General features: G+C 43.9%; 2 protein-coding genes across 3 annotated transcripts in view; both read left to right on the top strand.

Moving 5' to 3' along the window:
* The window catches only part of ATP5MG (ATP synthase membrane subunit g), an 8,109-nt gene extending 6,066 nt beyond the window's left edge, over positions 1–2,043 (top strand). Inside the window, exon 3 of the mRNA XM_075838926.1 lies at positions 1,844–2,043. Coding sequence (XP_075695041.1) covers positions 1,844–1,942 — 99 coding nt within the window. The 3' untranslated portion in view covers positions 1,943–2,043. The remainder of the gene's footprint in view (positions 1–1,843) is intronic.
* A 78,004-nt stretch (positions 2,044–80,047) lies between these two features.
* On the top strand, positions 80,048–227,096 carry KMT2A (lysine methyltransferase 2A). 2 transcript variants are annotated; one of them, XM_075840137.1, is made up of 36 exons: positions 80,048–80,356; positions 129,843–129,909; positions 130,810–133,397; positions 135,898–136,072; positions 136,387–136,621; positions 138,974–139,038; positions 139,133–139,537; positions 144,171–144,235; positions 146,060–146,185; positions 146,323–146,436; positions 147,912–148,058; positions 149,433–149,528; positions 151,841–151,961; positions 153,000–153,113; positions 154,272–154,456; positions 159,594–159,767; positions 161,844–161,954; positions 162,903–162,976; positions 163,761–163,948; positions 164,548–164,654; positions 166,625–166,762; positions 166,858–167,016; positions 167,770–167,887; positions 170,547–170,625; positions 175,764–175,930; positions 178,978–179,154; positions 179,485–183,430; positions 193,651–193,731; positions 198,270–198,340; positions 202,781–202,948; positions 203,770–203,844; positions 204,629–204,803; positions 204,883–204,990; positions 205,118–205,201; positions 208,895–209,024; positions 225,813–227,096. In XM_075840137.1, exons 1-36 carry the CDS (start codon positions 80,087–80,089, stop codon positions 226,086–226,088), a joined length of 11,379 nt encoding a protein of 3,792 aa, XP_075696252.1. In that variant the 5' UTR covers positions 80,048–80,086; the 3' UTR covers positions 226,089–227,096. The 2 variants fall into 2 exon arrangements, with proteins under 2 accessions (XP_075696252.1, XP_075696251.1); XM_075840136.1 differs by having other exon boundaries at positions 193,639–193,731.
* The last annotated feature ends 61,262 nt before the right edge of the window (positions 227,097–288,358 follow it).

Raw genomic sequence — 288,358 nt, 5'->3', positions numbered from 1 at the left:
GTGTAAAAGCGCTTATATTACACTCCAAAACACACTTGAAATACGCCTGGAAACCGTTTTCCAATGATTTCAATGGGAAAAACACTGTGGCGCTTATGCGAGGCGTATTTTTACACTGCTGAATAGAAAAAATAAAACCGCCTTGGAAAAAAGACCTGTCACTTCCTGAAGCGTTTTACTAGCTGACTTTTTATTAATTCTTCGGGAAAAACGCTTCGTATTTTCTGCCTCAAATATATGCCGTGTGAACATGCCCTAAGGGGTCCGTACAGTATCTCCAAGTAGACAGAAAGAAAGAAAGAGTGGCACTCGCCCAATGATTATTTTTAATTTTTTTTCTTTGTAGTAAAAGCTGTTTTGCGTCAATCCGCTTTTTCCAGCCTACCTAAGGGGTCTGTCTTTTGGTACCTGGCACAGATGAGTGGTGTGAACCCATCCTTCTAGTCTGAGATCATAAGACATATCCCTTTAACCCCTTCGGGATGAAGCCATTTTTTGATTTTTCATTTTGTCCCCCCCCCCCCCCGTCCCCCCCTGCTTTTCAAAAGCCATAACTTTTTTTTTTTCTTCTGTCAATAGTGGCGGGAGGAGTTGTAGTTTCTTTTGGTACAATTTATAGTTCCATTTAATGTACTGGGAAACTGAAAAAAAATCTTTGCGGGCTGAAGTTGAAAAAAAACCTCAGATTCCTCAATGTTTTTACTGCTTTCACCATGCGGTAAAAGCAACAACTTCTCTTTATTCTGTGGCTCAATACGATTACGGTGATACCAAATTTATATAGTTTTTTTTTTTCATATTTTACTACTTTTATTGATGATAAACGTTTTGTTAAAAAAAATTAAATGTTTTGTGTCGCCACATTCTGAGAGCCATAACTTTTTTTTATTTCACCGATTGCGTGGTTTGAGGGCTTATTTTTTTGCGGGACGAGCCATAGTTTTTATCGGTACCATTTTTTGCTACGTAGAACTTTATGATCAATTTTGGCGTTTTACAGTTTTTTTTTATTTTTTACGCCGTTCACAGTGCGCATTAGATAACACTATATTGTAATAGTTCAGACTTTTACGGACGCAGCGATACCAATTATGCTTTGCTTTTAATTTTTTTTACAATACTTTAGGGGGAAAATGGTTTTTGGTTTTGTTTTTTAACTTTAGTATATTTTGTATTTAATTTTTCTTCATTACTAAAAACTTGTTTTCACTTAATTTTTTTATTTTTTACACACTTTTTATTAGCCCCCCTAGGGGACTTGAACCAGCGATCGTCAGGCACGGCTTAACAGAGGCAGAGTGAAGGCAGTCCTGGGGCCTCCACTAGGCCCCTGAGCTGCCATAACAACCGTCGTCACCACCCGATCTCACTGCACGGGCGATGAGCTGTCAGAGGGGTCTGCCCCCCCCCCCCCCTCTTTTCAATGCCTCAGATGCTGCAGTCGCGATTGACCACAGCATTTGAGGGGATAAACATCCAGGAACAGCGCGATCGCTGCTCCCGGCTGTTAGTCCCGGGTGTCCGCTGTAAAATACAGCCGACACCCGCAGCATAAGGAGCACGTCCGGGTGCGCAAAGGAGTTTATGATTCAGAGAAATTGGATGAATATTTAGGACCCGCGTTACGTTCAGAATTTTGAGGCCATTTTGTAAGACCAGTCAGTGCATATGAATCAGGCAGCGTCATTTACGTTGGATGAATAATTAATGAGAAACTATCTTCGCCACTCATATTTCTGCTGAATTACATGTTGGTCTTATTATACTGACGTTCGGACTAGCTGGCTTGTCCGCTGTGCTGTATGCTCATACGTTGATTTCCATGATGTTTGTGTCTCCACAGGAAGCATTGAGGAATGGTCTGGTAGCCACTGAGGTCATGTTCTGGTTTTATATTGGAGAATGCATCGGGAAAGGAGGCCTGATCGGATACAATGTCTGACAAGTTTACCAGTTCTAGTTTCTTAGTTGTGTGCTGACCTGTATCTGTAAAAATTATGGACTCAATAAATGAATCTCCCAGAGATTTAACTGTTCAACTTATACATTGCATGAATGTTTTGGGGTGTGTTTTTGTTTTATAACAATCTGAAATTGTATTAGTCTGTGTCATCAAAATTGATAAAATACACTGGAAATTATTGCAATGGATATGTTCACCAAATACCAACAGGTCCCACAGTTTGCTTTAAAACAAATAACTCACTACACCGTTTATATGAGAAAATATGGTGTACACGGACAACAACATTTTAAGTCTTTTTTTTTTTTTTTTGCGGATACCGATCTGGACCTGTAATTATCCCTTCACACAATTCACCATATCCAAAAAGAAGGCAATCCCACTAAAAGATATATATATATATATCTCTCTCTCTGTCAGCATGGAGGAGATTATACTGCAGCAATGAGCAGTGTAGATGAGAATCCAGCGCTGAGGTGACATAGAAATCTTACAAGCAGCAGCTTCTCTGTCTTTCTCTCTTCTGCTTCCTCTCCCTGCTCACGCCTCCATTACATGCAGCGTGTCCTTCTCTCGCGGTCCCTCTCTCGCGCCAATGCTTAAAGGGGGTAACTTGCTGGTTGGTGGGTGTCTGACAGCTCAGACCCCCCACCGTTTACAAGAACAGGGACCCTGAAGCCCTCATTTGAACTGAGCGGCCGGTCGCTCATGCACACTGCTGCTCCATTCATTCTCTATGGGAGCGCCGGAGATAGCTGTATTCGTCTTTTTCCAGCAGTGCCATAGGGAATTCAAATGAGGGGTTCGGGGTTCTTGTAAACGGTGGGGGTCCGAGCTGTTGGACACCCACCGATCAGCAAGTTACTCCTTACCCTACGGATAGGGGGTAACTTCTTGTAACCGGAATACGCCCTTGGTAGGAGGTGGACAGCAGATTACAGGAACGGAAACACCTAGTGGCTGTAACTTGACACAGAAATTTCATGGAAAAAACTGCTTTATAACCGTAAGGCCCCATGCACATGACCGTGCCCGCAATAACGGCCCGCGATTGCGGGCACGGCCGGCCGCTGACTGACAGCCGCATTTTCGGGCCGTGCTCCCATACAAAGTATGGGAGCACGGCCCGCAAAATGCGAAAGAACGGACATGTTCCATAATTCCCAGAACATTTCCACGGCACGGACACCCTTCCGTAGTGCTACGGAAAGGTGTCCGTGTTCAATGAAAGTGAATGGCTCAGTTTTTGTGGTCCGCAAAAACGGAGGTTTTTTACGGTCTTGTGCATGGGGCCTCAGTAAATTACAAGGTTGTTTTATATCCGGTATACTATTAGATCAGCATAAGTGGTTTGTAAAGTTAGTGTCCATTTAACCTTTAATTCTAATGTTACAAACCTTGGTTGCTATAAAACATATCCAATATGATTTGTGGAAAGATATACAGAAATGGAATAGCTCTTGTAATTTGGTCTAGAATTTTCAGTGACCACACACTTGGGATAGCCTTCACACTTCATAGGGTCAAGAAGGAGAGATGGTTAAAAGCCCCCTCCTACCTTCAGTGGTTTTCATTGGTAAACTATGGCAGAACTGTTCCCACAGTTCTTCTGCCAGTACACTTCGTCATTCCCAACTCTCGTGTCCTAAGCAGTGTACCCCCCCACCTTGCACAGTTTACCCCCCCCCCCCCCACCTAGCACAGTGTCCTTCCTGCTCTCTTGTTCATGGTGCATTATGGTTGGTTAATATAGGGAAGTGTCTGTGACAAGGCCCGCAGGTCCTGTATGCTGCTTCCCCCAGGCAGTGCTTCATTTACCTAAAAATGTATATTCACACGCGGTAGATTTGTTGACTAAATTACTGCGACTGTTGCATTCATCTGAACGGCGCATGTAGAAGTCCACGCAACTGCTGCAGGAGCAACCCTATTCAGATGTATGAAATGTCCTGCAATATATCTGGTGCATGTAAACCTACCCTAAATCCCCCTGCAGGTGTAGCGGATTTGCTGCGAATTTGCGTGGAGAGATTTAAAAAAAAAAAAAAGTCTCATCCACATGCTGTTAAACATTTTCTGCACAGAAATCAGCGCATGCTCATTCTGTTCTGGATGTTCAATGAAGAAGAGGTGAGATCTGCAGCAAAAACACTGCAGAAAATACCAATCCAATCCGCTGCGTGTGCGGGTTCCCTTCGGCTTCCTTCTCGCACAGAGTTTTTCTGTCGCTTTAAATTGCATCAAAAAATGCTACTAAATCCGCTAGCGTTATCAACGTAGAGTTCGTTTAAGAAGTTTTTAGTGACATTTTTAATTTGGTGTCGTTTTGTACGTGCTTTTTTTTCTGTCAGTTTTGAAGTTCTATAGAGAAGATGAAGTGAAAATTCCTGAAAAAACACCATACCCAGAGTATGCGGCCTTGTGACTCACCTTTCTGACGGGGGTCTATTTCTCTGTTCTATTTTTGTCTTTCTCTCTATACGAGAATTGCTTGTAAAGTATTGCTGTTTTTTGGAAAATATAATATTTGGATTTAAAAATAAGCAGAAGGGTGGCCTGGGCCAGAGTGAACACTTGGGTAGTGCCCAAGTTCAGCAGAAGACTAATGGGGACGTCTGCTACCTATCTAGTTGATAGCAGTTCAAATATGGTAGTTAGTTGTCCTGATCTTTACACATGGTGATCTACTCCGCTGTAGATCAGACTTTCAAGATTACTCCTAGAGCTTTTTTTGATCCCCCGCTGTTATGGAGGCTGTATGTAGCGGCCACATTAAGGCCGCAGCCGTGTGCACGGTATGTGATTACAGGCATAGACGGCCGTGGTCTGTAATCTGCATTTGCGGGCCGTGCTCCCATTATAAAGTACAGAAGCATAGTCCGCAAATTCAAAAAATAGGGCATGTCCTATTTTTTACGGCCCAAGCACACACAACCGTAATTATACAGGTGTCCGTGGGCCATAGAAATGAAGGTATTTTTATCTGCAATTACGGATCTGTAATTGTGCATAAAAATTACGGTTGTGTGCGTGGGGCCTAACACGGCAATATTCAGTATTTGTAAGCCAAAACTAGAAGTGGATCCAAAACATGTAATAGTTGCAAATCTTTCCATTATAGTTTTTCTCTGTGTAGGTTCCACTCCTGTTTTTTTTTTTGCTTTTTTTTTAAAGGGAACTTTATTAAGACCACATATCAAACCACGGTACAAAACAATATTACATACAGCAAATAGTACAGCAGTACCGAGTGTACAAGGTCAATTTTAAACAAGAACATACAGATATATTACTTCACATATCAGTAAGTATATAATCAAAAACTGAACAAACAGCCTTTCCTTATCAGAAGAAAATGTAATATTTTTTTTTTGTGAGGACCAGTCAATAGCAGTAGTTAACAGAGTAACGGGGGACTGCAGAGAGACGTCAGCCAATTCCAGACCCGTACAATAGCAAACTGAGCTAGTATGGGGGTTGGCTATCCAAGAGCTCCACAATTTCAGACATGTATCAGGGCACCCACATGCCTCATAGGTGAGCTTAAAGATTGGCGAGGTAGAATTACCCAGTGTAATCCATGCTGACAATGTAGGAACCTTTGGATGTTTCCAATTCAGGAGTATAGTCTTTTTAACATAGAATAATAGGAGTGTCATGAGAGATCTAACAGCAACAGTAGGTTCCCCTACCAATAGTAAAAGACACGTTCTGGGATCAAGTATACGAGGGAGTCATACTTTAAGCTCAAAAAATTCTAATACCTCAGCCCAGAAAGTATTAATAATCGGACACTCAGAGTATGTGTAGGAAGGAGCCCTCCGCTCCGTGGCACCGTGGACAGACAGGAGTAGGTAAACATCCCATTCAAAATAATTTGGAAGGGGTGTAGTAAATTTAGTGGAAACATTTCTATTGTATAAGTCGGTCCCTTGTAGCCCTTTAAAGAGGCTCTGTCACCACATTATAAGTGGCCTATATTGTACATGATGTGATCGGCGCTGTGATGTAGATTACAGCAGTGTTTTTTATTTAGAAAAAAAACGATCATTTTTTATCTATTTTGGCTTTATTCTAATGAGTTTCTTGATGCCCAACTGGGCGTGGTGGAGAGAAGTGTATGACGCTGACCAATCCGCGTCATACACTTCTCCCCATTCATTTACACTGCAATAGTGATCTTACTAGAACACTATATGTAGCCACACACACAAACTAACGCTACTCAAGTGTCCTGACAGTGAATATACATTACCTCCAGCCAGGACGGGATGTGTATTCAGAATTCTGACCACTTCTCTAGTGTTTGTGGTTGATTTACAACAGAGCAGGCGTAGTCTCGCGAGATTACGCTGTAAACCGTCATTTACAGCGAGACTACGCCTGCTCTGCTGTAAATCAAACGCTACAGAAGTATCAGGATTCTGAATAGACATCCTGTCCTGGCTCGAGTTAATGTATATTCACTGTCAGGACACTTGAGCAGCGTTAGTTTGTGTGTGTGGCTACATATAGTGTTCTAGTAAGAACACTATTTGCTGTGTAAATGAATGGAGAGAAGTTTATGACGCTGATTGGTCAGCGTCATACACTTCTCTCCACAACGCCCACTTGGTCAAAATTAAAACACGCCCAGTTGGACATTAAGAAACATTAGCATAAAGCTAATATAGGTCATAACTCTGTCAAAAATGATTGTTTTGCTAAATAAAAAACACTGCTGTAATCTACATTACAGCGCCAATCATATTATGTACAAGATAGGGCACTTATAATGTGGTGACAGAGTTAAGGGACCTGTTAGAGCAGATAGCATTTCCTTATGATCGCCTGGAGATACAGAGGGAAGAGTCTGAGACCAACATTCCAAGACTCTTTAGTTTATTAGAAGATACCGTTAACAACTGCCTATAAAGTGTAGATAATGGTTTAGCCAACGTCTCCTGTGTCACCCAATCCTTCACCGGGGATGTACATAGTCTGACATTGTATCCTGCAAACTGTGACCAGAAGGCATGCCTAAGCTGGAAATAGCGGAACCTCAGATGAGTTGGGATCTGCTGTTTGGACCGAAGTTGCGCGAAAGTAGCTATTTTATCATCCGCTACTCCATCCCCTAAGGTTAATATACCCAGGGTAGCCCACTCACTAGAGTTAGGGAGACCCCTCAGCTGTGGCAGAAGCGGGTTATTACAGAGTGGCGTTCTAGGTGACCAGGACACCTCTTCTGAGTCAAAGAGCAACGAAGATCTTTGCCAGACCTTCATAGTGATTTTAATTGGGATTGTGAGTGTGTGTCCCGGAAAGGGGGGGGGCTGTCATATATATATATATATATATATATATATATATATATATATATATATATATATACATACAGTTCACCAAGACTTTATAGGAACCGAGAAGTGAAGCTTCCAGCTCAGTACAGGGATTGAAGTGTCTATGGGTGAACAACCACCAAACATACACCAGTTGGCTGGCAAGAAAGTGGAGGTATAAATTTGGGAGGGCCAGTCCACCCTGCCCAATGGGCAACTGTAGTGTGCCTAGAGCAATTCTAGGAGTACCCCCCTGCCCAAATAAAAGATTAAGATCCTTGTCAATGTTGGAGTACAGTTATAATGGTAGCCATACTGGAGAGTTTTGAAAGAGATACAAGAATCTCGGTAAGGACTTCAAATTAATTCTGCCTGTAACTGTGAGGGGGAGGTGTTTCAATCTATCAAAGTCTTTTTGAAGATGTACCAAAGGAGTGATGTTATCAGGTATAAAGGTACCAATATCTGAGCTAATCACGGGTAAATAATTTTATCTGCCCATTGTAATGGAGAGGGAAATGTAGTCGCTCTAGCCGCAATGTCTATCACCATTACCAAAGATTTTGACCAATTCACACGGAGGCCAGAGAAGGACGTAAATAAGTCAAATAAAGATAACAACACCTGCAAAGATGGAACTGGATTACTCTGTAACAGTAGCGTATTATCCGCATAGAGAGAGAGAGAGAGAGAGAGACACACGCTCCTCCCTTTCACCCATCTCAAAACCCTTTATATCAGGAGAGGCGCTTATAGCTAATGCTAGTGTCTCAATGGCCAATGCAAAGAGGGAAGGGGATAATGGCCAACCCTGTCTAGTCCCTTGGGCAAGTGTGAATGAGGGGGGAGATGTGACAATTAGTTTTAACACTCGCTATAGGTTGGGAGTATAGTAACTGTACCCACCTGGAGCCATTAGATGATATTCTAGTGAAGAGTCTTCGAAGGTTAACATCCGTGGCCTTCCCTGGCATGAAACCAGATTGATCTGGATGAATAAGATGAGAAATTATTTTTTGCAGACACATTGCCAATATTTTGGCCAATATTTTAATATCACAATTGAGGAGTGAAATAGGTCGGTATGAGCCACAGTCTGTAGGATCTTTACGGGGTTTGGGGATCAACACTATAAGAGCCTCTCTCAAGGAAGGGGGAGGGTATTATTCCCATTGAAGGATTGAAAAAGATTGAGCAAATGAGGTGCAATTAGTTCAACATGCAATTTATACCTCTCTGGGTAAACCATCTAGACCTCGGGTTTACCGTCATTCCTACTCACCTCCCCAGACGACCATGGACTTGTGAGTGCTGTCTGGCATCTCCTTCCTAGGAGACGCCAGCACTCACTTTCGCTCTGCTCTGCAGTGTCCAGTAGGGTGCATGCGTGGGCTCGTGCGCATGTCAAATATTGTTAGTTAGCCCTAATCACCATGGACTATAAAAAGGGCTCCGCCCTTTCACTCCTTGCCTGAGCACTGTTGTGTATTTCCATGGTAGTCTTAGCAAATGGTCCCTTAGTGTTATCCTGTTCCAGTGCCCTGCTACCTTTATCCTGTATCCCGTGCTGTGTTTGTTCCTGAGCCTTAGAGTGTTGGAGTCGTGTTGTGCCACCTGTCACGCCTGCTGTCATACACCACGTCTGGTGTCATCTGATGCACCTGATATCATCCGCCTTGTGTGGCGTCATCTATCTTCAAGTTTCATCTGTGACTAAGCCTCTGCTACTGTCCGGACTATCACAGGTACTCTTGTACTAGAACTTTGTATCTCTTGTACTAGAACTTTGTATAGACTGTTGTTTGGCCAGCTACTACGGCGGTGCTGCCTAGTGGGTCCACGTACCCACGGATCGGGACAGTATGCTCAGGCCAAGGACCCCGCTGGTCAACCCAATACCATGATGACGTCACAAGTCATGCAGGCAGACATGTGAGACCTTCGGTCATGACGGTAGTGTCCTCTCCAGCCAAGTAAGCCAACAAAAGACCATTATTGTCCCCATGTTCAAAAACCCTCTGCTGGGAGTACAATGTTTTCTTTCTTGTGAGCTCTCTCAATAAAAGGGTATATTCATGTTGCTTTGCTGAAAAAGCAGTAAAGGCAGAGTAGTCCCTAGTCCGGAGATATTCCCCCTCTGCCACAAAAAGCTCAGCCAGGCTCCTCCTATGTGAGTATACTTCCCATATAATCACCCCTCAGGTATATGCCTTAAAGGAGTCCCATACTAGATTCTTATTGGTTGAACCTGAATTAATATTCCAAAGATCTGTAATTTGTCTTTCCAAAGAGGTTGCAACCTCAGCACAGGAGAGCCATAGGAAGGAACTGTGCGACTATCACAAACACCAGAGAAGTGTCATTACCAAACGCCAAATCAATTCTGTAAAAGGACCTCTATGCGGGTGAGTGGCATGAATAAGCTATTGAATGAGGGTAGCGAGCCCGTTAAATTTCCTTTAAATTATATGCTGCGGCCCAGTTAGCCAAGGGGGTATCACAGCCCGGGACTCCCCCCAGTTTATCTAAGTTAGACCAGATCAAAGGATTGAAATCCCCGAGAAGCAGAAGGGGAGCAGGACCAAACTCCGCTACCAGCAGCATTATGTCAGAGAGTAGTTGGACGGTGGCCAGCGGAGGATTGTAGACATTAACTATAATGAAAGATATAAAATGGATCTGACACAACAACACAATGAACCTCCCCCAAGGATCAGTCTTAACAGATGTAACATTACATTGCAATGATTTGTGGACCAGCAAAGAGTCCCCACAGAAGCATGACAACCATGTCTGACCCATGGTCGTGCAAGAGCTCGCAATTTAGGACCAAGTAAATGGGTCTCTTGCAATAGTATAATCTGTGGGTTGTATGTGGAGAGAAAATGAAAGACTAAGGACCTTTTAAATTTATGATTAAAGAGGCTCTGTCACCAGATTTTGCAACCCCTACCTGCTATTGCAGCAGATCGGCGCTGCAATGTAGATTACAGTAACGTTTTTATTTTTAAAAAACGAGCATTTTTAGCCAAGTTATGACCATTTTTGTATTTATGCAAATGAGGCTTGCAAAAGTACAACTGGGCGTGTTTAAAGTAAAAGTCCAAGTGGGCGTGTATTATGTGCGTACATCGGGGCGTGTTTACTACTTTTACTAGCTGGGCGTTCTGACGAGAAGTATCATCCACTTCTCTTCAGAACGCCCAGCTTCTGGCAGTGCAGACACAGCCGTGTTCTCGAGATATCACGCTGTGACGTCACTCACTTCCTGCCCCAGGTCCTGCATCGTGTCGGCCACATCGGCACCAGAGGCTACAGTTGATTCTGCAGCAGCATCAGCGTTTGCAGGTAAGTAGCTACATCGACTTACCTGCAAACGCCGATGCTGCTGGAGAATCAACTGTAGCCTCTGGTGCCGATGTGTCCTCGCTCGTCCGACACGATGCAGGACCTGGGGCAGGAAGTGAGTGACGTCACAGCGTGATATCTCGAGAACACGCTGTGTGTCTGCACTGCCAGAAGCTGGGCGTTCTGAAGAGAAGTGGATGATACTTCTCGTCAGAACGCCCAGCTAGTAAAAGTAGTAAAAACGGCCCCATAATACACGCCCACTTGGACTTTTACTTTAAACACACCCAGTTGGACTGTTGCAAGCCTCATTTGCATAAATACAAAAATGGTCATAACTTGGCCAAAAATGCTCGTTTTTAAAAAATAAAAACGTTACTGTAATCTACATTGCAGCGCCTATCAGCTGCAATAGCAGATAGGGGTGCAAAATCTGGTGACAGAGCCTCTTTAAGTCCCTGCACATTCCAGGAGATAATCTTAAAATGGTTTAACGTCTACATTTATGGAAGTTAGGTCAAAACAGACCCGGATGGGAACAATACACAGGGGTGGAACATAGAGGCCATGTCACCTTCTCGAATTTCCGACAACAGCACACCCACAGATCAGTTCACCCGTCCACATGGTCCAAAAATTTCCATACAAAAAAACAGACAAGTATGAAAGACAGTAACAAAGAAACCGAAACCCACCCTACCCATCCCCCGAACTTGAGACAGATTTCCTACCCAAATACATCATGTAGGAAAAAACAGAAACAAAACTAGAAGGTATGCTTAAATGGTTAGCAAAAGGGGGCAACCCCCTTCGGCTAGAATTCAGTAAGGATACATAAACAAAGCCAATAGGCTCAATAGAGCTGCGACATGGAAGACAGGAGTATTACAGTAATATATCCAAGTCCTGGTATATCTCCCGACATCCATCATGACTGAAGACATCAGCGAGGAAAATCAAAATCTTCATAGAAGAGCAAAGTTAGTTCCATGGTGTAGAGCAATTTCCCACTGCCATAGTTCTTCACAGCACAGGAGTGAATAAATCAGAATCCATGACGTTCCAACCAGGCAAAGACTTCCTCCGGTTTATCGATGAATACTGCAGATTGTGCGCCAATCTGAGTTTGGCGGGGTATACCATAGAAAAGACGATATTCTCCCTCAAATGTTTCTTGGCCTCCGTAAATCGCTGCCTCTCTTTTTGTACCTCCAACGAATGGTCAGGAAAGACTCTCACATCCTGGTTGGTATGTTTTAGAGGCCCCCCGTTTCCTTGCAAGTTCCAGCAATTTGTCTCGATCTTTGTAGGCATGTGTGAGATGCTTTTGCAAGCATTTGAAGTTAAATGTATGTCCAAATGCATTAAAGGGGTTTTCCAGCCAATAAAAATTGATGGCCTATCCTCAGGATAGGCTATCAATAGCTGATGGGTCGCGGTGCGACTCCCAGGACCCCTTCCTATCAACTGTTTTGAAGGGGCCTCAGAGCTCTTGCGCTGCTTCCCCTTCATTTCTTCTTGCTCACTGTGAAAGTTCGACACGCATTTAGTGGCGATTCACAGGTATTGCAGCCGTCTTCTCCAATTTAAAGAGGCTATCACCACATTATAAGTGCCCTATCTCCTATATAAGGAGATCGGCGCTATAATGTAGGTGACAGTAATGCTTTTTATTTCGAAAAATGATCTATTTTAAACCACTTTATGAGCGATTTTTTGCTTTATGCTAATGAGTTTCTTAATGCCCAAGTGGGCGTGTTTTACTTTAGACCAAGTGGGCGTTGTACAGAGGAGTGTATGACGCTGACCAATCAGCCTCATGCTCTCCTCTCCATTCATTTACGCTGCACTAGCGATATAGTTATATCGCTAGTGCAGTCACTTACACAAACACTAACATTACTGCAGTGTCCTGATAATGAATATACATCACTACCAGCCTGGACGTGATGTTTATTCAGAATCCTGACACTTCTGAATCTTTTCTGTGAGATTCCAGCAAGGCAAGCGTAATCTCGTTTGAAATGACAGGTTACATCGTAATCTCGCGAGATTACGCCTGCCTTGCTGGAATCTCACAGAAAAGATTCAGAAGTGTCAAGATTCTGAATAAACATCACGTCCAGGCTGGTAGTGATGTATATTCATTATCAGGACACTGTAGTAATGTTATAGTGTGTGTATGAAGCTGCACATAGCGATATAGATATATCGCTATCTGCAGTGTAAATGAATGGAGAGAAGTGCATGACGCTGATTGGTCATTGATTGGTCAGCGTCATACACTCCTCTCTACAACGCCCACTTGGTCTAAAGTAAAACACGCCCACTTGGGCATTAAGAAACACATTAGCATAAAGCTAAAAATCGCTCATAAAGTGGTTCAAAATAGATTGTTTTTCTAAATAAAAAGCATTACTGTCACCTACATTATAGCGCCGACCGATCTCCTTATATAGGAGATAGGGCACTTATAATGTGGTGACAGAGCCTCTTTAAGTGAATGGGAGAAAAGGCTGCAATACCTGTGAATCGTGGCTAAATGTGTGTCGAACATTCACAGTGAGCAAGACTAAATGAAGGGGAAGCAGCGCTCGTATGAGCGTAGAGGAACCTTCAAAACAGCTGATGGGCAGGGGTCCCGGAAGTCGCACCCCGACCCATCAGCTATTGATGCTTTACCCTGAGGATAGGCCATCAATTTTTATCAGCTGGAAAGCCCTGTTAAAGGAACACTAAATAGAAAAAAAAATCCTAGCAATTCATTCCTCTCCTTTGATAACCTTCTGTGTCATATTTCAATAAACTATATAAAGATTTCTTCTAAATGTGTTCTAGCAGATCAGCAATTTCTTCTCACAAACCTGTAACTCGTTGTACATATTAATCTAGTATCGGCAGTTCCTGTGATTAGCTAATGTCTATGAGACATCCTGACTGTCCTTCAACAGCACTTTCTTTAGAAAACATGGATCAACATGTTTGATTTTAACGTGCCCAATTCTTATTTCTGCTGTCAGATACGCAGCGTGTGTATGTTTAAGGGACTGTAGGTGTCAGCCAAACAAGCATTCAGATGACCTCTATCTCATAGGTATGGCCTGCTTTGGACAACTGGCTGCAGAAGGAACCTTCTCACTGCTCTGTCTGCAATAGGAGACCAGGAACACACTATCAGTGTATACAGAGAGGCCAAACTCATAATATACAAAACATAACATACCCCACATGGGTAAGGCTTCGTTCACATCTGCGTCAGTGCTCCGCTCCGTCTGAGCTTTTCGTAGAAACGGAACCCTGACTGACACAAACTGAAATCGTAGGTTTCTGTTTCCATCACTATCTATTTCAATGGTGACGTATCCGCTGCCAATGGTTTCAGTTTGTCTCTGTTGTGCAAGGGTTCCGTCGTTTTGACGGGATGAATACCATAGTTGACAACGGAATGTCGGAGCCCTGACGCAGATGTGAACGAAGCCTAAGGCGTCCCGCCCTGATGGACTATTCTTGCCCTATTATAAACGTTTTTGTGATTGTGTTACTTGTTGCTTTCTCTCCATGTATAACTCCGTTCTAAATAACACACATTTCCCAGCGGACAACCTTAGTGCTCATCACAGTCATCCCTAAAGAGGGGAAGGATGCCTCTGTAGCAACTACCGCAGCCTCAAAACCTTTCTTATTGTAGGTCTCAAATCATTGCTTTTTAAATCCTGGCCACACGCTTGATTGTCCTTTTAAAGCACTTAATACACGGGGACTAAGTGGGCATTATGACTATAAGGGCGGATTTATACGAGAGTGTGCATTTTGCGCGCGCAAAAAACGCGGCGTTTTGTGCGTGAAAAAGGCACTTAACAGCGCCGTGTGTCATCACCATATGATGTGCGGCTGCGTGTTTTTCGCGCAGCCACCATCATTATGACACTCTGTATGTTTGTAAACAGAAAAGCACGTGGTGCTTTTCTGTTTTCAATCATACTTTTGACTGCTGTTGCTTTTGACTTTCACGCACCCATTGACTTCAATGGGAGCCTGATGCGCAAGAAACGCAGAAATATAGGACATGTTGTGAGTTTTATGCCGGGGACAACCGCTGCGTAAAAATCACGGACTGTCTGCTCGGCCCCATAGAGTAATATTGTTCCGTGCGAGGCGCGTGAAAATCACGCGAGTTGCACGGACGTATATCACGTTCGTGTAAATCCGCCCTAAGAGAAGTCCGAGATAATAATGTTACAGCAATTAATAGATTCTATTACCCGCTCCTCTACCCCACTGATGCTGAGAAAGCTTTTGACTGGATGTTCCGCTGGAAGTAACGCTCTTATATCGGTCGCTTTATGCTTGGTTTTATTTTCAGCCTTTACTCCTCTCTCTGTGTCTGTGAAGTTCAATAGCCACCTCTCCCAATCTTTTCTCATTAGGGTCCTATTACACAGCCCGATATGGGCCATGAAAACGAGCGCCGAACAACGAGACCGCAATATTTGGTCATGTATGGGGATGAAAGATTATAGTAACAATCACTCGTCCCCATGCATTTCCACCATGTCGGCAGCGCCGACCACGATAATATTTAGTGCTGCAGAGCAGCCGATGAACGAGCGTCTGTCATTCATCAGCGCATCGTTGTCCTATTTACACAGGGCAATGATCGTGGACGAGCCTTTACACTCTAATTTGTATCTTGTGTTTAAAAACCCTTATGTCGTGTAAGTGACAAACCTAAAATCTCCGAAATTACCATTAAAGACACTACACACGAGGTCACAGTCTATGCGTACAATCTACTGGTTTTTTTTCTCGCACACCCTTATTTTATTTTCGACCTTGATGGCAGAATTTGCATCTAATGCCAATGTCTCCAGCTTTAAGATCAGGTTAAAAAAAAATTGAGACCCTTAACATCTGCTAACCTTCTTCAACTATGTCAGCCTTGGTGCAGCTGGTGACGTTCTGTAATATCGTTTGTCCTATTCAATTTTGCTAAATAAACCTAGACAGAATGATTACAAATGGGAACACTGAGACACATCAAGTCCCAGAATAATCTAGAAATGGATAATGACATACTGGAACACTGCGGTACTTCAAGTCCTAGCATAATCTAGTAATGAAAAAAATATGCAGTGAAGCACTGAGGCACTACAAGTCACAGCATAGCCTACTAGTAAATACATCTATAGTAGAGTACTAAGGCGCTCTAAGTTCCAGCATAACCTAATAATAAATAAATATACAGTGGGACACTGAGGTACTACAAGTCCAAGCATAACCTAGTAATTAATAAATACGCAGTGGAGCACTGAGGCACTACAAATCCCAACAAAACCCAGTAATAAATAAATGAATACATATACAGTGGAGCACTGAGGAAGTTCCAGCATAACCTAATAAATAAATAAATAAATACACAGTTGAACACTGAGGCACTAAAAGTCCCAGCATAGCCATCAATAAAGAAGTACCCAGTAGAGCAGAACAACAGGGCTTGCTTATCCTAGGGCTGACATTCACAGGGGCAGGCTGTGCTGGAGGGCAGATTTCAAGGTTCCTCATCAGCTTTGGCAGCGCTAGGGATAGATTTTAGAGTATGTTTACACGAGGTCATTACGTCCGTAATTGACGGTCGTATTTCGGCCGCAAGTACCGGACCGAACACAGCGCAGGGAGCCGGGCTCCTAGCATCATACTTATGTACGACGCTAGGAGTCCCTGCCTCGCTGCCGGACAACTGTCCCGTACTGAAAACATGATTACAGTACGGGACATTTGTCCGGCAGCGAGGCAGGGACTCCTAGCGTCGTACATAACTATGATTCTAGGAGCCCGGCTCCCTGCAGTGTGTTCGGTCCGGCCGAAATACGTCTGTCCATTACGGACGTAATGACCTCGTGTGAACATACCCTTAGGCTGCTGCATATGAGTGACCATCTCTTCTCCTCAGGTACAGCACACTCCTCCCTTGTGCTGATAATGCAGTATGCAGAACAGGAGCAGAAATTGACAGCACTGCCCTGTTCAGGAAGTCCCGTCCCCCCAGCCCCTCCTTCAATGGCAACAAAACCGCAAAAAGGAATGTTATATTCTTTATATATAAAATAAAGAACACACACATGGGCCACTCACATACACCGTGTTCCAAATTATTATGCACATTGGATTTAAGTCTCATAAACATTTAATTATTAGTTTTTCAATTAAACTCATGGATGGTATTGTGTCTTAGGGCTCTTTGGATCATTGTAATCAATCTCAGACACCTGTGATAATTAGTTTGCCAGGTGTGCCCAATCAAAGGAAAACTACTTAAGAAGGACGTTCCACATTATTAAGCAGGCCACAGGTTTCAAGCAATATGGGCAAGAAAAAGGATCTCTCTGCTGCCGAAAAGCGTGAAATAGTGCAATACCTTGGACAAGGTATGAAAACATTGGATATTTCAAGAAAACGTAAGTGTGATCATCGTACTGATTTGTGGCTGATTCAGAGCACAGACGGGTTCGTTCAGATAAAGGCATAATGAGGAAGGTTTCTGCCAGACAAATTAATAGGATTAGGAGAGCAGCTGCTAAAATGCCATTGCAAAGCAGCAAACAGGTATTTGAAGCCGCTGGTGCCTCTGGAGTCCCGCGAACCTCAAGGTGTAGGATCCTCCAGAGATTTGCAAGTGTGCATAAAGCTATTATTCGGCCACCCCTAAACAATGCTCACAAGCAGAAACGGTAGCAGTGGGCTCAGAAATACATGAAGACTAATTTTCAAACCGTGTTGTTTACTGATGAGTGCCGTGCAACCCTGGATGGTCCAGATGGATGGAGTAGTGGATGGTTGGTGAATGGCCACCATGTCCCAACAAGGCTGCGACGTCAGCAAGGAGGTGGCGGAGTCATGTTTTGGGCTGGAATCATGGGGAGAGAGCTGGTAGGCCCCTTTAGGGTCCCTGACGGTGTGAAAATGACCTCTGCAAAGTACGTAGAGTTTATGACTGACCACTTTCTTCCGTGGTACAAAAGGAAGAACCGTGCCTTCCGTAGCAAAATGATCTTCATGCATGACAATACACCATCTCATGCTGCAAAGAATACCTCTGTGTTATTGGCTGCTATGGGCATAAAAGGAGAGAAACTCATGGTGTGGCCCCCATGTTCCCCTGACCTCAACCCTATTGAGAACCTTTGGAGCATCCTCAAGCAAAATATCTGTGAGGATGGGAGGCAGTTAAAATCAAAACAGAAGCTCTGGGAGGTTATTATGACATCCTGCAAAGATATTCAAGCAGAAACTGTCCCAATACTCACAAATTCAATGGATGCAAGAATTGTGAAGGTGATATCAAAGAAGGGGTCCTATGTTAACATGTAACTTGGCCTGTTAAGTTTTTTTGGATTGAAAGAGCTTTTGATTTCTGTAAATATGACCTCCTGATGCTGCAAATTCAACAAATTACCATTTTAGTTCTCTTTACAACCTTTAAAATGTTTTGATCTCTGTTGTGCATAATAATTTGAAACAGTGCATTTTGAATTTTTTACTTCTGAAAAAAAATCTGTTATCATTAGGAGATTTGTTCAATACAATTTGCATTATACTCCAACGGTTGATGGCTTGAAGATTATACTGAATGTCATTTGCATCGACTATTTAGGAAAATCAGCGAAAAATAACATTTGCATAATAATTTGGAACGCGGTGTACTGCACCTATACATCACAGAGAAGCTGTACTATTCTGCAACTGTACTACTCACACACTGGAATTCAGCACTGTACAAAGTGTCATTATGTGACTCACTTCTCAGCTATGTTACTGTTTCTAACTGTTTGGTACTGTTCATAGCAAGCAGAACGAAACAGGAGAAAATCATATGACGGAGATACAGTATGTACAATCTCCGGATCCAGGAATGGAGCTTGACCAGGAGATTATAGTTCAGTTCTGTTTTACCTAATTTCCTCATGACTATACCCATACCTCCCAACCGTCCCGGATTCAGCGGGACAGTCCCGGATTCCGAGCGGTGTTCTGCTGTCCCGGGCGGCTTGTGGTATGTCCCGCTGTCAACTGTATCTTCGTCCTCAGGACGCAGATACAGTTCAACCCAATGCTGAAACAGGGAACCGTCAGCTCCCTGCTTCAGCATTAGTTCAGAGCGGAGGAGCAGGGGAACTCCTCCACACGCCGAGGACTCCCCGGTCACAGCGCTACTTTACATTAAGCGCTGTGCCTGGGGAAGCCCTTGACGTCACTGTCCATATATGGACAGTGACGTCAGTGGCTCCTCCAGGAGCGGAATTCCCTGCCAGAGCGTTAACTACGTTTTGGCCCAGGGATTCTGCCCCTATATACCCTGCTGCCCCTATATACCTTGCTGCCCCTATATACCTTGCTGGCCCTATATAACCTGCTGCCCCTATACAACTTGTGGCCCCCTTTGTAACCTGCTGCCCCTATATACCCTGCTGTCCCTTATATACTCTGCTGTCCCTTATATACTCTGCTGCCCCTTATAAACTCTGCTGTCCCTTATATACCCTGCTGCCCCCTATATACCCTGCTGCCCCTTATATACCCTACTGCCCCTTATATGCACTGCTGCCCCTTATTTACCCTGCTGCCCCTTATATTCCCTGCTGCCCCTTATATACTCTGCTGCATTAATATATATATGCCTGTGTGTGTGTGTGTGTGTGTGTGTGTTTGTTTATATGTGTCTGTGGGTATCGTTATCATCTACGACATTATCTGTACTCAGAGAGTTATCACTGTGTTATTAATGGTGTTACATAGGACTGCAGGTAACGTCTACTACATTATCTGTACTCAGTTATTACTGTGTGTTATCTGTGGTGTTACATAGGGCTGCACGTGAAATCTATGACATTATCTGTACTCAAAGAGTTATCACTGTGTGTTATCTGTGGTGATACATAGGACTGCATGTGAAATGTACTACATTATCTGTACTGTGCCTGTGTGGGTATATATGGGTCTGTTTGTAAATGTGTCTTTGTGCTTGTGTATATGTGCCTTTTATGTATTTGTATATGTTCCTGTCTGTGTATTTTTCTGCCGGTGTGTGTATATGTGTTTGTACGTCTATATCAGGGGTCTCAAACTCGGCCGGGTATGCTCAGTACATATATACAGCATCAGAACAAATACAGTTCAGTCCAGAGATCATTTGCAAATTCAGTTGAACCCCTGCTGTATAAATTTGTACGACACAAAACGACAACTCCCAGTATAGCCTGAACAATGGTTAGGATATGCTAGGAGTTGCTGTTTAACAAAAACGAAAGCTACCATCCGTCATCTCGCTGCAGATCATACAGTGACTACAATAATGATCAGTCACAGGGAGAATATACATTTAGATTGAGTGACTCACAGGTGATGTCTCAGATTCTTTTTCGTTCTTTTTCTCTTTTCTTCTCCATCCGGTCCAGACCTCTATGATGACTTCTCTCGGGCATGGCCCATTTATGCAGTTCACAGCTCAGATGTCTTCGGCTCCTCACTTTTCCAACATTTCCGCACCGGTAAAAGAAGATAAAATTCTCATGATGCCACACTATATGCTTCTAAATATAATAGTATCATACAATGAATATAATAGTACTATACACTGTACTCCTGAATATAATAGTGTTATACACTGCGCCCCTGAATGTAATAGTACTATACACTGTACTCCTGAATTTAATAAAACTATACACTGTGCTCCTGAATATAATAGTACTATACACTGTGCTCCTGAATATAATAGTACTATACACTGTGCTCCTGAATATAATAGTACTATACACTACGCTCCTGAATATAATAGTACTATACACTGTGCTCCTGAATATAATAGTACTATTTACTGTATTCCTGAATATAATAATACTGTACACTGTGTCCATGAATATAATAGTACTATACACTACGCTCCTGAATATAATAGTACTATACACTTTACTCCTGAATATAATAATACTATATACTGTGTCCCTGAATATAATAGTACTATACACTACGCTCCTGAATATAATAGTACTATACACTGTACTCCTGAATATAATAGTACTATACACTGTACTCTTGAATATAATAGTACTATACACTACGCTCCTGAATATAGTAGTATTATACACTGTACTCCTGAATATAATAGTACTATACACTGTACTCCTGAATATAATAGTACTATACACTGTGCTTTTGAATATAATAGTACTATACACTGTGCTTTTGAATATAATAGTACTATACACTGTGCTCCTGAATATAATAGTATTATACACTGTGCTCCTGAATATAATAGTATTATACACTGTGCTCCTGAATATAATAGTACTATACACTGTGCTCCTGAATATAATAGTATTATACACTGTACTACTGAATATAATAGTACTATACACTGCACCCCTGAATATAATAGTACTATACACTGTGCTCCTGAATATAATAGCACTATACACTGTGCTCCTGAATATAATAGTATTATACACTGTACTCATGAATATAATAGTACTATACACTGCACCCCTGAATATAATAGTACGGTACACTGCGCCCCTGAATATAATAGTACTATACACTGTACTCCTGAATATAATAGTACTATACACTGTTCTCCTGAATATAATAGCACTATACACTGTACTCCTGAATATAATAGTACTGTACACTGCGCCCCTGAATATAATAGTACTATACGCTGTACTCCTGAATATAATAGTACTATACACTGTTCTCCTGAATATAATAGCACTATACACAGCACCTCTGAACATAATAGTACTATAAACTGCGCTCCTGAATATAATATTACTATACACTGTGCTCCTGTATATAATAGTACTATACACTGTACTCCTGAATATAATAGTACTATAAACTGCACTCCTGAATATAATATTACTATACACTGTTCTCCTGAATATAATAGCACTATACACAGCACCTCTGAACATAATAGTACTATAAACTGCGCTCCTGAATATAATATTACTATACACTGTGCTCCTGTATATAATAGTACTATACACTGTACTCCTGAATATAATAGTACTATACACTGCGCTCCTGAATATAATAGTACTATACACTATGCTCCTAAATATAATAGTACTATACACTGTACTCCTGAATATAATACTACTATACACTGTGTTCCTGTATATAATAGTACTATACACTGTGCTTCTGAATATAATAGTACTATACACTGTACTCCTGAATATAATAGTACTATACACTGTACTCTTGAATATAATAGTACTATACACTACGCTCCTGAATATAGTAGAATTATACACTGCACCCATGAATATAATAGTACTATACACTGTACTCCTGAATATAATAGTACTATACACTGTACTCCTGAATATAATAGTACTATACACTGTGCTTTTGAATATAATAGTACTATACACGGTGCTCCTGAATATAATAGTACTATACACTCTGCTCCTGAATATAATAGTACTATACACTGCACTCCTGAATATAATAGTACTATACACTGCACTCCTGAATATAATAGTACTATACACTGTACTCCTGAATATAATAGTACTATACACTGTACTCCTGAATATAATAGTACTATACACTGTACTCCTGAATATAATAGTACTATACACTGTGCTCCTGAATATAATAGTATTATACACTGTACTCCTGAATATAATAGTACTATACACTGTATTCCTGAATATAATAGTACTATACACTGTGCTTTTGAATATAATAGTACTATACACTGTGCTCCTGAATATAATAGTACTATACACTGTGCTCCTGAATATAATAGTACTATACACTGTACTCCTGAATATAATAGTACTATACACTGTGCTTTTGAATATAATAGTACTATACACTGTGCTTTTGAATATAATAGTACTATACACTGTGCTCCTGAATATAATAGTACTATACACTGTGCTCCTGAATATAATAGTACTATACACTGTGCTCCTGAATATAATAGTATTATACACTGTACTACTGAATATAATAGTACTATACCCTGTACTCCTGAATATAATAGTACTATACACTGTACTCCTGAATATAATACTACTATACACTGCGCCCCTGAATATAATAGTACTATACACTGTACTCCTGAACATAATAGTACTATAAACTGCGCTCCTGAATATAATAGTACTATATACTGTGCTCCTGTATATAATAGTACTATACACTGTACTCCTGAATATAATAGTACTATACACTGCGCTCCTGAATATAATAGTACTATACACTACGCTCCTAAATATAATAGTACTATACACTGTACTCCTGAATATAATATTACTATACACTGTGTTCCTGTATATAATAGTACTATACACTGTGCTCCTGAATATAATAGTACTATACACTGTACTCCTGAATATAACAGTACTATACACTGCACTCCTGAATATAATAGTACTATACACTGTACTCCTGAATATAATAGTACTATACACTGTGCTCCTGAATATAATAGTACTATACACTGTACTCCTGAATATAATAGTACTATACACTGTGCTTTTGAATATAATAGTACTATACACTGTGCTTTTGAATATAATAGTACTATACACTGTGCTCCTGAATATGATAGTACTATACACTGTGCTCCTGAATATAATAGTACTATACACTGTGCTCCTGAATATAATAGTATTATACACTGTACTACTGAATATAATAGTACTATACCCTGTACTCCTGAATATAATAGTACTATACACTGTGCTTTTGAATATAATAGTACTATACACTGTGCTCCTGAATATAATAGTACTATACACTGTGCTCCTGAATATAATAGTACTATACACTGTGCTCCTGAATATAATAGTACTATACACTGTGCTCCTGAATATAATAGCACTATACACTGTGCTCCTGAATATAATAGTATTATACACTGTACTCATGAATATAATAGTACTATACACTGCACCCCTGAATATAATAGTACGGTACACTGCACCCCTGAATATAATAGTACTATACACTGTACTCCTGAATATAATACTACTATACACTGCGCCCCTGAATATAATAGTACTATACACTGTACTCCTGAACATAATAGTACTATAAACTGCGCTCCTGAATATAATAGTACTATATACTGTGCTCCTGTATATAATAGTACTATACACTGTACTCCTGAATATAATAGTACTATACACTGCGCTCCTGAATATAATAGTACTATACACTACGCTCCTAAATATAATAGTCCTATACACTGTACTCCTGAATATAATATTACTATACACTGTGTTCCTGTATATAATAGTACTATACACTGTGCTCCTGAATATAATAGTACTATACACTGTACTCCTGAATATAACAGTACTATACACTGTACCCCTGAATATAATAGTACTATACACTGCACTCCTGAATATAATAGTACTATACACTGTACTCCTGAATATAATAGTACTATACACTGTACTCCTGAATATGATAGTACTATACACTGCACCCCTGAATATAATAGTACTATACACTGCACCCATGAATATAATAGTACTATACACTGTACCCCTGAATATAATAGTACTATACACTGTGCTCCTGAATATAATAGTACTATACACTGCACTCCTGAATATAATAGTACTATACACTGCGCCCCTGAATATATATATATATGTGTGTGTGTGTCTGAGTATATGTGTAGCGTCCATGGCCGCGGGCTGTCGGGTTTAATCACCTCCCGACGCCCGCAGCCATGGATCCGTGAGCGCTGGTCCCCATCTCCTTCCTAGGAGACACCAGCTCTCACTTCCGCTCCGATCGGCTGTGTCCCGTAGGGTGGGCGCGCACGCTCGTGCCCGGCCTTAAAGGGCCAGCGTGCACAAATAGGAAGTCGTCATCATCATCAACTGCCACGATTTCCTGGTCTATAAGAAGGCCCCTGGCCTTCTAATCCTTGCCTGAGCGTTGTTAGCTTTCCCAGTCTGTCTTGCAAATGGTCCCTTAGTGTTTCCCGTTCGAGTTGTGACCGTGCCTTGTTCCCCGTTCCTGTTTCCCGTACTGTATCTTAGTATCAAGTCATGCCACGTTGTCATCTGCCACGTCCGGAGGAATCCGCCACGTCCTGTGTCATCTGCCACGTCCGGAGGAATCCGCCACTTTCTGTGTCATCTGCCACGTCCGGAGGAATCCGCCACGTTCTGTGTCATCTGCCACGTCCGGAGGAATCCGCCACGTCCTGTGTCATCTGCCACGTCCGGAGGAATCTGCCACGTCTGGCGCAACTTGTGGCTCCTGTGTCATCCGCCACGTTTGGCGCTATCTGCTGCACCCATCTCCATCTGTGCCAGAGCTGTGGCCACCGTCTGGACTATCCAGGTACCCTTGTGCGGGACATTGTATTTCTAGGGTGTCCTGCTGTTTGGCCAGCTGCCTCCCCGCTACGGCGGTACGACCTAGTGGGTCCACTACCCGCTTCGTGACAATATGTGTGTATAGGAGACAGCATATCTATAGCACTACGACCCTATAAATTATGGCTAGGATTAGATACAGTGGCTCAGCACAGTATCACACATGATACGATTAGATACAGTAGCTCAACAGACAGTATCACACATTATAGGATTAGATACAGTAGCTCAACAGACAGTATCACATATGATAGGATTAGATACAGTGGCTCAGCAGACAGTATCACACATGACAGGATTAGATATAGGGACCAGCTCACTGACATTGCGTTTCCAGCGCTGGACCCAGAAAAGGTAAGTATAAGAATTGTTTTGCTTTTCTATGTGTTACTAATTATTTTTGTGTGTTTGTGTTATTTTACAGGTTCGGTTGTTTTATTCTCAATAAAATGGTTAATGAGGGTTGTGTTTGTTTTTTTATTTCAATAAAATATTTTTTATATGTCCTTGTATTTTTTTAAGCCTTATTATTACCGCCTTATTAATAGCTGCTGGCTGATTGACAACATCCATTACTAAGGAGAGCCTTAATGTTAGCAGGCGCAGAGACTAACACTTACCCCCATTACCCCAGTACCCACCGCCACCAGTGGTACTGGGAAGAGCCGGGTACGAACCAGTACCCGACCATCTGTATTGATCTGTAGTGATGGTCGGGTACTGGGTAAGCCACAGGCTGGTAATATCAGCCTGGGAAAGGCCAAAAACAGTGACCCTTCGCCCCCTGGTAATGCTATGCTGCTGCTGTTGTATCTGGCGGGGTCCCCCCCATTTTTCATAACCAGCCATGTACAAGAAAGCAGCAGCAGGTTAACATTACCAGGGGGGAATGGCCACAGTTTTTGGCCTTTCCCAGCCTAATAATACCAGCCTGTGGCCGCCTCATTACCCGTCCATTTCTACAGATGGTCAGGTACTGTATTGTACCTGGCTTTTCCCGACACCCCTGATGGCGATGGGTACCGTGGTAATAATGGTAGTGAGTGATAGCCTCTGCACCGGCTAACACTAAGACTCGCCTTAGTAATGGACGCTGTCAATCAGTCGGCGGCCATTACTAAGGCGGTAGTAATAAAGTTTAAAAAACAAACAAGAACATAGAAAAAATATTTTATTGAAATAAAAACCACCCAGACAACCCTCATTAACCATTTTATTGATAATAAAACGCCGTCATCGAAGTAGTCCTCGAATCCGACGTAGTCCAACGATTGAACATGTAAAAAAACACAAACACAACAAAAACGATTAGTAACACATGTGGTAGGCTTAGGTACAGGGCCCATGTGTGATACTGTCTGTCAAGGCAGGCTTAGATACAGGGTCCAGCAGACAGTAATCTTATACAGTACATGTGGTAGGCTTATATACAGGGCCCATCAGACAGGATCACACATGGGCCATGTATCTAAGCCTACCATGTGCTTATGTAAGATGATTAGATACAGGGCCCAGCAGACAGGATCACACAATCAGTGATCCTGTCTCATGGGCCCTCTAAGCCTGCAACATCATAGGCTTAAAGGAATTGTCCAGTCCCTAAACATTGATGGCCTATCCTCAGGATAGGCCATCAATAGCTGATGGGTCAGGGTCCGTCTCCCAGGACCTGCCAATCACCTGTTTTGAAGGGGCCGCAGCGCTGGTACGACAGCTGCTTCCCCTTCATTTCCCTTACTGGCTCACACGGAATCGCCGACACGGATTCACAATGTGAGTAAGTGACCGGAATGAAGGGGAAGCACCAGCTCTCGTATGTGCGCTGCGGCCCCTTCACAACAGGTGATTGGCGGGGGTCCTGGGAGTCAGACCCCGCCAATCTGCTTCAAGCAGACAGGGATATTAAACTTACCCTCCTCTTTAGCCTAAGCGGATGTCCTGACTCTGTCCAGGGTCAGGATGCTGTGTGCGGCGCATAGCGTTGTGACGTCATGCGTTGCGCACTGGAAACAGGAAAGCAAGTACTGTAGTTACTATAGTAACGGGCCCGCGGCTCCAGTTACTATAGTAACTTTTTATTGATGTATTGCGGCCCCTATAGCTACGCCACTGGTTGGGTGAGAGGTCCCGCTTCACTCCGGTTCTCTGAACCGGCTGTAATTTTAACAGCCGGTAAGGGAGAACCGGGGCGAACTGGGCCCCCTTCCAGCCTCGGGCCCCCGAGCACTTGCCCAGATTGCACTCATTATAATCCGCCCCTGGCTGTACCAATTCAAACCCACATTACCTTTGTGATGACAGGGATAGGGAAACCGACAAGTGAGCCCTAATCTACCCGCCACTCAGTCCCTGCCTACTTGCAACGACCCGCCCTAGGCGACGGGGTACAACTGGGCGACGGTCCCTACACTCAATAAGTGCACGACAGACAACAGACAAGGAAACACAGAACAAAGGGAAACGGGGCAGTTGCCCACGGCAACACCGTGAGCAACAAAAGTAGTAAACGAGCCGAGTCAAACCAGGAGAGTACGAGGTGCCAAACGTAGAGCAGGAGAGTAGTGAACAAGCCGAGTCAAACCAGGAGTGTACGAGGTACCAAACGCAGAGCAGAAGAGTAGTCAGTAAGCCAGGGTCAATACGAAGCAGGGTCAAATAGTTCAGAAGCTGCAGCAGGGCCAGGAAACCAACAGAGAAGAATCACAAGCAAGGAGGAACAGGAAAGGCAGGTATAAATAAACAGAGGGCGGGAGCTAGCTCCGTCTGGCCAGGCTGTGATAGGCTCTCCCACTCCTAAGCCTGCCATCCTGAGTGGTGGAAGATGGAGTCAGTCTCACAGACATAGAAGCAGGTGCAGACTGATTACCTATGGGCGTGGATACAGAAGCTGTACCTGGCAGATCCTTAACAGTACCCCCCCTTTTATGAGGGGCCACCGGACCCTTTCTAGATGGACCTGGTTTATTGGGGAAACGAAGGTGGAACCTCCTGACCAATACCCCAGCGTGAACATCCCGGGCGGGTACCCAAGTCCTCTCCTCAGGCCCGTATCCTCTCCAATGGACCAGGTACTGGAGGGAGCCTTGGACCATCTTGCTGTCCACAATCTTGGCCACCTCGAATTCCACCCCCTCAGGGGTGAGAACGGGGACAGCAGGTTTCCTCGAGGGAGCCAAGGACGGGGAGCAGCGTTTAAGGAGGGAGGCACGAAACACGTCGTGTACTCGAAAAGATGGGGGCAACTCCAGTCGGAAGGAGACAGGATTGAGGACTTCAATGACCTTGTACGGCCCTATAAACCGGGGAGCAAACTTCTTGGACGGGACTTTAAGGCGCAAGTTCTTTGACGATAGCCACACCAGATCCCGACCATAAACAAGGGGTTAGCAGAACGTCTTCTATCTGCCTGAGTTTTTTGTATGCTCTGGGACGCCTCTAGGTTCTTCTGAACCTGGGCCCAGACTGTGCACAGTTCCCGATGAACGACCTCTACCTCGGGATTGTTGGAACTACCAGGTGAAACGGAGGAGAACCGTGGATTAAACCCAAAATTACAGAAAAAGGGGGAGACCCCTGACGAGTTACTGACCCGGTTATTAAGGGAAAATTTGGCGAGGGGAATGAATGAGACCCAATCATATTGACAGTCAGAGATAAAATACCTTAAATATTGTTCTAGAGACTGATTAGTCCTCTCAGTTTGGCCATTAGTTTCAGGATGGAAGGCAGAGGAGAAGGACAGATCAATCTCCAACTTTTTACAGAAGGCTCTCCAAAACAATGAAACAAATTGTACCCCTCTGTCTGAAACAATATTGACAGGGACCCCATGGAGACGCAGGATGTGTTTGACAAACAAGGTAGCTAACGTCTTGGCGTTGGGTAGTTTCTTGAGGGGCACAAAGTGGCACATCTTACTGAAGCGGTCTACTACCACCCACACCACCGACTTGCCTTGGGATGGAGGCAAATCGGTGATAAAATCCATGGAGATATGTGTCCAAGGTCTCTGGGGAATGGACAACGAATGTAGTAAGCCCGCTGGTCGGGACCTGGGAGTCTTGGACCTAGCACAAACCTCACAAGCGGCGACGTAGGCCTTAACGTCTTTAGGCAACCCAGGCCACCAATAGTTTCTGGCAATGAGGTGCTTGGTACCCAGGATGCCTGGATGACCAGATAGTGCGGAGTCATGATTTTCCCTAAGTACCCTTAGCCGGAATTGCAGGGGAACAAACAGCTTGTTCTCAGGAAGGTTCCCGGGAGCTGAACCTTGATCAGCCGCAATTTCAGAGACTAAATCAGACTCAATAGAGGAAATGATTATACCTGGAGGCAAAATACAAGCAGGATCTTCCTCCGAAGGAGGGCTGGCCATGAAGCTACGCGACAGTGCATCAGCCTTAATATTTTTAGACCCAGCCCTATAGGTAACCAAAAAATTGAATCTGGTAAAAAATAACGCCCATCGAGCTTGTCTCGGGTTTAGCCTCCGGGCCGATTCTAGGAAAACCAGATTCTTGTGGTCAGTAAGGACCGTTACCTGGTGCCTAGCCCCCTCCAGGAAGTGGCGCCACTCTTCAAATGCCCATTTAATGGCTAAGAGTTCGCGGTTGCCAATATCATAGTTACTCTCAGTGGGCGAAAACTTCCTGGAGAAGTAGGCACAGGGACGGAGATGGGTGAGGGACCTGGTACCCTGGGACAAGACAGCCCCCACTCCCACCTCGGACGCGTCAACCTCCACGATAAATGGCTCCATTTGGTTGGGCTGAACCAACACCGGGGCCGAGATAAAGCACTTCTTAAGGACCTCATAAGTCTGGACAGCCTCAGGAGGCCAGCGGAGGAGATCAGCACACTTGCGAGTGAGGTCCGTAAGAGGCTTAGCGATGACCGAGAAGTTAGCAATAAATCTCCTGTAATAATTAGCGAACCCCAAGAAACACTGTAACGCCTTTAGGGAGGCAGGTTGGACCCATTCCGCCACAGCCTGGACCTTGGCGGGGTCCATGCGGAATTCATGAGGAGTGAGGATTTGACCCAAAAATGGTATCTCCTGCACCCCAAACACACATTTTTCGGTCTTCGCAAACAGTTTGTTTTCCCGAAGGACCTGGAGCACCTTCCTGACATGCTCAATGTGGGAGGACCAGTCCTTGGAAAACACAAGTATGTCATCAAGGTACACTACAAGAAATACCCCCAGGTAATCTCTTAAAATCTCATTAATGAAATTCTGGAAGACCGCGGGAGCATTACACAACCCAAAGGGCATGACGAGGTATTCGAAATGACCTTCGGGCGTGTTAAACGCAGTCTTCCACTCATCCCCCTCTTTGATGCGGATAAGGTTATACGCCCCCCGTAGATCAAACTGAGAGAACCATTGGGCCCCCTGAACCTGATTAAAGAGATCAGGAATCAAAGGAAGGGGATACTGGTTCCTTACAGTGACCTTATTCAAGTTACGGTAGTCAATGCATGGCCTAAGACCACCATCCTTCTTCCCTACGAAGAAGCCAGCACCTACCGGAGAAGTAGAGGGGCGAATGTAACCCTTGGCCAGGCATTCCTGGATATACTCTCTCATGGCTTCACGTTCGGGACAAGAGAGATTAAATATCCTACCCTTAGGGAGCTTAGCTCCTGGTACCAAATCGATAGCGCAATCGTATTCTCTATGAGGAGGTAACACTTCGGAGGCCTCCTTAGAGAAAACATAAGCGAAGTCCTGAACAAACTCAGATAGCGTGTTCACCTCCTCAGGGGGATAAATAGAATTAACAGAAAAACATGACGTCAAGCATTCATTACCCCATTTGGTAAGATCCCCAGTATTCCAGTCAAACGTGGGATTATGCAACTGCAACCAGGGAAGGCCTAAAACCAAATCGGACGATAATCCCTGCATCAACAGTACAGAGCACTGCTCCAAATGCATGGAGCCAGCAAGGAGTTAAAAAACAGGGGTATGCTGTGTAAAATAACCATTAGCAAGAGGAGTGGAGTCGATACCCACTATCGGGACAGGTTTAGGCAAATCAATCAAAGGCATAGCTAGAGACATAGCAAATTCCACAGACATGATATTAGCAGACGACCCTGAATCCACGAAGGCACTGCCGGTAGCAGACCTACCACCAAAAGAGACCTGAAAGGGAAGCAAGATTTTATTACGTTTCATATTTACGGGAAATACCTGTGCGCCCAAGTGACCTCCCCGATGATCACTTAGGCGCGGAAGTTTTCCGGCTGCTTATTCTTACGCCTAGGACAGGTGTTCACTTGATGCTTGTCATCCCCACAATAGAAGCAGAGACCATTCTTCCTGCGGAACTTTCTACGTTGTTGGGGGGACACGGAGGCCCCGAGTTGCATAGGTACCTCCGAGTCTTCCGTGGAAGAACGAAGCAACGGAACCTCGGGAGGCATCATGGGGGAGTCAGAGGAGAAAACACATAAACGTTCACGTTGTCGTTCCCTGAGACGTCGGTCAAGTCGTACCGCTAAAGCCATAACCTGGTCTAGGGAGTCAGAAGAGGGATAGCTAACTAGCAGGTCTTTCAGGGCGTTCGACAGACCCAACCTAAACTGGCACCTTAAGGCAGGGTCATTCCACCGAGAAGCTACGCACCCCTTCCTAAAGTCAGAGCAATACTCCTCAACAGGTCTCTTACCCTGACGTAAGGTCACCAGCTGACTCTCGGCAAAGGCAGTCCTGTCAGTCTCGTCATAAATGAGTCCGAAAGCAGAAAATAAAAGATCAACGGAGGAAAGTTCAGGGGCGTCAGGAGCCAAGGAGAAGGCCCATTCTTGGGGCCCTTCCTGGAGCCGGGACATAATTATATGCACACGCTGGCTCTCAGAACCTGAGGAGTGGGGCTTTAAACGAAAATAGAGCCTAAAACTCTCCCGAAAGGAGAGAAAAGTCTTCCGGTCCCCTGAGAACCGGTCAGGCAACTTGAGGTTGGGTTCAAGAGGTGAGGTGAGGGGTACTACCATGGTAGCATCAGGCTGGTTGACCCTCTGAGCCAGGGCCTGGACCTGTAGGGAGAGACCCTGCATTTGCTGAACCAGGGTCTCAAGGGGGTCCATAGTGGTGTGAGGGACCAGGGTAGAGTAGGTATATGGGCTTGTGATTATGTAATGACAGGGATAGGGAAACAGACAAGTGAGCCCTAATCTACCCGCCACTCAGTCCCTGCCTACTTGCAACAACCCGCACTAGGCGACAGGGTACAACTGGGCGACGGTCCCTACACTCAATAAGTGCACGACAGACAACAGACAAGGAAACACAGAACAAAGGGAAACGGGGCAGTTGCCCACGGCAACACCGTGAGCAACAAGAGTAGTAAACGAGCCGAGTCAAACCAGGAGAGTACGAGGTGCCAAACGTAGAGCAGGAGAGTAGTGAACAAGCCGAGTCAAACCAGGAGTGTACGAGGTACCAAACGCAGAGCAGAAGAGTAGTCAGTAAGCCAGGGTCAATACGAAGCAGGGTCAAATAGTTCAGAAGCTGCAGCAGGGCCAGGAAACCAACAGAGAAGAATCACAAGCAAGGAGGAACAGGAAAGGCAGGTATAAATAGACAGAGTGCGGGAGCTAGCTCCGTCTGGCTAGGCTGTGATAGGCTCTCCCACTCCTAAGCCTGCCATCCTGAGTGGTGGAAGATGGAGTCAGTCTCACAGACATAGAAGCAGGTGCAGACTGATTACCTATGGGCGTGGATACAGAAGCTGTGCCTGGCAGACCCTTAAAGGGAATGTGTTGCCAGAAAAAGATGTTTTTTTTTTAAAAATTAAACATTTAGTGTGTGGGTGATTAAACATTGTTCAAATTTTTTTTATTTTTTTCGCGAGTCAGGAAATATTATAAATTTTTTCTAATTTATAATACTACCCATTTTTGGTCACTAGATGGAGCTAGTTCCCAAAATTGCAGCATTGCAACATTGGGTTAAAAGCCCTCGCTCTAGTGAGCTCTCAGCTTCCCCCCTCCTTTATCCTGGCTAGTGCCGGGATAAACGAGGGGTTTGAAAGGTTTAACCTCCTACACTGTGTGTCGCCATTTTTTGAGGTAACCCACAGTGTAGTAGGTTTACATACAGTAGTAAACACACACAAACACTAACATACATTGAAATCTCTTACCTGCTCCTGCCGCCGCGGCTCCCTCCGGCCCGTCCGCTCCGTTTGCTGCCGCTGTTCCATGTGCACAAGTCCGGAAGCCGCGACCGGAAGTAGTAATATTACTGTCCGGCCGCGACTTCCGGTCCACAGGAAAATGGCGCCGGACGGCGCCAATTTAGAATAGGACTGTGTGGGAGCGGCGCATGCGCAGTTCCCACACAGACGCCGTACACGGCAGTCAATGGGACGGGAGCCGTTCGCAGTCCCTATGGGACTGTGGCTGCCGTATTCCATGTCTGTGTGTGTCGTTAATCGACACACACAGAAATGGAACAAAAAATGGCAGCCCCCATAGGGAAGAAAAAGTGTAAAAATAAGAAACAGTAAAACACAAACACACAAATGAATATAAACGTTTTTATTAAAGCACTAACATCTTTAACATATAAAAAAATTATTTGTGATGACACTGTTCCTTTAACAACCTTACTCCTTCTTTCTTACTTCCCCATCACCAGTGTTCCCTCTATGTCTTGGCAGCTCTGAGCAGAGCAGTAGGGAAGCAGGGGAAGTCTCCATCAATGATGACCAAAAGTAATACCCCCAATACGCTAATATAGCGTACTAAATAAGAGAATAAGAAAACGTATTTTAAATTAGTTTTGATTATTTTTTTTAAATACTGTAATATTACAAGTACACCTGTAAAATAGACTGTTATAGGCATCAATGAAAGAATCCCTCTCTTACACCACTGTCCCTATAGATAGCACCACACAGCCCCACTGTAGATAGCATCACACACACCCCTCTATTCATAGCGCCACACACATCCCCTGTAGACCGCATCACACACAGCCCTACCTATAGAAAGCGCCACAAAGCCCCCACTGTAGATAGCGCCACACAGCCCTCCCCTTGTATATAGTGCCACACAGCCCCCCTTTTATATAGTACCACACAGCCCCCTCTTGTAAATAGTGCCACACAGCCCTCCCTATTGTAAATAGTGCCACACAGCCCCCCCTTGTATATAGTGCCACACAGCCCCCCCTTGTATATAGTGCCACAGTCACGTTGGGTGCGTGGACCCACTGGGCCATACCGCCTTAACTGTATGGCAGCTGGCCAACAGGACGCAGGTCACAGTCTATAGTTCGTATAGTGTACCTGTGGCAGCTCGGACAGTAGCAATGACAGGCTTGGCTGGGACTTAGGCAGCAGGCAGACGTCAAGCGTGGTGTAGCAGGACAGGCGTGGAATACAGCACAGCATGACTACATCCCAGCACGGCACTTGACCAGGTAGCACGGGATACAGGATACATATACAGGAACGGGGAACACTGGGAACTGGGAAACACTAGAAGACCATTTGCTAGACAAACTTAGGGTACGACAACAACGCTCAGGCATGGGAGGAAGGGGCTGGGCCCTTCTTATAGTCCAGGGTACTCATGGGCTAATTTAGACATTAAACTCTGGTGTGTGCGCTGGCCCTTTAAGAGCGGGCACGAGCGTGCGCGCGCACCCTACGGGACCCGGCCAAGGCAAAACGGAAGTGAGCGCTGGCGTCTCTTGAGGAGGAGACTGAGGCCAGCGCTCGCAGACCCATGACTACGGCCGTCAGGAGGTGAGTGAACCTGATGGCCCACGGCCATGGACATGACAGTATCCCCCCTCTTATGCACCCTCCTCTTGGGGCCAGAGCGGGAGAGAAACTTCTTCAGAAGGGTAGGAGCATTGAGGTTCTCCTCTGGCTCCCAGAACCTCTCTTCCGAACCATACCCCTTCCAATCCACCAAATAAAAAGTTCTTCCTCTTACCCTCTTGGTGTCTAAGATCTCCTTAACCTCGAAGGTGTCTGAAGGGCCGCTGGAGGCAACCGCAGGGCTAGGATTCTTGGTATAGCGGTTCAGAACCACCGGCTTCAGGAGGGAGACATGGAAGGAGTTGGGTATCTTGAGGGTAGGAGGCAGCCGAAGCTTGTAGGCGACAGGGTTGATCTGCTGTAGGATCTCGAAGGGTCCAAGGAACCTGGGAGCAAATTTGTATGATGGCACCCTCAGTCGGATATTCCTAGAGGACAGCCAGACCTTCGTGCCATGGAGAAATTGAGGAGGTTCTCTTCTCCTTGTGTCTGCCTCCCGTTTCATGCTGTCGACTGCCAGTAAGATGGAGGATCGAATCTGCTGCCAGATCCCTAAAAGCAGTGTCAGCTGCTGCTACCTCTGACGTATCAGGCACCGGGAGAGGAATTTGTGGGTGTGGGCCATAGACAATGAAGAACGGTGTATTCATTGTGAACTCACTGGTGTGATTATTATATGAGAATTCAGCCCACGGAAGCAGCTGCACCCAGTCATCATGCTGCTTGGAGATGAAATGGCGTAGGTAGTTCTCCAAGATCTGATTGATCCTCTCGACCTGACCATTGGACTGAGGATGGTAGGCTGAGGAAAAGTCCAACTTCACACCGAGGAGTCAGCAGAGGGCTCTCCAGAACTTCGAGGTGAACTGAACCCCCCGATCAGACACAATATGCCACGGTAAGCCGTGAAGGCGGAAGATGTGTTGGATGAAAAGCTTGGCCAGTTGAGGAGCAGAAGGAAGGCCGGTCAGAGGAACGAAGAGGGTCATTTTGAAAATCGATCTACCACCACCCAGACAGTACTGCATCCTGTAGAGAGAGGCAGGTCAGTAATAAAGTCCATAGCTATATGCTGCCAGGGAGCTTCGGGCACCAGCAGCAGCTGGAGCAGACTAGCAGGTCTGGAGTGAGCAACCTTGTGAGCTGAAAAATAGGGGAAGTGTTACAAAAAGTTCGCTCACCACATATCCAGTGCGTTTCTGTTGCGTTTCCACTGCGTTTCTATTGCGTTTGATTGATGCAAGTTGGTGTGAATAAATCCAAGTGCTGCAGGTGCTCGTAGATATTCCCAAACTGGTCCTGTGTCGACAGCAGGTAATCAAGGCAATAGTGGTGTATAGTGAAGGTATATCCAGCACAGAAATAAAAGTTGTAAGGTTTATTTGGTCATATTTAAAACAAGGAAGTTAAAACAAAAAATCCCGGGACCACGCTTATGCGTTTCAGACCAGTGGGATCCTTATTCATAGCTTGAGAGCTGCACACACTGAGCAGGAAGAAACAAAGTCCATAATGTCTTTGGGCAGCATGGGCCACCAGAAATGATGGGCAATCATGTCTCGGGTCTTACGGGTACCCGCGTGACCTGCCAGTCTAGAGGAGTGTCCCCAGCGGAGGAGACTCCCTCTGTCAGCCAGGTGCACAAAGGTCCTCCCCAGACAGATGTCTTTAACTTGCAAGGGGTTGACAGAGACAATGCAAGACGGATCAATAATATTCTGTGGACTCTCCATGGTGTTCTCTGTCTCTAATGACCTGGACAAGGCATTGGCCCTCACATTCTTATCGGCCGGGCGATAATGGAGCTCAAACTGGAACCTGGTAAAGAACAACGACCACTTGGCCTGACGAAGGTTCAGCCGTTGCGCTGTCTGGAGATAGGAGGGATTTTTGTGGTCCGTAAAAATCAGGATGGGGTGAGCTGCGCCCTCTAGTAAATGTCTCCACTCCTCCAGGGCCAATTTGATGGCCAGTAACTCCCGATCCCCAATCGAGTAGTTGCGTTCTGCGAAAGAGAATAGCTTAGAGAAATATCCACATACCATTGACTTGCCCTTCTAACCTCTCTGGAACAGGAGTGCACCAGCACTGACGGATGAGGCGTCCACCTCCAACGAGAACTGTCGAGAAACATCTGGATGATGGAGGATAGAGTCTGACGTGAAGGCACTTTACAGGCTATTGAATGCGGACTCTGCATCAGGAGTCCACACCTTGGCGTTCATGACCTTCTTGGTGAGGTTAGAGATAGGAGATGTCAGTGAGGAGAAGTTTGGAATTAACTGTTTGTAAAAATTGGCGAATCCCAGAAAGCGCTGTATGGCCCTCAAGCCTTAAGGGCATGGCCATTCCAGGACGGATTTTACCTTTTCAAGATCCATCTTGAGACCTCTATTCGAGACGATGTAGCCCAGGAAGGGTAGAGCATCTTTCTCAAACACGCACTTCTCCAACTCGGCGTACAGACGATTCTCCCTTAACCGGAGCAAAACTTGACGGACATGTCTCTGATGAGTCATAGGATCTGGAGAAAAAATCAAGATGTCATCAAGATAGACTACTACACAAACATAGAGGAGGTCATGGAATATGTGATTAAGGAACTTCTGGAAGACCGCGGGAGCATTACACAGGCCGAAGGGCATTACTAGATATTCATAGTGTCCATCACAGGTGTTAAATGCAGTCTTCCATTCGTCACCCCGGCGAATCCGGATTAGGTTTGATCCCCACGCAGGTCTAGTTTGAAAAAAATCTTGGCACCACGTATACCACGGAGCAAATAGTTCTGAGGTCAATGGCAAAGGATACTTATTTTTCACCGTGATCTGGTTGAGACCCCGGTAGTCGATACAGGGACGCAGGGAACCATCCTTTTTCTTGAAGAAGAAGAACCCGGCTCCTGCCGGGGAGGAAGACTTCCATATGAAGCCTCTCTCCAAGTTCTCTTTAACATTGGCGGACATGGACAGAGTCTCTGGTAAGGAGAGAGGATATTCCCTACCACGAGGAAGGGATGCAGCAGGAATCAGCTCTATATGACTGTCATACGCCCGGTGTGGGGGCAGCGTCTTCGCCTCCCTCTTGCTGAAGATGTCTGAAAATGCAGTATAATGACTAGGCAATCCTGCCAATGACTGAGGCAGAGGAGGCTGAGCCGAACGAATCTGTCCCAGGCAACGGTTGTGACACTCGGGGCCCCACTGGAGAACCTCTCCAGAGTTCCAGTCTAGGACTGGGGCATGTAATCGGAGCCAAGGCAGGCCCAGCAGCACAGGGTTAACGGCCTTGGACAAGACAAAGAAAGATAGCAGCTTGGAGTGGAGAGCCTCCACTTGGAGCCTCAGCGGCTTGGTCACAGCTGCAACTGAGTCTGGCAGAGGTAGTCCATTTACTGATGCACCCATCAACGGCCTCTACAGAGGGTTAGTGGGTAATTGAAGAAGATCCACCATGTCTCTACAAATGAAATTAGTAGCGGATCCAGAGCCCAGAAACGCAGAACCCCGATGTGTCTTCTCGCCGGACACTATGGTCACGGGTATGGACAATTTAGACGGAAGCCCTTCTTTACCCAAGGTGGTCTCTCCTACCAACCCTAGGCTTTGGAGCTTTTGGGGACACAGACGCAAAAGATGGTCTCCGATGCCTCAATATAGACAGTGTCCCGAAGTGCGTCCGCATTGTCTCTCCTGGGTAGATAGCTTAAACTGGTCCATCCTCACAGACTCCTTAGGAGGATCGGCATCAGAGGACAGCAGGGGTTGCTGCAAAGTAGGGACCGGACTAGGAAGGCCTCCCTCCCGACGAGCTTCTTGGAGCCATTCTCGGATCCTTATATCAATCCGCATGGCTAGAAGGATGAGGTCATCCAGGGTAGACGGTAGATCTCGAGCGGCAAGTTCGTCCTTAATCTTAGGAGACAGTCCCTGCCACAATGTAGCCACCAGGGCCTCTTTGTTCCACTACAGTTCTCTCGCCAGGGTGCGGAAGTGGATGGCGTACTCGCCCACGGAGGTGTCTCCTTGGCGTAGGTTCAGCAAGGAAGCCGCTGCAGATGAGACTCATCCAGGCTCCTCAAACACTGTGTGAAATGTCCGGAGGAAGCCCTGAAAGTCACAAAGTCTCTGGTCCTTGTCTCTCCCAGATAGGATTCGCCCATGCAAGGGCCTTCCAGTGAGGAGAGAGATGATGAAAGTGACCCTTGCGCCATCAGACGAAACTGCACTTGCATATAGACTGAAGTGGATCTGGCACTGGTTCAAAAATCCACGACAGGTACCAGCGTTTCCATCATCGCGGTCAGGAAGTGGCAAAGAAAAACGGGGGTCAACATTGCCAGGAGGAGTAGTCTGAGGATAAACACTGCCAGGAGGCGCAGTAGGAGAAACGGAAGCTAGCGCCTCCTGCTGACGTGCAATAATGTTCAAGGCCTGGAGGAGTTGGTCCTGCCGATACCGGAGGTCTAGCATATCCGTCCGCATCTCTTGTGACGTCATTTTGGTCTTGGATCGACCAGCGGGGTCCATGGCCTGAGCGTACTGTCACGTAGGGTTCATGGACCCACTGGGTCGTACCGCCTTGACGGCAGCTGGCAGCTGGCCAACAGGACGCAGGTCACAGTCTATAGTTCGTATAGTGTACCTCTGGCAGCTCGGACAGTAGCAGGGCAGGCTCGGCTGGGACTAAGCAGTAGGCAGACATCAGGAGTGGTGTAGCAGGATAGGCGAGGAATACAGCACAGCACGATTACAGCTCAGCACGACACTTGAACAGGATAGCACGGGATACAGGATACAGGTACGGGGAACACTGGGAACTGGAAAACACTAGGAGACCATTTGCATAGACAAACTTTGGGTACGACAACAACGCTCAGGCATGGGAGGAAGGGGCTGGGCCCTTCTTATAGTCCAGGGTACTATTGGGCTAATTTTACATTAAACTCCGGTGCGCACGCTGGCCCCTTTAAGAGCGTCCACGAGCGTGCGCACGCACCCTACGGGACCCGGCCGAGGTAAGCAGAAGTGAGCGCCTGCGTCTCCTGAGAAGGAGACTGGGGCCAGTGCTCGCAGACCTATGGCTACGGCCATCAGGAGATGAGTGAGCCTGACAGCCCGCGGCCATGGCCATGACAAGTAGTTAACCCCTTCCCGCTCCTTGACGTACTATTACGTCATGGCAGCTGTATCGTTCGCGCTCCATGCCGTAATAGTACGTCTCGGGAGTAACGGCCGTTTCGGCCGTCCTCCCGACACATACAGGAGCTGTGACGCTGCTGTCTTGTTCAGCAGCTGTCACAGCTCCTACAGCGGGGACCGATCGCTGTGTCCCCGCTGATTAACCCCTTAAAAGCCGCGTTCTATAGAGATCGCGGCTTTTTAGGGGTTAAGCTGCCATCGCCGGCCTGCTACGCGATAGCGGCCGGCGATGGTGACTATGGCAACCGGACACCAAACAATGGCGTCCGGCTATGCCATAGACGGAAGCCTAGTGGGTCCTGACAACGTCAGGACCCACTATGCTTGCTGTCAGTGAGTAGCTGACAGTTCTAATACACTGCACTACGCATGTAGTGCAGTGTATTAGAATAGCGATCAGGGCCTCCTGCCCTCATGTCCCCTAGTGGGACAAAGTAATAAAGTAAAAAAAAAGTTAAAAAAAGATGTGTAAAAATAAGAAAATAAAAGTTTTAAAAGTAATAAAAGTAAAAGTCCCACTTTTTCCCTTATCAGTCCTTTATTATTAATAAAAATATATAAACAAACAAATAAACTATACATAATTGGTATCGCCGCGTCCGTAACGGCCTGAGCTACAAAATTATTTTGTTATTTATCCCGCACGGTGAACGCCGTAAAAAAAAATATTAATAAACCGTACCACAATCACAATTGTTTGGTCACTTCACCTCCCAAAAAATGGAATAAAAAGAGATCAAAAAGTCGCATGTACCTAAAAATGGTACTGATGGAAAATACAGTTCGTTACGCAAAAAAAAAGTCCTCGCACGGCTTTATTGATTGAAAAATAAAAACGTTCTGGCTCTTAGAATAAGGTAACACAAAAAGTGAATGATTGTTTACAAAACGTATTTTATTGTGCAAACGCCATAAGACATAAAAAAAAACTATAAACATCTGGTATCGCCGTGATCGTATCGCCCCGCAGAATAAAGTGAATATGTCATTTATAGCGCACGGTGAACGCTGTAAAAAAAAAAGTATACAAAAACAATAGTAGAATTGCTGTTTATTAGTCACCACGCCACCTAAAAATGGAATAAAAACTGATCAAAAAGCCGCATGCACCCCAAGAAAACTACAATGGATTCCACAAGGGGTCTAGTTTCCAAATTGGGGTCACTTTTGGGGGGTTTCCAATGTTTTGGCACCACAAGACCTCTTCAAACCGGACATGGTGCCTAATAAAAAAGAGGGCTCAAAATCCGCTAGGTGCTCCTTTGCTTCGGAGGCCGGTGCTTCAGTCCATTACCACACTAGGGCCACATGTGGGATATTTCTCTAAACTGCAGAATCTGGGCAATAAGTATTGAGTTGCGTTTCTCTGATAAATCCTTTTGTGTTATAAAAAAAATGGTATAAAAAGAGTAAATTTCACCTCTACTTTGCTCTAAATTTCTGTGAAACACCTAAAGGGTTCATAAACTTTCTAAATGCTGTTGTGAATACTTTGAGGGGTCTAGTTTCTAAAATGGGGTGTTTGATAGGGGTTTCTAATATATGGGCCCCTCAAAGCAACTTCAGAAATGAACTGGAACCTAAAAAAATAAATAAATGAGGCAATACTTCGCTTCTTACATTATACTGATAATGAGCCGTGCCCACTCCGAGATGACCCCAGTTAGGATATATGAAGGAAAGGCCACCCCCAAACCAGACTGCATCCTGGACTACAATAGGTACATGGGAGGGATGGACTTGTCAAATCAAGTCCTGAAGCCCTACAGCGCCATGCGGTGTGGTATAAGAAGCTGGCCGGGCACATCATACAGATGGCTTTGTACAATGCGTATGTGCTACGTCGATGTGCAGGCCAGAGGGGAACTTTCCTGGAATTTCAAGATCTAATCTTTAGGGACCAGGAAGGGGGGGCACCCAGTACTTCTGGAAGCGAGGCCACACGCATCGTACCAGGGCAACACTTTCCAGGAGAAGGTCCCCAAACCGGTGGAAAGGGAAAGAGTCAAAAGAGGTGCAGAGTCTGCTATAAGAGGGGGATAAGGAAGAACACAATATACCAATGTGACACGTGTCCCGAAAAACCAGAGCTCTGTATAAAAGATTGTTTTAAAATGTATCATACATCCCTTGATTTTTAATTTACCCTGATGCACTCCGCACAGCTTACCCCCCTCATCTTTCCCTTCTGAGCCCTGCCGTATGCCCAGGCAGCTGATAACAGCCACATGTAGGGTATTGTCGTACCCAGGAGAACCCACATTACAATTTAAGGGGTGTATATCTCCGGTGGCGCATGCTGGGCACACTATATTGGACACTGAAATGGCATATACATATATAAAATTGCAAATCTCACACTGCACCATCTGCTGCGCATTATCTTTTACACAGTACCTGTGGGGTCAAAATGCTCACTACACCTCTAGATGAATGTCTTAAGGGGTGTAGTTTTTAAAATGGGGTCACTTCTCGGGGGTTTCAACTGTACTGGTACCTCAGGGGCTTCTGCACACATGACTTAGCACCAGAAAAGCTCCAGTAGGCCAAATGGTGGTCCTTTCCTTCTGAGCCCTCCCATGGGCCCAAAGGGCAGTTTATCACCACAAATGGGGTATTGCCGCACTAAGGACAAATTGGGCAACAAAATGGGGTATGTTGTTCCTTGTGAAAATAAGAAATTTTGATCAAAAATGACATCTTATTGGAAAAAATATCATTTTTTTCATTTCACAGCCCAATTCAAATAGGTGCTGTGAAAAAACTGTGCGGTCAAAATGATAACAAAAACCATAAATGAATTCCTTGAGGGGTGTAGTTTCCAAAATGGGGTCACTTCGGGTGGGTTTCCATTGCTTTGATACCTCTGGGGCTCTGCAAATGCGACATGGCACCCGAAAACCAATCCAGCAAAATCTGGACTCCAACAAACACATAGCGCTCCTTTCCTTCTGAGCCCTCCCATGGGCCCAAACGGCAGTTTATCACCACAAATGGGGTATTGCCGCACTAAGGACAAATTGGGCAACAAAATGGGGTATGTTGTTCCCTGTGAAAATAAGAAAATTTGATCAAAAATGACATTTTATTGGAAAAAATATCATTTTTTTCATTTCACAGCCCAATTCAAATAGGTGCTGTGAAAAAACTGTGCGGTCAAAATGATAACAAAAACCATAAATGAATTCCTTGAGGGGTGTAATTTCCAAAATGGGGTCACTTCTGGTGGGTTTCCATTGTTTTGATACCTCAACGCCTCTTCAAACCTGGCATGCTGCCTAAAATATATTCTAATAAAAAAGAGGCCTCAAAATGCACTAGGTGCTTCTTTGCTTCTAGGGCTTGTGTTTTAGTCCACGAGCGCAGTAGGGCCACATGTGGGACATTTCTAAAAACTGCAGAATCTGGACAATACATATTTAGTAGTGTTTCTCTGGTAAAACCTTCTCTGTTACTAAAAAAAAATTGAATAAAATTGAAATTCAGCAGAAAAAATGAAATTTGCAAATTTCATTTCCACTTTGCTTTAATTCCTGTGAAATGCCTGAAGGGTTAAAAAACTTTCTATATGCTGTTTTGAATACTTTGAGGGGTCTAGTTTTTAAAATGGGGTGTTTTATGGGGGTTTCTAATACATAGGCCCCTCAAATCCACTTCAGAACTGAACTGGCACCTTCAAAAAAAGGCTTTTGAAATTTTCTTAAGAATATGAGATGCTATTTTTTGTAAATTTTCTCTAAATTTTGCAATTTTTCACAAATAAAGACTGAATATATCGACCAAATTTTACCACGAACATGAAGCCCAAAGTGTCACGAGAAAACAATCTCAGAATCGCTTGGATAGGTTTAAGCATTCCGACGTTATTACCACATAAAGTGAAATATGTCAGATTTGAAAAATGGGCTCTGAGCCTTAAGGCCCAAACTAGGCTGCGTCCTTAAGGGGTTAAAGGGAAGGTGTCACGGAAAACATTTTTTTTATATGTTATTGCTTTTAGTATGGTATTAAAATAAATTTTATTTATTTGTGTTTTTGTGTTTTACTTTTTTCTTTCTTTTACTTCTCTATGGGGGCTGCCATTTTTTTTTCATCTCTGTATGTGTCGGTTAACGACACATACAGAGATGGAATACAGCACATACATCCCCATAGAGAATGCAAACGGGAGCCGTTCCATTCACTATAGTGTACGCCGTCTGTGTGGGAACGGCGCATGCGCCGCTCCCACACAGTCCAAAAGGAAGGTCTTCGGCAGAGCGACATCCGGCGCCATTTTCATGTGGACTGGAAGCCGCAGCCGGACAGTAAGATGACTACTTCCGGTCGTGGCTTCTGTCTATATGTTCAGAAGCAAGGACAGGGAGCGGAGGCAGCGGCAGAGACAGCGGCGGCGGCAGGAGCAGGTAAGTTATGTTTGTATATGTGATGTGTGTGTATGTTCGTGTTATACTGTGTGATTACCACTGTATCTAATCCTAGTGTAGGAGGTTTGAACATTCCACCCCCTCCTTTCTCCTGGCACTAGCCAGGATAAACGAGGGGGGATTGTTTGAGCACACTAGAGCGAGTGTGTCTTCTCCAATTTTGCAGCATAAAGCAATGAGGTTGCTTTACCACATGCCAATGCTGCAATTTTGGGAACTGCTCTCTCTAGTGACCAGCACATGGAAATGTTATAAAGTAGAATCTAATTTATAATATTTCCTGACTTGTGAAAAAATTTTAAAAATTAGAACAATGTGTAATCATTTATATACTAACTGTTTAACTAAAAAAAAAATAAAAAAAAATTTCTAGCGACACATTCCCTTTAAAGAGGCTCTGTCACCAGATTTTGCAACCCCTATCTCCTATTGGATCAGATCGGCGCTGCAATGTAGATAAGAGTAACGTTTTTTTGTTTTTTTTAACTAGCATTTTTGGCCAAGTTATGACCATTTTTATATTTATGCAAATGAGGCTTTCTAAAGTACAACTGGGCATGTTTAAAGTTATGTACAAGTGGGCGTGTATTGTGTGTGTGTGTAACATCTGGGCGTTTTTACTTGTTTTACTAGCTGGGCGTTGTGAATGGAAGTGTATGATGCTGACGAATAAGCATCATCCACTTCTCTTCGTTACCACCCAGCTTCTGGCAGTGCACAGACACACAGCGTGTTCTCGAGAGATCACGCTGTGACGTCACTTCCTGCCCCAGGTCCTGCATCGTGTCGGACGAGCGAGGACACATCGGCACCAGAGGCTACAGTTGATTCTGCAGCAGCATCAGCGTTTTCAGGTAAGTAGCTACATCGACTTACCTGCAAACGCCGATGCTGCTGCAGAATCAAATGTAGCCTCTGGTGTCGATGTGTCCTCGCTCGTCCGACACGATGCAGGACCTGGGGAAGTGACGTCACAGCGTGATCTCTCGAGAACACGCTGTGAGTCTGTGCACTGCCAGAAGCTGGGTGTTAACGAAGAGAAGTGGATGATGCTGATTCGTCAGCATCATACACTTCTATTCACAACGCCCAGCTAGTAAAACAAGTAAAAACGCCCAGATGTACACACACAATACACGCCCAGTTGTACTTTAACTTTAAACACGCCCAGTTGTACTTAAAGAGGCTCTGTCACCAGATTTTGCAACCCCTATCTGCTATTGCAGCAGATAGGCGCTGCAATGTAGATTACAGTAACGTTTTTATTTTAAAAAAACGAGCATTTTTGGCCAAGTTATGACCATTTTTGTATTTATGCAAATTAGGCTTGCAAAAGTCCAAGTGGGCGTGTTTAAAGTAAAAGTCCAACTGGGCGTGTATTATGTGTGTTACATCGGGGCGTTTTTACTACTTTTACTAGCTGGGCGTTCTGACGATAAGTATCATCCACTTCTCTTCAGAACGCCCAGCTTCTGGCAGTGCAGACACACAGCGTGTTCTCCAGAGATCACGCTGTGACGTCACTCACTTCCTGCCCCAGGTCCTGCATCGTGTCGGACGAGCGAGGACACATCGGCACCAGAGGCTACAGTTGATTCTGCAGCAGCATCAGTGTTTGCAGGTAAGTCGATGTAGCTACTTACCTGCAAACGCTGATGCTGCTGCAGAATCAACTGTAGTCTCTGGTGCCGATGTGGCCGACACGATGCAGGACCTGGGGCAGGAAGTGAGTGACGTCACAGCGTGATCTCTCGAGAACACGCTGTGTGTCTGCACTGCCAGAAATCTGGTGACAGAGCCTCTTTAAGTATGCATAGTTACATGGTTACATAGTATGGTTGAAAGAAGACACATGTCCATCAAGTTCAACCAAGGGATGGGAAAAGAGAAGGGAACATTATACAAATCACAGAAATTATACTATAAAATTTACAGTTCTTCATACATTGTTGGCAGATCATAAGTGCAAGATACTAATAATAGTACACGGTAGAGCTAGAGATCTGGCACAAAACAAAGAAAACACTACAATTGAATAGCAATGAAGTTTTAAGAGTAGGAGTATGAACGCTCCAGCATTCACCAACCAATGTGTCACTGATTTATGTCGTGGTTGTAAATTCATCATATGACCGGGAAAAGAAAAACTTACATGCTTGTGGTTTCCCTGCATATTTTCTTTGGTCCAGAAACGTTGTTTAGTAGTTTCCATTAAGGGAAATATGATATTGATAGCAAATGAGACATTTGCAAAATCACTTTTAAGGCATCAGCTATAGATGCATTATACTGTGTTGGGGCAGGTATTTGGGCATTATTCTGTGTGGGGGCAGCTATAAGGGCATTATCCTGTGTGGGCAGCTAAAGGGGCATTATACTGTGTGGGGGCAGCTATGGGGGCATTATACTGAGTGGGTGTAACGACGGGGGTAGGGAAACGGACAAGTGAGCCCTAATCTACCCGCCACACTGTCCCTGCCTACTTGCAACGACCCGCCCTAGGCGACGGGGTACAACTGGGCGGCGGTCCCTACGGTCAGTAAGTGCACGAGACAAACATACAAGGGAATACAAAGCAAAGGGAAAGGGGCAGTTGCCCACGGCAACACCGTGAGCAACCAGAGTGGTGAACGAGCCAAGTCAAACCAGGAGAGCACGAGGTACCAAACGCAGAGCAGGAGAGTAGTCAGTAAGCCAGGGTCAGTATGGAGCAGCATCAAATAGATAGGAGCTGTAGCTGGGCCAGGAAACCACATGAGAAGAATCACAAGCAAAGGAGGAACAGGAAAGGCAGGTATAAATAGACAGAGGGCGGGAGCTAGCTCTGTCTGGCCAGGCTGCGATAGGCTCTCCCACTCCTAAGCCTGCCATCCTGAGTGGTGGAAGATGGAGTCAGTCTCAGAGACGTAGATTCAGGTGCAGACTGATTACCTATGGGAGTTAACCCCGAAGCTGTGCCTGGCAGATCCTTTACAGTGGGGGAGGGGGAAATACTCTGTGGGGGCAGCTATGGGGCATTATACAGTGTGGGGGCAGCTATGGGGGCATTATACTTTGTGGGGGCAGCTATGGGGGCATTATACTGAGTGGGGGGGGGGAAATACTCTGTGGGGGCAGCTTTAGGGGCATTATACTGTGTAGCAAGGCACTATAGGGGCATTATACTGTGTAGGGAGGCACTATAGGGACATCATACTATATGGCGGCAGCTTTAGGGGCACTATACTGTGTAGGGAGGCACTATCGGGGCACTACACTGTATAGGGGCAGCTTTAGTTGCATTATACTGTGTGGGGGCAGCTATAAGAGATATGGATGACCCTGATAGCTGGCGGGCAACAAACAACTAATGCAAAGAACGAATGTGCCTCATAGGACACAGTACGCAGCTTTCCCAGCTATAACAACGTTCACAACGTTGAAGTAATTGATTAATAATTAACTTTTATTGGATATAACTAAAAAAAGGGTAACAAAGTGGGACATACGACATATAGAATAAAAATAGCCAGAGTGGACCAGCAATGAGATAAGTATAGAGACGTGATCGGATTTCAATGTGTGGAGTGCGCTTGAGCACTAGTGTGGCAGCTTTAGGGGCACTATACTGTGTAGGGAGGCACTATAGGGGCATTTCACTGTGTTGGGGCAGCTTTAGTTGCATTATACTGCGTGGGGGCAGCTATAAGGGCATTATACTGTGCGGAGCTACTAAGGAGTCATTATACTGCGTGGGGGTCCACTGGGTTGGGGCCCACTCAGATGTGTTTCACCCCCCTGTGCTAAACCCCTAGCTGCGCCTCTGATGGCCACTGATGGACGGTCGGGTCACATGACTCACTATCAGCGGCCATAGTTGGGCCTCAGCACGCACTACAGCAGGATACCTTGAGCCCGCCCCATCCCCCGCCTTCTTAATTGTCGTTCTTTTCAATGTTGCAGGGACTTATTTTTAGAATGAAGCTAAATACTGGCATCTAACTACGAATAATGTTGACATACGTCAGACGAAATGGGGCTAGGTATGGTGGGGGGTCCCAAACAAAAGTCTCGGCCAAAAGTATGTCTTGGCCTTAGAAAGTTTGGGTACCACTGGTTTAAGACATGCCTGTGTCTGAAAATTGGCACCGAGACAATAAGAGAGCTGACTGGTCAAGGATTGTAGAAACCTTAGATCCATAGAGATGCCATGAGAGGAGGGTACCACACTTGCATACAAGTATGCTTTCAAAAACTATGATATCTAATCCACATGGATCTGATGGTTCAATAGAGAGAGAGAAAAAGGAGTCAACAAGAAACAGTACAGAATAACAAAATTGTCAAAAATCTTGGAACATAGTATTAAATATTGCAATGGAGCTGGATCAATGCAAAGTCCCATCCACATTACTAACATTCAAGGTGATTGTTGCGCATCTTATAGGATCATTCTCATAAGGAAAGTATCAACGATCCTTACCAAATTGCGTGTTTCTCTCAGGTCTAGGTTAGAGGATATTCTAAAGGACCTAAGCCTTTGGAATAAGTCATGAATAAAAGATCTTACTTTTTCTACAAGTAAGGTTGGGTTCACAGCTGCGTTGGTGTGCTCTGTTGTTCTGCCCCGTCAGAGGAGCGTAACAAGGGAGTAACGGAACCAGCGGTTCACAACCGGATACCGCCTATTGTCAACGGAACCCATTGACTTTAATGGGATCCGTCGGCTTTCTGTCGGGGTGTCCATGATTTTAATGGACGCTCCAGCGCAGATGTGAACATAGCCTAAGGGCCTGTTCACATCACCATTCATTTCCGTTCCAGGGTTCCATCGGAGGTCTCCGTCGGGTGAATCTCGCAACGGAAAGTGAAAGCACAGCTTCAATTTCAGCCACCATTGATCTGAATGATGACGGAAACATCGCTAATGGTTTCCGTTCGTCACCATTCCGGCAGGTTTCCGGTTTTCCGACGGAATCAATAGCGGAGTCAACTTGCTATCAATGGTGACTGAAACGGAAGCTGTGGTTTCAGTTTCACTTTCCGTTGCGGGGTTCGCCCAACGGAAACCTCCGACGGAACCCCGGAACGGAAAGCGAACGGTGATGTGAACAGGCCCAAAGGGTGCGTTCACATATATCATTTTCATCAGCATCAGTATTTTTGTCTCTCAAGTGATTACAACTGATACAAAAACTGATGCAAAAATTTATCAGTTGCCATCAGGCTTTTTCACAATATTTAATACAAAACCATCAGTTGTCATCGGTTGTCGTTAGTTGTCATCAGTTTTTACCATCCGTTTTTAACATCAGTTTTTACCACAATGGTACAGCAAAAAGGTGGTCTAGGGTCTGAAAATGTGCCAATTTTATCACAGTGGTGCATAGTTTGTGATAGATTGGATACATGATAGATTAGATACATGTTCTGCACTTGGCATTTCACAAAACTTCTGGCATGTCAGGGCTCTCCGTCTCTGCTCTGACCTCGGCACTACACTAAAGATTGACACACACATTGTAATGTCACATGTGTCATATTCAGTGCAGCGCTGAGGCTGGCGCCAATAGGGAGAGCTCAGAAGGCAGCTGCTGTCCACTTACCTGACATCAGATCAAATCTTCGAAGCAGCCTTCTGAACAGTGGCGTAACTACCGTTGTAGCAGCCATTGCGGCTGCTACGGGGCTCGCGGCATGAGGAGGCCCGTGCCGCCAGCCTGCACAGCCCCCCCATGCCCGGAGGCACTGCTAGCAGCCGCTGTGGCTGCTACAGCGGTAACGACGACACATTCAATAGTGTCTGCGTCCTTCGACGAAGATGCTATTGAACACTATGACAGAGCAGGGAGGTATCTCCCTACTCTGCCATAGGCTACTTTAACAGTGGCGTAGCTCTAGGGGTTGCAACAGTTGCGTAGTCCCACAAGGCCCCCCCCGTAGCCACACAGCGCTGACCGCACTGGTCCTGCTTCCAGAATGCTGGAGCAAGGAGATGACGGCTCCTTGCTCCAGCATTCACTCTGCCGTGAGCGGCTCGGTGCAGGCAGGCCCGATGTTGTAAAATCATCGCGCCTGTCTGCGCCTGAGTCACTCACAGCACAGACCGGAGGAGAAGGATCCTCCACCCGTCGTGGGAACGGGGATAGGTAAGTAATTATGTTATTATTTTTCTGTTAGGCACTATTGGGCATTATACTAGGTAGGGAAGGGGGGCTGATATGGTGGCAGCTATAGGAGAATTTTACTATATGGGGGCATTATACTGTATGGGTGGCATTATACTGTGGGGACAGCTATGGGGGGCATTATACTGTATGGAGCAGCTATGGGCGCCATTATACTGTGGGGTCATTATACTGTGGGGACAGCTATGGGAGGCATTATACTGTGTGGGGCAGCTATGGGGAGCATTATATTGTGGGTGCAGCTATGGGGGTATTATGCTGCATGGGGGAATTTGTTTGGGCATTGTACTGCATAGGGGCATCTGTGTGGGCATTATAACTGTATGGGGCATCTGTATGGGCATTGTACGGTATGGGGGCATCTGTGTGGGCTTTATACTGTATGGAGCATCTGTGTGGGCATTAAACTGTATGGGGCATCTGTGTGGGCATTATACTGTATGGGGCGTCTGTATGGGCATTATACTGGGTAGGGAAGGGGGGCTGATATGGTGGCAGCTATAGGAGCATTTTACTATATGAGGGCATTATACTGTATGGGTGGCAATATACTGTGAGGGGCATTATACTGTGGGGCAGCTATGGGCGACATTATACTGTGGGGACAGCTATGGGGGGCCTTATACTGTATGGTGGCATTATACTGTGGGGACAGCTATGGATGGCATTATATATATTGTGACAGACCATGTGGAGAGGTTGTGGATGGGGTCTATATTTCCCCAAGATTTCTGTCTTCTGCTATCTGAAAACAACCAGGGAATAAATTCAGTAGAGAATGTGGTTCTCCCTCTGCAATAGGTTTTATCTAAAACCTGGAAAAGGGCCTGGTTGTTGGAGTGGGGAGAGATGGGTGGGTCCCCACTCCATCCACACAGTCCTGGTCTTGGGCTGTCTAGCTATTAATCAGCGGTCAGGTGTGATAGCCCTTTAAAAAGGCTGCAGTTCAGTCACACTCTCTCTCAGCCTTGGGAGAGGAGCTTGTGAGAGCAAAAACCGACTGCATTCATAACAGGTTGTATGGTCTGCCTGGTTTATGGTGCCAGGCATTAGGCCTGCACTGTGTTAGTTAGGATACCTGACTGTATAGTTAGTGCCGGACAGCAGGGGCATATCTAGAGGGGGGCAGGCGGGTCATGTGCCCACGGCAACACCGTGAGCAACAAGAGTGGTGAACGACCCGAGTCAAACCAGGAGTGCACGAGGTACCAAACGCAGAGCAGGAGAGTAGTCAGTAAGCCAGGGTCAGCATGCAGCAGGATCAAATAGTTAGAAGCTGTAGCTGGGCCAGGAAACCACACGAGAAGAATCACAAGCAAAGGAGGAACAGGAAAGGCAGGTATAAACAGACAGAGGGCGGGAGCTAGCTCCGTCTGGCCAGGCTGCGATAGGCTCTCCCACTCCTAAACCTGACATCCTGAGTGGTGGAAGATGGAGTCAGTCTCAGAGACATAGACTCAGGTGCAGACTGATTACCTATGGGAGTATACACAGAAGCTGTGCCTGGCAGATCCTTTACAGTACCCCCCCTTTTATGAGGGGCCACCGGACCCTTTCTAAGTGGACCTGGTTTATTGGGGAAACGAAGGTGAAACTTCCTGACCAATACCCCAGCGTGAACATCCCGGGCGGGTACCCAAGTCCTCTCCTCAGGCCCGTATCCTCTCCAATGGACCAGGTACTGGAGGGAGCCTTGGACCATCTTGCTGTCCACAATCTTGGCCACCTCGAACTCCACCCCCTCAGGGGTGAGAACGGGAACAGGAGGTTTCCTCGAGGGAGCCAAGGACGGGGAGCAGCGTTTAAGGAGGGAGGCATGAAACACGTCGTGTATTCGAAAAGATGGGGGCAACTCCAGACGGAAGGAGACAGGATTGAGGACTTCAATGACCTTATACGGCCCAATAAACCGGGGAGCAAACTTCTTGGACGGGACCTTGAGGCGCAAGTTCCTAGACGATAACCACACCAGATCCCCGACCAGTGGCGGACACAGACTGCAAAAGGCCCCTGTGCAGATAATGTGCCAGGGCCCCCCCGCCCCCCCCCCAATACCGACAAAGTTACCTAAACATATATATGCATATAAAAATAAACCTTACTAATAAAAATTATGAAGGAAGATTTATATTGTACATTTTATTACCAGTTTAGAACACAAGTAACACATTTTTTTCCGGGTTAAATTCTTATCTAAACTAAGTCCCTAAATGTGGGCAAAGAAAATGAAAAACCTATACTCACCTCCTCCGGCGCCTCCGTTCCCCCTCCGCAGCCCCTATCCCTTTCTGTGTTTACAAAGCTGCTGTGGTGACGCGCGGTCGATGGCACATGACCGCTGCAGCCAATCAATGCCCTCAACAGCGATTTGCTGTGGAACTACTGTCCTCAGCAGCACACCAATGAGGATATCTACAGAGGGGGCTGTATGGCGCTATCTACAAAGGGGGCTGTATGGCGTTATCTACAGGGGGGACTGTATGGCGCTATCTACAGGGGGGGCTGTATGGCGCTATCTACAGGGGGGGCTGTATGGCGCTATCTACAGGGGGGGCTGTATGGCGTTATCTACAGAGGGGGCTGTATGGCGTTATCTACAGGGGGGACTGTATGGCGTTATCTACAGGGGGGACTGTATGGCGTTATCTACAGGGGGAGGGCTGTATGGCGTTATCTACAGGGGGGCTGTATGATGTTATCCACAGGGGGGGACTGTATGGCGTTATCTACAGGGGGGACTGTATGGCGTTATCTACAGGGGGGACTGTATGGCGTTATCTACAGGGGGGACTGTATGGCGTTATCTACAGGGGGGACTGTATGGCGTTATCTACAGGGGGGACTGTATGGCGTTATCTACAGGGGGGTCTGTATGGCGTTATCTACAGGGGGGACTGTATGGCGTTATCTACAGGGGGGACTGTATGGCGTTATCTACAGGGGGGACTGTATGGCGTTATCTACAGGGGGGACTGTATGGCGTTATCTACAGGGGGGGTTGTATGGCGTTATCTACAGGGGGGCTGTATGGCGTTATCTACAGGGGGGCTGTATGACGTTATCTACAGGGGGGCTGTATGGCGTTATCTACAGGGGGGACTGTATGGTGTTATCTACAGGGGGGGGGGTCTGTATAGCTTTCCCTACAGGGGGGTCTGTATGGCGTTATCTACAGGGGGTCTGTATGGGGTTCCCTACAGGGGGGGTCTGTAGGGAACGCCATACAGCCCCCCTGTAGGGAACTCCATACAGCCCCCCCCCCTGTAGGGACCGCCATACAGCCCCCCTGTAGGGAACGCCATACAGCCCCCCCTGTAGATAACGCCATACAGCCCCCTGTAGATAGCGCCATACAGTCCCCCCTGTAGATAGCGCCATACAGTCCCCCCTGTAGATAGCGCCATACAGTCCCCCCTGTAGATAGCGCCATACAGTCCCCCCTGTAGATAGCGCAATACAGTCCCCCCTGTAGATGTCTGTATGGCTTTCCCTACAGGGGGGTCTGTATGGCGTTATCTACAGGGTGTCTGTATGGCGTTCCCTACAGGGGGGTCTGTAGGGAATGCCATACAGCCGCCCCTGTAGGGAACTCCATACAGCCCCCCCCTGTAGGGACCGCCATACAGCCCCCCTGTAGGGAACGCCATACAGCCCCCCCTGTAGGGACCACCATACAGCCCCCCTGTAGGGAACGCTATACAGCCCCCCCTGTAGGGAACGCCATACAGCCCCAACCCCCCCAAAAAATGCGACCTACAGTGTGAAAAGACAAAAGACATGTATCCCCTCTCCTCAGGATATACACAGGACAGGGGATACATGTGTGATCGCTGGCAGCGATAGGGAGAACGGGGGACTGAAAGTCCCCTGAAGTTCTCCATGACTAACCTCTGACTTCCGGCGTCTGTGTCGGCAGCTCAAGAAAAATGAAAGGAGCGCTGGTCACGCATGCGCACAAGCGCGACCGGCGCTCCATTAATTTCTACGGAGCTGCCGACACAGACCCCGGAAGTCCGAGGTTTGTGATGGAGAACTTCAGGGGACTTTCAGTCCCCCGTTCTCCCTATCAATGCCAGCGATCACACATGTATCCCCTGTCCTGTGTATATCCTGTGGAGAGGGGATACATGTCCTGTGGAGATCCTGTGGAGAGGGGATACATGTCTTATGTTTAATGGCAGAGCGGGGAGATACCTCCCTGCTCTGCCGTAGTGTTCAGTGGTGTTGCGCTGTAGCAGCCATAGCGGCAGCTAGCGGAGCCTCCGGCCATGGTGGGGGCCCGTGCCGGCGGGCGACACGGGCCCCCTCATGCCGCGGGCCCCGTAGCAGCCGCTACGGCTGCTATAGCGGTAGTTACGCCACTATGTTAGGGGGAGTTCACACTGAGTTTTTTTACGCGAAAACCATGGCAAAAAACGTCAGAAAGTGCCTCCTATTGAAAACCATAAAAAACGCCTGCGGGAAAAAGAAGCGTTAGGCTATGTTCACACAGAGTATTTTGCAGGAGGAATATCTGCCTCAAAGTTCCGTTTGGAAGTTTGAGGCAGATTTTCCTCTGCCTGCACGCCGATTCTTGCGGCGTTTTTGGCCCGCGGCCATTGACCGCTGCGGGCATAAAACACCGCGAAATACGCTTTCTCTGCCTCCCATTGAAGTCAATGGGAGGTCAGAGGTGTAAACACCCGAAGATAGGGCATGTCACTTCTTTTTCCCGCGAGGCAGTTTTACTGCTCGCGGGAAAAAGACGCCGACGCCTCCCATTGAAATCAATGGGAGGCATTTTCTGTCAGTTTTTGACGAGTTTTGCGACGCGGTTTCCGCGTCAAAAAACTCGTCAAAATACTCAGTGTAAACATAGCCTAATGCCCTTTCTTCGGACGTTTCTGTCTCCAACTTCCCATTGACAACAATGGCAGGCAGAAAATGCATTTTTTGCTGCGTTTTTCTGCCCACGGCCCGAAGGCCGAAAAACGTCACCAAAAAACGCAACAAAAACGCGGGAAGTGTTCAAAATATGCCTCAAAATTCCGGAAGGAATTATGAGGCAGATTTTTCTACCTAAAAACTTTTCCCTTCTCAAATGAACTTTTTTATTTGATGTACATCATGTACCTGTCCTCTGCAGTCTGCACGTCCTCCGCCCGTCCTATGGGATGCTAGTACTCCGGCAGTCCTGACTTTACTCCGGCAGTCCTTGGCTCCTGACTGTACTGTCCTCCGCCCTAAGTCTCGCGTCGGTCGTTTAGCTCCGCCCCCTGTCCTCTCCCCTGCCTGAGCGCTCCTCCTACCATGTCCTCTTCCACTGTGTGTGGGAGGACTATCAGTGGAGTGCACAGTGTGCAGTGAATATCACCGTGCCCCCGGACACCCCCCCCCCCCCCGTGGCTGTCACCGGGCCCCCCCCCCGGATGCCTAGTGTAATGTTAGTGACTCGTGATGTTCGTGACTCGTGATGCTACTACTAGGCATGAGGGGGCCCGTGCCTCCAGGCCTGGCAGTGGCATATAATGTAATGTGCCTGACTGTCAGGGCGACACGGGCCCCCCCCATGCCCCGGGCCCCGTAGCAGCTGCTACTGCTGCTACTGTGGTAGTTACGCCACTGGCTCGCAGCTACTGTCCACGGGCCTCTGTCTCAGTCCTCAGCATCGCGCAGCTGAGAACTGAGTCGGCCAGCAGAGAAACGGGCCCCCTTCCCACGCGGGGCCCTTGTGCAGCTGCACCGGCTGCACATGCGGTATGTCCGCCCCTGTCCCCGACCATAAACAAGGGGTTAGCAGAACGTCTTCTATCAGCCTGAGTTTTTTGTACGCTCTGGGACGCCTCTAGGTTCTTCTGAACCTGGGCCTAGACTGTGCACAGTTCCCGATGAACGACCTCTACCTCGGGATTGTTGGAACTACCAGGTGAAACGGAGGAGAACCGTGGATTAAACCCAAAACTACAGAAAAAGGGGGAGACCCCTGACGAGTTACTGACCCGGTTATTAAGGGAAAATTCGGCGAGGGGAATGAATGAGACCCAATCATATTGACAGTCAGAGATAAAACACCTTAAAGAGGCTCTGTCACCAGATTTTGCAACCCCTATCTGCTATTGCAGCAGATCGGCGCTGCAATGTAGATTACAGTAACGTTTTTATTTTTAAAAAACGAGCATTTTTGGCCAAGTTATGACCATTTTCGTATTTATGCAAATGAGGCTTGCAAAAGTACAACTGGGCGTGTTGAAAAGTAAAAGTACAACTGGGCGTGTATTATGTGCATACATCGGGGCGTGTTTACTACTTTTACGAGCTGGGCGTTGTGTATAGAAGTGTCATCCACTTCTCTTCACAACGCCCAGCTTCTGGCAGTGCAGCACTGTGACGTCACTCACAGGTCCTGCATCGTGTCGGCACCAGAGGCTACAGATGATTCTGCAGCAGCATCGGCGTTTGCAGGTAAGTCGATGTAGCTACTTACCTGCAAATGCTGATGCTGCTGCAGAATCAAGTGTAGCCTCTGGTGCCGACACGATGCAGGACCTGTGAGTGACGTCACAGTGCTGCACTGCCAGAAGCTGGGCGTTGTGAAGAGAAGTGGATGACACTTCTATACACAACGCCCAGCTAGTAAAAGTAGTAAACACGCCCCGATGTACGCACATAATACACGCCCAGTTGTACTTTTACTTTTCAACACGCCCAGTTGTACTTTTGCAAGCCTCATTTGCATAAATACGAAAATGGTCATAACTTGGCCAAAAATGCTCGTTTTTTAAAAATAAAAACGTTACTGTAATCTACATTGCAGCGCCTATCTGCTGCAATAGCAGATAGGGGCTGCAAAATCTGGTGACAGAGCCTCTTTAAATATTGTTCTAGAGATTGATTAGTCCTCTCAGTTTGGCCATTAGTTTCAGGATGGAAGGCAGAGGAGAAGGACAGATCAATCTCCAACTTTTTACAGAAGGCTCTCCAAAACAAAGAAACAAATTGTACCCCTCTGTCCGAAACAATATTGACAGGGACCCCATGGAGACGCAGGATGTGTTTGACAAACAAGGTAGCTAACATCTTGGCGTTGGGTAGTTTCTTGAGGGGCACAAAGTGGCACATCTTACTGAAGCGGTCTACTACCACCCACACCACCGACTTGCCTTGAGATGGAGGCAAATCGGTGATAAAATCCATGGAGATATGGGTCCAAGGTCTCTGGGGAATGGGCAAAGAACGTAGTAAGCCCGCTGGTCGAGACCTGGGAGTCTTGGACCTAGCACAAACCTCACAAGCGGCGACGTAGGCCTTAACGTCTTTAGGCAACCCAGGCCACCAATAGTTTCTGGCAATGAGGTGTTTGGTACCCAGGATGCCTGGATGACCAGATAGTGCGGAGTCATGATTTTCCCTAAGTACCCTTAGCCGGTATTGCAGGGGAACAAACAGCTTGTCCTCAGGAAGGTTCCCGGGAGCTGAACCTTGATCAGCCGCAATTTCAGAGACTAAATCAGAATCAATAGAAGAAATGATTATACCAGGAGGCAAAATACAAGCAGGATCTTCCTCCGAAGGAGGGCTGGCCATGAAGCTACGCGACAGTGCATCGGCCTTAATATTTTTAGACCCAGCCCTATAGGTAACCAAAAAGTTGAATCTGGTAAAAAATAGCGCCCATCGAGCTTGTCTCGGGTTTAGCCTCCGGGTAGATTCTAGGAAAACCAGATTCTTGTGGTCGGTAAGGACCGTTAACTGGTGCCTAGCCACCTCCAGGAAGTGGTGCCACTCTTCAAATGCCCATTTAATGGCTAAGAGTTTGCGGTTGCCAATATCATAGTTACTCTCAGTGGACGAAAACTTCCTGGAGAAGTAGGCACAGGGACGGAGATGGGTGAGGGACCTGGTACCCTGGGACAAGACAGCCCCCACTCCCACCTCGGATGCGTCAACTTCCACGATAAATGGCTCCATTTGGTTGGGCTGAACCAGCACCGGGGCCGAGATAAAGCAGTTCTTAAGGACCTCAAAAGCCTGGACAGCCTCAGGAGGCCAGTGGGGGAGATCAGCACCTTTGCGAGTGAGGTCCGTAAGAGGCTTAGCGTTGACCGAGAAGTTAGCAATAAATCTCTTGTAATAATTAGCGAACCCCAAAAAACACTGTAACGGCTTCAGGGAGGCAGGTTGGACCCATTCCGCCACAGCCTGGACCTTGGCAGGGTCCATGCGGAATTCATCAGGAGTGAGGATTTGACCCAAAAATGGTATCTCCTGTACCCTAAACACACATTTTTCGGTTTTCGCAAACAGTTTGTTTTCCCGAAGGACCTGGAGCACCTTCCTGACATGCTCAATGTGGGAGGACCAGTCCTTGGAAAACACCAGTATGTCATCAAGGTACACTACAAGAAATACCCCCAGGTAATATCTCAAAATCTCATTTATGAAATTCTGGAAGACCGCAGGAGCATTACAAAACCCAAAGGGCATGACGAGGTATTCGAAATGACCTTCGGGCGTGTTAAACGCAGTCTTCCACTCATCCCCCTCCTTGATGCGGATAAGGTTATACACCCCCCGTAGATCAAACTTAAAGAACCATTGGGCCCCCTGAACCTGATTAAAGAGATCAGGAATCAAAGGAAGGGGATACTGGTTCCTTACAGTGACCTTATTCAAGTTACGGTAGTCAATGCATGGCCTAAGACCACCATCCTTTTTCCCTACGAAGAAGAAGCCAGCACTTACCAGAGAAGTAGAGGGGCGAATGTAACCCTTGGCCAGGCATTCCTGGATATACTCTCTCATGGCTTCACGTTCGGGACAAGAGAGATTACCCACTACCGGGACAGGTTTAGGCAAATCAATCAAAGGCATAGCTAGAGACATAGCAAATTCCACCGACATGATATTAGCAGAAGACCCTGAATCTACGAAGGCACTGCCGGTAGCAGACCTACCACCAAAAGAGACCTGAAAGGGAAGCAATATTTTATTACGTTTCATATTTACGGGAAATACCTGTGCGCCCAAGTGACCTCCCCGATGATCACTTAGGCGCGGAAGTTTTACGGCTGCTTATCCTTACGCCTAGGACAGGTGTTCACTTGATGCTTGTCATCCCCACAATAGAAGCAGAGACCATTCTTCCTGCGGAACTCTCTACGTTGTCGGGGGGACACGGAGGCCCCGAGTTGCATAGGTACCTCCGAGTCCTCCGTGGAAGAGCGAAGCAACGGGACCTCGGGAGGCATCATGGGGGAGTCAGAGGGGAAAACACAAAAACGTTCAAGCTGTCGTTCCCTGAGACGTCGGTCAAGTCGTACCGCTAAAGCCATAACCTGATCTAGGGAGTCAGAAGAGGGATAGCTAACTAGCAGGTCTTTCAGGGCGTTCGACAGACCCAACCTAAACTGGCACCTTAAGGCAGGGTCATTCCACCGAGAAGCTACGCACCACTTCCTAAAGTCAGAACAATACTCCTCAACAGGTCTCTTACCATGACGTAAGGTCACCAGCTGACTCTCGGCAAAGGCAGTCCTGTCAGTCTCGTCATAAATGAGTCCGAGAGCAGAAAAGAAACGATCAACGGAGGAAAGTTCAGGGGCGTCAGGAGCCAAGGAGAAGGCCCACTCTTGGGGCCCTTCCTGGAGCCGGGACATAATTATACCCACCCGCTGGCTCTCAGAACCTGAGGAATGAGGCTTTAAGCGAAAGTAGAGCCTACAACTCTCCCGAAAGGAGAGAAAAGTCCTCCGGTCCCCTGAGAACCGGTCAGGCAACTTGAGGTGGGTTTCAAGAGGTGAGGTGAGGGGCACTACCATGGTAGCGTCAGGTTGGTTGACCCTCTGAGCCAGGGCCTGGACCTGTAGGGAGAGACCCTGCATTTGCTGGGCCAGGGTCTCAAGGGGGTCCATAGTAGTGTCAGGGAGCAGGGTAGACTAGGTATACGGGCTTGTGATTATGTAATGACGGGGGTAGGGAAACGGACAAGTGAGCCCTAATCTACCTGCCACTCTGTCCCTGCCTACTTGCAACGACCCGCCCTAGTCGACGGGGTACAACTGGGCGGCGGTCCCTACGCTCAGTAAGTGCACGAGACAAACAGACAAGGGAACACAAAGCAAAGGGAAAGGGGCAGTTGCCCACGGAAACACCGTGAGCAACAAGAGTGGTGAACGAGCCGAGTCAAACCAGGAGTGCACGAGGTACCAAACGCAGAGCAGGAGAGTAGTCAGTAAGCCAGGGTCAGCATGGAGCAGGATCAAATAGTTAGAAGCTGTAGCTGGGCCAGGAAACCACACGAGAAGAATCACAAGCAAAGGAGGAACAGGAAAGGCAGGTATAAACAGACAGAGGGCGGGAGCTAGCTAGGCTCTCCCACTCCTAAGCCTGCCATCCTGAGTGGTGGAAGATGGAGTCAGTCTCAGAGACATAGACTCAGGTGCAGACTGATTACCTATGGGAGTATACACAGAAGCTGTGCCTGGCAGATCCTTTACAGCTGCCACTTATATACTATTCTGCTCCTATATACTATGCTGCCCCCTATATACCATGCAGCCCCTTATATTCTGTGCTGCCCCTATATACTATGCTGCCCCTAATATACTATGCTGCCCCTTATGTACTATTCTGCTCCTATATACTATGCTGCCCCTTATATACTATGCTGCCCCTTATATAAAACGGTAACTAATTCATGGCAATTACAATATTTTTAAAGTGTATCTCCAGTTTGTAGGAGCACAACATCGATATATATATATACATATATATATATATATATATATATATATATATATATATACTAGTCCTTCTCAAAGAATTTGAATATCATCAAAAAGTTACATTTTTTCAGTAATTCAATTCAAAAAGTGAAACTCCTATATTATCTATTTCCAGCATTATTTTATTTTCTTTCAATGTCGATGATTATGGTAACAGTTAATGAAAACCCAAAATTTAGTGTCTCAGAAACTTAGATTATATAAGCCCAATTTCAAAAATTATTTTTAATACCGAAATGTTGGCCTACTGTAAAGTATGTACAGTATATGCCCTCAATACTTGGTCGGGCTCCTTTTGGATGAATTACTGCATCAATGCCGCGTGGCATGGAGGCGATCAGCCTGTGGCACTGCTGAGGTGTTATGGAAGCCCAGGTTGCTTTCATAGCGTCCTTCAGCTCGTCTGCATTGTTGTGTCTGGTCAGGGGCGTAACTAGGAAAGACTGGGCCCCATAGTAAACTTTTGATTGGGGCCCCCCAGGTGCCACACGCAGCACCCCTTATAGATAGTGCCCTGTGTAGATTGTGCCATACAGCACCAATGTAGACTGTGCTGTACAGCCCCCCCTGTAGACAGTGTCACACCCCACTTGTAGATAGCGCCCCCACCTCCCCCTTGTAGATAGTGCCATGAAGCCCCCCCTGTAGATATCGCCATAAAGCCCCCCATGTATATAGTGCCATACAGCTCCCCTTGTATATAGTACCTGTAAAGTCCGCGGCCACAACATTATTGCACATCGGCTGGATACGCAAGCTGCAGTTCCCCCGGAACCTGCTCCTATTGCCTCTGCTGTTCCTCCCACTACACCTCCTGTCAGTACTGACCCCCCCCCCCGACTACACCTCCTGGCAGTGCTGAAACTCTATTTTCTCTGCCACTACCTCATCGCTATGATGGAGGCGCGAGGACCTGCAGGGGATTTCTGAACCGGTGCCAGATCCACTTCAGCCTATATGCCAGAGCGTTTTCTAGTAGATAGTGCCACACAGCCCCCCCTTAGAAGATAGTGCCACACACAGACCCCTGTAGATTGTGCCACACACAGCCCCCGCTGTAGATAGAGCTACATCCACCCTTGTAAATAGTGCCATACAGCACCCCTAGTACATAGTGCCACACAGCCCCCCTTAGTAGTGCCACACAGTCCCCCTTAGTAGTGCCACACAGCCCCTTGAATATAGTGCCACACAGCTCCCCCTTGTGTATAGTGCCACACAGCCCCCCTTGTATATAGTGCCACACAGCCCCCCTTGTATATAGTGCCACACAGCCCCCCTAGTATATAATGCCACCCTGCTCCCCCTTGTATATAGTGCCACCCTGCTTCCCCATGTATATAGTGCCACACTGCTCCCCCTTGTATATAATGCCACCATGCTTACCCCTTGTATATAGTGCCACCCTGCTCCCCCCTCTTGTATATAGTGCCACACAGCCCACTTCACCACAAAAAAATTATATTGTACTTACCTTGCCCCGTTCTTGCGACGGACGGAGCGCTGCACAGACTCCGGTCGGGACACATGCGCAGACCAGCGTGATGCAGTGATGTCATCACGCCAGCCTGCACAAGGAGTCTTCCCAGCACCTCAGGGCCGATTTCTAGCTTTTTTGCTGCCAGAGGCGAAAATTTAAGTGATGCCCCCCAGATTTTGATTAACATCACCCTGGCTGTTCTACATCACTAGCAGCCTCCTCAAACTCTTGCGGATGCGCCATTCCTTGTACCTGCATGCGCGGTGCAGCGATGAAGCCGGGCATGGTACACTTCGCTTCACGGTGCGTGCCCAAGTAGTACAAGGCAATGGCACATCCGAGAAAGTTGTATCAACCAGGGGGATGTCAATCAAACAAGGAAAGGTGGGTTTGGAGGCAGGACTATGTGACTCTTCAGGATAGCGGCACCGCCCCACGACCATTTAATGAGTAATTAGCATACAGTGTGCGCCGTTTTAAAAGATGATTTTATAGATTTTGCTGCATCTGAAAAAAATCATACATTTGGAAATATTGTCAGGTCATTTATTACCGCATGGTGGCGGTTCAAGGGGTAAAAACTAACAGACAAGTTCCCATTAAATATACAATGAATTGAGAACAATTCCATTTGCCCTGCAATTTTGTTATTATAAATATAGCCTATATAGTTACAGTTCCAGAACCAAGCTCTGACATATATACAGCACGAGAGCCAAGCTCAATACATATATATACAGCAGCGATACCAACCTCAGTACATAAATACAGCACTAGAACCAAGCTCTGACATATGTACAGTACCAGAACAAAGCTCAGTACATAAATACAGTACCAGATCCAAGCTTAGTAGATAAATACAACACCAGAACAAAGCTATGTACATAAATACAGCACCAGAACCAAGCTCAGTACATAAATACAGCCCCAGAACAAAGCTCAGTGTAGCGTCCATGGCCGCGGGCCGTCGGGTTTACTCAACTCCCGACGCACGCAGCCATGGATCTGTGAGCGCTGGTCCCCATCTCCTTCCTAGGAGACGCCAGCGCTCACTTCCTCTCCGTTCGGCTGTGTCCCGTAGGGTGCGTGCGTACGCTCGTGCCCGGCCTTAAAGGGCCAGCGCAAGCGCAAATAGGAGGAAGTCATCATCATCAACTGCCACGATTTCCTGGTCTATAAGAAGGCCCCTGGCCTTCTAATCCTTGCCTTAGCGTTGTTTTTAGTTTTCCCAGTCTGTCTTGCAAATGGTCCCTTAGTGTTTCCCGTTCCGGTTGTGACCCGTGCCTTGTTCCCCGTTCCTGTTTCCCGTGCTGTTCCTTAGTATCAAGTCGTGCCACGTCCTGTGTCATCTGCCACGTCTGGAGAAATCCGCCACGTCCTGTGTCATCTGCCACATCCGGAGGAATCTGCCACGTCTGGCGCAACTTGCGGCTCCTGTGTCATCCACCACGTTTGGCGCTATCTGCTGCACCCATCTCCATCTGTGCCAGAGCTGCGGCCACCGTCTGGACTATCCAGGTACCCTTGTGCGGGACATTGTATTTCTGGGGTGTCCTCTTGTTTGGCCAGCTGCCTCCCCGCTACGGCGGTACGGACTAGTGGGTCCACTACCCGCTTCGTGACACTCAGTACATAAATACAACACTAGAACAAAGCTCAGTACTTAAATACAGCACCAGAACAAAGCTCAGAACATATATACAGCACCAGAACAAAGCTCAGAACATATATACAGCACCAGAACAAAGCTCAGAACATATATACAGCACCAGAACAAAGCTCAGAACATATATACAGCACCAGAACAAAGCTCAGAACATATATACAGCACCAGAACAAATCTCAGTATATATACACAGCACCACAACAAAGCTTAATACATAAATACAGCACCAGACCCAAGCTCAGTACATAAATACAGCCCCAGAACCAAGCTCCGTACATATATACAGCACCAGAAACCAAACACAGCTCAATTTAGTGCAACCCCTGCCGTATAGGTTTGTACGGCGTAAAACTATAGCTCCCAGCAGGGCCCGAACAATGGTGAGGATATGCTGTGAGATGCTGTTTCACAAAAAAAACAATCATATCATAATTATACCACCCATCATCTCGCTGTAGATCATAGAGCGACTACATTACTGATTAGAGGCAGAATAAACATTTACATTAAGTGACTCACCAGTGGAGTCTCAGATTTTAGTTGTTCTTTCTCTTCTTTTTTCTCCATCCGGTCCAAACCTCGATGATGACTTCTCCCGGCCACAACCCATTTCTGAAGTTTTTCGCTCAGATGTCTTCAGCTTTTCACTTTTAAAACATTTCTGAAGCTATAAACGAAGATAAAATTCTCAACACCCCTAAATATAATAGCGCCATACACGGCACCTCTAATTATAATAGTGCCATACACTGTATCCCTGATTATAATAGTACCATACACTGTGTCCCACACACACACCATGCCCCCTGTAGATAGTGCCCACATAGCCCCCCTGAAGATAGTGACCCCCCATAGAGGCTCTGTAGATAGTGCCCTACATAAAAGCCACTGTAGATAGCGCCCCACATACAGCCCCTTGTAGATAGTGCCCACATATGGACTCCAGAGCTGCCATGCAATAGTGCTAACCACTGAGCCACCGTGCTGCGCTACATATAGCTCCCCCTATAGATAGTGCTCCACATATAGCCCACCTCTGTAGACAGTGCCCTACATATAACCCCCTGTAGATAGTGCCCCATGGGTAACCCACCCTTGTATATAGTGTCCCACATATAGCCCACCCCTGTAGATAGTGCCCTACAAATATCTCCAACTATAGATAGTGCTCCACATATAGCCCAACCCTGCATATAGTGCCCCAAAATATAGCTACCACTATATATAGTGCTCTACATCCCCACATATAGACCCCCCTGTAGAAAAGCGCCCCAGTAGATAATGCCACTCACAGTTTTATTAGAAAAAAACTAAAACTTTACATACTCACATGATCCAGTTCACTAAGGCTGAATGACGCAAGCGCCGTGATGACGTCATCACGCCGCTAGCATCATTGAAAAGCGGTGATTGGCGGGGCAACTCAATTTTCCCTGCCAATCAGCGTCATTTTAAGGCTCTGCATGGTCGAGCACGGAATGCCGGCCATTCAGCGCTAATGCATGTATTTGTATCTGCGTGCTATAGACGCAGGTACAATTAGTGCAAGAGGGGGTGGCGGCGGCTGGTTTCAGTGGCGCCGTCGCCCCCTCAGAGAGGCAGCACCAGCCTATAATAATCATATGTATCTAACTCCAGAGGACACAGATACAAGTGAATGTGGCTGTCGCTAGCACCGGGACCATCTCCTGTGCTAGCGACGCCACCGGGCATGAGGGGGCCCGTGCCACCCAGCCCATTAATTTTAGAGGCCAGGAGGCGCGGGCATGGGCTACCGCTGTAGCAGCCATAACGGTTGCTACAGGCGCCACCGGTCATGGAGGGCCCCGTGTCGGTGGGCGGTAGTTACGCCACTGGGTCTGGTGCCTCTGATCTTTATCATCTCAAGCTTTATGGAGATGCTGACTTCATTTTCCAGCAGGACTTGGCACCTGCCCACATTGCCAAAAGTACCAATACCTGGTTTAATAACCACAGTATCACTGCGCTTGATTGGCCAGCAAACTCGCCTGACCTAAACCCCATAGAGAATCTACAGGGTATTGTCAAGAGGAAGATGAGACACCAGACCCAACAATGCAGACGAGCTGAAGGCCGTTATCAAAGCAACCTGGGCTTCCATAACACCTCAGCAGTGCCACGGGCTGATCACCTCCATGCCACGCCGCATTGATAACACCTCGGCAGTGCCACAGGCTGGTCGCCTCTATGCCACGCCGCATTGATAACACCTCAGCAGTGCCACAGGCTGATCGCCCCCATGCCATGCCGCATTGATGCAGTAATTCATGCAAAAGGAGCCCCGACCAAGTATTGAGGGCATATACTGTACAGTCTTTTCAGTAGGCCAATATTTCGGTATTAAAAATAATTTTTGAAATTGGGCTTATTTAACCCCTTCCAGACATTTGACGTATCCATACGCCAAAGTCGGGTAGGGGAAGTATGGATCGGGCTCACAGAGTGAACCCGCTCTATACGATGCTGGAGTCGGCTGTATGTTACAGCCGACACTTCAGAGTAACAAGCGGCATCGCGCTCGAGCGCGATCCCGCTCGTTTAACTCGTTAAATGCTGCGGTCAATAGCGACCGCATTTAAATCATTAGAAGGGGAGCTTAATAGTTGCCTGTCAGAAAGACGATATACTGCAATAAATTAGTATTGCAGTATATCGTGCAAGCGATCTAACGATCGCTGGTTGAAGTCCCCTAGAAAAAAAGTAAAAATGAGTTAAAGAGGCTCTGTCACCAGATTTTCAAACCCCTATCTCCTATTGCAGCAGATCGGCGCTGCAATGTAGATAACAGTAACGTTTTGTTTTTTTCAAAAACGAGCATTTTTGGCCAAGTTATGACCATTTTTATATTTATGCAAATGAGCCTTTCTTAAGTACAACTGGGCGTGTTTAAAGTTATGTCCAAGTGGGCGTGTATTGTGTGTGTAACATCTGGGCGTTTTTACTTGTTTTACTAGCTGGGCGTTGTGAATAGAAGTGTATGATGCTGACGAATCAGCATCATCCACTTCTCTTCGTTACCACCCAGCTTCTGGCAGTGCACAGACACACAGCGTGTCCTCGCTCATCCGACACGATGAAGTTCCTGTGGGAGGAAGTGAGTGACGTCACAGAGTGATCTCGCGAGGACACGCTGTGTGTCTGTGCACTGCCAGAAGCTGGGTGGTAACGAAGAGAAGTGGATGATGCTGATTCGTCAGCATCATACACTTCTATTCACAACGCTCAGCTAGTAAAACAAGTAAAAACGCCCAGATGTACACACACAATACACACCCAGTTGTACTTTTACTTTAAACACGCCCAGTTGTACTTAACTTTAAACACGCCCAGTTGTACTTAAGAAAGGCTCATTTGCATAAATATAAAAATGGTTATAACTTGGCCAAAAATGCTCGTTTTTGAAAAAAAACAAACACGTTACTCTTATCTACATTGCAGCGCCGATCTGCTGCAATAGGAGATAGGGGTTTGAAAATCTGGTGACAGAGCCTCTTTAAAGTTTTAAATAAAGTATTCACTGTATATTTGATAGCAAGTGTCGTTCAATAATGTAAATTTAGATTCACCGCCTGAAAGAACGACTAAAAATAGGTTTATTATTAAATTGTTAAAAAGTATGGCTGAATCAGCCACTATTTCCAGAACCAGGCAAAAGCAAGTGATTGGCGACAAGAGAGGTGTACCAGAGTGAATGAAGTTACTCTAACACTCCAGGACCACACTCCCTGCTTATTGTATAGTATTTCGCTACACCCTTGCCACTAGATAACAATCTATCTAGATCCAACGCGTTTCAGCAACACATCAAAAGTGATGCCTCATCAGGGATTACTAGATAGCGGTTTCATATAGAATTGTTACATTTCAAAAGCTGGATAGCACTGTATATGTGCAGATTTTAGCCTCCAGACGCGTGAACGGCTCTGATACAATGACCGCACACGCGCCCGGGAAGCTACAGGCTTATACGATCGAGAGCCCGCCCTCACTACAATCGTCACCGGGGCAAACCGCCAATCCGCATACAACACGCACATTGTGACGTGCTGGAGGCGGCGCCTCACGATACAGACGACCAATGAGGGTACCTGGACGACCAAAGCGTCCATAGTTACTAATCCTAATTTTAAATAAAGTAAAAACAAATAATAAAAAGTTAAAAGTTCAAAAAACCCACCTTTTCCCATTTTCCCCCTAGAGAATAGGAAAAATATATAAATAAACATAATTGATATTGCCGCGTCCGTAAAAGTCTGAACTATTACAATATATCATTATTTAACCTACACGGTGAACGATGTAAAAAAAAAATTGTAAACACCAGAATCTCTATTTTTTGGTCACCTAATCTCACAAAAAATAAAATAAAGTGATCAAACCATCGCATGTACACCAAAATTATATTATTAAAAACTACAGTTTATCCCGCAAAAAATAGGCCCTCATACCACTTAATCGACGGAAAAATAAAAAAGTTATGGCTCTCGGAATTTGGCAACACAAAATAAATTTTTCTTTTTTAAACTTAGAATAAAGTTAACATGTTGTTTTAATTGCACAGTGAATTCCGTAAAAACGGCGCGCAAAAAACCATGGAGGAAAATCTGAAAAAGGGCTGCGGCGGGAAGGGGTTAATATTCTAATTTTCTGAGACACTAAATTTTGGGTTTTCATTGAGGGTATGTTCACACGTACACGTCCGATACGCCTGAAATTACGGAGCTGTTTTCAGGTGAAAACAGCTCCTGAATTTCAGACGTAATGGCATGTGCAGGCGTTTCTCGCAGCGTCCATTACGGACGTAATTGGAGCTGTTTTTCCATGGAGTCAATGGAAAACGGCTCCAATTACGTCCCAAGAAGTGACATGCGCTTCTTTGACGCGGGCTTCTTTTTTACGCGCCGTCTTTTCACAGCGGCACGTAAAAAAAATGACTGTCTGCACAGTACATCATAAAACCCATTCAAATGAATGGGCAGATGTTTGCCGACGCTTTCAAGCCGTATTTTCGGGCGTAATTCGAGGTTTAAAACGCCCGAATTACGTCCCTAAATAGGGCGTGTGAACATACCCTAACTGTTAGCCATAATCATCAACATTCAAAGAAAAAAAATGCTGGAAATAGATCCCTCTGTGTGTAATGAATCTGTATAATATATGAGTTTCCCTTTTTGAATTGAATTACTGAAATAAATGAACTTTTTGATGACATTCTAATTTATTGAGAAGGACTAGTATATATGTGTCTGTATTTCTATATATTTACCTTTTATGTATGTATGTGTTCCAGAATGTGTGTATATACATTTTCCTGTATGTCTAAATTTGTGCCTTTATGTATATACGGTATATATGTTACAGTATGTGTGTGTCTATATATGTGGTTAATTTTTGGCTTGTGGAGGGCAGCAATAGACCGTCCCGCACAGTGCGCCGTCCAACTTAAGGCCGGCCCTGATGCTGTTTTGGGCAGAATTATTATTCTCCATCTCTGGGACACCAGAGGAAAACTCTAGCTCTTCTTCTTTCCGCAGTATTCTGACTTTATGGTGTTTTGGTGGCAGATACAGGAGCAGGGTTGCCAGACGTCTGTAAATTCCTAGACAGTCTGTAGAAATAAGGCTCTTTTTCCAATGTCCGTAAAAAATAATTGATGCCTCTGTGATTTTTTGAAAGTTAAATGAGTTTGTGCCAATTATTGGGATTGTAATTATCATTGTTTTAGAGGTCACAGTACGTGCTGCTAATGTGTTCATATCACTATTCTAAGCTATAGGCATATATTACTTATAATCTTTATGATTCATTGTGGTTTTCCAAATTGTCTGTAAAAAATGTTTGGTGTCCGTGGTTTTTGAATAAGTTATCCTGAAAAAAAACAACATATCAGGTTGGCAACCTTGTATAGGAGTCCCTTCTCAAGGATAATGTTCTCTATATAAGATATTCTTTTCACGTCAGCTTCATCTCATTGTCAAGGTTAGTTAGCCTTTTACGTTTATTCATCTCCAGAACCCTACTATATATTGTCAGATATTGGTCCACAAACCTTTATCAAGAAACGGTTTCCTGTCTCCAACTAGCTTTGTATCCCATCATCACTCATCATTGAAAACTCTTTACTTGTCTCTAGGGGACTGTCCACCTCAACGTTGCCCTTTTATTGAGGGGTTACGTCGCAGGTTTACGTCGGGTTAACGCCTCAACGGAAAGGCAAACTGAAACTTTAGCTTTCGTTTCTCTCACCATTGATCTCAGTGGTAATGCAAACGGCGCTGAAGGTTTCCGCTTGTCACTGTTGTGACAGGGTTCCGTTGTTCTTGACAGAACCAATTGCACAGTCGACTGCGCTATTGATTCCATCAAAATGACGGAACCTTGTCACAACGGTGACAAGCGGAAACCATTAGCTAGGTTCCCGTCACCATTGAGTTCAAAGGTGAGGGAAACGAAAGCTAAGGTTTCCGTTTGCCTTTCCTTCCGTTTGCCTTTCCATTGAGGGGTTAACCCGACAGAAACCTCAGACGGAACCCCTCAACGGAAAGGAACGGTGATGTGAACACAGCCTAAAACCATTAATTCTGATGTCAATGAGAACAACTAGGAAAAGGGACATCTAAGTTCTCATAGTCAGTCAAATAAAAATATCCTTTGTTAAATAAATAATAAAATATATTTATGGAATTAATCATCAATTGAAAAGCTTTGATGTTGAAATAGTCGCTATAAGGCCAGGATCACACAAACGGTTTTGATGCAGTTTTTGGCTCAGTTTTTTTTTTTTAGCTAAAGCCAGAAGTGGATCCAAAAATAAAGAAATGTATAAAGAAAAGACTGATGCATCTCATTTTATTTGTATCCATTCCTGTGTTTGGACAAAAAAAACTGAGCCAAAAACTGCATCAAAACTGAGTGTGTGATCCTAGCCTAAAGAATGTCCTGTAGAGCAGCAGTCCCCAACCTTTTTTTGCACCAATGACCAGTTTCATGCAAGACAATTTTTCCACAGTCCCGCGGGGGTGAAGAAGTGGGGGGGGATATTGCGACGTGTATTACAAAACACCCTGCAGACTGCAATTAAATGGAAATAAAATAAAAATGAAAGCGTTTTTAGGGTCAGTTCACACGTTGCGTAAATACTGCAGATTTTCCGCAACGGAGTTCGCTGCGGAAAATCAGCAACATAATACAGTAGCAGCAACGTGGATGAGATAACCCAAAACTCATAGCCCAGAGCCCATTTTTCAAATCTGACATATTTCACTTTATGTGGTAATAACATCGAAATGCTTAAACCTACCCAAGCGATTCTGAGATTGTTTTCTCGTGAGACATTGGGCTTTGGGTTAGTGGTAAAATTTGGTCGATATATTCAGTGTTTATTTGTGAAAAATTGCTACATTTTGAGAAAATTTTGAAAAAATTGAATTTTTCTGAATTAAAAGACATCTGCTTGTAAAACAGATGGTTATACCACCAGAAATGGTTACTAGTTCACATTTCCCATATGTCTACTTTAGATTGGCATAGTTTTTTGAACATTATTTTATTTTTCTTGGACGTTACAAGGCTTAGAACATAAACAGCAATTTCTCAGATTTTTAAGAAAATTTCAAAAGCCTTTTTTTTAAGGTACCTGTTCAGTTCTGAAGTGGCTTTGAGGGGCCTATATATTAGAAACCCCCATAAAACACCCCATTTTAAAAACTAGACTCCTCAAAGTATTCAAAACAGCATTGAGAGAGTTTTTTTTAACCCTTTAGGCATTTCACAGGAATTAAAGCAAAATGGAGGTGAAATTTGCAAATTTCATTTTTCTTGCTGAATTTCAATTTTATTCTATTTTTTCTGTAACACAGAAGGTTTTACCAGAGAAACACTACTAAGTATGTATTGTCCAGATTCTGCAGTTTTTAGAAATGTCCCACATGTGGCTCTAGTGCGCTCGTGGACTAAAACACAAGCCCTAGAAGCAACGAAGCACCTAGTGCATTTTGAGGCCTCTTTTTTATTAGAATATATTTTAGGCAGCATGCCAGGTTTGAAGAAGTGTTGGGGTACCAAAACAGTAGGAATCCCCAAAAAGTGACCCCATTTTGGAAACTGCACCCCTCATGGAATTTATTTATGGTTGTTGTTACCATTTTGACACAGCAGTTTTTTCACAGCGCGTATTTGAATTGGTCTGTGAAATTATAAAATGACTTTTTTTCCAATAAGATGTCATTTTTGATCAAAATTTCTTATTTTCACAGGAAACAAATTGCCCCATTTTTTTGCGCAATTTGTCCTGAGTGCAGCAATACCCCATTTGTGGTGATAAACTGCCATTTATGCCCATGGGAGGGCTCAGAAGGAAAGGAGCGCTATGTGTTCTTTGGAATCCAGATTTTGCTGGATTGGTTTTCGGGTGCCATGTTGATTTTTCAGAGCCCCAGAGGTATCAAAGCAATGGAAACCCACCAGATGTGACCCCATTTTGGAAACTACACCCCTTAAGGAATTAATTTATGGGTGCTGTGACCATTTAGACCCCACAGTTTTTTCACAGAATTTATTTGAATTGGGCTGTGAATTAAAAAACATTTTTTTTTCCAATAAGATGTCGTTTTGGCTCAAAATTTCTTATCTTGACAAGGAATAAAATACCCCATTTTGTTGCCCAATTTGTCCTGAGTGCGGCGATACACCATTTCTGGTGATAAACTGCCGTTTGAGCCCATGGGAGGGCTCAGAAGGAAAGGAGCGCTATTTGTTCTTTGGAGTCCAGATTTTGCTGGATTGGTTTTCGGGTGCCATGTCACATTTGCAAAGCCCCAGAGGTATCAAAGCAATGGAAACCCACCAGAAATGACCCCATTTTGGAAACTACACCCCTTAAGGCATTTATCTAGAGTTGTAGTGAGCATTTTGATCCCACAGGTATTGTCTAAAAGGTATTGCGCTGCAGATGGTGCTGCGTGAGATTTGCAATTTTATATATATACATATATATATATATATATATATATATATGCCATTTCAGTGTCCAATATATTGTGCCCAGCATGCGCCACCGGAGATATACACCCCTTAAATGGTAATGTGGGTTCTCCTGGGTATGGCAATACCCTTCATGTGCCTGTTATCAGCTGCCTGGCCACACGGCAGGGCTTAGAAGGGAAGGACCACCATTTGGCCTACTGGAGCTTTTCTGGTGCTAAGTCATGTATGCAGAAGCCCCTGAGGTACCAGTACAGTTGAAACCCCCGAGAAGTGACCCCATTCTAAAAACTACACCCCATATGACATTCATCTAGAGGTGTAGTGAGCATTTTGACCCCACAGGTACTGTGTAAAAGATAATGCTCAGCAGATGGTGCAGAGTGATATTTGCAATTTTCTATATATATATGCCATGTCAGTGTCCGATATATTGTACCCAGCATGTGCCACTGGAGATATACACCCCATAAACTGTAATGTGGGTTCTCCCGGGTACGGCAATATCCTACAAGTGGCTGTTATCTGCTGCCTTGGCACACGGCAGGGCTCAGAAGGGAAAGATGAGGGGGATAAGCTGTGCAGAGTGCATCAGGGTAAATTAAAAATCAAGGGATGTATGATAAATTCTAAAACAATCTTTCATACAGAGCCCTGGTTTTCCGGGACACGTGTCACATTGCTATATTGTGTCCTTCCTGATCCCCCTCTTATAGCAGATTTTGCACCTCTTTTGACTTTTTCCCTTCTTGCCTGGTAAGATGCGTATGGCCTCTCTTCCAGAAGTACTGGCTGCTCCCTCTTCTTGGTCCCTAAAGATTAGGTTCTTGATAACCACCTCTTGAAATTCCAGGAAAGTTCCCCTCTGGCCTGCACATCGACGTAGCACGTACTCATTGTACAATGCCATCTGTATGATGTGCACGGCCAGCTTCTTATACCACACCGCATGGCGCTGTAGGGCTTCAGGACTTGATCTGACAAGTCCACCCCTCCCATGTACCTATTGTAGTCCAGGATGCAGTCTGGTTTGGGGGTATCTGTACTTTTACCTAGTACAGGTACATGGGTACTGGTGTGACATCTCTCTTGTCTTGTACTTGACACACAATATGTTGCTGCTGGATTGTGCCCTGCTCTCACCCCTTCTTGTTTGCCCAAGCAGTGTTATAGGGAGGCCTCTCATATTTTTTCTAGCAGTACCGCATGCCACAGTACTTCTGGAAGCGAGGCACTTGAAGAGTGGGACGCTGGTATAAAAATTATCCAGGTAGAGGTGGTAACCCTGGTCCAGCAGTGGGTGCACCAAATCCCACACAATTTTTGCATTAATTCCCAGTAAGGGGGGGGGGGGGTATTCTGGGGGCTGAATACTGCTGTCCTTCCCTTCATATATCCTAAATTTGTACATATACCCTGATGCACTCTCGCACAGCTTATACATCTTCACGCCATACCTTGCCCTCTTACTCGGCAGGTACTGGCGGAATTGAAGCCTCCCTTTAATAGGGACTCATCAATAGAAATACACTTCTCGGGGGTGTATGTTTGGGCAAACCGGGCACTGAAATGGTCTAATAGGGGTCTCAGTTTGTACAAACGGTCAAAACTGGGGTCATCTCGGGGTGGGCACTGCTTATTATCCATATAATGTAAGAAGCGAAGTATTGCCTCATAACGCTTTCTGGACATGGCCATACGGTACATCGGGGTGTGGTATAAGATGTCCGTGCTCCAGTATGTCCTAATGGAAGGCTTTTTCAGAAGCCCCATGTCCAAGTGAAGTCCCCAGAACTTGCCCAACTCTGCTGCATCTACAGGGGTCCACCTGTGGGATTGGGCATAAAATGATGTGGGGTTCTTAGAAATATACTGTTGGGCATATAAATTAGTCTGGGAGACCATAAGATCTATAAAGTCATCAGTGAAGAACTTGAAAAAGTCCATTTCACTGAGCCCTGCCGTATTAAATTTTATCCCTGAGCTGCCCGTGTACTCTGGGATTTGGGGCTCATAAATGTCTGGTGTGGGAGTCCAAATGGGGTCACTTCGCTCCGGGGTTTCAACTGCGGAGGGGTCACTTTGCTCGGGGGTTTCAATTGCGGCGGGGTCATTTCACTCGGGAGTTTCAGCTGTAGTGGTGGTCCTGGGGCGTCTCCTAGGGGGTTCCTCTTCTTCATCACTGGATGAAGAGGTGGATAAATAAAACAGAGTCTCACCATCCGACGACTCTGTGTCGGAGGCAAGAAATTAATATGCCTCTTCGGCACTAAATGTCCGTTGGGACATGTTTATTTGCTTCCCTAAATAGGAGCGATAGGCTGCTACCTAAACCAGACAAAAAAATTGGTGTTTTTTTAGAACAAGTGGGCTTCCCTGAGACTAACTAAACCTAACTAGGGTGAGGGTTCCTAACACTAAACCTAACTAGATTTTTTGAACTTCCCTGAGACTAAATCTAACTACGGCGACTTTTCCCTGACACTAAACATAACTAGATTATTCCGAGGTTCCCTAACACTAATCCTAACTACGTTGACGGATGCCTGACACTAAACCTAACTAGAATATTCCGGGCTTCCCTGACGCTAAACCTGACTACGGTGATGGACCCCTAACGCTAGATCTAACTACGGTGACGGATTCCTGACGCTAAATTCCCTGACGCTATACCTAACTACGCTTTTTGACGGTTCCCTGACACTAACTAACCCTAAGGGTATGTTCACACGGCAGCGTCCGCAACGGCCGAAATTACGGGGCTGTTTCCAGGAGAAATCAGCCCCGTCATTTCAGCCGTAACAGCATGTGCAGGAACTTGAATGCCGCGTCTATTACGGACGTAACTGGAAAACGGCTCCATTTACGTCTGAAGAAGTGACATGACACTTCTTTGGCGCAGGCATCTATTTACGTGCCGTCTTTTGACAGCGACGCGTAAATATATACGCCTCGTGTGAACAGACAAACGTCAGCCCATTGCTTTCAATGGGCAGATGTTTGTCAACGCTTTCAAGCCGTATTTTCGGACGTAAAACGCCCGAATTACGTCCGTAAATAGGCCGTGTGAACATACCCTAATACTAAACTAACCAGTTAAATTGTCTAAATGAACTGGTTTTTTTTTGTTGTTTTTTAAAATTTGTATTGTTTTTTTTGTTTTATATATTTTATAAGAAAAAAAACAAAAAAATAATCCCCAGGGACCAAGAAATTGGTCCTGAAGACTAAGAAGTGGTCAGTGATAGGAGATCACTGACCAAAAATGTGGGGGGAACACAAAGAGGAAGGGTACAGGAGTGGGTAGTGGATGGGAGAGGTGGGATACAGAAAAAAGTTGTTTTTTGAGTCTTTTTTTTAACTTTTTTGGACTTTTTGTAGATCTTCTTCTCTCTCTCTCTCTTCTTCACACAACCGCTCTGAACGCCTCACTATCTCCAGCGTTCAGGGCGGGTGCGGCAGGATGTGATGTCAGGGAGAGGAAGTTTAGACATCGATCGCCGCTATTGGACAGTTACTCACTGACTGACCAATAGCAGCGATCGTGGAGGCAGAACCATCGCGACAGGTACCGGCGTATTGAGCTGTGATAGCCTGCTATCCGAAACCACAGCTGTCACAGCTCGTGCACGCGCCGGCGAAAAATGGCGCTGCATTTTCCCTGTGACGCACTATTCTGTCACTGAGCGCGAACTGGGCGGTCAGCATGACAGAATAGTACGTCACTGAGCGTTAAGGGGTTAGAGAGAGTCTCACCTCTCCTCACATGTCTGTTTCAGTAAATACTTGTATTCCCCATGAAATCACAATTCTGAATTATCTTATCTCTGTTATTCCTCTTAGAAATTCATAAATAAATTGACAACTGGGTGTTACCATTCCCCTTGTCAAAGGGGCATGTCCCCATTTAGTCTCACTGTGCCTGCCCTGATTGGACAGTGCCAGACTGTGTAGCGACACACCTTCAACTAGTCACACCCAATTATTTACTAAAACAGACATGACTGGGAAGCTAACAGGACCTCTTTAACCCCTTCCCGACATGTGTCATAAGTATACGTCACGGAAAGGCAGTGCTTCCGCAATTTGTCGTATACTTACGACAAATAAATGGCACGGGCTCAGAAGCTGAGTCTGTGCCATCATCCCCAGGTGCCAGCTGTATGTTACAGCTGCCACCCTGCTGTAATGGTAGGGACCGGAGCTAACTCCCATCCCTGCCATTAACCCTCGAAAGCGATCGCTGCATCTTAGTAGCTTGTATCAAATCGGCAGCCCTGCGTTGTGATCCTGTGATCATAGCATGAGTAAGAACAGTATTGTTTAAAACGCGTAAGCTGTAACATGCCTTACCTCTATCCACCCTGGATTTTTTAAGATGATCAAATAAAGGCTGTCTTTGCATAGGGATCTGACACCGCTGGAGCAGTTATGTGTCGCTTCTTCTCCTCCAGTGAGAATTATCTCCCTCATTTATAATTTTTTTACAGGACTTAAGTAATGATGTTCCGCCTTCCTTTGTGAAAGGGTGGGAGCGGGAGCTTACTTCGCCTCCGTCGCCGGCTGACTGGTCGAAAGCCTTTGCCCTGTGCCATAAATTCTCGATCTCATGTAAGGCCCAGGAAACTAATTATAAGATATGGTCGCGGTGGTATAGGGTTCCAGCATTGCTTCACTCCTTTTATCCGGCTGATGAATGTTGGCATTGTAGCAGGGCCGGTGGAACTATGTTACACATCTGGTGGGGGTGCCCGTTAATCAACACATTCTGGTCTACTGTAGTGGACCTGATACAGAAAATCACAGGTCGGGTGCTTCCCAATACCCCGGAGGTGTTGCTACTTTCCATGCTCCCCGGAGAGGTCAAAAGATACACGAAAACCCTGCTTAGTTTCCTGTTGATCGCAGCACGCACGGTTATTCCACGGTTATGGAAGACCAGTAGCGTGCCGACCATTACTGAATGGTTCCAGGACATACTGCATCTGCAGAGAATGGAGGAGGCAACACAGGCCCATCACGGGAATCCAGTGTCGGGGGGATTGGTCTGGCAGGGATGATTATTTACTTTATGCATAGGTCCCATGGGGTGTGTAGGATAGGGAGGAATTGGCTTGGCCTGTCCTGGTAGCTGGCGTGCGGGTTCTCTGGTTCTGACTAGTTCTTTTATCCTCTCTCCGATGCAAAGTGTGGAATCAACTCATTATGATGTGTAGTGGTGCTGATGCCGTTTGTCGTGGTGCCCACTGTCCTGGACGCACTGTCAGTATTATTTAAGGTGTATTGCTATGTATTCCTGATATCCATGTATTCTGTCCACCATATTACCTTCTCTTCTGCTGGAACAGAGGACTGTGGTGCATTGTGCTTGGAAGTGTTATATGCATAATATTTTTATTTTGCTTTTGTTTTCACTTGCTGAATATGTATGATGGATAAGTATATATTTTCCGTTTTGATGTAAAACACTTTTTCTGATGGAAAAATAAACAAATAAAGAATGCTAAAAAAAAAATCTATCCAGCCTGTTTCAGCAAAGCCGGGTGTCTGCCAATATGACAATAACAAATTCAGTGGGTGGTCACCCAGCTTTCCCAGAGTCCTGAATGGAACGTGTTTAGTCCTGCAGCTGTTTTCCCCTTTTTTTGCGAGACTAGGCAGATTTGACATTCTTATCTCTGGGAAAGCTGGATGACTGCCCCTGTGGCTGCTGTCAGGTTGTCATATATTGCTTTCCTAAGGCTATGTTCACACGGAGTATTTTGGGGGAGGAATATCTGCCTCAAAGCTCCAAACGGAATTTTGAGGCAGATATTCCTCCCCCAAAATACTCCGTGTGAATAGCAATTATCGCGCCGTTTTTCGCCCGCGGCCATTGAGCGCCGCGGGCATAAAACACGCTTTCTCCTGCCTCCCATTGAAGTCAATGGGAGGTCGGAGGCGGAAGCGCCCGAAGATAGGGCATGTCGCTTCTTTTTCCCGCGAGGCAGTTTCAATGGGAGGCGTTCTCGGGCCGTTTCTGCCGAGTTTTGCTACGCGGTTTCCGCGTCAAAAAACTCGGCAAAAGACCCCGTGTGAACATAGCCTAAAACTCCTATAACCAAATAACTACTAAATGGAATTTTGAATACCTTTTTTGTGGGAAATACTTTTTATTTTTGTAGGAAAAGTTTTCTTAAAACCAATATTTTGTCTTCAAAAAGCAGGGAGGTCACCAAGCTGCAAATAAGAATGAGAAGGTTTAGGATTATCTGACTAATATATAAATTAGAGTATCCATGTCCCGGACATCAGCTCCTCCCCGGCCACGGCCTCTGTATAAGTGATACCGCACTCCTACCACTACAACGGCTGTTATGTATGTATTCATGTTCCTGGGCACCTCCCCTCAGCCGGCCCTGTAATCTGCGTGCACCATACTGCCACCCTGTGGTCACAAGCAAGTATTATGCACCATGCAGGTTCCGGGGCCCTTTATCTCCTCCCCCGGCCCCGCTCTGTGCTGTTGCTCTCCAGCCCGCGGTGATAATAAGATCCCAGGACACAAAATGGCGTACAGCTGTCGGTGGCGGTTCCCAGCTCGGCCTGGGACCGGCCGGAGACTGGGAGCTAAACACAGACTGGCAGCCGTGCTGAGGGAGGATGTAAACGTCACCGGATGCAGTACGGGTACTGCGTATGGAATCTCTTTGGCCCCCGGGGGCCACGGGAGCTGTGGGGGGGTTGGACCGGGGTTTGATGCAGCGTTGCAGGTATCCGTAGCGATTGGGAGTAACCTGAGACGATTTAGAGACGTGTCCGGAGGAAGCAGCGGAGAGGTGAGGAGGAAACGGAGGAGGAAGGGTGGGTGAGGGGACATGTTGTGTGGGGGGCGGGGTGGGCTGTATGCAGTGGGTGTTATATGATGGGCAGGGTGTGTATACTGGTATAGGGGGCAGAGGTCGTGTGTGCTGGAGCAGGGGAGTGTGACATGGGGGTGCACATGAGCTGCGTACATCACTATGATGGAGGTACCTCAGAACTGGTCATGTTGTGCTGTGTAGCGACCACCTGTGCAACATGTCTGCAGTGGGGTCTATGCATATGACAGGGATGGTGGGCAGCATTGGGAGATGCAGGGTGTCTATATACCTGGTATAGGGTGGTAATATAGCATGATTACATGTGGCATCCCTGGCATGTATGGACGGTACCTGGGCACTGCAGTTCGGTGGCATCACACCTCATGTGTGCAGCAACATATAAGACCTTGAGGGTCACGCCTGGCAGCCAGGATGGCACTAATGCACCATGCAGGGGATGTAGACCAAGTGGCACAGGAGGCATGCGGTACCTGCAGCGCGCACAGTATATGGTGTAGGGCTCTTATAAAGTAATACACAAGTCTCCAGTCTCACACATTTTCATTTTATTCAATTGATTAATGGCCGGTCATTTTTGTGATCTTGGAAGGGGGCGAAATGAGGGTGACACAGGGGAGCTGTACATTATGCGTGGTGTCTTGTGCTGTACATAAGGACATGTCTGCAGGTGGTTGGTGATGCCCGCTAGACATGACCAGGTGTCAGCGGGTGTGTGATATGGAGGAGCTGTCAGTGGTGTGTGATTAACCTCTTCTATTCCGCATGCTATCTGTAGTGTAATCCCTTCTAATGTATGGTCTATATGTCCTGGGTGAGAGCATGTGCTGCAGCAGAGCGCTGGTTATATGGCAGCGCTGCTCTCTCCGGCCTGAAGACGTAAGGGGGTGTGTCGGCCTCGTACACATTGTACATACACGCTTATCATGTTCTGGCGACCTGTCCTCCATGTATGATGCTCCATCTCCTCTACATGTTCTTGGTCATCTGCTCTTCCCATCTCTAATATTGATGCCGTCACCTTGTTGATAACATGGAACCATGTCATTGATGTTTACTCCGCATGGATGTTGTGGTTGTGTATTGCCGGACATTACGTGGCGTCGGATCGTTGCTGCACCGTTGTAGGACGGTTTGGTCGGGGATCTCGGTGAAGGGCTTGTGTCTGGGATGCACGGGCTAGGTTTTATATTTCATGTGTGTCGCACTTTGAGGAAGTGTACGGAGGGGGCGTCTGTCACAGTGTACCAGTCTATGCGTCTTTGTTGATCTCTGGTTACTCGAGGGGGGTGTGACTCAAGCGTCTGTTTATGTTGTGCTCTAAGGGGGGTCTGGTATTTTTTAGGGTAGCATTTCATGGTCTGCTTATAATGGGGTGTATGTTACATGGCTGTGCACATATATTGTATGTTGTCATTGTAGTAGTGTGATGTGGAGTTACATGGTGTAAACATGGGAGGAGTGGTGTATGTGGGCTGGGCACCGCTTATTGTGCTTGGGACATGAGGGGGGCTTTGTTTTGGCGGCAGAAGAGCAGCTGCTGTCTGAGTCTTAGGAGCTGGGGGGGGGGGGGAGAGATGGATCTGGTCAGACTTCTCTTATTACTTACATTCTGATCTGGCCACCTTCCCCTGTTATTGTTACCTCCATTATTCTTAATGCTTCATTACATCTTCAGCATTGTAACTATTTCCTAAATTTGTTGCTATATACTGCACCTGTCAGTGTACTCCATACAGCGAGTATATAGCTCTTCTCCATGTGAGTGTGGGACTTTTTTTTTTTTTTTGCTGCATCTTGCCACTACTTCATACACATGACAGCAATATATACTTTTAATAAATACTTATTTACATACTTCTCCCCCCTCTTCTGTCTCCCCCCCCCTCTTCTGTCTCCCCCCCCTCTTCTGTCTCCCCCCCTCTTCTGTCTCCCCCCCTCTTCTGTCTCTCCCCCCCCTCTTCTGTCTCTCCCCCCCCTCTTCTGTCTCTCCCCCCCCTCTTCTGTCTCTCCCCCCCCTCTTCTGTCTCTCCCCCCCCTCTTCTGTCTCTCCCCCCCCTCTTCTGTCTCTCCCCCCCTCTTCTGTCTCCCCCCCCCTCTTCTGTCTCCCCCCCTCTTCTGTCTCCCCCCCCTCTTCTGTCTCCCCCCCCCTCTTCTGTCTCCCCCCCCTCTTCTGTCTCCCCCCCCCTCTTCTGTCTCCCCCCCCCCTCTTCTGTCTCCCCCCCCTCTTCTGTCTCCCCCCCCTCTTCTGTCTCCCCCCCCTCTTCTGTCTCCCCCCCCTCTTCTGTCTCCCCCCCCTTCTGTCTCCCCCCCCTTCTGTCTCCCCCCCTCTTCTGTCTCCCCCCCCTCTTCTGTCTCCCCCCCCCTCTTCTGTCTCCCCCCCTCTTCTGTCTCCCCCCCTCTTCTGTCTCCCCCCCCTTCTGTCTCCCCCCCTCTTCTGTCTCCCCCCCTCTTCTGTCTCCCCCCCTCTTCTGTCTCCCCCCCTCTTCTGTCTCCCCCCCTCTTCTGTCTCCCCCCCTCTTCTGTCTCCCCCCCCTCTTCTGTCTCCCCCCCCCTCTTCTGTCTCCCCCCCCCTCTTCTGTCTCCCCCCCTCTTCTGTCTCCCCCCCCCTCTTCTGTCTCCCCCCCCCTCTTCTGTCTCCCCCCCCCTCTTCTGTCTCCCCCCCCCTCTTCTGTCTCCCCCCCCCTCTTCTGTCTCCCCCCCCTCTTCTGTCTCCCCCCCCTCTTCTGTCTCCCCCCCCTCTTCTGTCTCCCCCCCCTCTTCTGTCTCCCCCCCCCTCTTCTGTCTCCCCCCCCTCTTCTGTCTCCCCCCCCCTCTTCTGTCTCCCCCCCCCTCTTCTGTCTCCCCCCTCTTCTGTCTCCCCCCCTCTTCTGTCTCCCCCCCTCTTCTGTCTCCCCCCCTCTTCTGTCTCCCCCCCTCTTCTGTCTCCCCCCCTCTTCTGTCTCCCCCCCTCTTCTGTCTCCCCCCTCTTCTGTCTCCCCCCTCTTCTGTCTCCCCCCCTCTTCTGTCTCTCCCCCTCTTCTGTCTCTCCCCCCCTCTTCTGTCTCTCCCCCCCCCTCTTCTGTCTCCCCCCCCCTCTTCTGTCTCCCCCCTCTTCTGTCTCCCCCCCCTCTTCTGTCTCCCCCCCTCTTCTGTCTCCCCCCCCTCTTCTGTCTCCCCCCCCTCTTTCTGTCTCCCCCCCCCTCTTCTGTCTCCCCCCCCTCTTCTGTCTCCCCCCCCTCTTCTTCTGTCTCCCCCCCCTCTTCTTCTGTCTCCCCCCCCTCTTCTTCTGTCTCCCCCCCTCTTCTTCTGTCTCCCCCCCTCTCTTCTGTCTCCCCCCCCTCTTCTTCTGTCTCCCCCCCTCTTCTTCTGTCTCCCCCCCCTCTTCTGTCTCCCCCCCCTCTTCTGTCTCCCCCCCCCTCTTCCTGTCTCCCCCCCCTCTTCTTCTGTCTCCCCCCCCTCTTCTTCTGTCTCCCCCCCCTCTTCTTCTGTCTCCCCCCCCTCTTCTTCTGTCTCCCCCCCCTCTTCTTCTGTCTCCCCCCTCTTCTTCTGTCTCCCCCCCTCTTCTTCTGTCTCCCCCCCCCCTTCTGTCTCCCCCCCCCCTTCTGTCTCCCCCCCCTCTTCTGTCTCCCCCCCTCTTCTGTCTCCCCCCCCTCTTCTGTCTCCCCCCCCTCTTCTGTCTCCCCCCCTCTTCTGTCTCCCCCCCCTCTGTCTCCCCCCCTCTTCTGTCTCCCCCCCTCTTCTGTCTCCCCCCCTCTTCTGTCTCCCCCCTCTTCTGTCTCCCCCCCTCTTCTGTCTCCCCCCCCTCTTCTGTCTCCCCCCCCTCTTCTGTCTCCCCCCCCTTCGTCTCCCCCCCCCTCTTCTGTCTCCCCCCCCTCTTCTGTCTCCCCCCCCTCTTCTGTCTCCCCCCCCCTACTCTGTCTCCCCCCCCTACTCTGTCTCCCCCCCTCTACTCTGTCTCCCCCCCTCTACTCTGTCTCCCCCTCTACTCTGTCTCCCCCCCTCTACTCTGTCTCCCCCCTCTACTCTGTCTCCCCCCCTCTACTCTGTCTCCCCCCTCTACTCTGTCTCCCCCCTCTACTCTGTCTCCCCCCCCTCTACTCTGTCTCCCCCCCCTCTACTCTGTCTCCCCCCCCTCTACTCTGTCTCCCCCCCCTCTACTCTGTCTCCCCCCCCTCTACTCTGTCTCCCCCCTCCTTCGCTCGCTCTCCCCCCTCGCTCTCCCCCCTCGCTCTCCCCCCTCGCTCTCCCCCCTCGCTCTCCCCCCTCGCTCTCCCCCTCGCTCTCCCCCCCTCGCTCTCCCCCCTCGCTCTCCCCCCTCGCTCTCCCCCCTCGCTCTCCCCCCTCGCTCTCCCCCCTCGCTCTCCCCCCTCGCTCTCCCCCCTCGCCTCCCCCCTCGCCCTCCCCCCTCGCCCTCCCCCCTCGCCCTCCCCCTCGCCCTCCCCCTCGCCCTCCCCCCTCGCCCTCCCCCCTCGCCCTCCCCCTCCCCCCTCGCCCTCCCCCTCCCCCCTCGCCCTCCCCCTCCCCCCTCGCCCTCCCCCTCCCCCCTCGCCCTCCCCCTCCCCCCTCGCTCTCCCCCTCCCCCTCGCTCTCCCCCTCCCCCCTCGCTCTCCCCCTCCCCCCTCGCTCTCCCCCTCCCCCTCGCTCTCCCCCTCCCCCTCGCTCTCCCCCTCCCCCCTCGCTCTCCCCCTCCCCCCTCGCTCTCCCCTCCCCCCTCGCTCTCCCCCTCCCCCCTCGCTCTCCCCCTCCCCCCTCGCTCTCCCCCTCCCCCCTCGCTCTCCCCCTCCCCCCTCGCTCTCCCCCTCCCCCCTCGCTCTCCCCCTCCCCCTCCCCCTCGCTCTCCCCCTCCCCCTCCCCCCTCGCTCTCCCCCTCCCCCCTCGCTCTCCCCCTCCCCCTCGCTCTCCCCCTCCCCCCTCGCTCTCCCCCTCCCCCCTCGCTCTCCCCCTCCCCCCCTTCTTTGCTCTCTCTCTCGCTCTCCCCCCTCCCCCTTCTTCGCTCGCTCTCTCTCTCCCCCTCCCCCCTTCTTCGCTCGCTCTCTCTCTCCCCCTCCCCCTTCTTCGCTCGCTCTCTCTCCCCCTCCCCTTCTTCGCTCGCTCTCTCTCCCCCCTCCCCCCTTCTTCGCTCGCTCTCCCCCCTCCCCCCTCTTCGCTCTCTCTCCCCCTCCCCCCTTCTTCGCTCGCTCTCCCCCCTCCCCCCTTCTTCGCTCGCTCTCTCTCCCCCCTCCCCCCTTCACTCGCTCTCTCTCCCCCCTCCCCCCTTGCTCTCCCCCTCCCCCTTCTTCGCTCGCTCGCTCTCCCCCCTCCCCCCTTCTTCGCTCGCTCTCCCCCCTCCCCCCTTCTTCGCTCGCTCTCCCCCCTCCCCCCTTCTTCGCTCGCTCTCCCCCTCCCCCCTTCTTCGCTCGCTCTCCCCCTCCCCCTTCTTCGCTCGCTCTCCCCTCCCCCTTCTTCGCTCGCTCTCCCCTCCCCCCTTCTTTGCTCGCTCTCTCTCCCCCCTCCCCCCTTCTTCGCTCTCCCCCTCCCCCCTTCTTCGCTCGCTCGCTCTCTCTCCCCCTCCCCCCTTCTTCGCTCGCTCTCTCTCCCCCCTCCCCCTTCTTCGCTCGCTCTCTCTCCCCCCTCCTCTCTCGCTCTCCCCCCTGCACTCTTATTTGCACCTCCTTCATCTGTCCCATCTTTCCCTTTTCTCTTGTATATGTTCTGTATTCAGTGCTGTCTTCACGCTGTCCATCTTTTTCCCTTCATTGATTGTTCCTCATCTATTGTTTTTGTTTTCCACCTTTTGTCATGCAGTTTGTCTCTTTTACTAATACTCCTGTTATAGCTTTTTTTCCCCCACTATTCTGCTTGCTGCCTTATTTTGCTACTGCTCGTCCAATACGCACCACCACTTCCAGGAAAGTAGGAGCTGTACAGTAAATTGAAGTCTGACTCACATCGCTTGTCTGGTTTAGCGTCACATAACTTGCTTTAATTGGTGCATTTTATATAAACTGACTCATATTTTACTGGGACTCTATTTCTGTTCTTGCCTTTTAACATAGTTTCCTACATCAATGCATACGGTTTCCCACTGTAAACGGTTATGGCGTACCATAATTATTTTTATCAGGGGCCGTGTACCTTATTTAGACAAGCATTGGCGATGGGAGTGCAGAAACTGCCAAGTGATTTGATCAAATATGTATCATATATCCTATGGATATGCCATGAATGTTTATGGTGCGAAAACCTCTTTAAGGGTATGTTCCCACAGGCAGTATACGCTTTGTAAGAGTACGCAGCGTGTCCAACCATGAACCCACAGGGAATTCCAGACGACAAACCGCACCAAATTGTGGTTTGTAAAGTCAGTACTTGATTTAAGTTGCCATAGCGACATGTCCCTCTGTTCTCCGTGCAACCCGGCCTTCTGTGATGACGCTGCAGCCCATGTGACCTTCTGCAGCAGTCACATGGGATGGAACATCATCCTAGGGGGCCTGGCTGCATGGAAAACAGCTGTGAAGTAGGGTTGTCACGATATCAGAATTTGGACTTCGATACCCAAAACGATACTTTCCAACAATAATAATTTAAAAAAAGTTCTTCCATTTTCTGATGTGAGGCACGTGGTATTATGAATTTTGAACCTCCATGTGCCTCACACTAACAGTAATTAACCCCATCATGTTACTCAGTCATAATGAACAACATTGGGTTAATGTGTGAGGAACATGATGGGGTTAATTACTATTAATGTGAGGCACATGGAGGTTCAAAATTCATAACACCTCGTGCCTCACATTAATAAGTGAAAGAAAGCAGTCTTTTATTTTATAACAGCGTAAACCTGAATGACGCTGTAAATGTGTTATTACGGTCGCAACGATACCGAATGTGTACATCTTATGTATTGAGACTGTTTATTGTGTAAAAAAAAAAAAGTTTTTAGTTTTTTTTTTTAACATCGCCGATTTATTTTATTTTTTTACTTTAACGTACTGGTATATATCTATATGCCAGTAAATTAGCCTGTGTACAGATAGTACACAGGCAGTTGTTAGGACATACCTCAGTATGCCCTAACAGGAAATATGGTAAGACAGTCCTGGGGTCCTTCATTGGACCCTGGGCTGTCTGCCTTTTATGGTATGTCTCTCGATCGATTCACAGGGATTCCCCGTGATGCGATCCATAGGGCATCCCCCCCTCCTCATTTACCTCTTGAATGCTGCAGTCAGCCTTGATCGCAGCATTCAGGCGAATAACGGCGGAGATGAGTTTTCTCTGATCTCTGCTGTTAGTGGGGCTACGCTGTGTAATACAGCCATTGCCCTGCTCCTGACAATAAGTGTGCGCGCGGTCAGCATGAGGTGATGCAGCCGGCGCGTCACTAATGAGCGGCGGCGCGGTCACTGAAGACCGCATAAGGGTGTTTTGTAGTGCGCCCGCCATGTTCTGTCTTCAGTGCCGGCGCTCATTAGTGCAGCGCAGATCGCATCACATCATCATGCTGAGTGAGCGTGCACTTGTCAGGAATCAGGAGCCGGGCAATGATTATCACACAGCCGCATCTCCGCTCTAACTACATGCATGTATTACTATACTTAGTTGTGCGGCCGCACAGCTTAGTACTGAAATACATGAAATAACGGTATCTAACTGTTTCAGGGTGCACGGTATTGAAACCGTATCGAAGTTTCAATGCATCGTGCATCCCGACTGTGAAGCAAAGGAGCCGTTGGTATACCATTGCCCGGGGGTAAGTATAGATTTATTTATTTTTTAAATTAAATTTAGAGTTTGTTTGTTTTTTGTTTTGTTTTTTTCTGATTTGTGATTTTTTTTTTTTCAGTGGAATCGCATTGTTTCTTCTGAAAAATCAAAACATTTGCTGTGGGTTTTACTTCCCCATTGAATTCAATGGAGCAAACACGCAACAAAAGAGCAGCGAATCCGCAGCATAAATTGACATGCTCCGGATTAAAAAAAAACTGCATCACAGATCAATTTCTGAACATTTTCTCAGCTGTTTTTTTTTTTTTTTGTTTTTTTTCTCCCAGCAACGTGTGAATGAGGTTTGTTCAAATCTCTTCCACTTTACTTTACTTTATTTGCTCCTACTGTAAATGCAACATGTTCCACACAGGATTCTATTGCAGAAATTCTGCAGCATTTACGCTATGTGGGAACCCAACCTAAAGGTGAAATATGTGATAGATACAAGTGAGACTGCTACATAGGTGAAGTATGTGACTGGCCTCTGATTTATACAATAAGCAGGCTTTATGCTTAGATATCAGGGGAAGCTGCATCTGGCCCTATATTTACTGTGCCGCAACCTACATGCTGGCAATTCAAATTGAATGGCTGACCATGTAATACAAGGATGAGCGATGATTTTCAGAGTGGGAGCTAGGGCGGGGCGATTATGATCACAATTCCAATTAATTAAATCTGTAACCTCGATTATGATTAATGAACAATTTAGGCCATACACCCTTTGCTTGCCACACCCTTTTGCATAATACGCCATTGAATTAATCTCCTGAGCCTGCTGTATACTACTGTATATAACTTACGCCCTGACACTGCCCCCACACAGTATATTGCCCCCATAGTGCTCCCCACATAGTATAATGCCCATAGCTGCCCCCACATGGTATAATGCCCATAGCTGCCCCCACATGGTATAATGCCCATAGCTGCCCCTATAACTTCTCTCCACAGTATATTGCCCCATAGTGCTCCCCACAGTATAATGCCCCTTTTACTGCTCCACACAGTATAATACTCCCATAGTGCTCCCCACACATCATAATGCCCCATAGCTGCCCCTACACATCATAATGCCCCATAGCTGCCCCCACACAGTATAATGCCCCTATAACTGTTCTCAACACAGTATATTGCTCCCATAGTGCTCCCCACACAGTATAAAGCCCATAGCTGCCCCTACACAGTATAATGCCCCCATATCTGTCTTCCACACAGTATAATGCCCCCATAGCTGCCTCTACATAGTATAATGCCCCCATAACTGACTTCCACGCAGTATAATGCCCCAATAGCTTCCCTCACACTAGGGATGCACGGTGCATCGAAACTTCGATACTGTGCATCCCTAAACGGTTCGATACCGCTATTTCCTGTATTTCAATACTGAGCTGCGCAGCCGCACAGCTCAGTATAGTAATACATGAATGTATGGGAGCGCGGCTGCAGCTGTGTAATACAGCCACAGCCCCGCTCCTGAGTCATAAGTTTGCGGGGTCAGGATGAGGTGATGCGGCCGGCGTTGTACTAATGAGCGGCGGCACTGGAGACAGAACATGGCGGGCGCTCTACAAAACACCCCCATGTTCTGTCCCCAGTGCCTGAACTGCCGCTCATTAGTGCAGCGCCGGCCGCATCACCTCATGCTGACCGCACGCGCACTTCCTGTCAGGAGCGGGGCAATGGCTGTATTACACAGCCGCAGCCCCGCTCTATAACGGCGGAGATCAGAGAAACCTCTCATCTCCGCCGTTATTCCTCTGAATGCTGCGATCACAGCTGACTGCAGCATTCAGGAGAAAATGAGCAGGGGGGATGCCCCTGGATCGCGTCACAGGGAATTCCTGTGACGCGATCGAGGGCCATACCATATATGGGCAGACAGCCCAGGGTCTATTGACGGACCCCAGGGCTGTCTTACCATATTTCCTGTTGTTAGGGCATACTGAGGTATGTCCTAACAACAGCCTGTGTGCTATCCGTCCACAGGCTGATGTACTGGCACATATCTGATATATGTCAGTACATTAAAGTTTACAAATAAAGTAAAAACAAAGTATCAATTTAAAAAAATACACCTTCACCTTTTTTACAATAAACATTAAAATAAGTCTCAATACATAAAATATACACATTCAGTAATGGCGCGCATAACAATTTTTTTGCATCATTTATGACGTGTGCACTGTAAAAAAATAAAATAAACACTGCTTTCTATCACTTATTAATGTGAGGCGTGAGGTGCGATGAATTTCACCTCCACGTGCCTCACATTAAAGAGGCTCTGTCACCAGATTTTGCAGCCCCTATCTGCTATTGCAGCAGATCGGCGCTGCAATGTAGATTACAGTAACGTTTTTATTTTTAAAAAACCAGCCTTTTTGGCCAAGTTATGACCATTTTTGTATTTATGCAAATGAGGCTTGCAAAAGTCCAAGTGGGCGTGTATTATGTGCGTACATCGGGGCGTTTTTACTACTTTTACTAGCTGGGCGTTCTGACGAGAAGTATCATCCACTTCTCTTCACAACGCCCAGCTTCTGGCAGTGCAGACACAGCGTGTTCTCCAGAGATCACGCTGTGTCGTCACTCACAGGTCCTGCATCGTGTCAGACGAGCGAGGACACATCGGCACCAGAGGCTACAGATGATTCTGCAGCAGCATCGGCGTTTGCAGGTAAGTCGATGTAGCTACTTACCTGCAAACGCTGATGCTGCTGCAGAATCATCTGTAGCCTCTGGTGCAGACACGATGCAGGACCTGTGAGTGACGTCACAGATCTGCACTGCCAGAAGCTGGGCGTTGTGAAGAGAAGTGGATGATACTTCTCATCAGAACGCCCAGCTAGTAAAAGTAGTAAAAACGCCCCGATGTACGCACATAATACACGCCCAGTTGTACTTTTACTTTTCAACACGCCCAGTTGTACTTTTGCAAGCCTCATTTGCATAAATACAAAAATGGTCATAACTTGGCCAAAAATGCTCGTTTTTTTAAAAATAAAATCGTTACTGTAATCTACATTGCAGCGCCGATCTGCTGCAATAGCAGATAGGGGTTGCAAAATCTGGTGAAAGAGCCTCTTTAATAGTAATTAACCCCATCATGTACCTTACACATTAACCCATTATGACTGAGAAACATGATGGGATTAATTACTATTAATGTGAGGCGCGTTCAAAATTCATCACACGTCGCGCCTCACATCAGAAAACGGAAGAATTTTTTTTTTATTACTGTTGCCAAAAGTATCGAAATTGGTATCGAAATCGCAATACTAAACTAAGTATCGGTATCGAAGTCCAAATTTTGGTATCGTGACATCCCTACCTCGCACAGTGTACAGGCCACCATAGCTGCCCCCCACATACCCAATATTGCCTGACAATAATATACATACTCAATAACCCTGTTCCAATGATAAGTGGAGGAGATCCCTCTGCTCCTCGTGGCATGGCGCAGACAGGCGCGATGACACTGCCTCTCGTCTAGCGATACATAGTGACTGGCAGGGCAGGGACCTTACTGTCCTGTGCTCTACCATTGGATTCAACTGTATCTGCGTCCTGAAGATGCAGATACAGTTTAAACCTGAAAAAAATAATTGCTAAAACCGAAATTCGCAAGATGACTTCTATTTTAATTGCGCTGAATTTCTGTTTTGTGTTTTTTCGATGAATTGCCCAGTCCTAGTGGGAGCCACTCTTTCTTATGGCGTGCGCCCACATTGCGGCGGCCATAGTTTTTCCCACAATTCAGTGTGTCCTTTATCATGAGATGGTGGGAACATACCCTTAGCTGCTCTCTGTTCTAGCTCATTATGGGCAAAGATTCTGTCGGGAAACACGCCCTATACAGACAGTCTAATCATTCTGGATATTGTTGTCTGAAATCATGGACTTGTTCTAGATTGTGAATGTAAATGACTGTGCTATTAATAAAGATGGGACCTGGCGATCAATGTGTTAAGAGTATATTTCATTTTATATTTTTCTGCATGTACCGTTTGGGCACCACTCTTTTGGCTTGATACTTTATTTGTAAGCAGCTGATGGTTTCCACCCAACTTTCTCAAACAATTAAAGGGATTCTCCGGCCAAAAAGAAACTTTCCCATGTGTACCATTACGGTATTCCATGTGTCAGTCTCTCACCTGTTCTTTTTCTTGCTGCTTTTATCTCTATATATCAGACTTGGATGGTTGCTTAGCAGCAGTGTGACTCTGGCTCGGTGACACCCTTTCTCTCGTTGATTCTATGGAGATCTTGTGTCACCCATCACAGGCTTCATCAATTCCTGTACCTCACTAGTTTTTCACAGGGGGGGTTAGAAACTTCTATCATCAGCTGCCACTGATACTTAGACAGGTTCCTGTCACACCGGTATAATGTAGAAGAATATAGTGCAGCCTCCCTGTCTGTATACTTATGGTTTCTCAGCGAATGATAATCAGTGTCCCCCAGCATGCTGAAATGGTATAGTCTTCAGCTGGTCATGTGATGCTGTGCTGAAGCATCATGGGATTGATAGCAAAGCAGAGAGGAAGAGAAAGCTGGGGAAAGCTAAGAATCCAGATGGAGGCTTTTTCTAAGCACAGACAAGGCAGCAGTTCAAAAAGTAAGTAAAGTATAAATAAAATAAGTGTAGAGTGTGAGTATGACATGGAAAGTTGTGTTTTAATATGGACTTCATTGAGCATGGTTTGTCATCCAGCTCTCCAGGAGTCTGAATGGCAAAACTAATTTGCTTAGCAATATGTGGTAGGGGAATATATTTCTGCATTACTATGCTTATTTGTAAATTTTAAACTCTGGAAAGCTTAGTGACAACTCTAGTTGGCGCTATAATGGTAGCCATATTGGTTGTCACTCCTATTAATCTCTTTCCTATTAACTGATAAAACGATGCCGGACTGAATCTTCAATTTGACAGCAGAGGACTATTCAAGTGAATGTCCTCTTTAACCTCTGTCAACTAAGGGTATGTTCACACGGCCAAATTTCAGACGTATACGAGGCGTATTATGCCTCGTTTTACGTCTGAAAATATGGCTCCAATACGTCGGCAAACATCTGCCCATTCATTTGAATGGGTTTGCCGACGTACTGTGCAGACGACCTGTTATTTACGAGTCGTCGTTTGACAGCTGTCAAACGACGACTCGTAAAAATACAGCCTCGTCAAAAGAAGTGCAGGACACTTCTTTCAGACGTTTTTGGAGCTGTTTTCTCATAGACTCCAATGAAAACAGCTCCAAAAACGGACGTGAAAAACGCCGCGAAAAATGCCAGTTGGTAAAAAAACGTCTGAAAAGCAGGGTCTGTTTTCCCTTGAAAACAGCTCTGGATTTTCAGACGTTTTGGTTGACTACGTGTGAACATACCCTTATGAGCATTTAGCCAGCGCTCCATCTGGTAGAAGTGAGCCCCCTGTAATATAATGCCATGGGTTTCTGCATGTTTTATGTATTTCACTGATCCAAAAGCCTGTTCTCTGCCATGGCCCAGTAACCAATCAGAAGTTTAGCTTTTGTCTTTTTAGTGTATAGTAGAAAATAAAAGCATGCATTCTGTGGTTTTAATACAAATTTGTAAGAATTGATCATTAGCAAAAGCAAGTAACTGCATGACGGCTCATGGGCTAAACGGCTGCTGTATGTAGCATCTACATTTTTAGCTCTAGTGCCAGAAAGACAGACACTTCTAGATATTGTAGCTAGTCGTTTAAGTAAGGCCTCATGCACACGGCCGTGCCCGTAATCACGGCCTTCGATTGCGAGCACGGCCAGCCGCGTTTTCGGGCCATACTCCCATACAAAGTATGGGAGCACGGCCCATAAAAATTGAAAAGTAGGACATGCTCCATAATTCCCGGCACGGACAGCTATCCGTAGCGGTACGGAAAGGTGTCCACGGGCCAATAGAACCGAGCGGGTCCGTAATTGCGGACTGTATTGCGGTCCGCAATTAGTTTTTTTTTTTTATGGTCGCGTGCATGGGGCCTAACACATTTTGGCTCCGGGTTCACAGCCTAGCCTTTTGACATCAGGGTGATTGCTTTCTTGAATAGGCCCCCAGTGTCTTTTTTTTTTGCTAGCGAGTTGTTTGGGACATATGGGGACATTTTTTGCATACCACATAACTAGTACATTACAATAGTGCTAGCTGTGCAGACTGGAGTGTGAGCACCGTGCAGATATTGCTTGTTTCTTCAGTCTGTAAGGCTTCGCTCTGATCAATAGATCCTGGCTTTGTGGAGATTGCTGTGTCACTGTTTAGAAGCACGTGAGAGCCGGAAGGCGGAGCAGCGCTTATTTCAGCACGTCTTCTAGTCTCTTCCGATTCTCTAAAGCCTTAGAAAGCACAATTCCAGAAGGCACACGTAATGGATTCATTAGAAGGAATTATACTATTTAGGGTTGTGGTTTTGCCGAAAAGTTGACAATTTATTAGAATTTTAAAATGTTTGATAAAAATCATTGTAAAATTGAATGGTCCTCCTGATGAATCGTTGTGTTAAGCCTGTCAGTGTTCTCTATGGTCTATATGTGTGGATCATCTATTCGGGGCATTTTCTGTGTAGAAATCTGGTAGTCTTACAGCAGTAATGGACAAATCAAAGGAGCCGGGTAGCTAATGCTCCTAGTAATTTGCTGGTGGCACATAACTTTTTCTATTGATGTCTATGGAGCGTTTTATTGCTTGGCTAATTTTAATTAAAAAAAGTCTTTGTTATATTAGAGCAATGTACGCTTATCTGCAGTGAGGGCATCTGCTAATATGTACGCTTTCGGGCAGGGACCTCTCCTTTTTGTGGTTTTGTTCTATGTATCCGCTAATCCAATAATTTGTAAAGCGCTGCGGAATATGTTCACGCTATGTATAAAAAAACAATCATATTGTGCCCAGCATGCAAAGTCCCTTCACAAGAAATATGCTTGGCAGAGGGTCATCTGTCATAGATCATTCTGACCGCATCAGATGCCATCTATCCCTTCAGTAGCCATCGCAGACCACTCCTGCCAGGCAGAGGGGAGCGCATACAGTGCCTGTCATATGACCGGGCTATGTGCACCTCCTGCATATGTTATCAAAGACCAATGTGCAAAGCCAAATACAGTAGTAGCCATTTCATGCAGGGGGGTCCTTTAACCCCTTCCCGACATCCGCCGTATATATGCGGCGCTGCCGGGAATGTGTTCCCGCAAACCGCAGTACAGTAACGTCGCGGTGATGGTGCGGGCTCAGAAGCAAGATCGGCACCATCACCGTGGGGTGACAGCTGCATTATACAGTTCGCACCCTCCTTTAACTGCCAGGACCAGAGCTATTCTCCGATCCAGCCGATTAACCCTTCAGATGCTGCGCTCAATAGAGCGCAGCATCTGATGGGTTTTAACCCGACCGGCAACCCAGCGACGCCATCGCTGGGTTGCTGTGGCAATTGGAGGCCAAATAATGGCGTCCGAGTCTGCCTTGTACGGGAGCCGACAGCGGCGTGTCCTCGTAGGCTTGCTGTCAGTGAATAACTGACAGCGCTAATACACTGCACTACGTATGTAGTGCAATGTATTAGAGTAGCGATCGGGGCATTAGGCCCTCAAGTGCCCTAGTGGGACAAGTCAAAAAAGTTAATAAAAATGTCGTAAAACAATAAACACACAAGTTTCAAGTAAAAAAAAAAAGCTAAAGTGCCTTTTTTCCCATAAGTCTTTCATTATGGGAAAAATTTGAAAAAAACTATACATAATTGGTATCGCTGCATCCGTAACGACCAAACCGATAAAACTATTATGTAATTTATCCCGCACGGTGAACGCCGTAAAAAAAACCCAAGAAAAACAACGCCAGAATCTTTGTTTTTAGGTCACATCTCCTCCCAAAAAAATGCTCTAAAAAGTGATCAAAAAGTCACATTTAATCCAAAATAGTACCAAAAAAAACGACACTCTGTCCCACAAAAAATAATCCCTGACACCGCTTTGTGCACGCAAAAATAAAAAAGTTATGGGTCTTAGAATATGGCGACACAGAAAACAAATGATTTTATAAAAAGTGATTTTATTGTGCAAAAGCTGCAATACATAAAAAAAATTCTAAATTTGGTATCGCCGTAATCGTATTGACTCGCAGAATAAAGTTAACATGTAATTTATGGCGCACTGTGGATGCCGAAAAAAAAACCAATAAAACGCTATTCCAGAATTGCTTGTGTTTGGTAATTTCCTATGCCAAAAAGTCGTATGTGTTCCAAAATGGTATCAATAAAATCTACAGCTTGTCTCGCAAAAAACAAGCCCGCACACCGCTCAATCAGCCGAAAAGTAAAAAGTTATAGCACTAATAATGCGGTGATGAAAACACATCTCAATGCGCAACGCCGGAGGGGAACATTCCTTCAGTTTCAGGGGCCTAGTATTTAGGAACTAGGAAGGGACATAGCACATCCGCTGGAAGCGAGGGCGCCCGTATTATACCAGCGCAAAACTTTCCCAGCAAAAGGTGCAGAGTGTTACAAAAGGGGGGATAAGAAAGAAAACTGTTTATCAGTGTGACACCGGCCTGTGCATAACGGATCGCTTCACAGCGTAACACACATCTATGGATAATTTATATTATTTACCCCATTATACCCTCTCATTATGCCCTGATGTACTCCGCACAGATTACATATACCCCTGATGTACTCCCCACAGATTACATATACCCCTGATATACTCCGCACAGATTACATATACCCCTGATATACTCCGCACAGATTACATAGGTCCCCACATTATAAACTGAAATACCAGCAATACTCAAACAATACTACCAAGCAAAATCCATGCTCAAAATGGCGCTCCTTCCCTTCTTAGCACTACAGTGTGCCCAAACAGCAATTTATGTCCACAAGTAAGGGTATGTTCACAAGGCCGCTTTTCGGGCCGTAAACGGCCGAAAAATCGGAAGCAGACGGAGCGTTTTTCGCTGCGTTTTTTTTACGCGTAAAAAAACGGCCACACAAAAGAAGTGACGGAAAAATCTTGGGACATTTTCGGAGCCGTTTTCCATAGACTAGTGAAAAAAGCTCCAAATACGGCCGTAAAAAACGCAGCAAAAATCGTGAGTGACACAAAAAACGTCTGAAAATCAGGAGCTGTTTTCTCTTGAAAACCGCTCCGTATTTTGAGACATTTTTGACTCTGCGTGTGAACATACCCTTAGGCATTACCATACCCGGGAGAATCCGCTTAACAATTTATGGGGTAAGATTCTCCAGTGGCACAAGCTGGGCACAACATATTATGCGGTGAATAGGCAGATCAGTGGAAAAATTGCAATTTTCACTTTGCACCATTCACTGCATATTCATTTCTGAAATACACCCCTTGATAAATGCCTTTAGGGGTGTAGTTTCTAAAACGGGGTCACTTTTGTTTGGTACATCAGGGGTTTTGCAAATGCAACATGGCGTCCGCACACCATTCCAGCAAAATCTACGCTCAAAGTCAAATACCGCTCCTTTTCTTCTGAATGCTCCCATATATGTAAACAGCCGATTAGAACCACATATGGGGTGTTACTGTACTCTGGAGAAATTTCTTTACAAATGTGGGGCTTTTTCTTCCTTGTGAAAATGAAAAATGTTGATCTAAAACTACATCTTATTGGAAAAAAAGAATATATTTTTCATTTTCACTGCTTAATTCACATTCAGCAAAAAACCTTTGGGATCAAAATTATCACTATACCCCTAGATGATTCTGCAGTGGGTGCAGTTTCCCAAATTGAGTCACTTTTGGGGTGTTTCCACTGTACTAGTACTACAGGGGCTCAGCAAATGTGACATGGCGCCCAGAAACCATTCCAAAATCCAAATGATGCTCCTTCTCTTCTGAGCCCTACCGTGTGTCCAAACAGCAGTTTATGACCACATATCGGGTATGGTTTTACTCGGGAGAATTGCTTTACAAAATTTGCGTTGCTTTTTCTCCTTCAGTCCATGTGGAAATGGAAAAAATGTAGCTAAACCTACATTTTCTTTGGAAAAAAAAATGTCGATTTTCATGGCCTAAGCCAAAAATTTCTGAAAACAAACTGTCCGGTTAAAATGCTTACTATAGCCCTAAATAAATTCCTTGAGGGGTGTAGTTTGCCAAATGGGGGTCACTTTTGGGGGTTTTCCACTGTTTTGGTACCACAAGACCTCTTCAAAGCTGACATTGTGCATAAAATATATTCTAATAGAAAGGAGGCTCCAAAATCCTCTAAGTGCTCCTTTGCTTCTGAGGCCGGTGCTTCAGTCCAGTACCACGCTACGGCCACATGTGGGATATTTCCTAAAACTGCAGAACCTGGGCAATATATATGGAGTTGCGTTTCTCTGGTAAAACTTTCTGTTACAAAAAAAATGGATTCAATATGAATTTCTGCAAAAACAAAAAAATTAACTTTGTAAATTTCACCTCTACTTTGCTTTAATTCCTGCGAAATGTCTAATGGGTTAAACTTTCTAAATGCTGTTTTGAATACTTTGAGGGTTGCAGTTTTTAAAATGGGGTCACTTATTGGGGTTTTCTAATATATAAGGCCCTAAAAGCCACTTCACAACTAAACTGGTCCCTGTAAAAATAGCCTTTAGAAATTTTCTTGAAAATATGAGAAATTGCTGCTAAGCCTTGTAACGTCCAGGAAAAATAAAAATGCTGAAAAAACGATGCAAATATAAAGTAGACATATGGGGGATGTTAACTAGTAACTATTTTGTGTGGTATAACTGCCTGTCTTACAAGCAGATACATTTTAAATTGAGAAAAATGCTAATTTTTGCATTTTTCTTCGCAAAATTTAGGTGTTTTTCACAATTAAATACTGAATGTATCGACCAAATTTTACCACTAACATAAAGTCCAATGTGCCACGAGAAAACAATCTCCGAATCGCTTGGATGGGTAAAAGCATTCTGAAGTTATTACCACATAAAGTGACACATGTCAGATTTGAAAAATTAGGTTCTGTCAGAAAGGTCAAAAGTGGCCAAAGCAGGAAGGGGTTAATGGGGTCACTTACAAGGATTCTAGAAAAATGTCTAATCGCACATTATCTTGTATGTCCTTAGTTCTGAGAAACTTCAGTAACCTATAAATACGTAGGTGACCATGAAGATCATTCGATCTATATTTGATCTGAGTGGCGGTTAGGTGGCTCCTTGAGATGACTACTTGTATTTTATTCCTCTATTTCCTGCTGCGGGGGAAGCTCATCCAGTAAGCGCTATTCAGCTTATCAGTAACAGGAAATGAATTTTTAGCATTTGTATGAATGTAACTAGTGCAGTGTCCTTATATAAAGTGGAATAAGAGACTGCAATCCAACAAGAAGAGAGCGTGTTCCCTGCCTGGCCTGAATGCAATGTGACTGAGGAAGTAACCCTTCTGATGAACTGAGAGTGTGAGATTAATCTGAACCTCCCTGACCGCTGTGGACATGCTGTCACCATGACGGTACATTCACAGATGTGTAAACAAGCAAGAGAAAACTGACAATGCAGTACTGAGACCTGTAGTAGCTGCCTGGCTCCTGGGAATTGTCCAGTAGTATGTGGACCCCTCATTATTGAGTTCTAGTGTTTGTCACACCCATTGCAAACAGCTGCTTAAAGAGGCTCTGTCACCAGATTTTGTAACCCCCTATCTGCTATTGCAGCAGATAGGCGCTGCAATGTAGATTACAGTAACGTTTTTGTTTTGTTTTTAAAAACGAGCATTTTTGGCCAAGTTATGACCGTTTTTTATATTTATGTAAATGAGGCTTTCTAAAGTACAACTGGGCGTGTATTGTGTTCGTTACATCGGGGCGTTTTTACTTCTTTTACTAGCTGGGCGTTCTGACGAGAAGTATCATCCACTTCTCTTCAGAACGCCCAGCTTCTGGCAGTGCAGACACAGCGTGTTCTCGAGAGGTCACGCTGTGACGTCACTCACTTCCTGCCCCAGGTCCTGCATCGTGTCGGACGAGCGAGGACACATCGGCACCAGAGGCTACAGTTGATTCTGCAGCAGCATCGGCGTTTGCAGGTAAGTCGATGTAGCTACTTACCTGCAAATGCTGATGCTGCTGCAGAATCAACTGTAGCCTCTGGTGCCGACACGATGCAGGACCTGTGAGTGACGTCACAGATCTGCACTGCCAGAAGCTGGGTGTTGTGAAGAGAAGTGGATGATATTTCTATACACAACGCCCAGCTAGTAAAAGAAGTAAAAACGCCCCGATGTACGCACATAATACACGCCCAGTTGTACTTTTACTTTAAACACGCCCAGTTGTACTTTAGAAAGCCTCATTTACATAAATATAAAAACTGTCATAACTTGGCCAAAAATGCTCGTTTAAAAAAAAAAGACAAACGTTACTCTTATCTCCATTGCAGCGCCGATCTGCTGCAATAGGAGATAGGGGTTGAAAAATCTGGTGACAGAGCCTCTTTAAAATCAAGCACACAGCTATGTCCTTTCCATAGACATGTATTGCTAGTAGTATGGGTGGTACTGAAGAGCTTCGTGATTTTAAGGCTACATGCACACGTTGCATATTTTGCTGCGGAAAATACGCACCAAAATCGCAGCAATGGGCACAAAATTTGCAGATAAACTTGCGTTTTTCGGTGTGTTTTCATGCTGCGGGTTTTGGTGCATTTTTTCCAGCGCACTAGGCAGATATAATTCCCAAGCGGAAGCGCAAGATAAATTTAAATGCTGCAGAGTTTAAAATCCGGACCGAAGGTCCATTTACATGCGGTAAAATAACGCAGCACGTACATGAGATTTCCTGGAATCTGATTGACTATGCTGGTACTGTATTAGGCTGCAGTTTTGCCGCACGCAAACCCTAAATGCGGCACTCATAGTATGCCAACTTTGTCACAGTCAGTTGGTGAGGTTTCTGATCTGCCCTGGTTATCTTTAAAGGGGTTTTCCCATGAGGGTCATTTATGACATATCCACAGTATGTCATGCCAGATAGATGTGGCTCCCACCTCTGGGACCCGCACCTATCTCTAGAACGGGGCAGTATTTTTACCACGTTTTTTTTTTCGAAGGCTGGAATAGCGTAGTAGACCATCCTCTGGGATCCCACAAAAAAAAATGTATACCACACGGTATAGGTTTCTTAACATATATTGACAGTGACATCAGCAGCAGTGCCAAGAGTCCCCGGGCAGAGCCCACTTCTTTGCAAAAACTCTCCGGCCCTGGGTGAGTGTTTGTAGTCACTGTGCATTTATGGACAGTGACTTTAGTTGTTGCCTTCCATATCTTTAGTCTGTTCTATAGGTGTGTTTTTTTTTTCTAGCTGTAAGGGGATTACCCTGCTGTAGCCCACATTCAGGATGAGTGTAGACATGGTACTTTTTATGTACTAATACTAGAAATAAATGTATTATTCGTACTGTTAAGCGTTTCCTGCACCGTAAGAACAGGACAGGGCGTGATCCTCAGACATTCATGTGAAGTGGCGAGGCAAATGTCGGCCTGTTGAAGTTCAGCAGTCACGTCAGTGGCTATTTTATGTACATTGCAATCTGTGGCACATAATGGTGGCGTGCAGCTCTAGCAATGGTGAACTGTTTCAAAGGAAATGTATCCTCACGTTAAATGTTATCTTTATGGTTCACTTACAGGGGAAAAAAAATTCAGGACAGTCACTGCAGAGCCAGCTCCCGAACCCCTGGCAAATCATCTGCTGCCGGGCTAAATGTAAAAGTAGTAGTGTTAATTATGTGGCAACAGTACAACAGGGCCCCTTGCTTGATAGTAGCTCTGGCTTATAGAAGAAGTTTGCGAGAGACCCCCCTTCTATGATTATCTTATGCCCTACTAAATCTGGAGAGGACCCCCCCCCCCCCAAAGGCTGTCATTATCGCTTTAATAATTTTTTTTGTCACCCATATAACCCAATTTCCCCAAATTCCAAACCACTATGGTGTGTGGTGGTAGGTTCACCCCTCTCGTTTAACTGTATAACTAGACAGATTTGCCATTCCAAAGGATGGTCGAGCTCGGTGGCAAACAGGGGGACTGTATGTTTATCATGTTTTGCACACACAAGACCGTATCAACTCCTCAAAGGCATTGTCCAGTTTACAAAATGTATTTTCATATACCCGATTAGGGAATTCTAAGGTAATAGAGGGGCTCCTCTGTCTCGATCCTCATCTCTTGGCCGGAGGGGATAGTAGCTACAACGTGTCTTGCTCTGGAGGACCGATCCTGCATTAGGGCCTGTTTACGTCCGCATCACCCTTTCGTTGATGGGTTCCACTAGATCTTTCCGTCGGAGGAACGCATCAATCGAAAGACGAACGTAAGCTATAGCTTTTGTTTGCATTACCAAATATTTCAATGGTAATGCTTCCGTTGCAAATAGTTTCTGTTTCGTAAGGCTTCCGTCTTATTGGCAAAAACGATAGTGCAGTTGACTACGCTATTGTTTCCAGCCAAAAAAAACGGAAACCTTCTGGAATGGAATTCAACAGAAGCCATTTGCAACGGAAGCATTACCATTGAAATCAATGGAAATGGAAACTATGGTTTCCGTTGATGGGTTCCTCCACCGGAAGTCTAGTGGAACCCATCATGGATCGGTGACACTAATGTGAACACTCCATTCAAATGATGGGTTGCCTGTGTAAGGGCAACTGTGTAATGCCTAGTTTTCCCAGTGGTCGTGCTGCAGGGAAATTGAAGATTTACTGCCAGGATTCCCCACAGATTACAGCTGATCCCTGGGGATCCCAGCAGGGAGATACTTTGTGATCAGCTTATTCTAAAGGGACCATTCAACAAGTCGCTATTGTCCAAAACTGAAAAACCCTTTCAGGATGTGGTCTGTTTTGGCCCCTTCGTATGCAGCATTTATTTTTTGCATCATTTTAGGTTACATATAATTTCTGTACATGCAACTTTGTCTGGTATTGAAGATCGGCTCCACTAAAGTGAATAGGGCTGAGCTAAGGATGAGCTGTAATACCAGGCGCCGTTATATGTAGTTCAGTATCTAGTACAGGAAATAGGCCTCGATGTTCCAGCAAGTGCTGTGGTCCCTTTAGTTCTGTGGAGGTTCCACTGATCATGCATTTTTAAGACGGGACATCAACAAATTTAAAAAAGGTTTATTACAATTCCTTGAGTTGTCATGTTCTGTCCTGCTTATAAATCCTTCAGTTAAACAATTTCTTCTATTTTAAAGAGGCTCTGTCACCACATAAGTGGTCTATCTTCTACATAAGGAGATCGGTGCTATAATGTAGGTGACAGTAATGCTTTTTATTTAGAAAAACAATAGATTTTTACCACGTTATTGGCGATTTTAGCTTTATTCGATATTACTTTCTTAATGCCCAACTGAGTGTGTTTTTACTTTAGACCAAGTGGGCGATGTACAGAGAAGTGTGACGCTGACCAATCAGCGTCATGCACTTCTCTCCATTCATTTAGACAGCGCATAGTGACACTGCGTTATTCACTCTGTGCTGTCTTATACTAACACATTAACGTTACTGAAGTGTTAAGACCGTGAATAGACATTCCTTCCAGCCAGGACAGGATGTCTATTCACAATCCCGGCACTTCGTTAACGTTTCTGTGGTACTTACAGCAGAGCAAGTGTAATCTCGCGATATTACGCTGTAAATGACAGGTTACAGCGAGATTACGCTTGCTCTGCTGTAAGTACCACAGAAACGTTAGCGAAGTGCAGGGATTGTGAATAGACATCCCGTTTGCAAATTTCATTTTTTCTGCTGAATTTCAATTTTATTAAATTTTTTTCTGTAACAGAGAAGGTTTTACCAGATAAATACTATTAAATATGTATTGTCCAGATTCTGAAGTTTTTAGAAATGTCCCACATGTGGCCCTACTGCGCTCGTGGACTAAAACACAAGTTCCAGAAGCAAAGAAGCACCTAGTGCATTTTGAGGCCTCTTTTTTATTAGAATATATTTTAGGCAGCATGCCAGGTTTGAAGAGGTGTTGAGGTATCAAAACAATGGAAACACACCAGAAGTGACCCCATTTTGGAAATTACACCCCTCAAGGAATTAATTTATGTTTTTTGTTATAATTTTGACCGCAGTTTTTTCACAGCACCTATTTGAATTAGGCTGTGAAATGAAAAAAATGATATTTTTTCCAATAAGATGTCATTTTTGATCAAAATTTCTTATTTTCACAGGGAACAAAATACCCCATTTTGTTGCCCAATTTGTCCTTAGTGCGGCAATACCCCATTTGTGGTGATAAACTGCCGTTTGGGCCCATGGGTGGGCTCAGAAGGAAAGGACCACCATTTGGCCTACTGGAGCTTTTCTGGTGCTAAGTCATGTATGCAGAAGCCCCTGAGGTACCAGTAGAGTTGAAACCCCCGAGAAGTGAACCCATTTTAAAAACTACACCCCTTAAGACATTCATCTAGAGGTGTAGTGAGCATTTTGACCCCACAGGTACTGTGTAAAAGATAATGCGCAGCAGATGGTGCAGAGTGAGATTTGCAATTTTATATATATATATGGCATGTCAGTGTCCGATATAGTGTGCCCAGCATGTGCCACTGGAGATATACACCCCTTAAATTGTAATGTGGGTTCTCCTGGGTACGGCAATACCCTACATGTGGCTGTTATCAGCTGCCTGGGCATACGGCAGGGCTCAGAAGGGAAAGATGAGGGGGGTAAGCTGTGCGGAGTGCATCAGGGTAAATTAAAAATCAAGGGATGTATGATACATTTTAAAACAATCTTTTATACAGAGCCCTGGTTTTTCGGGACACGTGTCACATTGGTATATTGTGTTCTTCCTTATCCCCCTCTTATAGCAGACTCTGCACCTCTTTTGACTCTTTCCCTTTCCACCGGTTTGGGGAACTTCTCCTGGAAAGTGTTGCCCTGGTACGATGCGTGTGGCCTCGCTTCCAGAAGTACTGGGTGCCCCCCCCTTCCTGGTCCCTAAAGATTAGATCTTGAAATTACAGGAAAGTTCCCCTCTGGCCTGCACATCGACGTAGCACGTACACATTGTACAATGCCATCTGTATGATGTGCACGGCCAGCTTCTTATACCACACCGCATGGCGCTGTAGGGCTTCAGGACTTGATTTGACAAGTCCATCCCTCCCATGTACCTATTGTAGTCCAGGATGCAGTCTGGTTTGGTGGTGGCCTGTCCTTCATATAGCCTAAACCTGTAGGTATACCCTGATGCACTCTCGCACAGCTTATACATCTTCACGCCATACCTTGCCCTCTTACCCGGCAGGTACTCGCGGAATTGAACTCTCCCTTTAAAATGTACCAGGGACTCATCAATAGAAATACACTTCTCGGGGGTGTATGCTTGGGAAAACCGGGCACTGAGACGGTCTAATAGGGGTCTCCGTTTATACAAACGGTCAAAACTGGGGTAATCTCGAGGTGGGCACGACTCATTATCAGTATAATGTAAGAAGCGAAGTATTGCCTCATTTATTTATTTTTTTAGGTTCCAGTTCAGTTCTGAAGTTGCTTTGAGGGGCCCATATATTAGAAACCCCTATCAAACACCCCATTTTAGAAACTAGACCCCTCAAAGTATTCACAACAGCATTTAGAAAGTTTATGAACCCTTTAGGTGTTTCACAGAAATTTAGAGCAAAGTAGAGGTGAAATTTACTTTTTTTTTTTTTCAGAAAATCCTCTTTATACCATTTTTTTTATAACACAAAAGGATTTATCAGAGAAACGCGACTTAATACGTATTGCACAGATTCTGCAGTTTTGAGAAATATCCCACATGTGGCGCTAGTGCGATACTGGACTGAAGCACCGAAGTAAAGGAGCGCCTAGAGGATTATGAGGCCTCTTTTTTTATTAGGCACCATGTCCGGTTTGAAGAGGTCTTGTGTTGCCAAAACATTGGAAACCCCCCAAAAGTGACCCCAATTTGGAAACTAGACCCCTTGAGGAATCAATCCATTGTAGTTTTCTTGGGGTGCATGCGGCTTTTTGATCAGTTTTTATTCTATTTTTCGCAATTCAACTATTGTTTTTTTATTCTATTTTTTTTACAGCGTTCACCGTGCGCTATAAATGACATATTCACTTTATTCTGCGGGGCGATACGATTACGACGATACCAGATGTTTATAGTTTTTTTTTATGTCTTATGGCGTTTGCACAATAAAATACGTTTTGTAAACAATCATTCACTTTTTGTGTTACCTTATTCTAAGCGCCAGAACGTTTTTATTTTTCAATCAATAAAGCCGTGCGAGGACTTATTTTTTGCGTAACGAACCGTAGTTTCGATCAGGACCATTTTTAGGTACATGCGACTTTTTGATCTCTTTTTATTCCATTTTTTGGGAGGTGAAGTGACCAAACAATTGTGATTGTGGTACGGTCTATTAATATTTTTTTTTACGGCGTTCACCGCACGGGATAAATAACAAAATAATTTTGTAGTTCAGGCAGTTACGGATGCGGCGATACCAATTATGTATAATTTATTTGTTTGTTTATATATTTTTATTAATAATAAATGAGTGATAAGGTAAAAAGTGGGACTTTTACTTTTAAAACTTTTATTTTCTTATTTTTACACATCTTTTTTTAACTTTATTACTTTGTCCTACTAGGGGACTTGAGGGCAGGAGGCCCTGATCGCTATTCTAATACACTGCACTACGTGCGTAGTGCAGTGTATTAGAACTGTCAGCTACTCACTGACAGCAAGCATAGTGGGTCCTGACGTTGTCAGGACCCACTAGGCTTCCGTCTATGGCATAGCCGGACGCCATTGTTTGGTGTCCGGTTGCCATAGTCACCATCGCCGGCCGCTATCGTGTAGCAGGCCGGCGATGGCGGATTAACCCCTAAGAAGCCGCGATCGCTATTGAACGCGGCTTCTGAGGGGTTAATCGGCGGGGGAGCTCCGCGATCGGTCCCGGCACATTGAGCAGTGATAGCTGCTGTTTCCGACAGCAGACTATCACAGCTCATGAACGCGCCCCGCGCGAACGGCGCCGTGTTTACTCCATGACCTACTATTAGGTCACTGAGCGCGAACGCTACAGTTAGCATGACCTAATAGTAGGTCATGGAGCGTTAAGGGGTTAAGAATAGGGATGTCACGATACCAGAATTTGGACTTCGATACCGATACTTCGTTTAGTATTGCGATTTCGATACCAATTTCGATACTTTTGGCAACAGTAATAAAAAAATAAAAATTCTTCCGTTTTCTGATGTGAGGCGCAGCGTGTGATGAATTTTGAACGCGCCTCACATTAATAGTAATTAATCCCATCATGTTTCTCAGTCATAATGGGTTAATGTGCGAGGTACATGATGGGGTTAATTACGGTAAATTCATCGTACCTCACATTAATAAGTGAATGAAAGCCGTGTTTATTTAATTTTTTTACAGCGTACACATCATAAATGATGCAAAAAAATTGTTGTGCGCGCAATTACTGAATGTGTGAATATTTTATGTATTAAGACTTATTTTAATGTTTATTGTAAAAAAGGTGAATGTGTATTTTTTTTAAAATGTAACAATACTTTGTTTTTACTTTATTTTTAAACTTTAATGTACTGACATATATCAGATATGTGCCAGTACATCAGCCTGTGGACAGATAGCACACAGACATATATCAGATATATCCCAGTACATTAGCCTGTGGACGGATAATACACAGGCAGTTGTTAGGACATACTTGGGTATGCCCTAACAACATGAAATATGGTAAGACAGCCCTGGGGTCCGTCAATAGACCCTGGGCTGTCTGCCCATATATGGTATGGCCCTCGATCGCGTCACAGGAATTCCCTGTGACGCGATCCAGGGGCATCCCCCCTGCTCATTTTCTCCTGAATGCTGCAGTCAGCTGTGATCGCAGCATTCAGGAGAATAACGGCGGAGATGAGGTTTCTCTGATCTCCGCCGTTATAGAGCGGGGCTGCGGCTGTGTAATACAGCCATTGCCCCGCTCCTGACAGGAAGTGCGCGCGCGGTCAGCATGAGGTGATGCGGCCGGCGCTGCACTAATGAGCGGCAGTTCAGGCACTGGAGACAGAACATGGGTTTTGTAGTGCGCCCGCCATGTTCTGTCTTCAGTGCCGCCGCTCATTAGTGCAGCGCTGGCCGCATCGCATCATCCTGACCCCGCGAACTTATCATGACTCAGGAGCGGGGCTGTGGCTGGATTACACAGCCGCAGCCGCGCTCCCATACATTCATGTGTTACTATACTGAGCTGTGCGGCTGCGCAGCTCAGTATCGAAATACAGGAAATAGCGGTATCGAACCGTTTAGGGATGCACAGTATCGAAACAGTATCGAAGTTTCGATGCACCGTGCATCCCTAGTTAAGAAGTCATCAACTTTAAAGTCCCAAGGAAAACTCTAATAGAAAAACAATTTGTGATTGAACTACGTATGACACGTAGTCCGTGAGGGCGTGCATGGGGCATCATGATTAAAACTGTTCTAACAGTTTGTCATTTCCGTGGTCATCACATCCATTGTTATCTGTGTTCCCCTCCAGCTGTTCTGTATGGAAACATGGCAGTAAGTGTTCAGTTTGCCGGCAGCACGATCACAAGGAAAAAGGAAGCATTACATAAAGCCGATCACATCAATGAGTTGTCTGTGTAATACAGGACAGGTCCTCCAGATCGAGAGACTTTGTAATCGCTCTCCACTCCGACCAAGACATGAGGATCCTGAACATAGGACCCCTCTATTAACTCAAGATTCCCTAATCGCATATATGAAAATGGGTTTTCTAAAGTGGACAACCCCTTCAAGTAGTTTTAACCAGGGTGTCCACCATATACCATGCTTTTTTGGTACAATGGTCCTCTGAAGATAGCGTCCCCCTGCTGCGACCTCCCGTGATCTACTGTAAGCATTCAATTTCCCTACAGCACCAGTATAGGAAAATTAAGCATTACACAGTACCCATTAAAATAAATGAATTGTCCATGTAATGCATGAACGTGCTGGGTCCATCAGAGTGAGAGACTTATTGTAGTCTCTCTACGGTCTGGTTAAAAGATGAGGGTCCTGATCAGGAATTATCTCATAGGGCATTTTCTAAACGAGACAACTGCTTTTACTTTTTTCCCAGATTTTTAGTAAGCGGAAGTATTTGACGACCTCAGAGCAAAATTAGCATTTGCCTACTTTTGTGGAAAAATGTAGGTCAGCAGTATTTTCTGACTATGCGACACCAAACTAAATGGATTTTCTAGCTACTTTCTGTATAAATTTATATCCGTACCAGCATATTATGTGAGTCCAGAGATTCTAGCATGGAAGAATCACAGGCAAAGGAGGAACAGGAAAGGCAGGTATAAATAGACAGTGGGCGGGAGCTAGCTCCGTCTGGCCAGGCTGTGATTGGCTCTCCCACTCCTAAGCCTGCCATCCTGAGTGGTGGAAGATGGAGTCAGTCTCACAGACATAGGAGCAGGTGCAGACTGATTGCCCACGGGCGTCGACACAGAAGCTGTGTCTGGCAAATCCTTTACAGTACCCCCCCTTTTATGAGGGGCCACCGGACCCTTTCTAGGTGGACCTGGTTTATTGGGGAAACGAAGGTGGAACCTCCTGAGCAATACCCCAGCGTGAACATCCCGGGCGGTACCCAAGTCCTCTCCTCAGGCCCGTATCCCCTCCAATGGACCAGGTACTGGAGGGAGCCTTGGACCATCCTGCTGTCCACAATCTTGGCCACCTCGAATTCTACCCCCTCAGGGGTGAGAACAGGGACTGGAGGTTTCCTCGAGGGAGCCAAAGACAGGGAGCAGAGTTTAAGGAGGGAGGTATGAAAGACGTCGTGCACTCGAAAAGACGGGGGCAACTCCAGTCGGAAGGAGACAGGGTTGAGGACTTCAATGACCTTGTACGGCCGGGGAGCAAACTTCTTGGACGGGACTTTAAGGCGCAAATTTTTAGAAGATAGCCACACCAGATCCCCGACCACAAACGGGTTAGCAGAACTTCTTCTATCTGCCTGAGTCTTTTGTATACTCTGGGACGCCTCTAGGTTCTTCTGAACCTGGGCCCAGACTGTGCACAGTTCCTGATGAACGACATCTACCTCGGGATTGTTGGAACTACCAGGTGAAACGGAGGAGAACCGTGGATTAAACCCAAAATTACAGAAAAAGGGGGAGACCCCTGACTAGTTACTGACCCGTTTATTAAGGGAAAATTCAGCGAGGGGAATGAATGAGACCCAATCATGTTGACAGTCAGAGATAAAACACCTTAAATATTGTTCTAGAGACTGATTAGTCCTCTCCGTTTGGCCATTAGTTTCAGAATGGAAAGCCGAGGAGGACAGATCAATCTCCAACTTTTTACAGAAGGCTCTCCAAAACAATGAAACAAATTGTACCCCTCTGTCAGAAACAATATTGACAGGAACCCCATGGAGACGCAGGATGTGTTTGACAAACAAGGTAGCTAACGTCTTAGCATTGGGTAGTTTCTTGAGGGGCACAAAGTGGCACATCTTACTGAAGCGGTCTACTACAACCCACACGACCGACTTGCCTTGAGATGGAGGAAAATCGGTGATAAAATCCATGGAGATAGTGGTCCAAGGTCTCTGGGGAATGGGCAAAGAGCATAGTAAGCCCGCTGGTCGGGACCTGGGAGTCTTGGACCTAGCACAAACCTCACAAGCGGCGACGTAGGCCTTAACGTCTTTAAGCAACCCAGGCCACCAGTAGTTTCTGGCAATGAGGTGCTTGGTACCCAGGATGCCTGGATGGCCAGATAGTGCAGAGTCATGATTTTCCCTAAGTACCCTTAGCCGGAGTTGCAGGGGAACAAACGGCTTGTTCTCAGGAAGGTTCCCGGGAGCTGAACCTTGATCAGCCTCAATTTCGGAGACTAAATCAGAATCAATAGAGGAAATGATTTATACCTGGAGGCAAAATACAAGCAGGATCTTCCTCCGAAGGAGGGCTGGCCATGAAGCTACGCGACAGGGCGTCAGCCTTAATATTTTTAGACCCAGCCCTATAGGTGACCCAAAAATTTAATCTGGTAAAAAATAACGCCCATCGAGCTTGTCTCGGGTTTAGCCTCCGGGCAGACTCTATGAAAACCAGATTCTTGTGGTCGGTAAGGACCGTTACCTGGTGCCTAGCCCCCTCCAGGAAGTGGCGCCACTCTTCAAATGCCCATTTAATGGCTAAGAGTTCGCGGTTGCCAATATCATAGTTACACTCAGTGGGCGAAAACTTCCTGGAGAAGTAGGCACAGGGACGGAGATGGGTGAGGGACCTGGTACCCTGGGACAAGACTGCACCCACTCCCACCTCGGAGGCGTCAACCTCCACGATGAATGGCTCCATTTGGTTGGGCTGAACCAGCACTGGGGCCGAGATAAAGCACTTATTAAAGGGAACCTGTCACCAGCATTTCACCTATTGTACTTTACTTATCCCTCACTGGCCGCTGCTATGAAAAGTTCATTGCCGTTATCCCCTCTCCTAAACTCCTCATCCGACTGTAAATAACAGGCTGCAAACATTTGACGCTTTTTATCGTAATAATCCGCTGTCACTTTGTGCGCTCACCCCAGAAGAGGACATCAATGCACAAGTGCGGGATTTTGTGTGCTGGGGGAAGGCGAGGAGCTGTCAATCAAAAGTAAGGAGGCGGGGTAAACTCGGAAACACTTGAGGAATGAAGATATGACTCTTTTCAAACGAAGATTTGACTCTTATGCTCATTTGCATACGGTGTGGGAACACTAAAAACTGAATACTGAAGCTTCAGATCCGACTAAGAAGATAATTATAAGTTATATAGAAATGATTTTTCACCCACTACCTCCTGGTATTGCTGGTTTAATATCTGAAATGCTGGTGACCGGTTCCCTTTAAGGACCTCAAAAGCCTGGACAGCCTCAGGAGGCCAGTGGAGGAGATCAGCACCTTTGCGAGTGAGATCCGTAAGAGGTTTAGCGATGACCGAGAAGTTAGCAATAAATCTCTTGTAATAATTAGCGAATCCCAGGAAGCACTGTAACGCCTTCAGGGAGGCAGGGCAGACCCATTCCGCCACAACCTGGACCTTGGCGGGGTCCATGCGGAATTCATGAGGAGTGAGGATTTGACCCAAAAATGGTATCTCTTGCACCCCAAACACACGTTTTTCGGTCTTAGCAAACCGTTTGTTTTCCCGAAGGACCTGGAGCACCTTCCTGACATGCTCAATGTGGGAGGACCAGTCCTTGGAAAGCACCAGTATGTCATCAAGGTACACTACAAGAAATACCCCCAGGTAGCCTCTTAAAATCTAATTTATGAAATTCTGGAAGACCGCGGGAGCATTACACATCCCAAAGGGCATGACGAGGTATTCGAAATGACCTTCGGGCGTGTTAAACGCAGTCTTCCACTCATCCCCCTCTTTGATGCGGATAAGGTTATAAGCCCCCCGTAGATCAAACTTAGAGAACCATGGGCCCCCTGAACCTGATTGAATAGATCAGGAATCAAAGGAAGGGGGTACTGGTTCCTTACAGTGACCTTCTTCAAGTTCCGGTAGTCGATGCACGGCCTAAGACCACCATCCTTCTTCCCTACGAAGAAGAAGCCAGCACCTACCGGAGAAGTAGAGGGGCGAATGTAACCCTTGGCCAGGCATTCCTGGATATACTCTCTCATGGCTTCACGTTCGGGACAAGAGAGATTGAATATCCTACCCTTAGGGAGCTTAGCTCCTGGTACCAAATCGATTGCGCAATCGTATTCTCTATGAGGAGGTAACACTTCGGAGGCCTCTTTAGAGAAAATATCAGCGAAGTCCTGAACCAACTCAGGTAGAGTGTTCACCTCCTCAGGGAGAGAAATAGAATTAACAGAAAAACCTGACGTCATGCATTCACTACCCCATTTGGTAAGATCCCCAGTATTCCAGTTAAACATGGGATTATGCATCTGCAACCAGGGAAGGCCTAAAACCAAATCGGACGATAATCCCTGCATCACCATTACAGAGCACTGCTCCAAATGTATGGAGCCAACAAGGAGTTCAAAAACAGGGGTATGCTGTGTAAAATAACCATTAGCAAGAGGAGTGGAGTCGATACCCACTACCGGGACAGGTTTAGGCAAATCAATCAAAGGCATAGCTAGAGACATAGCAAGTTCCACAGACATAATATTAGCAGAAGACCCTGAATCCACGAAGGCACTGCCGGTAGCAGACCTACCACCAAAAGAGACCTGAAAGGGAAGCAAGATTTTATTAGGTTTCATCTTTACGGGAAATATCTGTGCGCCCAAGTGACCTCCCCGATCACTTAGGCCCGGAAGTTCTTCCGGCTGCTTATTCTTACGCCTAGGACAGTTGTTCACTTGATGCTTGTCATCCCCACAGTAGAAGCAGAGACCATTATTCCTGCGGAACTCACTACGTTGTTGGGGGGACACGGAGGCCCCGAGTTGCATAGGTACATCCAAGTCTTCCGTGGAAGAACGAAGCAACAGAACCTCGAGAGCCATCATGGGGGATCCAGAGGAGAAGGCACGAAAACGTTCAAGTCGTCGTTCCCTGAGACGTCGGTCAAGTCGTACCGCTAAAGCCATAACCTGATCTAGGGAGTCAGCAGAGGGGTAACTAACTAGCAGGTCTTTCAGGGCGTTCGACAGACCCAATCTAAACTGGCACCTCAAGGCAGGGTCATTCCACCGAGAAGCTACGCACCACTTCCTAAAGTCAGAACAATACTCCTCTACAGGTTTCTTACCCTGACGTAAGGTCACCAGCTGACTCTCGGCAAAGGCCGTCTTGTCAGTCTCGTCATAAATGAGCCCGAGAGCAGAAAATAAAAGATCAACAGAGGAAAGTTCAGGGGCGTCAGGAGCCAAGGAGAAGGCCCATTCTTGGGGCCCGTCCTGGAGCCGGGACATAATTATACCCACCCGCTGGCTCTCAGAACCTGAGGAGTGGGGCTTTAAGCGAAAACAGAGCCTACAACTCTCCCGAAAGGAGAAAAGTCTTCCGGTCCCCTGAGAACCGGTCAGGCAACTTGAGGTGGGGTTCGTGAGGTGGGGGGCACTACCAGGGAAGCATCACGCAGATTGTCCCTCTGAGCCAGGGCCTGGACCTGTAGGGAGAGGCCCTGCATCTGCTGAGCCAGGGTCTCAAGGGGGTCTATAGTTGTGTCAGGGACCAGGGTAGAAAAGGTATATGGGCCTGTGATTATGTAATGACGGGGTAGGGAAACAGACAGGTGAGCCCTAATCTACCCGCCACTCAGTCCCTGCCTACTTGCAACGACCCGTCCTAAGCGACGGGGTACAACTGGGCGACGGTCCCTACGCTCAGGAAGTGCAAGACAGACAAACAGACAAGGGTACACAGAAGCGAGGGAAACGGGGCAGCTGCCCACGGAGACACGGTGAGCAACAAGAGTAGTGAACGAGCCGAGTCAAACCAGGAGAGAACTAGGTACAAAAAGCTGAGCAGGAGAGTGGTCAGAAAGCCAAGGTCAATAACAAGCAGAGGATGAGTAGTACAAGCAGCAGCAGCAAGCCAGGAAACAAGCATAGAAGAATCACAGGCAAAGGAGGAACAGGAAAGTCGGGTATAAATAGACAGTGGGCGGGACCTAGCTCCGTCTGGCCAGGCTGTGATAGGCTCTCCCACTCCTAAGCCTGCCATCCTGAGTGGTGGAAGATGGAGTCAGTCTCACAGACATAGAAGCAGGTGCAGACTGATTGCCCATGGGCGTCATCACAGAAGCTGTCTGGCAAATCCTTTACAGATTTAGTGAACTTTTTTTAAAATTTTACATATAGTGGCAACAGGATCCAGTGATGGAAGTCTATTCATTCGAGCATCACTGCAGTCATTTGTCAGCTTTTTTTAATACGTTGACTCCGATGTCCTCTCATTGGATTTTTTCAGATATTTTCTTTATCTCCCTATATATGTCGGTCATTCGTTCTGCATGCAATTGTTCCCAATCCACTACAGAGATGTTTTATGATTGAGGCCAAAAAGAATAACCACTGATCTACATACATGACTAACACATCGGAAAGGAAGTGTTTCGTAATAGCGGACACGTTTTTTTGTTTTTTTTCTTCTAGTAATACAATAGTCTGTGTGCAGCTCCAGTTTAAAGCTGGTCATAGATGTAAAAAAAATTGTTGGCGCAAAATTAATGTTAACTTTTTGGGAAATGACCAATAACCGAAAGGCAATTTGTGGAAATTTCAATATGGACACGTTTCCTAAATTTTTGGTATATTGCTAGGATATGCTGTCAATATGTTATTGGTGGGGTTTCAAACTCTTTCACCTGAACCCGCCAAGGGAATGAAGGGGGCACAAAGCTACTGGCATGGTGACCACATTCATTTGAATGCCAGCCACAGCCAATGGTAGGGAGCAGTGCAGTATCTGCGAAACATGTACAGGTGTGCTGACATTCCCCTCCCCTTCTTCATTCTTCTAATTAGGGACACTCAACCATAAACCCACACCAATGACACACAGGGCACATATCGTAGTATTATGTTAATGTTAACTTGGAATCCCCCTTTTATAGGGAACCATGACAGACCCCCTTTTAAGTTAGATCATCTGCATCCTGCTTGTAACTGAAACATACACTAGAAAAGAAACAGGAGCATGGGAGCCATAAATAAAAATATATAGCTTTATTAAACACATGAATACATACACAAAAAGTATTAAAAAGGTACAAAACAGGACAGGAGGACTCTATGTAGTTCCAGTATACACACGACTGAAAGACTCCCTATAGCGTATAAGGGAAAGTATAGGACAATCAAGGAGATAAATATGGGGTATGGGTGGAGACTATAGTAATGAGCACTGAAGACCATAAAGTGACAATGTACAAACAGTACGTAGAAATATACAAGCATCAGGTCAGGTGCTAATACCAAGCAAGTGATGAGTCTAAGACCTAAGTAAACCACTCTTCCCCTCTACTCCTGAAGAAACTTACCCTTGTGTTAAGGTAGATAGTCAGACTGGCGTGAAAAGAACCCCAACGCGCGTTTCGCGATATGCTTCCTCAAGGGGATACCACCCATACCCCATATTTATCTCCTTGATTGTCCTATACTTTCCCTTATACGCTATAGGGAGTCTTTCAGTCGTGTGTATACTGGAACTACATAGAGTCCTCCTGTCCTGTTTTGTACCTTTTTTAATACTTTTTGTGTATGTATTCATGTGTTTAATAAAGCTATATATTTTTATTTATGGCTCCCATTTCTTTGCTAGTGTATATAAATATATATAGGAGTTGCCTTTTTCCTGTTACCTAGGTAGTATGGTTCACCTTAAAAGCATCTAGCCCCGTACTTCCTATAGGAGTTTTATTTTTTATTTTTTTAGTGTATTTGTAACTGAAACATGTTGGCACCCGATGGTTGTCTCTCTGGTCTCCAGTTTGGGGTTTTCTAATGCCAGCAAGAGTCACATTCTAATTTCATGTTCCTGATTTGCTGAGAAGCACCATGGGACAAATTCCAGCCATTGAAGTTGCCAAGAGGTACGTGAAATGAACATACAGTGCAAGTCCACTTTAGGAACATGTTTTAAAGAAGACTGGTCCACTTTCCTGACTTTTGTTTAGTAAATACTTGCATTCCCTGTGAAAAAACCGTGCTCGAACACCTTCTCTTGAAACTGTCGTGCGGTACTGATATTATTCCTCCTGGAAATGTGACTTGATTGAGTACTGTGTGCTACCATTTCCCAGCACAGTCTGACACTAAGCACTTTTTGTGTCAGGGTGGTTTCACACTTGGCGTTTTGAAGTTTTTAAGCCAGTGCCAGATGTGGCATGTTAGGAGATGAAAAGTATATAGGAAAGACTCCGCTTTGCAAAATGGCACATGTGAAAATACCCTCAGTGTCTGGGGACGTGCCCTTTTGACAACACTCGGTTTCAATTTATTAATATATTTCCAGGAGGAATAAGAGAGGAACATCAAATGCAGAGAAGATGCTCCAGTTATTTCATGTGGAATGCAAGTATTTACTAAAACAGACCTGTCAGGAGAGGTTACAGATCCTCTTTACAGTTACTGACTTGCGTTATCGATGCTGTGAAAGCCATACCGTGCCAGCCATCATGCGTAAATACATGGGGTGACGTGGGTGGCAGTGGACAGTCTGAGTCTCTTCTCCACTATTTAGGCTTAATGTTTATTTCAATGCATTGGCTCTAAATAGTCTTTAGTTTGTAGATCGGAACGTCAGATCCTCTTTACAATATTCTTACTGGCACTTCTCGCGTTACTCCAGATAAATATTTTATCCCATTCATTCTTTTGTAGTGGGTAACATATTTTGCTTTTCCAAATAGTCTTTGGTCATAAAGGGTTTATATATAAAAAAAAAAAAGTGGGTGGAATGAAGGTTGCCAAATCCAAAAATAAACTTCCAAAACAGCAGTTCCAGGCCGTGGATACTGCAGGCGGAGCTGGGACTTCCTAGAAATCCTTATGTAATACTTGGCTAAGTGAAGGTTTATCTAACCTCGGGCACTAGTTGCAGGACAACAATATCGCTGTCTCTTCTACTTCAAGGGGAGGCAGTCCCTTTTTTATATCTGCAGCTTCAGGGGTTACAAGAATGTTTGTTTAGATAAAAGCATTCCCTCTTTTTGATAACTGTTAGGGCTTGTACACACAATGGAATTGTTGCAGAAAATTTCTGCAGCGCGGCGGCAGGCGCAATGGCTGTATTGCACATCAGCAGCCCGACACTAACTGTGGAGATAAACCTCTGACCTTTGCCGCTATTCCCCTGAATGCTGCGATCAAAGCTTAGCACGGCATTCAAAGGGAAAATGAGATGCCCCTTGGATCCCTGTGACGCACTTGAGGGACAAACCATATATGGGCAGACAGTCCAAATAATATTTCCTGTTAGGCCATACCGAAGTATACCCTAACAACTGCCTGTGTGCTATCCGTACACAGGCTAATGAGCTGGCATATAGATATATACCAGTACATTACTATCAGTGTATAGATAGATATACCGGTACATTAATATCAGTGTATAGATAGATATACCGGTACATTAATATCAGTGTATAGATAGATATACCGGTACATTAATATCAGTGTATAGATAGATATACCGGTACATTAATATCAGTGTATAGATAGATATACCGGTACATTAATATCAGTGTATAGATAGATATACCGGTACATTAATATCAGTGTATAGATAGATATACCGGTACATTAATATCAGTGTATAGATAGATATACCGGTACATTACTGTCAGTGTATAGATAGATATACCGGTACATTAATATCAGTGTATAGATAGATATACCGGTACATTAATATCAGTGTATAGATAGATATACCGGTACATTACTGTCAGTGTATAGATAGATATACCGGTACATTACTGTCAGTGTATAGATAGATATACCGGTACATTACTATCAGTGTATAGATAGATATACCGGTACATTAATATCAGTGTATAGATAGATATACCGGTACATTAATATCAGTGTATAGATAGATATACCGGTACATTACTGTCAGTGTATAGATAGATATACCGGTACATTACTGTCAGTGTATAGATAGATATACCGGTACATTACTGTCAGTGTATAGATAGATATACCGGTACATTACTATCAGTGTATAGATAGATATACCGGTACATTAATATCAGTGTATAGATAGATATACCGGTACATTAATATCAGTGTATAGATAGATATACCGGTACATTAATATCAGTGTATAGATAGATATACCGGTACATTACTGTCAGTGTATAGATAGATAGATATACCGGTACATTACTGTCAGTGTATAGATAGATATACCGGTACATTACTGTCAGTGTATAGATATATATATATAGATATACCGGTACATTACTGTCAGTGTATAGATATATATATATATACCGGTACATTACTATCAGTGTATAGATATATATATATATACCGGTACATTACTGTCAGTGTATAGATATATATATATACCGGTACATTACTGTCAGTGTATAGATATATATATATATATATATATATATATATATATATATATACCGGTACATTACTGTCAGTGTATAGATATATATATATATATATATATATATATATATATATATACCGGTACATTACTGTCAGTGTATAGATATATATATATATACCGGTACATTACTGTCAGTGTATAGATATATATATACCGGTACATTACTATCAGTGTATAGATATATATATATATATACCGGTACATTACTGTCAGTGTATAGATATATATATATATATACCGGTACATTACTATCAGTGTATAGATATATATACCGGTACATTACTGTCAGTGTATAGATATAGATATATATATATATATATATATATATATATATATATATATATACCGGTACATTACTGTCAGTGTATAGATATATATATATATATATATACCGGTACATTACTATCAGTGTATAGATATATATATATATATATACCGGTACATTACTGTCAGTGTATAGATATAGATATATATATATATATATATATATACCGGTACATTACTGTCAGTGTATAGATATATATATATATATATATATATATATATATACCGGTACATTACTGTCAGTGTATAGATATATATATACCGGTACATTACTGTCAGTGTATAGATATATATATATATACCGGTACATTACTGTCAGTGTATAGATATATATATATACCGGTACATTACTATCAGTGTATAGATATATATATATACCGGTACATTACTATCAGTGTATAGATATATATACCGGTACATTACTATCAGTGTATAGATATATATATACCGGTACATTACTGTCAGTGTATAGATATATATACAGTACATTACTATCAGTGTATAGATATATATACCGGTACATTACTATCAGTGTATAGATATATATATACCGGTACATTACTGTCAGTGTATAGATATATATATACCGGTACATTACTGTCAGTGTATAGATAGATATATATATATATACCGGTACATTACTGTCAGTGTATAGATAGATATATATATATATATACCGGTACATTACTGTCAGTGTATAGATATATATATATACCGGTACATTACTATCAGTGTATAGATAGATATACCGGTACATTAATATCAGTGTATAGATATATATACCGGTACATTACTGTCAGTGTATATATATATATATATATATATATATATATATATATACCGGTACATTACTGTCAGTGTATAGATATATATATATATATATATATATATATATATATATATATATATATACCGGTACATTACAGTTTAAAAATTAAAGTAAAAACAAAGTACTGTTAAATAAAAAATACACCTTTTTTTTTTTACAATAAATATTAAAATAAGTCTCAATACATAAAATATACACATTCGGTTTAGTATTGGTGTGGCTGTAATAACCTGCACAACAATTTTTTTGCGTCACATGTGTACGCTGTAAAAAAATAAATAAAATTAAATAAAAACTGCTATACACTATTTACAGCCTCCCTTGGAGACGCTCCTGCCACACGGACACCCCCCCCCCCCTCCCTTGGAGACGCTGTTGCCACACGGACACCCCCCCCCCCTCCCTCCCTTGGAGACGCTGCTGCCACACGGACACCCCCCCCCCCTCCCTTGGAGACGCTGCTGCCACACGGACACCCCCCCCTCCCTTGGAGACGCTGCTGCCACACGGATCCCCCCCCCTCCCTTGGAGACGCTGCTGCCACACGGATCCCCCTCCCTCCCTTGGAGACGCTGCTGCCACACGGACCCCCCCCTCCCTTGGAGACGCTGCCACACGGACCCCCCCTCCCTTGGAGACGCTGCCACACGGACCCCCCCTCCCTTGGAGACGCTGCCACACGGACCCCCCCCCTCCCTTGGAGACGCTGCCACACGGACCCCCCCTCCCTTGGAGACGCTGCCACACGGACCCCCCCTCCCTTGGAGACGCTGCCACACGGACACCCCCTCCCTTGGAGACGCTGCCACACAGCCCCCGACCCCGGGAGACGCTGCCACACGGGCCGACATTTATTAATAAACTTTCGGCTGACCGTTTTACACACTCGCCGATGCAGAGCCGCCTTCTTTAGGTGTGGTCTCGTCTCCACGGGATCTGCGAAGGCGGCACGATGACGTCATCGCGTCGCCTTCGCAGAACCCGTGAAGACGAGACCACGCCTGAAGGTGATGACGTCATCGCGTCGCCTCCGCTGAACAACAAGACTAGAGACCACCCCTAAAGAAGGCGGCGCGGCATCGGTGAGTGTGTAGTGCATCGTGTCATCGCGCTGCCGATAGCCAGCTGGGCCAGAGGCAAGGGAACTATGGGTTCCCTTGCCTCTTGAATCCCCATGTCACATCCGTTTTTAACGGTTGTTTATTGACAGCCGTTAAAAACGGATCCATTGAATCCTATGGGGGCCTTCTGGCCGTGAAAACGGCCAATAATAGGACATGTTAAAAAAACGGCCGTGTGCATACACCCAAAGAACATCCTAGTTCACCTGGCCGTTTTTAACTTTCGTGTGAATGTAGCCAGTTCTCTGCTCTGGCTAAGGGCGTGTTCACATCACCGTTCGCTTTCCGTACCGGGGTTCCGTCATAGGTTTCTGTCTGTTGAATCCCGCAACGGAAAGTGAAACCACAGCTTCCGTTTCCGTCACCACTGATATCAATGGTGACGGAAACATCGCTAATGGTTTCCGTTCGTCACCATTCCTGCAGGTTTCCGGTTTTCCGACATAATAGCGCAGTTGACTCCGCTATTGATTCCGGTGTTAAAACGGAAACCATTAGCAATGTTTCCGTCACCATTGATATCAGTGGTGACGGAAACGGAAGCTGTGGTTTCAGTTTCGCTTTCCGTTGCGGCGTTCACCCGACGGAACCCCGGTACGGAAAGCGAACAGTGATGTGAACACGCCCTAAGGCTACTTTTACACGACCGTGAAAAACGGCCGTGCGACCACACGGCCGTTTTCAGAACAATAGAGTTCTATGGGTGTATTCACACTGCCGTTTTTCTAACGGACCGTGAAAACTGGCCGTCAAAAAATAGGACATGTCCTATCTGGCCGTTTTGAAGGCTCCCATAGAAGTCAATGGATCAGTTTTTACCAGCCGTTTTTTTATGAATCAATCCTTGTAATGGCCGGTAAAAACGGATCCTGGCCGAGGATTCCCCGCACACATCGCTAGTTTGAGCGCTGAGCCGGCGAAGCCCTTGACATTACTATCCATACATGGACAATGATTTCGGACTTTCAACTGTGGAGTCTCCGGCCAGAGCATCACAAGATCTCTGGCCGGGGACTCCTGTCTCCCTCTGACCCCCCCCCCCCCCCTGTAGATAGCAGCACCCACACCCCTCCAGAAGGAGCAGAATCCCTGGCCGACGCTCTGACCGGGGATTCCGCTACTGGAGAAGCCCCCGGCGTTACTGTCCATATATGGACAGTGGCGACTTCTGGAATCCCCTGCTAGAGCGGAGTCCCTGGCCTACGCTCTGGCCAGGGCATTCCGCCACTGGAGAAGCCCCTGGTGTCAGCTCCCTCTAGGAGTGAAATCCCCTGCCAGAGGGATTCCGCTCCTACAGGGAGCTACAGTGACGCTATCTACAGGGGTGCCACTATCTACAGGGGTGGCGCTATCTACATGGGCACTGTGGCACTATATGGGGGTGTGACTTTACAGAGGACACTGTTGTGCTGTCTACATGGGCACTATGGCACTTTATATGTGGGCACTGTGACACTATCTACAAGGTCATTGCAGCATGATCTACATGGTCACAGTGGTGTTTTCAAGGGGTTTAGACAATAAAATCCAACCAGCAAATTAAATCCATCAGTTTTTTTTAACAGCCATTAAAAACGGACAAACGGACTGGAAATGGATGAGCATTTGGAGACACACTGATGCATTCAAAATGGCCATGAAATATGGCCTAAGGCCTCATTCACACGACAGTGAAAAACGGCCGTGTGATGGCCGTCCTTTTAACGGCTTTCACATGGCCGTTTTCAGAACAATGATATTCTATGGGTGCATTCACACGGCCGTTTTTTTAACGGCCCATGAATAATGGCCGTCAAAAAATAGGACATGTCCTATTTTTGGCCGTTTTAACGGCCCCCATACAAGTCAATGGATCCGTTTTTAACGGCTGTCAATACACGTAACAACCGTTAAAAACGGATCTGTTACATGGGGATTGGCAAGGGAACTACTAGTTCCCTTGCTGGCTATCGTTGGCATACTCACGTTTGCGGCGCTTCTTCAGGTGTGGTCACTCGTCTTCACGGGTTTGAAGGCGCCTCGATGACGTCATCGCCCAGTCGCGCTGCCTTGCCAGATCCCGTGCAGACGAGTCACCACACCTGAAGAAGACAAGAGACCGCGCTGCTCTCGTGAGTATGTGGCACGATCTACAGGCAGGCTGGTGTGGCATCTAGAGGGAGGCTGGTGTGGCACGATCTACAGGCAGGCTGGTGTGGCACGATCTACAGGCAGGCTGGTGTGGCATCTACAGGGAGGCTGGTGTGGCATCTACAGGGAGGCTGGTGTGGTATCTACAGGTAGGCTGGTGTGGTATCTACAGGCAGGCTGGTGTGGCATCTACAGGGAGGCTGGTGTGGCATCTACAGGCAGGTTGGTGTGGCATCATATACAGGGAGGCTGGTGTGGCATCATATACAGGGAGGCTGGTGTGGCATATACAGTGAGGTGTGTGGCATGATCTACAGGGAGGCTGGTGTGGCATGATCTACAGAGAGGCTGGTGTGGCATGATCTACAGGGAGGCTGGTGTGGCATGATCTACAGGGAGGCTGGTGTGGCATCATATACAGGGAGGCGTGTGGCATCATATACAGGGAGGCTGGTGTGGCATCATATACAGGGAGGCGTGTGGCATGATCTACAGGGAGGCTGGTGTGGCATCGTATACAGGGAGGCGTGTGGCATCGTATACAGGGAGGCGTGTGGCATCGTATACAGGGAGGCGTGTGGCATCGTATACAGGGAGGTGTGTGGCATCGTATACAGGGAGGCGTGTGGCATCGTATACAGGGAGGCGTGTGGCATCGTATACAGGGAGGTGTGTGGCATCATACAGGGAGGCGTATGGCATCATATACAGGGAGGCTGTAAATAGTGTAAAAAGCCTGACCAATGAAATTCATCGGTTTTTTTAACGGCCATGAAAAACTGATGCAAAATGGATGTCAAACGACCATTAAAAACGGACTGACGGACTGGAAATGGATGCAAATTTAGAGACACACTGAATGAAAATGGCCATGAAAAACTGACAGTTGATCAGTTTTTAATGGACATTTTTTTTCACTGTCGTGTGAATAAGGCCTAAGGCTACATTCACACGACTGTGAAAAAAAATGGCCATTAAAAACTGATCAATTGTCAGTTTTTCATGGCCATTTTGCATCAGTGTCTCCAAATTCTCATCCATTTCCAGTCTGTTTTTAATGGCCGTTTGTCATAAATTTTTCATGGCCGCCACACCACAGTTCCCATGTAGATGGGTATAGATCAGCAGCACTGGACACACAACTGAAGAGGGTGCACGCATCTTAGGTCAAAGTCCAATGACCCTTAGAGAAAAGTGAGACCGCACTACCAAATGAGTGAAAATAGTGATCCTGTTTGTAGAATTAAACAGGATAACTTTTTTCACAGTTCACATGTAGATAGTGCTACAGTGACCCTGTAGATAGTGCCCACATAGTGCCAGAGTGCCCACATATAAAGTGACGTAGTGCCCACATATAAAGTGCCTGTGCCCTCGTAGTGCCACAGTGCCCATGTAGATGGCACAACAGTGTCCCCTGTATATAGTCACACCCCATATAGTGCCACAGTGCCCATGTAGATGGCACAACAGTGTCCCCTGTATATAGTCACACCCCATATAGTGCCACATTGCCCTTGTAGATAGCGCCACACCCCTGTAGATAGCGCCACGCCTACGTGTAGATAGCATCCCCTGTAGATAGCGGCACTGTAGCTCCCTGTAGGAGCGGAATCCCTCTGGGCGGGGATTTCACTCCTAGAGGGAACCCCTGATGTCTCTGTCCATATATGGACAGTAACGCCAGGGGCTTCTCCAGTAGCGGAATCCTTTGACCAGAGCGTCGGCCGGGGATTCCGCTCTGGCAGGGGATTCCAGAGGTAGCCACTGACATCACTCTCGATATATGGACAGTAACGCCAGGGGCTTCTCCAGTAGCGGAATCCCGTGGCCAGAGCTTCGGCCGGGGATTCCGCTCTTTTAAAGAGCTACAGTGCCGCTATCTACAGGGTTGTCAGAGGGAGACAGGATTCCCTGGACAGAGATCTCGCGATGCTCTGGCCGGAGACTCCACAATTGAAAGCCCGACATCACTGTCCATATATTGACAGTAATGTCAAGGGTAGGGATGCACGATGCATCAAAGTTTCGATACCATGCATCCTCAAACGGTTCAATACCGTTATTTCATGTATTTCGATACTTAGCTGTGCGGCCGCACAGCTTAGTATAGTAATGTATGAGAGTGGAGCTGCGGCTGTGTAAGACAGCCATTGCCCCGCTCCTGAGTTCTGACATGTGCGCGCTGTCAGGATGATGCGATGCGGCCAGCGCTGCACTAATGATTGCCGGCAATGAAGACGGAACAAGGCGGGCACACTGCAAAACATTCCCATGTTCTGTCTTCAGTGCCTGCGCCGACGCTCATTAGTGCAGCGCCGGCCTTATCACCTCATGTTGACCGCGCGCGCACTTATTGTCAGGAGTGGGGCAATGGCTGTATTACACAGCTCTGATCTCCGCCGCTATTCCCCTGAATGCTGCGATCAAAGCTGACTGCAGCATTCAGGGGTAAATGAGAAGGGAGAATGCCCCTTGGATCGCATCACCGGAATCCCTGTGACGTGATTGAGCGACATACCATATATGGGCAGACAGCCCAGGGTCCATTGAAGGACCCCAGGGCTGTCTTGCCATATTTCCTGTTTACTGCATACTTAGGTATGCCCTAACAACTGCCTGTGTAGTATCAGTACACAGGCTAATGTACTGGGATATAGATATATGCCAGTAGAGTAAAGTTTAAAAATAAAGTAAAAACATAAAGTAATATTAAATTAAAAAAGTTGTGATGAATTTAACCTTCACGTGCCTCACATTAATAGTAATTAACCCCATCATGTACCTTACATATTAACCCATTATGATTGTGAAACATGATGGGGTTGATTACTATTAATGTGAGGCACATTTAAAATTCATCATCACACCTCGCGCTTCACATCAGAAAATAGAAGAATTTTTTTATTTATTTTTTATTACTGTTGGTAAAGTATCGTTTTGGTATCGAAATCGCAATACTACACAAAGTATCAGTATAGAAGTCCAAATCCTGGTATCGTGACATCCCTATTCAAGGGCTTCCCCAGGCTCAGCGCTGTGTGCGGGGAATCCTCGGCCAGGATCAGTTTTTACCGGCCGTTACAAGGATTGATTTATAAAAACTGATCCTTTGACTTCTATGGGAGACGTGGGGCCGTCAAAACGGCCAAAAAACAGCCGTGTGAATACACCCATAGAACTCTCTTGTTCTGAAAATGGCCGTGTGACAGCCGTTACGAAAACTGCTGTCGCACGGACGTTTTTCATTGTTGTGTGAATGTAGCCTAATACAAGTTGTATGTTATATTGTTTGTTTGGGAAAAGTAGGATGTTGCATGTGTGCCCATAAAAATAATCAATGGAACCTATTAATTTTCTTGGGAATTCTACATTAAAAAGTTGTGATCTGTTCATTGGATTTCATAGTACAAGGTCTTTGACTTGCATGTTGTAGTCGTTGATAATTCTGCCTTTTCTATGTTTTTTAAAAGCTACGTAAACCTTCGAAAGCGATTTTTGAATAAAAAGGATAATCAGTGTGTTTTGTGCATTTTTATAATTTTAGGTTTTATTAAATACTACTTTTTACTTTTTGAGATACAGCTGCTTTGTATTCAGTATACAGAGCAGCTGTAACTTACACTGAACCCTGTACCTGTTAGGTCCGGGGGACTGACGCGTTGAATGTCAGCGGGTCGGATACACCTTTATCCATCACTTCTAAGTTCATAACTTAAAAGTGATCAATTACAGGTGGATAACGCAGGACCTGCTGTCACTAAATCCGTCAGTCCCGCGGAAATTATTTTCACTTTTTGAGATACAGCTGCTCTGTATACAGAATACAAAGCAGCTGTATCTCAAAAAGTAAAAATAATTTTTAATAAATACTAATTATAAAGTTGCACAAAACACACTTAATGGAAAAAAAAAAAGGTGCTTTTAATAGCCTTTAAACTGAGATCTCTAAATATACTCCAGACAGTCCGGTTGGCTCTGGCAATGTGTGTGTGTTTGCTTTAGTGTTTTATCATGGCACTTGTTAATCCACCTCCCCTCCTTCACAGTGTGTCATTTCCCTCCTCTCATCTGACTCAGTTTTCATGTGCCAGAGATATTAACCCAGTATTACCCGCTGAAGTCTCTGATTACCTCCACATTCACATGGCAAATATGCAGTACAGTATCGTATATACTACCCTCATGCCAAATCTGCTTCTGACCCCATGTAAAAAAAAATAAATGCTGCCAAAGGAACATTTTGTCATATTTCTTGAACGCAAATAAATAAATATAAAAATAATTGATATGATAATGTGGATAATTCAATGATTCTGGTGGTTGTTGGCTACACGTGTCCACAACTAAACGGCAATGTTATGGCTGCTTTGTATTTCTTTTTAGTTCTTCTGAAATCCACAAAAAAAAAAAAAAAAAGTGTGATCGTTTAAACACTGCTCTGATTTTGTGGTAAAACCACGTGCCGGCTCGGTGTCTTGGCTTCCGCTACGTGTTGCCTTGCCCTTATGATTTTGGGAACCTGGAGATAATCTGCTCCAGTACCACACTCCAGTTCCTTCACCCTTTTGCTATTTTACTTGCCTTTTACTTTGTCAAGCCCCTGATCTCGGTTCCCACAGACTTAGACCCCATGCACCTGACCGTAATGTTCATCCGTAATTACGGATGAAATTGCGGACCCATTCATTTCTATGGTTCCACGGACACCTTTCAGTAAATTTACGGATGTGTATCCGGGCCGTAGAAATAATCTGCAAAATATAGAACACGTCCTATTCTTGTCTACAATCGCGGGAACGGACTCGCCCATAGAAGTCTATAGGCACTTCTGCAATTGCGGATGGCTGCGGAGGTGTAGCCATCGGATCAGTATTGACAGACAGTATAAACTATTTTGGTCGTGTGCATGAGGCCTTTATGAAGGATAGTCGTGAGAGCTTCCCCATACGGTTGCCCTTTTTTAATTTGGTATCTATGTTCCCTCTATTAATAATAAAAAAAATGTGAATTGTGACTATGTACCTCTTGGTATGATTATGCAAATACTCAAAACTTATATAGGTGCGCCAGTAGTTTGTGTAGTTGGGACTTCCCTTTATTCGGATGATCTCGCGTCTTTTTTTTTTTTTTTTTTTTTAATTTTCTCCTCTCATCTCACTGACACCCGGCGATAAAATCGCCGAGTGTCTGTGTCTTCTATGGCAGCCGGGGGTCTAATAAAGACCCCCAGGTCTGCCTGGAGCGAATGCCTGCTAGATCATGCCGCAGGCATGACCTAGCAGATGCCTGTCCGTTTTAAACGGACAGGCAGTAATACACTGCAATACAAAAGTATTGCAGTGTATTATAATAGCGATCGGAGGATAGGGAAGTCCCCTAGTGGGATTCGTAAAAGAGTAAAAAAGTTTAATAAAGTTAATATAAAAAAAAAGTGAAACAAAAAAAATGAAAAAACCCACTTTTTCCCCTTACAAAATGCTTTACTATTAAAAAAAACTACAATAAAGCAAAAAAGTTACACATATTTGGTATCGCCGCGTCCGTAACGACCCCGACTATAAAGCTGTTACATTATTTAACCCGCACTGTGTACGCCGTAAAAAATAAAATAAAAAACAATGGAAAAATTGCTGTTTTCTGTTAATCCTGACTTTAAAAAAATGTGATAAAAAGTGATCAAAAAGTCGCATCTACTCTCAAATGGTACCAATAAAAACTGCAAGTCGTCCCGCAAAAAACAAGACCTTATACAGCTATGCCGACGCAAAAATAAAAAAGTTACAGCTCTTTGAATGTGACAATGGAAAAATGTAAAAAATGGCTTGGACATTAGGGCCCAGAATGCAAGCAGGGGGAAGGGGTTAAAGGGTAATCTTTTACCAGAGTTGAAAAAACAAAAAACAAAACAGCACGCTTGACAATAACGTAATCTTCTTGATCCTTACGCTCACATAGGACTAGAATATGCCCAGTTCTTGAACCTCTAAACTGTGATGTTGGCCCTTCCAGCTCTAAACTATAAGCAAAGGACTGGATCATTGTATGTGAGGAGTTATTGATCTTTACGTTTTTGACTGATACAGAAAAAGTAGAAGGCGCAAAAATTAGGATAGCACCGCAAAGTGAATTGCAAATTGATGATTAAGGTTATTAAATTGTTCTGTGTTTTTTTTTGTCTGCAGGAGGATCAATTTCTAGGATTTGGCCCAGATGAAGTTAAAACTCGCAGTCCCACAAAATCTCCCTCAGGTAATTAAAATAAATATTTTTGTGTGTGTGTATTAAATACACTTGCTTTAAAGGGGTTTCCCCATAATCAATATTTACCACCTGTCCACAGGATAGGTAATAAGTATCTGATCAGGCAAGGTGTGACCGCTGGGACCCTCACTGATCACGAGAGTGGGATTACCTTGCTGTTCCTGGGTGCTCCATATGATTGGAGCGGTACAGCATGTGCTCGGCTCCATTCACTTTCTATGGGGCAGCCCTATAGAAATGAGTGGAGCCATGGCAGAGCATGCGCAGTACCGTTCCATTCATATGGGGCTTCCAGGAACGGCAAGTCAAGCCCGTTATCGGTGGGGGATCCTGCGGTTGGACCCCAACCAATTAGGTAATTATCACCTATCTTGTAGATAGGTGATCGATATTGATTATGGGAAAACCCTTTTAAGACTGACTGCAGGCTTTCTGTAAACGTTAAGAAACCACCTCCGTTCCAAAAATGTGGTAATGGGGATGGAGCTGCAGTTTTTGATTCAATGAAACTCCATGACCTGGTCCTTACATTTTTAACTTTTGTTACATCTTGACAGCCCCCTTTTAATTTGTAGCACCCCTATGGTGAGGCGATTACACGATCCGCTGTAGGCACGTAGAATGTGTGGTCTAGACAGGACCACCTCTAATCTTCTGCCGTTAATAGGAAGTAGTTTGAGATGTATCGCAGACTCGGTGCAGCTGCCTCCATGTACCAGTTAGAGCATGAAGTTACTTAGAATTTGATGTTTTTGCAGTCCTTATTATATTTGAGCCTAGAAATGGAGAATATGAAAGTCCGTTTAGTCTTCTCGTTCTATCCTTCAGAATGTTCATCTTCTTATGCTTTTTAAGAATTTATTTTGTTCCTGTATTTTGTGTTTTCAGATCCGTTAGTAACAAGGAAACCCCGTGGCAGGCCCCGCAGCAAGCTGTCCAGGAGCTCTGATGCTTCCTCAGCTCCTGCAGAAAACCATAGGCCTGTGACAAACAAACAGGATCTCAGGCCAGCAGATAAAGTAAAGAAACCAGAGAGTAAACCAGAAGAGAAGAGAAGGGGAAGACCGCCCGCAAATGGGAGCGTCAAATTCAAGTTGGCACAAGACAAACGTGATGGATTAGAATCCGTTAAGACTTCTCAAGAAGAAAAAACGAAGCGGAGAAAGCCGTCTGCTGTGTTCCAGCATGCTGCCAAAATAAAAAAGCTCAGAACAGTCAAAATGTCTCCCCTAAAACCCAAGTTCAAGGGGGACAAACTGCAGATTGGAAGGAAAAGTTCTGTTCAAATTGTCAAGAGGCGTGGTAGACCACCATCCTCGGAAAGGTTTAAAACAACGCCACCTGGGATTATTTTGAGACAGCTACAGGGGGATAAATCACAAAAAGGTCGTAAGGAGGACTCCCCTCAACCCTCAAAAGATGAAGCCAGAGTTTCTGTGAGACAAAGTCCACGTAGAGTTAAACCGGTAAGGATAATCCCCACCTCCAAAAGAACTGATACAACCATTGCCAAGCAGCTTCTGCAAAAGGCTAAGAAAGGTGCCCAGAAGAAGATGGAGCTAGAAGCCGCGAAACTGCAAGGACGTAAAGGAGGCACACAGCTGAAAAATATACGGCAATTTATTATGCCTGTTGTTAGTACGGTCTCTTCCCGAATAATTAAGACACCAAGAAGGTTTATAGAAGATGAAGATTATGAGCCGCCTATCAAGATTCCGCGGCTCGAGAATGCTCCAAATGGACGTTTCAGTGCGGCATCTTGTGAATCTAGTGAAAAGTCAAGTGCAGCTTCCCAACAATCCTCGCAGGCTACATCTGATGAATCCCGCTCTAGCAGCCCTAGTGTAGACACCTCAACCGAATCTCAGGCATCGGAGGAGACGCCTGCTGCAACTGACACTCAAGAATGTGTTCCAGAGATCCCCCTGACTTCCCCTCAGTCTGTCTCCGAAAACAATGGAGGTGGAGCAAGGAGTCGTCGGATTTCTAATGGTAACAGAAGTTTTCATTCTAGACAAGCGAAGAAGATTATTTCTCCGCCAGTCCTTCAGCAGTCCTCTGCATCTCCACCTCCAATTCTTAGTCCTGCTGCAGCTCTGCAGCCCCCCTCAGCCCTTTCAGAACACCCAACCTGGGTGATTCCTCCTACTATACCTACGCCCTTCCTTACTGCACGCATGCATGAGAAAAGGAGGTCAATTCTGAGGGAACCAACTTTCCGCTGGACCTCCAGACTAGAATCTCAGTACTTTTCCTCTGCCAAATATGCCAAAGAGGGCCTCATTCGTAAACCCATATTTGACAATTTTCGGCCTCCACCGTTGACAGCAGAGGATGTAGGACTGGCTTCTGCTTCTGGGTTTAGCTCTGCTTCTATGGTAGCTCCCGGAAGACTCTTTTCTCCATTACACGCTGGAAGGTTTGATGTACCTAAGCGAAGCCCCATACTACGTGCACCCAGATTTACCCCTAGTGAAGCACATTCCCGTATATTTGAATCAGTGACTCTTCCATCATCTGTAGGGCGTTCTGGTGGGGTGTCTTCCATTATGGGAATGGCCTCCCGTAGAAGGAGAAGGAGAGTCTTCAGTCCCATTCGCAGTTCCGTATCTAGATCCCCATCTCACTCCATGAGAACGCGGAGTAGGAGGGAAAATAGTAACAATATGGCAGCATCCCTCATACCTCAGTCATCCACCTCGCTTGCAGGCATCTCTGTCAGTCCTCTTACCGCTAGTGCCTTAAACCCAAGCTTTCCTTTCTCTTCCACGTCAATTACTCCAGCACCTGGGGACTCTGCAGAAAAAGGTCAGAAACCAAGGAAGCAAGCAAGCACTCCAGGTGAGCACTTTTCATCCTCTTCCAACAGCTCTCCTGCTATGTTCCCTTGGTTCCCCTCTACTCCCCAGATGGAAAGAGGTAGGAGTAAAAGCCGAATATCTGATGAGGCACCAAAAGAAAGGGAAACTGAACGATGTAGGGAAAAGGAGAGAGAGAAAGAAAACTCGCATAACTCAAGAAAGGATAAACGGAAGAAGGGTTCCGATTCCGTAAACAAAAGCAGTAAAGAGAAGAGCGATGGGGAGGCACGCACCCCTGCTGTGCCCATGAAAATCCTTGCAAGGAAAAGAACGGTGACGGCAGAGCCCTCTTTAGCAACAAGTCCACCTGCCTTACCTGCAGTACCAGTTTCGGCCAAGAATAAGGTATCCAAGAAAGGTCGTGGGATTTCTGAGAAGCAAGATTTGGAAACTGGTGCCAAATCCCCACCAACCGAACCCCAGACAGCCGTCCCAGTCCAACCTGTGAATCCTGTTAAATCCTCTGCAACCGCAATCAGCTCCATGTTGGACCAAGCTAACAAATTTCTTGCCTCAGAAAAGCATGTGGCTACTCTTCTAAGGACAGCCAAATGTCAGCTGCAAAATATAGAGAAAAGTAAACTGAAGAAACAAGGAGAACAACCGAAAGCACAGGTCAGTGGCTTCCAAAGAAATATACATGTACAAGAAGTAGCATGTAGACTCCTCAAATCTTTTCTTTATTTTAACGGTGCCCATCACTAGGTGGAGCTTTCTGTTTTATACATTAACTCCTGAGCTCCCTCTAGTGGTGACTTCACATAGCTTGCATGTTCATATTTTAAGAGTAATTTCACTTTCATCAAACTTTTGATATGTCATAGAGACATATTAGACGTTTGGATCGGTGGGGGTTCCGCTGCTGATACCCCCATCGTCGTTAAAGGACAGTGCAGAAACGCTCAGCTGAGCGCCCCTCATCTTCGGCTGTGATCGGCGCTCCCTGTTAGGCTAAGGACGGCTCGCATAGAAAGTCTATGTGAGCCGTCTTTAGGCTGACAAACCGCGCCAATCACAGATGAAGGTGAAGGGCGCTCAGCTGAGCGTTTCTGCACCTTCGTTTCAGCAACAGTGGGGGTTTCATCAACTGGACCCCCAACGATCGAAACGTCTAATATGTCTCTGACATATAAAGAGTTTGATGAAAGTGCAGTTACTCTTTAAATCTGTCTATGCAGGGGGTTTGGAGCTCTGTATAATAAAACTGCTTCAACCGTTATAAAGATATATTAAGAAATTAATCAGCACAGAATGTTTGACCCAAAATCGACATGGCTTTAAAAGGTGGAGTTTCCCTTTATCCCCTTCGCACACCCAGATGGGCTATTACGTCTGGGTGCGCGGGGTGATGTTTGGAGCGCGCTCGATTTGCTGTGGGTGTCTGCTGTATTTTACAGCGGACACCCGGGACTAACCGCCAAGAGCCGCGATCTCCCTGTTCCTGGCTGTTTAACCCCTCAAATGCTGCGGTCAATCGCGACCGCAGCATCTAAGGTGTTGAATAGTGGGGGGCGCCCCCCCTGCATCGAGATCAGGGGGGACGGACGGACAGTGGTTTTCATGGCACCCCAGGGCTTAACAGAAGCCTGTAAAAATGACAATATACTGCAATACTTTCAAGTCCCCTAGGGGGGCTAATAAAGTATGGAAAAAAAAAGTGAAAATAGTTTTTAGTAGTGGGAAAAAAAATTCAAAAAACCCCCCTTTTCCCATTTTCCCCTAATGTAAAAAGTAAACAAAATTGGTATTGCTGCGTCCGTAAAAGTCTGGCCTATTACAATATAGCGTTATTTAACGCGCATGGTTAACGCTGTAAAACGCTTTTTGGTCAAATTGGCTCTCAAAAAAAAAATTTAAAGAAAAGTGATCAAAAAGCTCTATGTATCAAAAAAATGGTACCGATAAAAACTACAGCTCGTAACGCAAAAAATAAGTCCTCGCACTGCACAATCTGTAAAAAAACTTGTTATGGCTCTCAGAATGTGGCGACACAAAGCATTTTTTTTTTAACAGTTTTTTATGAATAAGAGTAGTAAAATATAAATTTGCCATCACCGTAATCGTATTGAGCCACAGAATAAAGATAAGTTATTGTTTTTACCGCACGGTGAAAGCCGTAAAAACGAAACCCAAAAAACAATTGAGGAATTGCAGTTTTTTCCAACTTCAGCCCGCAAAGAATTTTTTTTCAGTTTCCCAGTACGTTGCATGGAACTATAAATGGTACCAAAAGAAACTACAACTCCTCCTGCAAAAAAAAATAAGCCCTCACACCGCTCTATTGACGGAAAAATAAAAAAGTTATGGCTCTTGGAATGCAGGGAGTGAAAAAACGAAAATCAAAAATTAAAAAAATGGGTCAGTCCCAAAGGGGTTAAAGAAGTACTATGGTTTTAGCAAATACAGGTTAGTGTTACTGTACAGGTGTCTTGTTATTGGACATTCACCTGTGTGATCATCACATGTTAGATTTTTATCTACTGGAAGTAAACAATGCAGGTTTATACTGAATCCTACAGGGGGAGACCTTGAGAAATGAATGCAAAAAGTAGATTTGGAAATTGCATGTATATTTTTTAACTTATTATACGTTGAACAACTGACATTTGCTAAAACTGTAATACTCCTTTTGGGGGTCTTTTTTTTTTTTTTATTATTATTATTATTATTGAAATGCGTTTTTAGTGATAAAAATCACTTTCGTAGTTAACTTTCATTAAAAAAACCCAGAATCACCGTTTCACTTCTGCAGCAAATATTACAATACAAAGAATCTAAAAATAGCCATTTTGAGTCAAATCCGTCAGTGCGCTGCACTGACCGTCCTACTGACAGCAGCTCCTATGTTCTCCTGAGCAATTGTCTGATATCCAACATGTTATATCCCAATTTCCCCCAAACGAGGTAAAGCACGCCATAATCCACCCACAACGGCAGCATTTGATGTCTGTCTCATGTACGGGGGGGGGAGGGCTCTCAACTGTCCCCTGATTGAAGATGTTGGGGGGAAATTGGGATATAACATGTTGGATATCAATTGAATTTGCTGTTGTCAGTATTTCGTTTGGCTTGTCACGTACCTGTACTATTGTGTGTGTGTGTTTTATGCTTTCAGGGCCAGGACGGTGATTCATCGGAGACTGTGCGTGGGCCCAGGATTAAACACGTCTGCCGAAGAGCTGCTGTGGCGCTGGGACGTAAGAGGGCAGTGTTTCCAGACGACATGCCCACGCTGAGTGCCTTACCTTGGGAAGAGAGAGAGAAGGTCCTGTCTTCCATGGGAAATGATGGTGCGTCTGTCTAGACTGTCACATTAATCACTGCTTTCCATACATTACATTGACGATCATGTGGCCCCATCACTTTTACAAAATTTTGTTGCGTACAAGATGATTGATACGTGAGAAATACACTTTTAAATATTGGGGGAATGAATATTCTGTGTTGTATTTTTTTTATCTGTCAACTTTTATTCATTTTTGGTTGTTTCTTGTATAGAACCTATATAAAAAAAAAAGAAACATGAATATGCCGTTTTTTTTTTTGTGTATTACTGGTCCCCTCTGGTGTTTTCTAATCTTTTTGCTTTTCTTTCTATGGGCAGACAAGTCCTCTATAGCTGGCTCCGAGGATGCGGATCCACCAGCTCCACCCCTTAAACCCATTAAACAAGTCATCCGCAACAAAACCCCACAGGAGCCTCCGGTAAAGAAGGGCAGGCGATCGCGCCGCTGTGGCCAGTGCCCAGGCTGCCAGGTGCCTGATGACTGTGGTGTGTGCACTAATTGCCTTGACAAGCCAAAATTTGGAGGGCGCAACATAAAAAAACAATGCTGCAAGTAAGAATGTTTTCTGAAGTCTTACCAACCGTTCATGTCATATAAGGTTTTACAAAGTGTCAGACAACGTGTCGCTCTCGAAAATAACTTGGTTAAATGTTGAGAATAATTAATTGGCGATGTAAGGTGTAAAATCTTTGTCTCATGAAGTCCATAAAACATAACCTTTAACCCCTTCCCTCCGCAGCCATTTTTTGGATTTTCACTTTTGTTTTTTCCTCCCCACCTTCCAAAAGCCATAGCTTTTTTTTATTTTTCCATCAATATTGCCGTATGAGGGCTTGTTTTTTGCGGGACGAGTTGTAGATTTTCACAGCACCATTTTTTGTACCATATAATGTAGTGGGAAACGAGAAAAAAAATATATGTGGAATAGGATAAAAACAGCGATTCCTCAACCTTTTGGCTGGTTTTTTGTTTTTACGCCGTTCACCGTACGTTAAAAACAGCATGTTAACTTTATTCTGCGGGTCAATACGATGACAGGGATACTACATTTTTATAGTTTTCTTTGTTTTACTACTTTTACAAGGAAAAAATGATTGTTAAAAATAAAATGTGAGTTTTGTCGCCACATAACTCAGAGCCATAACTTTTTTATTTTTCTGTTGATTTAGCGGTGTGAGGGCCTATTTTTTGCGGGGCGAGCTGTAGTTTATATTGGTACCGTTTTGGGGTACGTGAGACTTTTTGATCACTTTTTATTTCATTTTTTGTGGGAGATGAAGGGACCAAAAAATGGCAATTCTGATGTTTCAAGTTTTTTACGGCGTTCACCGTGCGGACTACATAATGATATATTGTTCAGACTTTTACAGACGCGTCGATACCAGTTATGTTAGCTTTTTATTTATTTTACATTGTGCTTGAGGGAAAATGGGAAAAGTTTTTTTTTTTTTTTTTTTAGATTTTAATTTTTTAATTTTATTTGTTAAAAAAACTTTATTTGACTGTTTTTTACTTTTTTTACTTGTCCCGCTATGGGACATTACACGATAAATTGCAATATTAAGGTAGTGCAATATATCGTGATTCTGACAGTCTCCTATGTAGCCCTGCCAAAGATGGCGGATCTGGGGGACTTCGTCAGGCCGCCAGGCTGTCATGCCAACCAACGGCACCCCCGATATCGCCGCGCAGGGGGCCGTTGGGATGTTACAGGGAGTAACCTCCCTGTTTTTAGTAATTTAAATGCTGCAATCGCTATTGACCGCGGCATTTAACAGGTTAAATAACCGTGATCCCGCTCGTTACCCGGAAGCCCGTGAGCCCGCTCCATATTCCCCCACCCGGCGTGCGCCGTATATATATATACGGCAGATGTCAGGAAGGGGTTAATAATAGTTAAAGTTCCACAAATCTCAAAAATTCACAAAGGTAAGTGTCGTCATTGAGGAACGCCCTTCCAGGAATATTTGGGCACTGGTATAAAAACCATAAACCGATCCTAGACTTGCCCTATTGAGTGGCCTAGACATCTCTGCTGTATGCAGAGTAGCCACCCCAAAAAGGACAACCCTGCTTTCCAACCTCAACCCTGGATGTCCCTAAACACATACCTGAGGGCCCTATTACACAGGCCAAGTATCGGGCAACGAGCATTCATATGAACTCTCGTTCCCGATCATTGCCCTGTGTAAACAGGGCAACGATTAGCCCATGAACGAGCAAACTCGTTCATCGGCTGATTGTAATGTTTATGTAGCAATAAATATTATCTATGTCGGCAGCACCTCGTTGTGTAAACCGGGAGACGAAGCTGCCGACATGATGATAATGTATGGGGACAAGAGATCGGAGTAACGACCGCTAGTCCCCATCCATAGCTCCTTGTGACAGGGGCAAGCAAGCGCCGATCAACGATCTCTCCTTGATCGGCGCTCGCTGCAGCGGCTGAGTGTGGGCCGGTGTGTGTGGGCCTTTAGTCTTAGAACAATGTGATGTAGCAGAGATTAGAAACCGGGTACTGTCAGGAATAAGAAAGTATTTACAATGGAAATTTTTAATTTTGATAAGAAACAGATCAATAGGTTATCAAAGAGGACAATATAAGTCGCTTGTATACAGTCAGGGTCAAAGTAAAAATATTTAAAATCTCGTCCCAACGCTTTTTTCCTTTTGGTGGGTTACTCGGGATACTATAAACGGACTTATACATACAGTTAGATGTGTCTGTTGTATTTGATCTAGTGAGAATGTAAATGTTTTCATGTTACTTTTTAGCCTGCAGATTAATCTTTCTAAAAAAAATTCATTCCGAACGCAGCAAGATGACTTTAGAGGGGCGAGGGTAGAAGAACAGGGTCATGTTATTTGTTCTATATGAGCCACTAAAACCTTTTTTTTCTGAAGGATGAGAAAGTGTCAGAATTTGCAGTGGATGCCCTCAAAAGCTTATTTACAGAAGCAAGCAAAGGGTAAGTTAATGCAAAAAAATTTGTCTCATGTCGGTCCATTCTCTTGCTACTTTTTTTGTTCAGAACTTCTTATTTGTTATGTGTTTTTTGTTAGCGGCTAAACGAAAAGAAAAGAAAAGCAAAATGTCTGAAAAGAAAGAGGTTGCCACTTCCAAGCCTACCCAAGAACCTAATTCCAAGATTGTTGCAGCACCAGTGCCCATTGCCCCATCTCCTCTCAGAGAGGAGCCTCCCCTTACTCCTTCCCCACCACCAAAAAAGAGTGATCCTCCAAAGAAGGTTGTAGAGGAGAAATCTGAGGAGGAGAGCCAACCTGCACTTATCAATGAGGTTAAACAGCCTCTTACTGTACGAAAAGTCACAAAGCTTTACCCACAGCCTCCTGTCAATCAAATCTTACGTCAAGCTAGTCCGCCCCCACCACCCCCTCGCAAAGAAGCCCCCAAATTAGCCTCTACTGAGCCAAGGAAGAAACAGTCTCTTGTTTTTCCAGAGTCAGGTGAGATAAGTTTATTATGTTCATATGACAGCCCCAAGGGGGGGGGGGGTTTAGGGGGGGTCAAACGAGTAAAATCAATTCCAGGCGCCTTCTTTTTTTTTTTTCTTTCGTAGTTTCGTCAGTATTGATGACACACCACATTAAATAATTGCAGCCATCCCTTTCTATGTTATATGCTGTTCAACTGACCACGTGTATTATGTCAGGCCTTGTTCACATCTGCGTCAGGGGAACCCATGAACGGAACTCTGAGACAGGTTTCCGTTTGCATCTTCATTGGTGATGGATCCGGTGCCAATGGTTTCCGTTTGTCTCCGTTGTGCAAGGGTTCCGTTGTTTTGACAGAAGCAATAAAATGACGCTAACCCTTACACAACTGTGACAAACGGAAACCATTTGCACCGGATACGTCACCATTGAAATCAATGGTGATGCAAACGGAAATTATAGGTCTCAGTCAGGCTCCCGTTCATGGGTTCCCCTGATGGAAAGCTCCGACAGAACCCCTGAACGGAGCCCTGACGCAGATGTGAACAAAGCCTTAGAGGAATCTATGCCCACCTGGATTCCTCAACAAGGAATTGGGATTTCTTTCTTTTTTTTTCAGCGGTCCACTTAATCGGAGCTATTTGTTTTTGTGTTGGCAGGCTGTCCGCTACCCATATGGCTTAAAGAGGCTCTGTCACCACATTATAAGTGCCCTGTCTCCTATATAAGGAGATTGGCGCTGTAATGTAGGTGACAGTAATAGTAATGCTTTTTATTTAAAAAAAACTATCTTTTTTCACAACGTTAGGAGCGATTTTGGTTTATGCTAATGAGCTTTCTTAATGCCCAAGTGGGCGTACTTTTACTTTCGACCAAGTGGGCGTTGTACAGAGGAGTGCATGACGCTGACCAATCAGCATAATGCACTCCTCTCCGTTCATTTACACTGCACTAGCGATATAGATATATCACTATGTGCAGCCTCATACACAAACACTAACATTACTAGTGTCCTGATAATGAATACACATGACCATCCAGCCTGGACGTCATGTGTACTCAGAATCCTGACACTTCTGAATCTTTTCTGTGAGATTTACAGCAACGGATACGAAATCTCGTTTACCTCGTAATCTCGCGAGATTTCGTATTCGTTGCTGGAATCTCACAGAAAAGATTCAGAAGTGTCAGGATTCTGAGTACACATGACGTCCAGGCTCCTAACGTTGTGAAAATAGATTGTTTTTTTAAATAAAAAGCATTACTGTCGCCTACATTATAGCGCCCATCTCCTTATGTAGGAGACAGGGCACTTATAATGTGGTGACAGAGTCTCTTTAAGGGAGATTTTTCTCAAAACCTTAATTATGTAGACTAAAACCTTCTCCAGCTTTATTCACCCTATATTGTATTTGCATTTCAATTATTGCAAAAATGTATGGTTGCTTAAGGCCCTTTTACACGGGCCAATTATTGGGCAAACTATCGTTCATAGAACGCTCCTTGCCGATAATTGCCAGAGATAAAGCGAGAGACGCGCTGCCGACATGATGATAATGTATGAGGACGAGTGATCGGAGTAACGAGCGCTTGTCCTCATACCAGCTCCTTGTGGATGGAAAAAACGAGCGCCGATCAACCTGCTGTCTCATTTATCGGCGTTCATTTACACGGCCCAGGACGGGCCGTGTAAGAGGACCTTAAGTTTGTATGTAGCGTAATCTCAATCTGCCCAAAATATTTTTCTGTGGTTCTGTATACTTGTGACTATCTGGGCGTGGAGCTCTTCTCGGGATTTACAATGCATTCAGAAAGTCTTCAGATCCTTTCAATTTTCACGTTTTGCTATGTTGAGGCCTTGTGCTAAAATAAAAGTTAAAAAAAAAATCCTGTTTTTCCCCATCATTCTGTACTCAATACCCCATAATGACAAAGTGAAAACAATGTTAGAAATCTTTGCTAATATTTTGAAAAGTAAAAAGTTAAATATTGCATTGACATAAGTATTCAGACCCTTTACTCAGTACTTAGGTGAAGCACCTTTAGCAGTGATAACAGCCTCCAGTCTTCTTGGTTATGATGCCACAAGGTTTCCACACCTGGATTTGGGGATTTTCTGCCATTCTTCTCTGCAGATCCTCTCCGGTTGGATGGGGACTGTGGGTGGACAATCATTTTCAGGTCTCTCCAGAGATGTTCGATTGGGTTCAAGTCAGGGCTTTGGCTGGGCCCCTCAAGGACATTCACCGAGTTGTCCCTGAGCCACTCCTGTGTTGTCTTGGCTGTGAGCTTAGGGTCATTGTCTTGTTGGAAGGTGAACCTTCAGCCCAGTCTGAGGTCCAGGACACTCCGAATCAGGTTTTCATTAAGAATATCTCTGTACTTTGCTCCATTCATCTTTCCCTCAACCCTGACCAGTCTCCCCGTTCCAGGTGCTGAAAAACACCCCACAGCATGATGATGCCACCACCATACTTCACTGTAGGGATGGTATTGGGCAGGTGATGAGCAGTGCCTGCTTTCTTCCAGACATAACGTTTAGCGTTGAGGCCAAAAGTTCAATCTTGATTTCACCAGACCACAGAATCTTGTTTCTCACAGCTTGAGAGTCCTTAAGGTGCTTTTTTTTTTTTAAAACTCCAGGCAGTAGAGGCTCCTAGTAGAGGCTTCTTTCTGGCCAGTTTGCCATAAAGCCCAGATTGGTGGAGTGCTGCAATGATAGTTGACCTTCTTGAAGTCTCTCCAATCTGCACACAGGCTCTTTGGAGCTCAGCCAGAGTGACCCTTGGGTTCTTGGTCACCTCTCTTACCAAGGGGCGGCCAGCCCTAGGAAGAGTCCTGATTGTTCCAAACTTCTTCCATTTAAGAATTATGGAGGCCAATGTGCTCCTGGGAACTTTTGGTGCAGCAGAAATATTTTTTACCTTCTTCAGATCTGTGCCTCCACACAATCCTGTCTCTGAACTCTACAGACAGGTCTTTCCTCCTCATGGCTTGGTTTTAGCTCTGATATGCATTATCAGCTGTGAGACCTTCTATAGACTAGGGTTGTCACGATACCATAATTTGGGCTTCGATACCGATACTTATATATGGACAATGATGTCAGGGGCTTCCCCAGAGCTGGAGTCCCAGACAGAGCGCTAGTATAGGCTCTTCTCTTGGACTCTGGAATCCCCTGACATCACTTCTTCTCTCTTGGAGTTCCCTTACTGCCTGGCCGCCCTGCGTCTTTCCTCGTACATGCCCCCTCCTCTTTTATTGTTCACGCTGCGGGCAGGCAGCGAGGGAACTCCAAGAGACAAGAAGAAAGAGGGGGCGTGAACGACGAGAGAGGAGGAGGGGCCGTGTACTTTGAGAGACCACACTCCGTGCCTTTGCTCTGCCAGCACTTACAGCTTGCAGGGGCACAGTGCATCATCAACTGCGTTTATAGGCAGTGGTTCCAAAGGCAGAGCTCATGAAACATCCGCCCGGCCCACTGCCTGTAAACGTAGTTGATGACGCTCCGTGCCTTTCTCAGCTGGAAGTGCTGGCTGAGCAAAGCCACGGAACGTCGCAGAAAATGAAACGGTTACGTTGGATGTGGTCACGTGATTGCTAACTAGAAGTAGGTTCAAATAGAAATACGTTTTATTCCTGGCCAACCCCTTTAAAGTATTAAGACTTTTATTTTAATGTTTATTGCAAAAAAATTGAGTGTCCTTTTTTGTTTTTTTTTATTTTAATTTTATCTAACATTACTTTTTATTTTTGTTTTGGTTAAACTTTAATGTTCTGATAGTACACGAGCAGTTGTTAGGGCATACTTCGGTATGTCCTAACCGTAAATATGGTGAGACAGCCCTGGGGTCCTTCAATGGACCTTGGGCTGTCTGTCCATATATGGTATGTCCCTCGATCGCGTCACAGGGATCCCTGATCTACGCCGTTAGAGCGGGCCTGCGACTGTGCATTACAGCCATTACCCCAGTCCTGACCACACACACACTCTCGTTGTGCCTGTGCGGTCAGTATGACTAAATTCATGTATTACAATACTTAGTTGGGCGGCCGCACAGCTTAGTATCGAAATACATGAATTAACAGTATTGAACCGTTTGACGGTGCACGGCATCGAAATAGTATCGATATTTCGATGCATTGTGCAACCCTAATATAGACGGGGGTGGGTCTTTCCAAATTATGGTTAATCAAATGAATTTACCACCGGTGGACTGCAATCAAGGTGTAGGTACATTTCAAAGATCTAGAGAAATGGGAGGCCCCCAGAGCTAAATCTCATGTGTCATCGTAAAGGGTCTGAATACTTCTGCCCATGCGAAATTTGAGTTTCTTATTTTTTTTAAAATTTGCAAAGATTACTAAAATTCTGTTTTCACTTTGTCATTAAAAACTTGAATTTTGTTTTAGCACAAGGCCTCAACATAACAAAAAGTGAAAAGGGTCTGAAGACATTCCGAATGCACTGTATATAGCTGGGGCATAGTTTTCTTTTTTTGGTGTGTTTTCTAGTAATCTCAATAACATTGCAGTTAAAAAAAAAACAAAACACAAACTTAAATACGTTTTTGTTTTTCATTTTTTTATTTTTATTTTTTATTGTTTTTTCTTTGTTTTGTTTTTTTTAATACGATTTCTCTAGGTTCTGAGCAAAATAAGCAGAAGAAATTGGCCGCCAGGTTACTGAGAACAAAATTCAAGGAGAAGGTAGGCAGTGTTTTGGTATACAGCGACTGCAAGTACGTACAATTATATTAAGAGCACTGAATGAAGCTTTATAAAAGAAAAAATGTATACAAAAATTATTACAAAAGTCTGTATATAAGTAGGCTGATAAACATAGTGAACCTCTCCCCAGTCTGCACTGAAAGTGTTAGTAAGATTGACTATACCTTTAGTTTCCCTCTTAAAAATGCTGATTTCTGGAAATACGATGCACTCTTCAGTGTTGTAATATTTTTTTTAAATGTACGGCCTTATTCACAAGAGCCTATTAACATTCGTGTTCTGTCCGTTTCTTTCACGGAGACCACACGGACCTATGAAAATCAATGGGTGCTGGGAGTTAAACCCCCGCCAATCTGATATTGATGACCTTTCCAAAGGATACGCCGTCAATATAAAATACCCGGACAAGCCTGTTAAGTGGTGGGAAGGGCTCGTGCTTAGCAGTATGTGGGACCCTGATGGTAGAAACCTATACACCTCAACTTTTCGAATCAGGCACCAGAAGTCAACGGAAGGGGAATTCTGAGCATCTTGCTCGAAGTCTCATCTGAGACACCCCCCCCCCCCCCCCCCCCGCACCAGTAGCTAAAGGCGGTCAAGGTTTTTACACATTTGTTTCTGGTTGGCAAGCCCAAAAAAAAGAATCCTGTTTCATGCTAAATCAAGATTTAGCAAAATTCAGGGTGGAGACCATATGCAAGCAGTAGTGATGACCCAGAATCTGAGCACCCAGTATTTCTAATCCCACACATTATTCACTTCTCGATCATGGCCGATTTAGATTTAAAATATATCATCTTTCTAGTGGAAGGGAAGACTCGGGACAATCATTTCTGTCCTGTGTCTCACATCTAGTTTAGCAGCCGTCTTATTCAAGTTCTCTCTAAGCATAGTTGGGTCAAAAAGCGGGACCCTCTAAGGCTGGGTTCACACGGGCAGATTAACGTCCGTAATGGACGGACGTATTTCGGCCGGAAGTCCCGGACCGAACTCAGTGCAGGGAGCCGGGCTCCTAGCATCATAGTTATGTACGATGCTAAGAGTCCCTGCCTCTCTGCAGGACAACTGTCCCGTACTGTAATCATGTTTTCAGTACGGGACTGTAGTTCCACGGAGAGGCAGGGACTCCTAGCATCGTACATAACTATGATGCTAGGAGCCCGGCTCCCTGCACTGAGTTCGGTCCGGGACTTCCGGCCGAAATACGTCCGTCCATTACGGACGCTAATGTGCTCGTGTGAACCCAGCCTAAGTGATAAAGTGCAAATTTCTTATACGGTAAAGAAATCTCCTTGTAGTGGATGGAACAGTGGAATCGGCAACTGAGAGTCTCTTGGTCAGGCTGTGCCTGAAGCTGACCATAGACACGCGTTTTGTTGCTGGATCCTGCTAATAATCATAGACTTGGCCACTATTGGGTCTCAGACAAGAACCTGGTCCATTCTGCACTTATGTAGACTCCTTGTTTGAAACTGCTAGCTATCCGTAATCTATGCCTCCTCTGCAAAACTCTTCTATATAAGCATTTCAGATAACTAATTAATTCATCCTTCCCATATGCTGATCTAATCCTTCCTTTATACCGAAGGTGGTCTTCTAATTCCATGCCAGAAAATGATTGCCCCTAATAAAAAGGTGTTTTTTTTTTTTGAAGGACATGAATCAGGTCTTGTTTTATTTTTAACATTCTTTTTTTTTTCCTCCTATCTGGTTTTCATCCCAGCTTGAAGCCATTTTTGGATAGTAGTTTGCATGCTGTGTCTTAACATATGCTATTATTCTATTTATTATTTGTCTTTGCAGGAGAAACCACTAGCGCCCTGCAAGTCTGATGTGAATTTTAACTTTCTCAACACCTTGTGTAATGGCAACAGCTGCAGACAGAAACCTCCATCAGACGGGTTGCATAGGATTCGTGTAGATTTCAAGGTTTGATATTACCTTGGATCTCCTTTCATACTGATCATTTCTGCAGGTAGAGGTAGTGATAAGTGGGAGAGGGCCATGTAGCTCCCATAAATAACCCGTTTATATTCAGGTCCTAACTTTTTGTGTTTCTATTACAGGAGGATCGTGAAGTGGGAAATGCATGGGAGACGGGTGGATTAAGCATACTTACAACAGTGCCTATCCCCCCACGTGTCGTTTGCTTACTTTGTGCCAGCAGTGGAAATGTGGAGGTGAGCTTTCTGAAAACCTTATTTATTTTTTTGGTCTAGTTACATTTTGTTTAACTTCAAAAGTATAACCAATTGTTTATTAAGCAACATCAGGCAGAATTATTTTTCAATTTGTGGCTAAAAATGAGTACATGGCTTGCACCAAAATTAAAAGGGTTGTCTGGTCATGGGGTGGTTTTTCATGCTGATGACTTAACCACAGGATAGGTCATCAGTATATGATCGGTGGCGGTCTGACACCCTGACCCTGCACCGATCAGCTGTACTTCAGCTCTGCTCCTATTCACTTGAATAGGAGCAGTAGTGCAGCATGGCCGCTATACAGGGTGGGCCATTTATATGGATACACCTAAATAAAATGGGAATGGTTGGTGATATTAACTTCCTGTTTGTGGCACATTAGTATATGGGAGGGGGGAAACTTTTCAAGCTGGGTGTTGACCATGGCGGCCATTTTGAAGTCGGCCATTTTGTATCCAACTTTAGTTTTTTCAATGGGAAGAGGGTCATGTGACACATCAAACTTATCGAGAATTTCACAAGAAAAACAATGGTGTGCTTGGTTTTAACGTTACTTTATTCTTTCATGAGTTATTTACAAGTTTCTGACCACTTATAAAATGTGTTCAAAGTCCTGCCCATTGTGTTGGATTGTCAATGCAACCCTCTTCTCCCACTCTTCACACACTGATAGCAACACCGCAGAAGAAATGCTAGCACAGGCTTCCAGTATCCGTAGTTTCAGTTGCTGCACATCTCGTATCTTCACAGCATAGACAATTGCCTTCAGATGACCCCAAAGATAAAAGTCTAAGGGGGTTAGATCGGGAGGCATATCTTCTGTGGTGTTGCTATCAGTGTGTGAAGAGAGGGAGAAGAGGGTTGCATTGACAATCCAACATGCCTTTTCTTGCCACGGTTTCCGCCTCTGACCTTTCATTGAAATCAACGGGAGGCAGAAAAAACCTGCGGCAGTAGATTCCGAGCGTTTTTCATGGCGTTTTTTGCCTCTTGTCCTTGCATTCGCTTCAATGGCCACAGACGTAAAACGCAGGGAAAAAACGCTGCAACGCGCAGGCAGGTCAAAATCTGCCTCAAAATTCCTGAAGGAATTCGGAGGCAGATTTTTTTTTTTCTGCCTGCAAAAAACGCAGTGCGAATAGGGCCTTATGCTGGCCTTCACCATTTTGAAGTGTGGAGAGGAAAAGTAAGAAGAGCTGTAAAATGCGCAAAATTTATTTGAAACTTTGTTGGCACAAATTAGGATATAGATAGATAGAAACGTGTCTAACATGTTTAGGGAGCTGCAACAAATATTTTCAGCCGCTTGCGGCAGATTTTTTTTGCTATTCGCGCCATTGGTATATCTCCCCCATTGTTGTGATTTAATTGCCTGTAACTTTATTCATCTTTCTCTCCTGGTCTAACTGTTACTTTTTTTTTTTCCTGTTACCTTTCATTGTTTCATTTACAAGTTCGTATTCTGCCAAGTGTGCTGCGAGCCTTTTCACCGTTTCTGCTTGGAAGAAAGGGAAAGACCATCGGAGGACCAACTGGAGAATTGGTGTTGCCGAAATTGCAAATTTTGTCACGTGTGTGGCAGACAGCAACAGGTCAACAAGGTATGCATTGGTGGTATGAGAATATAATGTTGTTGGATGGAGAAGAGCATCATGATTTAGGTTAGAAAGTTCAAGAATAATAACAAATGTTGCTAATTACGGCCCAAATTTCTGAGTAACATCCACTTCAGAAAATTGGGCTTTGGTCATTTCAAAATAAGTTCACTCTTCATCCATAAGTGTTGATGTCAGAAAGCCAAAACATCCATGAATATAGAAAGACAAATCCAAGCTGAACTCATTTTTTATTTTTAAATTGAAACGAACTCCGTAAACTTGTTGCAATCAATTCTTTGCATCAATCATACGGTCTATGCTGTAAACCGTGCTGATGTTCTTAGCACCCTAGAGTCCTGAAATATCTCAGAATTGTATAATGCTGTCCCTACATGTACAAACATGAATGCATTATGTCCATGCTACAGTATGTCACTAAAAGATGCCTATGTATATAATAAATTTAGGGAGAACATGCATTGTTGTTCCTCTGGATTTAATGCATGTTTTTAAAAAAAAAAATGTAAACAGTAGATTGTTTTTTGGCATCTGGGGAAACTACACCTTATTTATTAAAGGAGTTTATCCCATGAAGGACCATTATCGCCTATTTACAGGATCACCAGAACCACTTCCTACCACTTGAACGAATGTTCCGAGCCCCTTTGTTCCTCCTAATTGTAATAGAGCGGTGGTCACACGTGCGCCAGGCCGTTTTTATTTCATTCAATACAATCTGATTGGTAAAAATGGGTGAAAACACAACCTATTGTATCCTACAGACATCAGGCCAGATACACATTAGATCACTTGAGTCCTGATTATTTAAGCAGGATCTGACAACTCCTATGTAATGCATATAGCTGGATTTTGAAAACGAAACAATGGCTTTTAGTCAGGGTAGCATCCATTCTTCAGAATGTCATTGAATGAAAAGCCCAACTAAGCCCCTGGTAGGGTAAATTAGCAGCAGCACTTGTGATGTGACCTACAAAAACAATAATGCCCCGCGCTACTCAACCATGTCAATGGGTACAGGTCATGGATTGGAAATCAATCCATCAATAAATTCCACTCGTTTCCTCTTTACTGGCATCAGGTTTTGCCCTTTTCATCCAATTCACTGCTCAATAGTCTGTGTTTTATGGATCCGCTACAAAATACTGTGATTAACTTTTATCTGGACAAACTACGGAAGAAATGGATTTAACCATATGCTTTTGTATCCTTTTATAGAGCTTACCTGTACCACAAGTGTACACACCATTAATACATAAATTCATAGTATTGTGTTTTATATCTTTATAGTTTCACAATTTTATGTGTCTTCTTTCATTTGTTTTCTTACTCTATTTCTTATGCTGGTTTTATCTATAGCAGCTACTAGAGTGTAATAAATGCCGCAACAGCTATCACCCAGAGTGCCTGGGACCAAATTACCCCACAAAGCCCACGAAGAAGAAGAGAGTCTGGGTGAGTGATTTTAGTTTTTTTTAAATGGGTAGGATGCTGTGCAGGCCTGCTCTTAGAGAGAGATACATGAACTACTTGCTATCAGCAGGTGGCACCCTGAGATTAAAGCGCAGCAGTACAATGTGAGATTAGTTGGCACCTTTACGCATTGCCACAGTGCACTGCAAATCCATTGATGCTTTAAAAGTGTAGCAAAGTTCTCTGCCTTAAAGGGAATGTTTCGCTAGAAATTATTTTTTTTTTTAGTTAAACAATTTAGTATTTGAGTGATTACACATTGTTTTAATTTTTTCACAAGTCAGGAGATATTATAAATTAGATTCTAATTTATAACATTTCCATGTGCTGGTCACTAGAAGGAGCAGTTCCCAAAATTGCAGCATGGTCACTGTGGTAAAGTAACCTCATTGATTTATGCTGCAAATTTGAGGTGGACACACTCTCCTCTAGTGTCCTCACACAATCCCCCCTCACACAATCCCCCCAGTGCCAGGAGAAGGAGGGGTTTGAATGTCTTCAAACCTCCTACACTGTGTGCCGCCATTTTCTGAGCGACTGCACAGTGTAGGAGGATTAGATACAGGGCTCAGCAGACAGTATCACACGAACATAATACACACATCACATACACGAACATAAATTACCTGCTCCTGCTGCCTCCGCTGGTCTACGCTCCTTGCGCCTTCGCTTCGTTGAACATACGGCCGGAAGCCACTGCCGGAAGTCGTCCTCTTACTGTCCGGCAGCGGCTTCCGGTCCACATGAAAATGGCGCCGGATTTCGCTCTATAAACAAGCTTCGTTTTGTCTGTGTGGGAGCGGCGCATGTGCCGTTCCCATACAGACGGCGTACGCTTCTGAGAATGGAACGGCTCCCGTTCGCATTCTCTATGGGGATGTATGTGCCGTATTCCATCTCTGTATGTGTCGTATTCCATCTCTGTATGTGCCGTATTCCATCTCTGTATGTTTCGTTAATCGACACATACAGAGATGAAAAAAAAAATGTCAGCCCCCATAGAGAAGTAAAAGTAAGAACACAGTAAAAAGTTTAAAGTCACAACACTAATAAATAAAATTTTTGTTTATATTTTATTCAAAGCAATATAATAAAAAATCATGACACCTTCCCTTTAATGCAGTCATGTCCCATCCATTGTGTAAAGTGCTGTCACAATCATTGCATCTTTATCACTTAAACAATATTAGTTAAAGGATAACTAAACGTTCAACAAACTTCTGACATGTCATAGTGACACGTCAGAAGTTTTGATCGCTGGGGGTCTGAGCACTGAGACCCCCACCGATCGCTAAAACAAAGCAGCAGAAGCGTTCGTCTTTTCCCGGAAAGCCAAGCAGTTGGTGTACAGCCTCAATAGAAAGTCTATGAGCCCGTACACCGCTACATCAATTTTCAGAGAAAAGCCGAACAGAAAGCAAGCGGTTCAGCTCTCACACGAGCGCTTCTGCCGCTTCGCTTTAGTTTCAGTGGAGGTCCCAGTGCTCAGACCCCCCCCCCCAGCGATCAAAACTTCTGATATGTCACTTTGAAGTTTGTTGAACGTTTAGTTACCCTTTAATGCATCAGTAACTAAAAACATAAAATTGAAAACTTTTTAACATTCAAGGCTATGTCCTCCTTTGCAATCAATGTGTCTAAAATAAAGAAAGTTTGCAAATAGTCATTCCCTTTTGTGTCTACAGCTCCTAAGCAGACCTATTTGTCCATGGTTACAGACTAAAAACGAATTCTGTGTAGTCTGATCTTATACTTATGCCTCATCGTCACTTTTTACACTGGCCAATATGGGCCATGAAAACTAGCACTGATCATCGGGATAGCTCGTTGCTCCATTCACAAGGTGCAATGATCAGAAACGTATGGTGACGAGCAATCTTTCGTCCCCATACATTTCCATCATGCTGTCAGCACATCCCCCTGTTTGCATCGGCCGATGGTTGCAAAGATCGAGAAGGAGCGTTCATATAAATGCTCGTTTGCCTGATCATTGGCCTGTGTAAGACGGCCTTTATTCCCTTCAGTCTGTTCCCTACTTCTTGCTAATCTGCTAAATGTAAGGGGGACCAGTAGTAGGGCACAGGTAGAAGGGGGAATGACAAATCAAATGAAGTAAAAATCTGTCATGCAAAAGCCTGATATTGTCATTTGAATGTAAATTTAGGTAAACAGAATTTTTTGCCCAGCAGGTGAATACGTATTAACCTGGGTTATTGCACCGTGTTTTCCATCTTCGGCTATAGATAGCTGATCATTACTGCGTGAAATTGATCACTTTCATTTTCTACCTCCAGATCTGCACTAAATGTGTCAGATGTAAGAGTTGCGGGTCCACTACACCTGGTAAAGGCTGGGACGCACAGTGGTCGCATGATTTCTCATTGTGCCATGACTGTGCCAAACTATTTGCTAAAGGTAAGATCCTGTATTATTGTCTTTCCAAGAAGACAACCACAAGCTCATAGTGCAGGCTAAACATTTAATTGAGAGTTTTAGTAGCGTCTTACTTTATGCGGGTTACTTTTTCAGATATATAAAGTTCATTAGTCTTTTATACAATTAGACTGATTTTCATCAGTTAATAAGCTGGGATGTCCCTCTTGTATTCATGTTTTAAGCCAATCAGGTCTATAGCTTCCTTAGAACAGTACAATTTTGCTATTTAGGGCCTGTTCACATCAGGGTTGGTTTTCCGTTCCGGGGTTCCGTCTGAGGTTTCCAACTGAAAACACAGCTTACGTTTCAGTCACCATTTAATGGTGACTGATGAACGGAAACCATTAGCAATGTTTCAGTCACCATTGATATCAATGGTCACTGAAACGGAAGTTGTGGTTTCAGTTTGACTTTCCGTTGCGGGGTTCACCCGACGGTGAACCCCGCAACGGAAAGTCAAACTGAAACCACAACTTCCGTTTCAGTGACCATTGATATCAATGGTGACTGAAACATTGCTAATGGTTTCCGTTCATCAGTCACCATTAAATGGTGACTGAAACGTAAGCTGTGTTTTCAGTTTGACATTCCGGGGTTCACCCGACAGAAACCTCCGACGGAACCCCGCAACGGAAAGCCAACGCTGATGTGAACAGGCCCTTAATGCAAACATATGCAAACGATGACATCAGTCAATGTCAAGTCCCCGGGGCGGAGCTGCAATACCAGCTGCTGTTTCTGGAAAACCATCGTTATCTATCCCCCCCCCTTTAATCGTGTATAACCTCTTTATGATGCTGAGAGGATGGCTAGATAACTGGTGAGGGTTGTAGTAGTCCCTGTGCACCAGCAAGTGCAGACTTATCTACTTAAGTTACATATAGATTGTCTTGTCGACTGATGAGTCAATCCGCAAACAATCTGGTGTTCGTATTCAGTACATTTTATTAGCTGCAGAAAATGTGAAGCCAAGCACATAATCTCTGTCCATACTTTCTTCATGGTGTTTCTTTTTAGGGAACTTCTGCCCTCTGTGTAATAAGTGCTATGACGATGATGATTACGAGAGTAAGATGATGCAGTGCGGAAAGTGTGATCGGTGGGTCCATTCCAAGTGTGAAAGCCTAACTGGTAAGTTAACAAGTACCACTATTTACAGTGTTTGTGACGACAAGGTGAATTATATTGGGTTTTTGAAAACCATAAAGGGGTTTTGACTCCCAGCACCCCCGCCAATCAGCTGACTGAAGGGGCTGCAGCATTCGTCACTGCGGCTTCTTCAGTGTTTTCCCGGCACAGCACCGTACACCTCCGTAGCAGCTGTGTCTGGGATTGCAGCTCAGTCCAAAGCACTCGAATGGGAACAAAACGACAATCCCAAACACAACCGCTACGGATTTGTACGGCGCTGTGCTTGGAAACTGGCAAAAGGCTGCAGTACGAATGCCGCTACCCCATCAATCAGCTGATTGGTGGGGGGTTCCGGGGTTTGGATCTATCCTAAGGATAGGCTATCAATAAAAAATGCCTAGTAGATTTAAGACAGAGTTGTTACTAGAAGCTTCATTAAAAGACTGGAGTTGATAGGCAGGGTTTTCCTAGCAAATATTCTACCCCAAATAATGCAGCTGTTCAGCTCAAAACTGCAATGTTCCTGAATTGACAACAGAGAAAACCAAAACCATTTTGCAGCAATCGAGCCATGTCGTTCTCCATCTCCGTCTTCATCACCTTAAAAAATTCTGAACAAGATAACTTTGCACAATTTCTATTAACTACAAATGAATTATACTGTACCTTTTACCTATAGAAATAGTCTGACATGTCTTAGACGGTGGGTAGAACGAGTGCGCTTTACAGAGCCCTATGCCACTTCAGCTCCTGTTGGCTTCTCTCTCCTTAATTCAAGTGAGGTGAAGCGGTCCATAAACTTGTATCACCCGAAAGCAGCTGAGGGGGTGTGATGCTTTGAAGAGCGCTGGAGTCTTCATTTTAGCTTTTAGCGTATCCCTCAGTGCTCGGGACCCCTCTGGTCGGAACTTCTGGCATGTCCGATTTCTCTAAATTTTTCGATAATACGAGGTACACTATTCAATAGACTGGCCCTTTTTTAATTTCCTTTTTGGTATTTTTTTTGTCTTGCTATTCATGCCTGTCTCACTAATTTACATAAGACATTTCAACGTAATTACAGTAACTGCGGTAATAAGTTTTTAGCAAATTTGTGCCTAAGGTTTCCTCAAAATATCTAGCCTATATGTATTAACACACATGTTGTGTTTTTTTCAGATGAAATGTATGAGATCCTTTCAAATTTGCCGGAGAGTGTGGCCTACACATGTATAAACTGCACTGATCACCACCCTGCAGAGTGGCGGTTGGCGCTGACCAACGAGTTACAGGCTTCCCTTAAAATTGTACTAACTGCTCTACTGAATTCTCGTACATCTAGCCATCTTCTGCGTTACAGACAGGTGAGATATAAGAAGTCCAGCTGTATATAACAAAATCATTACCTACCTGTAAACTGTTGTGTTCAGAGTGGTAATCACTTCTAAAACATGCAGGTAATATTGTATTTGTACATCACTTTTTGTCTGGCGGCATTTATTTTCTCGTCCTTGGCATTGAGGTTCACAGATGATGGCCTTGGGTAAAGCTACTGCAACTAGGAGGGCAGACTTTAAGCAAAAAAAGTGTTTGCTCTTCCTACCAACTATATCCCTCCTGCAGGTTAGTGTCCATAGGAGGAGACTTAAAGGGAATGTGTCGCTAGAATTATTTTTTTTCGTTAAACAGTCATTGTTTGAGTGATTACACATTGTTTTAATTTTTTTACATTTTTCACAAGTCAGGAAATATTATAAATTAGATTCTAATTTATAACATTTCCATGTGCTGGTCACTAGAGGGAGCAGTTCCCAAAATTGCAGCATGGTCAATGTGGTAAAGCAACCTCATTGCTTTATGCTGCAAATTTCGGGTAGACACACTCGCTCTAGTGTCCTCACACAATCCCCCCTCCCTTATTCTGGATAGTGCAAGGAGAAGGAGAGGGTTGAATCTTCAAACCTCCTACACTGTGTGCCGCCATTTTCTGAGCGAATGCATAGTGTAGGAGGATTAGATACAGTGGTAATCAGACAGTATAGCACGAACGTAATACACACCTCACATACACAAACATAACTTACCTGCTCCTGCTGCCTCCGCTCCTATTCCTTGCGCCTTCGCTTCCTTGAACACATGGCCGGAAGCCCCGGCCGGAAGTCGTCATCTGACTGTCCGGCAGCAGCTTCCGGTCCACATGAAAATTGCGCCGGATTTCGCAATACTAACGAGCTTCGTTCCCACACAGACGGCGTACACTATAGTGAATGGAACGGCTCCCGTTCGCATTCTCTATGGAGATGTATGTGCCGTATTCCATCTCTGTATGTGTCGTTAATCGACACATACAGAGATGAAAAAAAAAATGGCAGCCCCCATAGTGAAGTAAAAGAAAGAAACAAAGAACAAATAAATAAAATGTATTTTAATATCACACTAAAAGCAATATTATAAAAAAATAAATTTTCATGACGCCTTCCCTTTAACGGCTTAAGCAAGTCCATCTGATTTTTGTTTTATTTTGTATGTTTTCCCCCGTTGAGGTTGAGAATACGGGGTCGACTTGATAACCCTGTTACCCCACTACAAGGAGGGAGAACAGTATGGCCTAACCTTACTGTCTATATTTGTAAACCTCAAAAAACAGACAAAGCGCACATAGTGCATCAAACGGTATATAAGGTTGCAATAATCAGGTGATCTGTTATGCTGACCTGGTGGTGTTGTGCTTGGAAGCACAACATCCAAAAGGAAGTCTCAAAGGAGCTGCAGCCCGGGATCCGCTCTGGGAAACTCTGGTCCAGATGATACACAATGGAAAAGATTCCATGATCTGTTACCAAGGAAGAATTTATTGATTTATTCTGTCTAACAGCTTTTAGACCCAATAAATCAAACTATTATTAAGATCGCATCCAGCTTTATTGTAAGCAAATGCAACAGTAGCAGCGCGAGGGGACAATCCGAATTTTCCTTTTTGGATTTCTTCCTTGGTAACCGATCATGGAATCTTTTCCTTGAAGCTAACCTCACTGTCGACTGCCCTATCGCCAGGTTAAAAGAGAAACCGCACAGCCCCTACTCCCTTGTTACGCCTCCAGCCGCGTGATCACCCTGTTAGCCCCTTCCCATCATTTCCTCCAAAAGGAAGGCACGTTGTAGGGGTGACCCTGCTGTAGTCCTGGCAGCAGACCTTGTAGACCACCTTTAAGAGAGGATCTGAGTGGAATATACGCTCACTACCCCCCCCCCCCCCCCCTCTATCATTTATTTTTTCTGGGGCACCTACTCTTTGATGGGGCCTTACAGTACTATCTTCAGTGATCTACTCCCTGACTTCTCTCCCAGCCTGAGCCACAGCAGAAAAACACTCAGCCACAGCCAGACTGCGCCTCTTGGGGGGTAGTTCGTTCTCTTGTACCACGTTTTTGCTGTCTTTCTCTGGTTTATTCTCTTCATCAACATGGCATAGGCTGTGGCGCTCCATCCGACTTTCCCCATAAATATAGCCCTGGCTTCTGGCCTTGCTGGGCCGCGTTTTCAGAGGGCTTGGCCTTATTCTCAGTAGGCAGCACGTAGTTTCCTTTGCTTCTCATTGGGGCACAACACGCAGGGATCTTCCTTTTCCTCCTCCATCTCAGACACTCCTCCTTCATGCCAGGCGCAGCTCCTGTGCAGAAACCTGTAACAGCGCTCCGCTTGTGAGGATCCTTACAGCCTCACCACTCCGGGTGGGCTTTTCTCCCCTCCAGCCCTCTCCTCCTGTAACTCTTAACCTCTATATTTTCACATTTTTCTGAGTTTACTAGAACCTTAAGCAGGGGAAAGAGCGCTGCCGCCATATACATAAATCAACGATGATGCAAAGTAGGTAAAGGGGGTATTTTATTTGCCTCTTAAAACAACAGCAATGCGTTTCAACGCCGCTCCAGCGTTTTTATCAGGCCAGTATACAGTTTACACTGGTACTCCGACCTGGTTGGTCCAATGCAGCCAGGTGTCCTGCTCTCTCAGGGACCTCTCTTCCACCCAAATTTAGAAGATCTTTTTTTAACGGCTTGGCTGTTGAAGCCACCGTACTGAGGTCGACGTTTTTTTGTTTTTTAAAAGAGGTAATCAAAGGGAATCTGTCCTCAAAACCGATGACGTTGCTATATACATGGTGGGGAGTGTAGCGTAACTATATCGGTTACCGGCAATGCAAGTTGCAAGACAGAGAAATCTCTGCGAATGCAAGTGCCATGGCGGTGGCCTCGTCATATTCAGTGCTTCAGGGTCTCTGCTCTGAATGCTGCCGTCCCCTTCCCTCTGTTCTTAGTGACCGCTTTAGCGTCCAATCAGGAGACCACTAGAACCTTCACTTAGGGAAGAGTGTAATTTTTTCAATATATGTAAATGAGACAATTCCCCCATACTGCATTGGTACTGCAACCTCAGGATGTTGCCGTGGGTGGTTCTCGTTGCTTAGGGTATGTTCACACGAGGTCATTACGTCCGTAATTGACGGACGTATTTCGGCCGCAAGTACCGGACAGAACACAGTGCAGGGAGCCGGGCTCCTAGCATCATAGTTATGTATGATGCTAGGAGTCCCTGCCTCGCTGCAGGACAACTGTCCCGTACTGTAATCATGTTTTCAGTACGAGACAGTTGTCCTGCAGCGAGGTAGGGACTCCTAGCATCGTACATAAGTATGATGCTAGGAGCCCGGCTCCCTGCACTGTGTTCGGTCCGGGACTTGCGGCCGAAATACGTCCGTCAATTACGGACGTAATGACCTCGTGTGAACATACCCTTAGACTGCCCAGACTTTTATCACATACTGATTCCCCGTTGTTACTCTACCCCTACGCACAAAATGACGCGTTCTTCATTAAACAATAGTTCTTATAAATGTCACTTTCCTCTAATTCCCTTTTTTTTTTAATATACTAAACGGTGTGGGGTGGGGGTTGGTTAACGCCAGTAAGCCAGTTTTCTGGCGTAGAAATGATGCAAAGGTCACACAATTTTGGACGGTTGTGAAAAATTTGTCAGAGTTTAGTGGAAGGGGCACGGTGACCTGCTGCCTGATGCATTCACTATGATTTACGCTATTCTCCCGGCTGGCGTCTATTAAATTCTGTGTCGCAAAGGCAGCCAAAGATGCAACAAATTTATTAAGACGTGCCCTTTTAATAAAATTTGTTGCATATTACTTTACTTTTTTGGCGTAGTCTTAAAACATCTCCCCTATAAACTATCATAAACAAAATGTAAAAGTGATGTGCACATTTTGTGGTTAGTTTTTGTGTAAAGCATTCCTTATCCGTGTATGCGCATATTTATTTATAGCAAGAAAGAAAAAAGGTTTTGTACCGTGAGGCCTCATGCACACGACCGTATTTTTTCCCACCCGTAAATACTGGCGTAAATACGGGTCCGGTGTCACACGTATTCCACCCGTTTTGCACCAGTATTTACGAACCCGTGCCCGTAAATATGGGTCCGGTGTCACACGTATTCCACCCGTATTTACGAGCACGTTTTTGGCAGCAAAATAGCACTGCACTAATCGGCAGCCCCTTCTCTCTATCAGTGCAGGATAGAGAGAAGGGACAGCCTTTTCTGTAATAAAAGTTAAAGAAATTCATACTTACCCGGCCGTTGTCTTGGTGACGCGTCCCTCTCTTCACATCCAGCCCGACATCCCTGGATGACGCGGCAGTCCATGTGACCGCTGCAGCCTGTGATTGACCTGTGATTGGCTGCAGCGGTCACATGGCCTGAAACGTCATCCAGGACGTCGGCCCGGATGTCGAGAGGGACGCGTCACCAAGGCAACGGGCGGGAGACCGGACTGGAGGAAGCAGGAAGTTGTCGGTAAGTATGAACGTCTTTTATTTTTATTTTTTACAGGATAGGGGATACATGTCTTTTGTTTATGGCAGAGCGGGGAGATACCTCCCCGCTCTGCCATAGTTTTCATTGTAGTCCCGGCGGTAGTTACGCCACTGGGCTGTGGCCTGCAGACCGGGTAGTCCCCTGACCTCGCCTCACCTCGCAACGCTCCCGTAATCACGGGTGAACACACGCAGCCACCCATGATTACGGGAGCCCCATAGACTTCTATGGGATGCCCGTGCCGTTATTACGGCATGAAATAGGGCATGTTCTATCTTTTTTAACGGCACGGGTACCTTCCCGTGAGCAAACGGGAAGGTACCCGTGGCTAACAGAAGCCTATGAGCCCGTTATTGCGGGTCGTAATAACGACCCGCAATAACGGGTGTTTTTACGGTCGTGTGCATGAGGCCTCAGACAGTTAAAAAACGTTTTTATTACTCTCTGTAAGAGAAACAAAAGGCAGATCTGATATATTTTTAAATGACTAACAAAATTAAATGATGTTAAACAGCAGATCTCTTCATCAGCAATAAAAATACTTATAGCAACAAACCGCAGATTAATTGGAAAATGTAAGAAAGTTAAAACAACAATATCCTTTTTTTTGGTACTCAGTCAGCAAAACCTCCTGACTTAAACCCAGAGCCAGAAGAGAACATGCCATCCCGAAGCTCTCCTGAGGGTCCCGATCCTCCGGTTCTTATTCAAGTTGGCAAGCAGGATGAGCAGCCTCCCCTTGACCTTGAGGTGGTGAAGAGGAAGATGGATCTTGGAAGGTACACTTCTGTGGTAAGTAGAGGGACTGCACCTTCTGGCAATAGGTCCTTTTCCAACTTTTTAATAATGTAACTATTACTGTGTCCATCAAGTTGATCCAGAGTAAGGCGACGCCCACTCTTGAATCGCACAGACCCATTTGCCATGAAGTGGGAACAATTCCTTCCTGATCTTTAATGTCAATCCGACAGATCCCCGCATCCACATTCTAAGTCGATTCTTGTAATCCTGTATATGGTGTGTTGTTTTTTTTTTTGTGGAAGATGTTTAACCCTTTAAATTTATCCAAACTTTCAGCCAATACCAAATCCTGTTATGGTAAAAAGGGAACTCAACCCAAAATATGTTATTTCCTATTACAGTATTCTGTTAACTCGTTACTCGGCACTTACATTTGAAAACGTATTCATGAAATTCATATATTCTATTAATCACTATTCAGTTTTTGAAATTATGGTCACCAGGATTCTGACTATATTTTACTTGCTTTTGTTGACTAGGCACAGTTCGCTGTAGATGTAAATATTTCTGAGCCATCAGGGTAGACTCTGGTGTCCAACATTTCTTTAATAGTTACTAAAAATTAATATCCAGTGTGATAATTTGCCTTAGAATTGGAAAGGGCGACAGAAAAAAAATGCACGGCGCCACATAGTGGAGGTAAATCCAAGGTGATAAAACATCTAGGTAGAGACCGTTACATTCTCACCTATAACGGTTTCGCTCAAAAATAGGCACAACTCTGGTGTAAATCAATAAAAAGATGGTAAGTAAAAGATGTGCTGCTGCCAAGATCAAAACTGGTCGACCCGGAGGTCACCGCAACAAATAGGGCAATAAACAGGAAAAAATGGACCATACACGGCGCTGCTACAACAAAGATCGAAGGAATACGGAGACTAAGCAAAGTAAAAATGAAGTAATTAATTTAATAAAGGCAACGCGTTTCGACGCTGGACAAGCATCTTCCTCAGGCCTGACATCTGTCACATGCCTGAATGCAGACCATAAATTTTTTTCCCGAATGGTCTTTCTGGTTTTGGAACTAATGGATATTGCATAGCTTTTTACAAGGAAATCAGAAAACGCCTATCATTATGGGATTTTTGTATGTATTAAAGTAATGCCCCTCACCCTGTTCCCTGTCAGGATACGAAGACACTGAGATGATATGATTTGGAAAAACCCTTCATAAAGTTTTGTCATTCTAGGTCGATTATCTGGATAAGTCGTTGTGTGTAAACTTGAGTATTAAAGGGTAACTAAACGTTCAACAAACTTCTGACATGTCAGAAGTTTTGATTGGTGGAGTCCAAGCACTGAGACCCCCACCAATTGCTAAAACGAAGCAGCAGAAGCACTCGTGTGAGCGCTGAGCCACTTCATTTCTGTTCGGCTTTTCTCGGAAAGCTGATGTAGCGGAGTACGGGCTCAATAGAAAGTCTATAGGCTTGTACATCGCTATATCTGCTTTCCGAGAAAAACTGAACAGAAACTAAGCGGCTCAGCGTCCCACGAGCGTTTTAGCGATTGGTGGGGGTCTCAGTGCTCAGACCTGTCACCTGTATTCCGCAGTTTTCCCTTCTGCACAATCCATCTTATTGTCTTTTTTTCCTGAGCACTGCTCATATACTTCTCATATACTTCTGTTAGCCACGGGTACCTTCCCGTTTTCTCACGGGAAGGTGCCCGTGCCGTTAAAAAAAATAGAACATGTTCTATTTTTCTATTTTACGGGCCGTGCTGCTATACTTTATAATGGCAGCACAGCTCGCAAAAGCGGCCGGCTGCCCGTGGCCGGCCGTGCTCGTAATTACGAGTCCGGTCGTGTGCATGAGGCATAAAATAGGAGTTTATGTGCGGAAACATCGCACCGCATAGTCTAATCTTATGAAACGCAATTTCAAACGTTCCGTTTTATTCCATGTAAAAGTTAACATGCCCGGGTTTGTCGGAATTGTCAGTAGGTTTGTTTTTCTGCTTCTACTCTTATGTTACTTCTACTTATGAAGCTGGTTTTAATGGTGGGCATGTCTCCTTTCACCATTCTCATATCTGTGTCTATCTTTATGTTTCCCATAATTGTAGTTGGAAATGAGCGATGACATTGTGAGGATCGTCCAGGCTGCTATGAATGCAGATGGTGGTCAGCCTGAGCTGAAGAAAGCCAACAGCATGGTGAAATCCTTTTTCACAAAGGTGAGAAAATGTTGCTTTCCTTTAGGAAAGTTGTACACCTTCAGATAGTGAATGCACCACGAGCACCTCTTAAAAAATAAAATAAAAATATTAACATTTTAAAGGGGTTGTCCGGTTTACAAAACCCATATTTAAATATACTATTAGGGAGTTGTGAATAAATAGATGAGGATCTCCTGTCCTTGATCCTCCTCCTATTAGCCGGAGCAGAGAGATATTTCAAAGAGTCTCTCGTCGTGGAGGATCCAGCATGTCCAAGCATTGCCAGGACAGCCCATTAATTTCAATAGGAACTGTGTAATGCTTGGTTTCTCCTGTGGTGGCGCTGTAGGGAAAATGATCACCTGCTGCTTGGTTCGCTAACCTTTTACAGCTGGGACAACTTGTAATCGGGTCGTAATTACCTTATCTCAATGGGACCATTCTAACACAAGGGGATTGCCCATTGTGGACAAGTTTTGCGTTGGTGTCAGTGTTGCCATTTCTTGTAGATCTTATTGAAATGACCTTTATGGAAACTGCAGTTTTTAGATGTAGTATTTCTTGCCGGTTTATTAAATTATTTTTAATAATAATGTTTTCACTTTTTTGGCATGTCCTTTATGCATAAAATAAATACCATGGAAATATGCCACAAAGCTTGTATGTATGGACTTGGCCCCACACTTGCTTATAACGGTGGTTTATCATTGCCAGTTATTTGGGCTTAAATGGGTAATTTTTAAAGAACTTCCTTTCATGTTCCTCTATGAGCCGGAGCAGAACGTCCGCGTCCACTCTGGTGGAAACTGTCCTTCCCTGTACATTGACCACCGCTGCAGGGGAAACGTATGACTGGCCGCAACTGGAGAACTTCTTCCTGAGATTTCGTCTCCAGTCGTTTGGCAGGTTGTGGCAGCTGGTTTTATAGATTTACTCCATTTACCATATGTATTTTCTTCTCTCTAGCAAATGGAGCGCGTTTTCCCATGGTTCAGTGTTAAGAAGTCCAGATTTTGGGAACCCAATAAGGTTGCTAGCAAGTAAGTTATTTGTTTTTGGTCATAAATGTGTAAGAATACCCAAATTGGATGCAAAGTGTAGTAAATAGGTGTTAAACACAGGACTAAATCGCACTCAATACGTCATTCTTTTTGTGCTGAACTGATATGCCCTGTTATGCATTATTTTAACATTTTGAGTTTCGTAGTGTTCTTGTAGGGAGCTGTATTTTAAAATCCATTGTCTTACACGTGACAAATAAGACTTGATAAGTCTGAATTCGCACTGCATTTGGAGTGGCGGCTTGGCGTATGTGCCTGCAAATATATTAATAGGCCCCTATTCACCGAACAGAGCTCAAAAGAGTGTCCTTTTGGCCTCCATCAGGCTGGTATACGGTACGCAGGTAAACCTTTTTTTTTTTCATCTGTATGGAGTAGCACAGTCCTTGCAGAGGCATCCCGCAAGAGAAACGTGTACTGCACGTTATGCATTTTTTTTTTTTTTTTTACATGGGCAATGCATGCCACTCTATGCCTATACAGTGGCGTCCCTCGGAGGTATACGTCAGAAAATACTCCCGCTATATACGTACACTGTAAACGCAGTGTGAATACACCCAAATAGAAAATTTGCCCTTCGTTGAAACTCAGTCTAAACGATATTTCACTCGTTTGCATATCTTTAAGAGGTATGGGTAACGTGACTGATCAGAATATGCAAATGCCAAACCTTCCACCAGGAAATACTTTAAGTTTAAGTGCACTTTAAGAAATTCATATGCAAACGCTTTACTGCGGTCAAGATAATTCTGTCTTTTTACAGTAGCAGCATGTTACCAAATGCAGTACTGCCACCCTCGCTGGACCATAACTATGCCCAGTGGCAGGAGAGGGAGAATAGCCTTGCAGTCCAGCCTCCACTAATGAAGAAAATTATTCCAGCTCCAAAACCTAAATCTCCAGGTGATCCTGAGTCCCCACCTCCGACACGTTCAACGCCACCAATGACAGGTTTGTCAAATCAGTTTGCTTTAGTGTAACTTCCCTCATGTCAAATGCCAGTCTTTTTGCCTTGCGGCTAATCACCGCTGCGCGAAACTATACGTGTTTTACATTGCCATGGTTTTGCTCTGTAGATTTTGCGTCCGCTGTTTCCGGTAGAACAATTGTGGCTACAGTCTGCAGCGCAAAATGGCAGTAAAATGCGAATGGTATCGCAAAGCGGTAATTAGCGTAATGGCAAGAAGACGGTGCTATTAGGCACGTGTGTAGTTACCCTTATTTAAAACAAGAGGAAAAAAGAGGCTAAGGAATGGAAAATGTCAGAATGTCCCTGTTAAGCTGGTCATCCACGGGAATCATGTGTTATGTTGGTGAATGGGAATATTAAATCTTCAGCTACTCAAGCTATGTGACGGGAAGCAATAATCATTGTAAGGGTTTCTCTTCATACATAAGGATGTTTTAAGAATTTAGGATGTCCCATATGCCAGCTTTTAGGAATCTTACATTAAGTTTGTATTCAAATAGTTAATGGTTTTAGTTGAAATTGATTTTCCATGTGACAATACAGTTTTGATAAATTTGCTGAATTTTTTATCTTCTAATAGTTTTAGATCATAGCAGGGATGAGAATGCAGATCTGCCGCCTCCGCATGGTTTGGAGGATAATCGTCAGTGCGCCTTGTGCCTCAAGTATGGTGATGACAATGCCAATGTAAGTATCTAAAAAGCCTGGCAATAAAAGAGGTGTGGTGCTGGGGATTAATAAAACTGCATTCTAACACAGCACTTGAAACATTAACGCTGCACTTTGAACAATCGTTGCATAAGTCAACACTATAAGCAAATATAAAGAACTTTGTAATATATCCTATTAGAGAAAAATGCCTCTTTCTCTACTTATCATGTCACACCCCTCCCCCCCCCCCCCCCCCCCCTCCTAAATTGTTCACAAACTCTGAATTTACAGCTTTATCCATCTTGTCTCAAGGGGGTTTTACACTTGACCATTATCGGGCAGACGAGCGTTCATAGAACGCTCGTTGCCGATCATTGCCCTGTGTAAACAGGGGAACGATCAGCAGATGAACGAGCAAACGCTCGATCATCTGCTGGTCGTATCGTTTTAAAACAGTGAAATATTACCGTTGTACGCAGCACAACTCCCTGTGTAAACAGGGAGACGCGCTGCCAACATGATGATAATGTATGGGGACGAGCGATCGGAGTAAAGACCGCTTGTCCCCATCCATAGCTCCGTGTGACAGGAGCAAGCGAGCGCCGAGCAACGATATCTCGTTGATCGGCGCTCGCTGCATCGGCCGCTTGTCGGCCGGTTTAAAAGGGCCTTTAAACAAAACAAGCTCTCCGCTTACCGAGGGATCAGATTATAGCTGCCCATAGAAGTTTATGGAGGGGGAATGAGGAGAGCAGAGTAGAGTTACAGAAAGGAAAAAGACAGACGTTCTGCAGTTGCTCATAGTAAGAGTTATATGTCACCCCATTGCTGGATTCTCAGCTACACGGCTCATTACTGCTGTATAATGTCCTCCATGTTGCTGCATATGTAATATATATATTAGGGCTGGGCGATTAATCTAATTAATTCGATTAATTCGCCATTTCAAGTTAGCGCGATTGTGGATTTTCCCAGACCCGTGAAATCGTTACAGGTCCCGCCCCTATAGCAGAAGAGAGAAAAAAAAGCTTTATTAACAAGCAGACATGCTGCACAGCGCATCTACTTCAGTGAATGCCGACAATGAAAAGGAGCAGCAGTGAGGGGGACTGGGATTTGATGTGTGTGTAATACTGCGAGTCCAGAGATTGTTTTATAAGGAGTCCCGTTCTCCCAGGCAGCTTCTTAACCCATTTGGTACCTGCTGCATTCAGGGCTTAAGAAGCTATAGCCACCCTTAAGCCCTGAAACGCAGCAGGAACTGAATGGTAAATGAAGTGGTTTTCGTGATCTTCAGTTATGATAATGCTGTAGCAGAGAGCAGTGTCAGTGGAGGAGCCTCCGTGCTGGTGGTATACAATGCCACTAGTTCTGTCTAGTACTGCTGGTAATAAATCTAAGAGACTTGCCACAGAAGTTATGTCCAAAGAGCAGTCCTAAATCACATGCAGACTTTGGGAGTAATTTATCAACCTTTCTACACTAGAAAAGTCACAAAAGTCCCAATTGCGACTTGCCCTTTTTGCACCACCCACGACACTTTTGTAGAAAGGGGCGTGACCTCTGGGAAAGGGCATGACCACCGCGGCCCAACAAATTTATTATAATTTACGCCAGGCTAATTGTAACATAAGGACACGTTAAAGGGCCTATTACACTGGCCAATTTTGGCAGGTGCAACGAGCGCCAATCAACGAGACGAGTTGATCGGCGCTTGTTTGCTCCAGTCACAAGGAACTTATTCTGAAAAGTCATCTCAAAGTGTAGGTACATTTAAAACACATCCCTACACACAGAGTCTCTTCAGCTATTAAATGGTGCCCTCTAATAAAGTACCATTTTTATATTGACAGGTTTCCTTTAAAGGGGTTTTCCGAACGTGACATATTAAATATTCCATTGACCTCTGTTCTCAGTCCATTCTTTCTGAATTTGAAAGTCCCATCTATTTTGTTCTTTTTAAATGTGTACAAGTTGATGAGTGCTTTCCCCTTACGTCATTACAGGATGCTGGCCGTCTTTTGTACATTGGTCAAGATGAGTGGACGCACATAAACTGTGCATTGTGGTCAGCGGAGGTGTTTGAGGATGATGACGGTTCTCTTAAGAACGTGCACATGGCCGTGATCAGGGGGAAGCAACTGGTAGGGTTACGGAGAGCTTAATGGAAGTGCCCAGTGTGTTCTCCCCGCAGTCCACCTGCCACGCTCTCATACTGGTATTCTGTTTGTTTCCCCAGAGGTGCGAGTACTGCCAGAAGTTAGGAGCCACGGTTGGCTGCTGCCTGACTTCATGCATAAGTAATTACCACTTCATGTGCTCCAGGATTAAGAACTGTGTGTTTCTAGAGGATAAGAAAGTTTACTGCCAGAAACACAGGGACATTATCAAGGGGGAGGTGAGTGTGTTCATCTGACCTTTTTTTTTTTTTTTGTAGATCTAGATACGTTTTAAGGAATTTACTTCGACCGTTATCGGGCAAAAAAGTTTTGGGGAAAAAAATTCTGATAATTTTGTGCATTGTTTGGGTGGTTCAGGGCACCAGCGGTTAATGCGGAGAGCTGATGTCCTAAACTGCTCAGACATCTGTATAAATAAATGCCCATCTGTAACAAAGGTCTACATTTTCTGTGTATTTGGGAAATTCATGATATCCATTCAGTACAGCCATTAGTGGTGTCCTGTGCTTCTCGCATCATGCAGAGAAGGCAAAATAAGTAAATTGTTTTTGAGAGAGCAGAAAACCATACGTGACATGTTGTTTATTTAACCCCCTTAGTGATCACCAAGATGCCTTTTCACGGCGGTCACTAAGGGGACTTAGGCTAGGCCGTCACAGGTGTCCCCTGCAGGCTGGAGCTGGGGGTCGGCCTTCTGATGACTAAAATAGGCTGGTCACTAAGGGGTTAATAAATACCTTTGTCCATATGCCCTAAAGCATATGGGTCATGGACGTTATGGTGACCATCACTTCTCGCTCTGGCAGACTTGGCCAGTCCCATGTATTACATGGATTAACGTTTATTTCAATGGCCGCCATGTAATACTACATATTTCCAGCAGCGGACCATATACTGTATCCCTGTATAGTAAGAAAAAATATACATCCCTATGCAATATAAGGATACTTAATTTTTCGCTTTCTTTACAGGTTGTGTCTGATAACAATTTTGAGGTTTTTCGAAGAGTGGTCGTGGACTTCGAAGGACTTAATTTACGCAGGAAATTTTTGAACGGTCTGGAGCCAGATAACATTCATATGATGATAGGTGAGACTTTAGAAATTACAAGTGAAGCTAAAAATTATAGTTCTCCTAATTTAAAGAGGCTCTGTCACCACATAAGTGCCCTATCTCCTACATAAGGAGATGGGCGCTATAATGTAGGTGACAGCAGTGCTTTTTATTTAAAAAAACGATCTATTTTTACCACGTTAGGAGCGATTTTAGATTTATGCTAATGGTTTCTTAATGCCCAACTGGGCGTGTTTTTACTTTAGACCAAGTGGGCGTTGTACAGAGGAGTGTATGACGCTGACCAATCAGCGTCATGCACTCCTCTCCATTCATTTAGACAGCGCATAATGACACTACGTTGTTCGCTGTCTTATACTGACATATTAACGTTACTGAAGTGTTTAGACCGTGACTAGACATTCCTTCCAGACTGGACGGGATGTCTATTCACAATCCCCACACTTCATTAACGTTTGTTTGGTACTTACAGCAGAGCAAGCCTAATCTCGCGAGGTCTCGCTGTAAATGACAGGTTACAGCGAGATTACGCTTTGCTCTGCTGTAAGTACCAAACAAACGTTAGCGAAGTGCAGAGATTGTGAATAGACATCCCGTGGAATGTCTATTCACTGTCTAAACACTTCAGTATCGTTAATGTGTTAGTATAAGACAGCACATAAGGATCTAGCAGGATCCCTATGCGCTGTCTAAATGAATGGAGAGGAGTGCATGACGCTGATTGGTCACTGATTGGTCAGCATCATACACTCCTCTGTACAACACCCACTTGGTCTAAAGTAAAAACACGCCCACTTGGGCATTAAGCAACTCATTAGCATAAAGCTAAAATCGCTCCTAACGTGGTAAAAATAGATCGTTTTATTAAATAAAAAGCATTACTGTCACCTACATTACAGCGACCATCTCCTTATATAGGAGACAGGGCACTTATAATGTGGTGACAGAGCCTCTTTAAGTTCTACTTTATAATGCTACTTATTTAAAATCAGCCCGGCTTCATCTGTTCTTAGGTAACGTGAAGAGCCACAAGTTTTATACTCTGTAACATATTGATCACACTCTATAGTTTCTGCTGAAGTTATGGATTTTGTTGTATTATATATTATGATAAAGATATGAACATTTTTGTGTCGATCATCCATAGATACTGTACTAAACTCTCTAATACTTAGTTTTTTGGGGGGCGTTATTTTTTCAATCAATATTAAGCTATTATATAATATTTTCTCCAGTTGTTTGGATGATTTTAGATTTCTGCTGAATGCCCCAGGAAACAGATTGGAGGTTCTCTCCTTTCTGCTGCGAAACATGAACCAACCGCTTATCTCTAAGGCTAAGTTCACACTTGCGTTGTATAATCCGTTACTCTGATCCGTTTTAAGAACAGAATGAGGATAAAAACAGATGAGTTAAAAAAAAACATTGAAATCAATGGGATTTATAATTGCATCCGTTTGCATCTGTTATGTTAGGCTAAGTTCACACTAGTGTTAGTATACGTTTACCTCTCTTGCATCAGAGGAGGAGAGGATTGAAACATTAAATGGACAGCAACGGTTCCGTTAAAATTACCATTGATTTCAATGGTAATTATTTTGTTTCAGTTGCTTTCCGTTTGTCTCCGTTCTCTAGGTTTTTTTTTGGTTTTTTTTTGTCGAAGCAAAAGTGCAGTCTGCAGAACTTTTGTTTACATAAAAAAACGGAAACCTAGAGAGCGGAGACAAACGGAAACCAATTGAAACCAATGGTAATTCTAACTGAACCGTTTCTCTCCCTTTAATGTTTAGATCCTCTCTTCCTCTGACGCAAGAGAGTTAAACTTATATTAATGGTAGTGTAAATGAAGCCTTAGTCGTCCATGTTATTGATGGTGATAAAACTGCATTTTACAGGACTTTTACGTAAAAAAAAACCGGCTGTGTAACAGATGTTTTTTTTTTTTTTTATATCATTGGTGTTAATGTGAAACGGATACAATGGGGCTTTTAACTGATCCGTTTTTGTCCTTTATTCTGGTCTAAAAACTGATCGGAGTAACGGATTATACAACTCAAGTGTGAACTTAGCCTAAGGACCCATGCACACAAACTTATTTTTTCCTCCCGTAAATACGGGTCCTTTGTCACACTTATTCGACCCGTATTCCACCAGTATTTACGGACCCGTTTTCTCTGCACTAATCGGCAGCCACTTCTCTCTATCAGTGCTGGAAAGAGAGAAGGGGCAGCCCTTTCGGGCAGAGTTTCCGCAGCGGAACGCAGCGATTGTAAGTAAAAGAAGTTCATACGTACCCCGGTCGTTGTCTTGGTGACGCGTCCCCCTTTTGACATCCAGTCCGACCTACCTGGATGACGCAGCAGTCCATGTGACCGCTGCAGCCTGTGATTGGCTGCAGCGGTCACATGGGCTGAAACGTTATCCCAGGAGGCCGGATTGGAGGAAGAAGCTGGGAGTTCCGGGTAAGTATTAACTTTTTTTTGTTACAGGTTTTGGAAGCAAACGGGAAGGTACCCGTGGCCAATAGAAGTCTATGGGCCCGTAATTACAGACTTTTTTACGTTCGTGTGCATGAGGCCTTACTGTGTAACTGGAAACCAGCAGTTTTTTTAATTTAGCTTTAGACATGAGTGGGAAATAAAACCTAATGTAACTCATTTTTTTTTTTATTCAGGTTCCATGACTGTAGATTGTCTTGGGATCCTCAGTGACTTATCAGACTGTGAGGAGAAGCTTTTTCCCATCGGTTATCAGTATGTTTCATTGTTTTTTTTCCCTTCCCACTTTATTGTCAGAGCTTGTGCCAATGCAATCACATGCGGGGGAACGGCCGACAACCATACTTCTGTCAGGGATCAAATAAACGACAACCTAAAAGCGAACCAAAAAAAGGGACATGACCCTCAAAAAAATAGTATACTGATGATATACAAGAGTACAAAAATCTTTATTAAATATATTACACAATGACATAATACAGGATAAAAGAGGAACCATACACGGAAAAAAGTACAGCAGGGTCAGATGGAACAGACCATGAACAAACAGAGTCAACCATCCAAAGATGACTAAAAACACACACTAAAATAACCCACAGGAAAGAAAGTAAACGTGGGCACTAAATAGCCAAAACCCACATGTAATCAAAATGCTGCCTAACTAGTAAGAAGTAATATCTAACTAGACTGGAAGAGCCCTAACAAAACATGAAGGCACAAATGGCCAAGAGACTCAAACTAACCCTAGCTAATAGTAATGCATAGATTATATAAGGACTAGAGGCCAGCACATACCCTGGGACATGATGGAGAGCGGTGCAAAAGTACCAAAATGGATGGATGGGTGAACGCCTCGACGCGCGTTTCGCCCTGTAGACCGGCTTCGTCAGGAGGCTACATGAAATAAAACTCTAGGGGTTTATATAGTAATGGAATGGGGTTTAAACTCACCTGGGACGGATGCAAATCGGCGCTTGACACGCCCGCGGGATGACACACACATCACTTGACGCGCCACACGTCAGATGACCTGGCGCCGCCTGATGACAAAATCACCATGACAACGCCAGACGCTAAGTGGCACTCACAGATGTGGGTCCCACGGCGCATGCGCATTCAAGCGTCTGTGCATGCATCGCAGGGAAGGCAACCAGAATAACTCGGACAGAGATAGGGATATGAAAACTACAAAAGCGGGAACTACTACATATTCAAGAGAAATAGGGGTAACTGGAGAGACACTCTGGAGATATAAATAAATATGTATAAACAGCAGCTCGTATATTAAATGTATCAACTATACTGACAAGATAAAGTGAAAAAGGTGACAATGAAATAAATAAATAGAAATAAAGTGCACAATAATGTAAACCCAGCGAAACATATAATAATAATACAAAAAAGTAATAAATAGTGATAATAAGTATAGTATATAATAAAAAGAGAACAATATAAATATAGTGAATAAATATGTGCTAATAAGAATATATATATAAGAATTATATAAATATATATATAAATATAAATGAATATGTACATGAAGTGCAAACAAAATGAAAAAAGTGAAAAAAAGCCAATATATAATTACATAAAAATAAAAAACCATATAGTGTACAGCAGAGTTGAATAGACGAAATAAACAAGCATACACTGTACAAAAATATAATATAATAGAAAAAATATTAGAAATATAAATACTTGAGACCACCGAAATAAGATATAGTAATCACACACAATACAGTATAACTTACAGAGAAAATAATAAGAAAGAAAATATATGGTATAAATATATATATATTACAGATGAACAGAGTATATATAGGTCAAACATATTATAAAATAAAATAAAAAAATATTAATAAAAAAAATATATATAAAGAATAATGCATAAATAGAAAATAATAAATCAACATGAATCAAAAAGACTTGAATTGTAAGAATCTTTTTGTCTTCTCCAATCCTAGACTTGAATTGTAGCCGTAGATAATCTTCTCCAGATCAAAGAAAGATATAAGTAAGCAGACCCACTTACTAATATACACACTGAAGGATACTAAAAAACAAATTAAAAAACAAGAAGAAAACCCTAGAAAAATAAAATTCACGCATTATTGAAATTGATTAAAATTTATTGAAATTTACAAAAAGGGCCTGAAACTAGTGGCCTCGTTTAGACCAAATGGTGCCACAGTGTTGAGTAACGTGATCCATTTCATTTCTTTTCTTAGTAGTGCCAACCGTACATCACCACCTCTACACCCCAGGGAAACTCTATCAATTCCACGTACCTGAAAACCCCTAGGGTTACAGGAGTGAACCTCACGAAAGTGTCGGGCAATAGGTTGTAGTTTCTCTAAGTCCAATGCATTAGAAGCGGACTTGATTTTCTTGACATGTTCCAACACCCGTACTTTCAAGGGCCTGCTGGTCATGCCAACATAAATGAGATCACAAAGGCAAGTGGCAAAGTATACCAGAGCTGCTGTATTGCATGTGATATTATACATAATTTTATAGTCTTTACCTCTATCTGAACTATAGAAGTCAAAAACGCGTGGAATGTACTTACACGCAGAACAATTGCCACAGTTAAATGAACCCCAGGGAGGACCCCTACTGCCAAACGGATTGGGAGGGATACTGGGGATATAATGACTAGATGACAGGAGATCCCTCAAGTTCTTAGATCACCTCCATGTAATGGAGGGGTAACTAGGTAGAATCCCTGCCAAATCACGATCGGTAAGAAGGACCCTCCAGTGCTTTTGTAGAATATCACGAATCTCAGTCCAAAGTGGATTGAAAGTCTTTTTAGGCCTACTCACCAGAAGTCCATCGCGCGTTGAGTGCTTAGATCTAAGGTAGCCCCTTTTAATATCCCTCTGACTATAACCTAGATTTTTGAACCTCATTGTCATGTCAGATGCTTGGCGCTCAAAGCTACTGTCACTGGAGCAGATACGCCTTGCCCTCAAGAACTGGCCCACGGGTATATCCTTTTTAACCTTAGGGTAGTGTGCGGAGGAAGCGTGAAGGAGAGAGTTGGTGGAAGTTTTTTTCCGAAAAATATCGGTTGAAATAAAACCCCTATCATCCTTCATGATGCAGATATCCAGAAATTCAACGCAGGTCTTTCTATATTTCCACGTGAGTTTAATGTTAAGGTCATTAACATTAAGAGAAGCAAGAAAAGATTCTAAGAGCGACGTGGAGCCCTGCCAGATAAAAAGAATATCGTCTATATACCTTGACCACAGGAGTACCGAATCATGACCCGGAGTCTGCTGGACAATATCCCTCTCCCACAGCCCCAGGAAAAGGTTGGCATAGGAGGGCGCACAGGTCGCCCCCATTGCTGTGCCCTGGAGCTGTAGGAAGAGACGGTCTTTAAATATAAAAAAATTGTGTGTCAAAGCATAATCAAGAAGACATAATACAAATTCAATAAGATCCGGGTCATGATTAGTCATCTGTAAGAAGTATCTGGACGCATGTATCCCATGTTCATGGCATATAGACGTATTCAGGGACTCCACGGCCATTTGTGCCTTCATGTTTGGTTAGGGCTCTTCCAGTCTAGTTAGATATTACTTCTTACTAGTTAGGCAGCATTTTGATTACATGTGGGTTTTGGCTATTTAGTGCCCACGTTTACTTTCTTTCCTGTGGGTTATTTTAGAGTGTGTTTTTAGTCATCTTTTGATGGTTGACTCTGTCCATGGTCTGTTCCATCTGACCCTGCTGTACTTTTTTCCGTGTATGGTTCCTCTTTTATCCTGTATTATGTCATTGTGTAATATATTTAATAAAGATTTTTGTACTCTTGTATATCATCAGTATACTATTTTTTTGAGGGTCATGTCCCTTTTTTTGGTTCGCTTTTAGGTTGTCTGCTATATTGAGGGACCCTTGTATACGCCATTGGTTTGGTGTGAGGTTTGTTTAGGTTGTTCAGGGATCAAATAAACCTCTGATCCTGACCGTTTCACTAATTAAACCAAAGGTCCCCAACCTTTTGTAGTGTGCGAGCCACTTTTAAAAATATGACAGGTGGATTTGAGTCACACTGAGTATTAAAAGGTAAAAAGACTATTAAGGACATGACTGAGTGATGGCTCTAACCTTCGTATTAGAACTATTGATATGATTATTACCATAGCACCAAATTATAATAATGTTAACCCCTACGGTGCCACTAGTGCACAATAATATCTTCAGCTGGTGAGCCCCATGCAAGAGGCCCGAGAGCCACTTGTTGGGGAACACTGCCTTAAACAATGGTTCATGCTGATTGCGGTGTTAAGTGGAAGGAGGCTTCCTTGGTTAAGCCAGGGTTCGTTCTTTAATGCATGCAACCTGGGGCTTCGGTAAGTGGACCGTAATGTGCCGTAATAATGCCAGTAAGCCCATACTTTAGGTAGAAATTTGCCTGCACGGCATAATAAAATAAAAGTTGAATAGTGTAAAAAATAAATATATATATATATATATATCCCATGATAAAATGTAATATGAATGCCAAATGACATGTACGTCAAACATTCAGCTCGCCCCACTTTAATTCAAGGCCTCATACAGCTACGTCAACTTAAAAATTTTGATTGTTGGGTTGCATGGAGACTAAAATGAAAGTCAATGGGGCTCCGTCCTCAATGATTTACATATATTGATTATCGCTACAATACTTTTTGGCTAGATCGTAATGAAGGTCCCTATGTGTGATTTAAGGATCAGGATAAGGGCATATGTTTGGCGTTTACACTGAATGTAAAGCCCTGACTTTTATGCCACTGGATACTATACAGTCATCGTCCACAATCCCCCCATGCAAACAAAAAAAGGAATCTATGTGTTGTCAGCAGAGTCTACCATGCACATATCAACAGGCTTAAAACATTGTGTAACACGTGAACGACTATTAGGTTATGTTCACACGTTGTGTTTTCAGACGTATTTGGGGGAGTAAACGCCCCCAAATTCGCCTGAAAAAAGGTTAGCTAAATGCCCACAAACATCCTCCATTGATATTTAATGGGAAAAACGGCGTTTAAAAAATAAAAAAAAAAGTCTGGAGTCGTTTTTGGAGCGGTTTTTCATTGCATCAATTGAAAAACAGCTCAAAACGCCTCAAAAATGTTTTCAGCTTCAAAAATGGCTGAAAATCAGAGGCGGTTTTCTCTGAAAACGCAGCGTGTGAACATACCCTTAGAGAAAATCCCTTCCATCTCCAAACCTGGCAGATTATCTGTTTGTAAATGGCCTGTTTACTAGACTGTTGTCTCAATAATAAATGTCCGTGTTGTCTGAAGGATGAATAATCCCGGCTTCTGGGCTGATGGAAACTTGTTTACTGGTTACTCAGTTTTTTTTTTCTTCCCACCTCCTCTGTGTAGATGTTCTCGAGTGTACTGGAGTACAACAGATGCCCGGAAACGTTGTGTTTATACATGTAAAATCCTGGAGTGTAGGCCCCCTCCTACTGAATCGGATATCAACAGCACTGTACACCATGAAGAGAACCGCACTATTGCTCACAGTCCACCACGTGTTGAAGTACATGGTAAGGCCCACAGGGTGTAGTGGCGACCCAAACAGATGTCATTGATTTAAATTGGTTTTTTTAATCAAATTTTTGTTAACCTACTAAGGAATTTTGCAGAGTCCCCCACCCTCCCTAGAATATGTAAGTAGAGATCTCTTTGCCAATAACATCATTGTCTTTAATGCTTTCGCTGCCAGGGGGGGACAATTTCCACACTTTTGATATACACAAAGAAAAAAAATTATAAAAAAAAAATATTCCCCCATACCCATATAATTTGTAAAAATAGGCACCTGCCACATTGTGAAAATCTACCTGGCACCTTACACCCAAAACTTTGCGTAAAGTAAATGCATAAATAGTCATGTTTGTGGCTAAAAGTCTGACCCAAGTGGAACCTGAGATGCACAACACCACCAAAAAATAAAAGTTCATGATGTGCGGAGTTGACACATTACACTTATGCCTGTGTCTACAAGCAAATATCTTCACAAAATCATCAAAACGAGAGAGAGGAGAGTAAAAATTTTTTATAATAAATTGACATGCTGCGAATTCTAAAAAACGCACCGCAGGTCAATTTCAGTCCCGAAAAATACGGCAGCGTGTAAGATTTGCTGGAATCTCATTGACTATTCTGGTACTGTGTCACGCTGCAGATTTGCCACACGCAAAACCGCACGTAATACGCATTGTGTGCATTGACCCTAAATGAGACAAACATCCTCTCTGATTTTTAAGTTGGGTGGAGGGTGATGATAACATGAAGAAAAGTTCCTGTATAAATTCCCTTGGGGCACTAGTTATTATATTTTACACCAAGCTTTTCCCATAATCAATATTTATCACCTATTCACAGGATAGGTGATAAGTATTTGATCGGTGGGGGTCTGACTGCTTGGGACCCCCACTGATCAGGAGAACAGGCTTACCTTAGTGCGCATGCTCCGCCACCGCTCCATTCAGTTCTATAAGGCTGCTGAGCGCTATTTTCGTCACGATCAAAGGTCCCAGCGGTCGGACCCCCACCGGTCAGATGTAAATAATGATTATGGGAAAGGCCCTTTAAAACTAATGAGGGGATAAAGATGAACATAGTGTAAACACATCTCCAGTCAGCACGTGGTTTTTACTACCTTATGTACGGTTCTCCAACTAACATACTGAAGAGATTCAATGCCAGTACCTTGGTGTGAGATCCCTACTTAGAAATAAAAATCATCAGAACGTTGGAGATGATGATGGAGAGAGAGGCTAGCCGTCATTTTTTTTTCACAGATGCCACAGTTGTGTTTTTTTTTGTTTTGTTTTTATTACATTTTGTCGTCTTTTGTAGGTTTGTTTTCATTTTTGTCTTTTTTTTACGCTGTTTACCATGTGTTTTAAATAACCTGATAACTTTTCTGCTTGGGTTGTTATGGTCGTGGCGATACCATATATGTGTGCTTTTATTATTCTTTTTACACTTCTAAATAACTCCTTTTTATTGAAAACCTTATTTTGTACTTTTTTTTTTTTCCCATCACTAGATAACTTTACTTTGCAATCTGCTGATTGCTTTTATAATGCTTTCATATACTTAGTATACCAAATGCATTACGGCCTGTCAGTGTAAAACTCTAATACAACCGTGGCAGGCCTGGGGGCCTTTGTCCACCCATTGGCGGTCTGCGATTCAATTGCATTCCTGGGTCACTGAAGGGTGACAGAGGGAGACCCCTCACTCTGTGAACCACTTAGATGCTGGAGTTGCTATTGACCGCGGCATCTAAGGGGTTAAACGTCCCAGATTGGTATATGACTCCGATCTCTGCTCTTAGAATGAGCACTCTCTCTCCCAGCACGGGACATCCGTGCAGGGCTTATTCCGATGCGCTGTTAAAGGTGCATTCATCAGCATAAGGCCCCTTAGTAACTGCCGTAAAAAGGCATATTGACGGTAACTAAGGGGTTAAGAAGTTTTGGTCAGGATGGGACTGAGTAGATTGTTTACGCTGACAACTAGCAGAAGTGTGAATGCACCGGTGTACTATGATACAGGTTTTTAACTCTGCATACTGGTCCGGGTTGTATTTACAAAGATAGCGTTACTTTTATGTTTATTCTATCTGTACATAAGCTCGAAAATGGTGGCCATTACCTTTTGAAAATAATAGAAAAAAGGACGGCGCCACCTTGTGTAGATCAGAAGGTTGGGGTGAGGAAACAAATGACAAGAAATGTGCTCACCAGAAAAAGGAGGTTTATAGGCGTATAATAACCACAATGCTGCTGCCAGATCCGAGTCGGTGTCCAGATGGGACCGCTTGAGTAGAGATAAATGCAGGTAGAAAAAATGGATCTTTCCAAAGGCGCTGCTATGTGGTGAGAATAATGTGGAACGAAGTCCCGGGGTATTGGTAATAAGATCAATTTATTAAGAGTGGCTACGCGTTTCGACGACGAACCATCGTCTTCCTCAGGCCATGTACATAACAGAAAGAACATAACTTATATAACATGTGGGTACAAATTAACATAATTGAAAAAAACCGCCAAATCTGACGGGGTCAAGGTGCGATCTTGACGTCACTCCCGGCTTTTTTACTACACAGTGTTCCCATCGTGGGGCTCTAAATGCACAATGTATTTTGACAAAATACATTGTGCATTTAGAGCCCCACGATGGGAACACTGTGTAGTAAAAAAGCCGGGAGTGACGTCAAGATCGCACCTTGACCCCGTCAGATTTGGCGTTTTTTTTCAATTATGTTAATTTGTACCCACATGTTATATAAGTTATGTTCTTTCTGTTATGTACATGGCCTGAGGAAGACGATTGTTCGTCGTCGAAACGCGTAGCCACTCTTAATAAATTGATCTTATTACCAATACCCCGGGACTTCGTTCCACATTATTCTCACCACATAGCAGCGCCTTTGGAAAGATCCATTACCTTTTGAAGAGAATATTCCTTTAACATAGTTCAGGCTCTGTTCACACCAATGTCATGGCTTTGGTTTATAACTGACTGTGACAGATCCATTTTCCGACGGATCCTTATATTTTTCTTTTTTTCTTTTCAGAGCCTAGCACACAGAGAGTGAAAGCTGTAGATACTGTTGGTGTCCCTTCTCCAGAACCTCTCTCTCTAGCTTCCAGCGCCTGGGCTACTTCCCGGCCATCTGGAGTGGGTAGGGTCCGCACACACAAATACTCCCTGAATCAGCGTTTTCCTGGATCTCGTCCGCTTCCATCAGCAGGTATTTGACTTTAATTGTTTTAGAAGATTAAAATAAAATTTTAGCGGTGTACGGGCTCAATAGAAAGTCTGAGTCCGTACACTGAGCAGACATGACATGAAGCAGCACAGCGCTCACCTGAGAGCTTCTGTCGCTTTGTTTTAGCGATCTTTGGGTTGCTTTGCATAACATTGCACCTGCCTGATATCACCTCTGTAGGATCAGGAAATAACAGGTGACGCCAAATACAGGGAGCGCATATGCGAACACTATGATGATCCACTATTGACTAGCATTTTTCTTTTAAGACCTTATTCTATTCTTGCTAATTTTGATCATTTTTACTTTCAGGTAGTCCAGTTGCACATGAGATTGTAACTGTTGGAGATCCTGTCATCTCTTCTGGGCTTCGTAAAATAGGTTTTCGCAGGCATAGCGCCTCTTCCATCTCTCCACAGCCTCCAAAACCACATATAACTTCTCCCTCCCAGGTGGAGACAGCAAGACTTACTGTATCCCAACCAGACACAACAGCAGCAGTGGCCGACCACGGGTCTACCAACATAGAATCAGGAGGCGTTTCTTCAAATTTAGTAAAGCAAAGTAGCTGCGTACCCAGCAATGGGCACAGAATTCCAGGGACAAAAGTGGACAAACCATTAGAAACCAGGAGAGCTGGCTCACTGGAACTGGTATCAAAAATTCCCAAAAGTGATAAAATAAAATCTTTAACTCCGAGGTCTTCTGAGTTCACTACTGGTCAAGCTAGCACTAAGGTACCTTCTCAGCCGCAGGGCATCTCCACCCCAGATTCTAGCACAAACACAGCTGGCTCTGTGAAAGACAGTTCTTCAGTAGTTCATGGGTCAAAATCTATCGCTTCTCATCAGCACCAAAGGGCAATAAAGAGAGAAAATGATCCAAGTGTGGATATCTTTCAGACTGAGAGAACTCCATCTTCTGAGGAGATCCAAGAGACCCATTTACCTTTAGGTAATCACGGTGTTACAGTGACCAAAGAAAGGCGGCCAAAGTCAAAGAATCAGCTATTCGAGAGCTCTAAGGAAAAACATTCCAATAAATCCACAACTGACAGTGAACATATTTCAGGAGAATGCCGAAGCCAAGTAGATACCAATGGGAATCATTTCGTTTCAGATACTGTAAGTATTAAAACTCAAACTCACAACAAAAATATAGATAAGTCTGCTGCCAACACTGAAAGTCTACCAACTGAGACTTCTACAGTGAGCCCTTGTAAAGCAATAAAGCCGAAAATGGCAACTGAAAATTCAAGTGACAGGAAGATGGACCAACAAACATTGTCGCCTCATGAGCTGACTGATATAACAAAATCACATGATAGTCCTGAAGATACTGATGATAGCGCTGCCAACCACAGAAGCCCAACCACAGACTCCGAGCCACAAGCTGGCAATGCCTATCCTGCTCAGGACTCCAATGTACTTCACCAAGATGGTAGCAAAACTCAGGAAGATGGCTCATTCAAAAGGCGTTATCCGAGGAGAAGTGCCAGAGCACGTTCTAATATGTTCTTTGGATTAACACCTCTATATGGTGTACGTTCCTATGGTGAGGAAGACCTTCCCTTTTGCAGCAGCACTCCAGGAAAGAAACGAGGAAAAAGATCAGCGGAGGGTCAAGTAGATGGTGCCGATGACCTTAGTTCATCAGAAGAAGATGATGTGTATTATTATAACTTTTCTAGAACTGTAGTTTCTGCTTCTGCAGATGAAAGACTGGGTGTACGCAACTTGTTCAGAGAAGATGACCGAAATCTTCACAGAATCCCCCAACTTGATGGAGTAGATGATGGGACAGAAAGTGATGCAAGCATCACTACCACTACAGGGAAATCTGGACACACCGGAAAGAGAAATACTAAACACAACGGAGCAGAAAAGTTGGTTGTATCAGATGAACAGTTGGAAAAATCTCATACAGGTAAAGGCAGCAAGGGATCAGATGCCAAAATGGAAAGCTGTCATCCTGTCAAGCAAGATTCACTAGAGACTCAGCTCAGCTTAGACACTCCACGCAGAAGTCATGGAGCTGATAAAACCCTGCTGGATACCTTTAACACTGAGCTGCTAAAGTCTGATTCTGACAATAACAACAGTGATGATTGTGGGAACATCCTTCCTATTGACATTATGGACTTTGTATTGAAAAATACACCAGCCATGCAAGCCCTAGGTGAAAGCCCAGAGTCCTCTTCATCTGAGCTGCTTACCTTGGAGGATGGCTTGGGGCTGGATAATAATCGTGGTAAAGATATGGGTTTGTTTGAGGTATTCTCACAGCAGCTCCCGTCATCTGAACCAGTGGACGGTACTGTCCCTGCAGAAGAGCAGTATGAGCTTCCTCTTGAGCTGCCCTCCGATCTTTCTGTTTTGACCACTCGTAGCCCATCCCTTCCAAGTCAGAGTCATAATAGACTAGGTGTGATCCCGGATTCTCAATTGTCTACAACCAGCGACCGTTCCCTTTTGTCTTTGCCAACACCAGACACAGGTGAAAAAAGAGTGACTGTTACAGAAAAGCCTGTGACATCTGGTGAGGGAGATTCAGACTTGTTGCCTCAAAGTGTGGATAGGACACCTAAAGGTCATATGACACCTGATAGGTTTATTCCCGGGCACATGGACTCTGAGCACATTTCGAGCCCTCCGTGTGCGCAGGTAGACCAATTAGCGGGGCAAGAGCTTGCAAGAAATAGTAGTACACCAAATTTGCAAGTGCCAGTGTCTCCCACTGTGCCAATTCAAAACCAAAAATATATCCCAAGCACCTCAGAGAGTGCTGGCCCATCACAAATGCAGAACACAGCCATACAGAGCACACCCCCTCACCTCAAATCTACAACTGAAAAGGTAGTTGTGGTCAATCAGAATATGCAACCTCTTTATGTTCTACAAACATTGCCCAATGGTGTTACTCAAAAAATACAGCTGACACCATCTGTACCTCCTGGCACAAGTCGAATGGATGGAGATGTGCCAGTGCTAAGTTCAATGGGCGCAGGACTTACTTTAGCCACCACACTCAATCCTAGTCTAACTTCACCATTTCCGCCTGCTAGCAAGGGGCTTTTACCTATGACCCACCACCCACACCTTCAACCTTTTTCAACAAACCCCCAGGCTGCTTTCTTGCCAGGCCTTACTAACCAGCCTTCGGGTCTTCTTATTGGGGTACAACCAACAGCTGAACCGCAACTCCTAGTCTCAGAATCGGGGCAAAGGTCAGATTTCAGTACATCCAATCCTCAATCTTCTGGAATGAATAAAAAAAGGCAGATCTCACGCCTACACACCAAGAAAAACAAAAAATTGGCACCTTCTGTTGCATCTGCTTTAAGGCACCCTCCTGAAGTTGTATCCAATATGACACTAATTAACTTCACTGCTCCACAGCTTACTGGAAGTTTACCAAACCACCCAAGCTTAATTGACTTAGGCAGCCTAGGAACTGCTGCCCCCCACCGTAGTATTCCCAATATCATTAAACGTTCCAAGTCTGGCGTCATGTACTTTGACCAGACCCCCTTGCTTCCACAGAGTTTAGGAACATCCAACTCTGTAGGGACTGCTACCAGTGTTATTGGCTTGGATCATGGACATCTTACTAGTCAAGTGCCAGCAATTGCTACTGGTTCTTCCGTCCTAAATGTTGTGTCTATGCAGACAACAGCCACAACTCCTCCTGTAAGTGGTCATGTCACTCTTACTAGTCCAGGTATTTTAGGTCCCTCAGAACTTGGTTCTTTAGGAAATTTTCTAATAAAGACAAGCCCACAGGGATTGGGTATTCCAGATAATCATGTGGCGCTCTCTTCTGGACCTGGGATTTTTTCTCCTACAGCCTCTAGCATATGTGTCGTGCCCACTTCTCAGTCTGTTAGTATGACTTTCGCCCAAACAATGAATGACCAAGACTGTTCTTTCCCAATTCCTCATCATATGAATAGACTGCTCCGCAACAGGCATCCAATCCTACCAGACTCTGCTGGTAGTTCAGGTCACAGGTCACCGACTCCGCAGCTAGCATCTGACTCCGAGGTCAAAGCAATGAATTCAGCAAGTTCGTCCTCAGCATCTGGTCCACAGAGAGCAAGTTCTTCAGCAGTCCAAAAAACAAAAAGCAAAGGAAAGCGACAGGCTAGCTCCACAGACAAGACAAGTAGGAAAAAACACAAGTTATCACACGCTGGCCAGGGATCGAATGTGGCACGTGAGCAAGACAAAGACAAGTCGCTTGTTGCCACCCTAGCTGGGTATGTTGTATGCATCTTATTTCCTGCCTTTTTCCTTAGAACCACTAGGGTTGTTTTTTAGACTCCTCAAAAACCTTACATTTGATTTTACTGTAAAGATTGTGTCTAGTCTTTAACGGGGTTGTCTGCTTTGCACAATCCTTGCTTGTTAGAAGGGTCTATTGACAATAGGCTGATCACAAGGAAACCTGACAGTATGTCTTAACCCATAGATTTAAATGTGAAATACAGGACAGATCTACCAAAGCAAGAGACTCTTTGTAATCACTCTCCACTCCGGTGAAGAGATGAGGATCCTGAACAAATGACCCTTCTTTATTTAAAGGTCCATTCACACGTTGAGGTTCGGTTAAAAACACATTTGAAAAGCTGCATCTGAAAACCGCTTTCGTTTTTTACTACAACTTGGTGCATTTTTGTCGATGCAGCGGTCATAAAAATCGCAACTACTTCAAGAAACGCTCCAAATCGCGGTAAAAACACATGCGCTTTTTCGTTGCACCCCAACTGCAATGTGTGAATTGGACGGCATATTTTACGTGACCAGAGTATTTAAAAATAAGCGTATTCCTGATCTCCAGCCTCCTATTTTTAATGTAGTTAATGTCACTAACAGAGTGGAAAATGTTACAGCTCCTACAGGGTCACTTTATTGAATACTTTACAAGCAATCCTGTAACTGCAGATTGGGTGTGCAGCTGTTATAGTTGGACACCAATAGACAAGACAGATCTTTAACCCTTTCACTGCCAAAGACGTTTCAATGATTTGCATGATTGCCGCAACTAAAATATAATCTAGAGCTTACTTTTTGGTACCATTAAAGCCCAGAATCTTGGCTTTTAAATGGAATATTCGTGAAGTTGCACTCGTTTGAATTTGGGAGTAGAATGAAAAGTTTTCCTTTTCCCTGCTCTGTGTCTCTATAAGGCCAAGGCTACACGGAGACTTTTTGTAGCGCTAGTGATTGATTTTAACTCGAGTGACAGCTGCAGTCCACAAGATTGCATGCAACTGAATGTATTTGTTTGGACTGCAGCTGTAGCTTAAGAGTTAAAATCAATCAGTAGCGCTACAAAAAGTCTAGGTGTAGCCCTGGCTTATGGGAGGTGTGAAGCTGCAAGTGACAGCGGGAAGAAAGATCACAGTCTGTTAAGGTCATGGGCCAGGAAAACGAGCGCCGATCAACTAGGCAGCTCGTTGATCGGCGCTCATTTGCTCCCTTCACAAGGAGCAATGATCAGTAATGTATGGGGACTAGCACTCGTTACTACGATCATTCATCCCCATATAGTTCCAGTATGTCGGCATCACATCACAGGGAGATGTGATGCCTACAACGATGAATGAGTGTTTGCCAAAGATTGGCCCATGTGAAAGGGTCCTTACTGTCCTCTCTCCCCCTGTACAGCCTCCAGTGACACCAGGAGGTGACACAGGAACTTTTCTTTATCACCCTCATTACCAAATAAGTTACCTATGTGCTCTATTTACCCACCCCTGCAACTAATCAGGCCATTTGTCAACTCCATGTCGCAATAGTGTTCTGACATCTGGATTATGTTTGTTTTTTATTAATTAAATTCTGGTAAATATATGAATATATTTGCGTGTGGACATAAGTGGCATGTATGAATTCTACACGTCTTGAATATTTATTTCCAGTAGGTTTTGTGCATCTAATGGCAAAATATGCCTCATATGAACTACACAGATTTTCCCATTGAAATCAATGGAAAGCAGTTTGCAGGTGTATTTGAAGTCTATTTCTGAGCGTAATACGAGCTTATTACACTCCGAAATACACATGAAAATAAGCCGTGTGAACATCTCTGTAGGCTCTGCTTTAGCCACAACATGACCTATTATGCATTTTTTTTACCCTGCGCTTTGATGCAAAATCGCATGAAGGCGCCCATTAGCGTAACATGCTGGCTTTTAACAATGTGTAAGGTGTCTACTTTCTTAAAATAAATGGGTATGGAGGTATAATCTGATTTTTACATTTTAAAATGCAGATTTTTTTATCAATCAAAAATGTGAAAATTGTTGCAGCAGTGAAACGGTTAAACGTCTGTTGCTTTATGCCCTTTGCTCAATGAACTCTAGATTTATCATATGGCAAGTGATAATGCAATAGCATGCATCTTAAGGGGTAACTAAACGTTCAACAAACTTCTGATGTGTCATATTGACATGTCAGAAGTTTTGATTGGTGGGGGTCCGAGCACTGAGACCCCCACCAATCCTTAAAACGAATCGGCAGAAGTGCTCATTTGTATCGGAGTACAGGCTCATAGACTTTCTATTGAGTCCAAACTACAATACATTGATTTCCGGAAAAAGCCGAACAGAAACAAAGCGTTTGAGCGCTCACACGAGGGCCGCTACTTAAAGTGGACCTTTTTCTGCCAATGGGAAACTTTGTGAAGGCATAGGAGACAAATACAATACTGGTCTCAAATATTTTGCTGATTCGTCGCCCAATAGAGTGCATTGTAGAATTAGTTCACCAGGTTTGAGATTCGCTGTTGGGGAATTTGAGAAAAATAGGTGAATTTATTCTAGAATTGTATTCTATGGTCCAGAAAATCTGAACCCATAATACTGACTAGATCTGAGCACAATGCTCCACTTTACCATATAGATGCTGTATAGACTCGGCTTCTCCCCCTTTAGGCTGAGATCACACGGAACGGATACGCTACGTAAAAGCATGCAGCGTATCCGCCCTGTGCACCGCAGGGAATTCCGGACGAAAAGGCGCACTGAACCGTGGAGCGTGTTTTCGCCCGGAATGTCCGCTGCGGAAAACTGCAGCACCTAACAGGCGGCCTCCTGGGATGACGTTTCATCCCAGGAGACCGCTACTGACTGTGATTGGTTGCAGCGGCGGATAAATGGGATGAACCATCATCCCAGGAGGCAGACTGTCTTGGGTCATCCAGGCCAGCCGTCACATGGGATGAAATGTTATCCCAGGAGGCCGCACTCCGTTTACAGTATAGCGGCCGTACAGCGTTTCTGCTTCTATTAAAGTCCATAGGAGCAGAGCTGCAGTAGCCCAGCACGGACGCTATACAGTGTACGGAGCCTTCCGCTTCCGGCACTGACCACTACATAACATACGGCTGCCTCCGGAACAGCTGAGCGGTTCGGGGTCTGGGTGTCCCCCACTGATCATATACTGATGACCTATCCACAGTATGAAAAACCGCCCCCTTCCCGGACAACCCCTTTAATCAAATTTAAAGTAACAATTGTGTCCTGTAATACGGAGGGAAATCTGCTGTTCTGCTAAGGATAGATATGTGTGTGTTTATGAATGTGTGTGTATGTATGTATCTATGTGTGTGTGTGTGTATATATATATATATTCATATATATATATTTATATTTTAGGGTTGTCACAATACCAGAATTTGGACTTCGATACCGATACTTTGTGTAGTATTGCAATTTTCGATACCAAAACATTACTTGTCCAACAGTAATAAAAAAGTAAATAAGTTCTTTCATTTTCTTATGTGAGGTACGTGGTGTGATGAATTTTGAATGTGCCTCAAATTAATAGTAATTAACCCCATCATGTTTCTCAGTCATAATTGACAACACTGGGTTAATGTGTGAGGTACATGATGGGGTTAATTACTATTAATGTGAGGCACATGGAGGTTAATCATCACACCTCGTGCCTCACTTTAACCCCTTAACGCTCCAGGACATACTATTATGTCATGGTAAGTGCATCGTTCGCGCTCCATGACATAATAGTATGTCATGGAATAAACACGGCGCCGTTCGCGCGGGGCGCGTTCATGAGCTGTGATAGCTGCTGTTTCCGACAGCAGACTATCACTGCTCAATGTGCCGGGACCGATCGCGGAGCTCCCCCGCCGATTAACCCCTCAGAAGCCGTGTTCGATAGCGATCGCGGCTTCTTAGGGGTTAATCCGCCATCGCCGGCCTGCTACACGATAGCGGCCGGCGATGGTGACTATGGCAACTGGACACCAAACAATGGCGTCCGGCTATGCCATAGACGGAAGCCTAGTGGGTCCTGACAACGTCAGGACCCACTATGCTTGCTGTCAGTGAGTAGCTGACAGTTCTAATACACTGCACTACGCATGTAGTGCAGTGTATTAGAATAGCGATCAGGGCCTCCTGCCCTCATGTCCCCTAGTGGGACAAAGTAATAAAGTAAAAAAAAAGTTAAAAAAAGTTGTGTAAAAATAAGAAAATAAAAGTTTTAAAAGTATTAAAAGTAAAAATCCCCCTTTTTCCCTTATCACTCATTTATTATTAAAAAAAATATATAAACAAACAAATAAACTATACATAATTGGTATCGCCGCGTCCGTAACGGCCTGAACTACAAAATTATTTTGTTATTTATCCCGCACGGTGAACGCCGTAAAAAAAAATAATAATAAACCGTACCACAATAACAATTGTTTGGTCACTTCACCTCCCAAAAAATGGAATAAAAAGAGATCAAAAAGTCGCATGTACCGAAAAATGGTCCTGATCGAAACTACAGTTCGTTACGCAAAAAATAAGTCCTCGCACGGCTTTATTGATTGAAAAATAAAAACGTTATGGCTCTCAGAATAAGGTAACACAAAAAGTGAATGATTGTTTACAAAACGTATTTTATTGTGCAAACGCCATAAGACATAAAAAAAACTATAAACATCTGGTATCGCCGTAATCGTATCGCCCCGCAGAATAAAGTGAATATGTCATTTATAGCGCACGGTGAACGCTGTAAAAAAAATAGAATAAAAAAACAATCGTAGAATTGCTGTTTATTAGTCACCACGCCACCTAAAAATAGAATAAAAACTGATCAAAAAGCCGCATGCACCCCAAGAAAACTACAATGGATTCCTCAAGGGGTCTAGTTTCCAAATTGGGGTAACTTTTGGGGGGTTTCCAATGTTTTGGCACCACAAGACCTCTTCAAACCGGACATGTTGCCTAATAAAAAGGAGGCCTCAAAATCCACTAGGTCCTCCTTTGCTTCTGAGGCCGCTCCTTCAGTCCATTACCGCACTAGGGCCACATGTGGGATATTTCTCAAAACTGCAGAATCTGGGCAATACGTATTGAGTTACGTTTCTCTGATAAATCCTTTTGTGTTATAAAAAAAATGGTATAAAGAGGATTTTCTGACAAAAAAAAAAAAGTAAATTTCACCTCTACTTTGCTCTAAATTTCTGTGAAACACCTAAAGGGTTCATAAACTTTCTAAATGCTGTTGTGAATACTTTGAGGGGTCTAGTTTCTAAAATGGGGTGTTTCATAGGGGTTTCTAATATATGGGCCCCTCAAAGCAACTTCAGAACTGAACTGGAACCTAAAAAAATAAATAAATGAGGCAATACTTCGCTTCTTACATTATACTGATAATGAGCCGTGCCCACCCCGAGATGACCCCAGTTTTGACAGTTTGTATAAACGGAGACCCCTATTAGACCGTTTCAGTGCCCGGTTTTCCCAAGCATACACCCCCGAGAAGTGTATTTATATTGATGAGTCCTTGGTGGATTTTAAAGGGAGGGTTCAATTCCGCCAGTACCTGCCGGGTAAGAGGGCAAGGTATGGCGTGAAGATGTATAAGCTGTGAGAGTGCATCAGGGTATACCTACAGATTTAGGATATATGAAGGAAAGGCCACCCCCAAACCAGACTGCATCCTGGACTACAATAGGTACATGGGAGGGATGGACTTGTTAAATCAAGTCCTGAAGCCCTACAGCGCCATGTGGTGTGGTATAAGAAGCTGGCCGGGCACATCATACAGATGGCATTGTACAATGCGTACGTGCTACGTCGATGTGCAGGCCAGACGGGAACTTTCCTGGAATTTCAAGATCTAATCTTCAGGGACCAGGAAGGGGGGGCACCCAGTACTTCTGGAAGCGAGGCCACACGCATCGTACCAGGGCAACACTTTCCAGGAGAAGTTCTCCAAACTGGCAAGAAGGGAAAAAGTCAAAAGAGGTGCAGAGTCTGCTATAAGAGGGGGATAAGGAAGAACACAATATACCAATGTGACACGTGTCCCGAAAAACCAGGGCTCTGTATAAAAGATTGTTTTAAAATGTATCATACATCCCTTGATTTTTAATTTACCCTGATGCACTCCGCACAGCTTACCCCCCTCATCTTTCCCTTCTGAGCCCTGCCGTATGCCCAGGCAGCTGATAACAGCCACATGTAGGGTATTGCCGTACCCAGGAGAACCCACATTACAGTTTATGAGGTGTATATCTCCGGTGGCGCATGCTGGGCACAATATATTGGACACTGAAATGGCATATATATATATAAAATTGCAAATCTCACTCTGCACCATCTGCTGCGCATTATCTTTTACACAGTACCTGTGGGGTCAAAATGCTCACTACACCTCTAGATGAATGTCTTAAGGGGTGTAGTTTTTAAAATGGGGTCACTTCTCGGGGGTTTCAACTCTACTGGTACCTCAGGGGCTTCTGCATACATGACTTAGCACCAGAAAAGCTCCAGTATGCCAAATGGTGGTCCTTTCCTTCTGAGCCCTCCCATGGGCCCAAAGGGCAGTTTATCACCACAAATGGGGTATTGCCGCACTAAGGACAAATTGGGCAACAAAATGGGGTATGTTGTTCCTTGTGAAAATAAGAAATTTTGATCAAAAATGACATCTTATTGGAAAAAATATCATTTTTTTTCATTTCACAGCCCAATTCAAATAGGTGCTGTGAAAAAACTGCGGTCAAAATGATATCAAAAACCATAAATGAATTCCTTGAGGGGTGTAGTTTCCAAAATAGGGTCACTTCTGGTGGGTTTCCATTGCTTTGATACCTCTGGGGCTCTGCAAATGCGACATGGCACCCGAAAACCAATCCAGCAAAATCTGGACTCCAACAAACACATAGCGCTCCTTTCCTTCTGAGCCCTCCAATGGGCCCAAACGGCAGTTTATCACCACAAATGGGGTATTGCCGCACTAAGGACAAATTGGGCAACAAAATGGGGTATTTTGTTCCCTGTGAAATTTTGATCAAAAATGACATCTTATTGGAAAAAATATCATTTTTTTCATTTCACAGCCCAATTCAAATAGGTGCTGTGAAAAAACTGTGCGGTCAAAATGATAACAAAAACCATAAATTAATTCCTTGAGGGGTGTAATTTCCAAAATGGGGTCACTTCTGGTGGTTTCCATTGTTTTGATACCTCAACACCTCTTCAAACCTGGCATGCTGCCTAAAATATATTCTAATAAAAAAGAGGCCTCAAAATGCACTAGGTGCTTCTTTGCTTCTGGGGCTTGTGTTTTAGTCCACGAGCGCAGTAGGGCCACATGTGGGACATTTCTAAAAACTGCAGAATCTGGACAATACATATTTAGTAGTGTTTCTCTGGTAAAAGCTTCTGTGTTACAGAATTTTTTTTTATAAAATTGAAATTCAGCAGAAAAAAATGAAATTTGCAAATTTCATTTCCACTTTGCTTTAATTCCTGTGAAATGCCTGAAGGGTTAAAAAACTTTCTATATGCTGTTTTGAATACTTTGAGGGGTCTAGTTTTTAAAATGGGGTGTTTTATGGGGGTTTCTGATACATAGGCCCCTCAAATCCACTTCAGAACTGAACTGGTACCTTCAAAAAAAGGCTTTTGAAATTTTCTTAAGAATATGAAAAATTGCTGTTTATGTTCTAAGCCTTGTAACGTCCAAGAAAAATAAAAGAATGTTCAAAAAACGATGCCAATCTAAAGTAGACATATGGGAAATGTGAACTAGTAACTATTTTGGGTGGTATAACCGTCTGTTTTTCAAGCAGATGCATTTAAATTCTGAAAAATGCTATTTTTTGTAAATTTTCTCTAAATTTTGCCATTTTTCACAAATAAAGACTGAATATATCGACCAAATTTTACCACGAACATGAAGCCCAAAGTGTCACGAGAAAAAAATCGCTTGGATAGGTTTAAGCATTCCGACGTTATTACCACATAAAGTGAAATATGTCAGATTTGAAAAATGGGCTCTGAGCCTTAAGGCCCAAACTAGGCTGCGTCCTTAAGGGGTTAATAAGTGAAAAAAGTTTTTACATAAATGATGCAAAAAAATTGTTGTGCAGGTTATTACGGCCGCGCCAATACCGAATATGTGTATGTATGATCTATTGAAACTTATTTTAGTGTTTATTCTAAAAAATGTGTATGTGTATTTTTTTATTTAACCTTACTTTGTTTTTACTTTTTTTATTTTTAAACTTTAATGTACTGGCATATATCTGAATACAGATAGTACACAGGCAGTTGTTAGGACCTACCTAAGACAGCCCTGGGATCCTTCAATGGACCCTGGGCTGTCTGCCCATATATGGTATGTCCCTCAATCGTGTCACAGGAATTTCTGGGGCCAAGGGGCATCCCCCTTCTTATTTTCCCCTTGAATGCTGTGGTCCGCTTTGATCAAGGGAATAGAGGCAGAGATGAGAGGTTTTTCTGATCTCCGCCGTTAGAGCAGGGCTGCGGCTGTGTAATACAGCCGTTGACCCGCTCTTGACAACAAGTGCGCGCGCAGTGTCAGCATGAGGTGATGCGGCTGGCGCTGCACTAATGAGCGGCGGTTCAGGCACTGAAGACAACATGGGGGTGTTTTGCAGTGCGTCCGCCATGTTCTGTCTTCAGTGCCGCTGCTCATTAGTGCAGCGCAGATCGCAACATCTCATCCTTATGGCGCGCACTTGTCAGGACTCAGGAGCAGGGCAATAGCTGTATCACACAGCCGCAGCCCTGTTCTCATACATTCATGTGTTACAATGCTAAGCTGTGCGGCCGTACGGCTTAGTATGGAAATACATGAAATAACGGTATCAAACCGTTTGAGGGTGCACAGCATCGAAAACGTATCGAAGTTTTGATGCATCGTGCATCCCTAATAAGATATATATTCCATCTTATGTCGCTCTTTAAGTTAAAGTATAGCTAAACGTTTGACAAACTTATGACATGTCATAGTGACATGTCAGAAGTTTGTATTGGTGGGGGTCCGAGCACTGAGACCCCCACCAATCGCTAGAACGAAGCAGCTGAAGCACTCGTGTGAGCGCTCAGCCGCTTCGTGTCTGTTTGGCTTTTTCCGGAAATAAATGTATTGGTGTACGGACTCTATAGAAAGTCTATGAGCCCGTACTCCGATACATCAACTTTCCGGAAAAAGCCGAACAGACACGAAGCGGCAGAGCGCTTCAGCTGCTTCGTTCCAGCGATTTGGTGCTTGGACCCCCATCAATCCAAACTTCTGACCTGTCACTATGACATATCAGAAGTTTGTCAAACGTTTAGCTAAACTTTAAATATGTGGAATATTTTAAAAAGTTTACTTTGCCTATTAAAGGTGAATAGCTCTTTTTTTGTAGGTGGATTACTTTTGATAACCAGTGATTACTTAAAGAGGCTCTGTCACCAGATTTTGCAACCCCTATCTGCTATTGCAGCAGATAGGCGCTGCAATGTAGATTACAGTAACGTTTTTATTTTTAAAAAACGAGCATTTTTGGCCAAGTTATGACCATTTTTGTAGTTATGCAAATGAGGCTTGCAAAAGTCCAAGTGGGTGTGTTTAAAAGTAAAAGTCCAAGTGGGTGTGTATTATGTGCGTACATCGGGGCGTTTTTAATACTTTCACTAGCTGGGCGCTCTGAAGAGAAGTAACATCCTCTTCTCTTCAGAACGCCCAGCTTCTGACAGTGCAGACCTGCTGCAGAATCAACTGTAGCCTCTGGTGCCGATGTGGCCGTCACGATGCAGGACCTGTGAGTGACGTCACAGGTCTGCACTGTCAGAAGCTGGGCGTTCTGAAGAGAAGAGGATGTTACTTCTCTTCAGAGCGCCCAGCTAGTAAAAGTATTAAAAACGCCCCGATGTACGCACATAATACACACCCACTTGGACTTTTACTTTTAAACACACCCACTTGGACTTTTGCAAGCCTCATTTGCATAACTACAAAAATGGTCATAACTTGGCCAAAAATGCTCGTTTTTTAAAAATAAAAACGTTACTGTAATCTACATTGCAGCGCCTATCTGCTGCAATAGCAGATAGGGGTTGCAAAATCTGGTGACAGAGCCTCTTTAAGGCAAATATTTTTGTGATGTACTGATGTCTGGTGACAATAGAATTTAACAATGTAATAGTGTTGTTTTTAGGAGCATCAAGCCCAAAACTGATGGTTATGATATAAACGCACCAACACAACCCAATGTGATGGAGTCCGAAAAGACACTGGGGTAAGTATTGAGATAGAGGAAAAATTAACACACTCCCAGGTTTTCAATGCAGTTTGATTGCTCAGTAATTCTACATGTGGCTATTTATCTTCATCTATAGTAATATAGATGAAGTAGAGCTAAATTTGTCATGTTTCTTTTGTACACCGTAAAAACTTTAAAATAACTCTTATGGAAAACTGCTGATAATGCATTGGGATGTCTTGGCACATAACGGCAAATGACAAAATCAGCTCAGTGCGTATTACGTAACATAACCCATAGATTCTGTTACTCAAGCACTTTCTTGAGTCACGGAACTACAGAAGAGCAGAAAGATGTATGATAAGACACAAGTAGGTGTGGGACCCATGTGTGTAGAAAGGGACCGATTTAGGGTATATTCACATGCAGGAGATTTTCTCATTAATATTATTTGGAGACGCAGCACCATAGGTATAGGCCCTTGCCACTAGGAGACTGACACTAGGTAGGAAAAATAGTTCTCTCCACGTTGGCAAGGCCATACATCACCTTTCCCACAGACACTGGCTTATTCAGTTTTAGCCTCTTTAGCTAGCGTCTGGATGAGATTATATCTGAATGTAAACAAGAGTTCCCTTCTGCCTATTCCCATCCTTGACATCTGCAGCCTTCTCACAAGTCTCAAAGTTCTTGTTCCTGTCCTAATTTTTTGTCTCCGAAGTCAAACAAGTCTAGCCGCTCCAACCTTTAAGCCAAAGTCCACTTGGCAACCACTCCACAGGCCTTAAAAGCTCTCCTCTTCCAAAACCTCTTCCTGATGAAGGTGTCTTCTCACTTGAGTCCTCTATCCGAGTGGGGGGGGGGGGGACTTTTCTTATAAGGAGATTTGTCTTGCTCATGTGAATGATGCCTGGTTCGAGAGCTAGGGTTAAAGGGTTACAAAATCGAATTTTCAACAATTTCCCTCCATGTCCATTATTTCTGTCGACTCCACCACAGGCCCCGTATTGTGCTTCTGCTTTTTTCCAGGCTAATTGTTTTCTTCTCCTTTCCTCAGTCTGAACATTTTCAACAAATCTACTCGAATTTGACCTGACCTGAAGAACGTGAATTGCTTTGTTCACATTCTGAGGTTTCGCATGGAATCCCTGTTGTCAGTGGTCGCATTTCTAGAACACGGAGAGTACCTATCATCCATCAGTATTCACAATGCCTACCTCCACATACCAATCACAAGACCCACCAACTTATCCTACACTTCGTTGACTGTTCCCAGTAATTTCAGTTTGTCGCACTGCCCTTTGGGCTCGGCTCCAAAGGTCTTTACCAAGGTGCTGGCGACTCTCATAGGCTCCTCTGCAAGGGGAGGTCGCTGTTATCTTGTACCTTGACAACCTCTTAGTGAAGGCTCCCTCCAGAGGGGACAACCTCTCCAGTCTTAACATCAAACAGAACATGTTAAAGAGATTCAAATGGATTATCAACAAAGAGAAATGTTCCCTAGTTCCAGCACACCGCATGGAATTTCTGAGAATGATTTTCAACACCTCCCAGTGGGCACCATTAAGATGGTGTGACTCTTCTTCACCGAAATGGTCCATCTTCCATCCGTTTCTCATGTGTGGGAACAAATCTCAGGATGCACTGGACAAGTTGATCCTCCTGCTTTCTCGGGTTCACCAGGAGTTGCTCTGGTGGGAAACTTTTCCAGCCATTCTTAAGGGTATGTCCTACCGTACCCTCCAATGGCTCGTCCTCCGCAGATGCTAGCCTATCTAGTTGGGGAGAATTTTTCGTCCTTCACACGTTTTGAGGCACTTCGTCACCAGAGGAGTCGATCTTACAAATCAAGCTTCTGGAATTAAAATCCATCTTGCTGGCCCTCTCTCATTGGACTTCGCTTCTCTAGGGTCATCCGGTCAGAGCCCAGACTGACAACTACAGGGTGGTTGCCTATCTAAACCATCAAGGTAGCACAAGGAGTTGGGCGGCACTGTGGGAGCTCACTCGGATCTTTCACTTTGTGGGTAACCATGTGCCAGCTCTGTCCACGTGCCGGGAGTGGACAAGTGGGCCACAGACTTCCTCAGTTTGGAAATGCTGGATCCGGACCAATGGTCACTTCACCCGATACATTTTTCCTTCAGATCTGCCAGAAGTAGGATACTTCAGACAAGGATCTTTTGGCATCGCGTCTCAACCACAACGTTCGAGTCTACCTGTCAAGGGTACAGGAACCCAGGGTTATCGCACTCGACGGTAACGAGTTCTCTTTTCTGTATTTCTTCCCCCCCACTTCCGCTTCTGCCCTGAGTCCTCAAGCGGATCAAGGTGGAGGGCGTTCCGCTTTCCTGGTGGCTTCGGACTGGCCTCGCCGGGCCTGGTACCCTGACCTAGTCTAATCACATACGTGTATTGTACCTTGGTGTCTTCCTCTACGATCTGACCTCCTATCCCAAGGTCCCCTGTTACACTCCACTTTACCTCAGATTCATTTAGCGGTGTGGCTATTGAAGCCAGAGTTTCGAGGATCGTGGTCTCTCCAACATTTTCTGGACAACTGGTTCAAAGGCCTGGAAATCTCAGTCTGCCAAAGTGTACCACCGTTCGTTGAAGGCTTATTTCCGGTGATGTACACAACCCAGTTTTCATTCCATAGTATGTTCTACATACACCTAGGATCTTCTCCAAACTGCAATCAGATCTTGATCAGTTACTTAGCTTGGTTTTTCTTATGGGCCAGGTCTCTGCTTTGTCTGTAGTTTTCCAACGAACGTTGGCCTTCCGTTCCCCGGTGTAGACCTTCTTGCAGGGAGTGGCCTATGCTGTTCTTTTCTACAGAAATCCCACTGAGCCTTGGGATCTTAACTTGGTGCTGGGGGCTCTTCAGGTATCTCCCTTCAAACTCTTGTGGGAAATTCAGCTGCATCTCCTTTCCTGGAAAGTTTCTTTCCTTGTGAACTTTTACTTCCATCAAATGAATTTCAGAACTGTTTGCTCTGTCCTGCTAGTCTCCTTAGGGATACACTGGTTGTATGCCTCGTCCCTTCTTTTCTTCTGAAGCTGGCCTCTGTCTTCCATATCAATGAGTACATTGTCCTTCCTTCCATCCTGATGCTCCCGATTATATCCGAGAAAGAGGGTTTTGCATTGTCTCAATGTGGTAAGAGCAATCTGTATATATCTGACTGAGATGTTCAGAAGCTCCGACTTTTTTTTTTTTTTTTGTTCCTCACGAAGGGTTTGGTGGCGTCTAAGGCCACCATTGCCTGTTTGATCCAGTCTGTGATGCTGGAAACCTATCAGTCCAAGGGTAAAGTTCGTCCCCTTCAGGTTACAGCCCATTCCATAAGGGCTGTTAATGCATCTGGACGGTGTGGTACTAAACCTCCAGTCTCTGTCAGGTTTGCAAGGCTCCTAGTTGGTCTTCGGTCCACGCTTTCACGAAATTCTACCAGATTCATTCTTTGGCCTTTCACTGATACCAGCCTGGGTCGCACGACTGATTTAATTTTCTTTTACCCACCCTCTGGGACTGGTTTAAATGCTGTGTGGTGCAACTTTCACATTTATTTTTACTTTTTGAGATACAGCTGCTGTGTATCCTGTATACAGAGCAGCTGTAAGACCTGATTCCATCAGGTCCATGGGACTGACTGATTCAGTGACCGCAGGTCCTGCGTGTCTGACACACAGGACCCACCTGTGATCGATCACATCTAAGTTATGAACTTCAATGTGATCGGTAACTGCTCGATCCTAAGTATCAGAGGAACGCAGGACCCGCTGTCACTGACAGGTACAGGATTTAGTGAACGATACAGCTGCTCTGTATACAGGATACAGAGCAGCTGTATCTCAAAGTAAAAATTATTTTGAATAAAAACGAATTTGAAAGTTGCACCAATTAAACTGACTGAACATTTTATTTAAAAAAAATAAATAAATAACTTTCAAAGGTTGACATAGCCTTTAAGATCACATGGTGACGTGTTCAAAAACGATATGAACAAGAAAATAGTTTGTTTTTTTTACTCAGTGAAATCCCTTCCTCATTGAATTCATTGGGGGACACAGATCCCACCCTTTTTTGTTTCTAGGCCCGGGATCCTTGGTACTGGCTGTTTGTTAAATTCAGTTGAGTGGATATGTTCTTGTTTTTGTATATTCCTACTGCCTCTGTACGAACTGTGAATAAGCCATTATCTATGGAAAAGGTATGGCCGGCCTCGGCCGACGTCCACACCGCCTCCTAGTGGCAAGGCCTATACCCATGGTGCTATATCCCCCAACGAATTTGACGAGAGGGATTTTACATTGAGTACAAGAATATTATTTTCTTTGCAGAAGTTTCTGCGATTGTCCCATTCATCTGAATGGAGCCTGCAAAAATTCATATGCATGATGCAGAAACAACTCCACTCAAATGGATAAAGATTTTCTGTCGCAGAAATTACTGCAACGAATCTGCCACGTGTGAATATACTCGTAATAAGGCATGATAACTGAATTTTAATATCTGATCTATATTGTGATGTATTGTATGATTTAAATTTTTCATTTCACCTTTACAGGCAATCCACAGCTGTTGTAGATATGGATCCACTAATGAAGGAGCAAAGTCAATCTGAGACCAAACAAGATGGTATGTTCTCGTAGTGACAACGAAGCACGTTGTACCTTTATATCTTTACAGCGCTTGTTTCTTTTTAAAAATCCAAAAACGTGTAGATAAGAATTAAGGATATAGTAAGGTCAAAATGCATTTTTTTTTTAAATCCTGTATACAAAATATATCTCATAAATTTCGATACATCATATAAATGTCAATGGGGTGAGCTGTCATGACAAGTGGTAAGACATATTGTAAAAAGTATCCACAGCACTCACTTGATTAGATTCTCGCCACTTCAATTTTTAGAAAGAGATGCAAATTCCATGTCCAGAAATCCCATCTGGACAGATAACTAGTATACAAACTTGAGGACCGCATCCATATGGCAAAAATATAATTGTGTTTATTAACACAATTATATTTTTGCCATATGGATTCTGTCCTCAAGTTTGTATAAGTGGTAAGACGTACACGTGGCCCCGGTGGCGGAAATCTAATTATACTTCCGAATAATGATGAATTGAGGAGTCACCACCTCCGTGAAAGATTAGTTGAAGTAATATGTAACTGTAATTTGTCCCAAAAAAATCTCACAGTATAAAATGTATATGTGACTAAAGACCTAATAAATCATATTATAGGGGTAATGTGCATAATGTTCACTACCAACTAATAAATGAAATATCCCACTATGGTGCAGAAACATTCTTACATCAGTCTTAAAATTAGAACAATTCATACAAGCGAGTAATCGGTGGCAAAAATAAGGGGAGAATTAATTTATTTCAAATGGTGCACCTCCCTAAATTTCTATATTTATTTCATGCCTGTCCTATTGTATTGCCTAGACAATTTTTTAAAAGGCTTGACCGTGTTTTACGGTCTTTTTACTGGCAGGGTAAAATCCCAGGTTTGGTCTTGGTATACTACAGGCTCCTAAACACATGGGGGGAATGGCGGCGCCAAACCTTTATCTGTGTTACCTGGCATCTCAACTGGTGATTGCACGTTGGTGGATAGATATAGAGTTGAGTAATGCAGCCACTTGCAGGAGCACTTAAGACATCTTATGAAAGTCTTATGAATTTAATTTATAGATTCAAATCCCAGTGTAGTGTACCTCTCCCGTTTCAGACGGTGGCTGTAGCACTGGAAGGCAGCTCATGACATGGCGAAGGTCACAACGGTCCCATTGTACTCATCTAGAACTCCGATATGGAATAATCCTTGGTTGCCCCCATTTTGAATCTTTGCCGGGGTCGGGAATGTGGGAGAGGGCCAGGGTGAAGTCCCTGGGTCAATTGTCTGTAGAAGTCTCTGGCTTTCTATCCTTTTCTGAACTTAGAGATAGATTAGAGCTGTCGCAGAAAGTCTTTTTCCACTATCACCAGTTACGTCATGCTTGGTTTGCCCAATTTGGTTCTGTGTCTCCTCAGTTGGGGTTCTCTAGACTGGAGGATCTCCTGGGGGCCCCGGCCCTTTCAAAGGTCATTGCTCAAATATACGCATTATTGCTGTACTTTGGCCAACGACCTTTTGACAAAGCCTTTACTCGGTGGAAGGGGGATATCCCGGATCTGAAAGAGGAGGAGTGGAGGGAGGTAAAACTGTAATTTTTTGCTTTGGTTACTAGTGCGAGAGATTTTCTGATAAAGTCTCACTTTCTGCATCGGATTTACTATACACCAGTAAGACTGCAGAGGATTGGATAGCTGTTTTAGATGCGAGTCGGAAATAGGTACATATATGCACTGTGTATGGCTGTGTCCCAGGATTGCCCCCTTTTGGTCGGAGGTAGTAGAATTTCTTCATACCCACTTTGAATTTCCGAGGCTCCTTACCCCTGTGGTGTGTCTTTTGGTTATCATAAATGATGTCGTACAGAACTACTATGAAAAAATGTTTTTTCGTTTTGTTCTATTCTGCGCTAGAAAAATTGTGATTATGGCGTGTAAAGGCCACGAAGGGCCCTAGTTCGGCTCACTGGAAGCAAATGGTGAATAAATATCTACCTATGTATCGTAAGTTATATTTAAACAAAAATTGTCCTGATAAATTTGATAAGATCCGGTCCAGATGGTTGGTGACATCCGAATCTTCGTTTTAGAGGTGGGGGGGGGGGGATTCTGATTGGACTGGGGGGGGGGGTTGAGAAGAATGGGGCATGGGATGAATGTAGTGTGAATGTTGTTTTCTTGTGAGGCATTGCAAGGGCACACTTCACTATTCCTAATTCATTGGGGAGGTATGTTCTATATGTGCTACATCTCTTCTGAAAATATTCTTGCTTTATAGTGCCTACCAGATGCCGTGTCATTTGTCTTGTTTCTATTGTTTTATTTACTGTACTTGTTCGTGCTGTAACAAATTGTAAAAATTTAGGAAAAATAAGGAGAAAATATTTTCTCTATTTTTTTTAATTCCATTTTTTGTATTTCTGTCTTACTACGATTGTCAGCTCTCTCCATTGGTATTTGTGATGTATAGTATATTATGAGAAGATTAATAAAGATAAATTTTTATCTTACTTACTAAGGGCAGCATAATGAAGTGACAGCCCATTGAGGAGCCCGAGCGGCGTCCGCAGAGATGAGTCCAGAGTATTCATGAGCTGCTGTCCGCTCCGCCCACTGACCACTAAGTGACATGTCTCGCTATTAGGCTGGGTTCACACGACCTATTTTCAATACGTCGGCAAACATCTGCCCATTACTTTCAAAGGGTCTTCCGATGTTCTGTGCCGACGACCTGTCATTTTACGCGTCACTGTCAAAAGACGGCGCATAAAATAACAGCCTCGTCAAAGAAGTGCAGGACACTTCTTGGGACGTAATTGGAGCCGTTTTTCATTGACTCCAATGAAGAACAGCTCCAAATTACATCTGTAAAAGACGCGGCGAAAAACCCGAGTACATGCAATTACGTCTGAAATTACGGAGAGGTTTTCAGGAGAAAACAGCTCCTGACTTTCAGACGTAAATGCAGTTATCGTGTGCACATACCCTTACTGTGCATAGGGAGACATCTGTCAATCAGTATAGAGTGGGCGGAGCCAGCGGCAGCTCAAGAATACTCTGGACTCCTCTCTGTCGACACTGCTCGGTAGGGCTGGGCAATTAATCGAAACATAATCGAAGTTCAGCGCAATTAATTGACGACATCTTGCGAATTTCGGTTTTATCAATTATTTTCTCCGGGTTTAAACTTTATCGGCACCTTCTGGACGCAGAAATAGGATCTGCATCTTCAGGCGTTGAGGCAGCTATGGGGGACTTTATACTGTGTGGGGTGCAGTTATGGGGGCATTATACTATGTTAGGGCAGCTATTAGGGCATTATACCGCATCGAAGCACAGGAGTGTATATAAATGAGAGAAGACATATCCGGTTTTCCTTTGTACTTTTCCTTCCATTTGGTTCCACTGATATACAAATAAGTTTATTAGGAGACGCCATCTATATGTACACGTTTTAGTTCATACCCAATACATGTTTAGATTGTATGGAGCCTGGAATAATGTGGGACAATCAACTAGTTTCCCACCAGCGTCCCAACGCACATTTTACAATAACTACTTTCTCATGGAGTCCTGTTAGATGATTAGTAAAGTTTATGGCTCGTTGAATGAAAAATTAAAAGAAAAAAAAACAAACGCCTTTTTAGAAGTGAATATCTCGTAGGAACATCTAGCAATAAAAAGACAACTTGTCTCTAAACCGGTTTACTTTGATTTAGAGTTGCATCCCCTTCTAAGTTACCCTGCACAGCGGTGCTCCCGGCCACTGGGCTGCACTTTAATGGGACCATGCTGCAGTTCCCTGCACAGCGGATGGCTGGGGCACGCCGTTATGCAGGGAAAATACAGAAAAAAGGGGATGCAGCGCTGCACCAACTCCATTTTTAGGATTGGTGGGGGTCAGAGAGGTCAGACTACAGCCAAGATGTCATCACTATAAGATGGGAACAACCCATTACAGGTGCAGTTGGGTGGAACGGCTGCAATCTGCACTCTCTGGGCAAAGTGAGGTCTTTGCGCCTTCCTTCCTTTATTTTTGGGGTAGGGGAGAGGGCTGGTATTTGGGACTGTGTATGTTGTTTACTTAATGTCAAAAATCCTGATATAAATGGTACTTGAATACCAGACTCTTCTACACTAGCCACAGAACAACTCAAGTGCAGTGGTGTGGGAGTAAGAAAAGGGCTGTTCTTAAGTCAGTAACGCAAAATCCAGGCATCCGCCTCTAACTGGTCCCTAATAATTGGACAATCTCTCAATTCAGATATTGACAAATGCTTTTAACATGGGATGAAATGTAGAAATAGCCATGGCCTAGGTTCTGAATCTGGTTCACAGTTCACATACATGATCAACTGGTTTGATCGAAAAATCGACAATGTCCCTTTATTGGCTGAATGTTCTTCAGCGGCGTTTCGTCCTAACAGAATGGTGTTATTTATTGCACTTGCAGATTATAAGCTGCCAGAAGATGACATTGGGTTCAGTTCTCCTCTGATGAGGTTGCTGCAGCATGAACAGAGGCGGCAGGATTCCCTTCAGGGACCCAAACCCAGGAACGGTCTACTTTTTGAGATCTCCAGTGACGATGGATTCCAGATTTCTGCTAACAGTATTGAAGGTAACTGAGGGTTCGGAGGGAGGGTCAGCGCGGTAAATAAGAGAGGCCTAAAAAGTTATTGATCAGTTATGATGTGATGGGTGAGAATAATATTATTTCCCATTTTACGGTTGATTGAATCTGCCATTTTGGAATATGTTCTTTCTTGTTTTGTCCTTCAGAGCAATTTTTCTGCGAGTAATTTCTTCTGATATGAATGAGACCCCATAGCCAAACCTTTTGTTTTCTTATTAATTGATTATCTGCCAATTTAGATGAAGTTGGTTAAGGCCCTTTTTCACAGGCCAATGATCAGGCAATGTGAACGCTTTTTCTCGATTATTGCCCCATGTAAACCGTTATGTGGGCAATAAAATGGTCGCTGGTCGGCAGCACACCCCCCTGTGTAAATCATGCCCACATGATGGGAGTGTTTGGGGACAAAGGATCGTAGAAACAATCGCGTACCCGTATACATAAGCGATCGCAGCTCCTTGTGAAAATACCAAATGAACACCGATCGACGCGCTATCTCCGCAATCCGTTTTTAACGGGCCAAATCGAGCCATGTAATTGGACCATCAATCACTTGGGACTCTGATGTCCTGTATTTTCAACTCCTATACTGTTATTCCAATGTCTAATCTGTAGATCTACATAGGACATAAGGATAAAGTTGCTGCATTATCTACATAGGTCAGTGTTCTCATGAAGCATTAACATTGCAGTTTCATAAAATTCACGTCTACTATCTGTTACACGGTACGTTTTATTTTATGGTCTTCGCATGAAAAACAAACGGTTGCATTTATACTTCTTGCTATTTTTTTTTTTTCCCGCAGAAGCTTGGAAGTCACTGACTGACAAAGTGCAGGAGGCGAGATCTAATGCCAGACTGAAGCAGCTGTCATTTGCAGGTAGCGTTCATAGCAAATCTCTTGAGCAATAGAAGGGTTCATTTCATAAAGCCGGTCTGGCTCAGTGTACGTTAGATCGCACTTAATGTGCACTCGACATGTCAGAAAACGGAACTTCCGAAATTAGCACAATGTACAAACCAATTCATTTACTCAATGTATTTAATTTGCCTTCGGTGCCTAAGCCAACTCATAAAAAAACAAAACCTTACCATGTCCCCACTAATAAATTCTAAGGTATATGTTTTATACATAGGCGGAGCTTGGAGGTCCTGGTTCCTATGCTCTATATATATATATATATATATATATATATTAAAGCCCCTCCCTATCCGCGTAGTACTAAATGTCCTATTTTTAGTACTGCTGGCGTATTTGGCCATTGTGCCCCTTTAGGCACCAGGGCCGGGGTGTGACTGCTACCTCTGCAACCCATATAGTTTTGCCTCCGATAAATTAACAAACACACCGGTCTACTGGCACAGACTGGAAATCTGAACGGTAACTACAACCTCCTCTCTAAACATAAATGTGGCATAATGCCGCTGTCTGATTATACGTTATAAGGTTTATTACGAATTCATGAAATCTCTCTAGCAAAAAGTGGAAACACGATGAGAACCCCTTTGCGGAGGATGAGCAAAGTAGAAGAAATGTTTTGTATTCAGCACCTAAAGCGGCTGCAGCAATGTATTTACTCCACAAAACTGGTGTAAATACATTGATAAATCTGCCCCGTGGCATCCAAAAAAGCAATGATTGCGCCTCTTCATTCCTGTAACAGGTGTGAATGCACTTAGGATGTTGGGAGTTATACATGACGCAGTGGTGGTTCTTGTGGAGCAGCTATATGGTGCAAACAAGTGTCGTAGTTATAAGTTCCGCTTCCACCGTCCAGCCGGCGAAGAGGAGCCTCCTATTAACCCTCATGGGGCAGCACGTGCTGAGGTGCATCAAAGGTGAGCAAGAAAATATATATTTCTTTTCCAGTTTAAAAAAAAAAGGGATATATTAATCATACAGCCCCCTTCTTAACAGGAAATCCGCCTTTGACATGTTTAATTTCTTGGCCTCCAAACATCGGCAGCCTCCAGAATACAAACCGAATGAAGAGGAGGAAGAAGAGGTGCAGCTGAAATGTGTTCGGTAAATTTATCACTTGTATTCGAATGCTCGGAAGCAAAGATGGTTATCTTCATGTAGTGCCACAATGCGAAACATTATTCTACTGCATGACTATGTGTGACTACTTTTATTAATTTAATTGTTGCAGGAGGGCCACCAGCATGGATCTTCCAATGCCAATGAGATTCCGGCATCTCAGGAAGGCGTCTAAAGAGGCTGTAGGCGTTTACAGGTGTGTTTACCACTTTCCATAGGATTAAGAATGGATTTACATGATGTATTTTAAAAAGAATCACTTAAGAAACCAAATGAGATGCGGGCGAACTTAATAAAGTCTACTTTTTTCTTTTGGGGGGGGGGTCCAAAATGTGGTTCTGATTACTTCTATAATATGTTAGTAGTTGTCGGAGCTCCAAATCCACTGCTTCCCTTTATACAGCCATGGTGGTAAATGATACATTTCTGGAGCTTACTGAATATATTTTTCGTTTTAGTTCAGTGGGAGTTGTATAAATCCTTCGTTAAAGAGGCTCTGTCACCACATTATAAGTGCCCTATATTGTACATGATGTGATCGGCGCTGTAATGTAGATCACAGCAGTGGTTTTTATTTCGAAAAACGATCTATTTGGACGGAGTTATGACCTATTTTAGATTTATGCTAATGACTTTCTTAATAGCCAACTGGGCGTGTTTTTACTTTTGACCAACTGGGTGTTGTGGAGAGAAGTGTATGACGCTGACCAATCAGTGACCAATCAGCGTCATACACTTCTCTCTATCATGATCATGATCTGCTGTCACTTATTCACACATTAACGTTACTGAAGTGTCTTGAGAGTGAATAGACATCGCTTCCAGCCAGCCGACACGTCGGTAACGTTTATGTGGGACTTAAAGCACAGCAAGCGTAATCTCGTGCGATCACGCTGTAAATGACAGCACAGCATGATCTCTATGTGCTGTGCTGGAAGTCCCACACAAACCTTACCGAAGTGTCGGGATTGTGAATCGACATCGCGTCCTGGCTAGAAGCGATGTCTATTCACTCTCAAGACACTTCAGTAACGTTAATGTGTGAGTAAGTGACAGCAGATCATGATCTCGCGAGATCACGATGTCTGAGTAAATTAATGGGGAGAAGTGTATGATGCTGATTGGTCACTGATTGGTCAGCGTCATACACTTCTCTCCACAACGCCCACTTGTTCAAAAAGTAAAAACACGCCCAGTTGTCTATTAAGAAGGTAATTAGCATAAATCTAAAATGGGTCATAACGCCGTCAACATTTTTGTTTTTCGAAATAAAAACCACTGCTGTTCTCTACATTACAGCGCCAATCACATTATATACAAGACAGGGCACTTATAATGTGGTGACAGAGCCTCTTTAACTCGTCCCAGTGGCGGCTTTCAGGCAGCCAGAGCTTTATCATTTAACTCTATAGTTGTGTGAAAAGTAGGTAATTTGGAGATCAGTAACACACACACAGAGCTTTACCCATCATAAAGATATAACATGAAATGAATCAACAGACTTAGGTCTATTTAGAGAAGAAAAATGAAGAAAAATCCCTTTCTTGTCATGTTCAGTGGGGGCACAGTGTAGCTGATGCCACTAGGAGGCGGACACCATGCAAAAAAGCGTTAGCTCCTACTACCAGGCTGTACCCCTCCTGCAGACACTGCGCTAACAAATTTGTAGAAAACTTGTAGGAGAAGCAGAGAAAAACTGAGAAGGTTAAGCCTACGTACGAGAATCGTAACCAAGGAACACTCCCTTACTTTCGACTGGTACACTTCGGCAATGGTGGACCGAATTCAGTCGGCCTATGGTGTCCATGGGCACCGCCGGACATAGAACCTTCTTGAATGAAAGAGTTTGAGCAACGGACAGAGGTCTCGGATAGTAATCAAAGTAAATCTGCAATGCTCGGACACCATCTTAATTGTGTAAGGAGGGAGAAAAAAGAAAAACCATGGAAGAGATTTATTAAGACTGGAGTTTCTACCGTTCTTCTTTTTTTTTCTTTTTTTTAATCAGTTCAAGTTTATTGACAAAAAACTATAATAAAATAGTCAAGTTAACATAGCAAATACTGTTAGATCTACATCGCATCACGGACAAATGCTGTACTTAAAGAGGCTCTGTCACCAGATTTTGCAACCCCTATCTGCTATTGCAGCAGATAGGCGCTGCAATGTAGATTACAGTAACGTTTTTATTTTTAAAAAACGAGCATTTTTGGCCAAGTTATGACCATTTTTGTAATTATGCAAATGAGGCTTGCAAAAGTCCAAGTGGGTGTGTTTAAAAGTACAAGTCCAAGTGGGTGTGTATTATGTGCGTACATCGGGGCGTTTTTAATACTTTCACTAGCTGGGCGCTCTGATGAGAAGTAACATCCTCTTCTCTTCAGAACGCCCAGCTTGTGACAGTGCAGATCTGTGACGTCACTCACAGGTCCTGCATCGTGACGGCCACATCGGCAGCAGAGGCTACAGTTGATTCTGCAGCAGCATCAGCGTTTGCAGGTAAGATCGACTTTAGGCAACTGTTCGAAGTGCAAGTAGTTCACCCGAAGCCACACCCGAGTGATTTATCCACCTATCCCATTGTTTGCCAAATTTCTTATCAGCCCCCCTTTTTAAATAAATGTTATACTCCATCTGAACCGCGTGGCTTATGTTTCCAATAATCTCGTCTATTGAGGGTGGCAACGCATCCAACCAGTGCTTCGCTATTCTTTTCTGGGCCAGATATAGCAGCTTAGCAATGGCCAACAATTCCCACCTGTCCCCCTCCAAATCCCCAAACATATCCCAGAAGCAGCACTACCGGGTCCATTGGAAGTTGCGTGCCATACACCCGGCTCACCAATTCGGAAATCTCTCTCCACAGGTCCATCAGAGCCCCACAATCCCAGAACGCAGAATGTCTGCCTTCTCCTCCGGGCACCTAGGGCATCTAGCATCAGCTCTGATTCCCATCTTCATCAAAACCCATGGGGTTCTATACACCCTATGTATTAGGAAAAGTTGAGATCGTCTCTGGGCTACATTCAAAGAAGTTTCTACCATTCTTAATATAAAGATCGCTGAGGTAAGATACGCCTCATTTAATAAGAGGTGCAAACCTCTTATTAAAATAGGCAAATCTCTGGCAGTCCTTGCGCCTGAAAGGAAAATCTGCGATCTCTACGAGCCAGGGCAGATTTCCGCTATAATTACAGTCAATTTGTCGGGCTGCAGCAGGCCACATCCCTTTACACTAAGCCCTATCCACTTTTTGTGGCGGTGTAATGCATCAAGTGTCACAATCTCTTGTGCAAATTGGGACTTTTGAAGAATTTGCGACTTTTCGACGCCAGAAAACTGGCGTAGAAAACATAGTAAATTCTCCACAATGTCTTCATTAATATGAAAGGCCGAAACAACCCTGGGATTTACATGGGACTCCCATGACAGAGACACACTCAATGGAGGTTGATTGCCACCAAGAAGAATACATTACAAAAAAGGAGGCGAAGACAAATATTGTCCAGCGGTTCAAATAAAGAAGACTGCAATGCATCGATGATCTTAGGGAGAAGGTCCCAGGGAAGCGTAGGCTCAAGTGGGGGGGGGGGCATAACGGGGGCCAGGCCTTGAAGGAGGGTAGGGACAGCAGACTTGGCTGCTAATGGGCTCTGGAAGAGAACAGAAGGGGCTGACATCTGAGAGAGCTAAGGCAAAGGCCCAGATCCATGCCCTCCGGAAGGAAGGAGAGCAGGTGACAATGGGAAAAGTGTAACTGAGCACAATTGCCTTTCCTCGCACTGACAGATAAAGACTTTCACATTTCACATACTGCTGTTTACAGGCTATCTTTGTGTCTATTGTGTATTATTTTGCTAAATCTCCCAGTTTTATATTTTATTCCCAGATCTCCAATTCATGGCCGGGGGCTTTTCTGCAAAAGAAACATTGATGCTGGAGAGATGGTGATAGAATATTCAGGAATGGTCATCCGTTCCACATTGACTGACAAAAGAGAAAAATTTTATGACGGAAAGGTGACTATTCAGCACTTCTCTTTTATTTTCTTCTCCTTTACACTTAAAGTAGATTGACAGGGAAAATTCCAGCACGTTGTAAGGGTCTGAATGGTTAAATCCAGTCCTAAAATGTTCTTTGATGGCTAATGGCGTAGCTAAAGGCAGCAGACTCTAGTGCGTATATGAATATAACAGGACAACAGGCAGCAGACTCTAGTGCATACATGAATATAACAGGCAACAAACTAGTGTATACATGAATATAACAGGCAGCGGACTCTAGTGTATACATGAATATAACAGGCAACAAACTAGTGTATACATGAATATAACAGGCAACAAACTAGTGTATACATGAATATAACAGGCAGCGGACTCTAGTGCATACATGAATATAACAGGCAGCGGATTCTAGTACATACATGAATATAACAGGCAGCGGACTCTAGTACATACATGAATATAACAGGCAGCGGACTCTAGTACATACATGAATATAACAGGCAGCGGACTCTAGTACATACATGAATATAACAGGCAGCGGATTCTAGTGTATACATGAATATAACAGGCAGCGGACTCTAGTGTGTACATGAATATAACAGGCAGCGGACTCTAGTACATACATGAATATAACAGGCAGCGGATTCTAGTGTATACATGAATATAACAGGCAGCGGACTCTAGTGTGTACATGAATATAACAGGCAGCGGACTCTAGTACATACATGAATATAACAGGCAGCGGACTCTTTTTTTTTTTTAATCAGTTCAAGTTTATTCAACAAAACTCCACATTATTACAGGTCATTGTACGTTCTCATACAGTGTACAAGCAATTTTCAACAGACCCAATTCTTTACATTTAACCAAACATTCCCTTCCCCCCAACTCCCCCCTGTATCCCCCCCAGCCGGTCTCCTCAGTACCACTTTTCCAATCCTCTCCCCTCAGTGGCCCTATACCTGCACTTGTTGCCTTAGTGTCATTAGCTCCACAGAAGCATACCCAGATTGATCAATCCACCTAGCCCATTGTTTGTCGAACTTGACCCTGGACCCCCTCTTGGAGTATATCCTATACTCCATCAGAACCTGTGAGTTAAGTGCCCCTATGATTTCTTGTTTTGATGGTGGCTCCGCATCCAGCCAGTGCTTTGCAATTCCTTTCCGAACTTGATACAGTATTTTAGCAATTGCCAACCCTGACATCCTATCTCCCCCCAAATCTCCAACATACCCTAGCAGCATTACTACCGGATCCCATGGGATCTGTACCTCAAACACTCTCCCCACTAGTTCCAATATTTCCGTCCACAGACTCCCCAGCTTCCCACATGTCCAGAACATATGAAGGATGTCTGCTTTTTCTTCCGGGCACCTAGGGCACTTTGCATCCGCTCTTAATCCCATTTGTTTCAGCACCCACGGGGTCCTGTACACCCTATGTATCAGAAACAACTGCGATCTTCGTTGTGCTACATTAATGGACAAAGTACATGTTGCTGCCAATACCGCCTCCCAGTGGTCTGTTGTAATAGGACCCACATCCCTCTCCCATATTGCTTTCACTGTTGCCATAGGATCCCCCAGATGTTCCACCAACAACCTGCGATAAACCAATGAGATTAATCCTTTTGATGATACTGCCTTTGCAATATGCTCCAACACCCCCTCTGCATGCATCGTCAGGTCCACACTGACCGCTTGTGTCTGCACTGCGTGCCGAATCTGCAGGTACTGATAGAACATGCGGGAGTCCAGTTGAAACTCCTCCCTTACTTGCTGAAAAGATTTGAGTATGTCTCCCTCATACAACTGATTCAACCGTATTATGCCTTGCTGCTCCCACCCCTGCATCCCTTCCAATTTACCCAATTCCCCCAAATAAGCATTCCTCCAGAGCGGTGTATATTTAGTGCACTCCCCTATCCCCAGCAATTGCTTGCACTGCCACCACACCTTATGTATGAGAAGCAGAGTGGGTCTGGTACTCGCCATCTGTTTATATCTGTGCGCTTCCAGTCCTGCCAACGGGTTCTCCCCCCCCCCCAGATATGATAGGATGCGCGCACTGGACCCCCATGTCTCTTCCTGCTCCCACCCCCAGAAATGCTGACATTGGGCAGCTAAATAATACACCCAAGCATTAGGAACAGCCAGGCCCCCCTCCTCCTTTGGCAGCTGTAATTTCTCCAGTTTAATCCTAGGTACCCCCTTCTTCCATACTAGGTCTCTAAAAAGGTTATGCAATCTCCTGAACCAATATTTGGGGATCCATACCGGTGAGTTATGTAGGACATACAACACCTGGGGCATAAGGATCATTTTAATCAAATTTGTCCTACCCAGAGCCGATAGGGGCAACTTATTCCACGCCTCTACTTTGGCTTTTATCTTTGTTAACAGTGGCATTACATTAAGGGACATATAATCCTGTACTTTCGCCGTCACCCTCACCCCCAAATACTTAAACTCCGTGACCACAGGTATCTCCACCTCCTCTTCCCCATTCTGAATATCCCCCGGGTCCATGAGCATTAGGGCCGATTTTGACCAATTAATGAGTAGTCCTGAATATTTCCCAAACCGCTTAATTAGGGCCATCACTAACGGTAATGTGCGTTCGGTATCCGCCATGAATAGCAGCATATCATCTGCGTATAATGCAATTCTTTCCTCCACCCCCCCATATCTCAACCCCTGAATGTGTTTATGTTGTCTCACTGCACACGCCAAGGGTTCCACCGCCAACGCAAACAACAATGGGGACAATGGACATCCCTGACGCGTTCCCCGCTCCAGCGCAAACCGATCCGATAACACCCCATTCACCCTTATCTTTGCTGTCGGGGCTACATACAACAATTTTACCCATTTTATATAATTAGGGCCAAATCCCATTTTTTCCAGAACTGACCACAAATAATTCCACTCCACACAATCGAATGCTTTGGCCGCATCTAAGGACATTATGGCTCTCCCCCCACGATTATCCGGCATAACTTGTAGATTCAAAAACAGCCGCCTCAGATTTACCGCCGTCGATTTGGATGGCATAAAACCGGCCTGATCTCCGTGTACCACCCCAGCTACTACTTTGGCTAGTCGAAGCGCCAATACTTTCGCCATGATTTTAATATCCGCCGTCAGCAGTGAGACTGGTCTATAAGAGCCCGGGAGTTGAGGATCCTTCCCCTCTTTAGGCAGAACTACTATAGTCGCTTCATACATTGTTTCTGGAAGCCGCCCCCTATTGAAGCTATCTAAAAGAGTGGCCAGTAACTGCGGCGCAAGCTCCTCCCCATATTCCTTAAAAACTTCCACCGGAAGACCATCCGGCCCCGGCGCCTTTTCACTGGCTAGTATCCCTATAGCCGCCTGTATTTCCTCCAGAGATATTGGCTCCTCCAATGTCCCTCTCTCCTCCCCCCCCAACCTAGGAAATTCTATCTCCCCTATATACTCTTCCAGCTGCTGAGGCGTGTGCTCTGCCCTAGAGGCATACAAATCCGAGTAGAACTGCTGAAACACTTTCAAAATCTGTCCTGTATCAGTCTCCAACCTCCCCCCCTCCCCTTTAATGGTGTGTATGTAATTATTCTCCCTCTGAGCCTGCGCCATCCTTGCCAGTAACCGTCCAGTGGTTTCCCCCTCCTCATAATATTGGCGTTTTAAAAACATCCTTTTGTTATCTGCCCTCTCCAACTGATGTTGCTTTAACAACCGCTGCGCCTCCACCCAATGCTTCAATGTGTCTGTTGTGTTATCTATTATATGCAGCCTTTCTGTCTCCTCTACCCTTCCCAACAGTGCTTCTCCTAATTGTCTAGACCGTGTTTTTACTGCTGAAATGTGGTGGATGAACACCCCTCTCAGCCACGCCTTCATCGCGTCCCACAGTATCTCTTGCGGTACCGTTCCTGAATTGAACTGAAAGTACTCCTTTATGAGGTCTAAAATTTGTTTATTGTCTATCAGCTTTAGCCAAAAGGCATTAAGTTTCCAACACCCTTGCCCCCGCCCTGTCCTCTCCTCCGTCTCTACCTTCATTAACAAAGGAGAATGATCCGACAACGCTCTTTGCAAGTATTCTATCTGAGCTACAAATGGTACCGCTGTCGGTGAGCACAAGATTAAGTCTATCCTGGATAAAGACTGATATGTGGAAGACGCACAAGAATACTGAAAGCTATTTGGATGTTTATCCCTCCATATGTCCCGCCAGCCCATTTCAGCAACCAGATGGCCAAAAGCTGTTACACCTCCCCCTGTCATGCCAAATTTATCCATATTGGTATTCAATACTGCGTTAAAATCCCCCATCACTATTAACGGCACCTCCGGGTACCTAGCCAGTTCCTCCACCACTTTCTTGATACATCCACTAGAAAACGGAGGGGGTACATACAACACCACCAACACACAATTCCAATGATACAATGTACAGTGTACCCCCACATACCGCCCCTCCCCATCCTGGAAGGAGTCGTGACATACAAATGGCACTGCCCTATGTATGAGAAGACTCACCCCCCTTGAATATGTAGTATGGTAAGAATGAAAACTATGGCCTACCCAGGCCCTATGCATCATGGAAACTGAATCCCTAGTCATATGTGTCTCCTGTAGTCCTATCACCCTCGACTCCTGTTTTCTAATAAAATCAAATACCGCCTGTCGTTTTCTGGCTTCCCGCAGGCCCCGTACATTCCAGGACAAACAATTAATTGATCCCATCATCCCTCAACATATCACAGCTCCTCCTATCCTGTTCTCTTAATTTTACATATCCGACCGGCTGGGTCTCCTTTCCCTCCCTCCCCTCCCCCCCCTGCAACCTCCCCTCCCCCCCCTGCAACCTCCCCCGTAAACCTACCCCTTTCCAAGGGTTGGGGCAACAGAACGTATCTGCCATTACCCATAACAAACATCGGCAGGTCAACTCCGCCCACCATACATTCAACAATACCATAACTCGTTATGTGCTTTTCCCGCTTAACTGACCATCCCTCCCGCTGCCATTTTCTTACAAATAAACTACCATCCCTTCAGCATATCAATACCCCTCAATGTCCATAAACACATTCCTCCTCTTCCGGTCTTCCGCGGTCCCCGCAACCATGCCCTCCAACTCCAAGTCCAATCAAATGCCAAATCTTGCAATTTTTCCTACGACACCTGGTTCAGTCCTGCATCCCCAGCCTCCTTTTGCCAGCCGGTCTGTTCCGGATCAACGCCGTCCCTCTGCCGGTCTCAGCTGACTTTCATGGCTATCCAACCATCTAACCGCTTCTCTCGGTGTCTCAAAAAAGGAAGTTGTTCCCAGCGCCACCACTCTCAAACGGGCAGGATACATCATGGAATATTGCACTTGTAATGCCCTTAGTCGTCTTTTTATATCCATAAACTGTGATCTTTTCCGTTGTACTTCCAAAGAGAAGTCCGGGAAGAAGGACACTTTCACCCCATTAAAGGAGATGTCTTGACGTTCTCTAGCTTTCCTCAGGATCTTGTCTCTATCTTTATAATGTAGAATCTTTATCAGCACCGGTCTCGGCGGCCTTCCGGGAGGGCCAGGTCTGGTCGGCACCCTGTGCGCTCTCTCCACCGCAAATAAAGGGGTCAATTCCTCTCTACCAAATGTGTCTATCAGCCACTTTTCAAAGAAGTCATCCGGATTCGTTCCCTCCACTCTTTCCGGAACCCCCACAAGGCGCACATTATTTCGTCTCAGCCGATTTTCCATATCGTCTGTCTTAGCCATCAATGTCGCCACTGCCTGCGAATGTGCCTGTACATCCTGCTTTATGTGAGGAATCGCATCCTCCATGTCTGAGACTCTCCCTTCCACTGCAGTGGTGCGTTCCGCAACTTTCTGCAAATCATTCCTGAGCAGCAAAATGTCCTCCTTCAATCCACCCATCTGACTTGCTAAGGTATTAAGGACCATAGAATTCTGCTTCACCGCTGCCAAAATGTCCTTTAGGGAGGGTTCCTCCTTCCTTACTCCACTTTTCCCTCCAGCACCTGGCTGATCCTGCATGGCGCCACTCATCTCCTCCTCCTCCTCCTCCTCCTCACTTCTCATGTCCCCCGCCAAAGGAGAATACCTGGATCCATATGATGAGCTTCCAGCTGCCTGATCTCCAGCCGACTTTCGCTGCTGTGCAGCCGCCCCCCCTGCTCTCGGCGTGCGGGCGAACCTCTCCAGCTTTTCCACAACTTCCTGCCGGAGGCCTCTATTGCGGCCTTCCTTCTCCTCGGCGCCATCTTGAGCGCGGGACCCGGGACTCGCTGGCGGCGACTTCTGCTTCTTAGAGCGCGTCATTATGACCGGGTATTCGTGCTCCTCCACCTCCAGACTCTGGTAAGCCCCTAGGGAAGCTATTTTCCCCGAGTTTTACGGGATATATGGACCTTAAAGGATGATTACAGCAGGAGCTCCGGTCACACACGTCCTCTCACATTCACCTCTAGGCCACGCCCCCGGCAGCGGACTCTAGTACATACATGAATATAACAGGCAGCGGACTCTAGTACATACATGAATATAACAGGCAGCGGACTCTAGTACATACATGAATATAACAGGCAGCGGACTCTAGTACATACATGAATATAACAGGCAGCGGACTCTAGTGTATACATGAATATAACAGGCAGCGGACTCTAGTACATACATGAATATAACAGGCAGCGGACTCTAGTGTATACATGAATATAACAGGCAGCGGACTCTAGTGCATACATGAATATAACAGGCAGCGGACTCTAGTGTATACATGAATATAACAGGCAGCGGACTCTAGTACATACATGAATATAACAGGCAGCGGACTCTAGTACATACATGAATATAACAGGCAGCGGACTCTAGTACATACATGAATATAACAGGCAGCGGACTCTAGTACATACATGAATATAACAGGCAGCGGACTCTAGTGTATACATGAATATAACAGGCAGCGGACTCTAGTACATACATGAATATAACAGGCAGCGGACTCTAGTGTATACATGAATATAACAGGCAGCGGACTCTAGTGCATACATGAATATAACAGGCAGCGGACTCTAGTGTATACATGAATATAACAGGCAGCGGACTCTAGTACATACATGAATATAACAGGCAGCGGATTCTAGTACATACATGAATATAACAGGCAGCGGACTCTAGTGTATACATGAATATAACAGGCAGCGGACTCTAGTACATACATGAATATAACAGGCAGCGGACTCTAGTGTGTACATGAATATAACAGGCAGCGGACTCTAGTGTATACATGAATATAACAGGCAGCGGACTCTAGTGTATACATGAATATAACAGGCAGCGGACTCTAGTGTATACATGAATATAACAGGCAACAAACTAGTGTATACATGAATATAACAGGCAGCGGACTCTAGTGTATACATGAATATAACAGGCAGCGGACTCTAGTGTATACATGAATATAACAGGCAACAAACTAGTGTATACATGAATATAACAGGCAGCGGACTCTAGTGTATACATGAATATAACAGGCAGCGGACTCTAGTGTATACATGAATATAACAGGCAACAAACTAGTGTATACATGAATATAACAGGCAGCGGACTCTAGTGTATACATGAGTATAACAGGCAGCGGACTCTAGTACATACATGAATATAACAGGCAGCGGACTCGAGTGTATACATGAATATAACAGGCAGCGGACTCTAGTGTATACATGAATATAACAGGCAGCGGACTCTAGTACATACATGAATATAACAGGCAGCGGACTCTAGTGTATACATGAATATAACAGGCAGCGGACTCTAGTGTATACATGAATATAACAGGCAGCGGACTCTAGTGTATACATGAATATAACAGGCAGCGGACTCTAGTGTATACATGAATATAACAGGCAGCGGACTCTAGTACATACATGAATATAACAGGCAACAAACTAGTGTATACATGAATATAACAGGCAGCGGACTCTAGTGTATACATGAATATAACAGGCAGCGGACTCTAGTACATACATGAATATAACAGGCAACAAACTAGTGTATACATGAATATAACAGGCAGCGGACTCTAGTACATACATGAATATAACAGGCAGCGGACTCTAGTACATACATGAATATAACAGGCAGCGGATTCTAGTACATACATGAATATAACAGGCAGCGGACTCTAGTGTATACATGAATATAACAGGCAGCGGACTCTAGTGTATACATGATTATAACAGGCAGCGGACTCTAGTGTATACATGAATATAACAGGCAGCGGACTCTAGTGTATACATGAATATAACAGGCAGCGGACTCTAGTGTATACATGAATATAACAGGACGCGGACTCTAGTGTATACATGAATATAACAGGCAACAAACTAGTGTATACATGAATATAACAGGCAGCGGACTCTAGTGTATACATGAATATAACAGGCAGCGGACTCTAGTGTGTACATGAATATAACAGGCAGCGGACTCTAGTACATACATGAATATAACAGACAGCGGACTCTAGTGTATACATGAATATAGCAGGCAGCGGACTCTAGTGTATACATGAATATAACAGGCAACAAACTAGTGTATACATGAATATAACAGGCAGCGGACTAGTGTATACATGAATATAACAGGCAGCGGACTCTAGTGTATACATGAATATAACAGGCAACAAACTAGTGTATACATGAATATAACAGGCAGCGGACTCTAGTGTATACATGAATATAACAGGCAGCGGACTCTAGTACATACATGAATATAACAGGCAGCGGACTCGAGTGTATACATGAATATAACAGGCAGCGGACTCTAGTGTATACATGAATATAACAGGCAGCGGACTCTAGTACATACATGAATATAACAGGCAGCGGACTCTAGTGTATACATGAATATAACAGGCAGCGGACTCTAGTGTATACATGAATATAACAGGCAGCGGACTCTAGTGTATACATGAATATAACAGGCAGCGGACTCTAGTGTATACATGAATATAACAGGCAGCGGACTCTAGTACATACATGAATATAACAGGCAACAAACTAGTGTATACATGAATATAACAGGCAGCGGACTCTAGTACATACATGAATATAACAGGCAACAAACTAGTGTATACATGAATATAACAGGCAGCGGACTCTAGTACATACATGAATATAACAGGCAGCGGACTCTAGTACATACATGAATATAACAGGCAGCGGATTCTAGTACATACATGAATATAACAGGCAGCGGACTCTAGTGTATACATGAATATAACAGGCAGCGGACTCTAGTGTATACATGAATATAACAGGCAGCGGACTCTAGTGTATACATGAATATAACAGGCAGCGGACTCTAGTGTATACATGAATATAACAGGACGCGGACTCTAGTGTATACATGAATATAACAGGCAACAAACTAGTGTATACATGAATATAACAGGCAGCGGACTCTAGTGTATACATGAATATAACAGGCAGCGGACTCTAGTGTGTACATGAATATAACAGGCAGCGGACTCTAGTACATACATGAATATAACAGACAGCGGACTCTAGTGTATACATGAATATAGCAGGCAGCGGACTCTAGTGTATACATGAATATAACAGGCAGCGGACTCTAGTGTATACATGAATATAGCAGGCAGCGGACTCTAGTGCATACATGAATATAACAGGCAGCGGACTCGAGTGTATACATGAATATAACAGGCAGCAGACTCTAGTGTATACATGAATATAACAGGCAGCGGACTCTAGTACATACATGAATATAACAGGCAGCGGACTCGAGTGTATACATGAATATAACAGGCAGCGGACTCTAGTACATACATGAATATAACAGGCAGCGGACTCTAGTGTATACATGAATATAACAGGCAGCGGACTCGAGTGTATACATGAATATAACAGGCAGCGGACTCTAGTGCATACATGAATATAACAGGCAGCGGACTCTAGTACATACATGAATATAACAGGCAGCGGACTCGAGTGTATACATGAATATAACAGGCAGCGGACTCTAGTGCATACATGAATATAACAGGCAGCGGACTCTAGTACATACATGAATATAACAGGCAGCGGACTCGAGTGTATACATGAATATAACAGGCAGCGGACTCTAGTGCATACATGAATATAACAGGCAGCGGACTCTAGTGTATACATGAATATAACAGGCAGCGGACTCTAGTGTATACATGAATATAACAGGCAGCGGACTCTAGTGTATACATGAATATAACAGGCAGCGGACTCTAGTGTATACATGAATATAACAGGCAGCGGACTCTAGTACATACATGAATATAACAGGCAGCGGACTCTAGTACATACATGAATATAACAGGCAGCGGACTCTAGTACATACATGAATATAACAGGCAGCGGACTCTAGTGTATACATGAATATAACAGGCAGCGGACTAGTGCATACATGAATATAACAGGCAGCGGACTCTAGTACATACATGAATATAACAGGCAGCGGACTCTAGTGTATACATGAATATAACAGGCAGCGGACTCTAGTGTATACATGAATATAACAGGCAGCGGACTCTAGTACATACATGAATATAACAGGCAGCGGACTCTAGTGTATGCATGAATATAACAGGCAGCGGACTCTAGTACATACATGAATATAACAGGCAGCGGACTCTAGTGTATACATGAATATAACAGGCAGCGGACTCTAGTGTATACATGAATATAACAGGCAGCGGATTCTAGTGTATACATGAATATAACAGGCAACAAACTAGTGTATACATGAATATAACAGGCAGCGGACTCTAGTGTATACATGAGTATAACAGGCAGCGGACTCTAGTACATACATGAATATAACAGGCAGCGGACTCGAGTGTATACATGAATATAACAGGCAGCGGACTCTAGTGCATACATGAATATAACAGGCAGCGGACTCTAGTGTATACATGAATATAACAGGCAGCGGACTCTAGTACATACATGAATATAACAGGCAGCGGACTCTAGTGTATACATGAATATAACAGGCAGCGGATTCTAGTGTATACATGAATATAACAGGCAACAAACTAGTGTATACATGAATATAACAGGCAGCGGACTCTAGTGTATACATGAGTATAACAGGCAGCGGACTCTAGTACATACATGAATATAACAGGCAGCGGACTCGAGTGTATACATGAATATAACAGGCAGCGGACTCTAGTGCATACATGAATATAACAGGCAGCGGACTCTAGTGTATACATGAATATAACAGGCAGCGGACTCTAGTGTATACATGAATATAACAGGCAGCGGACTCTAGTACATACATGAATATAACAGGCAGCGGACTCTAGTACATACATGAATATAACAGGCAGCGGACTCTAGTACATACATGAATATAACAGGCAGCGGACTCTAGTGTATACATGAATATAACAGGCAGCGGACTAGTGCATACATGAATATAACAGGCAGCGGACTCTAGTACATACATGAATATAACAGGCAGCGGACTCTAGTGTATACATGAATATAACAGGCAACAAACTAGTGTATACATGAATATAACAGGCAGCGGACTCTAGTGTATACATGAGTATAACAGGCAGCGGACTCTAGTACATACATGAATATAACAGGCAGCGGACTCGAGTGTATACATGAATATAACAGGCAGCGGACTCTAGTGTATACATGAATATAACAGGCAGCGGACTCTAGTGTATACATGAATATAACAGGCAGCGGACTCTAGTGCATACATGAATATAACAGGCAGCGGACTCTAGTACATACATGAATATAACAGGCAGCGGACTCTAGTACATACATGAATATAACAGGCAGCGGACTCTAGTGTATACATGAATATAACAGGCAACAAACTAGTGTATACATGAATATAACAGGCAGCGGACTCTAGTGTATACATGAATATAACAGGCAGCGGACTCTAGTGTATACATGAATATAACAGGCAACAAACTAGTGTATACATGAATATAACAGGCAGCGGACTCTAGTGTATACATGAGTATAACAGGCAGCGGACTCTAGTACATACATGAATATAACAGGCAGCGGACTCTAGTGTATACATGAATATAACAGGCAGCGGACTCTAGTGTATACATGAATATAACAGGCAGCGGACTCTAGTGTATACATGAATATAACAGGCAGCGGACTCTAGTACATACATGAATATAACAGGCAACAAACTAGTGTATACATGAATATAACAGGCAGCGGACTCTAGTGTATACATGAATATAACAGGCAGCGGACTCTAGTACATACATGAATATAACAGGCAACAAACTAGTGTATACATGAATATAACAGGCAGCGGACTCTAGTACATACATGAATATAACAGGCAGCGGACTCTAGTACATACATGAATATAACAGGCAGCGGATTCTAGTACATACATGAATATAACAGGCAGCGGACTCTAGTGTATACATGAATATAACAGGACGCGGACTCTAGTGTATACATGAATATAACAGGCAACAAACTAGTGTATACATGAATATAACAGGCAGCGGACTCTAGTGTATACATGAATATAACAGGCAGCGGACTCTAGTGTGTACATGAATATAACAGGCAGCGGACTCTAGTGTATACATGAATATAACAGACAGCGGACTCTAGTGTATACATGAATATAGCAGGCAGCGGACTCTAGTGTATACATGAATATAACAGGCAACAAACTAGTGTATACATGAATATAACAGGCAGCGGACTAGTGTATACATGAATATAACAGGCAGCGGACTCTAGTGTATACATGAATATAACAGGCAACAAACTAGTGTATACATGAATATAACAGGCAGCGGACTCTAGTGTATACATGAATATAACAGGCAGCGGACTCTAGTACATACATGAATATAACAGGCAGCGGACTCGAGTGTATACATGAATATAACAGGCAGCGGACTCTAGTGTATACATGAATATAACAGGCAGCGGACTCTAGTGTATACATGAATATAACAGGCAGCGGACTCTAGTGTATACATGAATATAACAGGCAGCGGACTCTAGTGTATACATGAATATAACAGGCAGCGGACTCTAGTGTATACATGAATATAACAGGCAGCGGACTCTAGTACATACATGAATATAACAGGCAACAAACTAGTGTATACATGAATATAACAGGCAGCGGACTCTAGTACATACATGAATATAACAGGCAACAAACTAGTGTATACATGAATATAACAGGCAGCGGACTCTAGTACATACATGAATATAACAGGCAGCGGACTCTAGTACATACATGAATATAACAGGCAGCGGATTCTAGTACATACATGAATATAACAGGCAGCGGACTCTAGTGTATACATGAATATAACAGGCAGCGGACTCTAGTGTATACATGAATATAACAGGCAGCGGACTCTAGTGTATACATGAATATAACAGGCAGCGGACTCTAGTGTATACATGAATATAACAGGCAGCGGACTCTAGTGTATACATGAATATAACAGGACGCGGACTCTAGTGTGTACATGAATATAACAGGCAGCGGACTCTAGTGTATACATGAATATAACAGGCAGCGGACTCTAGTGTATACATGAATATAACAGGCAGCGGACTCTAGTGTATACATGAATATAACAGGACGCGGACTCTAGTGTATACATGAATATAACAGGCAACAAACTAGTGTATACATGAATATAACAGGCAGCGGACTCTAGTGTATACATGAATATAACAGGCAGCGGACTCTAGTGTGTACATGAATATAACAGGCAGCGGACTCTAGTACATACATGAATATAACAGACAGCGGACTCTAGTGTATACATGAATATAGCAGGCAGCGGACTCTAGTGTATACATGAATATAACAGGCAGCGGACTCTAGTGTATACATGAATATAGCAGGCAGCGGACTCTAGTGCATACATGAATATAACAGGCAGCGGACTCGAGTGTATACATGAATATAACAGGCAGCAGACTCGAGTGTATACATGAATATAACAGGCAGCAGACTCTAGTGTATACATGAATATAACAGGCAGCGGACTCTAGTACATACATGAATATAACAGGCAGCGGACTCGAGTGTATACATGAATATAACAGGCAGCGGACTCTAGTACATACATGAATATAACAGGCAGCGGACTCTAGTGTATACATGAATATAACAGGCAGCGGACTCGAGTGTATACATGAATATAACAGGCAGCGGACTCTAGTGCATACATGAATATAACAGGCAGCGGACTCTAGTACATACATGAATATAACAGGCAGCGGACTCGAGTGTATACATGAATATAACAGGCAGCGGACTCTAGTGCATACATGAATATAACAGGCAGCGGACTCTAGTACATACATGAATATAACAGGCAGCGGACTCGAGTGTATACATGAATATAACAGGCAGCGGACTCTAGTACATACATGAATATAACAGGCAGCGGACTCTAGTGCATACATGAATATAACAGGCAGCGGACTCTAGTGTATACATGAATATAACAGGCAGCGGACTCTAGTGTATACATGAATATAACAGGCAGCGGACTCTAGTACATACATGAATATAACAGGCAGCGGACTCTAGTACATACATGAATATAACAGGCAGCGGACTCTAGTACATACATGAATATAACAGGCAGCGGACTCTAGTGTATACATGAATATAACAGGCAGCGGACTAGTGCATACATGAATATAACAGGCAGCGGACTCTAGTACATACATGAATATAACAGGCAGCGGACTCTAGTGTATACATGAATATAACAGGCAGCGGACTCTAGTGTATACATGAATATAACAGGCAGCGGACTCTAGTACATGCATGAATATAACAGGCAGCGGACTCTAGTGTATGCATGAATATAACAGGCAGCGGACTCTAGTACATACATGAATATAACAGGCAGCGGACTCTAGTGTATACATGAATATAACAGGCAGCGGACTCTAGTGTATACATGAATATAACAGGCAGCGGACTCTAGTGTATACATGAATATAACAGGCAGCGGACTCTAGTGCATACATGAATATAACAGGCAGCGGACTCTAGTGTATACATGAATATAACAGGCAGCGGACTCTAGTGTATACATGAATATAACAGGCAGCGGATTCTAGTGTATACATGAATATAACAGGCAACAAACTAGTGTATACATGAATATAACAGGCAGCGGACTCTAGTGTATACATGAGTATAACAGGCAGCGGACTCTAGTACATACATGAATATAACAGGCAGCGGACTCGAGTGTATACATGAATATAACAGGCAGCGGACTCTAGTGTATACATGAATATAACAGGCAGCGGACTCTAGTACATACATGAATATAACAGGCAGCGGACTCTAGTGTATACATGAATATAACAGGCAGCGGACTCTAGTACATACATGAATATAACAGGCAGCGGACTCTAGTGTATACATGAATATAACAGGCAGCGGACTCTAGTACATACATGAATATAACAGGCAGCGGACTCTAGTGTATACATGAATATAACAGGCAGCGGACTCTAGTACATACATGAATATAACAGGCAGCGGACTCTAGTACATACATGAATATAACAGGCAGCGGACTCTAGTGTATACATGAATATAACAGGCAGCGGACTCTAGTACATACATGAATATAACAGGCAGCGGACTCTAGTGTATACATGAATATAACAGGCAGCGGACTAGTGCATACATGAATATAACAGGCAGCGGACTCTAGTACATACATGAATATAACAGGCAGCGGACTCTAGTGTATACATGAATATAACAGGCAGCGGACTCTAGTGTATACATGAATATAACAGGCAGCGGACTCTAGTACATACATGAATATAACAGGCAGCGGACTCTAGTGTATGCATGAATATAACAGGCAGCGGACTCTAGTACATACATGAATATAACAGGCAGCGGACTCTAGTGTATACATGAATATAACAGGCAGCGGACTCTAGTGTATACATGAATATAACAGGCAGCGGACTCTAGTGTATACATGAATATAACAGGCAGCGGACTCTAGTGTATACATGAATATAACAGGCAGCGGACTCTAGTGCATACATGAATATAACAGGCAGCGGACTCTAGTACATACATGAATATAACAGGCAGCGGACTCTAGTGTATACATGAATATAACAGGCAGCGGACTCTAGTACATACATGAATATAACAGGCAGCGGACTCTAGTGTATACATGAATATAACCAGTAAAATTAGTTAAAATAATGGAGATCTCCGTGCGGGTGACTGCAGAGAAGCAAATATGGCAGGGGTGTTAAAATCGTATGAGGGCACTCTTCTCTCTGTTACACTGCAAATCTTACACTGTTCATCTCTAAAAATAGAAATCACGATGCCCCATCACGACCACAAGTGACCATTTCCATTGTTTTTCTTTCCTTGCGTCACATTGGTTCAGTTTGGCTGTATGTAGGACTGAAGAGCAAGACCACAATAGTGTAGTGGGTCACCTGTTTTATTTTATTTTTTGGTTGCAACTAAATCCAGCAGGATGGATATACTAGATGTATTGAGGTACCCGGTCTGTATGAGCCAAGCCAACATTTCATTGTACTCGCAGAATCCTACGTAATGCCATTCACCACATGACAATTGCTGCAGTGGGAACCAAAGGATAAATGACGACTTCCATGGCTAGATCAGAATCTGTTGAACCAGTTTTATGTTTGTTTCATTCGCCCTTCATTTCTTTATCTCCTATAGGGTATTGGCTGCTATATGTTCCGTATAGATGATTCTGAGGTGGTGGATGCCACTATGCACGGCAATGCTGCTCGCTTCATCAACCACTGCTGTGAGCCCAACTGTTATTCCCGCGTCATCCCAATCGATGGACAGAAACACATTGTCATATTTGCAATGCGTAAAATTTACCGCGGGGAGGAGCTGACCTATGACTACAAGTTCCCCATCGAGGATGCTAGCAACAAGTTAGCATGCAACTGCGGGACCAAAAAATGCCGCAAGTTTCTCAACTGATCAAGGTTTTTTTTGTTTTTTTTTAAAACCTTCCAAATTATGCATAGAACAGGTTGGAGTGAAGGTCACTCCTAACATGCAGGAGGCACGCAGCCACTACTGGGTGGAAAACTTTTCTTCACGGCCTAAAAACACCCGAAAACAACAGTCTTCTCTGTTCATGGCTCCACTTCACTGCACGACCGAATAACATATGTATATCTATAGGGAACATGCTGTAATGTGTAATAAGGACCGTTACTAATGATGACGACTTACGGCATATAATGAGCATGAGTATATCTGTATAGTGCTTTGATGTCACATGGCGGTGATTAGTAGATCTATATTTTTTATTTATTTATTTTTGTTTATGTATCCAACATTGCATGGCAATGAAAGTTATTATTTTTTTTTTCCATGTGCTCAGAATGGACAGGTGATGCTTCTTCTCTATCCTAAAAATAGGGTATGGGAGACCACCTAATATGAGGTCTGCTGTAGAGTGAAGAACAGAGGAAGATGAATGTGGGCACCCCTGCATTAGAGAGCCAACAAGTACGCTGCAGAAAGACGTCTCAGTCTCGTAAGACCTGATTCGTGTTTGTAGTCCTCGGGGACTGACCAATAACAGACACTCGTTCCTGTCTCTCCTTGGAGCGCCAGAATACGGCATACCTCTCATCCTTCACTGAGGTATTCTACTTCTGATAGTACCAGGAAGGGGCTGCTACAGCACTGACTAAAGGAGGCAAATTAGGAAGGCTCCTCACTGGGGTAGACCCTTCTGTATTTTGGCCTCTTAAGGGGTTCAGGTTAGTCCTGTAGGTCGTCAGGGATGGTCAGAGATTTGTAGTTTGTGTAACGACACTCAGGAGCTGCAATACCTTTGGGGCATTAGATCGCACTGACTTCTGGAAATATCTACACCAGGATCTTATCCTAAAGAATGGATAAAGTTATGGGCCCAAAACAGAAGTTACCCAAAGCTGTGGGTTTTTTTCTTTTTTTTTCTTCTTCTAGCATAGACCAACCATCCATAACATTTTAGGGGATGACCTATTGGGGGCAGCAGCAAGCTTCTGCTGTGCCTCTAATAACCTTTACTTTTGGATTGGATTCTTGCTTAATTGAGGAAAAGATGATGGTAATAATTAGGAGAATGGTCTGGATTGCCCTAATTGCAGGAAATATATTTATTTTATATTTAAAATAATTGTGAAATCATGCAATACGATATAGTATACTCTGTGATGGCGTGCGGAGCATGTTCTGTTTACTATTGGGGGCTCTTGACACTACGCAGGACTTCAGAGCTTCTCACCACCACATTTCAAAGTACCAAGTTAACTACGGCAGAAAATAAGACAAAATGTTCTCACCACTTTCCTACCCCGCAATGTAATCGCTCACCTCCCGCGTTCCGTTTACATCTTGTTTATTTTTCGTAGTATTTAAAAGAAGAAAAAAAAAAGTTTTTTACAAAATGTAAATACTCTATATTTTTCTATTGGAAGCACTTAATAATCGCTAAGGAAGCACTTAAAGCAGGGGGATGGGAAGTCTTTACCCAATTTGGTGTATTCAAATTTTATTTTTGAAAATATTTGACTTTTTTTTTTTTTGGATCTGTGAAATTGTTTATTTTATCATAGGCTGCTGGAGAGGTAACATTTTTGATGATATTTAGACGTTCATCATTGTTAATGGCCTTGTTAGAATTGCGTTAATTCCCTTTTCATATAATTGAGGAGGCTCGTTTTATCATTACCGAAAGACTGCAGAAACTCCGTCAAGTCTGTATGTTGTAGGAATTTATTTATTATTTTAACGTGACTGTCGGAAGCTTCAATATTGAGGGGAATTTCCATCATTTCTGAAGACGGGGCTGAGGGTTTACATCCATACCGATCTCTCAGGTAGAATTTCTTATGTAACATTTGTAGAGCTGGCTACTTGCTTGTTGGCCTGTATTCCCATGCCGTTCCCTTGGGAAGAAGGTGGCTGTTTACATATACTAGATTGCGAGCAGTTTGCCAGAGCTTAGGGGGATAAGGTTTCTGGGCATGTTGAGCTCTGCCTGGTGTTGTCTGATAATACAGCTCATGGTAGCAGCGGAAATGTCTACAACCATTTTTCTTTCACAGAGAGAATTTTTATTTTTTTTAGGTGTCGTCATTTCGAGTCCTTGTCCTCCTTAAACATGGTGGGACGCATAATGCATTTAACAGATGACCAGGCTTGTCCTGGTAACTGTGGCAAATACTTGACCTTTGCCACTCTTTGTAACCAGGAAGCGCACAACCTATTGAATGCTTACATGGAATTATTTTATGGCGTACATACGAAATACTCCGGCTGCAAAAAGCAATTTAACGTAGATGATTTACTCAGCAAAAAGAAAACACTCCTGAACGTCTGACGCTTGTTTGCAGGGTGGTACAGCCCGTCGGTCGTTATTTTCTGGAGATCCAGTGTTTTAATTTTGACTCCGTGTGTGCGCTGTTCGGGTATGTTCACACAGGGCGAGTACACAGCGTGAAAGCACACAGCGTATCCGCCCTTGGCGCCACAGGAAGTTCCGGCCGAAAAAAACGCACCAAATTGTAGTGCAGCTTTTTCGGACAGAGTGTCCTCTGCAAAAAACTGCACGTAAAAAATAAAATAAATGTCGTGCTTGCGTAGCCATGGCGACACATCCCTCTTCCGTCCTGCTGCCCCGCTTCCTGAGATGACGTTTCATCCCATGTGACCGCTGCAGCCTGTGACTGGTTGCAGCGGTCACATGGGATGAAACGTCATCCCAGGAAGCCGGCCTGGACGAAGAAGCACGGGATTGCAATACGGGATTTTGATGGAATTTTTTTTTTTCCTTTCAGTTTGTGTCCGTTCCGCTAGGTTTCTGTTATTTGGACGGAAACAAAAGCGCAGCACACTACACCATTGTTTCCGTCGAAAAAAAACGAAACCTATCGTAACGGAAAATCGAAATCAACGGTATTGCTAACAGAAACGCTACTTTCCGTTTGTCTATCTGTTCCTCTGACGGAACAGATGAACGGAAAGACCAAACGGAAGGCAAACGTGATGTGAACAGGGCCTTTCAGGCTGGGATCTCACATTGCATATGCACCGCGACGAAAACCTAGATTGGCGCGGTTTGGAAATTGTTGGCAGGTAAAATCACTTTCATTGTTCTTGGTCCCGCAGTAAATCGCGTGGTCATTAACAATAAAAGGCCAACGATCTCGCTGTCATGAAGAGTATTCGCAACGCAGCAGACATGAGATGATTTCTATGTAATTGTTCCGTAGGATTCTTGTATCATGCCTTCTGGTCAAAATCAATCTCAACAACCCATGTTTAAGGTCAATACCCGTTGTTTTAAAATGGGAACATTTAAAACGCCGTCTCTTAGTATTAACTGGTTAGAATCCACAAACGACAGGAAGTTACCGCCATCGTGATACTCCAAATCTGAAGCTTCCAGTATCTTAGAGCAGACAGGAATCTTACAAGTGTAACTGTTCAGGTGGACATCCGTAAATGCGCAATTGTGCAACGTAACTTTTGTCTAGTGTTTGTTTTAACCAGTATAGAACCGGTTTCCGTTTATTAACCACGCAGAATATCGGAATCTCCTGAGCTTCCCGCAGCGCGTACGGGACGGGTTTAGTCAGGCTGCAGAGTGCCCTGTAAACCGTGGAGATCGTGTATCTTATCATGTACAATAAGGTTTTATTTTTCTGCTACATTTTCGGTTTCTAAAGCTTGTGGGCATCAGCCCCTCTACGTTTTTAGATAAAACAAAATGGTGTTCTTGTGATCTTTGACTTTAGATATCCGTGGCTTAAAAACTGGCCTGTCTAGCAGGTGTAACAGTCAATATACAGTAATATATCTGCTGGCTTGTGATCTACAACTGCCATCCTGTGTAACCCTCTCCATCCTGTTTCTTGCTGCTCTTCCAGAATCTTTTTTTTTTTTTTTTCAGTTCGTTTTATTTTTATTAAACAAAAAGGAAACTGTCGTAGTTTTATCAGTGTTATTTAAAAAATATATAAAAGGATTAAAAAAAAAAACAACAATTGTGTCCATTTGGACAAAACTGAAGGAAAAAAAATGTACAACTGTTTTTGATATAAAAAAAAAAGTGTATATAGTTGTAAAAACTAAAGAGTTTTAAACATGTTTGCTTTTTTTTCTATGCACTTTTTTAATTTAAGTGATTAGGTTACTTAATAAACATGTCCAGTTTCTTGATGTACAAATGTGTTCGGCTTTTTATTTATTTGTATTTTTTGCATTCATTAGTTGTATATTTTATTAAATCTTTAGTGCTAAACTAAATCTAGTCGATCTATATTGTACCATCCAGAAGATCATTTGTGAGGTCAGACACGGATGTTGGAGGAGACGGCCGGGCTCAGAATCTCCATTCTAGTTCATCCCAAAAGTGTTGGATGGGGTTGAGGTGCAGCCAGTCAAGTTCTTCCACACCAAACTCCCCCAACCACGTCTTTATGGACCTTGTGCACTGGGGCACAGTCATGCTGGAACAGGAAAGGGCTGAACCCCAAAGTGTTCCCAAAAAGTTGGAAGCTACAATTGTCCAAAATGTCTTATGCTGAAGGATTAATATTTCCCTTCCCTTTAACTAATGGGCCTAGGTGAACCCCTAAAAAACATACCCATAGCATTATCCTCCTCCACCAAACTATACAGTTGGCACAATGCAGTCAGGCAGGTAACAAATTCCTGGCATTTGCCAAACCCCGACCCGTCTATCAGACCGCCAGATAGATGAGCATGATTCCTCACTCCACCGAACACGTTTCCTCCGCTCCAGAATCCAGTGGTGGCGGCTTTACACCACTCTATCCAATGCTTGGCATTGTGCTTAGTGATGTAAGGCTGGCATGCAGCTGCTCGGCCACGGAAACCCATGCCATGAAGCTCCTGATATGCAGTGCTTTTGCTGATGTTAATGAAAGAGGGGGTTTGGAGTTCTGCAGTTATTCAGTCAGCAGAGCATTAGTGAATTTTATGCACTATGCCCCGCAAAACTTGGCCAACCCGCACTTTACGTGATCTCCACTCCCTTGCTCTGGTTCCTAAACACTTGCAATAATATATATATACAGTGAAGGAAATAAGTATTTGATCCCTTGCTGATTTTGTACGTTTGCCCACTGTCAAAGTCATGAACAGTCTAGAATTTTTAGGCTAGGTTCATTTTACCAGTGAGAGATAGATTATATATATATAAAAAAAAAAAAAAGAAAATCACATTGTCAAAATTATATATATTTATTTGCATTGTGCACAGAGAAATAAGTATTTGATCCCCTACCAACCATTAAGAGTTCAGCCTCCTCCAGACCAGTTACACGCTCCAAATCAAATGTTTCGGGTCATTGTCGTGCTGGAAGACCCAGCCACGAGCCATTTTTAATGTCCTGGTGGAGGGAAGGAGGTTGTCACTCAGGATTTGACAGTACATGGCTCCATTCATTCTCCCATTGATGCGGTGAAGTAGTCCTGTGCCCTTAGCAGAGAAACACCCTCAAAACATAATGTTTCCACCTCCATGATTGACAGTGGGGACGGTGTTCTTTGGGTCATAGGCAGCATTTCTCTTCCTCCAAACACGGCGAGTTGAGTTAATGCCAAAGAGCTCAATTTTAGTCTCATCTGACCACAGCACCTTCTCCCAATCACTCTCAGAATCATCCAGATGTTCATTTGCAAACCTCAGACGGGCCTGTACATGTGCCTTCTTGAGCAGGGGGACCTTGCGGGCACTGCAGGATTTTAATCCATTACAGCGTAATGTGTTACCAATGGTTTTCTTGGTGACTGTGGTCCCAGCTGCCTTGAGATCATTAACAAGTTCCCCCCGTGTAGTTTTCGGCTGAGCTCTCACCTTCCTCAGGATCAAGGATACCCCACGAGGTGAGATTTTGCATGGAGCCCCAGATCGATGTCGATTGACAGTCATTTTGTATGTCTTCCATTTTCTTACTATTGCACCAACAGTTGCCTCCTTCTCACCCAGCGTCTTACTTATGGTTTTGTAGCCCATTCCAGCCTTGTGCAGGTCTATGATCTTGTCCCTGACATCCTTAGAAAGCTCTTTGGTCTTGCCCATGTTGTAGAGGTTAGAGTCAGACTGATTAATTGAGTCTGTGGACAGGAGTCTTTTATACAGGTGACCATGTAAGACAGCTGTCTTTAACGCAGGCACCAAGTTGATTTGGAGCGTGTAACTGGTCTGGAGGAGGCTGAACTCTTAATGGTTGGTAGGGGATCAAATACTTATTTCTCTGTGCACAATGCAAATAAATATATATAATTCTGACTGTGATTTTTTTTTAAAATATATATATATATATATATATATATATATATATATATATATATAATCTATCTCTCACTGGTAAAATTAACCTAGCCCAAAAATTCTAGACTGTTCATGACTTTGACAGTGGGCAAACTTACAAAATCAGCAAGGGATCAATTACTTATTTCCTTCACTGTATATATATATATATATATATATATATATATATATATATATATATATAATGATAATGGTCATAACTTTGGAATGAGATTTTCTTGTGACATATTGTACTTTATGTTGGTGAAAAAATTTGGTCGAAAATTCTGTATTTATTTCCGAAAAACACCAAAATTTTGCGGAAATATATATATACACAGTGAAGGAAATAAGTATTTGATCCCTTGCTGATTTTGTAAGTTTGCCCACTGTCAAAGTCATGAACAGTCTAGAATTTTTAGGCTAGGTTAATTTTACCAGTGAAAGATAGATTATATTAAAAAAAAACAGAAAATCACATAGTCAAAATGATATATATTTATTTGCATTGTGCACAGAGAAATAAGTATTTGATCCCCTACCAACCATTAAGAGTTCAGCCTCCTCCAGACCAGTTAAACGCTCCAAATCAACTTGGTGCCTGCGTTAAAGACAGCTGTCTTACATGGTCACCTGTATAAAAGACTCCTGTCCACAGACTCAATTAATCAGTCTGACTCGAACCTCTACAACATGGGCAAGACCAAAGAGCTTTCTAAGGATGTCAGGGACAAGATCATAGACCTGCACAAGGCTGGAATGGGCTACAAAACCATAAGTAAGACGCTGGGTGAGAAGGAGACAACTGTTGGTGCAATAGTAAGAAAATGGAAGACATACAAAATGACTGTCAATCGACATCGATCTGGGGCTCCATGCAAAATCTCACCTCGTGGGGTATCCTTGATCCTGAGGAAGGTGAGAGCTCAGCCGAAAACTACACGGGGGGAACTTGTTAATGATCTCAAGGCAGCTGGGACCACAGTCACCAAGAAAACCATTGGTAACACATTACGCCGTAATGGATTAAAATCCTGCAGTGCCTGCAAGGTCCCCCTGCTCAAGAAGGCACATGTACAGGCCCGTCTGAAGTTTGCAAATGAACATCTGGATGATTCTGAGAGTGATTGGGAGAAGGTGCTGTGGTCAGATGAGACTAAGGCCTCATTTACACGAGCGTGTGCGTTTTGCGTGCGCAAAAAACGCTGCGTTTTGCGCGCGCAAAAGGCACTTGGCAGCTCCGTGTGTCATCCGTGTATGATGCGCGGCTGCGTGATTTTCGCGCAGCCGCCATCATAGAGATGAGGCTAGTCGACGCCCGTCACTGTCCAAGGTGCTGAAAGAGCTAACTGATCGGCAGTAACTCTTTCAGCACCCTCGACAGTGAATGCCGAACACAATATACACCAACCTGTGAATAAAAAAAGACTTTCATACTTACCAAGAACTTCCGGCTTCCCCCAGTCCGGGCTCCCGGCCGTTGCCTTGGTGACGCGTCCCTCTCTTGTCATCCGGCCCCACCTCCCAGGATGACACCGCAGTCCATGAGACCGCTGCAGCCTGTGATTGGCTGCAGCCTGTGCTTGGCCTGTGATTGGCTGCAGCTGTCATTTGGACTGAACTGTCATCCCGGGAGGTCGGACCGGAGTTATCGGTAAGTCAGAACGTCTTTTTTTTTTTTACAGGTTCATGGATTTTCGGAGCGGAAGTCACTGTCCATGGTGCTGAACCAGTTTAACGCTTTCAGCACCGTGGACAGTGACTGTCTCCTGACGTCGCGTACCCGAACATTTTTTACCGGTTTCGGTCAAAACGAGTTTGGCCGAAGCCGGTGAAGTTCGGTGCGCTCATCTCGAATTTGACACTCCGTTTGGATGTTTGTAAACAGAAAAGCACGTGGTGCTTTTCTGTTTACATTCAGGAGTTTGACAGCTCTTGCGCGAATCACGCAGTTCGCACGGAAGTGCTTCCGTGCGGCATGCGTGGTTTTCACGCACCCATTGACTTCAATGGGTGCGTGAGTGCGCGAAAAACGCACGATTATAGAACATGTCGTGAGTTTTTTTCTGCGCACACGCGCTGAGCGCAATTCACGCATCGTCTAAACAGCCCCATTGACTAATATAGGTGCGTACGACATGCGTGCAAAGCACGCGCGTCGCACGCGCGTATAATACGCTCGTGTAAATGAGGCCTAAAATTGAGCTCTTTGGCATTAACTCAACCCGCTGTGTTTGGAGGAACAGAAATGCTGCCTATGACCCAAAGAACACCGTCCCCACTGTCAAGCATGGAGGTGGAAACATTATGTTTTGGGGGTGTTTCTCTGCTAAGGGCACAGGACTACTTCACCGCATCAATGGGAGAATGGATGGAGCCATGTACCGTCGAATCCTGAGTGACAACCTCCTTCCCTCCACCAGGACATTAAAAATGGCTCGTGACTGGGTCTTCCAGCACGACAATGACCCGAAACATACAGCCAAGGCAACAAAGGAGTGGCTCAAAAAGAAGCACATTAAGGTCATGGAGTGGCCTAGCCAGTCTCCAGACCTTAATCCCATCAAAAACTTATGGAGGGAGCTGAAGATCCGAGTTGCCAAGCGACAGCCTCGAAATCTTAATGATTTACAGATGATCTGCAAAGAGGAGTGGGCCAAAATTCCATCTAACGTGTGCAAACCTCATCATCAACTACTAAAAATGTCTTGCCAACAAGGGTTTTGCCACCAAGTATTAAGTCTTGTTTGCCAAAGGGATCAAATACTTATTTCTCTGTGCACAATGCAAATAAATATATATAATTTTGACAATGTGATTTTCTTTTTTTTTTTTTTATATAATCTATCTCTCACTGGTAAAATTAACCTAGCCTAAAAATTCTAGACTGTTCATGTCTTTGTTATAAAATACAAAGAAGTGCCATTGTGTATATATGATGGTCCTCAGATCAATCCGGGCCATCCAGTTTACAGCAGAAAAAATGCTAATTAGTGAACAACTTTAAAAAAAAGTGCAGGTGCATATCATATAACAATTTAAAAACATGAGCCTTGTGTTTACCTCGGATCCATGTGTTCGGGTTGTAGTTCCGGCGCCTGAAAAGTGGGGTGGCGACTATCTATGACAGAGTAGTCTCTTGCTACAGCGCACTTTCGTGCATGCGCAGTACCACCATGAGGCAGGCGGCGGCCATCTTAGTACAGCATACAAGGCCAGCAGCGGCCATGTTGGTATAGTCTTATTGTCAAAATGAAAACTTTATTCTAGGAACCGTGCATACAGTCGATTGCGTCCATGTACAGCATAAAGGGAGCTTAGAAGATACCAAAAAATGCAATTTAATGGAGATGACAGGGAATACACCCAGTCACCAATCATAACTGCACTGTGAGATATAGACTAGTAACTTTAAGAGTCAAGAATATGTTGAGCTGAAGATGCGCATATAAATGAGAGCAGTTGATAAAGAGACTTAAGGTAGCCATTTATAGATAAAAAACGGCAAAATAAAAAGGGAAGACAGTCATCATACATATCCAGAAAGGATTATGATGATTATGATAATGTTACCCCTGGGAAAATAGCAAAAAAAAACAAAAGTTCTAAAAACGCATGAAAAACGCTGTACAAACGCATGGTGTGCACAATACCCTTGGGGGAAAAAAATTCAAAAATCTTTTTTTTTTTCTTTTTATCTCCAAAAACCCTTTGGTAGATATATTCATATATAAAGTATTATTTAATGCAATTGAATAAGATACCACAAGAGGCAAATCATAACAATGTGATAAAGATGGTCCGATACCCCGAAATTGTGGATCCAAAGTAAAGCACAAGTGATACTTTCTGTTTATCAGAGATTTGGAAGAAATGAAATAGATAAGGTTACAAATTTGGTAGATTTTACACTGGTTCATATACAGGAAGACCTATGAACAATACATCCCCACGGTGTGTGAGCAGATCCCTAGACTACAACCTGCGTTATGAAGTCAACATTCAGACCCCTAGGTCTCAATGTTTGCAATCTCTCAATCCATTGAAGCTCTCTATATTTGAGAGATTTAATACGGTCTCCACCTCTACGTAACATTGGTACATGGTCTATCAAATATACTCGTATATCTTTTTCCGTGTGTCCAGCTTCTATATAATGCTTGGACACGGGAAGGTCCATACGTTTTTTGCGGATCGTGTAGCGGTGTTGATTTAACCGTGTTTTGAATTCGATCGAAGTTTCTCCAACATAGAGGAGGTGGCATGGACATTCTAGTACATATATGACATGGTCTGAGTTACAATTTAAGTAGAACCTAATATCATATGTTCGTTTCGTCTGAGGATGGATAAATTGTGAGCCCTTTCGAATCAAAGGGCAATTGACACAATTCAGACACGGAAAACAGCCTGTTTTGCTTTTGGTAAAATACGTTTGTCTGTTCACTCTACCAGGGCCTATATCAGAGTGTACTAATCTGTCCTGAAGATTAGGTGACCTACGGTAGGAAAAAAGAGGATTACTCTTAATTTCAGGAATATGCGTAGACTATGTCTCAGGATGGGCCAGTATTTTAAAAGGATTTTATTAACACTATCACTATTTTCAGCAAAGGTGCTCACAAACGGTATGCGAGCAGACAATAACCCTCGTTTTCTAGTCTGTAATAGTGTGTCCCTTTCCATAACTCCCACCTTAGCTCTTTGTTGTCTAAGGGGTACTGATGGATAGCCTCTCTGAACTAATTTATCATCAATTTTTTGAAGAGTACCCTCCAGTTTATCCTCCACATTGGTAATACGTTTACCACGAATAAATTGGCTTATCGGGAGACTTTTAATCATAGAACGTGGATGGTTACTGTTAAATACTAACAGATTGTTTTTATCAGTTTTCTTAACAAACATTTCTGTAGTAAGGGTACCTTCATGGATTCCAACCGTCACATCCAAAACTTGGATGGACGAAACTGAGCTGACTAGAGTGAATTTGACTGTAGGGTCAATCGTATTTAAAAACATATGGAAGTCCTGCAGTTCACCACTGCTACCGTCCCATATGAGGAAGATGTCGTCAATGTTGAATTCATAACGCACGGTGTAGTCTAGGGGTCTGTATACAATCCCTGGGGATGTATTGTTCATAGGTTTTCCTGTATATGAACCAGTGTAAAATCTACCAAATTTGTAACCTTATCTATTTCATTTCTTCCAAATCTCTGATAAACAGAAAATATCAAGTATCACTTGTGTTTTACTTTGGATCCACAATTTCGGGGTATCGGACCATCTTTATCACATTGTTATGATTTGCCTCTTGTGGTATCTTATTCAATTGCATTAAATAATACTTTATATATGAATATATCTACCAAAGGGTTTTTGGAGATAAAAAGATAAAAATAAAAAAAAGATTTTTGACAATTTTTTTTCCCCCAAGGGTATTGTGCACACCATGCGTTTGTACAGCGTTTTTCATGCGTTTTTAGAACTTTTTTTTGCTATTTTCCCAGGGGTAACATTATCATAATCATCATAATCCTTTCTGGATATGTATGATGACTGTCTTCCCTTTTTATTTTGCCGTTTTTTATCTATAAATGGCTACCTTAAGTCTCTTTATCAACTGCTCTCATTTATATGCGCATCTTCAGCGCAACATATTCTTGACTCTTAAAGTTACTAGTCTATATCTCTCAGTGCAGTTATGATTGGTGACTGGGTGTATTCCCTGTCATCTCCATTAAATTGCATTTTTTTTGGTATCTTCTAAGCTCCCTTTAGTAAGGATCCGGCTCCAACGTAAACACAAACCATGTGCTGTAATCACCATTGTCGAGCTGCTACTATGCAGACTCGTAAATGTCGGGCTGTCAGAAGCATTAGTATTCGTGCTGCGCATGTCACGCATGCGCAGTCACGAAGAGAACGCCAATCAGCCATAACCGAAGAGGGCAAATGCCAACCATAAAGATGTGAAGAAAATCCACAATAAGAAATGGAGTTTACGAATGAAGGGAAAAAACCTTTATCACTCCTACTTAATACAGGAAGACAATATGTACTAGAATGGCAAATATGTATGTGTATATATATATATATATATAAAGAAACCTCAGTCTACTACGTAGAGGATTAAATACAGAGCCCTGAATCAAGGATATTCTGAAAAGATAAAACAACTCCTGATTGTGTATACATGTGTGTGTATATATATATATACACACATACACACACACACACATATAACGCTAAAATTGTACATATTGCATAGTTGTACATGTCTAACTCAAAACACATGTCAAATATTGGCGCGTCTCAATGCATTTGAAAATACTAATTATAGTTGTCAAGATTTTCAACAGAAATTACAATAAGCATATTTCTTTAGTATAAATGAGCCAGTCCCAGTATCGGTGAGTCGATCAATGGCACGATGTGATATGAAAAACGTGATCTGTGAATAAAGAAGTGTATTAAAAACATGTAATAAAATGTTGAAAAAGACATGAAATGGTAATCAGTCCTGATACCAAGGAAGACGTGGATTGAATATCTAATGTAAGAGGTGTAACTGTATGCAAAATTTATTTAATAACGGTACCCAGAGGAAACTCAACGTTTAAGCCCCCTGGTTTAAGTGTGCCTAATCTGTAAATCCACTGCAACTCGCGGCGTTTCAACAATCTAACTATCGCCACCCCTGCGCAGTGGGGGTACATGATCTACTATCCAAAATTTCAAGTCTCTTTCACCGTGTTTAAAATCAGAAAAATGTTTAGAGACCGGAAGGTCAAGTCTCTTTTTTCGTATAGTATAGCGGTGTTGGTTCAGTCTCGTTTTAGCATCAAGTGTCGTTTCGCCTACATACAGGAAATGGCAAGGGAATTGGAGTACATAAATAATAAATTCAGTATTGCATGTCAAAAAATAATTGATGAAGAATTGTTTACCAGTATCAGGATGCACAAACTGACTGTCCTTGACCAAAAGCGTGCAGTTCGTACAACTGAGACATGGGAAACAGCCCTTCTTCGGGGAAGATAAAAAAGTCTGTCGTTTAATTCTTGAGGGACCAAAGTCCGATTTGACTAGCTTATCCCTCAAATTGGGTGGTCTACGGTAAGTAAACAGTAGTGGTTTTCTGAAAGGTTCTACATGTGGGAAACATCCACCCAACATGGGCCAATGCAACCGTATAACATCATATATCCGATTACTCATCTGTGTATGAGTGGTAATAAATGGGATACATTTTTGATCCCTGTGTATCCTGTCCTGTAAAAGATCAGCTCTAGGGATAGAATCTACCCTACGTCTATGCTGTTCTAATATACGTTTGGGGTATCCTCTGGCTTTGAACTTATCCATCATCTGATCAAGGCCAACAGAAGTTTGTGAGGTCTATCTATGATTCTCTTGGTTCGCATAAGTTGACTAACCGGCAAAGAATTAATAATTTTTCTAGGGTATGAGCTATCATATCTCAGTAAACTATTCCTATCCGTAGTTTTAACGAATAAGTCAGTGTAGAATGTAGTTCCACTCAGTTCCACTAGCACATCCAAAAATTGCAAAGTACTTTTGGAACTGACCAATGTAAACTTCACTGTCTGATCGATGGTATTCAAGAAATTATGGAAATCCGTAAGCTCAGAGGAACTGCCAGTCCAGACGAAGAAGACATTGTCTATGTACCTCCACCATCTCAGCACATGCCAAAAATGGTGGGACACATAGACGAGATCCTCCTCGAGTTAACGCATATATATGTTGGCATATGTAGGGGCAATGTTGGAAATGTATAAAAAACTGGTCACAAAAAAGGAAATAATTCTTTGATAGAATAATTTCCAAAAGTGATAATATAAAGGATCTACATTCAATAGAGTAATCCGATTGTTGTAATAATATCTCAACGGCTCTCAATCCAACCTCATGCTGTATGGACGTGTAAAGCGAAGTTACATCGAAGGAGGCCAAGATGACCTCCGCTCCTTCAATAAGTTTAATCTCCTGTAATTTATTTTAAAAATCCGCTGTATCCCGTATATAAGAGCGTGCCCCCATAGCAAATTCCCTTAGACATCTGTCAAGAAAAATCGCTATATTAGAAAAAATAGAATCAGACCCAGAGACGATCGGTCGCCCTGGCGGGTCTGTCAGAGTTTTATGAATTTTAGGCAATATATATATCTCACGGGGGTAATGGGGTGTTCGTTAATCAGAAATTTTTTCAAGTCGTCATCAATGAGGCCCCCATTACTGGCATCATTGATAACGTTTTGAATAGTCCTGGAGATATCAAATTTAGGGTCATACGAGATTGGTGTATAGATCGTTGTATCTGCAAGCTGGCGGTATATTTCCTTTAGATATTGTGAAGTATCCATGATGACAGTAGCCCCGCCTTTATTAGCCGGTTTGATAGTAATACTGTCATCATGGATCAATTCATCAGGGGCCGTAGCCTCATCGTTTGTCAAATTATTATATGTGAAGGTTTTATCCTCATATCTAGATTTCAAATTACATATCTCTTTTCACAACATTAATAAAGGCATCAACCCCAGATTCAGTGAAAGATGGAACTAAAGCACTCTTATTGTATAGACCGAAGTTTTTGAGCTCTAATTCAGTAAGCATGGCCTTAGGAATGGGTACATTATTGGTATACCACATTTTGAGTTTAACACTCCTGAAAAAATTATAGAGGTCAGCTTCAACCTGAAACCAATCCGTATTTTTATTGGGACAGAAAGAGAGACCTTTACTTAATACTCCCAATTGTGTTACAGACAATACTTTACTAGAAATATTTACCACTAAGTCCGTTTCTTTAGGTTCATTCCCCGTGTTACTGGAGGTCTACTGCTCGATGTCTGGTATGCCGTTCTCTTCGTGACTGCGCAATTAGAGCTCAAAAATTTTGGTCTATACAATATACATATATATATCTTTACACACATATATATTCACATATATATATTTACACACATATATATATATATATATATATATATATTTATTTATTTACACACACATATATATATTTACACACACATATATATTTACACACATATATTTACATATATATACATACACATATACATGCATATATATATATATATATATATATGTAAACATATATATGTAAATATATATATATGTGTGTGTAAATATATATATATATGTGTGTAAATATATGTGTGTGTAAATATATATATATAGATGTGTGTATGTAAATATATATATATGTGTAAATATATATATATAGTGTGTAAATATATATATGTGTAAATATATATATATAGTGTGTAAATATATGTGTGTGTAAATATATATATAGATGTGTGTGTAAATATATATATATATGTGTGTGTGTGTGTGTGTGTGTGTGTGTGTGTGTGTGTAAATATAGATATATATATATATGTGTGAATATATGTGTGTAAATATATATATATATATATTTGTGTAAATATATATATATATATGTGTGTGTGTGTGTAAATATATATATATATGTGTGTGTGTAAATATATATATATATATGTGTGTAAATATATATATGTGTGTGTGTGTGTGTGTGTGTGTGTGTGTGTAAATATATATATGTATTTACACACACACATATATATACATATTTACACACATATATATGTATATTTACACACAAATATATATATATTTACACACATATATATATAATTACACACATATATATTTACACACACATATATATATATATATGTGCATATATATATTTACACACACATACACAGTGTGTGTATATATATATATATATATGTGTGTGTAAATATATATAAATGTGTGTGTGTAAATATATGTGTGTAAATATACAGTGAAGGAAATAAGTATTTGATCCCTTGCTGATTTTGTAAGTTTGCCCACTGTCAAAGACATGGACAGTCTAGAATTTTTAGGCTAGGTTAATTTTACCAGTGAGAGATAGATTATATTTAAAAAAAATACAGAAAATCACATTGTCAAAATTATATATATTTATTTGCATTGTGCACAGAGAAATAAGTATTTGATCCCTTTGGCAAACAAGACTTAATACTTGGTGGCAAAACCCTTGTTGGCAAGCACAGCAGTCAGACATTTTTTGTAGTTGATGATGAGGTTTGCACACATGTTAGATGGAATTTTGGCCCACTCCTCTTTGCAGATCATCTGTAAATCATTAAGATTTCGATGCTGTCGCTTGGCAACTCGGATCTTCAGCTCCCTCCATAAGTTTTCGATGGGATTAAGGTCTGGAGACTGGCTAGGCCACTCCATGACCGTAATGTGCTTCTTTTTGAGCCACTCCTTTGTTGCCTTGGCTGTATGTTTCGGGTCATTGTCGTACTGGAAGACCCAGCCACGAGCCATTTTTAATGTGCTGGTGGAGGGAAGGAGGTTGTCACTCAGGATTTGACGGTACATGGCTCCATCCATTCTCCCATTGATGCGGTGAAGTAGTCCTGTGCCCTTAGCAGAGAAACACCTCCAAAACATAATGTTTCCACCTCCATGCTTGACAGTGGGGACGGTGTTCTTTGGGTCATAGGCAGCATTTCTCTTCCTCCAAACACGGCGAGTAGAGTGAATGCCAAAGAGCTCAATTTTAGTCTCATCTGACCACAGCACCTTCTCCCAATCACTCTCAGAATCATCCAGATGTTCATTTGCAAACCTCAGACGGGCCTGTACATGCGCCTTCTTGAGCAGGGGGACCTTGCGGGCACTGCAGGATTTTAATCCATTACGGCGTAATGTGTTACCAATGGTTTTCTTGGTGACTGTGGTCCCAGCTGCCTTGAGATCATTAACAAGTTCCCCCTGTGTAGTTTTCGGCTGAGCTCTCACCTTCCTCAGGATCAAGGATACCCCACGAGGTGAGATTTTGCATGGAGCCCCAGATCGATGTCGATTGACAGTCATTTTGTATGTCTTCCATTTTCTTACTATTGCACCAACAGTTGTCTCCTTCTCACCCAGCGTCTTACTTATGGTTTTGTAGCCCATTCCAGCCTTGTGCAGGTCTATGATCTTGTCCCTGACATCCTTAGAAAACTCTTTGGTCTTGCCCATGTTGTAGAGGTTAGAGTCAGACTGATTCATTGAGTCTGTGGACAGGAGTCTTTTATACAGGTGACCATTTAAGACAGCTGTCTTTAATGCAGGCACCAAGTTGATTTGGAGCGTGTAACTGGTCTGGAGGAGGCTGAACTCTTAATGGTTGGTAGGGGATCAAATACTTATTTCTCTGTGCACAATGCAAATAAATATATATAATTCTGACTATGTGATTTTTTTAATATATATATATATATATATATATATATATATATATATATATATATATATATATATATATATATATATATATATATATATATAAAATCTATCTCCTATCTCTCACTGGTAAAATTAACCTAGCCCAAAAATTCTAGACTTTTCATGACTTTGACAGTGGGCAAACTTACAAAATCAGCAAGGGATCAATTACTTATTTCCTTCACTGTATATATATATTATATATATATATATATATATATATATATATATATATAATGATAATGGTCATAACTTTGGAATGAGATTTTCTTGTGACATATTGTACTTTATGTTGGTGAAAAAATTTGGTCGAAAATTCAGTATTTATTTCCGAAAAACACCAAAATTTTGCGGAAATATATATATACACAGTGAAGGAAATAAGTATTTGATCCCTTGCTGATTTTGTAAGTTTGCCCACTGTCAAAGTCATGAACAGTCTAGAATTTTTAGGCTAGGTTAATTTTACCAGTGAGAGATAGATTATATTAAAAAAAAACAGAAAATCACATAGTCAAAATTATATATATTTATTTGCATTGTGCACAGAGAAATAAGTATTTGATCCCCTACCAACTATTAAGAGTTCAGCCTCCTCCAGACCAGTTACACGCTCCAAATCAACTTGGTGCCTGCATTAAAGACAGCTGTCTTACATGGTCACCTGTATAAAAGACTCCTGTCTACAGACTCAATTAATCAGTCTGACTCTAACCTCTACAACATGGGCAAGACCAAATAGCTTTCTAAGGATGTCAGGGACAAGATCATAGACCTGCACAAGGCTGGAATGGGCTACAAAACCATAAGTAAGACGCTGGGTGAGAAGGAGACAACTGTTGGTGCAATAGTAAGAAAATGGAAGACATACAAAATGACTGTCAATCGACATCGATCTGGGGCTCCATGCAAAATCTCACCTCGTGGGGTATCCTTGATCCTGAGGAAGGTGAGAGCTCAGCCGAAAACTACACAGGGGGAACTTGTTAATGATCTCAAGGCAGCTGGGACCACAGTCACCAAGAAAACCATTGGTAACACATTACGCCGTAATGGATTAAAATCCTGCAGTGCCTGCAAGGTCCCCCTGCTCAAGAAGGCACATGTACAGGCCCGTCTGAAGTTTGCAAATGAACATCTGGATGATTCTGAGAGTGATTGGGAGAAGGTGCTGTGGTCAGATGAGACTAAAATTGAGCTCTTTGGCATTAACTCAACTCGCCGTGTTTGGAGGAAGAGAAATGCTGCCTATGACCCAAAGAACACCGTACCCACTGTCAAGCATGGAGGTGGAAACATTATGTTTTGGGGGTGTTTCTCTGCTAAGGGCACAGGACTACTTCATCGCATCAATGGGAGAATGGATGGAGCCATGTACTGTTAAATCCTGAGTGACAACCTCCTTCCCTCCACCAGGACATTAAAAATGGCTCGTGACTGGGTCTTCCAGCACGACAATGACCCGAAACATACAGCCAAGGCAACAAAGGAGTGGCTCAAAAAGAAGCACATTAAGGTCATGGAGTAGCCTAGCCAGTCTCCAGACCTTAATCCCATCGAAAACTTATGGAGGGAGCTGAAGATCCGAGTTGCCAAGCGACAGCCTCGAAATCTTAATGATTTACAGATGATCTGCAAAGAGGAGTGGGCCAAAATTCCATCTAACATGTGTGCAAACCTCATCATCAACTACAAAAAATGTCTTGCCAACAAGGGTTTTGCCACCAAGTATTAAGTCTTGTTTGCCAAAGGGATCAAATACTTATTTCTCTGTGCACAATGCAAATAAATATATATAATTTTGACAATGTGATTTTCTTTTTTTTTTTTTTTATATAATCTATCTCTCACTGGTAAAATTAACCTAGCCTAAAAATTCTAGACTGTTCATGTCTTTGTTATAAAATACAAAGAAGTGCCATTGTGTATATATGATGGTCCTCAGATCAATCCGGGCCATCCAGTTTACAGCAGAAAAAATGCTAATTAGTGAACAACTTTAAAAAAAAGTGCAGGTGCATATCATATAACAATTTAAAAACATGAGCCTTGTGTTTACCTCGGATCCATGTGTTCGGGTTGTAGTTCCGGCGCCTGAAAAGTGGGGTGGCGACTATCTATGACAGAGTAGTCTCTTGCTACAGCGCACTTTCGTGCATGCGCAGTACCACCATGAGGCAGGCGGCGGCCATCTTAGTACAGCATACAAGGCCAGCAGCAGCCATGTTGGTATAGTCTTATTGTCAAAATGAAAACTTTATTCTAGGAACCGTGCATACAGTCGATTGCGTCCATGTACAGCATAAAGGGAGCTTAGAAGATACCAAAAAATGCAATTTAATGGAGATGACAGGGAATACACCCAGTCACCAATCATAACTGCACTGTGAGATATAGACTAGTAACTTTAAGAGTCAAGAATATGTTGCGCTGAAGATGCGCATATAAATGAGAGCAGTTGATAAAGAGACTTAAGGTAGCCATTTATAGATAAAAAACGGCAAAATAAAAAGGGAAGACAGTCATCATACATATCCAGAAAGGATTATGATGATTATGATAATGTTACCCCTGGGAAAATAGCAAAAAAAAACAAAAGTTCTAAAAACGCATGAAAAACGCTGTACAAACGCATGGTGTGCACAATACCCTTGGGGGAAAAAAAATTCAAAAATCTTTTTTTTTTTCTTTTTATCTCCAAAAACCCTTTGGTAGATATATTCATATATAAAGTATTATTTAATGCAATTGAATAAGATACCACAAGAGGCAAATCATAACAATGTGATAAAGATGGTCCGATACCCCGAAATTGTGGATCCAAAGTAAAGCACAAGTGATACTTTCTGTTTATCAGAGATTTGGAAGAAATGAAATAGATAAGGTTACAAATTTGGTAGATTTTACACTGGTTCATATACAGGAAGACCTATGAACAATACATCCCCACGGTGTGTGAGCAGATCCCTAGACTACAACCTGCGTTATGAAGTCAACATTCAGACCCCTAGGTCTCAATGTTTGCAATCTCTCAATCCATTGAAGCTCTCTATATTTGAGAGATTTAATACGGTCTCCACCTCTACGTAACATTGGTACATGGTCTATCAAATATACTCGTATATCTTTTTCCGTGTGTCCAGCTTCTATATAATGCTTGGACACGGGAAGGTCCATACGTTTTTTGCGGATCGTGTAGCGGTGTTGATTTAACCGTGTTTTGAATTCGAGCGAAGTTTCTCCAACATAGAGGAGGTGGCATGGACATTCTAGTACATATATGACATGGTCTGAGTTACAATTTAAGTAGAACCTAATATCATATGTTCGTTTCGTCTGAGGATGGATAAATTGTGAGCCCTTTCGAATCAAAGGGCAATTGACACAATTCAGACACGGAAAACAGCCTGTTTTGCTTTTGGTAAAATACGTTTGTCTGTTCACTCTACCAGGGCCTATATCAGAGTGTACTAATCTGTCCTGAAGATTAGGTGACCTACGGTAGGAAAAATGAGGATTACTCTTAATTTCAGGAATATGCGTAGACTATGTCTCAGGATGGGCCAGTATTTTAAAGGGATTTTATTAACACTATCACTATTTTCAGCAAAGGTGCTCACAAACGGTATGCGAGCAGACAATAACCCTCGTTTTCTAGTCTGTAATAGTGTGTCCCTTTCCATAACTCCCACCTTAGCTCTTTGTTGTCTAAGGGGTACTGATGGATAGCCTCTCTGAACTAATTTATCATCAATTTTTTGAAGAGTACCCTCCAGTTTATCCTCCACATTGGTAATACGTTTACCACGAATAAATTGGCTTATCGGGAGACTTTTAATCATAGAACGTGGATGGTTACTGTTAAATACTAACAGATTGTTTTTATCAGTTTTCTTAACAAACATTTCTGTAGTAAGGGTACCTTCATGGATTCCAACCGTCACATCCAAAACTTGGATGGACGAAACTGAGCTGACTAGAGTGAATTTGACTGTAGGGTCAATCGTATTTAAAAACATATGGAAGTCCTGCAGTTCACCACTGCTACCGTCCCATATGAGGAAGATGTCGTCAATGTTGAATTCATAGCGCACGGTGTAGTCTAGGGGTCTGTATACAATCCCTGGGGATGTATTGTTCATAGGTTTTCCTGTATATGAACCAGTGTAAAATCTACCAAATTTGTAACCTTATCTATTTCATTTCTTCCAAATCTCTGATAAACAGAAAATATCAAGTATCACTTGTGTTTTACTTTGGATCCACAATTTCGGGGTATCGGACCATCTTTATCACATTGTTATGATTTGCCTCTTGTGGTATCTTATTCAATTGCATTAAATAATACTTTATATATGAATATATCTACCAAAGGGTTTTTGGAGATAAAAAGATAAAAATAAAAAAAAGATTTTTGACAATTTTTTTTCCCCCAAGGGTATTGTGCACACCATGCGTTTGTACAGCGTTTTTCATGCGTTTTTAGAACTTTTTTTTGCTATTTTCCCAGGGGTAACATTATCATAATCATCATAATCCTTTCTGGATATGTATGATGACTGTCTTCCCTTTTTATTTTGCCGTTTTTTATCTATAAATGGCTACCTTAAGTCTCTTTATCAACTGCTCTCATTTAGGGGGGATTCAGACGAGCGCGATTTGCGCGCGTGCAGGCCGCGTATTTTCTGCGCATCACGCACAGCACTATAGAAGTCAATGAGGCAGTTCAAACAGTGCGTGATTCTTGCGCAGCGTTTGTTCGCTGCGTACTATACGCGACCGGTTCAAAAACTCTGCGTATTTCACGCATCACGCACCCATTGAAGTCAATGGGTGCGTGAAAATCACGCGCACCACACGGAAGCACTTCCATGGGACGAGCGTGATTCGCGCAACAGCAGTGAAAAGGATGAATGAAAACCGAAAAGCACCACGTGCTTTTCTGTTTCCGAACATCCAAACGGAGTGTCTTTGCGATGAGCGAAGCCGGACAAGCGTACCGAACTTCACCGGGTTCGGCCAAACTCGTTTTGGCCGATCCCGGCAAAAAAATTATCGGTACGCGACGTCAGGAGATAGTCACTGTCCATGGTGCTGAAAGAGTTAAACTGTTTCAGCACCATGGACAGTGACTTGCGATCCCAAAATACATTAACCTGTAAAAAAAAACCGAAGTTCTAACTTACCGATTACTCCTGTCTCCTTCCTGCAGTCCGACCTCCCGGGATGACACTTCAGTTCAAGTGACAGCTCCAGCCAATCACAGGCCAAGCACAGGCTGCAGCCAATCACAGGCTGCAGCGGTCACTTGGACTGCTGCGTCATCCAGGGAGGTGGGGCCCGATGTCAAGAGAGGCGCGTCACCAAGGACGCGTCACCAAGGCAACGGCCGGGAAGTTCTCGGTAAGTAGGAACTTTATCTTTTTTTGTTACAGGTTTTTCGCTGTTGTGTTCGGCATTCACTGTCGAGGGTGCTGAAAGATTTAGCTCTTTCAGCACCTTGGACAGTGACGGGCGTCGACAAGCCTCATCTCTATGATGCCGGCTGCGCGAAAATCACGCAGCCGCGCATCAGACACGCATGACACACGCAGCTGTCAAATGGTTTTTGCGCTCGCAAAACGCTGCGTTGTTTGCGCGCGCAAAAACGCAACGTTCGTGTGAATCTCCCCTTATATGCGCATCTTCAGCGCAACATATTCTTGACTCTTAAAGTTACTAGTCTATATCTCTCAGTGCAGTTATGATTGGTGACTGGGTGTATTCCCTGTCATCTCCATTAAATTGCATTTTTTTTGGTATCTTCTAAGCTCCCTTTAGTAAGGATCCGGCTCCAACGTAAACACAAACCATGTGCTGTAATCACCATTGTCGAGCTGCTACTATGCAGACTCGTAAATGTCGGGCTGTCAGAAGCATTAGTATTCGTGCTGCGCATGTCACGCATGCGCAGTCACGAAGAGAACGCCAATCAGCCATAACCGAAGAGGGCAAATGCCAACCATAAAGATGTGAAGAAAATCCACAATAAGAAATGGAGTTTATGAATGAAGGGAAAAAACCTTTATCACTCCTACTTAATACAGGAAGACAATATGTACTAGAATGGCAAATATGTATGTGTATATATATATATATATAAAGAAACCTCAGTCTACTACGTAGAGGATTAAATACAGAGCCCTGAATCAAGGATATTCTGAAAAGATAAAACAACTCCTGATTGTGTATACATGTGTGTGTATATATATATATACACACATACACACACATATAACGCTAAAATTGTACATATTGCATAGTTGTACATGTCTAACTCAAAACACATGTCAAATATTGGCGCGTCTCAATGCATTTGAAAATACTAATTATAGTTGTCAAGATTTTCAACAGAAATTACAATAAGCATATTTCTTTAGTATAAATGAGCCAGTCCCAGTATCGGTGAGTCGATCAATGGCACGATGTGATATGAAAAACGTGATCTGTGAATAAAGAAGTGTATTAAAAACATGTAATAAAATGTTGAAAAAGACATGAAATGGTAATCAGTCCTGATACCAAGGAAGACGTGGATTGAATATCTAATGTAAGAGGTGTAACTGTATGCAAAATTTATTTAATAACGGTACCCAGAGGAAACTCAACGTTTAAGCCCCCTGGTTTAAGTGTGCCTAATCTGTAAATCCACTGCAACTCGCGGCGTTTCAACAATCTAACTATCGCCACCCCTGCGCAGTGGGGGTACATGATCTACTATCCAAAATTTCAAGTCTCTTTCACCGTGTTTAAAATCAGAAAAATGTTTAGAGACCGGAAGGTCAAGTCTCTTTTTTCGTATAGTATAGCGGTGTTGGTTCAGTCTCGTTTTAGCATCAAGTGTCGTTTCGCCTACATACAGGAAATGGCAAGGGAATTGGAGTACATAAATAATAAATTCAGTATTGCATGTCAAAAAATAATTGATGAAGAATTGTTTACCAGTATCAGGATGCACAAACTGACTGTCCTTGACCAAAAGCGTGCAGTTCGTACAACTGAGACATGGGAAACAGCCCTTCTTCGGGGAAGATAAAAAAGTCTGTCGTTTAATTCTTGAGGGACCAAAGTCCGATTTGACTAGCTTATCCCTCAAATTGGGTGGTCTACGGTAAGTAAACAGTAGTGGTTTTCTGAAAGGTTCTACATGTGGGAAACATCCACCCAACATGGGCCAATGCAACCGTATAACATCATATATCCGATTACTCATCTGTGTATGAGTGGTAATAAATGGGATACATTTTTGATCCCTGTGTATCCTGTCCTGTAAAAGATCAGCTCTAGGGATAGAATCTACCCTACGTCTATGCTGTTCTAATATACGTTTGGGGTATCCTCTGGCTTTGAACTTATCCATCATCTGATCAAGGCCAACAGAAGTTTGTGAGGTCTATCTATGATTCTCTTGGTTCGCATAAGTTGACTAACCGGCAAAGAATTAATAATTTTTCTAGGGTATGAGCTATCATATCTCAGTAAACTATTCCTATCCGTAGTTTTAACGAATAAGTCAGTGTAGAATGTAGTTCCACTCAGTTCCACTAGCACATCCAAAAATTGCAAAGTACTTTTGGAACTGACCAATGTAAACTTCACTGTCTGATCGATGGTATTCAAGAAATTATGGAAATCCGTAAGCTCAGAGGAACTGCCAGTCCAGACGAAGAAGACATTGTCTATGTACCTCCACCATCTCAGCACATGCCAAAAATGGTGGGACACATAGACGAGATCCTCCTCGAGTTAACGCATATATATGTTGGCATATGTAGGGGCAATGTTGGAAATGTATAAAAAACTGGTCACAAAAAAGGAAATAATTCTTTGATAGAATAATTTCCAAAAGTGATAATATAAAGGATCTACATTCAATAGAGTAATCCGATTGTTGTAATAATATCTCAACGGCTCTCAATCCAACCTCATGCTGTATGGACGTGTAAAGCGAAGTTACATCGAAGGAGGCCAAGATGACCTCCGCTCCTTCAATAAGTTTAATCTCCTGTAATTTATTTTAAAAATCCGCTGTATCCCGTATATAAGAGCGTGCCCCCATAGCAAATTCCCTTAGACATCTGTCAAGAAAAATCGCTATATTAGAAAAAATAGAATCAGACCCAGAGACGATCGGTCGCCCTGGCGGGTCTGTCAGAGTTTTATGAATTTTAGGCAATATATATATCTCACGGGGGTAATGGGGTGTTCGTTAATCAGAAATTTTTTCAAGTCGTCATCAATGAGGCCCCCATTACTGGCATCATTGATAACGTTTTGAATAGTCCTGGAGATATCAAATTTAGGGTCATACGAGATTGGTGTATAGATCGTTGTATCTGCAAGCTGGCGGTATATTTCCTTTAGATATTGTGAAGTATCCATGATGACAGTAGCCCCGCCTTTATTAGCCGGTTTGATAGTAATACTGTCATCATGGATCAATTCATCAGGGGCCGTAGCCTCATCGTTTGTCAAATTATTATATGTGAAGGTTTTATCCTCATATCTAGATTTCAAATTACATATCTCTTTTCACAACATTAATAAAGGCATCAACCCCAGATTCAGTGAAAGATGGAACTAAAGCACTCTTATTGTATAGACCGAAGTTTTTGAGCTCTAATTCAGTAAGCATGGCCTTAGGAATGGGTACATTATTGGTATACCACATTTTGAGTTTAACACTCCTGAAAAAATTATAGAGGTCAGCTTCAACCTGAAACCAATCCGTATTTTTATTGGGACAGAAAGAGAGACCTTTACTTAATACTCCCAATTGTGTTACAGACAATACTTTACTAGAAATATTTACCACTAAGTCCGTTTCTTTAGGTTCATTCCCCGTGTTACTGGAGGTCTACTGCTCGATGTCTGGTATGCCGTTCTCTTCGTGACTGCGCAATTAGAGCTCAAAAATTTTGGTCTATACAATATACATATATATATCTTTACACACATATATATTCACATATATATATTTACACACATATATATATATATATATATATATATTTATTTATTTACACACACATATATATATTTACACACACATATATATTTACACACATATATTTACATATATATACATACACATATACATGCATATGCATATATATATATATATGTAAACATATATATGTAAATATATATATATGTGTGTGTAAATATATATATATATGTGTGTAAATATATGTGTGTGTAAATATATATATATAGATGTGTGTATGTAAATATATATATATGTGTAAATATATATATATATAGTGTGTAAATATATATATGTGTAAATATATATATATAGTGTGTAAATATATGTGTGTGTAAATATATATATAGATGTGTGTGTAAATATATATATATATGTGTGTGTGTGTGTGTGTGTGTGTAAATATAGATATATATATATGTGTGAATATATGTGTGTAAATATATATATATATATATATTTGTGTAAATATATATATATGTGTGTGTGTGTGTGTGTGTGTGTGTAAATATATATATATGTGTGTGTGTGTAAATATATATATATATGTGTGTGTGTAAATATATATATGTGTGTGTGTGTGTGTGTGTGTGTGTGTGTGTGTAAATATATATATGTATTTACACACACACATATATATACATATTTACACACATATATATGTATATTTACACACAAATATATATATATTTACACACATATATATATAATTACACACATATATATTTACACACACATATATATATATATATATATGTGCATATATATATTTACACACACATACACAGTGTGTGTATATATATATATATATATATATGTGTGTGTAAATATATATAAATGTGTGTGTGTAAATATATGTGTGTAAATATACAGTGAAGGAAATAAGTATTTGATCCCTTGCTGATTTTGTAAGTTTGCCCACTGTCAAAGACATGGACAGTCTAGAATTTTTAGGCTAGGTTAATTTTACCAGTGAGAGATAGATTATATTTAAAAAAAATACAGAAAATCACATTGTCAAAATTATATATATTTATTTGCATTGTGCACAGAGAAATAAGTATTTGATCCCTTTGGCAAACAAGACTTAATACTTGGTGGCAAAACCCTTGTTGGCAAGCACAGCAGTCAGACATTTTTTGTAGTTGATGATGAGGTTTGCACACATGTTAGATGGAATTTTGGCCCACTCCTCTTTGCAGATCATCTGTAAATCATTAAGATTTCGATGCTGTCGCTTGGCAACTCGGATCTTCAGCTCCCTCCATAAGTTTTCGATGGGATTAAGGTCTGGAGACTGGCTAGGCCACTCCATGACCGTAATGTGCTTCTTTTTGAGCCACTCCTTTGTTGCCTTGGCTGTATGTTTCGGGTCATTGTCGTGCTGGAAGACCCAGCCACGAGCCATTTTTAATGTGCTGGTGGAGGGAAGGAGGTTGTCACTCAGGATTTGACGGTACATGGCTCCATCCATTCTCCCATTGATGCGGTGAAGTAGTCCTGTGCCCTTAGCAGAGAAACACCTCCAAAACATAATGTTTCCACCTCCATGCTTGACAGTGGCAACGGTGTTCTTTGGGTCATAGGCAGCATTTCTCTTCCTCCAAACACGGCGAGTTGAGTTAATGCCAACGAGCTCAATTTTAGTCTCATCTGACCACAGCACCTTCTCCCAATCACTCTCAGAATCATCCAGATGTTCATTTGCAAACTTCAGACGGGCCTGTACATGTGCCTTCTTGAGCAGGGGGACCTTGCGGGCACTGCAGGATTTTAATCCATTACGGCGTAATGTGTTACCAATGGTTTTCTTGGTGACTGTGGTCCCAGCTGCCTTGAGATCATTAACAAGTTCCCCCCGTGTAGTTTTCGGCTGAGCTCTCACCTTCCTCAGGATCAAGTATACCCCACGAGGTGAGATTTTGCATGGAGCCCCAGATCGATGTCGATTGACAGTCATTTTGTATGTCTTCCATTTTCTTACTATTGCACCAACAGTTGTCTCCTTCTCACCCAGCGTCTTACTTATGGTTTTGTAGCCCATTCCAGCCTTGTGCAGGTCTATGATCTTGTCCCTGACATCCTTAGAAAACTCTTTGGTCTTGCCCATGTTGTAGAGGTTAGAGTCAGACTGATTAATTGAGTCTGTGGACAGGAGTCTTTTATACAGGTGACCATTTAAGACAGCTGTCTTTAATGCAGGCACCAAGTTGATTTGGAACGTGTAACTGGTCTGGAGGAGGCTGAACTCTTAACCCCTTCCCGCTCCTTGACGTACTATTACGTCATGGCAGCTGTATCGTTCGCGCTCCATGACGTAATAGTACGTCTCGGGAGTAACGGCCGTTTCGGCCGTCCTCCCGACACATACAGGAGCTGTGACGCTGCTGTCTTGTTCAGCAGCTGTCACAGCTCCTACAGCGGGGACCGATCGCTGTGTCCCCGTTGATGAACCCCTTAAAAGCCGCGTTCTATAGAGATGGCGGCTTTTTAGGGGTTAAGCTGCCATCGCCGGCCTGCTACGCGACAGCGGCCGGCGATGATGACTATGGCAACCGGACACAAAACAATGGCGTCCGGCTATGCCATAGACGGAAGCCTAGTGGTTCCTGACAACGTCAGGACCCACTATGCTTGCTGTCAGTGAGTAGCTGACAGTTCTAATACACTGCACTACGCATGTAGTGCAGTGTATTAGAATGGCGATCAGGGCCTCCTGCCCTCAAGTCCCCTAGTGGGACAAAGTACTAAAGTAAAAAAAAAGTTAAAAAAAGATGTGTAAAAATAAGAAAAAAAAAGATTTAAAAGTAATAAAAGTAAAAATCCCCCTTTTTCCCTTATCAGTCATTTATTATTAATAAAAATATATAAACAAACAAATAAACTATACATAATTGGTATCGCCGTGTCCGTAACGGCCTGAACTACAAAATTATTTAGTTATTTATCCCGCACGGTGAACGCCGTAAAAGAAAATAATAATAAACCGTCCCAGAATCACAATTGTTTGGTCACTTCACCTCCCAAAAAATGGAATAAAAAGAGATCAAAAAGTCGCATGTACCGAAAAATGGTCCTGATCGAAACTACAGTTCGTTACGCAAAAAATAAGTCCTCGCACGGCTTTATTGATTGAAAAATAAAAATGTTCTGGCTCTCAGAATAAGGTAACACAAAAAGTGAATGATTGTTTACAAAACGTATTTTATTGTGCAAACGCCATAAGACATAAAAAAAAACTATAAACATCTGGTATCGCCGTAATCGTATCGCCCCGCAGAATAAAGTGAATGTCATTTATAGCGCACGGTGCACGCTGTAAAAAAAAAAGAATAAAAAAACAATAGTAGAATTGCTGTTTTTTAGTCACCACGCCACCTAAAAATAGAATAAAAACTGATCAAAAAGTCGTATGCACCCCAAGAAAACTACAATGGATTCCTCAAGGGGTCTAGTTTCCAAATTGGGGTCACTTTTGGGGGGTTCCCAATGTTTTGGCACCACAAGACCACTTCAAACCGGACATGGTGCCTAATAAAAAAGAGGCCTCAAAATTCTCTAGGTGCTCCTTTGCTCCGGAGGCCGGTGCTTCAGTCCATTACCGCACTAGGGCCACATGTGGGATATTTCTCAAAACTGCAGAATCTGAGCAATACGTATTAAGTTGCGTTTCTCTGATAAATCCTTTTGTGTTATCAAAAAAATGGTATAAAGTGGATTTTCTGACAAAAAAAAATAATTTAAATTTCACCTCTACTTTGCTCTAAATTTCTGTGAAACACCTAAAGGGTTCATAAACTTTCTAAATGCTGTTATGAATACTTTGAGGGGTCTAGTTTCTAAAATGGGGTGTTTGATAGGGGTTTCTAATATATGGGCCCCTCAAAGCAACTTCAGAACTGAACTGTAACCTAAAAAAATAAATGAATGAGGCAATACTTCGCTTCTTACATTATACTGATAATGAGCCGTGCCCACCCCGAGATGAGCCCAGTTTTGACCGTTTGTATAAACGGAGACCCCTATTAGACCGTTCCAGTGCCCAGTTTTCCCAAGCATTCACCCCCGAGAAGTGTATTTCTATTGATGAGTCCCTGGTACATTTTAAAGGGAGGGTTCAATTCCGCGAGTACCTGCCGGGTAAGAGGGCAAGGTATGGCGTGAAGATGTATAAGCTGCGAGAGTGCATCAGGGTATACCTAGAGGTTTAGGATATATGAAGGAAAGGCCACCCCCAAACCAGACTGCATCCTGGACTACAATAGGTACATGGGAGGGATGGACTTGTCAGATCAAATCCTGAAGCCCTACAGCGCCATGCGGTGTGGTATAAGAAGCTGGCCGTGCACATCATACAGATGGCTTTGTACAATGCGTACGTGCTACATCGAACTTTCCTGGAATTTCAACAGGTGATTATCAAGAACCTAATCTTTAGGGACCAAGAAGGGGGGGCACCCAGTACTTCTGGAAGCGGGGCCACACGCATCGTACCAGGGCGGCAACACTTTCCAGGAGAAGTTCCCCAAACTGGCAAGAAGGGAAAAAGTCAAAAGAGGTGCAAAGTCTGCTATAAGAGGGGGATAAGGGAGGACACAATATATCAATGTGACACGTGTCCCGAATAACCAGAGCTCTGTATGAAAGAGTGTTTTAAAATTTATCATACATCCCTTGGTTTATAATTTACCCCAATTTTACTTACCCTGATGCACTCCGCACAGCTTATCCCCCCTCGTCTTTCCCCTCTGAGCCCTGCTGTGTGCCCAGGCAGCTGATAACAGCCACATGTAGGGTATTGCCATACCCGGGAGAACCCACATTACAGTTTATGGGGTGTAGGTCTCCGGTCAAAATGCTCACTACACCTCTAGATGAATGCCTTAAGGGTGTAGTTTTTAAACCGGGGTCACTTCTTGCGGGTTTCAGCTGTACTGGTACCTCAAGGGCTTCTGCATACATGACTTCGCACTAGAAAATCCCCAGTAGGCCAAATGGTGGTCCTTTCCTTCTGAGCCCTCCCATGGGCCCAAACGGTAGTTTATCACAACAAATGGGGTATTGCGGCACTCAGAACAAATTGCGCAACAGAATGTGGTATTTTGTTTCTTGTGAAAATAAGAAATTTTCAGCCAAAACTACATATTATTTGAAAAAAATAATTTTGTTTTCATTCCCAGCCCAATTCAAATAAGTTCTGTGAAAAAACTATGGGGTCAAAATGGTCACAACACCCATAAATGAATTCCTTGAGGGGTGTAGTTTCCAAAATGGGGTCATTTGTGGTTGGTTTCTATTGCTTTGATACCTCTGGGGCTCTGCAAATGCGACATGGCCCCCGAAAACCAATCCAGCAAAATCTGGACTCCAAAGAACACACAGCGCTCCTTTCATTCTGAGCCCTCCCATGGGCCCAAACGGCAGTTTATCACCACAAATGGGGTATTGCCGCATTCAGGACAAATTCGGCAACAAAATTGAGTATTTTGTTTCCTGTGAAAATAAGAAATTTTGATAAAAAATTACATCTTATTGGAAAAAATTTAATTTTTTTTATGTCACAGCCCAATTAAAATAGGTGCTGTGAAAAAACTGTGTGGTCAAAATGCTAACAACAACCATAAATGAATTCCTTGAGGGGTGTAGTTTCCAAAATGGGGTCAGTTTTGGTGGGTTTCCATTGCTTTGATACCTGTGAGGCTCTGCAAATGCGACATGGCACCCGAAAACCAATCGAGCAAAATCTGGACTACAACAAACACATAGCGCTCCTTTCCTTCTGAGCCCTCCCATGAGCCCAAACAGCAGTTTATCACCACAAATGGGGTATTGCCACACTAAGGACAAATTGGGCAACAAAATGGGGTATTTTGTTCCCTGTGAAAATAAGAAATTTTGATCACAAATGACATTTTATTGGAAAAAATGTCATTTTTTTCATTTCACAGCCCAATTCAAATACGTGCTGTGAAAAAACTGTGCGGTCAAAATGCTAACAACAACCATAAATGAATTCCTTGAGGGGTGTAGTTTCCAAAATGTGGTCACTATTGGGGGATTCCTACTGTTTTGGCACTTCAACACCTCTTCAAACCTGGCATGCTGCCTAAAATATATTCTAATAAAAAAGAGGACTCAAAATGCACTAGGTGCTTCTTTGCTTCTAGGGCTTGTGTTTTAGTCCACGAGCGCAGTAGGGCCACATGTGGGACATTTCTAAAAACTGCAGAATCTGGACAATACATACTTAGTAGTGTTTCTCTGGCAAAACCTTCTGTGTTACAGGAAAAAAAAATGAATAAAATTGAAATTCAGCAAGAAAAATGAAATTTGCAAATTTCATCTCCACTTTGCTTTAATTCCTGTGAAATGCCTGAAGGGTTAAAAAACTTTCTAAATGCTGTTTTGAATACTTTAAGGGGTCTAGTTTTTAAAATGGGGTGTTTTATCAGGGTTTCTAATACATAGGCCCCACAAAGCCACTTCAGAACTCAAGAGGTACCATAAAAAAAAGGCTTTTGAAATTTTCTTCAAAATATGAGAAATTGCTGTTTATGTTCTAAGCCTTGTAACGTCCAAGAAAAATAAAAGAATGTTCAAAAAACGATGCCAATCTAAGGGTATGTGCACACGTAGTGACCAAAAACGTCTAAAAATCCAGAGCTGTTTTCAAGGGAAAACACCCTGCTTTTCAGACGTTTTTTGAGCAACTCGGATTTTTTGCGGCGTTTTTCGCGCCGTTTTCGCGGCGTTTTTTACGTCCGTTTTTGGAGCTGTTTTCATTGGAGTCTATGAGAAAACAGCTCCAAAAACGTCCAAAGAAGTGTCCTGCACTTCTTTTGACGAGGCTGTATTTTTACGGGTCGTCGTTTGACAGCTGTCAAACGAAGACGCGTAAATAACAGGTCGTCTGCACAGTATGTCGGCAAACCCATTCAAATGAATGGGCAGATGTTTGCCGACGTATTGTAGCCCTATTTTCAGACGTAAAACGAGGCATAATACGCCTCGTTTACGTCTGAAAATAGGTCGTGTGAACCCAGCCTTAAGTAGACATATGGGAAATGTGAACTAGTAACTATTTTGGGTGGTATAACCATCTGTTTTACAAGCAGATGCATTTAAATTCTGAAAAATGAAATTTTTTCAAAATTTTCTCTAAATTTTGCCATTTTTCACCAATAAACACTGAATATATCGACCAAATTTTACCACGAACATGAAGCCCAATGTGTCACAAGAAAAGAATCTCAGAATCGCTTGGGTAGGTTTAAGCATTCCGACGTTATTAGCACATAAAGTGAAATATGTCAGATTTGAAAAATGGGCTCTGAGCCTTAAGGCCAAAACTAGGCTGCGTCCTTAAGGGGTTAATGGTTGGTAGGGGATCAAATACTTATTTCTCTGTGCACAATGCAAATAAATATATATAATTTTGACTATGTAATTTTCTGTTTTTTTTTTTTTTATATAATCTATCTCTCACTGGTAAAATTAACCTAGCCTAAAAATTCTAGACTGTTCATGACTTTGACAGTGGGCAAACGTACAAAATCAGCAAGGGATCAAATACTTATTTCCTTCACTGTATATGTGTGTGTAAATGTGTGTAAATATATATGTGTGTGTAAATATATATATATATATGTGTGTAAATATATATATATATATGTGTGTGTAAATATATATATATATATATATATATATATATATATGTGTGTAAATATATATATATATATATATATATATATATATGGGCGTGGTCTCGGCATGTAAGGAAGACGGACATGTTCTAGGGAGCTCCCGCCGACCGTGACTATTATCGTGCCATTTATTACACCAGCGACTCGCAAGAACTCCGGTACCTTGAGGTATGCCCCGAGGGAAGAATCTCAGGCCATCGGATAAGGTTACGCCGACATCTTCACTGTCCCGCTTCTTGAGACCACGCATTTCACAGAGGCAGGAGGAATCCATCATGGCGACCGCTACTCACAGCGTGACTCCACAACGGCCGGCAGTGATCTCACCACCTCGTCCCAGTGCTACCTCAGGTGCGTCTACTCCAATACAACCTCTCCTGGCTACTCCAGACATTAGACAGGACTCAGAGGGTTCCCCTGTTGAAGCTCCCTGGCCTTCTAGCCCTGTTTATCCGTGTATATCTGAGACGCCATTGACTAGACTGGATTTGTCTAAGGCCCTTAAACATCTGCCATCCCAGAGTTTCTTTGACAATATTTTAGATAGGATGGAAAAAATGCAACGCACGTGTTTAGTAGAGGTGAACCGTACAGTGGAACAAATGTGCTCCCGTGTCTCAGCCATAGAGCAGCAGGCATCTTCATATGGCGACAGATTAGAAAGGCTGGAGAATCAAATCGCTCTCAACAGTCACTATTGCAATCTATGGCTTTGGAACATGACGATTTAGAAAATAGAAACAGGCACAATAATGTGCATATCAGGGGATTACCAGAAGATAAGGAGGGAAATAACCTCCGTGCCCTGGTGACGGAAATGTTCAATGGCATTTTGGGGGAGCCACTGGACAATGATATCGAACTAGACAGAGTACACAGAGCACTGGGGCCGGTGTCACAAGATCCGGAGGGACCTCGAGATATTGTCTGCAGAATCTATTACTTTACTGTTAAAGACACCTTAATGCGCAAAATGCGCAACATGGGTCACGTGAAATTTAGAGGTGCTGAGATCCATATTCTGCCTGATCTATCGGCTCGTACATTGCATATGAGACGTGTGCTACGTCCGCTGCTGGACATAATCAGAGATGCTGAAGCAACATATATGTGGGGATTTCCATTTCACCTTATTGTCAGGAAGCAGGGCTCGATGATTACGATCCACTCCCCGCAAGACCTGCCCGCGCTTTTTGTTTTTCTGGATGTCCTGCCGAGTGCCATTCCGGACTGGATTTTTGCTTCCCTGAATTACCGTCCATCTCGACGTGGAAGGAACCGCCCTATGGATCCACCTCAACCCAGACCGCAGCGCCCCAGACCGGCGAGGCAAGTCCAGCCATAAATGGGACTCAGCATTGTTAGCAAGTCTTATTTTGGCCTGTGGTCAGATCTTTATTTGTCTACGAAACACACGTTTACCCTGATTATTGAGTTATGTCTTGCCGTTTTCGTTACCAGATTCCCGAGTAGGACATATGAGTATTTCCAGCAAAAGGCTGAGATGATGTGTAATGTTGCCCTTGCATCGCTTTATGACTGTGAGATTCTTTTTTGAGAGTTGACCTTGAGGGGTTACTAGTTATATTTCAGGAGGCAATACTGGATGGGTCTGTTGATAGCTAAAGGGAGATTACTAGCCCATAGAACATTATCTAGACTGACCTCACCTGACAAGACAGTTTGTACCTACTGTATTGGAGGGGATATAGCTGTACGTTAAGTATATACTTATGACGCGGAGACCACGGATACCTCAGTAATATGAGAGACCGCGCTCTGTACTGAGATGCTGGTTGTTTCTGTCTCCGGTACTAATGAAATGACGACAGGCTTATCCCAGATAGTTTCTGACAGTTTCTTGACCGGGATATAGTGGTTACTGATATGACGACCCTAGTCAAATGTCCGGTAGATAAAATATTCTGTGTATATTGGAGAGCGCCGAGGACCGGTTGGAGAAGGGTTTGGGGCCTAACCCTCTTTTGCAGATGATGTTGCAGTTGTGGGTAACTTGGGACGAGACTTGTGGGGGCTAACAGATATGTCTTGGCGGGCTATAGGATTTCTGGTGAGGAAATGGGCTCGTGTTCCTACAGGCCAGTTCTCATAGCTTGTTTGGGGGAGTGGTTGGTGGCCGACACGGGGTCATTTATTGAATGTTGGTTACTTCCATAGGGTTTTATGATATGGGGTATCCTATGCTTCTGTTGGTATAGGATTCTGTATTGGTTTCAACTACAAGTGTTAGTTAGTTGAATTTAGGTAGATCCCCTAGGGGGTGTTATCTGTTGCTGGTTGTACTTTCAACAAATTATACGGGAGGTGGTCTCCACTTCCTTAGATACCTTACTTACTCTCTCCTTAGGTGTACCCTCCGGAGTGTCTCGCCGGTCGAGACTCTTCGGTTCCTTTGGACTTCCTTAGTGTATTTTCTAATTCTCTTTAACTTTTTAACTGTCTTCACTCTTCTCCTTCTTTCTCTTTGCTTTCTCTTTCGTTCTCCCCTTTCTCTCTTCCCTCACGGCGCTCAATGACCATGAACACTAATGTGAAGCTTCTCTCCTATAATGTCAGGGGCTTGAGAACTCCCGAGAAGCGCTCTATGGTCCTCGCTGAGCTGTGGAGACTTGGAACCCAGGTGGCGTTCCTTCAAGAGACGCACTTCAGAAAGGATAAGGTACCCAAACTCTCCAATAGACGCTTTCCATATTGTTATCACGGTTGCTCAGAGGATTCTAGATCTAGAGGAGTAAGTATTCTTATAGCACAAAATGTACCATGGGCCTTCACTGATTCTCGAGCTGATCCCCAGGCTAGATTTCTGTTTGTAAAGGGCACACTCTTCTCGCAGGTGGTCACATTAGCTAATCTATACCTACCAAACACAGGACAATCGGAGGCTATTGCTGATTACATGGAACAGCTCCAATCTTTTGGGGAGGGCCTTATTGTAGTTGGAGGGGACTTCAATGTGGCACTGGAGCCACATTTAGACGTCTCAAGAGGAGCTTCTCACCTTCCTTTCTCACAACTCCGATCCATTAAAAAAACAATTCATGATGATTAGTTGGTGGATGTGTGGAGGACTCTGTATCCGGGATCTCGCGATTATTCCTACTACTCGGCGACTCACGATATGTTCTCCAGAATAGATTACTTTTTTATAAGCCATTTTCATCTTGATAGAGCAGTGAGAGCAGACATTCATACGTCCCCTATATCGGATCATTCGCCCATTTTGCTTTCTCTCTCTTTAGCTCCGCCCTCCCAGACGCATGGCCGTTGGAAACTTAATGAGTATTTGCTACATCACCCTGAGGCACAGGCTGAAATACGAAGTGAGCTGGAACAGTATTTCGCTACCAATGCTGGTTCAGTGTCGAACCCGCTCACTTTATGGGAAGCTCATAAATGTTACATAAGAGGCTTTTTCATTAAATGGGGCGCGAGGCTCAAGAGAGAGAGGGTGGCGAAGACAAGCGATCTGTTGGCTAGGATTTGCGAAGTGGAGATCAAACATAAACAAAGTCAGACACAGGAGACTAAGGGAGTCTTGATGTCCCTCCGGGAGGAACTTAGATCACTTTATGAAGTGAAAGCTAAAGCCACGCTGGTTAAATGCCATAGAATATTTTATGAATGTGGAAATAAACCAGGGAAAATTCTAGCAAATGCCCTGAGGGCCCAGAGAGCTTCCACGTATGTCCCCCAGATTACTTCAAATACGGGTGTGAAGGTTACCTCCCCGAGGGATATTGCCCGCTGTTTTAGGGAGTTTTATTCATCTCTTTACCAGCTAGAGCCGCATTCCCCACCCACTCGTGTGGCTATTCAGGACTACATATCCTCTTCGGGTCTCCCTCAACTGTCCACCGATGATTGCTCCGCATTAGACAACCAAATAACTCTCAAAGAGCTTTCAAAGGCGCTGCAAGACACCAAACCAGGGAAGGCCCCGGGTCCGGATGGACTGACGGTTGGCTATTATAAAATGTTTTCTGGGGGCTCTCAATGCAATATCATCAGGCAGCTCAGTCCCTTCAGACTCCTTGAATGCTACTATAGTGGTTATTCCAAAGGATGGCAAGGACCCCTCCTCATGTACTAGTTATAGACCAATATCCCTGCTTAACGTAGACCTGAAATTATTTTCTAAGATATTGGCAAATCGACTAGCCCCAGTAATGACCACAGTGGTTCACAGAGACCAAAAAGGTTTCATTTCATCTAGGGAAGCGAGAGACAACACGACTAAGGAGCTTAATCTTGTCCACTGGGCCAACTCACAGAAAACTCCTGCGATCGTTTTGTCTACGGATGCGGAGAAGGCCTTTGATCGGGTCGGGTGGCCATTTCTATTTGGAACTTTGGAATATCTGGGTCTGGGGCCCAACATGCGAACTTGGGTAGGTGCTCTGTATTCCTCGCCTTCGGCTTCTGTGAGGGTAAATGGTACTTATTCTTCTCCTTTCCGGATTCATAATGGTACGAGACAGGGCTGCCCACTGTCGCCTCTGCTTTTTGCTCTTGCGCTGGAACCTTTCTTGTGCAAGATCAGGGTTAACGTTAATGTGCAGGGCTTAAGGCTGGGGAATAAATCTGTTAAAGTGGCTGCATATGCCGATGATCTGTTATTTTTTGGGATCTCTCCCCATAGATCTATGCCCAACCTTATGAAGGAATTTCGGGTATATGGCTCATTGTCCAATTTTAAAATGAACTTTCAGAAGTCGGAGGCGATGACGTTAAATATTCCACAAGATCAAGGGAGGGCTCTGGGTGCTAATTTTCCTTTTAGGTGGACACGTGATTCGATCAAATATCTGGGTATCAAACTACCAAGTTGTGTAGAACTTGGTAGTTTCATCACAACTTTCCACCGCTACTACAGGCGTTGAGGGGTGATCTGGCCCGGTGGACAGAGGGGACCTTCTCGTGGTTCGGACAAGTGGGTATCATTAAGATGAATGTTCTTCCTAGGCTCTTATATCCGCTGCAGGCACTGCCAATTAACATACCCTCTTCCTTTTTTAAAACGGTATATCAATACCTTATTTCATTTGTGTGGTCCAACAAACACCCTAGACTTCAGAGGAGAATTCTGGTTCTTGCCAAGCGACATGGGGGGATTGGGTTGCCTGATGTGGAGCAATATTACCATGCCATTCATCTGGCTAGATTGGTGGATTGGTGCCGCCATGAACCCTTTAAAGATTGGATAGTGGTAGAACAAGGTTTTACAGAACTCCCATTGAAATGCTTACCTTGGATGGCTGTGGTTCATTGGAGGTCACTAAGTGACCATCCTACCATATATCCAACTTTGCAGGTGTTTCGAAAGGTGCGGAGTCGAGAAGGAATTCCACAAATGTTATCACCCCTCACACCGGTCTTGGGTAACCCGGAGTTTAGCCCAGGCCTGACTGATCAGACATTTAAGACCTGGGTACAGCAGGGACGTTTTAGAGTAAGTCATTTTTATAGCGGCAACACTTGGTTGTGCGGAGGAGAGCTTTCCCAGCCAGAGGGTCTCCCTGTGGCAGACTATACAATTGACTCATTATTTATCCCGACTGCCTACACCGGCTTCCTATGACCGCACACTAACTCCCTTTGAAACGTTGTGCTCTCAAACGGGGCATGTGAGACGGGCCTTGTCCAGTCTTTACTGCGTGCTGCTTGCTCGTGCTGAGGATTTCATCCCACCATATGTTACGAAATGGGAAAGGGATCTCCAGATTTCTCTAACGCGAGAGCAGAGGGAAAAGATCATGCTCCTCCCGCATAAAGTATCTATCAGTAACGCTTATCAGGAAACAAATTTTAAAATACTATCCCGTTGGTACAGAGTCCCACATATGCTACATAAAATGTTCCCGGATGTTTCTCCTCTCTGTTGGAGATGTGGTAGGGAAGAAGGAACGCTTCTACATATATTCTGGAGCTGTGAGAGCCTTTGCCCCTATTGGTCAGTGGGTCAAGATATCATATTTGAGATCACGGGAATCATGCTGGGAAATGATCCAGCATGGATCCTGCTGCATCACCACAGCATATCCATAGTGTGCTATAGGAAGATGTTAGTGAGACATTTGTTGAATGCAGCGAAGGCTTGTATTCCGGTGGGTTGGAGATCCTCTGAGCCTCCAGTGACTAGACAATGGCTGGAGCGGGTTCACGAAATTCGGAAAATGGAGGAGTTGCTTCATTCCGCACCTGAGCGGGCAGCTCAGTTTCAGAAAACCTGGTTTTATTGGTTTGCCTTCTGCAAATCGGACAGATACAAGAGGGTCATCGGTGAACTGATTAGTGGGGGTTCTGGGAGTTCTTGAGTTCCCTTGTTTTGTTTTGATCGGCTGTGGGGGGGGGGGGGGAGAGAGTGATGGGAGAGCCATCTCCCTTTCTCCCTCTTAATGCTTTCTCTTCTACCCTCTTCCTTTTTCCTTTTACTCTGTCTTCATTTCGTTCACTACCTTCTTTGGACCAATCGTCTACTTATGATTGGTTGAGATGTGGGTGATGGAAGGTCTGATGAGGGCTCAGTGCTTGTATTCATATCTCTCTATACTAATGTTTGCTATGTACCTGAGGTATTTTCTTGAGAGGACCTTACTTGCATACTTACTTAACTTTGTTGAAATAAATGTTGAAGTGATATGCCCTTACAGGCATTTTCTGTACCCATGTCACCTTTTTCTTTTTTCTGTATCCCCATTTCCTTTCTTGAAAATAAAAATGTCAAATACAAAAAAAATAAAATATAAATATATATATATATATATATATAATATATACACACACACACACATATATATATATATTCTCACACACACACACACACACACACACACACATATATATATATATATATTATGTGTGTGTAAATATATATATTTACACACACACATAATATATATACATATATATACACACATAATATATGTGTGTGTGTGTGTGTGTGTGTGTGTGTAAATATATATATATGTGTGTGTAAATATATATGTGTGTGTGTATAAATATATATATATATATGTGTGTAAATATATATATATATATTTACACACATATATATTTACACATATACATATATATATATATTTACACACACACACATATATATATATATATATACACACATACACAGGGTGGGCCATTTATATGGATACACCTAAATAAAATGGGAATGGTTGGTGATATTAACTTCCTGTTTGTGGCACATTAGTATATGGGAAGGGGAAAATTTTCAAGCTGGGTGTTGACCATGGTGGCCATTTTGAAGTCGGCCATTTTGTATCCAACTTTAGTTTTTTCAATGGGAAGAGGGTCATGTGACACATCAAACTTATCGAGAAATTCACAAGAAAAACAATGGTTTGCTTGGTTTTAACGTTACTTTATTCTTTCATGAGTTATTTACAAGTTTCTGATAAAGATAGTGGGGCCATTCTTCATCAATGGAAACCTCAAGGCCACGGGATATTTGAAATTGCTACATGATGATGTGTTTCCCTCTTTATGCACTGAAGCTGGCACGTTCCCTGAGTTTTTCCAGCAAGATGGTGCACCACCACAATATGGGTGTCTGGTCCGAGCATTCCTAGATTAACAGTTTCCTGGAAAGTGGATTGGTCATCGTGGGCCAGTTGAATGGCCCCCTAGGTCTCCCGATCTGACCCCCTTAGACTTTTATCTTTAGGGTCATCTGAAGGCAATTGTCTATGCTGTGAAGATACGAGATGTGCAGCAACTGAAACTACGGATTCTGGAAGCCTGTGCTAGCATTTCTTCTGCGGTGTTGCTATCAGTGTGTGAAGAGTGGGAGAAGAGGGTTGCATTGACAATCCAACACAATGGGCAGCACTTTGAACACATTTTATAAGTGGTCAGAAACTGGTAAATAACTCATGAAAGAATAAAGTAACGTTAAAACCAAGCACACCATTGTTTTTCTTGTGTAATTCTCGATAAGTTTGAAGTGTCACATGACTCTCTTCCCATTGAAAAAACTAAAGTTGGATACAAAATGGCCAACTTCAAAATGGACGCCATGGTCAACACCCAGCTTGAAAAGTTTCCCCCCTCCCATATACTAATGTGCCACAAACAGGAAGTTAATATCACCAACCATTCCCATTTTATTTAAGTGTATCTAACCAGAGTAGAAAGAGAAGTGGGAGGCCCCGCTGCACAACTGAGCAACAAGACAAGTACATTAGAGTCTCTAGTTTGAGAAATAGACGCCTCACAGGTCCTCAACTGGCAGCTTCATTAAATAGTACCCGCAAAACGCCAGTGTCATGTGTATGTGTGTATATATATATGTGTTTATATATGTATATATATGTGTGTGTGTATATGTATATATCTCTATATATGTATATATATATATGTATCTATATGTGTGTATATTTGTGTGTGTATACGTATGTGTGTATGTATATGTGGTTTGTAGATCAAGTGGAGTTCCAAAAACCGGATTGATTTACTGTGTTGTGTGTGACAAAGTGGGGGGCCATTGTATGTGATATATGTATTGATTGCTTGCTTGCTACAAAGTTTGCAAAAGTGACATTATTTAAAACCATTTTTCCCTTGCAGTTTCCTTCCTGAGTAGCTGAGTAAGGGGGAGGGGTTAGCTGGTACCAGGTGCTATAAATCAGGCCCCACTACTCTGTAGAGCCTGCTCTGTGGCTTGAAACAACAAGTGGTTTGTAGATCAAGTGGAGTTCCAAAAACCGGATTGATTTACTGTGTTGTGTGTGACAAAGTGCGGGGCCATTGTATGTGATATATGTATTGATTGCTTGCTTGCTACAAAGTTTGCAAAAGTGACATTATTTAAAAGCATTTTTCCCTTGCAGTTTCCTTCCTGAGTAGCTGAGTAAGGGGGAGGGGTTAGCTGGTACCAGGTGCTATAAATCAGGCCTCACTACTCTGTAGCGCCTGCTCTGTGGCTTGAAACAACAAGTGGTTTGTAGATCAAGTGGAGTTCCAAAAACCGGAGTTGAAAAGAGGAGTTAAAGTCCCAGTAAGACCACAAAAAAGGCCATACTCACTAGGTAGGTGGGTGGGTGAAAACCCGTTCCCATCAGGACGCAGACGGGTCAAAGAATGCTGCAGAAGGAGTGTGCATTAAATAGTGATAGCCCCTCCCACTAGTCTTGAGGGGAGTGGCGGACTAAGTGCTCAAAGGTGTGCGATAAATGTGTGTCAGTGTAGTGCTAGGGTGTGAATGGATGGTAAAAAATAAATATGTATGTATGAAAGTGTCAGAACTGTGTAATAATGTAATAAAAATAAATAAATAAAATAAATGTGATGAATAGGGGTCAGTGCTGTGAATAGTACATGGGGTGTCAGTACTATGTGTAATACGTGGAGGGATAATGTGCTGGTCGTCAGGCATGGCGTATCTTGCCGAATAACAGCCTATTTGTAACGCCGCTAGTGTTAGCTAAAGCGGGCTGCTCTGCATTCCAAACCAAACGCCAGCACATCATACCCTCCCAGCATATAAGACCCGGCTGCGTCCTGAAAAAAATATGCTGGGAGGGTATGATGTGCTGGCGTTTGGTTTGGAATGCAGAGCAGCCCGCTTTAGCTAACACTAGCGGCGTTACAAATAGGCTGTTATTCGGCCCGCTTTATTCGGCAAGATACGCCATGCCTGACGACCAGCACATTATCCCTCCACGTATTACACATAGTACTGACACCCCATGTACTATTCACAGCACTGACCCCTATTCATCACATTTATTTTATTTATTTATTTTTATTACATTATTACACAGTTCTGACACTTTCATACATACATATTTATTTTTTACCATCCATTCACACCCTAGCACTACACTGACACACATTTATCGCACACCTTTGAGCACTTAGTCCGCCACTCCCCTCAAGACTAGTGGGAGGGGCTATCACTATTTAATGCACACTCCTTCTGCAGCATTCTTTGAACCGTCTGCGTCCTGATGGGAACGGGTTTTCACCCACCCACCTACCTAGTGAGTATGGCCTTTTTTGTGGTTTTGATATTTATGTCCCATTTTTTCTGTTTAAAGTCCCAGTAAGTGCTCTTCTACTTCTTTTTGATTAACACCTGTTCGCTGTTTTTTTTGTAACTTGGATAATGGATAGCAAGATTGGAGGTTTTCTTCAGTGCACAGTTTGCCGGATGTATGCACGACTGGAGCCGGAGTTCCAGGGTGAATATCTCTGTGGCAGATGTGAGCATGTTGTTCACCTGGAAGCTCGTATTAGAGATCTGGAGGAGCAGAATGCAACACTGAGGAGGATAGACAATCTTGAGCTGAGCTTGCTGCTCACGGAGCATGCAGTTAGTGGGTTACAACTGGAGGGTGAAGACATGGGTGAGCAGGATCAGGTAAGTAGCTGGGTTAATGTAGTTAGGGGCAGTAGAAAGGGGTCAAAGAAAAGGAAGGCCGATCCGGTTTCTGACATTCCAGGCAAAATTGGCAAGTTGGGTGATGATGCGAGGGTGTCAGTCTCAGAAATGGCAGCCCTAGTGGATACTGATCTCCCTAACAGCCGGGAGAACAGCCCAGCTAGTAGTCGGCGGGATGGTAATGCAGGTAAGCCAAGACAATTGATAGTCGTAGGGGATTCTATAATCAGGAAGACTGATAGAATAATTTGTCGCCAAGACCACCTCAACCGAATGGTTTGCTGTCTCCCTGGTGCCAGGGTTCGGCATGTGGTGGAACGGGTGGACAAATTGCTGGGAGGGGCTGGTGATGATCCAGCTGTCGTGGTCCATGTCGGTACCAACGACAGAATAAATGGTAGGTGGAGGAGCCTTAAGAATAATTTTAAAGAACTAGGCTACAAGCTGAAGGGAAGGACCTCCAAAGTAGTATTCTCAGGAATACTGCCTGTGCCATGTGCATCACAGGAAAGACAGCGGGAGCTTAGGGAGTTAAATGCATGGCTGAAGTCTTGGTGTAGAGGAGAAGGATTTGGGTTCCTAGAGCACTGGGCTGACTTTTCATTGGGGTACAAACTGTATTCTGCAGATGATTTGCACCTAAATGGAAGGGGGTCCGCTGTGCTGGGGGAGAGAATTCTAGCTGGGGTGGCGGAGTATTTAAACTAGGGCTGAGGAGGGAGGTCAATGTAGAAAAAAAAGAGGTAGCCAGGTTAGAGAGGGGTCAGACTATATTGGTGGGGGGAGAAACAGAATGTGGGGAGAGGACTAGACAACAAGATAAGGAGATCCTTTCGTTACAAAACATCAGTGTAAATAAAAAGGCCCGATTAATGTCAAATCACATTTCTGATAATAAAAGTGAAAAACTGACAGGCAAGTTAAAATGTATGTTCACAAATGCCAGAAGTCTAGCAAGCAAAATGGGGGAGCTGGAGGCCTTGATACTGGAAGAAAATATAGATATAGTTGGTGTTGCTGAAACATGGCTGGACTCTTCACATGACTGGGCTGTAAATCTACAGGGTTTTACACTTTTTCGGAAAGACAGGACAAATAGGAAAGGTGGTGGTGTATGTCCGTATGTGAGAAATGATATGAAGGCGAGTGTGAAAGAGACAATAGTGGGTGAATACTGTGAGGAGGTTGAAACCTTGTGGGTGGAACTAGAAAGGGAGGTAAACACTGAAAAAATTACTTTTGGTGTAATCTATAGACCCCCAATATAACTGAGGAGATGGATGTTCAGCTATATAAACAGATGGAGCAGGCTGCACAGGCGGGTACTGTAGTGATAATGGGAGATTTTAATTTCCGGGATATTAATTGGTGTCATGGTTCGGCTTCAACTGCAAAGGGGAGACATTTCCTCAACCTGTTGCAGGAAAATTTTATGGGCCAGTTTGTGGAAGACCCGACTAGAGGTGAAGCTCTGTTGGATCTGGTCATTTCTAATAATGCAGATCTTGTTGGGAATGTCAATGTTCGTGAAAACCTCGGTAACAGTGATCATAATATAGTTACATTTTACCTATACTGTAAAAAAAAAAACGCAGGCTGGGAGGGCAAAAACATTTAATTTTAAGAAAGCCAATTTCCCCAGGATGAGGGCTGCAATTCAGGATATGGACTGGGAAGAACTAATGTCAAATAATGGAACAAATGATAAATGGGAGATTTTCAAATCTACTTTGAGTTATTATAGTGCAAAATGTATTCCTATAGGTAACAAGTATAAACGACTCAAATTAAACCCCACATGGCTTACACCTTCTGTGAAAGGGGCAATACATGACAAAAAAATGGCATTTAAAAAATACAAATCTGAGGGTACAGCTGTAGCCTTTGTAAAATATAAAGAGCTTAATAAAATCTGTAAAAATGTAATAAAATTAGCAAAAATACAAAATGAAAGGCAGGTGGCCAAGTATAGTAAAACAAATCCCCAAAAATTCTTCAAGTATATAAATGCAAAAAAGCCCAGGTCTGAACATGTAGGACCCCTAGATAATGGTAATGGGGAGTTGATCACAGGGGATCAAGAGAAGGCAGAGTTACTAAATGGGTTCTTTAGCTCTGTATATACAACAGAAGAAAGAGCAGCTGATGTAGCCAGTGCCAGTGCTGTTAATATATCAGTTGATATATCAGTTGATATACTGAATTGGATGAATGTAGAGATGGTCCAAGCTAAATTAAATAAAATAAATGTGCACAAGGCCCCGGGACCAGATGGGTTACACCCTAGAATTTTTAAAGAGCTTAGTTCAGTTATTTCTGTCCCCCTTTTCATAATATTCAGAGAATCTCTAGTGACTGGTATAGTGCCAAGGGACTGGCGCAGCGCAAATGTGGTGCCTATTTTCAAAAAGGGCTCTAGGTCTTCCCCAGGTAATTATAGACCAGTAAGCTTAACATCCATCGTGGGGAAAATGTTTGAGGGGCTATTGAGGTACTATATACAGGATTATGTGACAATAAATAGCATTATAAGTGACAGCCAGCACGGTTTTACTAAGGACAGAAGTTGTCAAACTAACCTAATCTGTTTTTATGAAGAGGTGAGCAGAAGTCTAGACAGAGGGGCCGCTGTGGACTTAGTGTTTTTGGACTTTGCAAAGGCATTTGACACTGTCCCCCATAGACTCCTAATGGGTAAATTAAGGACTATAGGTTTAGAAAATATAGTTTGTAATTGGATTGAGAATTGGCTCAAGGACCGTATCCAGAGTGTTGTGGTCAATGATTCCTTCTCTGAATGGTCACCGGTTATAAGTGGTGTACCCCAGGGTTCAGTGCTGGGACCACTATTATTCAACTTATTTATTAATGATAGAGGATGGGATTAATAGCACTATTTCTATTTTTGCAGGTGACACCAAGCTATGTAATATAGTTCACACTATGGAAGATGTTCATGAATTACAGGCAGATTTAAACAAACTAAGTGTTTGGGTGTCCACTTGGCAGATGAAGTTTAATGTAGATAAATGTAAAGTTATGCATCTGGGTACCAACAACCTGCACGCATCATATGTCCTAGGGGGAGCTACACTGGCGGATTCACTTGTTGAGAAGGATCTGGGTGTACTTGTAAATCATAAACTCAATAACAGCATGCAGTGTCAATCAGCTGCTTCAAAGGCCAGCAGGATATTGTCGTGTATTAAAAGAGGCATGGACTCGCGGGACAGGGATGTAATATTACCACTTTACAAAGCATTAGTGAGGCCTCATCTAGAATATGCAGTTCAGTTCTGGGCTCCAGTTCATAGAAAGGATGCCCTGGAGTTGGAAAAAATACAAAGAAGAGCAACGAAGCTAATTAGGGGCATGGAGAATTTAAGTTATGAGGAAAGATTGAAAGAATTAAACCTATTTAGCCTTGAAAAAAGACGACTAAGGGGGGACATGATTAACTTATATAAATATATTAATGGCACATACAAAAAATATGGTCAAGGCTTCTTTACAGTGAGAACTGTGAATCTATGGAATAGCCTACCGCAGGAGCTGGTCACAGCAGGGACAGTAGATGGCTTTAAAAAAGGGTTAGATAATTTCCTAGAACAAAAAAATATTAGCTCCTATGTGTAGAAATTTTTCCTTCCCTTTTCCCTTCCCTTGGTTGAACTTGATGGACATGTGTCTTTTTTCAGCCGTACTAACTATGTAACTAGAATATATATGTGTGTGTTTGTGTATATGTGTGTATGTATATATATATATATATATATATATATATATATATATATATATGTGTATATGTATGTATGTTTGTGTACATATATATATATATATATGTATGTATAGGTATATATACACTACCGTTCAAAAGTTTACGGTCACTTAGAAATTTCCTTATTTTTGAAAGAAAAGCACAGTTTTTTTCAATGAAGATAACATTAAATTAATCAGAAATACACTCTATACATTGTTAATGTGCTAAATGACTATTCTAGCTGCAAACATCTGGTTTTTAATGCAATATCTACATAGGTGTATAGAGGCCCATTTCCAGCAACCATCACTCCAGTGTTCCAATGGTACATTGTGTTTGCTAACTGTGTTAGAAGGCTAATGGATGATTAGAAAACACTTGAAAACCCTTGTGCAATTATGTTAGCACCGCTGTAAACAGTTTTGCTGTTTAGAGGAGCTATAAAACGGACCTTCCTTTGAGCTAGTTGAGAATCTGGAGCATTACATTTGTGGGTTCGATTAAACTCTCACAATGGCTAGAAAAAGAGAGCTTTCATGTGAAACTCGACAGTCTATTCTTGTTCTTAGAAATGAAGGCTATTCCATGCGAGAAATTGCCAAGAAACTGAAGATTTTCTACAACGGTGGGTACTACTCCCTTCAGAGGACAGCACAAACAGGCTCTAACCAGAGTAGAAAGAGAAGTGGGAGGCCCCGCTGCACAACTGAGCAACAAGACAAGTACATTAGAGTCTCTAGTTTGAGAAATAGACGCCTCACAGGTCCTCAACTGGCAGCTTCATTAAATAGTACCCGCAAAACGCCAGTGTCAACGTCTACAGTGAAGAGGCGACTCCGGGATGCTGGCCTTCAGGGCAGAGTGGCAAAGAAAAAGCCATATCTGAGACTGGCTAATAAAAGGAAAAGATTAATATGGGCAAAAGCACACAGACATTGGACAGAGGAAGATTGGAAAAAAGTGTTATGGACAGACGAATCGAAGTTTGTGGTGTTTGGGTCACATAGAAGAACATTTGTGAGACGCAGAACAACTGAAAAGATGCTGGAAGAGTGCCTGACGCCATCTGTCAAGCATGGTGGAGGTAATGGGATGGTCTGGGGTTGCTTTGGTGCTGGTAAAGTGGGAGATTTGTACAAGGTAAAAGGGATTTTGAATAAGGAAGGCTATCACTCCATTTTGCAACGCCATGCCATACCCTGTGGACAGCGCTTGATTGGAGCCAATTTCATCCTACAACAGGACAATGACCCAAAGCACACCTCCAAATTATGCAAGAACTATTTAGGGAAGAAGCAGGCAGCTGGTATTCTATCTGTAATGGAGTGGCCAGCGCTGTCACCAGATCTCAACCCCATAGAGCTGTTGTGGGAGCAGCTTGACCGTATGGTACGCAAGAAGTGCCCATCAAGCCAATCCAACTTGTGGGAGGGGCTTCTGGAAGCATGGGGTGAAATTTCTCCCGATTACCTCAGCAAATTAACAGCTAGAATGCCAAAGGTCTGCAATGCTGTAATTGCTGCAAATGGAGCATTCTTTGACGAAAGCAAAGTTTGAAGGAGAAAATCATTATTTCTAACCTTGTCAATGTCTTGACTATATTTTCTAGTCATTTTGCAACTCATTTGATAAATATAAGTGTGAGTTTTCATGGAAAACACAAAATTGTCTGGGTGACCCCAAACTTTTGAACGGTAGTGTATGTGTGCGCGTATATATGTGTGTGCGTGCATGTGTATGTATATGTATGTACTTTAATCTCTCTGATAAACACCCCTCTCATATATGACTTCAGGGCATCCCAAAGGATATCGCTAGGCACGGTACCTATATTGAATTGAAAATATTCTTTGATAGGTGTTATTACCTCCACCTTAGAAATCAGTCTCAACCACAACAGATTAAATTTCCACCTCATCTGCCTCCCCGCTCAATCCCCTCCCAGTTACAAAACCAATATTATAGGAGAGTGGTCAGACAATGCTCTCAGAAGATAATCAACTTGTGAAATACAGGGTAATGCATCTGTACTACTTAACATTAAATCTATCCTGGATAGTGATCCATAGGTAGCAGAAGCACAGGAATATTGACGTTCCTCTATATGTTTAGCCCTCCATACATCACATAATCCGATTAACCCAAGGAGTTTACCAAAGTAAGTACTCGTACCCCTACCTGAACCCGCCCCGTGCGGGAATTTATCCAGTTCCGTATCTACCACAGCATTAAAGTCTCCCATAACTATCAAGGGGACATTCAGAAGAGTAGCCAAATGTTCTAACATTTTGTGTATCAGAACACTAGAGTTTGGGGGAGGAACATACATCACTACTAAAATACATTCCCAATGAAAAATAGTGCAATGAAATCCAACATAACTCCCCTCCCCGTCAATGAATGAGGAATGACATAAAAATGGTAGATTTCAGTGTATAAGTAAACACACTCCTCTAGTGTACCTAGTATAAAAAGAGTGGAATGCATTCCCCAACACCCTATGGACAAGTGACAGAGTTTCGCGCGTAGGGTGTGTTTCCTGCAGTTCCATTATCATAGCAGATTGTGTGTTAAAAATTATACTATAGGAGTACGTTTTCTAGCTCCCCTCATACCTCTGACGTTCTACGAGATACACCTAACTATTTCCGCCATTTCCATTCAAATGTTCATATGTAATCTTCTTTCCCTCACCTCCATACAAGGTAGATTCTGAGCTGGGCAACAAACCTTCCCCCAACTTATAACTATTAAACCTCCCCTCCTCAGTGGGCCGGGCAACAGACATCTGCCCCCCTATCAGCAGATGCAAGTACACTCCAAATGTTCGGAGTTAACTATTACAATGTACGATAGAACCACTCGTACAACAATTCAATGCGCATAAACATGTAGAGACTCCCGTTTCTACAATACCTCCCTTCTATTCCCCCACCAGACTATACATTAATAAAAGACTTCCCCAGTTTGCAGGTATCCATTCCTAAAAAAAACCTGCATATATAACATTATTAACGTCAATCCCTCGGTTCTTCTCTTTCAGCAGCCCTCGGACGTCTCAGCTGCTGCTCATGAATGTCCAGCCATCTTAGTGCATCCTTTGGCGTTTCAAAGAAAGAGGTGTACCCAAGTGCCACCACCCGCAGCTTAGCCTGGTAAATCATCGAATACCGTGCATCTAGTGCTCTTAATCTCTTCTTAATTTTCAAAAACTGTATTCTGTTCTGCTGTACTTTTGCGGAGAAATCCGGATAGAAGTCCCTCATACCATTAATATTTGTATCCGGACGCTCCTACGCCTGGCAAAGAATAAAATCTCTGTCTCTATAACGCAAGATTTTGACCAGCAGTGGTCTTGGCAGGCATCCCGGGGGCCTGGTCGGGTAGGAACCCTATGTGCCCTCTAAGCTGCAAATAGCAGTCACAGCACCTTATGGCCAAAAACGTCCAGTAGCCATTTTTCAAAAGTACTCATTCGGGTTTGTTCCCTCCACTTTGTCCGGAATCCCCACTAGTTGAAAATTATTGTGACGTAGCAGATTTTCCAAATCATCAATTTTCACCTGCACCGCATTACCACATGCGAATGGAATTGGATGTCACGTTGCATAGATGGCAAGATATTCTCAACAACCGTGACTCTGCCTTCCACCTCTGTAGTGCGTTCCGACACTTTCTGCAAATCGTTTCTTAACAACATTATGTCCTCTTTCAGGCCACTCATCTGACATGTTATAGCACCGAGAGCAGTTGAATTCTGTCTAACCACCATTAGGATATCAGCCAGAGTTGACTTCTCACCTCTTCCCTGCTGCTAGGGCGAGACGCTGGGTCGGCTGCCGCCATCTTCTTCCTCCTCTCCCAACACCGCAAACCGTGAGCCAAATGATGGGCTTGTCGGATAAACCATCACCAGCATATTACAGCTGTGCGTTGGCCTGGGATTATGGGCAAACCACCCCAATCTCTCTGCCGCTGTACCCACAAATCTCCTCTCCAACCGCCACGTGCCCGCTCCTCGGCGCCATCATGGGCCTCACACTCCGGACTTCCCAGACCCATTTTAGCCTTCTTGGACCTAGTCATCTGTCCCTCAGGACGTTGTGGAACTACCGGAGAACTTTTATCACCCATCTGGGGCAATAAATTTCACTCTGGTGGGTGCAGGATACCTTTTACAGGATGCGAGCCTCGGGAGCACCATCTCTCAGCGTCCGCTTACATCGGAATCCAGGCCACGACCGCTGGACTGTTGCATGTTTTGTTTTTAGTTCCAGTAGTAGAGTAGGGACTCGCAAGAGAATGTGGATATGTATTTCTGCCTTTTTGTTTTTTTAAATCCTTTTATTAAATACATATGACAGAAATACAAACCAATACTTCATTATAGTTTGTCAATAAAACATGAATAAAGTGAATTGGCCTTTCAGTCACCCATTGTACAGATTACATATTAAAGGGGTTTTCCAGCTGATATAAATGGATGGCCTCAGGATAGGCCATCAATAGCTGATGGCTCGGGGTCAGACTCCCGGGACTACCACCGATTAGCTGTTTTGAAGGGGTTGCAGCGCTCCTACGAGTGCTGCTTCACCTTCATTTATTCTTGCTCACTGTCAATATTTGACACGTTTAGTGACGAATCACAGGTATTGCAGCCTCTTCTCCCATTGAAGTGAATGGGAGAAAAGGCTGCAATACCTGTGAATCACCAACTAAATGTGACAAACATTCACAGTGAGCAAGAATAAATGAAGGTGAAGCAGTGCTGCACCCCCTTCAAAACAGCTGATCGTCGGGGGTCGTAGGAGTTAGACAGCGACACATCAGCTATCCATGGCCATCAATTTATTTTGGCTGGAAAACCCCTTTAATGTATTTATCTAGACGATGGGTGAAATTAAGTTCTTGCATGAGTGTGGAGTCCTGCTTCACTTTCTTTGGACTTTTTCATATGATGCATACTACACATCACACATACTCCATATGCACACTCCCACCAGACATACACCTCATGCGTACCCACAACACATATACAGCACTCAACCAACTAGATGAATAGCAAAAAAAAATACACAACAGTGATAATTAACAATATTAACCTTTTTTTTATATTAAACGCGGAAATTTTTAAAATAAAAACAAAATAAAAAAAGACAAAATAATAAAATAAGTCATAAGTCTGGAGTCGCAGGGACCTGCTGTGGCCGTGGACCAGGCTCCCCCTGGTGCAAACGTTGTTGTGGCAATGGCCCAGGCATGCCATAGAGTGGCCGATCCTGGATGAAAAACAACATGAAACTGGCGTAGGTTGATGTTGGCTGGGTTGCAGAGGTGTTTTTGGTGGTGGAGGTCGATAGCCAAAGTTGCTCATCACACGCCCAACGATCGTATTCGATGGCCTGGTACAGCCCTCGTGGGTCTGGGTGTGTGGCAAACACCTCTACCACACCTATCAGTGCAGACTGGCACCTCATCTGCCTCTGCAGGGGCACTTTGTTTAGGTTACTGGCTAAATATCTGCAGAAGGTGCCCTCTACAATTTTTGTAGCTCTATTCTCGAGATGTTCGAGTACACGTAAGACTATTTACTGCTGAAGTAGCTGTTTTGTCTGACCGCCAAGGGCTTGGCAGGCACAGGAATGGCCACTTCGGGTGTTTCCACTGTGACAGGGGTAGAGGTGGAGCTGCCAATCTCCACTCTTGCAGGATCATCCTCGATCAAAGTCTCATCTGCGTAACAAAACGCTGGGCTATATTTGATTTCCTGAAGGGGCAATCCGCTGGTGTGATGGGATTACAGGAGACGCATCTTACCAATGAAACGGCGCAACAGGCACATAGGGTTTGGATTAAACACGGTTTTCACGCCCTTCATTCCACATACTCAAGGGGGGTTAGTCTCCTGATCCATAGAGATGTGCCTTTCAGCTGTTTGGCCCCTTTCAGTGATGGGGAGGGCAGGTATGTTGGGGTACATTGCAAATTATTTAATTGGGAATGTATTATTGTGGTTATATATGTGCCTCCCCCGTACGCCGTAGTTCCTTTACGCGGGGTGCTGGAGAAGCTAGCTGGCTGGCTGGCCTATGGTTCCGACAATACTAATGGGAGACTAACAACATTATGGACAAGGGGCGGGATAAGTTCCCGAAGGGAGTGGGGGTGGGGGACACTGATCTGACAGAATTTGGGAAGTATATGACAGAGGTTGGTCTCACGGATGTGTGGCGGGCAAAATGGCCCTCCACTATGCAGTATTCTTGTGTGTCCTCTACATATGGCTCGTTGTCCAGAATAGATCTGATGTTTAGTAACAGCCTGGGAATTTTGTGTGTGGAGGGGATCGAGTACTTACCGCGGTCGTTGTCTGATCACTCCCTGATGTTGCTGAAAGTCAGAACTAATCCGCAAGTGGGAGGGTTAAGAATGCACTGGAGGCTGAACCCGTTTTGGATAAAATTGGTGGGGAGGATAAAATAGTTTCGAGTCTAAGGGAATTTATTTAATTTTTTTCTTTATCAAGATTTTTATTTTGAAAATATAACAGCATATAAAACATTGTACATTTTTGCCCAAAAATGTGCACGCAGTGCAATATACAAACTTTCACGATGTAAGAACAGTATATAAAATATATAAACATCAGTGGGAGGTAGCCTCCCAACCATCCAAATTAAGTATATATCGAAATGTAGTGGTACTAACTGTACCATGTGTACAGCAAGATAGTGCAATAGTCAGGGGACCAGGCCCCAGTGAAATAAGAGTTGGTACGTATAAGTGCCACAATTGTGATATCACACCAACACAAGACACCAGACAACAAAGGGAAACACACACAGACAAAGCGCACAGAGTAGGGACACGGAATTTGTTCAGAACATTCCATCCAGCCAGAGAGATAGATCAGCACCACCCCGGAATCCAGACCACACTGCCCACGTTTGGACAAAGAGCACAGATCTGCCCCTATCAGCGGACAGCAACTCCTCCATCCTCATTATCCCGTTCACCTCCGTTACCTATTCCTTCAAAGAAGGGACAGTATGAGACTTCCAGTGACGAGGTATCACCGTTCTCGCCGCAGTCAAGAAATGCCTAAAGACACCCTTTTTGAGGTGTGGGAGTGATCCAGGAACCATGGAAAGCAATCCAATAGAAGCAGAGGTCGGGACCTCAGTGTGAAAGAGCTTGTTACCTAGGTCAAACATTTTTCCCCAAAAGGGACGTAGCTTGGTACAATCCCACCAAATATGCAACATGGTTCCAGGAGCCTCCCCACACCTCCAACAATCAGCAGACACATCAGGAAATATCCTATTCAACAACGCAGGACAACGGTACCACCTGGTATCTTGTAGTTCTTTTCCTGAGCGAAACAAGATGTTGGGAGCTTGTGAGCTAAAAAGAAAGAAGCACCCCATTCCTCTTCAGAATGCTGAACCCCCATTTCCTCGTCCCACGCAGTAGTGAAGGACAGTTGAGAGAACGAGAATTTGGGCAGAAGGATCCCATGTAAATAGGACAACACATGAGAAGGGGCAGTAGTCAAGGATAGATAATGTTCCAGAGGAGTCTTATCCTGTAGCAAAACAAGACAGTCACCCATGGAAGAAAGGTAGGAGCGTAGCTGTAAATAGGACCACCAGGTTGATCGTCTCCCCGGGCAGACCCCAGATACAGCATTCATTGATAAGATGGCACCGTCAGGAGTAAGAGTCTCAGCCAAATATCCACCTTCTCCTCTCCCCCAACAGAGGAATGTATCAACACCCACCGCCGGGGGGAAGGAAAGGTTATCAAAGAGAGGAGTCAGAGGACCCGGGCGATGAATAAGGCCCGCGGCACCAAAGATTCGCTCCCAGACCACAAGGAACTGACGTGTGAGGAAAGGCAAAGAAAGCACGTGTCGCTGAAGGACAGACAACCACGGCAGAGAGGACAATGCAAGAGGAGACATAGCTTTTTCAATGCGCACCCACTGCTTACCCGTTTCTGAGCGAAACCAATCTACAACACGCATAATCATTGCAGCTTGATGGTATCGTTTAAAGTCTGGAAGACCCACTCCCCCGTCTAGCTTTGGCCGACTGAGGACAGCAAAACGGATGCGAGGCTTAGAGGATCCCCACACAAATTTAGTTATGGCCCTATGTAAGGTCTTGAAAAAGCCCGATGGTACTACAATAGGGACAGTCTGGAAGATGTAAAGAAATTTGGGCAAAATATCCATTTTAACCGCGTTGATACGCCCAAACCATGACATACGGTTCCCACCATACTCCGCCAATTCCTTCAGGGTACGCTGCAGAATGGGCGTGTAATTCAGAGCATACAGGTCCGACTGCTGCGTGGGGACATGCACCCCCAAGTATTTTAAGGACGTTGGTTGCCATTTGAACGGGAAAACCCGAGCGAGATGGGTAGCCAGAGGAGCATCCAGAGATATATTCAAGGCCTCAGATTTAGAATAATTGACTTTAAAATTACTTAAATGACCAAAACGCTCAAATTCTTGCATCAAAGATGGCAAAGAAATCATGGGAGTTGTAATATACTCTAGGAGATCGTCTGCATAAAGCGGCAGGTTATGATGCTGTGAGCCAACCCGTACACCATTAACATTAGGGTTGCTCCGCAGTGCCACGGCCAGGTGTTCCATGACCAGAACATACAAAAGGGGCGAGAGTGGGCACCCCTGTCTAGTGCCATTAGCGATAGACAAAGAGTCAGATAAAAGTCTGTTAACACGAACTCGAGCAGTAGGCCTATGGTACAAGGCCATTATCCTATCCACCATAGTAGTGCCAAGGCCAACCTGCGTCAGAACACTGCGGAGGAACACCCAGTGCACCCTGTCAAAGGCCTTTTCGGCATCCACCGAGAGTAAGCACATCGGTATCTTACGGGATTGGCAGTATGATGTTAAAAGGAGAGTCTTGTTAGTATTATCCCGCGCTTCCCTACCGCATACAAACCCCACCTGATCATCCAGGATCAAGCCAGGCAGTAACTGTGACAGACGAGAGGCAAGCAACTTCGCAAAAAGTTTTACATCGAAATTGATTAATGATATGGGCCGGAAGTTAGCGCACGATGTCGGATCCTTGCCTGGTTTTGGTAGGAGGGTGATATGAGCCTCGAGGGACTGGGGCGCAAAGGGACACAAGGAAGACACAGAGTTAAAGACTTTAGTCAAAAAAGGAGCCAGTTGATCCTTAAACGTCTTATAGAATTTTTTATTAAACCCATCGGGCCCCGGACTCTTGCCCAAGGGTGAGTCTCCAATTGCACGCTCCACTTCCGATTCCACAAATTCTTCCTCGAGCCCCAAGGCCTCCCCATCCTCCAAGGATGGCAACGCAGTATTATGCACATAACGGTCGATTTGATCCCGTAACGCCTCAGCCTGCATATCGTGAAATTGCCCTTTAATATTATATAAAGCCGAGTAATATTGTCTGAAGCAATCAGTAATACCAACCGGGCCATGAACCTCACTGCCCGAAGGAGATATCATTTTAGGGATGTAGGACGCTTGTGTACGGGGATGTAATATGCGCGCCAAAGACCTACCACACTTGTCCGCAAATTCATAGGCGTGCTTCCTCATCCGATCCCTGAACCGGGTGTGGGACTGATCTATCAGGGAGCGTAAGGATTCTCTCGCTGTAGTAAGATCCGCAAAAACTTGTGAAGATGGAATTCTGTCATAAACGGGTTCCAAGTCCCGTACCTGAGTGAGGAGACGCGCAATAGTTACCCCTTTTTCCCGCTTCAAACGTGCCCCATGTTGTATCAAGACTCCTCTAATGACACATTTCAGCGCCTCCCACTGGAGTGGCAAGGGAGTAGAGTCATGCTCATGGACCTCAAAAAAACCCGAAAGCGAATCCTTAAGGGCCGACACGCACACTGTATCTCGTAATAAGTTATCATTAAGTTTCCATGACTGGAAATTCGGCACCGAGTCAGGAAATGTAAGAGTCAGAAACACAGAGGCATGATCTGACCATATCATGGGGCCCACATCAGAAGTAGGATGCCAGGTAAGCAAGTGGTGGCTAAATCAAAAAAGCGTCTATCCGACTATACATATTATGCAGTGGGGAGAAGAAAGTATACTCTCTTACCTGAGGGTGCAGAATCCTCCACACGTCAATCAGTTGCATGGAATGCATCACAGTCTTTAGTGCCCCCAAGTGCGACTTAGGAACAGTAGACCTACCCGAGGAGGTGTCAAGCCTGGAGTCAAAAGTCAAATTAAGATCTCCTCCCACAATTAAAATGCCCTCGGTGAACTCTTCCAATTTCTTCAAAAACAAACGACCCACTCGGGCCTGGTCCTGATTAGGGAGGTACAAGTTAGCCAGGGTGAAAATCTTATTTCGCAAGGACAGTTTGAGAAAAACTTACCGACCACCTGGGTCAACCAGAACATCAATAATTTTGTGAGAGAGCGATTTGTGGAGACATATACTAGCGCCCTTGGATTTGGATTCCGGGTTGGCACTGTGAAACCAAGTCGGAAAATATAGATTTGTGAACTGTGGCGTATGGCCCACCTGGAAGTGAGTCTCCTGTAGGAATAAAATATGTACCCGCTCCTTGTGCATGTTATATAAAACTTGCAAGCGTTTTTCCGGGACATTAAGCCCCCTAGCATTAAAGGTACAGACTTTCAATTGCCTAAGGGAATATTTTGACTTTAATAAAGATATAGTTCCTACCAATGTTTTATGGGATGCTATGAAGGCATATATAAGAGGGGTGTATATACAGGGGATTACGGCCATAAAGAACTAATCTAGACAAGTGGCAATTGCCCTGACGCGTAGGATGACATTGACGGAAGAAAGGCATATAGTAAATAGCACGGCTGACACATTAGCCCAGTGGAAGGACGCCCAAAAATTACTAAGGGAACATCTGATGGCTCAAGCGGCTAATAAAAGGCTCTTTATGCAACAAAAGTATTATGAAGAGGAGGAGGAGACGACTGGTAAACTTCTCGCTACCATAGTTAGACCTCCGCGGGAAGGAGCGTTTATCCATCACTTACAGGATAATGATGGGACACTGGTTGGGGAAACGGGATATACTGGGTGTGTTAAAATCCTTCTATACTGAGTTGTATCGCTCCAGGGTAGACGATTCGGAGGCTCTTTTGGCGGAATATCTGGAAGACATGACGTGGGTTACTTTGAGGGAGGAGAGGGAGATGCTGGAGGGACCATTAACTCTAGAGGAAGTACAGCAAGCGTTGAGTTCTATGGCAAATGAAAAGGCTCCAGGGATGGATGGAATACCTACTGAATTATCAGACAAAACAGATAAAAACAAGGACATTTATACAAAAACACCGAAAAAGGCCATACTTACAAATGGACACAGCCAGGTCAGAAACGCTGATGAAGGCGAGTGAGCAGGTGCTTTAAATAATAATAGCCACTCCCACTAGTCTTGAGGGGAGTGGTATGTGGTGCATGGGATGTGTAGTAAGAAATAATAAATGAATAGTGTATGTGCAAGTGTAATAATGTAAGTGAAATATAGGGGGCAGTAATGAGTAAAGTGGCTAAAAAATAAAAAATAAATGAATAATGGGATGCAAGTGTGTGAAACATGGAGGGATAGTGTGTAAGTCATGAGGCGCAACGTGTGTAGCCAGGTAGCCCCCTAGCATTAAAGGTACAGACTTTCAATTGCCTAAGGGAATATTTTGACTTTAATAAAGATATAGTTCCTACCAATGTTTTATGGGATGCTATGAAGGCATATATAAGAGGGGTGTATATACAGGGGATTACGGCCATAAAGAACAAATCTAGACAAGTGGCAATTGCCCTGACGCGTAGGATGACATTGACGGAAGAAAGGCATATAGTAAATAGCATGGCAGACACATTAGCCCAGTGGAAGGACGCCCAAAAATTACTAAGGGAACATCTGATGGCTCAAGCGGCTAATAAAAGGCTCTTTATGCAACAAAAGTATTATGAAGAGGGGGAGACGACTGGTAGACTTCTCGCTACCATAGTTAGACCTCCGCGGGAAGGAGCGTTTATCCATCACTTACAGGATAATGATGGGACACTGGTTGGGGAAACGGGATATACTGGGTGTGTTAAAATCCTTCTATACTGAGTTGTATCGCTCCAGGGTAGACGATTCGGAGTGGTGGAACGGTCGTTGCCGGTGGTTATGAATGTACTGGAGAGGTTTGGTAGATTCTCCGGATTACAAATCAATTGGAATAAGTCGGTACTGTTGCCACTTACGTCTCTGATTACGCCGCTGGCGGTGGTGGTGGTGGGGGGTAAATATACCTTGTGTGAAGGAATTTAAATACCTGGGGATTAAGGTCTCGGCGAAGGTACAGGACTTTGTGGCTTTGAATGTGCAGCCACTGTTAGGAAAACTGAAACATAAGACAAAAATTTGGCTTGGGCTGCCGCTCTCAGCTTTAGGTCGTGCAAACCTGATAGAAATGATTCTTATGCCTCAGGTTCTTTATGTTGTACATAATGCCCCAGTATGGTTGCCTAAGTACTGGTTTAGGAGGATACATAACTTATTCAGGGACTTGGTGTGGAACAGGGGGATTCCTAGGATCAAATTGGAAAAACTACAGTTACCAACGGAACAGGGCGGCTTAGCTCTATCGAATGCCTGGATATACTATTTAGCGGCTCAACTGCAGCACTTTAAGGGATGAAAGGACAGGGACAGGTGGGATGCTAGCGGAAAATTGTTGTTTTATTTAGGCCAACGCACTGATATGCTGGAAGCAATGGAGTCCCATAAACTGAGGAGGGAGGCGGGGGGAAAACCGACCTTGTTACGGATACATAAGGTATGGTGGGAGTGCAAGAAATTATTGGGAGTTGCAGGGTGTACAATCTACATGCCAATTTGGGACAACCCATACTTATGGGAATTCAAGACTCTGGAAGGCTTTCAGGAGTGGGAACAAAAAGGGGTCAGGTTAGTATGCCAGCTGTACGAAGGAGGAATTCTCAAGTTGTTCTCGCAATTGCAGGAGGAGTATGAACTCCCGCATAGGCTGTTCTACCAGTACCTTAAATTGCGTCATGCTGCACAAGCCAAGCTAGGTCTGTGGATTTGAGCTGCTCCGCTATGGGGGTTGTGGAACAGGTATTGGGGGCGAGGGACACGAAAGGGATTATATCTTTGCTGTACAGTATGTTGCTCTCAAAATTCCTGAGAGATCCTCTGGCGGAGATCAAAAGAAAATGGGAAGGTGATGTGGGGGCTCTGACTGATGACAAATGGGGGGAAATACTTGAATCGCCGAAAGATCTCTCCATTAATGTAGCACATAGGAGATCGCAACTATTTTTCCTGCATAGGGTGTATAGGACGCCTAAGGTGTTATGGCAAATGCGGCTTAGAACAACGATGGAGTGCCCAAGATGTTCGTCAGACGGGGCAGATTTGAAGCATATGTTCTGGAGCTGCCCAGCGCTAGATGGATATTGGAGGGAGGTTAGAGGAATGGTAACGAGAGTGTATGGCAGGGATTTCCCGATGGTATTTCTGCTGGGTTGTATGGGTGGGGAGGGAGATGATCGAGCTGAATTACGGTCTCTTAAAAAAGGTATTATACCATGCAAGGAAACTGATAGCAA

Source organism: Rhinoderma darwinii, chromosome 10 (genome assembly GCF_050947455.1).
Source record: "Rhinoderma darwinii isolate aRhiDar2 chromosome 10, aRhiDar2.hap1, whole genome shotgun sequence".
NCBI classification, from domain to species: domain Eukaryota; kingdom Metazoa; phylum Chordata; class Amphibia; order Anura; family Rhinodermatidae; genus Rhinoderma; species Rhinoderma darwinii.
The sequence above is the reverse complement of the archived record's forward strand: the minus strand, read 5'-3'. Positions and strand labels throughout refer to the sequence as shown.

What these genes read in the sequence shown, in the direction of transcription:
- KMT2A (XM_075840136.1), top strand. Translation starts at nt 80,087, where the DNA reads ATGGCGTACAGCTGTCGGTGGCGGTTCCCAGCTCGGCCTGGGACCGGC. An exon ending in TGATCAGGGGGAAGCAACTG is followed by an intron (nt 166,763 to 166,857) that starts GTAGGGTTACGG and finishes TTGTTTCCCCAG; the next exon opens with AGGTGCGAGTACTGCCAGAA. An exon ending in GTGCAGCTGAAATGTGTTCG is followed by an intron (nt 204,991 to 205,117) that starts GTAAATTTATCA and finishes TAATTGTTGCAG; the next exon opens with GAGGGCCACCAGCATGGATC.